This window comes from Cetorhinus maximus, chromosome 5 (assembly GCF_964194155.1).
Source record: "Cetorhinus maximus chromosome 5, sCetMax3.hap1.1, whole genome shotgun sequence".
Taxonomy (NCBI): Eukaryota; Metazoa; Chordata; class Chondrichthyes; order Lamniformes; family Cetorhinidae; genus Cetorhinus; species Cetorhinus maximus.
Window position 1 is genome coordinate 150,301,788 of NC_135883.1, and position 288,358 is coordinate 150,590,145.

At 42.4% G+C, this 288,358-nt stretch overlaps 4 protein-coding genes, 4 non-coding genes and 1 pseudogene across 8 annotated transcripts in view; 1 reads left to right on the forward strand and 8 right to left on the reverse strand.

Moving 5' to 3' along the window:
• Positions 1–24,383: 24,383 nt before the first annotated feature.
• Positions 24,384–68,222, reverse strand: wdr43 (WD repeat domain 43). The gene is made up of 18 exons (XM_078542688.1): positions 67,980–68,222; positions 59,781–59,915; positions 58,610–58,731; positions 51,745–51,865; positions 50,351–50,490; positions 48,440–48,542; positions 46,716–46,780; positions 45,867–46,032; positions 44,821–44,907; positions 43,952–44,086; positions 42,173–42,310; positions 33,229–33,315; positions 32,222–32,253; positions 30,404–30,467; positions 29,529–29,642; positions 28,931–29,000; positions 27,465–27,520; positions 24,384–25,121 (listed from the first exon to the last, which is right to left on the reverse strand). The coding sequence occupies exons 1-18, from the start codon at positions 68,184–68,186 to the stop codon at positions 24,999–25,001; spliced, it is 1,965 nt and encodes a 654-aa protein (XP_078398814.1). The 5' UTR covers positions 68,187–68,222; the 3' UTR covers positions 24,384–24,998.
• On the reverse strand, positions 25,970–26,104 carry LOC144681178 (small nucleolar RNA SNORA31). Its single transcript, XR_013576709.1, has one exon. It is a non-coding gene; the product is annotated as a small nucleolar RNA SNORA31 (small nucleolar RNA).
• LOC144681176 (small nucleolar RNA SNORA31) lies at positions 27,716–27,848 on the reverse strand. Its single transcript, XR_013576707.1, has one exon. It is a non-coding gene; the product is annotated as a small nucleolar RNA SNORA31 (small nucleolar RNA).
• LOC144681177 (small nucleolar RNA SNORA31) lies at positions 30,110–30,243 on the reverse strand. The gene has a single exon (XR_013576708.1). It is a non-coding gene; the product is annotated as a small nucleolar RNA SNORA31 (small nucleolar RNA).
• LOC144681179 (small nucleolar RNA SNORD53/SNORD92) lies at positions 53,402–53,475 on the reverse strand. The gene has a single exon (XR_013576710.1). It is a non-coding gene; the product is annotated as a small nucleolar RNA SNORD53/SNORD92 (small nucleolar RNA).
• A 4,302-nt stretch (positions 68,223–72,524) lies between the features above and the next one.
• Positions 72,525–97,441, forward strand: trmt61b (tRNA methyltransferase 61B). Its single transcript, XM_078542689.1, has 7 exons — positions 72,525–73,452; positions 78,612–78,714; positions 82,139–82,329; positions 88,272–88,363; positions 89,951–90,165; positions 92,628–92,705; positions 97,267–97,441. The coding sequence occupies exons 1-7, from the start codon at positions 72,655–72,657 to the stop codon at positions 97,326–97,328; spliced, it is 1,539 nt and encodes a 512-aa protein (XP_078398815.1). The 5' UTR covers positions 72,525–72,654; the 3' UTR covers positions 97,329–97,441.
• Positions 97,442–97,581: 140 nt separating this feature from the next.
• On the reverse strand, positions 97,582–162,064 carry spdya (speedy/RINGO cell cycle regulator family member A). Its single transcript, XM_078542690.1, has 8 exons — positions 161,980–162,064; positions 145,947–146,022; positions 128,564–128,811; positions 125,781–125,839; positions 123,906–123,991; positions 113,179–113,350; positions 102,041–102,326; positions 97,582–98,432 (listed from the first exon to the last, which is right to left on the reverse strand). The coding sequence occupies exons 3-8, from the start codon at positions 128,796–128,798 to the stop codon at positions 98,344–98,346; spliced, it is 927 nt and encodes a 308-aa protein (XP_078398816.1). The 5' UTR covers positions 128,799–128,811; positions 145,947–146,022; positions 161,980–162,064; the 3' UTR covers positions 97,582–98,343.
• A 39,718-nt stretch (positions 162,065–201,782) lies between these two features.
• Positions 201,783–288,358, reverse strand: part of LOC144681021 (serine/threonine-protein phosphatase PP1-beta catalytic subunit) — a 114,081-nt gene continuing 27,505 nt past the window's right edge. Inside the window, exons 2-8 of the mRNA XM_078542691.1 lie at positions 263,434–263,565; positions 233,191–233,421; positions 226,084–226,188; positions 212,313–212,384; positions 208,989–209,140; positions 206,854–206,988; positions 201,783–203,327 (exon numbers count right to left, since the gene is read on the reverse strand). Coding sequence (XP_078398817.1) covers positions 203,223–203,327; positions 206,854–206,988; positions 208,989–209,140; positions 212,313–212,384; positions 226,084–226,188; positions 233,191–233,421; positions 263,434–263,565 — 932 coding nt within the window. The 3' untranslated portion in view covers positions 201,783–203,222. The remainder of the gene's footprint in view (positions 203,328–206,853; positions 206,989–208,988; positions 209,141–212,312; positions 212,385–226,083; positions 226,189–233,190; positions 233,422–263,433; positions 263,566–288,358) is intronic.
• On the reverse strand, positions 275,388–276,030 carry LOC144680374 (ferritin heavy chain pseudogene; annotated as a pseudogene).

The following is a 288,358-nucleotide window of genomic DNA, read 5'->3' on the forward strand; positions in this document are numbered from 1 at the left end:
GTGGTGGTGAGCGGGGCCGGACAGGATAACTGCTCCAGCTCCTCCAAGCACAGCCTCCCTCTCTCCCACCCTTGCTGCTCCTCCAATCATAGACTCTGTCTCTGCAGGAGACTCAAATTAACATTGACTAATTTGAGTGCCAAATGCAGCCTTGTCTGATCTCATTGGTTTCCCCAATAGATTGCATTCAACAGGTCTTAGCATCTTCATGGGAAGATAACATGAGAGCTTCAAAAGAAAGCCCTCAGCTACTGACCTTTGGGCAGCTTTGTGGTCTTCCAGCGGACTTTTCAAAAAAAATATCGGAACCACAAGGCTACCCGAAGGCCGGGAGCAGCAGTTCCTACTTACAATAACTGTCAGCGCAACTGAAAGCCGGCCTTTCAGGTCTGGATGCTCAGTCTGGAGAATGACAAGAAATCCATTTACGATCCCATGATCTCCTAGCCCTCTGGCCCCAGTGTTTTGCACCTTGTGCGCACCCTCACCTCGGCCTCGAGTTCCCCAGTGTAATTCCCCTGCTTTCTCCCCATAGCCCTACACATTCTTCCTTTTCAAATAATAATCCAATCCCCTCGACTACCTCGATTGAACCTGCCTCCATCACACTCGGCCAGTGCATTCCAGATCTTAACCACTTGCTACGTGAAAAATATTTACCTCATGCCACTTACCTTACATCAGTGCCTCTAGTTCTTGATCCTTTCATGAGTGGGAACAGTTTCTCCCTATCCACTCTGTCCAGACCCCTCATGATTTAGATTACCTCTATAAAATCTTCCCTCAGCCTTCTCTTCCCCAAGGAAAACAGTCCCAACTTCTCCAATCTATCCCAGTAACTGAAGTTCCTCATTACTGGAACCATTCTCGTGAATCGTTTCTGCACTCTAATGCCTTCACATCTTCCCTAAAGTGTGGTGTCCAGGACTGGATGCAATGTTCCAGCTGAGGCTGAATCAGTGTTCTCCACAGGTTTAATGTAACTTCCTTGCTTTTGTACTCTTATGCCCCTTATTAATGAAGCCTAGAATGCTGTATGCTTAATTCACTGCTCTCTCAACTTGTCCTGTCACTTTTAATGACTTATGCAAATAGGCACCCAGGTCCTGCTGCTCCTTCACCCCATTTAGAACTGTACCTTTTATTTTATATTGTCTCTTCATGTTCTTTCTACCAAAATGAACCACTTCACACTTCTCTGCATTAAATTTCATCTACCGATCCATCAACCTGTCTATATCCTTGCCTATACTATCCTCCTCACAGTTGACTTCCAAGTTTTGTATCGTCCGCAAATTTTGAAAATTGTGCCCTGCGCAACAAGATCTAAGTCATTAATGTATATCAGGAAAAGCAGGGGTTCTAACACCGGCCCGTGGGAAACTTTCCTCCAGTCCGAGAAATATCCATTAACCATTACTCTGTTTCCTATCATTCAGCCAATTTCATATCCATGTCACTTTTATTCCATGAATTCTAATTTTTCTCACAAGTCTGTTGTGCAACACTTTATCAAATGTCCTTTGAAAGTTCACGTATAACTTACCCTCATCAATCCTCTCTGTCACCTCATTAGAAGGCTCAAACAAGTTGGTTAAACGCAATTTTACCTTAACAAATGCTGTTTTTTTTTGATGGTTGAGGATAGGTATTGGCCAGAACACCGGGGAAAACTCACCTGCACTTCTTTGAAAAGTGTCACAAATCTTTTACATCCACCTGAACGCGCAGACAGGACTTTGGTTTGTTATGTCATCCAAAAGACAAGTGTCTCTGACAGTGCAGCACTCCCTCAGTACTGCAACGAAGTGTCAATCCTGTTTTTGTGCTCAGGTGTCTGGAGCAGGACTTGAACCCACAACCTTCTGACCTAAGAAATGGCTGACACCTAAATCTTACCACATTCCTTCTTTCCGAAGAGCAGTGCTGATATTGCCTGATATACTGATGGCATTGCGTGGCCTGGTAGACCATTCCCCAGTGCGTGCCCACTCATATCCATTTTATGTTAATGGGGTTAAAATGCCAGGAATTGCCACCCAATCCTGATTTTCCATTTTAAAACCAGCAGTGAAGACTGGCAGTGTATGGAAAACAAAAGAACCAAATTGGAATAAGAATTAGTAATTAAACTAATCAGAGATGTCAGTTAAAACTCTCAGTTGTTTAATATTCAAAATTATTAAAAGTCTGTTTTGTTGTTGAAAGTGCTAATCCTGAATGGTAAGCCCGGCTAGGGTTAGCAAATAAATAGGAAGGCAAAAAGATTATTTGACCACTGAAGCTTGGAAACATTTCCTAAATGATTGCCTAAAAGCTGCAAGGAAACCTGTTTGACAACAATAGGCGAAAGCAGAACCTCTCCCCATGTCTATTATTACAAAAATTGCTGGTGAGTGATGAATCCAAGTACATCACAACATAGCCCCTTATCCAGACCCATGTAAAGTCCTTTCGTCTATCTACAGAAGCTGATGAACCTCCTCTGAACCTGCCATCTTTTCTATTTTTGTTCTGTGCTTTGCAGGTCACCAGGCAAAATAAAGCAGTCACAAGCAGAATTCATTAAATGGGCGACTTCTTGGCTGAGGAGTTAAGGCTTGGAGATGTGGTGGGTCCCACCTATCCATGGTCCAGACTTCATCCTACCCAAGGCAAGCTGCAGCTAGAAACATCAGAAGAGGAGTAGGCCATTTAGCCCCACAAGCCTGTTCTTCCATTCATTCAATTAGATCGTGGCTACTCTGTACCTTTATTCCATCTATCTGCTTTGGTCCCATAAGCTTTAAGCAACAGAAATCTATTGATTTCAGATTTAGTATTTTTAATTGACCTGCCAGTCTCAACAGCTTTTGGGGAAGATTTCAAGGTTTCCATGAGCTTGTGTGTCCTGTGCTTCCTGGCATCACCCGCCAAAGGCCTAGCTTTAAATGTTGATGTAACTTCCCCTAATTCTGGGCTCCCCCGCCAGACAAAATAGTTTCTTGAGAGGCTCTACTTCTTAGGTTGTAATTAAGCCATCAGCTATGACAGACCTTTATAAAAAGTTGATGACTTACCTTTTATATAGAACAAAGGTTGTGTTACAAAAAGTTACACAATTGAAATGGCCTAGCTAATAATCAGTGAACCTCAGGAACTGTATTTATATTTTCTTAATATTCACCTGCCCCCACAAGATGGAATTTACATGTCTGATGCATAAAAGTTACGGCCTAGAAATTGGATGTCATTATAGCCATTATTTGGGCATTAAACAGACACCTAAGCCTCCAATATGGCGAGCAGGAAGCTCATGCTCATTACAAACTGGATACAAAAAGCCTGCCAAATTGACATAAAGTAGTAGACAACTGCTATTCACCACTCGATCACCCATCTTCCAGTCCTCTTTATGGACTTACTACACAGCCGTTGCTGGAATCACAGCAGCCCAATCTTCAAGGCCTCTTCTCCAGCAAGCTTCCCAAGGATGCAGATTGGAACAATCGTAGGTGACCAGTTTGATGACAATATGGCTCACAAACCAATATTAGGGTCACTTTGAGCCTATCCAGTTAGAGGGATCAATCCCTGTTCCCAAATTTCCAGGCATTAGTATATTTGTAATACGAGCTTTTTTTGGTTATTTATTGAGAGGACTGACCCATCTCCAGAACACCAAATGCGAAGACAGGTTAATCAGGAAGCAGCTGTCAAATAAACCAGAAAGGAGAGAGGTGAGGGGACAAGACAGAGATCATATGGATCGGGGAGCAGGTAAGAATGTAAAAGGAGGAGTTGATGGCCAAACAGGACATGCTTGTAGGACTCAGCATTATCTATCAGCTCCAAGGGGGGCAATATCCCAAGCGCTTGGTTCATTCCAAGGTAAACAACTGGTTGGTGATCACCCCAAGGGAAGAATTGTTAGCTCAAGTGACGTCAGTAATCATGACAAAAAGGCAAGGAAGAGGCCCAACAATTCTTTGTTAACATTTAAGCCAATGGTATGTTGTTCTACATCCCTGCCTCCTCCACCAGCCTCAGGCAAAGTCTTACCTTATGTATAGCTCAGCCCCAAACTCATCTTCTATCCGCTTACCCAATCCATCGCCTTCAGCTTCAATATCTTGTAAATTGGTTTGAAATTGAGTTCTTTCCAGTATGTCAATACTAGAATAAAAACTACTCTTCAATAGAAGCTGGATTGAAATTGTATCACACATATGCTAGGAAATGTTCTTGATCCAATTACTAGATATTCAAGCCCTTGGAGCAATCCCAGATAGGAGGATCTCCTTATCATTCCCATTTAGAAACTGGTAGCTTTCCCCTTTGTGATGTCTACAGTTCTCATGTTAAACAGTTAAAACATTCCTGTCCGGATCTGATTACCTGCATTATCCTAATTGAAGGAAATTCCACCTTCCAGAGACCCTTATTCTGTATATATATTTTTTTAAATCGCCCACTATCCTTGGTAATTTGATTTGTGCAAGTCTTGTGGATATTACTGTTCACAACAGATATATTACAAACTCCTTTTGTAGAGTTAGTCAGAGCAGAGCTGGAGTGAGACTAAAAATAAACTTTACCTAAGCAACTAGAATATTACAGTAACATCAACTATCACTTACTGTGAAACCAGTAGACGGATCTGTATATATATACTCACACACAGTAACAAGAGAATGCCATTAGCTCCATTGACCCATCCCAGCATTTTGTTCACCATGACAGGTCTTATCTTTTAATTTCCAGTTCCATTAATGTCCTTACTTACCAAGAAGGATCAGGATTTTCAGCTTTAGCAGAATCTTGGTATATCTTGGTCAGGATAGGAGTTGTAATGACCCATCTGGACACAGCCATGGCCACCATCATTTTTTGAGAAACTCCCAATGGGATTCCTGCCTCCATTGGGCAGCTTGTCAATGGAGTTGGGAGTGTCTATGTCCGTCTGAAGTTCTACACTGTCCTCCTCAGTTTACAATGCTTCCAAGTTTCATATCATCCGCAAACTTTGAAATTGTCCCCTGCCCACCAAGACCTAGATCATTAATATATATCAGGAAAAGCAAGGGTCCCAACACTGACCACTGAGGAACTCCACTACAAACCTTCCTCCAGCCTGAAAAATATCCATGTTTCCTATTACTCAGTCAATTTTGTATCCACATTGCTACTGTCCCTTTTATTCCATGAGCTATAACTTTTCTCACAAGTCTATTTTGTTGGACTGTATTGAATGCCTTTTGAAAGTCCATGTACATCACACCAACAGCATTACCCTCATCAACCCTCTCCGTTACCTCCTCAAAAACTCCACCAAGTTAAATAAACAGGATTTCCCCTTTAGAAATTCATGCTGGCTCTTCCTAAGTAACCCACATTTTTCCATGTGACTACTAATTCTATCCTGCATAATTGTTTCTAGAAGCTTCCCCACCACTGAAGTTAAACTGACTAGTCTGAGATTGTTGGGCTTATTCTTACAACCTTCTTTGAACAAGGGCGTAATGTTTGCAATTCTCCAGTCCTCTGGCACCTCCCCTGAGTCTAAGGAAGACTGAAAGATTATGGTCAGGGCCCCTGAAATTTCCTCTTACTTCTTTCAATATCCTTAGGTGCATCTCATCTGGTCCTGGTGCCTTGTCAACTTTAAGTACTGACAGTTTATACAGCACTTCCTCCTCATCAAGTTGAAACCCTTCCAGTGACAGCCTGGGTAGCATTTGCTTCCTTGGGAAAGACAGGTGCAAAGTATTCATTTAACACCTGCAGCAAGACCTGGACAATATCCAGGCTTGGAATGAAAACAGCAAGTAACATTTGCCCCACACAAGTGTCAAGCAATAACCATCTCCAACAAGAGAGAATCCAACCATCGACCCTTGATGTTCAATGGCATTACCATCACTGAGTCCCTCACTATCAACATCTTGGGGTTACCATTGACCAGAAATTGAACTGGACTAGCCATATAAATACTGTGGCTACAAGAGCAGGTCAGAGGCTAGAAATTGTGCAACGAGTAACTCACTCCTGACTCCTCAAAGCCTGTCCACCACCTACCACGCACAAGTCAGGAGTGTGATGGAATACTCTCCACTTGCCTGGGCGAGTGCAGCTTCCACAACACTCAAGAAGCTTGACACTGTCCAGGACAAAGCAGCCCACTTAATTGCACCATATCCACAAACATTCGTTCTTTCCACTACCGATGCACAGTAGCAGTAGTGTGTACAATCTACAAGATACACTGCAGGAATTCCCAAGGCTTCCTCAACAGCACCTTCCAAACCCACTACCATCTGGAAGGGCAAGGGCAGCAGATAGATGGGAACACCACCACCTGGAAGTTTCCCTTCAAGTCACTCACCATCTTGACTTGGAAATGTATCACCGTTCCTTCACTGTCACTGATTCAAAATCCTGGAACTCCCTCCCTAACAGCACTATGGGTGTACCTACACCACATGGGCTGCAGCAGCTCAAGAAGGCAGCTCACCACCACCTTCTCAAGGGCAACTAGGGATGGGCAATAAATGCTGGCCCAGCCAGCGAAGCCCACATCCCGTGAATGAATAAAAAAAAGACCTCAGCCATGGCCCCTGCCTCCATGTGTAAATCCCCTTTTTGGTGCCTAATCTGCCCTATTCCTCCTTTTACCACCATCTTACTATTTATGTGCCGATAGAAGACTTTCGGATTCCCCTTTATGTTGGCTGCCAGTCTTTTCTCATAAGAGAAGCAAAGAGGGGTTATTTGTTTTTTCACCTCCCCTCTGAACCTTCTGTATTCAGCTTGGTTCTCAATTGTATTTTCTACCTGACAACTGTCATAAGCAAGCTTTTACTTCTTCATAATTTCTATCGCCTTTTTCATCCAGAGAGCTCTGAATTTGTTTGCCCTACCTTTTGAGGGAATATACCTTGACTGGGCCCGAACCATTTCTGTGAAGGTAGCTCATTGCTCAACTACAGTTTTTCTTGACAACTTTTGGTTCAAATCTATCAGGCCCAGCTCCATTCTTGCTCCATTGAAGTTGGCTCTCCCCCAGTTAATTATTCTTACTCTGGATTTCATATTGTCCTTTTATACCGCCATCTTAAACCTTATGATCCAATGATCACTTCTCCTAAATGTTCCCTCACTGACACTTGATCCATCTGGCCAACCTCATTTCCAAGAACCAGATCCAACAGTGCATATTTTCTTGTTGGACTGGACACATACTGTTGTAGAAAATCCTCCTGAACACAATCTACTCTGATTGGCCTCTCTCTGCCCTTTACACTACCACTGTCCAAGTCTACATTCGGGTAATTAAAATCCCCATTACTCAATAATACCTGCATCTCTCTGTAATTTCCCTGCTGATTTGTTCCTCTACATCCTTCTCACTAATTGGTGGTCTCTAGACTAGACTAAATAATGTAATTGCAACTTTTTTGGTCCTTAGCTCTAGCCAAATCATTTCTGTCCCTGAACCCTCTGGGACATCCTCTTTCTCTAGCACTGCACATGCTCTCCTTAAACAATACAGCCACCTCTCCTCCTTTTCTTCCTTTCCTATCTTTTCTGAACACTCGGTACCCAGGAATATTCAGCACCCAGTCCTGCGTTTTCTTGAGCCAGGTCTCTGTTATCGCCACATCATATTTCCACATGGCAACCTGCTCCTGTAACACCCCAATCTTCGTGTATTCACATACATGCACAGTAACCCTGATTTAGACTTCATGACTTTCTCCCTTACTCCGACTCCACCTATTAACTTACTATTCTCTATGCTAGCACTATCTGTCTCTCCCAGTATGTTGTGCACCCTGGTATTCCTCTCTAATATTCTCTCCTGGTTTCCACACCCCTGCTGAGTTGGTTTAAGGCCCTTACCAGCAGCACTAGCAAAACGCCCCAGAAGGAACTCAGTCTTGGCTCTGTTCAGTGCAACCCGTCCGGCATGTACAGGTGCCACCTCCCCCAGAGCCAGTCCCAGTGTCCCAGGAATCTAAAGCCCTCCCTCCTGCACCATCTTTCCAGCCACGTATTCACCTGCCTTATCTTCCTATTTCTGTACTTGCTTGCACTTGGCACTGGGAGTAATCCGGAGATTACTTACATTTGAAGCCCTGCTTGCTAATTTTTGACCTAGCTCCCTAAATTCTGATCGCAGGACCACATCCCCCTTCCTACCTAAAACATTGGTACCAACGTGGACCACGACATCTGGCTGATCACCCACCCCATAAGAACATTCTGCAGCTGCTCGGTGACATCCTTGACCCTGGCACCAGGGAGGCAACATACCATCCTGAAGTCACGTCCACAGAAACTCCTGTCTGTTCCCCGAACTAATGAATCCCCTATTACTATAGCTCCTCCTTTCTGCTTCCTCCTCTCTTATGCAGCCGAGCTGCTCGTTGTGCCACAAACCTGACTCTGACTGCACTCCTCTGAGGAACCAGTGCCCTCACCAGCTTCCAAATGGAAAAGCAGTTTGTGAGCAGGACCCCAGTGGACTGCTGCTCTACCTGCCTATTTTTCTTAGACTGCCTGGCAGTCACCAATTCCCTTTCTGCCTCCAGGCTCCCAAGCTGCGGTGTGACCATCTCTCTGAACGTGCTATCCACGTATCTCTCAGCCTCACGGATGTGCCATAGCGACTCCAGCTGCCGCTCGAGCCCCGAAACCCAGAGCTCAAGGTTCTGCAGCTGGCAGCACTTCCTGCACATGTGGTCATCTAGGACACCAGTAGCATCCATGACTCCCCACATATTACAGGACACGCATTCCACTCGATTGTGCTTCCCTGCCATGTCTTAAATAAACCAAAGTAAAATAAAGTTACATTACTTTATCATACCGGTCCTGACTTTCCCTTATACTTGGTGTTCCTCACTTAAATCCAAGGTAGCTACTTCTTTAAAAATAATGCGCTTTTCTAATTACAGAAATTTAAAGACAGTCCCTAACAGTTTCTTACCAACTAATGAACTTATGGTTTTCCTGTGATGTCACCATGTGCTTTTTTTCTCACTCTCCTTTTGAATTCAGTGCAGGCCAATTCCAAGCAGCTGACTGGTCCCACCAAGTAAGTGATGTAGGCCTCAAGCCTTGGTCCTGATTTATATTCTCCCACTCTGGGTTGCTTCCTCACAGGTCCACCATCTCTTTGACTTCCAGGTAATATGGTGTGGCAAGCCAATCAGTTCAAGGGCAATTAGGGATGGGCAGTAAATGCTGGCCTTGCCAGTGATGCCCACATCCCAGAAAAGAATTTAAAAAAACATGCCTTAGCTTATACAACCAGATCACCGTGGACAGCCAAAAGTGGTTCCTTGTAAAGCTCTTTACTGGGGTATGAAAGTCAAGAAATACTCATTTACGCTCTTTAGCACCCATCGTTTACAATCCATTACACAATGTCCGTCCATATCTGAGCAGACATTTAAACTTCAACATTAATTCCAAAATAATACAACCAATAAAATGAACAATGGCCTACCTGTAACATTCCCTGATGGCCCCACATCGAGGATAGGAAGTCTCAGGTGACGTATCAATCTTCCCTTTTGAACACCAGGACTGATTCTGCATCTTCCAGGGTAGCACATTCCAGTCCTGCAGCTCTTCCTGCAAATCTCATAGCTGATCTATGCTGTAGTATTAGCTCCATTAATCGATACGCACTGAACACACAGTGGCACTACTGATATTCAGTGTCTGCTGCTTAGTGTGCAGTACCGTACAGTGCAACAAATGCAAGACTTTATAAACAGCTATCTCAAGATTTTATTGACACTCTAGCTAATCTTCATAGTATTGCTGAAAAAAGATTTTGTCGAAGATTTTTGTCTTGCACTCATCAAGACAATCGCAAGAATACTAATGTCAGGGGAAGCAACAACTCTATACTGTATGAGAAAAGAGTGCTGATTGGTTGGCAAGCGGACTCCGATTGCTAGAGGCATTGCCATGGAGAATGTACCAGCTATTGGTGACCGACAGCTAACTGCCAAGTATTGTTTGAAATTTAAACCAGGCAGTTTGACTCTGATTGGTCAAGATGTAGCCCTGAGGAATGAACCAGCAAATGGGCTGTCACTTACTTTGTTTAGCTGAAACAGGCGCTATATGTGCACATTCTTTCTGTCTGCAAAGAACAGAGCCCTGTGTATTAATATATGCAGCTTCCAGCACACGCAAATGCGCCACACTGCAAACCCAACTGACAACCTTAACTTGGTTGCCAGCGCAATTTTTAGCACACTGAGGATTATTAAGCAAATGTTGCCCAATCGTGGCGTCATATCTAATGTTGGACAGTGTTTTGAGTTTTGTAAGCGCAGGCTGGTTGGGTATGGTCTGTACCTTGCCCATTGTGACAGCAGAAGGGACATGCCATGGTATCCATTGGAACTGCCGTTCAACAGGACAGGAGTCTTGCTTGAAAATAAGCTAGGCCAGCATTTGTTGCCCATCCCTAACTGCCCTTGAGAAGGTGGTAATGAACTTCCTTCTTGAACCACTGCAGTCCATGTGGTGTAGGTACACCCACAGTGCTGTTAGGGAGGGGGTTCCAGGATTTTGACCCAGCGACAGTAAAGGAACGACAATATATTTCCAAGTCAGGGTGGTGAGTGGCTTGGAGGGGGACTTCCAGGTGGTGGTGTTCCCATCTATCTGCTGCCCTTGTCCTTCTAGATGATAGTGGTTGTGGGTTTGGGAGGTGCTTCCTAAGAAGCCTTGGTGGGTTTCTGCAGTGCATCTTGTAGATGGTACACACTGCTGCTACTGTGCGCCGGGGGTAGAAGGAGTGAATGTTTGTGGAAGGGGTGCCAATCAAGTGGGCTGCTTTGTCCTAGATGGTGTCATGCTTCTTGAGTGTTGTTGGAGCTGCACTCATCCAGGCAAGTGGAAAGTATTCCATCACACTCCTGACCTGTGCCTTGTAGATGGTGAACAGGCTTTGGTGAGTCAGGTGGTGAGTTACTTGCCACAGGATTCCCATCCTCTGACCTGCTCTTGTAGCCACAGTATTTAGTGGCTAGTCCAAGTCTGTGTCTGGTCAATGGTAACCCCCAGGATGTTGATAGTGAGGAATTCAGCGATGGTAATGCCATTGAAAACGAACATACAAACAAACATACGAACCATTATGGCACAGCTGATGGTAAATGCTGAGCTGCTCAAATCCCAAAGGGAAACTTGAAACAACTGCTACAACTGTTTTGCAATTTGTATAAGTTCCGAGATGCATTCAGTAGTAATAAGATCACTGAGTCTTATTGGTTTCTTACAAAACTAAATTAAACCTTTATTAATAGAAGAAATGATTTTAAGTACACACATAGATCTACAAATTGCTATGATAACTTCCAAGTCCCTAGTTAATCTAACTCCCAGTGACACTTTTGTTAAGGCAACAGTAAGACACAGATTTTAAAAGACCCAGGCAAAGAAACACGATGCCCTGAACAATCCAATTCAAAAGTGAGTTTTCTTAACTTCAGTTCTTTGTAGTCAGCAGCTTGAGACATAGATGCTGGAGGCTTTTTCACACTTGTGTTACATCTTAGAACGCCTTCCCTTATACACAACCATCACTCCTTTATACATATTTTCCCCTTTGAATGCAAATTCCCATTGTTTCAGTATGTCTTTGGAATTTACCTTTCTAATAATAAAAATCTCTTGTGGTCCACATTGGTACCAATTATACCAGTAATCGTTGGGAAAAATAAACACTGTTTCTTAAGTGGCAGAAGGCGTAGGGGGGACATGAGGAAGAACTTTTTTACGCAGAGGGTAGTGGGTGTCTGGAATTCGCTGCCCAAGTTGGTGGTAGAGGTAGAAACTCTAAACTCTTTTAAAAAGTACTTGCATCTGCACCTTAAGTGCTGTAAGCTGCAGGGCTATGGGCCGGGTGCAGGAAGGTGGGATTAGAAAGGGCCACCTGGGTGTCCTTGGGCTGGCATGGGCAAGATGGGCCGAATGGCCTCCTTCTGTGCTGTAACTTTTCTATGGTTCCCCTGGCTAGGTGTAATATTTCACTCCCTCTTTTGAAATCAACCTAGCTTAGCTTATTTAAAAATGCAAATGTTCCCTTTACACCTACGTTTACCTACTTAACATTTCAAACCTAGCTTATCTTCTGTTACATCGAAGCTTTCAGATCAGCTGCCTTTAATTCATATAAGTCACACACAGACATAGACCCAAAGACACAGGCTCCACTATTACTCTATAATAAATTCCAATAACATTATGAAAATTATTATATCTTCCCAACACGAACAAGGAGCAACAGTAGACCATTCAGCTCTTCACGCCTGCTCTGCCATTTAATAAGATCTGATAGTAACCTTAAATCTGCATCACCCCTACCCCCGATAACCCATCACCCCCTTGCTTACCAAGAATCTACCCACCACTGCCTTAAGAATATTCAAAGACTCTGCTTCCACCATCTTTTCAGGAAGAGAGTCCCTAAGACTCATGGCCCTCAGAGAAAAAATTTTGCCTCATCTCTGTTTTAAATGAGCAACCCTTATTTTTAAACAGTGACCCCTATTTCTAGATTCTCCCACAAGAGGAAACATCCTCTCCACATGCACCCTGTCAAGACCCCTCAGGATCTTATATGTTTCAATCAAGTTGCCTCTTACTCTTCTAAACTCAAACAGATATAAGCATAGTCTGTCCAACCTTTCCTCAGAAGACAACCCATTCCAGGTATTAGTCTAGTAAGTCTTCTCTGAACTGCTTCCAACACTTTTGCATCCTTCCTTCTTTAAATAAGGTGACAAATACTGTACACAGTATTCCAGATATGGCCTCACTACTGCTCTGTATAACTGAAGAATAACCTCCCTACTTTTGTATTCAATCCCCCTCACAATAAAATGATAACATTCTATTAGCTTTCCTAATTACTTGCTGTACCTGCATACCAGCCTTTTGTGATTCATGCACAAGGACACCAAGATCCTTCTGCGTTTCAGAGCTCTGCAATCTGTCACAATTTAGATAACATGCTTCTCTTTTATTCTTCCTACCAAAATGGACAATTTCACATTTTCCCACATTATACTCCATTTGCCAGATCTTTGCACACTCACTTATCTATATCTTTTTGTAGCCTCCTTTAGGTCTCCTTCACAACTTACTTTCCTACCTATCTTTGTGTCATCAGCAAATTTGGCAACCATACCTTGCAAGTCATTTATATAAATTGTAAACAGTTGAGGTCCCAGCACTGATCCCTGTGGCACACCACTCGTTACATCTTGCCAACCTGTAAAAGACATTTATACCTACTCTCAGCTTCCTGTTAGCCAGCCAATCATCTACCCATGCCAATGTTACCCCCTATACCAAGAGCTTTTATTTTCCGCAATAACCTTTGATGTGCACTTTATCAAATGCCTTCTGGAAATCTATGTACATTCACTGGTCCCCCTTTATTCTCAGCACGTTACTTCCTCAAAGAACACCAAGAAGTTGGTTAAACATGATTTCCCTTTCACGAAGACATGCTGACTCTGCCTGATTACCTTGAACTTATCCAAGTGCCCTGCTATAGCTTCTTTAATAATAGCTTAACATTTTTCCTATGACAGATGTTAAGCTAATTAACCTGTATCAACTTGCCTTCTGTTTCCCTCCTTTTTTGAATAATGGAATTACATTTACTATCTTCCCCGAATCTAGGGAGTTTCTGGAAATTAAAACCAATGCATCGACTATCTCACTAGACACTTCTTTCAAGACCCTAGGATGATGTCCATCAGGACCCAGGCACTTATCAGCCTGCAGCTCCAACAATTTACTCAGTACCACATCTCTGGTGATTGTAATTTCCCTCCCTTACACTTTCTGATTTATAGCTGCTTGAGGCGATACTTGTATCCCCAATAGTGAATGTCAAGGGGCGATGGTTAGATTCTTTCTTGTTGGAGATGGTCGTTGCCTGGCACTTGCGTGGCGCAAATGTTACTTGTCACTCGTCAGCCCAAGCCTGGATATCATCCAGGTCTTGCTGCATTTGGACATGGACGGTTTCAGTATCTGAGGAGTCGCGAATACTGCTAAGCATAGTGCAATCATCAGCGAACATCCCCACTTCTGACCTTATGATGGAAGGAAGGTCATTGATGAAGGAGCTCAAGATGGTTGAGCCGGGGACACCACTGTAGGAGTTCCTTAGGGTAATGTCCTGGAACTGAGATGATTGACCTCCAACAACCACAACCATCTTCCTTTGTGCTAGGTATGACTCCGACCAGCGGAGAGTTTCCCCCCCGATTCCCATTAACTCCAGTTTTGTTGGGGCTCCTTGATGCCACACTCAGTCAAATACTCCCTTCATGTCAAGGGCAGTCACTCTCACCTCACCTCGGGAGTTCAGCATTTTTGTCCATGTTTGAACCAAGGCTGTAATAAGGTCTGAAGCTGAGTGACCCTGGCAGAACCCAAACTGAGCGTCAGTGAGCAGGTTATTGCTAAGCAAGTGTCGCTTGACAGCACTGTTGATGACCCTTTCCATTACTTTACTGATGATTGAGAGTAGACTGATGGGGCAGAAGTTGGCAGAGTTGAAGTTGTCCTGCTTTTTGTATACAGGACATATCTGGGCAATTTTCCGCATTGCTGGATAAATGCCAATGTTGTAGCTGTACTGGAATATCTTGGTTAGGGCGTGGCAAGTTCTGGAGCATAAGTCTTCAGTGTTATTACCGGAATATCGTCAGGGCTCATAGCCTTTTCAGTATCCAGTGCCTTCAACCATTTCTTGATATCGCATTGGGTGAATCAAATTGGCTGAAGACTGGCATCTGTGATGCTGGGGTCCTCCGGAGGGAGCTGAGATGAATCATCCACTCAGCACTTCTGGCTGAAGATTGTAGCAAAGACTTCAGCCTTATCTTTTGCACTGATGTGCTGGGCTCCTCCATCATTGATGGAGTGCCTCCTCCTCCAGTGAGTTGCTTAATTGTCCACCACCATTCACGGCTGGATGTGGCAAGAATGCAGAGCGTAGACTTGAACCGTTGGTTGTGGGATCGCTTAGCTCCATCACTTGCTGCTTATGCTGTTTGGCACGCAAGTAGTCCTGTGTTATGCTTCACCAGGTTGACACTTCATTTTTAGGAATGCCTGGTGCTGCTTCTGGCATGCCCTCCTGCACTCTTCATTGAACCAGGGTTGATCCCCTGGCTTAACGGTAATGGTAGAGTGGGGGTTACAGATTGTGGTTGAATACAATTCTGCTGCTGCTGATGGCTCACAGTGGTTCATGGATGCCCAGTCTTGAGTTGCTAGATCCATTCAAAATCTATCTCATTTAGCATGGTGGTAGTGCCACAGAGCATGATAGAAAGAATCCTCAATGCAAAGTCAGGACTTCATCTCTACAAGGACTGTGTGGTGGTCATTCCTACCAATACTGTCATGAATAGATGCATCTACGGCAGGCAGGTTGGTGAGGTTGAGGTCAAGTATGTTTGTCCCTCTTGCTGGTTCCCTCACCACCTGCCGCAGACCCAGCCTAGCAGCTATGTCCTTTAGGACTCAGCCAGCTCGGTCAGTAGTGGTGCTACCAAGCCACTCTGATGGACATTGAAGTCCCGCATCCAGGGTACATTCTGCACCTTGCCACTTTCAGTGCTACTTCCAAGTGATGTTCAACATGAAGGAGTACCTATTCATCAGCTCAGGGGGTGTGGTACGTGGTAATAAGCAGGTTTCCTTGCCTATATTTGACCTGATGCCGTGAGACTTCATGGGGCCAGAGTTGATGTTGAGGACTCCCAGGGCAGCTCCTTCCTGACTGTATACCACCTGTGCCACCACCTCTGCTGCGTGCGGCCTGCCGGTGGGACAGGACATACCCAGGGATGGTGATGGTGGTGTCTGGGACATTATCTGTAAGGTACGATCCCACGAGCATGGCTGCTGCTTGACTAGTCTGACAGTTCTCCCAATTTTGGCACTAGCCTCCAGATGTTAGGAAGGAGGACTTTCCAGGGTCGCCAGGGCTGAGATTGCCGTTGTTGTTTCCAGTGCCAAGTCGATGCCGGGTGGCCCACCCGGTTTCATTGCTTTTCCGTGACCTTTTAGCAGAGCGATACAACCCAGTGGCTCGCTAGGCCATTTCAGAGAGCATTTAAGACTCAACCACATTACTGCTGATCTGGAGTCACATGTAGGCCAGACCAGGTGAGGATGGCAGATTTCCTTCCCTAAAGGGCATTAGTGAACCACATGAGTTTTTACAACAATCGAGAATGGTGCCTTGGTCATTAGACTTTTAATTCCAGATTTTTATTGAATTCAAATTCAACTATCTGCTGTGGTGGGATTCAAACCTGGCTCCCTAGAGCATTACCTTGGGTCTCTGGATTACTTGTCCAGTGACAATACCACTACGTCCTATCGTACCTGTGATCGGTTCTGCACAGCATGATTTGGCCAAATGGTTGGGCGAATTATTATAACTAGCTTTGAAAACGTTTGATACACGGTGAAGGATTTCTTCACATTTGCAAAGGCCTTTACAGGACTTGCATATTGATAGCATTGCTGTGTCCATGTGCTCATTTGACACTGCTAGCCTATTCACCAATGCTCCACTTAAGGAAGCCATATCTATTTGTGCTGCAGCATTACATCATGGCTATCTAGACCCACCACCATTGCATGAATCAGTATTTATTGAGCTTATGAACTCAGCAAGTAGCGCAGTTCCTTTCAGTTTTAATGACACTATGTATGCCCAAATGGAATGTTGCCACGGGTTGCCCTCTAGGCCCAGCTCTTGTAAACATCTTTGTTGGGTTCCATGACAAATGTTCCTTCAATGGAATGACACCTAAACTCCTAACGCTTGCACTTTTCTGATATGTGGACGATACGTTTGCTGTAATTAAGTCCATAGCAGCATGCAATAATTTCCTTGCCTGTCTTAATGGACTCCATCCTGCACTCAAATTCATCTTTGAAATGAAGCAGTCAAACAAACTCCCTTCGCTTGATATACTAGTTGAGAAATCTGCCAAGTTCTCTACCACGGTCTACCAAAAGCCTACCTTCACTGGTCAATACACACAGTGGGATTCTTACAGTTCCACGTGCTATAAAATTGGCCTTATCAGCAACCTTATAAATAGGGCCTAAGCCTTTGGTCACCATGCAAGCTTGATGCTGAAATATGGCACATCAGAGACATCCTGCAGGACAATGGCAGATCATTTTGCACTGTATATCACGCAAACTCATGAACGGGCCTAAGGTCATCACTTGCGGCTATGAAGTGCCCAATCTACATCAGATTACCCTGGAAGGGCAAGGCATCTCAAAAATTTGAGCAACAAGTGAAGCTACTGTTTCACGCTGCTACTATGCAGTAGCAACACGAGTGGTATTTGCCGCTAACAGGATGCTGCTGTCAAGCCAAAACGATGTTCTGCCTTTCACACAAATGAGTAATGTGGTATATGAATTTCAGCGCCAGTGTGATGCTAGGTATGTAGACCGTACGTCCCAAAGACTGGCAGATCGTATCAAACAGCATGTCCCTTCTGCTGTTCGCAACGGGCAAGGTGCAGACCGTGCTTGCAAAACTCAAAACAGAGTGCCCAACATTGGATGTGATTGCATGATTGGACAGCATTCCATTGAAGGAACATTTGTCATGGAACCCACCCAAGATGTTTGCTAAATACTCTCTTGTGCTAACAATTATACCAACAACCAATTTAAGGTAATCAGTCGAGCTTGCAGTGTGGCGCATTTGCGTGTACTGGAAGCTACATATATTAACACAGAGCCCTGTTTTTTGCAAAGAAGATGTACACACATTTTGTCTGTTTCAGCTAAACAAAATGAGTGATAGCCACTCGCTGGTTCATTCCTCAGGGTAATGCCTTGACTAGAGTCAAGCGGCCTGGTTTAAATTTCAAACCATGTTTTGGCAGTAAACTGGTGACTCCTCTACTACAGTCCACTTGCCAACTAATCAGCACTCTCTTCCAATACAAAATCGTTGCTTCCCCTGACATTGGTATTCGTGCGATTGTCCTGATGAATGCAAGATAAGAAGCTTCGAAAAAATGTCTTTTTTCAGTAATACTCAAGTTCTGTACTACCAAACGATTATTTGTATAACTAATTATAGTTGCAACAACTTTAATAACTCTTGGTAATTAAATCTCCATTCCCTCGCCAGATTCCACCCTCCTTCCTGCACACTGTCCAAGGCTGAACCAGGCTGTTTGCAACCTCGTCACCCAATTTGGCCCTAAACTGACTCTTCATTCATCACAAACACCACTTACTTCCATTTCTGCAACACAAATCTCTCTGTGCCAGCTTCAGCCCTTCACTGCTGCTGAAACTGTTTTCTCCAGATTCAAATGCTCTCCAGGTCAGCCTCCTATCTTCCACCCTCCGTAGAGTTATGTTGTTCAAATCTCTGCTGCCTGTATCCTAACTCGCACCAAGTAACATTCAACAATCAACCCCTTGCTCGCTGACCTATACTGACTCCCAGTCCAGCAATGCCTTTATTTTAAAATTCTTATCCCAGTTTTCAAATTATTCTATGGTCACATCGTTCCCATCTTCAGCCCTACAACACTTTGAAAATTTTGTGTTCCTCCAATTCTAGGCTCTCGTGCATCCCCCACTTTCATCGCCTCACTATCTATGGGCATGCCTTCAGTTGATTAGGCGCCCAACTCTGGAATTTCTTCCCTAAATCTTTGCACCTCTCTGCCTTCCTTTAAGATGCTCCTTAAACTTACGCCTTTGATTAAGCTTTTGGCTGTCACTCATTTTGTGCTACAGAAGCCCAATACACCCCCATTTTCTTCCATAACTCTATATGGACACATCTCAATCATCTTTCAAGGTTGAAAATCCAAATTTTCCCCAGTCAGTCCTCTAGGAGCCACCAACAAACTCAAAGCAACAGAAATCTCAGAATATATCCCAATAAATCAAGTCCAAAAAACATAACTTCTATTTACACTGCATGTATAACTCCATAAAATGTCCCAAAGCACTTCACAGGATGTTATCAAACAAAATCTGACACTATGTCAAGACATGTTAGGACAGGTGATCAAAAACCTGGTCAAACAGGGAGGTTTTGGGGAGCAAAGGGAGAGAGAGAAGTAAAGATTTAGGGAGAAAATTCTAGACCTTAGAGCCTAGCATCTTAAAAAAAGGGACAGGTGGAGGGGTTTAAGGAGATAATTCCAGGGGTTGGGTGGCTAATGAGCCAGCAAACAGAAATATGTAGAACTTGCATTTATTTAACACCTTTAATGCAGTAAAACAACGCCAACTTCTACTCAAATGCAAACTTAAAATACACGAGGAAACCAACCAGCAGCTACAGCACAAGATGCCAACAAAACACTTGTACTACATTTAAACTGTCATTTTGCTACTAATGGCAGTTTTATCACCGAAGACAGGCATGTAAAATGTAACAGTACCATGCTGAGTAACTACAGTGACTGTGCCCCCTCAGTTTAAAACAGTAACAAACACCACTTTCAGACTGTTGCTCCAGTTTTACAATGGTGACATTCTGTTGCCCTCCTACTGCCCTTCTCTCCATTGTCTCTCTGTCTAGCCAGGAATGGAGGCAGTGAATCTAGCTGCAGCTCTCAGCACACTATTAAATTTGGTCTGTGCTGCCACACAAACAAATGGGACTGCTTATATTTCCTAAGGGCAGGGTCAAGTGCAAGCACCTGGTGTTTGCTTTCAGCTGTGTCCTGACAAGGTACACAAGGTAACAGAGGGGGTTTGCTACTGGACAGTCCTATTATTCTGACAGTAGGCACTTGCAGTGAAGCAGAATAAACCTTTGCACTTTCCCTGATCCAATTCTGCTAAAAAAAACGTTCTTTTTAAAACAAAAAAAAATACTTGGAAGAGTTTCTAAACAACAGAAAACGTTAAATATGCCAGAAAGGAAAATGAGAGTAAACAGAGGCTGTGGTCCCCCTGTAGAAGAGAAATTGAAGTGAAGGATTAATGTGCACAGTAACCAGAGGAGAAAGTATTACCTGTGCTTCGAGATGTGGATGACAGATATAGAACACTCACTACGGACCAAAGCACAGGTCCAGCCCTCCAGTTGAGAGTCCTGTTCACCATGGTACCTGGGTCAGGCCACACCGCGTAGATTCGAAATGCAAAAAGCCAAGTTCTCAATGTCTGCTCAGCTGGGAAGGTGGTTCAGAGGAGATTTACCGCACTGCATAAACACAAACTTGGCATACTCCAGGTGGCTGGCCTGGCACCAACTGGGCAAGATTAGAAGTTGTGAACGTCACTCTATTAGCATCTGCACTGTCTGGAAGGTGCCAAGATATTTAATATTGTGTCGCGTTGGGTTACATTCTACACTTCTGCCATTTCCATACTAAACAAGCTACCCTGTCTACATTTTCTTTTTAAATTGAGAAAAATAGTGAAGGACCAAGATCAAGACAGTAAAGTTCAAAAGATCAAAACCTGGATGCCGGGATTAAAATTTCAAAGTCTGCTGATTATAGTAGGAAAACAGACACCAATTTGCACAGGCAGGAAAGTGGGACTATGAGAGTTGCTCTTGCAGAGAGCTGGCACAGACATGACAGGTTGAATGGCCACATCCTGTACTGTAACCATTCCACGATTCTTTGAAAACACTGATATTTATGTTTAACAGGCAAGAACTCCATACAGGACAATGCCATACTGTGTATCAGAATACCAACATATGGCAACACAGTCACTGGACAGTGGATGACCCACCCATGATTTTCTGGCACTGTTGACTAGATTTCAGGTGCATCATTTCTCATTGAAGGTTTGGGGATACTTCACAAAAGGAGGCAAAAAGTCAAAGGGCAGAGGCAACAGTACACCACTTGCACATGCCACCTAGGGATTGGCTCAAAGCAGCATTTGCAGAGGCTTGGGAGCAGAACAATTAACTGCCCTTGTAACTGAAGTAGATGCCCAGTCTTTGGAAATGGTTGAAGGATTAAGGGGAGGTGGGGAGAAGAGGAGGCAGGCACAGACAGGTGGCATTAATACAAAAGTCAGGCAAACGTGGGGAGCCCAAGGACAGCAGCTTCCGCAGAAGCCTTATTCACTGAAGTATCTGGTCTCATGTCCAGATGCAATTCATTCTGGATGATGAAGCCGTGTCACAGAATCTCTCAGTGCAGAAGAGGCCCTTCGGCCCATCAAGTCTGCACCAACATGTGAGAAACACCTGACCTACTTAATCCCATTTACCAGCACTTGGCCCATAGCCTTGAATGTTATAACATGCCAAGTGCTCATCCAGGTACTTTTTAAAGGATGTGAGGCAACCCACCTCCACCACCCTCCCAGGCAGTGCATTCCAGACTGTCACCACCCTCTGGGTAAAAAAGTTTTTCCTCACATCCTCCCTAAACCTCCTGCCCCTCACCTTGAACTTATGTCCCCTCGTGACTGACCCTTCAACTAAGGGGAACAGCTGCTCCCTATCCACCCTGTCCATGCCCCTCAAACTTGTACACCTCGATCAGGTCACCCCTCAGCCTTCTCTGCTCCAACGAAAATAATCCAAGTCTATCCAGCCTCTCTTCATAACTTAAATGTTTCATCCCAGGCAACATCCTGGTGAATCTCCTCTGCACCCCCTCCAGTGCAATCACATCCTTCCTATAATGTGGCAACCAGAACTGCACACAGTACTCCAGCTGTGGCCTCACCAAGGTTCTATACAACTCCAACATGACCTCCCTACTTTTGTAATCTATGCCTCGATTGATAAAGGCAAGTGTCCCATATGCCTTTTTCACCACCCCACTAACATGCCCCTCCGCCTTCAGAGATCTATGGACACACACGCCAAGGTCCCTTTGTTCCTCAGAACACTTCCTAGTGCCATGCCGTTCATTGAATACTTCCTTGTCAAATTATTCCTTCCAAAGCGTATCATCTCTCACTTTTCAGGGTTAAATTCCATCTGTCCTTAAACTTCTTTAATGATCTAGTTGATAAAATCATCTCTAGTTGCAGCACTGAGCTATAGGAGACATTAAGGCTTCAGAATGGATTCCTGGCCAGTGTTGAGCTACCTGGTCAGAGCAGGGCACTAACTGGGATGCTAGAACTAAAGTCAGTATCTATGCTTAGGGAAAGCAGTAAGCCAGGGCCCTGCTCTGATCACTATCTAATAGGCTGAGCTGGAGAGATGAGGATCAGACTTGGCTGAGCACAGAGGCCTCAATGGTAACAACAGCCTGCTGGCACTTATGGCCTATGTTCATGCATGAAGGATCACTTGGTTTTTGTACCAGAAGAAAGTGGGTGCTAATGAAATTATACCCCAACTGGAGGGCAAAGGAAAAAGACTTGGGGTGGGCAAGAAAAATCAGCATTATATACTAAGGTCCGAAGACGTTTGCACATCTTTCTAAAGTATAAAAGGGAACTCAAAATAAGAATGGGAAAGAGTGTGCCAGAATAAGAGAATGTGAGCTAAGTCCTGATTTCAGAGTGAAAAAATGGTGGGTGAAAAGCACACGTAAATAATTTGAGCTCAGAGCGAATTTCTGAGGCCTACAGCAGTAAAAAGAACATACTGGTCCATACCATTTAGTTCCCAAAAGTCAACAAAATGCAAATAGAGGAAAACTCATATACCCTTAAATCTGATCCCACCCCCAACCGGATTTCCCCTCCACCAAACCCTGAAATTGATTATCCATTCTTTCCTCGCAAATCCCTAGATCGCCTTCCTATATCTCAGGACTAACCCATTTTTTAAAAAAAATTCTTTAGTCAAGGACTCTTCTCCCACTGATGTTCGGTTCAGAGTCCTGCCTCTACACTCCCTACCCCTCTCCAGTGCTCCTACACCCCACGAGACCATGATGCTGTGGAATCCCATCAAAATACCCCACCCAGTACTGTCCAAGCAAAGGCCACATTTCTAATGCACTAAAATGTCTGAAATTATCTCCAAATAAATATCACCAATATTTGGCATAGCCCCTTGTGCCCATAGGAAACATCTGACTCCATAAGCACCATCACAGAACATCAGTTATATACAATATATAATCTCCAATTACATTTCACAATGTGCTTACATTCCTACTTGTATGCCTACCTGTTATTTTGGACATGGAAAGAGAGTAGGGAAGGACAACATGAAAACATTTGGCAGCTCTAAAATGTACAATCCTCTCTGCGATCGAATCATAATAATAATTTAACAGACTAAAATTAGCCACATTCCCATTAGTGTTGAAACTCAGTAGACAGCGAGGGTTATTGAAAGACTACCTTCTGATCAGCACTCCGATGTTGTATATACTGCTGTGCATCCACAGGAATAGGTTCTATTTTACCCAAGCTTCTGTGGCAACAATTGCCATGGTAATAAATCATTCCTTGCCTCTTGCTAATCAGAAGCAAATTGTAATGAAAATAGATTTTCAACAGCTGAACTTCCATTATCCAAACCTTCAAGAGAGACTGTATGAGTGTGAAAGAATGATTGCATGCTTGACAAAATAATTCATCATGTTCATTCACAGAATCAGCAGCAACTCTAAAGCATTTGTGGTGAAAGCAAGCACGGGAATTTTAACCAGGCAGTTGTGTGAACTATAGTGGAAAAAGCAAACATTGTTCCCTAATTGCTCAGTTGCTATTACAGATCAGCAAGGTTTGATTCCATACTAGGCTCAGCAATCAGCCAGTACCTATGCTTCCCACAGCTCTCAAGGACCAAATGCACTACTAAGCAGGGTGAATTATCTGTATACGTTAGAAGTACATAGCAGGAGCATCAGCACTAATGAAAAGACAGGTGGAGATCCGTCAACTGAACTGGAAAGGAACTGTTTAATGAACCAAAAAAAGGAAGGAGAATATAGAGTATGAGGAGAAATGGAGAGAGAGAGAGAGAATTGGCAGAATGTCCAAACAGGTTTTATCAAATGATGAAAACTGCTGATTAAGTGACGAATTAAAAAAACAAAAGCAGCAAGATATGCACAGATAATACTGGCAACATCAACTAGGTTCCCCAGTACCCAAAGACAGATACACTCAGTGCAGAAAAGGCCCTTTGGCCCATCGAGTCTGCACCGACACATGAGAAACACCTAACCCACCTACCTAACCCCATTTACCAGCACTTGGCCCATAGCCTTGAACGTTATGACGTGCCAAGTGCTCACAGATCACCACCCAGGGTATGAGCTCTAAAACTGTATTTTAATGAAGGGTAGCCTTTGGGCGATTACAACAGAACAGCCTTTTCCAATGCTGTGCGTTCTTACTGAATACTATCAATGGCCTTAAAAACTATGAACACAATATTTAAAGGAGAATCAGATTTATTCACTTTACAAAGGAGAACACAGCCTTTATTGCTGTAAACCACTGATTTATAGACAAATATACATAATTCTGTCAACTAGCTAATGACTACATACTGTAACATACCAACCTGAAAGCATGGGAACTAGCTGGCCAATTGCCAAAACCAAAATATCCTGGAAAAACCCCGTGACATTGCATATTCCACATCCAAACTGTGTCCCCAGATCAGGTTAAAATGCAACGGAAGTAGCCATGAATTAGATGACTGGGTATCTGTCCACCTTCCAAGTGATCACGAGTTACTACCACATTTCTGCCCTGTGGTAAATCACTCCACATATAAATGTGGTCCAAAAACGACCTGCATTAGAAACATGGTTGCAGAAATATATATTTGTGAAATGTGCACCATCAATACAGTCAAATATCTCTTGGAATCCAAAGTGCACCAACAGTTCTTAACACACTCTTCACTGCCAGTCTGTCATCTGCTTTCCAAACTTAAAAATAAAGGAAGCTTCTGGGTAGAAAAAAAACAAAATTCAGATGCCCAGGTCAGATTCATTGGCCCAAATGTGCTGAGAATGCAGTCAATTTTTTTAAAAATGGTTTTATTCCTCTTCACTTTCATTCCCTGTGTGCATGTCTTCTCCAGAGTCTTCACTGATTTCTTTGTCAATGTGCATTTTTGGGTCGTCTGCTCTCTCCTCTTCCTCGTCTTCCTCCCAATTCTCCTAGTTTTAAAATATTGGATATGTATTACAATATTTCCCATGACTTAGTTGCTGTATACATATACAAGGGGATGCAAGGATTTAAGAAACAGGAGTACACATTTTCTTGCAACTGCCCAATAAAACTCTAATGTACTTTAGAAATGAAAGTCCAGGCTTAACGGTTCAATGTTTCTGAATATCTGATGTGCACCAAATGTTGACAAAAGAATGTTTTAAGATCAAAAAAATTAATTGAAAATGTTCATCCATGGGTTGGTGCCAGCCTATTTGATGCTAAGACCTTCGGTGCACCTTGGCCTGAGCTTCAGTTCAAACCCAGATTCATGGTATGAGACTGAATCATCATGTTCCGTTGCGCTTCAGAATGTTCAATGCACTAAAAACTGCATACTGAAAATTTTAAAATCGTTCTTAAAACAGGTTGGCTTTCTATGAGCTGCATAAGTGGATCACACAAAGTGCAAATTCCACGCACTGCAGCTGAGATAGCTCACAAGACCTGAATGAGCAACTCTTGATACAAAGTCTTCTCTCTCAGTGTGCTTGGTAAAATTAAAGAAAATAAACCATTAGTCCTGGATGGGCATCTTGTTTACAGGGCCTTGAAAACATTCTCTTCAGAGTTCATTGGAAGGGATGTGTGTGGAGAAATCCACTTAACCAACTATGTACAGGATACCAGCTTGCTCACCTCTAGCCATTGGACACAAGGTAGTCTACTGGTTTTCTCCCAACTACTGACTTTGAGACGTGGGCAACAGGGCCAAAAAAAAAGCAAGTGGCAATGATCCTACAGACTGCTACGTGTACCTGCCATGTTTACTCTGCATTATTCAACTCAGTCGTTGTGTATTCCTCTATTCAATCTGCATTGCTACTAATTCATCAAACAGAAAGCGCGAGGAATTTAATCTTGCATCTAACTGGAAAAGAACCTAGAAAGCCACGGTGATGTGCTTTAGGTCTGTCAATAGATGCAAACTCTCATTCTTTGTTCATCTTAACCTCCAAAAAATTCAAAGGCTATACTCATCTTAATGAATCAGGAGCCTTTCAAGTAAAATTCAAAGGTTTCCCACTTCAAAGAATAACTTGGTCAGATTGCCTCCCCCTTCGACCTCAAGATCCCTTTTCCTCGGCCACATTCACCCAATATTTGTATTTTCAAAAACTAACAAATCCAAGTGCTTGGCCACTCAAGATAGAGAACAACCTCTTAAGTCTGACCTACTGATAACTTCTAGTCAGGGCCTCGAAAACACACAGAATAAGGCAAAAAAAAAACCAAGGGAGAGGCCAAGGCAACTCTTGATGATTTAGTTAATGTAGTTACTTTGCCCTCCAAATAAAACAGACTACAAAAGCAAAAGAAAATCTGAAAATAACAGAAAATTATGGTGCTGCATATCAGCTTTGTGGCTTGTGAAATGATTTACATTCTAGGAGACCAAGTGATGCAGTGAGGTAGAATCGTCTTTTCATCGTAAGATGCAAGTTTGAACTTGGGCTAACTTGTCTGTAATGCTCCTGTGTGAAATGAGCTGGGCAGGCTGAGTCAGGTTCCTTGTAGAGGTAGTGCAAAAGCACAAGTAGTTGCTCCCAACTCATGCCAAGTTGGTATTACATTGGCATTCTCCCTAAGGCTAAAGAACAAAGCTAGAAATTGCACTTGCACAGCACAGAGTGTTCCAAGGGTGAAAATGGGGAGTTTTTTTTACGGCACTGGCAGCAAAATGATAAACAAGTTCATTGTATCCAAGTTTATGACTTTGCTACAAAACGGGAAATGACTCCACCTTCAATACATAAGTTCCTTCATCTCGGCAAGGACACAAACTCATTTCAAAGGGTGGAATAAAAGAAACCTTCACTCCAATTCAACTTTAGAGTTTGGACTAGTTGTGCTAGTTTGGCAATTGTAGTCAAAGACAATCTAATTCTAATTACTGAAATCTATTCATACTAACTCGATACAACAGGTGTGCGTTGCATACAGGTATCATGAAATATTGTTGTAATGTAGTCCAGTGCTGTTTCCAATCATTTGATTGAGGTTCTACATTTCCCTCCCTCTTATTGCATAGGGCACAGGAAAACAGCAAGGATATTTCAGTGAAATTAGTGTGAGGGATAAATAAAACCAGTTTGCCTCTCAAACTTGTCAGAACAGATATTGAAGCAAAGATGAAAGACACAAAAGTGACAATAAATGAAGAGGAATCTGAATAGACAGAAGACAAATACTTATTTCTTTTTAGGTCAAATTGGTCTACGACATTAGAAGGACACTTCTGGGGGCAGTGAGAATTCAGCATCCCAGGGTCACTTTGCTACGCTTACATCAGATTCCTGATCTGCCATCGGGTCGTCTTCGGAGTTTTCTTCTTCCGATGATTCTAGAAGGGACAGAAATAAAATAACCTCAGTTGATACAAGCAAACTGCAATATAATATGCATTTTTCACAGCACCTTATGTCGTACAACAAAAGAACTAGAAAGGTGCTGCAGCCTGCTCTGATTGGGAATGCACCGGAAATGAAAGAGTGGTTGCAGCAGATTCAATAGCATACACTACAGTGTTTGTCTGTATACATGTATTCCCTAATCAATCTGAGCTGCCACAAATGGAGCAGGCAGAAAGCGCATGGAAATTTGATCTTGCATCTCAATGAATAAACCCAAAAAGTTAAAGTGTTGAACTTCAGGTCTGTCAACAGATGCATACTATGGGTTTTTTTTCGGTCTTCCTCTCATTCCAATAAACTAGTTTCAACCCACCACTAACTCTAGTATGAATAATAGAATTCTATTAATCATCCAAGTACCCCAAATTGCTTTAACATATGACAAAAGCTTCTTGCTCATTGCTTGCAATGAGTATATACAGCAACGGCTTCCTCTTCCCACTGTTATCTCTAGTGAATCAAAGATCTAGCCTCAACTACCTCTTCACATAGTCCCATGGAGGCCATCATTAACAATTCTGCACCTGTGCCACCAATTACATCCTCCTCTCCCCGCAATCACTGCCTCAGTTTGAACCAGACCGTTAGCAACCTTGGCTTTCTATGCAATCCCGAACCAAGTTCCAACCTCATATTCCATCCATCATGAAGGTCACCTAACGTATACCTCTGTAAGATCACCCATTTCTGCTTCTGCCTCAGTGAAATGTTGCTGAAATTCGAATCCATGAGCTTGTCAGCACCAGATATGCCTGTTTAGATGTTCTTCTGACCGGCCTCACAACAGCTATCTTCTTGTAATCATCGCTCGTTCAGTCCTGCTTACCTACATGCCTGTCCCTGTTATACTGACCACTGATGCCGTAACACATTTAAAATTCTCAACTTGCATTCAAATCCCTTCATGACCTTGTTCCTTTATATCTCTGAACCTCCGTCAGCCATTCTACTCCCATCCTAAAGTCCTGGTTCCTGGATTCTGCATCCTCCCTTTCAAACACTACTGGAAGCCATGCCTTCAGTCATCTAGGCCCTAAATCTGGAATCCCTTCCTACACCTGGTTGCCTCTTTGCCCATCATTCCTTTAGGTACCCCTCCCCACCAACAGAAAACTCAGGCTTTTGGTTCTCTCTCCTATTGTCCCCTTTTGACTCAGTGTTCATTTTTAGATAAGACCTCCAAAGCGCTTCAGGGGCGTGTATATGTTAAAACTGGTATATAAATTTAATCTGTTGTTCAGACACTTATCATTTTGTCATGTTTATCTACAAGATATACAGTACCATGGAGAACACTTGCATAGAAACACAGTAACAATTGCCTTGCAATTAGCTCTTACCTTCCTCGTAAACCAGCTTCGCTGTTTGGTTCACAGTGCTTACGTCCTGCGCTTTTTCTGATGCTGCAACCTGAGGGGTGTCAAACACAGCTACTAAATTTCACATGTACACTCATAACACAGGCAAACTGCAGCAATTGCTGGGAAATGTTGTGTTTACATAAAAACTTGAGATGAACAAAGAAGGCATTGCAAATCTAGGCCCAATTAAGAAAGGGCACCCCGATCAAGCAATAATGAAGGAAGCAATTCTAGTTTCTAACATTTTATGCAAGATTCCATATGCATTTAGTTTCCTGATGGGGCAGCATGTTGCACTAATAGATTAGCAACACAGTTCCTACTAATGCTATTTGCTAGAGTATCCCCAAATACAACTGTGCAGGTGCTAAGTGAAAAATCTGAAGCCTAAGCCTGCACCTCAGAAGTAAAGTGGTGCTTGATGAAACAAGTAAAACAGTTAGGGAAATGTATGTTAAGGGGCTTTCGACAATCACAGGCAGTTGTGAAATATGCATACCATCTTTGGAATATCCCCTCATTCCCTCCATAACTAGTGCTCAGTAACTGTTACCAGCACCAGGCATCCAGCCCTTACCTGTGTAACCAGAAGGAAAAGCTTGCCATGCAGCCGAGAGAGCTTCTGTAGAGTTTTCACCCTGCTCTCCATTACCTGGTACAAGGCTCCCAGCTGTGGTACAAGGTCAGGCAGCTGCAGAGAGTGAAATCAACCATTTTAGTGTAAGTTAAGCAGCAGCCGGAAGTCTGGAATGCAAGCTAAAGTTAAAAACCACACTAATTTGTGAAATTCTAATTTTACGTACACAGTATTTAAATACATAAACGGTAAATTCTCGAGATTATTAAACCAAACTTTGAAGAACCAGAAATCAATCCCACAATTTCTACAGTGCCATCCTCCCAAGATTCTCTTAAAAGCATTCTAAATAGTTAAACTGTATAAACCCAACTTTTTTCAAAAAGATGGTTTGCTCCAAGCATCACTTCTTTACCAGAATCAGAAAAGCTAAAGCTTCACGGAGCATCTATTCCAACAAACATATACCTATGACAGCCAAGACATTTCAAATGGTAGAGCCCACTTTCTGCGAGGGTCAATAAGATACATTTATGCACTTAAAGATACAACCCATTAACAGCTTTATGATACAAGGTCATGTATGTTTTCCTCTATTCAATCCAAACTGCCACCAGAAGAGCAGACAGAAAGCGCGAAGAAATTGATCTTGCATCTTAACAATAAGAAACCAGAAAGCCACGGTAATGTGCTTCAGGTCTGTCAATAGATGCAACCTTCTTTGTTTCTCCATCCCTGACCATTAACAGGCTATAAATCAAAGATGACTTCCCAAATTTAAAAAAGTCTGAAGGTCCCAGAGATACCAAAGCTAATATTCAACATGTATTTTATTATACTGCTGGGACTGAGTAAAGCAAAACAATATTACTTACTGTAGACAGATAGGAGGCATGTAGAATGAAGACTGCCTTTAGCCACTTGACCATTAGCGCAGCACTACATGTAGACAAACAAAGTCAATAAATGTGTGCCAAGTGTATACAAAACCTTAATTCCAATTTACGACTACAACAGAGTCAGTGCAGATCAATTTTCATTGCCTCAGGGTACACTGGTCTCAAAAGCCTTCACCACAATTAAATTACAGGAAATACTGGGGCAGGTGCAATAGTTTCCTCTATGTAGGGAATAGGAAATTCTCAGGACAGCCCGATATATAGCAGAAAAAACCATCCCACTGCTATTTTAGCACCATAATCTGATTTTAAAAGAATTAAATGTTATTCCACCATTTAAAGCATCACAGATTAGACTAGGGTTTGTGCATGAAGCTCCTCTGACACTTCACCCACAGCCATTCCATGTCAGTGCAGAGACCTTGCAGTGTGTTGGCAGCTGATGATTTCAACCTTCATTCAGATTTGAGTAAGTAATATTTGTGCCACACAAGTGCTAGGCAATGACCATCTCCAACAGGAGAAAAATCTAACCATCGATCCTTGACATTCAATGTCATTACCACTGCTAAATTTCCCACAAACATCCTGGAGGTTACCACTGATCAGAAACTAGGCCAACCACATAAATACTGTGACTACAAGAGCAGGCCAAGAGGCAGGGAATTCTGTAGCAATTAACTCACCTCCTGACTCCCCAAGGCCTGTCCACTATTTACAGCATTGAGATGGAATACCACAGACTTGCCTGGATGAGTGCAATTCCAACAACAGAAGCTTGACAGTCGCTTGATTAGTATCCCATCCACCACCACCGACACACCATACTTGTAGTGTGACCATCTACAAGATGCACTACAGCAGCTCACCAAGGCTCCTTCGACAGCACCTCCCAAATTCACAACCTTAACCACTTGAAAGAATGAGGGCAGCAGGCGCAAGGGAAAAACATCACCTGCAAATTTTCCAAGCCACACACTATTGTGACTTGGAACTATATCGCTATTCCTTCACTGTCGCTGGATCAAAAATGAAGCCTTATCCCTAAAGCACTGTGGATGTACCTAGATCCTGCAATGGTTCCAGGAGGGAGCTCACTACCATCTTAAGGGCAATAAGGGATGGGCAATACTGTGCCAGCGATGCTCACATCCGTGAACGAACAATAACATTTAGATTACCAAGGATTCCGAGTCTTTTTGAATTCTGCCTTGTACATTAAATCACAACTCGCTGAACAGCAATCACAACATCTTCTGACCAAGATCAGTTAACTCCACCCACATGGCAGCGATTGAAGCATCTATGATTTAGCATTATATTAGGTGGTGCCTTGATTAATCAAGGGTATCTTTGTGGTATAGATGTGCAATTAAAACATCAGAAGCCGGTATAAAGTTTAAATCAGGTCCCATTAATCCAAGTATATTTTCTGGTGCCGGTGTCAACAGATCCCGGTGTTCCAACATAGGAAATAAGCAATGAAGCATTAGTGCCAAGAACAGCCTTTTCCAATGTCAGAAATTCAAATTGGTCCAAATCCACAAAATAGAACTGCTATTTTATCAAGGCTGTCAGGGCCCATGTGCTGTGCTTGGACAGTGGGTGGGTAGTTTGGTCATCACCCTTAAGGCAGGGGAGCTCATTGCAATATTTGCTTAGCAGCTTACAGTGTGGTAGAAGGCGTTTGGGGGGGGGGGGGGGGGTGAGTAATTTACAAGGGTAACATTAAAAGACTTCCAGATCACACCTTGCAGCATTTGGAAAGAAATCACTGCTAAATTTAAACCTCACCTGTAGGGGTGACCTTGTAATCGTTTTGTGATCTAGAGAAAAAAGAAAAATAATACTTAATAAAGCTACTGAAGGATATATGATATCCAGAATTAATTACAACTCCACTGGAGACTTAATCCGACCATATGGCGTGTGTTCACTAACTTTCAAATTCAATTTGTAGGCCTGAGCTGTGCAGGCATGGGAGTGAAACTCATACCTCAAGGTGGGTTTTAATTTTTTTTAAAAATGGAATTCCCTTCCTCAGAGCAGTAGTGGTTGGGTCAACTAATCCGTTCTCAGTCTGGTTAGTTAAGGGTATCTTCCGCTAGTCTGAAAAGCCACTTTAACTGACAGCTTTCCTTTCAATTGGCAGGAGGCAAAATTTAAATAGAATTTGATTTTTGGGAATGATGGAATTAAAGGGGAAAAAAATATCAATAAAATAAAATCTGTAGACTCTAGAATCCATAAATAATAAAATTACAACAATTTTTCCCTGCTACTTGTTGAAGCACAATTTTCCAGTAGGACTCAAGAATAAAATCAACCACTATGCCAATGACACTGCAGCATCAACACAGTAAAGACTATTTATTGTGGACATGGTCAAACCAAACTGGCGATTAATCAAATTTAGTGCAGGAACTATTATTTGCGATGATAAAAAAACCTGAACCGTCACCATCTGAATCATATATAACCTGGGAAGCTTCCCGTGCAAGTCAGCTGGTGGATGCTGACCCAGCTGAGACTCCACGGAAAATAAAGTCAATATGACCGGGAACTTTCAGCATACAATCAAATGGAAGCCACCCGCATTTCATCAAGAGTTACTACCCAGGAGTTTTAAAGTTTCAGCCCTTCTGATCCCATTGTCTGCAGAAAGCTGTCAAACAATGGCACTTAAAGTAAAGCCTACTTCTTTGGCCAAGCTTTTGGACACCTGTCCTAATATTTCTCCGCATGACTCAGTCACCTATTGACACATTTTTCCAAACTTAACCACACCACATAAACCTTACCTCTTGAAGCAGTGGAACTACTGCAGGAACAGGTAACCTGGCAATGGTGGTCTTTATCAAGGAATCCTTCTTTGTCTGTAGTACTTTCTGGAGGGGCAAAGTGAAAGGAAAAGTTATGTTAAAATTGCCAACATTTTTGGCTGTTTATGGTGCCTCAAATTCAGGAAAGCTATTCACATACTTCTAATTACTTTGAAACGTAGTCAGTTGACAGTGACACGTTCAGACCAATTGATCCCCAGCTGATGTTTTGGTTGACTGAAAATCCATAGCTAGGATGCTAGCACACTTCTTCAGCTATCATGTAAACTGAAATGTCACCTGAACCATCAAAATAGGCAGGCAAGCCCTCGGATTAATGAAGGGTAAACATCCCAGAAAATTCATCCCTTCACCATTCCACAGGAGTTCAAAACCGCTCAAAGGAGACCAAAACTGTACCCAGTGCTCCAGATCTGGTCTTAACTCATCCACTTGCCTGGATGAGTGCAGCTCCCACAACACTCAAGAAGCTTGACACCATCCAGGACAAAGCAACCCACTTGAATGGCACCACATCCACAAACATTCACTCCCTCCACCATCAACACACAGTAGCAGCAGTATGCACCATCTATAAGATGCACTATGGGAATTTACCAAGGCTTCTTCGACAGCACCTTCCAAACCCACGACCACTACCACCTAGAAGGACAAAGGCAGCAGATAGATGGGAACACCGCCACCTGGAAGTTCCCCTCCAAGCCACTCACCACCCTGACTTGGAAATATATTGCCGTTCCTTCACTGTTGCTGGGTCAAAATCCTGAACTCCCTTCCAAATAGCACTGTGAGTGTACCTGCACCACATGGACTGCAGCAGTTCAAGAAGGCAGCTCACCACTACCTTCTCAAGGGCAACAAGGGATGGGCAATAAATGCTGGCCCAGCCAGCGAAGTCCACATCCCGTGAATGTATTCTTAAAAAGCCCTGCTCAACTGTAGCAAAACTTTCTTAATTTTATACTCTGTCCCCCTTGCAATAAATGCCAAAATTCCATTTGCCTTCCTAATTACTTGCTACACCTGTATACTAACTTGTGATTCATGTACCAGAACATCCAGATCCCTCTGCACCACTGAGTTCTGCAACCATTCTCCTCATTTATATATGCTGCTATTCTATTCTTCCTGCCAAAGTGAACCAAGTTCACATTTTCCCATATTATATGCAATCTGCCAAATTTTTGCCCACTTAACCTATCTGCATCCGTTTGCGGATTCCTTATGTCCTCTTCACAACATCTGTGGCATCAGCAAATTTAGCAACCCTTTTATTGTTTAAAACATTTGAATTTCCTTTTGTAAGCTGCCAGTCTCTTCTTGTATTTCTTTGCTTCATTTATTGATTTTTTTCACTTCACCTCTGAACCTTCTATATTCAGCCTAGTTCTCCATGCCAGTATCCACCTGATATCTGTCTTATGCACCCTTTTTTGGTTTCATCTTACGCTCTTTCTTTCATATTTCAGGGGCATCTGGACTTGTTTTCCCTACCTTTCCATTTCACGGGAATATACCTTGATTGTGCCCAAACTATCTCTTGTTTAAAGACAGTGCACTGTTCAGTTATTCCTGCTAATCAATTCCAATTTACCTGGCCCAGATCTGTTCTCATCCCATTGAAGTTAATTATTTTCCTCTGGATTGCTCCTTGTCCTTTTCTATAGCTGATCTAAAACTTAATTTGTTATCTGTGGTCACTATCCCTGAAATGCTCCCATATTGACACTTGATCAACCTCATTTTGCAAAACCAGATCCAGCAATGCTTCCTTCCCCGTTGAACTGGAAACACTGATGTAGAAAATTATCCTGAATACACTCTAGAAACTCTTGTCCCCTTCTTCCCTTTACACTATTACTATCGCAGTCTATAGCAGGACAGCCACTTCAAAGTTATTCATCGAATTCTCCTGTTCTGATGAAAGGATGTGGACCTGCAATGATAACTATTTCTCTCTGCATAAATGCTGCCTGACCTGAACATTTTCCAGCACTTTCAGTTTTTAATTAAAAGATAATAATATACCTCTAAGCATGGTGCCTCAGCGCAACCTAAAGGGATTCTGCCAGGGTCAATTCTCCATTTAAAACCTTGCTCTCTAGCATTACGAAATTGCCTTTAATTAAATACTGCTATACCCTTCCTGCCCACCACTGAAAGTTATAAAACCCAGGTTATTAGCAAATCCAAACCAGCTGCATTCACATTTCATCCAGTATGTAATAACTTTCTATTTTAATCAATGATAGTCCCATTATTCTATTTTTAATGCCGTGTGTTCAAGTTTATTTGGAATTCACTTGGTTTGACACTTAAGTGATTTCTCCCGTACTATCTTAACCATTAACACATTACAGGAACAGTATTGACGCCATCTAGTGCCAAAACTTGGTCTAAGACAGGGGCAATTAAAAAAAATTTCAAATGCAGTTTTTTAACATGGGCTCTATCATCAGCACATGCACTGCAACTGTGCATGGGCGGGAAGTACGCCCTCTGCAGTTGCAGCAACACTAAATGCAGCACACTCATTTATATACTTTCCACCATGTCATTATAGAGCCAACCAACGAGAAAAGCCTGGAAGCGTGGAATGTGAGGCGAGTGCGCAACTAGCAAAGGTACCTTCAAGTTAGTGTCAGGGGATAGCGAACAAAAAAGCAGTCACCAGTCTTGAAATTGATAGACAATTTAAAATTGGAGGAAATAGTTGATGTTAGGACTAAAACATCAGTACTGCAGCAATTTTAAAAAAGGCATTAAAAAAAATTTCAGATTGAACAGCAGTGGCATTCTCATTTTCCCTTTTGTTGTAAGTTTGTTTTTGCTCAGCGAGCCTGCTTCTCAAAGTCAAGGAAACAACTGCGAAACTAATGAGAACAAACAGCTGGCAGATGTTTAGGCACCTCAAGGTAAAACTCATAAAATAATACATTCTAGAAACTGCATGCAAAAGGCAGGCTTTAGAGAACTCTGCACAGTTCTGGCTTGCACACGAACAGGGGAGAGAGCTCATCCCGAGTGAGACACAGCCAGAGCGAGTGTGGGTATTGGCAATTTGGTGCACAGTGGGAATTCGGTGCACAGGAGAAAAGGTGCCCTTTGCATTTTTTTCTTTGCTATCCAACTTCTTAAATCTTCAGAGAGTAGTCTTGCCCTGCTGCAGCAGTAGAGGCTACAGAGGAAAGGAATGACTGTTAAGTAGTGGATAAGACCATAAGACATAGGAACAGAAATTAGGCCATTCGGCCCATCGAGTCTGCTCTGCCATTCAATCATGGCTGATAAGTTTCTCAACCCCATTCTCCTGCCTTCTCCCCGTAACCTTTGATCCCCTTACCAATCAAGAACCTATCTATCTTGGTCTTAAATACACTCAATGACCTGGCCTCCACAGCCTTCTGTTGCAATGAATTCCATAGATTCACCACTCTCTGGCTAAAGGAGTTTCTCCTCATCTCTGTTCTAAAAGGTCTTCCCTTTACTCTGAGGCTGTGCCCTCGGGTCCTAGTCTCTCCTACTAATGGAAACATCTTCCCCACATCCACTCTATCCAGGCCTTTCAGTATTCTGTAAGTTTCAATCAGATCCCCCCTCATCCTTCTAAACTCCATCGAGTATAGACCCAGAGTCCTCAAATGTTCCCCATATGTTAAGCCTTTCATTCCTGGGATCGTTCTCGTGATCCTCCTCTGGACCCTCTCCAGGGCCGGAACATCCTTCCTGAGATACAGGGCCAAAAATTGCTCATAATATTGTAAATGTGGTCTGACCAGAGCCTTATAAAGCCTCAGCAGCACATCCCTGCTTTTATATTCTAGTCCTCTCAAAATAAATGCCAACATTGCATTTGCCTTCCTAACTACCGACTCAACCTGCAAGTTAACTTTAAGAGAATCCTGGACTAGGACTCCCAAGTCCCTTTGCACTCCAGGTTTCTGAATTCTCTCCCCATTTAGAAAATAGTCTATGCCTTTATTCTTCCTACCAAAGTGCATGACCTCACACTTGCCCACTAAGGTCGGGTAAGTATTTACTACTTTCATCGCTAAGAGTTTAAGTGTCTTTTCATGGTTTATAGTTTGAATGTTCTGTAGTAACAAGGAACAGGAAAGAAGGACCCTAGAGTTATTGATTTAAAAGGTTTAATTTAAAGGGATAAGTCATGGCAGGAGAGCTCAAAGCCGTGGTGTGCTCCTCGTGCTCCATGTGGGAAGCCGGGAACATTTCCAGTGCCCGGGACCAGCATGTGTGCAAGAAGTGCGTCCAGCTGCAGCTCCTGGAAGCTCGGGTTTCAGAGCTGGAACGGCGGCTGGGGACACTGTGGAGCATCCGCGAGTCTGAGAGCATCATGGATAGCACGTTTAGAGAGGTGGTCACACCGCAGATGAAGGAACTTGAGGAAGGAAGGGAATGGGTGACCGCCAGGCAGACCAAGAGAAACAGGCAGGTTGTTCAGGAGTCCCCTGAGGTCCCGCTCACAAATCGGTATTCCATTTTAGAGGCTGATGAGGGCGCTGGTTCCTCCAGGGAGTGCAGACAGAGGCAAGCTTCTCGCACCACAAGCAGCCTGTCTGTACAGGAGGGGAGGAAGAGAGGAAGAGCAATAGTAATAGGGGATTCTATAGTCAGGGAACAGATAGGCGCTACTGTGACCGTCAACGTGACTCCAGGATGGTGTGTTGCCTCCCTGGAGCCAGGGTCCGGGATGTCACTGAATGGCTGCAGGGCATCCTGAAGGGGGAGGGTGATAAGGCAGAGGTCATGGTACATGTTGGTACCAATGACATAGGTACAAAGAGGGGCGAGGTCTTGCATCAAGAATTCAGGGAGTTAGGCAGTAGACTAAAAAGCAAGACCTCTCGGGTTGTAATCTCTGGATTACTCCCAGTGCCACGTGCTAAGGAGCACAGAAATAGGAGAATAGCGCAGATGAATACGTGGTTTAAGAGTTGGTGCAGGAGGGAGGGTTTTAGATTCCTGGATCACTGGGACCGTTTCTGGGGAAGGTAGGATCTGTACAAGTGGGATGGTCTACATCTGAACCAGAGCGGGACTAACATTCTTGCGGGCGGGTTTGCTAGTGCTGTTGAGAGGAGTTTAAACTAATTCGGCAAGGGGAGTGGACACAGAATGTTAGCAAAATAGGGACACATCATAATACAGTAAAACAACAAGTCAGAGGGAGTACAGCTCCATTAAGTTTCAAGGGTGTAAGGCAAGGCTGGATGGCCTCTACTTTGATGCCAGGAGTATCACAGGTAAAACGGATGAGTCAAGGGTGAGGATTGACACGTGGAATTGAGATATAGTAGCGATCACTGAGACGTGCTTGAGGGAGGGGCAAGATTGGCAGCTCAACATTCCAGGATATAGAATCTTCAAGCGAGACAGGGGAGGGGGTAAAAGAGGAGGCAGAATTGCATTATTAGTTAAGGAGTCAGTTACTGCAGTAAGGAGAGATGATATCTTGGAGGGGGCATCGAATGAAGCTTTGTGGGTAGAACTTAGGAATAAAAAAGGGGCAGCCTTTTTATGAGGGGCATGGACAGGGTGGATAGGGAACAGCTATTCCCTTTAGTTGAAGGGTCAGTCACAAGGGGACATAAGTTCAAGTTGAGGGGTAGGAGGTTTAGGGGGGATGTGAGGAAAAACATTTTTACCCAGAGGGTGGTGACAGACTGGAATGCGCTGCCTGGAAGAGTGGTGGAAGCGGGTTGCCTCACATCCTTTACAAAGTACCTGGATGAGCACTTGGCACGTCATAACATTCAAGGCAATGGGCCAAGTGCTGGTAAATGGGATTAGGTAGGTAGGTCAAGTGTTATTCACGTGTCGGTGCAGACTCGATGGGCCTCTTCTGCACAGCGAGATTCTGTGATTCTGCCACATCGTTAGGTGTTTATCATAGACCCCCAGATGGTCAGCAGGAAATTGAGGAGCTAATATGTGCACAATTTGTGGAGGTGTGTAAAAACAATAACAATAGGGTAATTATATTAGGGGGTTTCAACTTTCCCAACATTAATTGGGATAGACATAGTGTTAAGGACTTGGATGGAGTGGATTTCTCGAAATGTGTACAGGAGAATTTATTAGATTAATATGTAGAGGGTCCAACAAAGGACGGTGCAGTGTTGGACCTAATTCTGGGGAATGAAGTCGGACAGGTGGCTGAGTTGGTGGTGGGGGAGCATTTTAGTGATAACGACCACAACATGGTACAATTTAAGCTTATTACGAACAAAGAAATAAACAAGCTGCAAAAAAATGTTTGGATTGGGGGAGAGCGGATTGTAGTGAAATAAGGCAGGATCTGGCCAAGGTAGACTGGGAACAGCTCATTGTGGGGAAATCTACAGAAGAGCAATGGGGGGGGCGTTCAAATAGGAAATGGGGAGGGTACAGGCTCAACATGTTCCCTCTAGGGTGATAGGAAGGAGTAACAAGCCCAGAGAACTATGGATGACCAGAGATATTCAGGATACGATGAGAAGGAAAAGGGAGTCTTTTAGCAGGTACTAGGTGAGCAATTCAGTGGAGACATTAGTGGAGTACAGAAAGTGCAGGGTGGAGCTTAAGAAAGCAATTAGGAGAGCAAAGAGGGGATATGAGAAAGCTCTGGCTGGTAAAAGTTGGGAAAATCCCAAGATATTCTACAAGTATATCAATGGGAAAAGGGTAACCAGGGGGTAGGGATCAAGGGGGCAAACTATGGGTGGAGCCAGAGGACATCGCTAGAGTGTTCAGCAAATACTTCACATCCATCTTCACCCAAGAGAATGAGGATGAAGGTATCGAACTCAGGAAGAGAGACTGCGAGGTTCTTGAGCAAATTAATATAGGGAGTGACAAGGTATTGGAGGTGTTGGCAGGCTTAAAAGTGAACAAATCTCCAGGTCCGGATGATTTGTGTCCCAGATTGCTGAGGGAGGCAAGGGAGGAGATTGCAGGGGCTCTGACCCAAATTTTTAATTCCTCTCTGGCCACGGGGGAGGTGCCAGGGGGCTGGAGAACAGCTAATGTGGTTCCGCTATTTAAGAAGGGTTGTAGAGATAAGCCAGGGAACTACAGGCCAATGAGTCTCACGTCAGTGGTAGGGAAACTATTGGAGAAATTTCTGACGGAGAGTATCTATCTCCACTTTGAGAGGCAAGGTTTGATCAGGGATAGTCAGTATTGCTTTGTCAGAGGGAGGTCATGCCTAACAAATTTGATTGAATTTTTTGAGGAGGTGACCAGGTGTGTAGATGAGGGTAGTGCAGTTGATGTAGTTTATATAGATTTCAGCAAAGCCTTTGACGAGGTCCCACATGGGAGACTTATAAAGAAGGCAAATGCACATGGGATACAGGGTAATTTGATGAGGTGGATTCAAAATTGGCTTAGTTGTAGGAAACAGAGGGTGATGACAGAAGGATGCTTTAGTGACTGGAAGCCAGTGTCCAGTGGCGTACCACAAGAATCTGTGCTGGGTCCCCTATTATTTGTCATTTATATAAACGACATAGATGACTATGTGGGGGGTAGGATTAGTAAGTTTGTAGATGACACAATGACTGGCTGGGTGGTTAACAGTGAGGTCGGGTCTTGGACTACAGGAAGATATAGATGGGATGGCCAAATGGGCAGATAAGTGGCAGATGGAATTTAACCCTGGAAAGTGTAAGCTGATACACTTTGGAAGGAGTAATTTGACAAGGAAGTATTCAATGAACGGCATGACACTAGGAAGTTCTGTGGAACAAAGGGACCTTGGTGTGTGTGTCCATAGATCTCTGACGGCGGAGGGGCATGTTAGTGGGGTGGTGAAAAAGGCATATGGTACACTTGCCTTTATCAATCGAGGCATAGATTACAAAAGTAGGGAGGTCATGTTGGAGTTATATAGAACCTTGGTGAGGCCACAGCTGGAGTAGTGTGCAGTTCTGGTCACCACATTATAGGAAGGATGTGATTGCACTGGAGGGGGTGCAGAGGAGATTCACCGGGATGTTGCCTGGGATGAAACATTTAAGTTATGAAGAGAGGTTGGTTAGACTTGGGTTGTTTTCATTGGAGCAGAGAAGACTGAGGGGCGACCTGATCGAGGTGTACAAGATTATATGGGGCATGGACAGGTTGGATAGGGAGCAGCTGTTCCCCTTAATTGAAGGGTCAGTCACGAGGGGACATAAGTTCAAGATGAGGGACAGGAGGTTTAGGGAGGATGCGAGGAAAAACTTTTTTACCCAGAAGGTGATGGCAGTCTGGAATGCACTGCCTGGGAGGGTGGTGGAAGTGGGTTGCCTCACATCCTTTAAAAAGTACCTGGATGAGCACTTGGCACATCATAACATTCAAGGCTATGGGCCAAGTGCTGGTAAATGGTGTTAGGTAGGTAGGTCAGGTGTTTCTCACGTGTTGGTGCAGACTCGATGGGCCAAAGGGCCTCTTCTGCACTGTGATTCTGATTCTGTGATATAAAAAGGGTATGGGGCACTGGAGATGGTACGAAAGGGAAAATACCAAAACATGAGGTTATACTAATCTAGAAAGATTGAACAGGTTGGCGCTCTTTTCTCTATAGAAGGTTGAGAGGTGACCTGATCAAAGGTATTTAAGTATAAGTAGTTGAAGCAAATAGCATAGACGCATTTAAAGGTAAGTTAGATAAACACAGAGGGCAAAGAAATAGAATGTCATGCGTTTAAATTTAAATGCAGCAGGGTTGGGGGAGGTTCGCCTGGAGCAAAATGCCAACCTGGAATCAGTTGTGTCAAATGCCCTGTTTCGCTGTACGTTCTATGTAATTCTATGTAAAACCTTCAATTGATAAGACTGCATGGGGCTTGGTGTTCAGAAAAAACTCTACATCTGTATAGAAATCTGACAGTACATATAATTTAAAAAGTCTTACATTTAGAATGGATGAATCGCGGCTTTCTAACCCTTGTACAAGAAGCACTGCAAAACTGTCAGTCTGTGGAAGGCCAGATTTATTTTTCATTTTCATCACATCAATATCCATGGTACAAAGGCGCTCCTCAATACTCCGCTGAAAAAAAGTACAAAAAAGTTAAACACAGAACACAAATGGTCACTCTCACAGTGTCACAAATTGCTTTTCCCGCTAGCATCTTTGGGTTACTGCTGACCAGAAACTGAACTGGACCAGCCATATAAATACTGTGGCTACAAGAGCAGGTCAGAGGGTGGGAATTCTGTGTTGAGTAATTCACCTCCAGACTCCCCAAGTCTGGCCACCATCTACAAGGCACAAGTCAGGAGTGTCATGGAATACTCTCCATGGGAGACAGTGGCGTAATGGTAATGTCACTGCGCTAGTAATCTAGAGGCCCAGGCCAAAGCCTGAGGGGACATGGTGGCAGCTGGTGGAATTTAAATTTAATTAATAAAACTTGGAATTGAAAGCTAGTCCATGAAACCATTGTCGACTGTCAAAAAAATCCATCTGTTTCACTGATGTCCTTTAGGAAAGGAAATCTGCCATCCTTGCCTGGTCTGGCCTACATGTGACTCCAGACCCACAGCAATATGATTGACTCTTAACTGCCCTCTTAAATTGCCCTGCAAGCCAATCAGTTCAAGGGCAATTAGGGATGGGCAACAAATGCTGGCCTTGCCAGTGACGCCCATGTTCCGTGGAAGAATAAAGAAAAAAAATTAGCCTAGATGAGTGTAACTCCAACAACAGTCAAGATGATCTTCACCATCCAGGACAAAGTAGCCCGCCTGAGTGGCACTTATCCATCACCTTAAACATTCACTCCCTCCACCCACCAATGCACAGAGGCAGCAGTGTGTACTACTGACAAGATGCACTGCAGCAACTCACCCAAGGTTCCTTTGACAGCACCTTCCAAACCCGTGATCTCTACCACCAAGGATGACAAGGGCAGCAGGTGTATGGGAACACCAGCAGCCGAAGTTCCCCTCCAAGCCACACCCCATCCTGACTTGGAACTATATCACATTTCCTTCACTGTCGCGGAATCAATAACCGGGAACTCCCATCCTAACAGCACTTACACCAGATGGACTGTAGTGGTTCAAGGCGGCAGCTCACCACCACATTCTCAAGGGCAATTTGGGATGGGCAATAAATGCTGGCCTGGCCAGCAACGCCCACATCCTGTGAACAAATACAAAAAAAACCGTGTCCAGCTACAATTCATAGTTAACACTGATAACCTGTAAATACTGCAGTGCTTTTTGAGCCACTGAATCTACTGTCTGCTCCAGATAATTTAATCATTCTTAGCAACAAGATATTTTGAATTAACAATGCAAGTAATGCAAAGTAGCTAATTTGTACTCTCAAAAAAATTAATTCAGATAATTTGAATTAAGCCACTTTGAATTTACATTGCCCACTAAAGCTCCAGAGAACGCAATCGACTTTACAGATGGGTTAAAATGCTGCTGCAGCTTTAACTTGGTTAGAGAGAAAGGGATAGCTTTAGGATTCGTTTAGAATTTCAGACTGAACCAAGAATTTACACAAATAAGATTCGCATAGAATTAATCCCTATAATGTAGATTTAGGCATTAATGTATGCTTTTGACAGTCTGTCCACTTCTTTAAGATTCAGAGTTCCTTGAAGAAGTGATATAGTAAAAGGAAATCAGAACTGTGCCCATCCCTCAACACCAAGCTGAACTCTCACTACATTACCTCATTTTCTGTGTCCTTCCTCCTTTTAGCTTCAGTCTTTCTTGATTCCATCAATGTGGGCTTCATGCTTGTATTATGTCCAGGGATACCAGGCACCAACACTTTAACTCCAGATGTTACAATTGGAGTTTTTACCTACAATATAAGATAGGCCAACTGAGAACCAGTCAGATAGTTTTTGCACATCTAAAGATCTTACAACCTTGCGAATAACTATGAAAACTCCATACTGTTTCAGGTAACTGGTCAGAAATTCGTATTTCCTATATACAAATTATGCTAGTTTCCCTGAATTTGCAGGAAGTGATTTTCCTTCAATATTAAAACCAGGACTGGATAGAACAGGTTTTGAAATCAAAAACCATGAATTGTAAGCTTTTGTCAACTTTCATACTTATTAACAACTAAGCAGTTTAATATCCTGGAGATCACAACATCAACATCTAAGCCACATGATTTTATTTTTGGAGTGCTGCTCAGTGGAGTTTCTTCCTTATCAATTTGAAAAACCACAATTAATCGGCCAAAGCACAAGTGACGAGCCAATGCCAAGGCTGAGAGAAGAGTGAGACAAGCACACATTCGGGGGAGACAAAGCTTGGGTTCTAAAAGCCTGAAAAAGGCAATGGGAGAGTGAATGAATTAGATTTCCACATTTTTGAAGGACCTGAGAAAAGATGAGCAACACTTCTTGCAATGAATCCTGATTTCAGCATAATAAGGATATAGGAATGGAAAAAATGCTTTTCACCGCAGGAAAAGTAGAAAGACTTTAGATGAAAGGGAATATAAAAATTAGCAACAGCAACAATAATGACATTCCACTCGAAGAATTAAATTCACATTTCATATGGCACCCTTTTGCTTACCTTTGTTGCAGCCATCTCAGTTGTGAGCACCACAGTCGTCTGTGTATCTCTCACTAGACAAATGTGGGATTCGGTGGTGTTCAACATCTGAAATGAGAACCACTAGTTATTATTGATTCCATTACACCCACAGCTTTGGAACAGAGACCTCATTGAAATAAAAATTATCACAGACTACTATTTTAAATATTAGACCAAGCTATCAGCCAAGGTATTAAGATACAAACGACCAACAGCAAGCTTAGGACTTAAGTCAGGAGACGCATTTTCACCCATAAAGAGGTTTAAAGTCTGGAATGGTCTTCCAGGAACAGCAGTTGAGGCAAGCACTGGAATCATTAAAGAGGTCATTAAAAGTTTCTATAAACAAATAGACCTCCTACACCCATCTTTTCTTTGAGATTTATTTAAGTGACAGCTATATACAAAGCAGCACTACACTGTTATACTCAGGCACTGTTTACAATCTCAATTCACTCCACAGCAGCTCAAGCATCTTATAAACTTTGGGGCAAAGACAGCTCAAGTCAACCAAGGCCAGAAGAAGGGGATAGAGGCAAATAAAAAGAGAACACACCAATAACTGGATAATTGAACAAAGCTCAGTTTCCCAGCCACTAAGTACTAGAAGTGTTGGTTTCATTTCAGTCTTCAGACACATTTCAAGATTCCAGAGCCAGCTAAACATGGTAAAAAAATATATTTTCGTCTGCATGAAAATTTCCACAGGTCTGACAACCTTTTGAGTTCTTGAACATACCAGTACACTCTAACATGGCTGCCCTAAAACCAAATCCAAACACAAATAGAAACTTTTTGCTTCAACTTCCATTCACTTCTAATATTTGATATGACTACCTGAGCTGCTGAGTGCAATGTCACATTTTCACCTTATTTGTATCAACATTTACTACACATTCATACTGATAGAACTACACATCATGCAGGTAGCTGTTTAGGCTTTCCTCTCCCTTCTGTTAACAAACATTCAATGGAAAACAGAATAGGAAAAAGATAATGTAACTTTGTGTGATTTCATCACTTACCACTCTCTCTATAATTGGATGGAGCATACTGTTATATGCTATCAGTATTGACTGCCTATCAGAACAGAATGTGGCTGCTAGGATAGGAACGGGTCTTGCATCAGTGCCTCTTCCTGACGTTGCTATTTGTACGGTGCATGTCGGCAAGAGGGGCTTTTTGCAGTAACTGTTTAAAGCAAACACACAACTATTAGATGAATCAGGAAATTTCACATAAAGTGCTTTAAAAACAATGATCTGCCTGTCATTATGGTAGGTAGGCACTTCGTGTATACACACAATACTGCACTGGTGTAGTATCGCTACTGTCTAGGATCTTTAAATCCCCCTCTCTTTTCCTGTTCTCCCCCAGACAGCTTTTATTATGTGAATTCTCAAAAACTCTTGAAGACATTGTCCAAGTCAGACAAGCGTGAGCTTCACCCACAGAAAGCTCACATTCAGCAATAAATCGCCATCCATGAAAGCTGTACCACCATCATTGGAAGCAGAGAGAAAAAGATTTCCTCCCTTTTTTTCACCCAAATCAAAATATGCACTTTGCAGTTTTCAACATAATGTGCATCTAGTTTTCTATTCAAAAGTGCAACAGAATATATTATTAGGAATTTTCTGCCTTTTCGCATTTAAGGGGAAGCTAGACAAGCATGAGGGAGAAGGGAACAGAGGGTTACGGTGGTAGATTTAAATAAAGAAAGGTGGGAGGGGGCTAGTGTGCAGCATAAACACTGGCTCGCACTGGTTGGGCTAAATAGCCTGTTTCTGGGCCATATATCCTATGTAACCATATCTGACTATCAAGAAGAAAAAGGTGACAATAAGCTGTTTAGGAACAAATCTAACTCATACCCATTTAAGATGTGTTCAAACAGATGCATCTGCCCGTCCCGACAGACAACCGCCAACTTCACTGGCTGAAAAACAAGTTAAAATTATCCTCCAATTTACACAATTGGCGATTAAAATGTACAATCACGTAGAAAATCAACAGGCAGCAAAAAAAAGTACAACAGTATCATAAATAAGAAACAGGGATAAGAATTTAAACTCATTTCTTCATCTTGAGGCAAGTCATAAAGATTGTACAGTACTTTCTCTGATACAGTACTGGGGCATAGTGGTAATGTCTTCACACTAGTCATCTAGAGATCCAGGCTAACGCTCTGGGGACATGGGTTCTCCACCACGGCAGATGGTGGAATTTGAATTCAGTTAATCAATCTGGAACTTAAAAGCTAGTCTCAGTGATAATGACCATGGAACTATCATTGATTGTTGCAAAAACACGTCTAGTTCCTTAATGTCCTTTGGGGATGAAATCTGCTATCCTTACCTGGTCTGGCCTACATGCTACTCTAGACCCACAGCAATGTGATTGACTCTCAAATGCCCTTTGAAATGACCTAGCAAGGTTAGTTCAAGGGTAATCAAGGATGGGCAACAAACACTGGCCTTGCCAGCGACACCCACATCCCACGAAAGAATAAAGAAAAAATTTACTGGTGGAGATACTGAATTTTCCCAAACTTAAGATCACTCAGAAAAAGTCAGTGTAGCAAACCCCAAAGTATTTTTCTGCTCTTTCTTGCATCTACCACCCACTCCTAACCCACGCCCCCCCCCACCCCCCAACACCATCAGTTATTTCTTCAATTTAAAAAACCTTTGCTCTCCTATGGTATCTTATCTGCTTTAGAGTGGGCAAACGTCATACCATAGCATCAAGTGCAATGCAAGAGTCAGATGTAAGTGTCAGTAGCATTATAAAAGTGCATTTCAAAGATTAGTATAATTGACCCAGTAGTGCTGCAGTCCATGTGGTGAAAGTATTCCGACTGTGCTGTTAGGTAGGGAGTTCTAAGATTCTGATGCAAAGAATGGCAACATACTTCCAAAGTCAGGGTGGTGCGTGACCAGTAGTGGAGCTAGCACGTATCAGTGGTGGAGGGGGTGAATGTTTAAGGTGGTGGGTGGAGTGCTAATCAATCAGGCTGCTTTGTCCTTGATGATGCCAAGCTTTTGAGTGTTGTTGCAGTTACACTCATCCACGAATCTGGCAAGTAACCCATTAGACTCCTGACTTGTGCCTTATAGGCGGTGGAAAAGCCTTTGGAAGTCAGGGATGGCAACTGCAGCAAACAATTAGCCTCAGCATAATTAGAGTAGGAAGAGGAAGGGTCAGAAAAGAAAATGAACCAGGCTTCCTGCTTCTGACTGTTACTGCCCTACAGTCAAATTGCCAATAGCCTACTAACACCACGATTTAGTCTTGCATATAACGGCACTTGAGCAAGGTATTAATGCCAGGAACTGTACTCCTGCAATGTCAATTCCTTCAGAAGAGGAAGACTGGTAGAGGAATATTCTTTTAATAAAGTGAGCTACGTGCATACCATCTTAGCTTGGCAAGCTGCTCACATAAAACTCATTCTCTATTCTCAAAGGTTATGCATCCTACAAAATCAAGGAGTCTTTACAAAGACAATTTTTCTGCAGATTAACTAGTGTGTGATTTTCCACCAAAATTACAAATTAAAACCAATACAAGAACAAAACTCAGGTTCTCCACTTACATCTTCTCGGTCTCCTGAAGTGGTCAGGTCCACATATATGGGCTCATCTGTCAGCGTAAAGGAGAGCACGGCATTCTTATCCTTCCCATCTGGTCGCACTTGCCTGTTCAGAGTAGCAGTAAATTACCAATTGCCCACCTCATGCAAAGTTTCAGGGTGGGAGGTCGTAGGGCAAAGCCAGAAGTTTCACATAGAACTGACTTTGCCAGTAATATAAAATTACAGCAACACATTACTGCCTTAGACCAGAAGCCTAATTAACGATGTCCCCGCAGAGTACCATTTTGAAAGAGAAAACAAAAATCATGATTTTCTTAAAGATAAGTAATGGGAGAAATCTGGAGATTTAGTGGAATATCCTTGTCGACAAACAGGGGCTGAAAGTTAAAGATTTATCCTCAGGAGCTGGATAATACTGGCAAGGCCAGATTTATCAGCCAACCAAATGGCTTCCTACGTAGTGATACCCTCAAGAGGCCAACTACATGGAATGGAACTGGACGTATGTTTAGGTTAAACCTGTTAGTGGGGGAAGGCTGGTGCTCTGAAGGGCATTAGTGAAGGAGCTGAGTCCCGTCTAAAATCCAGACACTTGCGCACTTTTCTTGTGCGAGCCCAGACATTACCACATTTACAGAATTAAATTTCACAACTTGTCACAATCTCTGGGCTGTTTGCACCACTCAAGAAACAGGGTGCACATTCACATGCCCAATCCAATTTTTGTTGCCCTTCTGTTCATACAATAGTCAACTAATTTGCAATGTAAGGCCAGCAAGTGTACATCAACATTTGGATTACGAGACTTAGTATTCACAATAGAGTCCACAAATTTCTGTCAAGTAGTAAGGGCACTAATCTGCAGCTAAAACACTTAAATTTAATCTGTCAAAAGGTAATTTTTCCAGTACCCCCGCATAGCTGAGAAGGGTGGATCTTTGAAAGAGGAAAACAATTAACATCTCAAGTAAGCTCTGCAGAACAATCATTTGCCCCTTTTGCAGCAGTATCTTTTTTCATTATCTCAATGGACTTGGTACACTTTGATGAAATTTGTGGTAGCAGATCACAGATTGAAGCAAATATATCATAGTGTGATACTAAAGCAGAGAGTGGGAATGGATTAGATGTTGGAAACAGACTTATCAGGATTTGATGGTAGTCAGAGAACCTTGTGCTTGACTATAACTAACGGAATCTAATTTGGAGCCAGGCTTCTGAGCAACCATAGCCAAGTGAATGGCTGGCTGAATTCTATCTACAGTATTTAATGGGTACATCAGTTCACATCCAATGTTTCCAAAAGTATATCTAGTCAAGCCATGAAGTCAAATATATAAAATGCAGGCACACACACATCTCACAAAATTTTAAGGAATGGGTCATGCACAGTTCCAGACTTCCTTGTTCTTTCCAGTCCAGAAACTGTTCCTCACTGCATGCTGTAGAATTTGTCCGATGTAATGTGGAATGAGTACTGGATATGATCAAGCTTGTCCAAGTTTGGTACTAGAGCATTTTGACTGGCAGAAGGGTGCTAATTCAAGGCAACAATTTCTTGCTTAAGTTTAAGCAGTTGATCTGTCATTCGTCAGTTTAACTAATGAGAGGTAGTGCTGACCATTGGTAACTGAGTACCTTGGATCATAATAAACAATCAATGCTAACTTTAAGTTAAACAAGGCTCTAAGTTGAGAGAAAAATTAATTGGGCAAGACCTCAAGCAACTCTGAACACAACAGGAACAAAACGGACCTGTTTCCAGCCAAATCCTCAACAAATGACCAAGAAAATAGATGGCTAAATATCTGTAGTATGCAATGGGTCTTACTACATGTTTTCAGAATATTAAATAAAATAAGCATATTGAATGAATTGAAGGATATAAAAACAGATTGACAAATGTCTCACCAAACATTAAGGAGTCGGTCATGCAGGGCTCCAGACAGGAAGTATAGACCAGTCATTCCATCAAATGGCTGACTCTCGCTAGGCGGTCGTATTGTGGCAAATGTAAGTGATGATATTGTTGTGGCATGGCCTGTGAATTTCTGCAGAGGAGAGAACATTGGAAGAAATTTAACTACACCTTAACTGAGCTTCATTAAAGGTGGACCACATCCTGTATGTTTTAACAGAAGACCCATGTAATGGCTGACAATGGCAGGAACTGCATTACAGCTAGGAGCACAGGAAATCTGAAAGTGTGGTTTGTCTTTACTCAATGCTGAACTGTCATGACTCAACCTCTAACCTAAAGGTATATTAGGAATGCGCAGCTTCAACCAGGTGGCCAATGATCTAATGACCAGTCTCAATTGCATTTATTTTTAAATGTACAAGACCATCTAACAAGACAAGTGAACCATTCCCTGCAATATTCCTTTTAAAGCTGCAATCAAAAGTATAGAAATCTAGTGTGAAAGAACATTTGGCCCAAGGTCACTATACCAAGTACCTGTATCACTATCATGAACTTCACCACATCCAACCAAATACCTGTTGATCTATTCTAAGGGACACTAATTCCACTCTGCAATCCTAGCTCCACAAAAAATAAAAACAAATTCAAGCAGCATTTTCATCTCCATAATTTTCAAGCCAACTTGTCTGCAGATATTGATCCAGTTCCTGCACAAACTTGTCAACACACTTCAGGCGATGATCTCAGGAGTCTGTTTTAAATGTTCATTAGCTATTGGGAGAATTAAAACTTAACCTATCACTCAATATGTATATTTAGAGTAAAGAAGCAATGATAAATTCAAAGCCAGCAACGGTTGGAGCAGGATTAGACTACTGCATGCAATTTGAGCATATTATACAAATCACAAAACCATTAGATAGTCACAAAGATGCTACCAGAGTTGGAAGCTATAGCTATGAGGAGATTTAATAATGGAATTTGTTACACTGGAGCACAGGAAGCAAAGGAGAATTAAAAGTTTTTGGAACTAGGAAGAGTTTTGACAGGGTCAGTGGAATAAGATTGTTTTCCTTAGCTGGCAAGGACAAGGGATCATCAATTTAAAGCCAAAAAGAGCAAAAACATTTCTTTCCAATAGGGTTGTTAGAAGACAGAATGCTTCAACACAGTTACTGGTTGAGGGAAGGATTTTTTTTACAGGAATTGGACTAATATTTGAAGCAGAGGAAAATGTAGGACCCTGTGGAAAGAAAGCAGGAGGCTGGCCATTCTACCACTATACAAAATTTGTTTCCAAAATAGAAACCACCTGTGGCACAAGTAAAATACAACTCAATGCAAGCTGCACAGTATGTTCTCCCAAGAGTAGAGTACTCACCCTGTATACTTCTTTGGTCTCCAGATCCCATAGTTTGATGCCACGGCCCGCTGATAGCAACATCTTTCCATCGGGGCTGAGACAAAGACAACTGACGCTGCCTTTCTCGGCTTTCCATTTGCTGTGTGGGTGGTGGGGGAGTAAAACACATGTACGACATAAAAACTAAATCACATGTGGATAATGTCACAACACTATAAAAATTATCAACATTCCAGAGTTTAATTTTCAGCTGGGGTTGCTGGGGCGGCGTGGGGGAGACAAGAGGCAGTAGGCCACTTAGCCCTTCAAGTATGTTCAAGTATTTAAATGAGTCATAGCTGATTAAAAAAACTATTAACTTCAGTTTTAAAATTAACAATTGATCTAGCATTGCCATTTGCAGAGATTTCCAAACACATTATCACCCATTATATGAAGAAATATTTCCTAATTTCATTCCTAAAAGGTCTGGCTCTAATTTTTAAGACTATGCCCCACAGTCCTTCACTCCCCAGTCAACAGAATTGGTATTATCTGCCCCCCAATAATATCTTGAAAGCTTCAACTTAATCATCCCATGACCGTCTAAATTCATTAGAGTACGACCCTAGTTTGTGCAATCACTCCTCATAGCTTAATCCTCGGAGGCCAAATCTACATTGTGCTCCTCCAAGATCAATAAACAGTTCTTTAGGTGTGGTGACCAGAGCTGTTCATAGTACTCTAAGTGTTGTGCACCCAGAGCTTTTCCAAATGGGGTTTTATTTCAACTATGCTTACAAATATATCGATTTGATGTTCTAGATTTTTCAATGGCACATTTAATGCATAACATTCTTCCTCTCCCTCTGGGCATATAAGCACTATTCATACCTAGAAGTATTTTAGTTTGAATTTTTCTCTTCTCTTGCTTAGACCAAACACCTCCAGCAATATAACTGTTCAAAAGTCTCAAACACCATTATGAAACCAGCAACCCCTCCAGCTCAAATTGGAGCGAGGATCCATATTCAGATTAAGCGGGGGCCCCAATGTGTCACTTCACGCTTTACAGAATTCCTGTATAAAGTAGCCAATTATTTTCCTGGAACCCATTCTAATTATGTTGATTTCTTCCCCTCCATGACCACCGTCAGATTTAAGTTTTATAGATGGAAGCAGCCTGTTTGAATCTCACACAAGGGAACATCCTTCACCTAAGAGCTTGTGTGAGCATGTTGCATGAGCCACAGAGCTATCACAGCTGTGCCCAAATGGTGTAAGAGCATTCAGTTCCAAAGAAGCGTCATATTGGACTTGAAACTTTAACTCTGTTTTTCTCTCCACAGATGCTGCTGAGTTTTCCAGCATTTTCTGTTTTGATTTCAGATTTCCAGCATTTTGCTTTTATTTCGTTTAAGAGTTTCGCTGGGTTTAGAGTCTTCCGCATTACGGAGGTTGAATCCAATTAAAATTATACCACCGATACAACACAAAAATTGTAAATTTATTTTCTGCATATTAAGGTGAGGGAGTAACAATAATGGGCAAGAGAAAGGCTGCTCAATATTTTGGCTACAGCTGGAGAGGCATATTTTGGAAGGGAGACAAGTCTTCACTTCATTTGCAAGGTTATCTTTTTAAATTAAACCTGAATGGTAACTCATCACCAAAGCAAATCTAGGGATTAGCCAGCAGGCTCAGACAGCCAAGGATGTGTCGTCATGTTTTTCAGCAAAACAGCGAAACCTTAACAAATCATCACAGCAAGACTTACGGAAACCCTGCTTTGGTGTAGAGCACATTTTGTTTAAGTAAAAAGTCCAGCTATTCATTTCCATGTCAAGTTTGAGAACTTCCTCTAACCTCCCCCCGCACCACCTCAACAGCAACTTCACCCACCTGCAAATGCTTATTCCATCTTAATATCAAACTGGATTCTGCTGTTATTCAAAACAAATCTAATCAATATTGATAAGAGGCTGCACTGGTGGGGCATGTACTCTAAAGAAATGTCACAGGGATCCAGCTCAAAATCTCAGTCAAACGTTGCACTTCTTTAACAAATGATCCTTTCATCACAACCAACTGCCTTCTAGCCATTGTCACCACTCCAAAATATAAATCTTTGTAACAAAACCTAACAGCCAACATTAACTGAGAAAGCCTCCTGTAGCACTGTTGCCCCTCTATTATGGTACAGCTCACCCATCTCTTATTCTAAGTTGGAGAAAATCCTAGTTTGTAGCAATGATCCCACCAAAGATCTCCTTGGCAATGTGACACCATTATCAAAATTCTCATTAAGAAAATTCCACATGGCAGATAACGTCCAGTGAGTAACTGCAAACTCAAAAAGTATCAAAGCAGTAGCCAGTAGATTCCCAAGTACATCAAATATGAAGAAATTTTAGATGAATAAAGATGTATACTACATAAAGTGCAGAGTGTGGTACAGTATTAACTTATAAAGCTGTCTTGAGTTTTATAGTCACACTTTTCAGCAATCAAGCCACAAGTGAGTCTTTAATTCCAATTTAATTTCGAGCATCAGACATCAACCCACAAAGCCAATAGCTTTAACTTTATGAAAATAACACACAGATATTACCATTTCCACCCTTTCCAATTCTTTCAGAAACCCTTCGAAACTGTCAAGTTGATGCTATAAGCACTGGGGCTCCACAAGAAAAAAACCTCAGTTAGTTTCAAAGACAAAGGAAAATGGTTATGGTTGTTGGAGGTCAGTCATTTCCGCTCCAGGACATCATTGCAGGATTCCTCAGGGTAGTGTCCGAGGTCCAACCATCTTCAGCTGCTTCATCAATGACCTTCCTTCCATCATAAGGTCAGAAGTGGGGATGTTTGCTGATGATTGCACAATGTTCAGCACTTTATGCAACTCCTCAGATACTGAAGCAGTCCATGTCCAAATGCAGCAAGGCCCAGGCTTGGGCTGACAAGTGGCAAGTAACATTCGCACCACACAAGTGTCAGGCAATGACCATCTCCAACAAAAGAGAACCTAACCATCACCCCTTGATGTTCAATGGCATTACCATCACTGAATCCCCCACTATCAACATCCTGGGGGTTACCATTGACCAGAAACTGAACTGGACTAGCCATATAAATACTGTGGCTACAAGGGCAGGTCAGAGGCTAGGAATCATGCGACGAGTAACTCACCTCCTGACTCCCCAAAGAGTCACCATCTACAAGGCAAAAGTCAGGAGTGTGATGGAATACTCCACACTTGCCTGGATGAGTGCAACTCCAACAACACTCAAGAAGCTTGACGCCATCCAGGACAAGGCAGCCCACTTGATTGACACCACATCCACAAACATTCACTCCCTCCACCACTGACACACAGTAGCAGCAGTGTACACCATCTACAAGATGCACTACAAGAATTCACCAAGGTTCCTTAGACAGCACTTTCCAAGCCCACGACCACTACCATCTAGAAGGGCAGCAGATAGATGGGAACACCACCATCTGGAAGTTTCCCTCCAAGTGACTCACCATCCTGACTTGGAAATATATCGCCCTTCTTTCACTGTCGCTGGGTCAAAATCCTGGAACTCCCTCCCTAACAGCACTGTGAGTATACCTATACCACACGGACTGCAGCGGTTCAAGAAGGCAGCTCATCGCCACCTTCCCAATGAGAACTCAGGGTGGATAATAAAATACTGGCCCAGCCAGCGAAGCCCAAATCCCGAGAATGAGTTAAAAAAATTATACAATTCATCTTAGCTCCATTTAGCAGCAACATGCACCTACAATCATAAATCAGGTCTATTTTAAACAGAAATGAGAAAGAGGTACCTTAATTAATAGCAAGCATTCAATGAACTTTACTGTTTAGAAGTGACGGAATGCATTCAGTTAATGAAACATTTCCCTCTCTCCCAATTTCCCCAATGCACAACCAATACTGCCTCTGCTTGTCCCTCACACCTCCCGGACTAGCAGGGAGTGCTTCTCAGATGTCTCAGGTTCTGGAGGCAAATCACAGAACACTTGCCAGTTGCTGTGATGGTCATATACATTGCTGATCTAGTCAACTGATTTATTTCCGGGAGTGGTTCACACCTCGAGGATACTCTCTGATTTAATGTCTCCTCTAGAACAACAAAAAATCTGCAAGCTCCAACTTCTGGTGGAGCCAATGCAAGCAACTGAAATCCTGAGAGTTTACCACCGCACAAAGGACCAACAGAATTAACACAAAGAGGAAGAGTCTGAACTGTTATACTCAAAGGAGCCATGCCTTGCCTCAGCTGTTTACAAAAGAACTGATTATAAACTTCAAGTGAAGATTCAGTTGCATAAGAATCTAACTGCAGAAAGATGGAACTTATTCGTCATTAACTGAGTGAATGAATTTCTGAAGAGCCAACCTAACATAAATCAGCCAAGTTCCTTAAATCTGATTATAGGATTTAAAGAGAGCCCTGGAAGAACATATCTGCTGACTTTTCATAGAACCTAGCAACCCCAATACCTTTTTTTTCAGTTTTGCAAACACCTAGGCAATGAACTGCCATATATGTAAACAGCATTCCCTAGGGATCTGTACTTGGGCTTCAGCTTTTCACGAAGTATATTACTGACATAGATAAAGGAACTCACTGGATAACACGAAGAGCCATCAGCGGATAACACTAAAAGCCATGAGTTGCAAGGGTGGGGGCACAAAAGACTGGCTGTGTGAATGGGAAAAGCTATGAGACAAAGTTTAATGTGGGCAAGTGTAAGGTCACCCATTTTGATCTGCAATAGACAAAAAGGAATATTTTTATTCACGACGAGTGCTGGGAAAGGGAGCAAAGGGAATTAGGTACCCATGTACACAAATCACAAAACTGGTGCACAGGTGCTAATGCAATGTTGGATAAGTGTTGAAGTAGGAGTGGCTCTGTTCTAACTGAATAGTGGAACATGTTCAATTGGCTGAATTGTGTACTCATGCTCCCATGTTCTTTTAAATCAGTCCCACTAAATGTACCCTAATTTGCGATCCTTTCCTACGACAGTGCAAGGGTTAATTTTCTACAACTATTGTAAGATACCTTCAAATTACGCAAAAGTTCTTTTGAGGATCTGCGTTAGGGTTGATATCCAAGCTATTCTTGTAAAACACAAGCCTTTGCTCAGAACTTTTATGTAAACACCCAGGTCAAAGGGAATTTGCTGAACAGTTTATTAGCCCACATGCACCCCCCACCCCCCCACCGCGCGTTGTTCAGCAGGCATCTTTAATTAAAGCAACCATCTCTGCACTGATTCACTACACCAAGTAAACATCCAATTGATCAGCTCTATCCACTTCCAACTAACACAGCTCCACGATTTGGCAGTTTCACTAGTTCAGACACTTGATTACTTTGTGACCTGGTGTCAGCACTTATACTGTTGGTAACAAACTCAAGGTTTTCTTACCAAAAAGAACAGATCCATTGGAGCCATAAGTGTTTTAAATTTTCTTTTGAATTTTAGGGCTTAAACGTTTCCATGGAAACCTCAGAATTCAGAGAATCTAAGAGCCTGGAATCATCCAGGTAAGGACGGCAAATTCCCTTTCTTAAAGGATATTAGTGAAGTAGACGTTTATTTTTTTAAAATAACAATGTGGTAGTTAAATGGTCCCATTACTGATACCAGCATTTATTTCAGATTTATTAACCGAGTTTAAAATTGCCCAGCTGCCCTGGTGGGATTTGGGCTCATCTCAAGATCATCCCGGACTAATAACCCAGTAACATAACTATTATGCTACCATTCCCTTTAAGTACATTAGTACATACTTGGGAAGTTACTTCAGTGACACAATCTAAATGCTAGTCTGAAAAAAGCCCTTTGAGAAAACTCCTAGCTCTGTCACAAGTTGATTTCTTCTACCCAATCCAAAAACCTCAGAAGCAGGAGAGCGATCACAATGGTGTAGGCCCAGCATGTAGCGAAGTGAACCAGGGAAGTTGCAAGATTGATTTTTACTCTGTGCTGAGTCAGTTGGTGTTAGCCATGCTGCTGCAGTATCACAACTTGTCCAGCAGCCCTCAGTTTACAGGGGCATTGGGGAGAGTTCACAGAAGGTGCAGAAAAATGACCAGAATTCTGGCTCTTAATCACTATTGAAAAACTCTGGTTTCACAAATCACCAAATTGCACGCATGAATTACCAACAGCATTTATGAACAATGGCCCAATAAGGAGTCAATGCCTTCAGCAGAGATGGTGCAAACAATTTCAATAATTGTCTACAAGTCTGGCTGAGAACATGCAGTAAAATCTTTGTGCTGGTGGCTTAACACTTCAGCTTCAATCATTTTTGACGGTTAAAATGTAAATTATAATACAGCCTCACATTGGTCATAAATATTTACTATTCTCCACAATGTTAAGATATAAGTTTATTGATGCACTTCATTCACAAAATGGCAGACAATGTAAGACTAAAGACAAGGATTGTTTCTTGAAATTAATATATGCATTCCCTTATAGAGTTTGAGTTAGTCAAGGCAATTCAAGAAGATGGCCCAACAGACTTTGAAAATATGGCACTAGCTTTCTATATAGGTTATTCACTGATGAGTGTTCTGGCATTGCATAGCACAAGAACTGCATCCATCTCAGCAGAGGCTAAGCTGCCAAATGGGCACCTCGTGGCAGCAGAGCATTGCGGCATTGTGGGAACAATAGGTACAACGTGGCTATTAAGTAGCAGAAACCATAGAATGTCAACCAACCGACCTGCTGGTCTTGTTCTTCTGAATGTGAAGAGGCAAAAGGTCATTTATGCTTTTCTTTGGGAGGGAGGGAGGGCGGGGGACAGTGGCAAAGAAGAAAAAGAGGAGAAAACTTGACAGCCTGTGAAACAGACTTCTGTACTGACCATTTTACTTTCCCTGTTGGCAGACTCCATTCCACTATGTGCTTGTCATCTGAGCAGCTATAGAGGCAAGAGTTTTCTTGATGCCACCGCACACAATTTACTTTATTGTCATGTCCACCACCCTGAAAAGCATAAAAATACCAAAGTTAAGAAAAAGAAGTTCAATGGTGATTTTTATAAATACAAGATAACCAACTGAGAATTACACCTGAACTCTATCCAAAGCAAACAAGGCTTGGGAGTAACCACAATTTACCATGTTCCTTGAACAAAGGGACCAGCAATCAAAAAATATAATTTTTCTCAAATTTCAAAGTACGTCTTACTGATCCTACTATCCCATCCACCACCAGTGAGTCTGCAAAAACGACCATCAATTCACTCTAGATGCCAAGGTATCTGCTTGTAAGACAGGACAGAACTGATTCAGATTGCTGAATATCAAAAATTGATATTTGATATCAATATCAAAACGCCTCAATTCTGATCATTCAACAGCATTGCTTAGTCCAAATGATATAACATCCTATTGGAGTCACCAAGTTTGGTCCGGGGAAAATAGACCTATCACAGCATGTTTACTGATACCTGTCCCTGGAACTTGCATTAGGTGTCCTTTAACAAAATTTCAAGATCATCAAATAGAATAACCTCCATGGCTGGTTTTACGTACAGCGTTTTTCTTGATGTTGCAGATTAATCTTCTGGGCAAGATAGATAGAACTGGATGGTAAGTGCTAACCCCACCACGGAAATAAAGTTCTAAACATATTTATACTGTGGCACACTTTTTGATAGCATCTGAAAATATGCCTGCCGAAAATAAATGAATGCCTCAGCTATGTAATAACACATATTCATAACTGCCCTAAACTGAGAAAACTTGTCATCTATAAAATGCCATTAATTCAACACAAAACTGATTTGTATAAGGGTAAAATTATACCCTACAGTTAAGTCTAAGCAGTTCAGTTAACTAGTCAACTCAACATGTTCTGGTAAATGACATTTTATGGAATTAAACTGAAGCCAAACAAGAGTTTTAATACGCACACACCCCACTGTTCCCATTAGTCTTCACCAAAAAAATATTCTTGGTGACACATATACCCATCTAATTCAAAAATTCCAACCATTTCACCCAATGCAACATTAAAAACCAATATCTTACCAGCTTACTCTGTAGTTCTCCCTTTACTATGCTGTATAACAAGATGCCACCAACCGCTGTACCAATAGCCAACAGATCTAATTCTTCTTTATCTGTCGCATCTTCTGATCTCCTCTTTTTCTTCTGAGGAACTTCCTGAAAAAGGAAGAGAAAACAATTTTGGTACTCCTTCACCAGATCATTTTATGTGCACTGCTCAAAAGGTCTATTTAATGGTGCAATTATGGCTCTTGTTCCCAACCAAAGTCCAAGTTTGGGTCGAAGGCAAGAAGGCTTTTGGTGATTGTAATCCTACAGTTATTTTGGAAAGAGTTTCTAGCACTCAGATGAAAACTTGAAAACTGTGTCCTGTCAGCCAAGGAAGAATCTATAATAACTCCAGCACATGCCATCTTCTGGCTGAGGAAGAACAGAGGAAGAGGGTCAGAAAGGACCAAGATGGGGAGAGTGATATTTCTTTGATTTAATCATACAAATATTGGATATTTCCATTTGTTTTACCCGTTTTCTCCTACTTCCTGTCCAGGCATATTCAAGTCCTATCGGGGTATACATCCATCAGTACAAAATGCAGCAGCCCTATTGCGCCAGTTTGACTCAGTTGGTGCCACCTTCACCCAAGTCAGACAAGGGTGTACTGAAGTCACACTATAGACTAAACCTGCAGGAACAAATTCATTCTTGCATCCAGGAATACTCGGGATGCCCACAGCCCACTTGTAATTCGCACCCTACTCCTTCATTTGTAACTTCTGCTCCATGCCTCCACAGGGAGATAGTGCCTCTCCATTGACTGATGTTTTATGCCCAAGGAGCAAAGCCACCTTTCCATATTTTTTCAACATAGCTTTTTTTAAAATTGAACAATCTAGGAATGAAAATAAAAAGCTAAACGTAAAGATTTTAAATGGAAAATTTCGAAAGAACATTGAAGCTTGACAGATATTTTAAAATAAAAATATTCTCAGATTCTAGACCAAATACTCAGAAGCTTAATACCTTCCATTTCTTGTTCTTGAATCATTAGGAAAGACCCTAATGGGGTGTGTGAATGCACCCGTTGAGTGCACAGCCGTTACAGTCCGAGAATTAATCAGAAAAACAATGCGGGATAAAAAGAGAATGTGATTCTTCTGTAAATCAAGTTGTAATTGCTTTCTGGTAAAACGTGCATTTCCTGTCAGCTGTTATTTTAAAACCACCAAATTAAAATCCAAAAATTTATCAGATCGTGGTCACCAGGATATAACTAATGCCAAGAAATGATGCAAAAAGTAGAAAACAAGAGCAAAGGGTCAAATCAAACTAAATCTAAACACCGAAGCTCACTGCATGCACACAACTGCTTGAAAAGACTCGGTTCTACTCTCAAGACTATAACCACATAACACTCAGCTTTTAAAACACTTCATATAAAGCATGGATCCCATCAATAGGAAGTCCTCAGATGAACATTATACGGAGGGAAGTTAACAGTAAAACTTGACAAATGGATGCTAAATTTATGTCACTGGAATGTTCATCAGGACACTGAACATGCCAGATCACATCAGAATGACCTGAAATGTTAACTCTGTTTCTCTCTCCTGAACCGTTGAGTATTTCCAGCTGAGTTTTGTTTTTATGTCAGATTTTCAGCATCCGCAGTATTTTGCTTTTGGATCACTAATATCACATTGTAAAAGTAAAAACAACGTGCAGGAAAAACTCAGCAGATCTGGCAGCATCTGTGGAGAAAGAAACAGGAGAGGAAATGGTGTAGTGGTATTGTCGCTGAATTAGTAATCCAGAGACCCAGGGTAATGGTCTGGGGATGCGGGTTCGAATCCCGCCACGGAAGATGGTGGAATTTGAGTTCAATGAAAAAAAATCTGGAATTAAAAGTCTAATGATGACCATAAAATCACTGTCAATTGTTGTGGGAAACCCACAACAATGTGATTGACTCTTAAATGCCCTTTGAACAAGGGCAATTCAGGATAGGCAATAAATGCTTGCCTAGCCAGCGACGCCCACATTAATACAAAGTTAACATTGAGTCCAATATGACCCTTGTTTGCAACTGGGCATATCAGACCTGAAACTTTAACTCTTTCTCCTGCAGCATTTTCTGTTTTCATAACTGCTTCAAACTAGCATCCATCCATGAAGAAGTCCCCAAGGTATTATAATGAATGCAATAATTTGATTTTTTAGCATATTATTTGTTATTCCTATTGATGAGTGGACTGATGTCAATTTAGTATATATAAATTAAACTTATTTTCCGTCACAATAGAGCTTTTTGTTTAGGGTAGCGGCACTGCCTCTTTTGAAAATTAGGATGGAGTCACTCAAAATGTGTTTATTTGCAGAGTCCTCCAACAGAGGGTTTGAAAGTCACTGCTTTATTCTAACAGGCGAAGGGACAAGAAACAACAAGTACGGTTGGGTTTCTCCAAGTCAGGAAATGGAAAAGAATGGATTACATCAGGCATACAGAAAAAATAACTGACGTTAATTAACTACATATGTCCCCTGTAGTTTTAACTATACTGGAATATTTGGACTGCAACTCTAAAGTCAACCCAGTCTTCCCCAGCCGTAAACCAACCCATCCCCAACCTGAATTATCGACGAGGCTGAAGAGACAAGAGAGCATTGCTGATTCGGTTGTTAGTTACTGGTTGTTAGTTACTTAATACTCCATTTTCCAGGTAAAATACCAATCTTTATATCAGAATATAATTTCCACAAACACAGAACTCTACCCTTAAAATTCTAATCAAAACCCTTGGGATTTATTCAAACTGCTCGCCAAAAAAAACTGCTGTAAAAACAAGTCTTTGGCAAATTACCAAAGACCTACAACTGTAAAGCTAACCCTTTGAGGGAGCCACAAGTAACTTCCCTCCCCACTCCAAAGCTCAAAGAACTCAACGTTTTTTTTAAAACACATATCCAATTCAGCCTAATGAGAGGTCAATCCTCAGTCCCTCCTATTCCTTTACCGCCCCTCGATGTCATCATCCAGACATGTCAGGTTCCACATGTGCAGTTGATGATGCTCAGCTTTACCTCACCACTTCCAACAAACCTTCCATAATTTTAGGCTAAGGGTGGTAGATTTAAATCAGAGATGAGGAGGAGTTACTTTTCTCAAAGGGTCTTGAATCTGTGGAATTCACCACCTCAGAGTGCAGTAGATGCCGGGATGCTGAATAAATTTGAGGAGATAGACAAATTTTTAATTAATGGGTTGAAAGGTTATGGGGAGAGGGCGGGAAATTGTTGAGGCCGAAATGAAATCAGCTATGATCGTAATGAATGGCGAGGCAGGCTCAAGAGGCTGAATTGCCTACTCCTGCTCCTTGTTCTTATGTGGGTTATCAAATTGCTCTTCTGTCATCCAGTCCTGGACGAGTTGTACATTTTGTGAATTACACATTGGGAAGCCCTTGGTTTTGGTCTTTGCCATAAACTCCATTCCATAGCCACCAATTCCAGTCCCTTACCTGGTCTCTGTTTGATTGAACCAGGCTGTTATGAACCTTGGCATCATACCTGATGACCAGGGGCTAAGCTTCTCCTCTTGTATCGTCTCCATCAAAGAATGCCTAAACCCACCTCTGCAATATTATCCATCTCAGCCTTTCTGCTCCTGAAACTGTCATCCATGCTTGTTACTTGTCAACTATTCCAATGCTCTCATAGACATCCTCCCAACTCTCACCAGCCATAAACTTGGTTATTTACATAATGCCTTTATTGTAGTAAAATATCCCAAGGCGCTTCACAATAGCTTCATCAGAAAATGACATCAAGCCACTTTGCTGCCTGTATCCTAACCCACACCAAATCCCATTCATCTTTGTGTTCAATGGCCTACTCAACAGCTCACCAATGCCATGATTTTAATTTTCAAGTTCAAATCCCTCGGTGGCCTTGCCCCGCTCCCTTTGCCTAAACTGTCCTAAAGGTGCTTCACAGGAGCACAATCAGACAAAGAAAAATACTAACACTGAGACAAAGATGGCATTATGGTAGATGAACAACAGCTTAATCAGAGGTAGTTTTTAAGTAGCATCATAAAAGGAGTGTGGAGATAGTGAAGTTTAGGAGGGAATTCTGCTAGCAGCTACACAGCTGAAGATAATGCTGCTAATGAAGAAGCCAGACTTATCCTCCGAACACCGCACAGTCCATCAGCTGGGTCGGACTGAACTTACCTGGTTCCAGACCTATTAATGCAGTTGCAGAGAATCACTTACAATAGATTCCCTTCCGACTCCTGCACTGTTATCTCTAGTGTCTCCCAAGGATCTCTCCTTGGTCCCTCGGCAACATCACCTCAAAGACAGTGTCAGTTTCATGTATATGCTGACTACCTCGCCACCAGCTCTCTCCACCGTCTCTAAATTGAGACCGTCTATTTCCACCTCCAGAACATCACCCGACCCACCTCTGCCTCAGCTCATATGCTGCTGAAACCCTCTTGTCTTTTTCACCTCTAGACTTGACTATTCCAACACACTTCTGGCCTGTCTCCCATTTTTACCTTCTGTAAAGTTGAGGTCACCCAAAACTCTTGCTGCCCCTATCCTAACTTTCACTAGATCTCGTTTATCCAACGCCCTTCTGTTCGCTGACCTGATTAGCCGTGCCTTGATTTTAAAATTCTCATCCTTTTTTTCAAGTCCCTCTAGGGCCTCAGCTCTTCCTATCTCTAACTTCCTCCTACACTACAACCTTTGGAGATACCTGTGGTTTTCCAATTCTGGCTACTTCAACATCCCCAATTTTAATCCCCATCACTGACGACCCTCAGTTCAAACTTCCTCACTAAACCTCTCCACCTCTCTCCCTCTTTAAGACACAACTTAAAAAAGCTTTGACTAAGCTTTAAGACATCTGCCCCAATATCTCACTAAGATAAAAGCAAACACTACGGGTGCTGGAAATCAAATAAAAACAGAAAATGCTGGAGGAACTCGGGTCTGACAGCATCTGTGGAGAGAGAAACAGTTAACGTTTCAAGTCTGTATGGCCCTTCTTCAGAGCTAAAGAGAGGTAGAAATGTGATGAAATTTATACTGTTTAGGGGGTGGAGTAGGTGAAGACAGGATAGAAAGGTCAGCAATAGGTGGGGGGCTAAGGAGAGATTGACAAAGATGTCATGGACAAAAAGACAGTGTAAATGGTAGTGATAAGGGCTAAAGGAGGTTCTGATCGTGGCATGAAGGTAAGAAAGCAGAATGTGTTAATAGCAGAACAAGGGTAAGCACTCGGTGAAAGAACAACATGGAACAAAGTAACAAATGGCCCTTTTGGGGGCAGGGAGGGGGTGGTGGTTGGGGAAAATGGTAATAAAAAGGAGGATAAAACAATGAATAAATATGAAAATAAGTGGATAAAAAATAAATGTTTTAAAAACAGGATAAAAAAGGGGTGAAGATAGAGGACAGAGTTCATGGTCTGAAGTTGTTGAACTCAATGTTAAGTCCGGAAGGCTGTAACCTGGATGCTGAGATGAGATGCTGTTCTTCCAGTTTGTTGGGCTTCACTGGTACACTGCAGTAGGCCAAGGACGGACATGTGGGCATGAGGGACGGACATGTGGGCATGAGAGCAGGATGGTGTGTTGAAATGGCAAGTTACAGGAAGGTCTGGGTCACGCTTACGGGCAGGCCGAAGGTGTTCCGCAAAGCGGTCACCCTGTCTGCATTTGGTCTCCTCACCGTCCAAGGGCCCAAACACTCCTTTCAGGTGAAGCAATGCTTCACTTACACCGCCTTCAATTTGGTCTACCGCATTCGCTGCTCCCAATGCAGTCTCCTCTACATTGGGGAGGCCAAATGCAGACTGGGTGACCGCTTTGCAGAACACCTTCGGTCTGTCTGCAAGCATGACACAGAACTTCCTCTCACTTGCCATTTCAACACACCATCCTGCTTTCATGCCCACATGTGCGTCCTTGGCCTGCTGCAATGTTCCAGTGAAGCCCAACGCAGACTGATGGAACAGCACTTCATCTTCCGATTAGGCACTTTACAGCCTTCCGGACTTAACATCGAGTTCAACAACTTCAGACCATGAACTCTCTCCTCTATCTCCACCCACTTTGTAAATTTATATTTATTTTTATCCACTTATTTTCATTCATTTAATCATTGTTTTATTCCCTTTTTCCATCCTTTTCCCCCAACCACTGCCCCCTCCCCCCACCACACCCCCAAAAGGGCCATCTGTTACTTGTTCCATGTTCTTCTTTCACAGAGTGCTTACCCTTGTTCTGCTATTAACACATTCTGCTTTCTTACCTTTATGCTGTTGTCAGCACCCCCTTTAGTCCTTACCACTACCATTTGCATTCCTTTTGTCTTTTCGTCCAGGACATCTTTGTTAATCTCTCCTTAGCCCCCACCAATCGCTGGCCTATCCAGCTTCACCTGCTCCACCCCCTTAAACAGTATGTCACCACATTTCTACCTCTCTTTAGCTCTGAAGAATCATACAGACTCGAAATGTTAACATTGTTTCTCTCCACAGATGCTGTCAGACCTGCTGAGTTTTTCCAGCATTTTCTGTTTTTATGCCCCAATATCTTGTGAATTAGTACCAAATTTTGTTTGATAATACTCCTGTGAAGCACCCTGGGATATTTTAATATGTCAATGATACTATATAATCTTGTAGGGCTAGAGGAGTTAACAAGCTAAGGGATAGAAAGGCTAGGGGGAGATTTGAATGCAGACATGGGAATTTTTAATTTGAATTGCTGACAGAGCAGGAGCCAATGAGTAAGCAAACAGAGGGGTAATAGGTGAACAGCACCTGCCTGGCACAAGATTGAATACAAGTAGCAATGTTTTCGATAGGCCCAAGTTGACAGAGGGTGGAAGATGAGAGAACAGAAATGAGCAGACTGGAAAAAGTCTAGTCTGAAGATGACAAAGTATGGATGTGGGTTTCTGCATTTACTAATGTATAATTAGACAGTATTAGTGATGAAGAGTATATGCAGTTGGAAGCTCAGCTCAGGGTCAAATATACTTTTGAGTTCTGAGAAATGGTCATTAACTTGAAACATTAAATATTTCTCGCTCCACAGGTGTTGCCAGGCTTGCTGAGTATTTCCAGCATTTTCTGTACTTATTTCAGATTTCCAACATCTGTAGCATTTGCTTTCCTATACTTTTATTAGTATTGTATCAGCTTTAAGGCTTTTGAACCACTTAATATTAGCAGCTCATAGCAATAAACGAAAAGCCCGGGCTCAGGGTTTCCTTTAGGATGCATGTTAAACTGGAGTTCACGACTATAGGTGCAAAGAGACGTTAAAGTCATTGAAAAAGAAATGTAAAACTAAAAGTAACCACCCTAAAAGCACTATTTTCCCCCACATTCCTTCTGTCCTGATTCTGACGATTGTCCCAAGCATTTTCTCTCCCAAGTAAAGTCAGTTTGTTAAACACACATATGAGCTGACACAAACGTGGAGCGTGAGGATGCGAACTTTTCCTGGACTGTTCTCAGCCCGTTTTGAGACAAATCTCAAAAGACAGCTCTTGGCTTCGCCCTGCAAAGCAGGGATTTTTTTCTGCGGGCCATGTGAGTGAAAGGGACCCTCAGATGCTTCACACCCACGTTGCTTAATTATAAAACATCAGGAGGGCAATCGGACCCTTTCTCCCTCGTCCCAAAAACTCCAACAGGTTGTAGGCGCCTTTTTATTAAAAACCCCCTTCGACATGAGTCAACGTGGAGAGAATCGGAGCTGGGTTTCACTTTAACAGCGGAAAGAGGAGATTTTAAAAAACTGCGGCAGGATTTTTTAAAATTATTTTTTTATGAGGGGCGGTGGGTTTTCTTGTCGAGGAGAAGGGGGAGGGGGAGGGGGGGGTAAATAAAGCAGTTAAGTTTTACCCAATCGTTTGAGGAAAAAATCCCGAGTGAAAACGCGGCTGCGGCCTCCCCCTGGACTCGGGGCCCCTCATCATGTGGGTTAAAGAGGCCGGTCCGGGCTCGGGGAAGACACATGTGGCCCGAGGCCGCTCAACGCCTTCCGAGGCCTCCCCCCCCGCCCTGCATCGCCCCCCCGGCCTGCATCGCCTCCCCGGCCTGCATCGCTGCCCCCTCTCCAAGCATCACCCCCACTCAGCCTCCCCCTAACCCCAGCCTCCCCGATTGCTGCTGACTAGGCCGCAGCCTGGCACTCACCTGACGGAGGCGCCGCGGGGGAGCCCACGACAAGCAGCTGCATGTGGCGCTGAGGTGCGACGAAGGCACGTACTCGTGCCTCAGGCCTCCGCTTTGAGTGTTCCACACCCGGATCCGGCCGTCCACCCCGGCCACCGCCAGGCACTGGGCTGGCCCCGGGGAGAAGGCGCAGCCACCGGTCTCAGCTCCGCCGCCAACCGCCGCCATGCTACCCCTGGACACGTGGTAGCGAGTGCGCAAGCGCGGGGCTGCTGGGGGAGGGGGCGGGGTCTCACCTGTCAATCAACAGGGAAGGATGAGCAACGCTGGGTGATTCACAGACACACACCATATACTGCTCGCCAGTCATGTATTGCAATTAATATCTGTAGTGTTAGTTTGCCTCCATAACATCTCAAAGCACTTTACTGCCAATTAAATACTTTTTGAAGTGAGATCACTGTTGTATTGTAGGAAACGCAGCAGCCAATTTGAGCACAGCAAGCTCCCACAAACATCAATGTGATAATGACCAGATAATCTGTTTTTGTGATATGAACATACGAATTAGGAGCAGGAGTAGGCTATCGGCCCTTCGTGCCTGCTCCGCCATTCAATAGATTATGGCTGATTGTAGCCTTAACTCCACTTTCCTGCATGTCCCCCATAACACTTCACTCCCTTGTCGATCAAATATCTGTCAAGCTCAGCCTTGAATATATTCAATGACCCACCCCGTACTGCTTTCTGGGGAAGAGAACTCCAAAGATAAAACAACCTCTGAGAGAAGAAATTCCTCCTAATCTCTATCTTTAATGGGAGGCCCTTATTTTGAAACAATAACCCCGAGTTCTAGATTTCCCCCACAAGGGGAAACATCCACTCTGCCTTAACCCTGTCAAGCCCCCTCAAAATGTTATATGTTTCAATAAGGTCACCTCTCATTCTTCTAAACTAAAATGAGTATAGGCCTAACCTGCTCAAACTTTCCTCTTAAGACAATCCTTTCATCCCAGGAATAAGCCTAGTGAACCTTTTTTGAACTTCTTCAAATGAAAGTATATACCTCCTTAAGTGAGGAGACCAAAACTGTTCACAGTACTTTAGGTGCAGTCTCACCAGTGCCCTGTGTAGTTGTAGTAAGACTTCCCTATTTTTGTACCCCATCTCCTTTGCAATAAAGACCAATTCTTACACATATTATTGCTACTATACTACTTTAACATACTATATTTATATATTGTTGTTATTAACTATAGCAGTGGCCCCCAAACTGTGGATCGTGGACCACCAACAGGGTTGCCGAGGTCACATTTTGGGTCGCGAGTTGTCTCTGAGCAGCAATGGCAACTGTGGACAGGAAATGACCCAGTCCACAGGCTCTGCTGGGACAACCCAGGACCCACTGGATCAATTCCGCCAAACAGCACAGGACGGAGAGTGAGCCCAAAGTGCTCTTAAACGTCAGAAAACACTTCTAATGGTGAGCTTGTATGGGCCTGGGATGTTTGTATGCTGACTTGGTGCAGCTAACAGTCATCCAAAACTTTGCTGACTATGTCTTAGCTTGCAGCAAGTCCCGTTCTCCTAGCACCCATGTGCTGGCTGACCTACATTGGCTCCCAGACATGCAACGTATTGATTTTAAAATTATCATTCTTGTTTCAAATTTTTCCATGGTCTCGCCCCTCTCTATCTCAGTAATCTTCTCCAGCCCCACAACAATCTAAAACATCTGCGTTCTTCTAATTCTGGTCTCTTGTGCATTCCCAATTATAATTCTTTCACTATTGGTGGCGCTGCCTTCAGTTGCCTCGGTCCCAAGCGCTGGAATGCCCTCCCTACATGTTTCCACCTCTTTATCTCACATTCCTCCTTTAAGACACTTCTTAAATCTGCCTCTTTGACCAAGCTTTTGGTCATCTGACCTAATATCAACTTAAGTGGCTCAGTGTCATTCTTTGTTTCATAATACTCCTGTGAAGTGTCTTGGGATGTTTTATTACATTAAAGGCACAATATAAATATAAGTTGTTGCTGTTGTAAGTAAAAGAAAAGGCCATAAAATGGTAAATGGAAGGCTGAGGAACAACGAGTCTAAATTTGTACAAGTTATTGCTTAGTGTCGGTATTTAAGAAAGAAGAACGTGAAAGGGCAGGGAATGGGATTAATTAGCTCTAACTGAAGAGCTAGCTATCCCTTAATCAAAAGCGCTGCATTCTTCCAGACACAAAAACACTCATCCACCATAATTACCCATTGCATCCTGCCACTGGGTCAATTTTAGATCTAACATGCCATTTACCATGCATCCTATGAGCTTTTAATTTACTGATCAACCTGCCTGTCATTTGGGACCTTGCCAAAAGCCTTGGTAAAATCTATGTCGATGACATCAAACATGCTAACTACATTGATATTCCTTGTTACTTCCTAAAAAGGCAATGAATTCCAGAATGTTAGTTCAGCCACAGTGAATCAGGGGAACATGGAGAGGACAGTATTACCACAATAATGCTCCTGTCCTCTATAGTAACGGAAGCTGTTATGAGTGCAAGATGTTTATGTTGTAAACTTTACAGGCTAAAATGATAGGAAAAATGCCCAGCAAGATAAAGGAGGGCTTAATTCAAGGTAAAATGAAGCATGTGACCTCTTACTAGTTCTATCCAGTGATAAGCTGATGTGACCCGGTTGCCATGGGGACCCGGGGCCCAGGCCAAGTTCTATTGAAACCTGAGAGAGAGAGAGAATCCTGGAGAGTGAGACAGAAAAACAGAAGCTGTTGTAAACAGCAGGGGAAAAGGCTGTTCTCTCTTACCTACCAGGCAGAGTGCTGGTGGGAGCTCATCCTCTGGTTGAAGAGATGGAAATTGCAAAGATTTAAGCATAGTGAAAGATTTGTGGAACTTAGATTACTTTCAAGAAAGAAAGCATTATAAAGAACTTTTATGTCCTCATGTCCTTCCAAAGCACTTCAAAGCTGATTAATTCATTTAAAGCATTACTTTACAGGCTAAAATGATAGAAAAATTGCCCAGTGAGATAAAGGAGGGCTTAATCTGTTTTAGAGCATTGGTTGTGGGATGTGTATTGGGCAAGAAACTAGGGAACTGTTCTTCAAAAGTGACATTAGATCTTTTACATCCACCTCATCAGGCAGACAGGATCCTGGTTTAACATTACAGCTAAAATACTCGAGCAATACAAGACACTCCCAATTCTACATTGCCCCAAGTGCTCAAGTCCTGGAATTCATTACATCACAGAGCTCAGAAGGTCCTTCAACCCCTTGTGCCCATGTCAGCTCTTTGAAAGAGCGATCCAGTTAGTCCCACCCCGCTCCATGTTACCCATAGCCCTGAAAATCCTTTTCAAGTGAATATCCAAATTGGGCTTGAGCACACAACCTTCTGAGTTTAGAAGAATGAGGGGTGATCTTATTGAAATGTACAAGATTCTGAGAGGGCTTGACGGGGTAAATGTTGAGATGTTTCCACTAGTGGGGGAATCTCAAACTAGGGGACATAGTTACAAAATAAGGGAACACTCATTTAAAACTGAGTTGTGAAGGAATTTCGTCTCCCTATGTAGTGAATGTCTGGAATTCTTTACCCCAGAGAGTTGGGGAGGCTAGATCACTGAGAGTATTTAAAGGGGTGGAAGATAGATCTTTGAAATATCGGGGAGTTGAGGGCTATGAGGAGCTGGCACAAAAGAGGAGTTGTGGCCTGGGGCAGATCAGCCATGATCTTATTGAATGGGGGTCAGGCTTGAGGGGCCGAATGGCCTATTCCTGCTCCTATTTCTTATGTTCTTATTCTCGGAGTCAGAAGTGAAAGCACTACCAACAGAGCCAAAATGGACTTGCATTGATAGAGCGCCTTTCCTGACCCCAGAATGTCCCAAAGCACCTTAGAGCTAATGAATTCTTCTGAAGTGCAGTCACTGGGCAATGTCGGAAACATGAAAGCCAATTTGCGCGTAGCAAGCTCTCACAATTAAACAGCAATGTGATCATCCATTTTTCTGATGTTGACTAACAGATAAATCGTGGTCAGGACACCAGGGATAAATCCCCTACTCTTCTTTGAGACAGTGCCATGGGATTGTTTACATCCATCTGAGAGCACAGCCCTTGGTTAAACATCTCGTCCAAAAGACCGCACCTCGGACTGTTCAGCACTGGAGTATCAGCCTAAATATTTGTGCTTGAGGGCTGAATATTACAGTGGGGGGGGGGGGGGGGGGGTGCATACTGATGACACCCCCCCAGAAGAAAAGTCAGTCTGACTGACTTTAAAAAAAAAGGCCATCCCACGAGTGTTGGACTTCTGCCCATCTGTGGGAAAGAAGTCCCGCCCTGAAGAGCTCTTGCAGTCTCTGCAGTGCCAGACCTCAGTGGCGGGGTCTGCTGGAGGTACAGCAGAGACAGGATGCTCTCTGTCTGCATGGCCAGTCTGCACTCAGTGAGCTCCACGTGTCTGCCTCTGGACACCAGAGGATGCAGCGGGTCGCTTTTTTTATGATGCTCCGGTGTCGGAGGAGGAGCTTTGCAAGCGTCTGCTTCCTGCTTGTAAAAGCAGAAACAGGTGGGACTGCGGCTTTTGGCAGGCGGATGTGCAGAGGCACTCCGGCTGCAATGCAACAGGAAGTGTCTGGACTTCAGCGCGGAGAGAGGGAGGCTGCTGCAAAATGCTGCGTCCTTTGCGGGCAATGTGCAAAGCAGACAAGTGCTTGAAGCTGCAGAATCTGGCACTGGCTAAACGCCCTCACCCACCTCACTGCCCCCGTGCCGGGCTAACCTTCAGCTGGCGCCTGCTGTCGCTCGGGTCCATCCCTCCCAGCCCAGGGGCTGGAGATGATGGGGAATGGGATGGATCCCAGCCGGGACAGGAGGCCGGAGCTGGCCAGGGTTGCCCAGGGTGGGCACGGACTGCCCCCCTGCCGGGCAGAGCAGCTCTGCCTCCTAGGAGACGCCCCCTGTCTCCGCTGGAAAGGCTCAGCCGCCTGATCCCCCAGGAGATGTTGGCCCAGGAGGTGATGGAGCTGAGGGAGCAGCACCTGAACCAGGAACCAGGTGGAAGCAGCGGGCCAAGAGGTGACAACGCAGCACCCATGCCAACTGCGCCTACAGGATCGCCCGCAGCTCCCGGGGGGAGCTGGCACCTGGCCCAGGAGGAGGCCCCTGGCCAGGAGGGAACCACTTGCCACCTGAGCCCCCCAGACAAAGAAGTGCCCTTTAAAATTGGGGACGTGGTCCTTGTAGAGTTTTGCAGGCGACGCCGCTTAGAGCTTCAAAAGATGTTCAATTTGATGACAGGTGGGAAGTTGCACAGCAAGTGGGGCACCCTTGCCCACCAGGAAATCCTGGGAAATCTCCCTGGCCAGGTATTCAGGACTTCCACTGGCTTTGAGTTTATCATGAGGAGACCATCCTTGGAGGAGTTTGTACTGCTGATGAAGAGAGGACCAACCATTTCTTATCCAAAAGTATGGAGTGATTTTTTTTTCTAAAACAAAAAGCTTGGTTGTTCATTTAGTAAAGATTTAATTTTAAAAGAACAAATCAGGTCACTTTAACGTAAATGCTCAATTGCAACTTTTAAAGTTTTGAGAATGAACAGAACTAACTCACCACCCCCCAACCCCCAACCAAAAAAAGTGATCTCTAAGAAAGTGTCAGGTATACTCTTGGAGAACGAGGATTGCATTCTCTATAATTTAGGAGATTTGTCAAAGTTTTGATATTAAAAAAAAATTCTTTCGAGTTATCAACAGTCACAGATTGCAACTCTTTTGAGTACAATCACAGTTCTTGGTTTCCTGGAGTGGGACACGAACCCACAACCCTCTGATTCAAAGGCGAGGGTGCTATGAACTGAGCCACAGCTGACACCTCTCTAAGTTTTGATATTAAGGGGAACAAATAAGTTGATAGAAACTATTCTCTTTGATTGGGGAGTCTAGGATTGGGGGCATAGTCTAAAAATTAGAGGTGGATGTTTCAGGTATGAAATTAGGAAATGCTTCTTCACACAAAGGGTGCTAGAAGTTTGGAACTTTTCTGCAAACAGCAATTGATGCCATATCAATTGTTAAATTCAAAATTGAAATTGAGAGATTATTGTTAACTAAAAGTATTGAGGGCTATGGTGCTAGGTTGCAGATAAGACATGATCTCACTGAATCGTGGAGCAGGCTCAAGGGGCTAAATGGCCTATTCCTGTTCCTATGTTTCAATTGCAGCACAGCTAAACTGCTTTCAGACTTCTGCCCATGATCCATCTGTGAAATATGTGTGTGATAGAGCTCCACAAGGTTTCACTTTAGGCACCTTTATATCGTCATGAGGCCCTTGAAGGGAACAATGCTGAAATGGAGACCCATGACCTCATTGTGCTGTTCTCCACATGTTTCCACACAGAATCATAGAATAGTTACAACACAGGAGGAGGCACATCATGTCCATGCTAGCCTTCTTAAGAGCTACTCAGCTGGTCACACTCCCCTATCTTTTCCCTGTAGCCCTGTAAAATTCAGCACTTAATCAATTCCTTTTGAAAGCCACAATGGAACCTGCCTCCACCACATCCTTAGGCAGTGCATTCCAGATCCTAAACACTCACTGCATAAAAAGGTCCTGGGGCTGAGATGATTGACCTCCAACAACCACAACCGTCTTCCTTTGTGCTAGGTATGACTCCAGCCAGTGGAGAGTTTTCTCATTGATTCAGTTTTGCTAGGACTCCTTGATGCCACACTCGGTCAAATGCTGCCTTGACGTCAAGGGCTATCACTCTCATCTCACCTCCTGAGTTCAACTCTTTTGTCCGTGTTTGGACCAAGGCTGTAATGAGGCCAGGAGCTGAGTGGCTCTGGCGGAACCCAAGCTGAGTGTCAGTGAGTAGGTTATTGCTAAGTAAGTGACGCTTGATAGCGCTGCTAATGACCCCTTCCATCATTTTAATGAAGATCAAGTGTAGACTGGGACGGTATTTGGCCGGATTGGATCTGTTCTGTTTTTTGTGGACCGAACATAACTGGGCAATTTTCCACATTGCCGGGCAGATGCTAGTGTTGTTGTTACACTGGAACGTGATCAGATAATCTCTTTCTTGGTAGCATTAGTTGAGGGATAAATATTGGTCAGGTGACTGGAGATTCTCCCAGGCTCTCCTTCCAGTGCAGGGCCACATCCACTTGAGAGAGCAGACAGTGCTGTGGTTTAATGTCTCACAGATGATGGCACCTCTGACAGTGCAGCACTATCAAAGAGAGAGATCTTCGTGCATATAGCTTGCCCTGTCCGAGCAAGAGAGAAGCTTGGACTTTACATCCTAACTGATTGTTCAGAGAAAGGGAATGTCTCAGCTGCCAAAAGCCCATCAGCTTTACTGATCAGAACAAATACAATCAATGGATGGATCAGTAACAATTCTTTTAGTACGGAGCAGCAGAGTACTCACTTAATCACAAAAAGTTAGCATGCAGGTACAGCAAGTGATTAGGAAGGCAAATGGAACATTGGCATTTATTGCAAGGGGAATTGAGTATAAAAGTAAGGAAGTTTTGCTGTAATTGTACAGGGTGTTGGTGAGACCAGATCTGGAGTACTGTGTGCAGTTTTGGTCTCCTTACTTAAGAAAGGATATAATTGCATTACAAGCAGTTCAGAGAAGGTTCACTCATCTGATTCATAGAATGAATGGGTTATCCTATGAGGAAAGGTTGGACAGGTTGGGCCTATATCCAATGGAGTTTAGGAGAGTGAGAGGTGATCTTATTGAAACATATCAGATCCTGTGGGGACTTGCCAGGGTGGATGCTGAAAAGATGTTTCCTCTGATGGGAGAGACTAGAACTAGGGGACACATTTTATAAATAAGCAGTCTCTCCTTTAAGACAGAGATGAGGAGAAATGTTTTCTCTCAGAGGGTTGTTAGTCTGTGGAATTCTCTTCCTCAGAGAGCAGTGGAGACTGGTGAGACAGGTAAGTAGAGTTGCGGCCACAATTACATCAGCCATGATCTTATCAAATGACAGAGCAGGCTCAAGATGCCAAATGGCCTAATCCTGTTCCTAATTCATTTTTTTTTTGGTACAGAGAGCGAGCAGAAAATGTCCTCGGCCTTGATATTGTTATCACAAGCTTTGGAAAAGAAAGAGAAACAAATCTAAAGATAAAAATCCAATAGAAAAGCATGAAACACTGAAATCAAGTGAATAGTTCCAAAGAACAAAATTACAGAAATAAGTAAGAAGTAACTTTAGTCATGGGAAATCATGTTTAACGAACTTGCTGGAGTTTTTTGAAGAGGTAACAGAAAAGTTCGATGAGGGTAATGCTGTTGATATGGTGTACATGGACTTTCAAAAGGAATTTTATACAGTACCACACAACAGACTTGTGAGAATAGTTTTTGCTGATGGAATAAAAGGGACATTAGCAACGTAGATACAAAATTGGCTGAAAAATAGGAAACAGAGAGTAATGTTTAATGGATATTTTTTGGGCTGGAGGAAGGTTTGCAGTGGAGTTCCCCAGACATCAGTATTGGGACCCTTGCTTTTCCTGATATATATTAATGATCTAGATCTTGGTGTGCATGGGACAATTTCAAAGTTTGTGAATGATACGAAGCTTAGGAGTGTTGTAAACTGCAAGGAGGATGGTGTGGAGCTTCAGAAGGACATAGACAAGTTGTGGAGTGGACAGATAGGTGGTAGATGAAATTCAATGTGGAGAAGTGTCAGGTGATGCATTTTGGTTGGAAGAACATGGAGAGACAGTATAAAATAAAGGGTGAAATTTTGAAGGGGGTGTAGGAGCAGAAATACCTGGGTATGTATATGCATAGATCATTGAAGGTGGCAGGACAGGTGAAGAGAGCAGCCAATAAAGCATATAATATCCTGGGCTTTACAAGAGCAAGGAGGTTATGCTGAATTTATATAAGACACTCGTTAGACTTCAGCTGGAGTATTGTATATAGTTCTGTGTGCCACATTATAGGAAGGATGTGAACAGATTGGAGAGGGTGCAGAAGAGGTTTACAAGAATGGTTCCAGGGATGAAAAACTTTAGTTACGACGATAGATTGGAGAGGTTGATCTCGTCGGAGAGAAGAAGGCTAAGAAGAGATTTGATAGAGATGTTCAAAATCATGAGGGGGCTGGACAGAGTAGAAAGGGAGAAACTGTTCCCACTCGTAAAATAATCAAGAACGAGAGGGCACAGATTTAAAGTGATTTACAAAAGAAGCAAATGTGACGTGTGAAAAAATCTTTTCACTTGTGGAATCGTGGAATTTCACAGTGGATCAGGTCTGGAATGCACTGCCTGGAAGTGTGGTGAAGGGAGGTTTAATCAAGGCATTCAAGGGGGCATTAGATGATTATTTTTCAAATAATGTGCAGGGGTACGGGGAAAAGGCAGGGCAATGGCACTAGGTCATAATGCTCATTTGGAGAGCCGGTGCGCAATGGGCTGAATGGCTTCCTTCTGTGCCATTAAAATTCTGTGATTCATGAGAAATGAATCCCTGTTCTCATCTATTTTTAAGATATTAGCTGCATAATGCCAATAAAATAAAACAAATGTAGAAAACCAGAAATGCGAAATAGAGTTTTGAAGAGAATAAGTAGACAAAACAAATTTTAGAACATAATAGGAACGGGAATAGACCTTATCGTCCCTCGAGCCTGCTCCACCATTCAATACGACCATGGCTATTCTTCTGCCCCAACTCCACTCTCCCACTGACTCCAAATATCTCGTGATTCCCTGAGAAACCAAAAACCTATCTATCTCAGCTTTCAATATATTCGACGTTGGAGTATCCACAACCCTCTGGGGTAGAAAATCCTGTGTAGTTATTTTGAACATGTCACACTTTGAAATGTCAAATGTTATCACAGAGAGAAAGAGAGACAGTCATTTTGAGCAGGAAATTTACACATGTCTTCCGAAATTCCTACCCCAAATAGCAAATGACCTCTAATTGCCTTCAGGCCATGTTTACTCAAAGGAAAGTGAATTTGTGGCTTAAAAGGACAGACAAGCTTCAGCTTGGCACCAGAATGCTGTGGATGATTCTTTGTTCTTCCATGGGATGTGGGTATCACTGGCAAGGCCTGCATTTATTATCCATCTCTATTTTTTCCCTTCAACTATGTGGCTTGCCAGGTCATTTCAGAGAGCAGTTAAGAGTAAACCACATTGCTGTGGGTCTGGAATCATATGTAGGCCAGACCAGACCAGGTAAGGATGGCAGATTTCCTTCCCTAAAGGACTAGGCCATTAATAAACCTGGTGGGTTTTTACAACAATCAATGGTATCTTCATGGTCACCATTACTGAGACTAGCTTTCACTTCCAGATTTATTAATCAAATTCCACGGTGGGATTTGAACCCATATCCTCAGGTTATTAGCCTGGGCCATTACCATTACACCACTGTCTCCCTCTAATGATAAGAGTGTAATAACCTGCCCATTGTATAACGAGAAACACCATAGGACATACGTTAAATCATTCTAAACATTTTGTGACCTCCTCTCTGGGATAAGTGTTCCATCTGCCAATTCAGTTTGGAAACTCCAGTTCTCCTAAGTCATTCTCAATCTTTTTTTCTTTATGTTTCTTCTAGGACATCAGTGCCATGTTGATGATGATGGATGTTAGTAGTGGGGACTGTGTTTTGGAGTCTGGTTCAGGATCTGGAGCAATGACACTGTTTTTGTCCCGAACAGGTAATATCTGTATTGGCTTCCTGACGGTAAAAACTGAATGACTTTGAATATCCTATACAACTCTGTGCTGCCAAAAACTATTTATTAGAATGCTCGAATGAAATATTCACTGCATTGTTGGCGCTGGACTTATTTACTGTTTTAATACTGTAAAAATCACCACTTAAACTAATATGCTTAATGTTATTACAAAAGCAAAATACTGCGGATGCTGAAAATCTGAAACAATCAGCCTGAAATGTTAACTTTGTTTCTCTCTCCACAGATGCTATTCAACTGCTGAGCATTTTTAGCATTTTCTGTTTTTATTGCTTAATATTATTCTTTTAATTCATCAGTCAGCTTGCTCTCACCGCCAGTCACAGATTTGTATCTGCTATTACCTTTGCCGTAATGTTTTGTAACTCAAATATTCCCTTCAGACACAAACTCAAGATTGGAAGGATAAATTTTATAGTTGTACAGTTTAATGAAATGAAATGAAGAAATGCTCGCAATCCATATAATGTTTTATTATGTTGTTATAATGTGTCAAAGCAGTAGTTGAGTGAATTGCTTTTCAAGTGGTTTCATTGCTATTAAGTGGGTAAAAATAGATATAATGCAAAATGTTGCATTTTCACTGAGGGGCTTACAGAACTCTCAATGATAATGCTACACTGGCTATAAAAGCTTTAATTAAATTACTGCAAACTATTTTTTCATAAACTACAAAAATTACCTGCAATGTCAGAAAAAAATAATACTGAGATGAATTTTGGAAGGAAAGTTAAGGAAGAGGAACCTTTACATAAAATGGCAAAACTCCTAGAAAACGTTAAACAGAGATATTAAATTTATTCTGCACCTTCCATGATCTCTGGTACCCCAAAACACTTTGTGAAATACTTTTGAAGTATAATCACTGTTGTACTCTAGGGAATGCAGCATACAATTTGTTCACAAAAAGCTCCCATAAACAACAATCAGATGACGAGCGGATTTTCTGTTTCTTTTACTAGTTTAAGGATATATATTGGCCAGGACAACAGGAGGCCTCCCTTTCTCTTCTTTAGTGCTCCCTCAGTACTGCATTGGAGTTGCAGCTTCAATCGAGTTTCTGAAGTGGGTCTTGAACCCACAACCTTCTGATTGGCATGGGAAAAAGTAAAATGGCACAGTGATGCAGTGGTGATGGCTATTTGATATTAGAACTAAGGCACATTACTGGATCACAGTAGAGAGAGCTTTTCTGTACTTAACCTGTGAATCCTTGATACTATACTGACATTGGGTGCCCAACATTCCAAGTTTTCCATTCTCGCACACGAACATCCCTCATCTTTAACTTAAAAAATGTTTATAATCATAAAATGAACATACTCCAGTGTTAAGCCAGATGAATAACTTCTGCTCTGTTTCCAACTTTGATGATCCAAACTCACAAAAGACTCTTCAGAAAATTGCTAACAACCAAACATGCCCACGGAAAATAATTTGAATTAATTACATTTCTATCTCCATACTGATAGCTGGTGCAAAGATTCCGTTTAACTACATAACAGCAGGTTACCATACGTCAAACTAATTCATTGTGTGATTTTAAAATTCTCATCCTTGTTTTCGAATCCCTCCAGGGCCTCGTTCCCCCTATCTCTGTAATCTCCTCCAGCCCCACAATCCTCCAAGATATCTACAGATCATCTAATTCTGTCCTCTTGAGCATCCCCAATCACTCCACTGTTGGTGGCCGTGCCTGCAGTTGCTTGGGCCTCAAGTTCTGAAATATCCTTACTACACCTCTCTACCTCACTTTCCTCCTTTAAGACACTCCTTAAAACCCACCTCTTGTACCAAGCTTTTGGTCATCTGATCTAATATCATATTTTATTCCTGTGAAGCACTTTGGGACGTTTTATTGTCTTAAAGGTGCTACATAAATATAAGTTGTAGTTGTGTGTTGAAGCACATTGAGTTCTCTGTGAGATACAACACTTTCTCTTACAGGAGCTCAGTCATCAGTTGTGGCTTATTACACCTCCATGTTGATTGTTCTTTTTGAAACACAAATCAAAGTAAAATACATTTTTAAAATTAATATAAATAGGGATTTTTGATTATGTTTACAGAATTCCAGAATAAAAAGAGGACTTTTAAAACTGCATATCTCTCTTTGCTGGTGCTTCCTGAAGGCTGAGTGAGAAGATGCTACAGCTGATATGGCACTGAGTCTTAAAACCGGAAAAAAGGATTCATTTAAGGAATATCTGTTGAACTTTTTAATCTAATTTTTAAAAACTTTAATCATTCACGGGCTGTGGGCTTTGCTGGCTAAGCCAACATTTATTGCCCATCCCTAGTTGCCCTTGAGGAGGTGGTGTTGAGCTGCCTTCTTGAACTGCTGCAGTGCATGTGGTGTAGGTACATCTACTGTGCTGTTGGGAAGGGAGTTCCAGGATTTTAACCCAGCGACAGCAAAGGAACGGCAAGATATTTTCCAAGCCAGGATGTTGTGTGGCTTGGAGGGGAACTTGCAGGTTCCCATGCATCAGCTACCCTTGTCCTTCTAGGTGGTAGAGGTTGCTGGTTTGGAAGGTGCTGTTGAAGGAGCAGGTGAGTTGCTGCAGAGCAACTTGTAGATGGTACACAATGCTGCCACTGTGTATCAGTAGTAGAGGGAGTGAAGGTGCTGGATGGATGCCAGTCAAGTGGGCCGCTTTGTCCTGGATGGTGTCGAGTTTCTTGAGTGTTGTTGGAGTGTTGTATTCATGCAGGCAAGTGGAGAGAATTCCATCACACTCCTGACTTGTGCCTTTTAGATGGCGGACAGGCTTCGAAGGTTCAATAGGTGAGTTACTGCAGGATTCCTAGCCTCTGATCTGCTCTTGTAGCCACTGTATTTATATGGCTGGTCCAGTTCATTTTCTGGTCAATGGTAACCCCCAAATGTGACCATCAACTGCACTTATTGTGCACCTCCCGTGAATAGTCCCTGGTGGAAGACTACGGAGGGAAACCTTACCAAGTATCAGTTTGAAGTAGGTCTGTTCTGAGTTATCTGGGGCAGCAGATGTGATAGGGCAATGTGCTTCAGTACCCTTAGGTGAGACCAGGGGGAAAATCTGCTGGAGTTCCCATTTTTAGCTGTCTTCTGGTGACCCTGCAAAACATTGCACAATGGTTAAGGAGAGGACTGAGATGAACTGACTTCTAGGGCCCCACCTCCTGCTGAAACTGTTTGCGCTAATGAATGAAGGATGACCAATTGGGTCAGGTGCCAGTGGCTGCCAAACTCCTTCAAACCATATCCAGCACCTTCACTGGAGGGAGGTGGAGAATTGGGAAGGAAATTAAGTCAATAAGAGTGCATTTGTATGTGTGTGTTCACCAATAATTCAATTTTGCTTCCTTTTCCCCCACTCCCCCCCCCTCCCCCCCAACACAGTGGGATCTTCTGGGCATGTGTATAGTTTTGAGGTGAGACCAGATCACCACTGCAATGCTAAAAGAAATTACCAGCGCTGGCGCAATGCCTGGGAAGTGGCCCGTGAAAAAGAATGGCCAAATAACGTTAACTTCATTCAGAAAGATATTGTATCTGCCGCTGATGATATCCAAGGAAAGATGTTTGATGCTGTAAGTAACCTGTTGTTTTTACCATTACTGCACCTATAATGTAGAGGATCTAAATGCAGCCCTTTACTCTGCCTTCATTCCAAGTGCTTTGGATCTGCTAACGTAGAGAACAAGAGCCTTCCTACATTCCCATAGCTTTATTTAATCAGAGATTAGTGTAGTACTGCAGGAGGCTATCCGGCCCATCAAATCGAGTGAGTCCTACTCCATGCCTCTTTCCCCCATATCCCTTGCAATTTTTCTCCATCAATTTATTTTTCTCCATTAAGTATTTAGCTCCTTTAGCTCGGTTGTTGCACTGGTTTAATGCTTCAACATTTTATTCTACTATTGGCAGCTGTGTTTTCAACTGCCTAAGCCCTAAGCACTGAAATTCCCTCCCTGATCCTTACTACCTCGCTACCTCTTTCTTCTTTACGATACCCTTATAACTTGCCTCTTTGATGATGTTCTTGGTTACCGCTTCTATTATCTCCTTATGTGGTTTGGTGTCAAATTTGGTAAGTTGTTTTAGCACCTCCTCTATGAAGCACCTTGGGACATTTTATTATGTTAATGGCAGTATACAAATGTAAGTTGTTGTTGCAGTGGGTGACGTAGTGGTAGTGTCCCTGGGCTAGTAATTCAGAGGCCCAGGCTAATGTTCTGGGGACAAGAGTTCAAATCCAACCACAGCAGCTGGTGGAATTTAAATTCAATTAATAAATCTGGAATATAAAGTTAGTCTTCGTGATGGTGACCAAGAAACTATCACCGATTGTCGTAAAAACCCACCTGATTCATTAAGTCCCTTTAAGGAAGGAAATCTATCATCCTTACCTGGTCTGGCCTACATTTGACTCCAGACCCACAACACTAGGGGATAGTGAGTAGCCTGCTGGGAAATGAAGTCACGGAGAAAGAGAACATTTTAAAGGAAATAAAAAATAAAGACATCATAACAAGCATAATTATCCACAATTCCAATCAAACTGACTTAGTTCATCACAAAATTCATAAGTGCAGCCCAAAATGCATTTAGGTGCTGTTTCATTTTGGATTGTACACACAATGGAATTTTAGGACCTGGTCAATTTAGATGTTCAAATGTGCAAACTCTAGGTTCCTAATCCTCTCAGATTCCAAAAGATAAACCAACTGAGAAAATAAAAAGCTCAGGTTAGAATTTGGGCTTCTGACTATTTGAACTGCAGTTCAGAACTTTCACTGGTACTTCTGGCTCTTTACCTAGTGTAACCTCTTGGCCTACACGGCATCACGAGTCACAGCTTCGCTTTTCAGTATCAAGTGAGCAAGTTGTAAACTCCGCAATAATAGCCCTATAAATATGAATACATAAAAATAAGTGACAGTGAAAGTAGAAGCAAAGATTTATAGCTAACTATTGATTATACTGCGACAATATCCAGACAAGTAAACACATCATGTCATTAACATGAAACCATTGTGGGTAGAGTTAACTATCATTAATAGTAAATCATATAGAGATCACTTCTTTTCTGCTTTTTTTCTAGTAATATGTAAAGAAATCGTATTTCCATTATAATAGTAAAATAGCATATTGTAACCTTGAAAAAAACTAACTTGACTGTGTACTTTAAAGGATCACATCTATTTAAAGGTATACCCAATGATTTAGTTGGTAAGTGCCCTGCCTAGCACGGTACTGAGTCAGAATAGTTCGAGGTTCGATTAGTAGTCTGTGCTGAATTAACTGATCTCAACTGGGACAGCAGTAAGAGTACACTCATTAACTTTCCTTGGCTGAGAAGAGAAAATATCAGCCACTCCTGACTGGTGTCTACTGACTTACTGGAAAGTGTGCCAGTGTGGCACATCAATTGAGGGCAGCATCAGGCTTTGTTACAGTGGCCTCGATGGGTGGCTGAATGCCATGGAGAGTGAGATTGGTAGTTAACTGTCAGTCACCATCACTGGTTCATTCTCCTTGGCAACGCCTCTACCAATCAGATTCCACTTGCCAACCAATCAGCTTTCTCTTCACACACAGTATAAATTATTGTTTTCCCCTTAGATTGGTATTCTTTCAAAGTGTCCTGATGAGTGCAAGACGAAAAGCTTCGACATGTCTCTTTTTTCAGCAATACTCAAGTTCTGTACTACCTATTTATATGCTATTTCTGTGTGCAAGTTACACGAGGATGAGCAATGTTAAGGATTTGACATTACACTTCAGGAACTTTTGTGCATTCTTTTTCTTCACCTTTAATCCAAAATTTTGTATTAAGCTATGGAAATAAACACCTTGTGCCTTTGGAATCAAAGAAGTTCACAATGTGGGAGGAGGCTATTTGACTTATAGGGCCAAGAACATAAGAAATAGGAGTAGGCCATTTGGCCCCTCAAGTCTGCCCTGCCATTCAATAAGACCGTGGCTGATCTGCCCCAGGCTTCAACTCCTCTTTCGTGCCAGCTCCTCATAGCCCTCAACTCTCCGATATTTCAAAAATCTATCTACCTCCTCTTTAAATACTTTCACTGATCTAGCCTCCACAACACTCTGGGGTAGAGAATTCCAGATGTTCACCAGGGAGGTGGTGGCGTAGTGGTATTGTCACTGGACTGGTATTCCAGAGACCCAGAGTAATGCTGTTGGGATCCAGGTGCAAATCCCACCATGGCAAATGGTGTATTCAATAAAAATCTGGAATTAAAAGTCTGATGATGACCATGAAACCATTGTCGATTGTTGTAAAAACCCATCTGGTTCACTAATGTCCTATAGGGAAAGAAATCTGCCATCCTTACCTGGTCTGGCCTACATGTGACTCCAGACCACAACAATGTGGTTGACTCTTAAAATGCCCTCTGAACAAGGGCAATTAGGGATGGGCAATAAATGCTGCCTAGCCAGCGATGCCCACATCCCATGAATGAACAAATTAAAAAAAAACTATCCTCTGAGAGAAGAAATTCCTTCATATCTCAGTTTTAGATGAGTGTCGCTTTATTCTGTACCTATGTCCCCTAGTTTGAGATTCCTCCTAGTGGAAACATCTTCTCAACATCTACCCTGTCAAGCCCCCTCAGAATCTTGTACGTTTTAATAAGATCACCCCTCAGTCTTCTAAATTCTAATGAATAAAGGCATAACCTGTTTAGCCGTTCTTGATAAGTCAACCCCTTCATCCCAGGAATCAGCCTAGTGAATCTCTTTTGAATTGCCTCCAATGCCAGTATATCCTTTATTAAATACGGGGACCAAAACTGTACACAGTACCCCAGGTGCGGCCTCACCTACACCTGTACAGTTGCAACAAGACTTCCCTATTTTTAAACTCCAACCCCCTAGCAATACAGGTCAAAATTCCATTGTCTTCTTAATTACTTGCTGCACCTGCATGTTAACTTTTTGAGTTTCATGTACAAGAACACCCAGATCCCTCTGTGCTGCACTTTTTTGGAGTCTCTCTTCATTTAAATAATAATCTTCCTTTTGGTTCTTCCTACCAAAGTGCATGACCTCACACTTTCCTACATTAAACTCCACCTGGCAATTTTTTGCCCACTCACTCAACCTATCTATATCCCCTTGCAGATCCCTTATGTCCTCATCACAACATGCCCTCCCACCTATTTTTGTATCACCAGCAAATTTGGATACATTACACTCTGCCCCCTCCTCCAAGTCATTAATGTAGATAGTAAATAATTGAGGCCTAGGACTGATCTTTGTGGCACTCCACTGGTTACCTGGTTTCCAACCTGAAAAAGACCCATTAATCCCGACTCTCTGTCTTCTGTGTGTTAACCAATCCTCAATCCATGCTAATACATTACCCCCCAATACCATGAGCTCCTAGCTTGAGCAATAACCTTCTATGTGGCACCTTATCTAATGCCTTCTGGAAATCTAAATACACTACATCTACCGGTTCCCCTTTATCAACTCTGCTTGTTATATCCTCAAAGAACTCTAGCAAATTTGTCAAACATGATGTCCCGGATTTTCGCTAACGAGGCAGGCAGCTCGACTTGGGAAATTTCCCAACTTGGCAGATCTGCCTCTGTGGAAAGTGTCCAGTCAGACCCAGTTTTCACTTCAGGGTGTGCAGGTGTGAGATAGAGTCTGGCCCACCGCCCTCAGAAGCAGGTTGGAGGCAGCCGAGTGCCAGGGTGGACTATTTAAAAGATCCAGCTTAGTTTTTTGGGATTTGTCCCAATTATTTGCTTATATTTTAGGCACTCTAGCACTCACCTATCACACCCCCCCACCCACTCCGCATGCCACTTGCATGTCAACTCATGCCTCCACCCACCCCCATAGCCTCTCATACCTTCCATGCCAACTTATGGCACTTCCATGCAGATTCACCCACTATACACTGTACAGAACCAATGAGCCCTATCGTAACAATGGTATGTATGGAACTGCTTAAGAAATACCCATTCATAATTTTCTTTTTAAAAAAACTGCTGTTGTTACAACCCTATACAAGTGTCAACCTACCAGACCTTAAAAGTATCAATAACAGAAGCTGTAAGCACCTGATACCTCTTTATCATGTGCAAATAAACATTGAGCCATTGACAAAAGAGCTCACAGGAAAAATAGCTTTTTATAACATCATAAGGCTGTCAATTAGGCAACGTTTTCCCTTCTCCCAGCTGAATCAACAGAGATAATCCTTTGATGGGAGTCTGGGCTCTCAGCCAAGTGAGGGTGTGGCACGGAGGGAGCAAGGGTAAGGCCTTTTTACTTCACCTTTCAAAACATTCCTGAATCTAGACTATGGTTCACAACAACTCTGAGGAGCTGTGACCCACAAGTCATGGAGAAGCTGGCCTGACTCCATGAAAATTGAGGGGGCTAGGTGATGCCTACTCTGGCAATGAAGGCAGCCAGGCTGGGAGTGCAGGGTGTGGGCTCACCTTAAACCACACCACCAAAAATTGGGGGTGGCGGGAATCTTGGAATCAGGTCCCACCTGTCATTTTTGAATGGCTCCAGAGACCTTGCAACTCCATGAAAATCCAGCCCAGCGTGTCTCTTCTGACTCTTTATGAGAGCAGCTCGGAACTAATCCCATTCCCCTGTTCACTTCCCCACAGCCTCTGCTTCAAATGTTTGTCCAATACTTTCCTTTAAAAGAAGCAATGGTCTCTACCTCAGCAAACCCCTGTGGCAAAACATTCCATTTTCCAATTACCCCCTGCATAAAGGAATTTCTCCTAATATCTCTCCTCACCCTTTTACTGGCATTTTTAAATTGATGATCCCCTCAATCAGAGCAAGTAGTCTTTCCCTATTTATATTATCAAAATTCTTCATACTTTTAAAACCTCTTTTAAATCTCCTCAATTGTCTCTTCTCCATTACAACTGGCTCTCACCTCAAGTCTTTCCTTACACCTATGGTTACCCCAACTGCCCTTCAGACTCTTTCTGTTGAGCATGTAGTCCACTGGTGGGCAACCTGCTGCCCGCGGTCCACATGCATCCCATCAGGGTTCTGAGGGCGGCCTGTGAGACATTTTGTCGACTGTTACGTGCGCAGCGCCGCGCTGCCACGGTTCAATCAGCACGCCCCGCGAATTATAGGTACGCAAGTGCAGTTAGCAAAATTACCCTATCCCATCGTGGTTATGACACCGGTGGAGGTGGAAGGTTGCACTTTTTTGATGTTACTTTTTGACGGTAACCCAGAGTTAGAAGGTGAAAACTGGAGTTTGGATGTGGCTTTTCTCGCCGACATCACTGGTCACCTGACTGTGTTGAACGAGTCGTTGCAGGTGGAGTAAAAAAATCACCTCTCTCACACCAGTTGCTCGTGTCAGAACATTCATGCAATCAAAGTTCTTGTATACCTTTCCTCTTTAGCTGGTTAATTTTGTCTTCATCCAGGGCACGAGCATGAATTAATTCCTCCTCAAAGTAATGCATTTTATATTAATTTCTCCATCCTCTTGCATCCTTTGCAGATTTCTCTGGATATGCTTAACCCACAACTTGCTTTACCTGTGATCTACACATACCTCAAGCAAGGTGGGGTCTGTGCAGTATATTTAGCAAAGTAAGTATAAAGTAGGTTTGCTCGATTGGTGCAGTTATCCATGTGGTAAAGAAAGCACTTGCTTTTATGTAGCACCTTTCATGACCTCAGGATATCCCAAAGCACTTTACAGCCAATGAAGTGCTTTTGAAGTATAGTGTGGCGGGTTCATACTTGTAATACATTTGCATCCCTGAATATTCATTAGCATGGGGGGAGGAGTGGGGACATTTATTTTTGTAATGTAGGAAACACAGCAACCAATTTACCCATAGCCCCCACAAACAGCAATGTGACTGGAGTCGTAGTGATGGATTTTATGCTCCCCGACTAGTGGGTTAGAAAGGGGGACAAGTAAAACTCAGTGGGTGGCCTTCCCATCACCTACTCACACACCCTATACCTGTCTGAAATTTTAAAGAGGGGCGGGGGAGGCCTGGGGTGGGGGCTTGGGGGGCGTGCATCGGAAGGCCTCATACGGACTCTGCCAGCTAACGCCCTGAGATGGACATACATTTGGACAGTACTGATTTTTTTACCTTGACTGACTGTCTCTTTCCCTCCCCAACACCACACCTAGAACATCAGGCCCTTCCTACTTCACTCCTCCATGCCTCTGACCCCACCCTCTGTTATCCCATCTTCCACTCCACCATGTTGACCAACACCCCCTCACCACTGACTCACCCTTGCTGGTCCCAAGCCTTCATGCAAAGTGCCTGCTCCCCTAAGTTGTGCTGTGGAGTTAAACAAGGACATTACACACACAACTACAGAAAGCCGACTGGCGCAGGTCATCTTTAACCGATAGAGAACCGGGTTCCATGAGATTCTTATGTAGCACTGACTTTATCCTGAGGGTAGGACTTTCACACTAATGTATATTCATGGCTTGCAAATATATTACCAAGTACAAACCCACCACAGGCCAGCATTAGCCTCGACACACTGCAAACAAGCTGCTGACTTTGGGCGGAATTTTACGCCAGCAGGATTTTACAGTTCCGCCGAAGTCAATGGACTGTTGAACGGCTCTTCGCTTTTTAATGCCCCGCCCTCCGCCGTCATGGGACCGTAGAATTCCACCCTTTTTCTCTGCATCTCAACCTGCCATTGGGAAATCAAAATTTCACATCCCGCCTCATTAAGTCACTCCATATGCCATGTTTCTGCTCTTACAGGCTCCGCAAAATTGCACCTTCCAACCCCCCCCGCCCACCCCCCCAACCATTAACTCTGTTTCTCTTCACAGGCCTGCTGAGCCTTTTCAACACTTTTTGTCATTGTTTCAGATTTCCAGTATCTGCACTATTTTGTTTCTCTAACTCTTTGCTTCTCTTTTTTCACCTTTTTTAAAACCTGTGTTTTGAACAGGCTGTTGGTCACTTCTACCCCACCACCAACCCCCCACCCCAGCTCATGGCTAGGTGCCTGTTGTTTATTCCTTTTATCCATTTCTCTTTCTTATTCTTCCCCCACCTGTGCCACCCATGGGTGTTTTCTACATTAAAAGTGCAGTATAAATGTACATTGTTGTTGTAATAGTGTGACAAATTCTATTGAGGTCCTAGAGTACTGAGTTCTTCTGCCAACCTATCTTACTTGCAGTATTACCCAGGTTGTCGATCTATTGGAAGGGATACGCAGCTCCCAGTTATCCCTATCTTGTGAGAAGATCCTTGAGGTCATTCACAAGAAGTGGCTCGTTGCACCAGCTCTACGGAAGGACGGCAGCGTAGCACCCCGAGTGGAACCGCAAAGGAACGTGTATGATGAACTTGGGGCTGAAGAAGGAAGAGATGCAACCATGCTGGAGGATGACGGTAAAGCATTTACCCTGCCTCCGGCTTTCTCAAATTTACTGAGTGTTTCCTCCAATGTAAACATTAAAATAGATGACTTGAGTTGCTACCCAATCTGTGCAAATTAGCACGACTTCTGCCTTCACTCCAGACCCCAGAACTATTGGATCCCAGAGAGTACAAAGCAAAGTACAAGCACATATTACTGATGGAATGGTTGTTGCACCATGCTCAGAACTATTTTATTAATTAAAAACTAAATTTAAAGTATAAAGCCACCCTCCGAACAAATGGAATTAGAACTTTGAAAAGAATATTGTGAAGACGATACCTGATATAGCATAAAGCCGTACAGACAAGAAAATATGGGATTCAAGTCCCGACCTTTACTAAGTTAGCTGATCTCAGGTGAACAATAATCAGAGTGTTATAATTGGGCTCAGTATCCCTAACCTAAGAAGTGGGATAAAAAAAATCAGTTAGTGTTCCTGATTGCTACCTTGTGAATTCTGCTGTAAATTGCATGTGTGGAGGCATCAAATGCGATTAAAATGGGAACACACATTTGAAGAATGACCTGCTGTATATTTCCAGCAGTTTGTTATTTCTTGAAGAATGATCACTGGGTGATGTACTAAAGAGCCCTTGACTGTGGACTCATTCCCCATTGGGAACTGAATATACGCTTGAAAACTAAAATAATTCCGAGCTATGAGGAAAGAGCAGGGGAGTGGGACTAATTAGATAGCTCTGAGAACCAGCACAGGGACAAATACCCTCCCTCTATGCTCTGCGATTCTAAGGCCTGGATTTTCGCAACAAAGAAGAGCTTCTCCGCCGTTGCAAAAATGGCGGAAGAGACCGAAATCTGGCAGTCCCGTCCCCAAACATGGTACTTACCATTTTCGTAGGGCGGGAATGGGCCTGGGTCGGGATTTGTATATGTACATTTTACGGAGGCAGCTGATCATATACATCAACAACTGCCTCCAATCATGTCTAATTTTGATGACCCAGGTGTGTGAAACATGACTTGCAAAGATTAGACTTGGTAGGGGCAAGTCTAAACTTTGTGGAGTTCTTTGGAGAGGTGGGGTACTCTATTGGAGATGTATGGTACCTCTCTGGATATTATCTTTGGGACATCTTTAAGGGTGTCAGGTGCCCTTTGGGGAGGTCAGATGCCATTTGGGATTATTAAAATTATACATTAGGCAGAAAAAGTGCATAAACCCATTAACTGTAAAACTCTTTGGAACCATCAAAAGTGTCAATAATCGACTGTCAAAGATGTCAAAAATGAACTGTAAAAGGCAACTGTTAAAAGTAACTGCTCAGTTGTTAAGGCATTTGTAATTCCTGCCCTTTAAATCTTTGAAAAAAAATGCCTGGTGTGTTTTAAAATGAAATCCTTGCTTGATTTTTCACTCTGTCCGTTGACATAAGCCTAAAGGTTACCACTATGAGATTAGTGCTGCCTGACCGATTTCACAACCTTCTATTGTCACAGTAGGGTGCCTGCCATTTCAGTTTAATTGACAGCTGCAAGTGGTTATAGACTTTTTGAAATGGGACTATAAATTCCAGTGCTTGTTTTTAGAAGAGATTATGCACTTGAATGAAATGTTTGTTCTTATAAGGGATCATGTAGTTGAAGGAATGTAAATGTAAGTGGGTTTTTATGAATGAGAGCTTTTTTTTAAATAAAGTCTATATTAGTCTATTTAGAACTTTATTTTATTTCATCTCAGCATGGCTCCTCAGATGTATATGGTGGGTACTAGGTGGGTTGGTATTGCAGGTATGAGGGCAAAGGGTGATGGATGGGGATATGGGTTGGCATGAATTGGCATAGGGGCTATAAAGGGCCATGGGGGTGATTAGAGAGGCACAGGTGGGTGATGGGCCATAGGCAGTGGGTAGAGGGACAGATTGGAATGGAGGGTGTGAGGAGCCATAGGGTATGGGCGGGGGAATGAGGTGGCATGAAGGATATGGTGGGTGGCTAGGGGGCATGGGTTGGCATGGATAGAGCATGGGGATTGTGTGAGGAGTGAAGGCTGGAGGGCTGTTTTATGTTCTAGTGTTTTTTTTTAAACTTAAACACAGTGCTTCAGCACAGAAGCAGGCCTTCCACCCAGCCTGCCTCCACACCTGGCAGCCTCCTCACTTATGCAGGGGTCATCTGGCCAGACTCCCAGAGAACTGCCACCCCAGAATGAAAATTCTAACTTCTGGGCTGCTTTCTCCTGAGTCAGGTTTGTGGAGCCGGTAGATGTCCTGACTCTGCGCTCCTGATCGAGGAGAAAAAATCCAGGTCTAAGATTTTGCAATTTTAGGTAAGGGGGGGAATAGTGAAACATTGCAAAAAATATTAGGAGGAGTTGTTCTATTGTATATTTTAATAGTTCAGGAAAAAACTGTCTTTTAAGTTAACATTGAACCTGGAATAATATTTCAAAAATGTTTTACGTTAAATGCAGGTGAAGAGGAAGATACCAAACCTTTTTGCACAATACCTTATATTGCCAGACCCCAACATGAGCAAGTTTCTCACACAGGTAATTCCAGCTCATTTTTCTTTTTTACTTGTATTTCATTTGTTCTTAAAAACTCTGACCTTGATGTTGCCTGTTTGATGCAAGTGTAACTGAGTCACTCTTTATTGAGTTGTTAGAGACAAACTGTGTTCTATACTTCTCACCTTTCACTTAAAATTGTTGTTCTCTATTGGCCATCCAAGTACCATAAAAGTTTCTCCACCAAGTTTTATATCTCCACCGTGTTACTCCCTCAGACTGTACCGAGTGATTTGTCATCCTCGGTGATTTCATCCGCCATGTCAACTCAGCATGCTCTTTCTCTCTCTCTGTCTTCTTCTGTGAGTTCACTGCCCTCCTATACTCCCTTAATCTCTCCCTGCACAGAAACCCCCCAACTCATATTCATGACTACCACCTTGGCCTTGCAATCTCACCTGGCCTTGCTACTCCTATCGTGTTAATCCGAGATAAGGCAATGTCATTTTCAATAATTGCTTTCCACCCACATCCCTCTTTAAGCCTACCCCCCCCCCCCCCAACCACCATCAACTCTTTCGACACTGGAAAAAAACTCTCTCCCAATTCACTTACAATTGCTCTTTCAAAATCAGAATTGTCTAGCCTTTGGCCCTATGTTCGTCACAACATTTCAGCAGCAATTGATTTTGCTCACTCACATCCTCATCTTCACCTTTGATGCCTTGGTCCCCAATAAAACCATTACCCTTTCTCAATCCTGGCCATTCCCCCTGGAATAGCACTCCCCTCTGCTCCCTTAATTCCAAGGGACACAGAATTGAATGAATACGACAGAGTATGGTTTCGCCATTTACTGCCATATCTGGCTGGTCTACATCAAACACTCTTGGGTCCTACGTTCATTTGTCAAGAGTGCTCACTATTCCAGGACTGTCCTGGAATACAAAGATAACTTCTGGTTTCTTTTCTCTACTACAAATCGTCTCCTTAAACCCCTCTCTCCTCCATCCTCACCTCCAACAATATACGAGGAGTTCATGGATTTATTTGTTATTAAGATTGAGATCATCTGATCAGCTGCCACTGCCACCTCCCTACCCCATAAAGCCCATCTTCCTGTAAGACCCCACCTACCGTAGACCTAATTTCACATCTTTCTCTCCTATCTCCCCACATGCTCTCTCCAAGGTCATCTTGTCCATCGGGCCCTAGTTCCGCTAAACTGCTGATCACCCTGCTTCACTTCCTGGCTCCCACGTTGATGATGTTAACAGTTCTCTGTCCTCAGGTACTGTCCTATTGCCCTTTAAATCTGCCATCAACACTTCTCTGCTCATAAAACTTTGTTCCCCATGTTTGTATAAACTATCGCCCAGGCTCCAAAAGCATCTCAAAACAAAACCCGTCCTCTCAGGTTTTTCAGTGTGCCGTCGCCTCCCAACTCCATGCCCATCTTTCCTGGAGCTCCATGTTTGTATTTCTCCAGTCAGGCTTCTCTGCCTTGGTCACAGAACCAAAATGACTTTATTCAATGTCACAAATGAGAGTCTCTGACTGTGACAAAGATACACTATCCCTCCTTTTCCTTTTTGAGCTGTTTGTAACCTTTGATACAGTTGACTACACCATCCTTCTCCAATGTCTCTCCACCCACTTCCTGCTTCCCCCCCACCAACCTTACTACCTCCGTCCCTGGAAAAAGACTCTCTCCTAATTTGCTTACAGTTTCATTTTCAATTTCTGAATTGTCTACCTTTTGGCCCTAGGGTTAGACCAGAGTCGCCTGGTTCCATTCTTATTCTATCATAGTCAGAGAATCACCTGCGATTGTGTCTGTTCCTCTTTCTGCCCCATTACCTCTGGTATCCCCCAAGCTCAGCCCCTTACTATTTCTCATCTACATGCTGCCTCTTCGTGACATCATCTGAAAACACAGTACCAATTTCCATTTGTACACAGACGACTGACTCACTACCAGCTCTCTTGACCACTTCACTGTCTCAAAACTGTTACCTGGCTACTGATTTCATTCCTCTCCCTGGCAATTGTCTGAGGCTGAATCAGACTGTTTGCAACTTTGGCGTCAACTTTGACCTCGAGATGAGCCTTTGGCCACACATCCATGCCATCATGCAGACAGCCCATTTCTACTTGCATAAAGTCGTCCGACTGCCCTGGCCTTATCTCATCTGCTAAAGAAACCTTCACCTGCATCTTTGTTACCTCTAGACGTGACTATTCCAATGCATTTTTGGCTGGCTTCCTATGTTTCCATGTTCTACTGGAGGTCATCCAAAACTTTGCTGACCAACCAAGTCCCATTCATCCTTTACCCCTAAGCTTACTAACCCACATTGGTCCCGGTTAAGCAATCCTTGATTTTAAAATTCTCATCGTGTTCAAATCCTTCCATGACGTTGCGCCCTACCTGTCTCTGTAATCTCCTCCTACTCTAGAACAGTCTGAAATATCTGCACTCCTCCAACTCTGACCTGTTGAACAGCCCTGATTTTAATCGCTCCACTGTTGGCAGTCATGCCTTCAGTTGCCAAGGCCCTAAGCTCTAATTTAACCCTTTGCCCCTCTGCCTCTCTTTCCTCCTTTAAGACACTCTATAAAATATATCACTAGGGCCAGACTTTTAGTCCTCTGACCTAATACCTCCTTATGTGGCTCGGTGTCATACTTTGTTTTGTAATGCTTCTGTGAAGTGCCTTAGGATAATTTATTACATTAAAGGTGCCATATAAATATATGCTGTTGTTGTTAGAAGCCTTTGACATAAATTTTACATACTCAGTTCAGAAATCCTTAGTATAGGCTTAGGAATATCATGGTATTCTTTACAATGAATCCATAAGAAATTATACCTATGTTGTCAGTTTATTCAGTTGGTAGCACTACTGCCTCTGACACTTAAGGTTATTAAATTCAGGCCCCGCTGTAGACCATGCTCTCCAATATAGTTCTGAAGAAATGCTGCATTGCCTGATGTGCTGTGTTGCGAATGAGGTGAAAAACAGAAGTCAGTGCCACTGATCTGGCAGATGTAAACAATTCCATGGCACTATCCAGAGAAGGGTAGGGAATCCTCCTGGTGTCCTGACCAATCTCCCTCCCTCCAACAACAGCATTAAAAACAAATTCTCTGATCATTCATTCACTTGCAGTTTGGGGGAGCTTGCTATGTGCATATTTGCTGTCACCATTTGACTGCTTAACAGTAATTGCATTTCTAAAGCACTTTGGAACATACTGAGGATGTGAAAGGTGTCATATAATTGCAGGCTATTTTTAAATTAATCACTTAACCAGTAGAAATAATATATTACTGTTTATCTTTTAAAAATCTGGAAACTTGGAATAGATCTGCTTCATTCCCTCAGCTCTAGTAAACACAGTCCTAGACTTTTCCAATCTTACATTGTAATTATATGCCCTGTCCCATTTAATATCGCACCAAGAGTAACATCCACCATTTCCATGCTTCTAATATCCTTTCTTTAGCACACAGTTCTCCTTCTGTAGCCCAATCAACACATCTCGCTCATATTCATAATTGCCTCCTTGGTTTTATATTTCGTACCTCTAAAAATAAAACCCAGTATTTACCTGAGCTACTGCTTTTTCAGGTAGGTACTTATGTTTTTTTATTCATACTGAACATTTAAGGTTTGGTTCCCTATCATGTTCGACTTCACGTTTATCTAGATTAAACTATATTTAATATATTTCTACCCAATCTGACTTGTTTAAGTTATTCTTCATTCTCCAAATTCTTCATTGCAGTTTTCTGTGCCCCTAACTTGGTGTCATTAAAAAAGATGATATTCCTCTAATGCTCTTTTGAGGTTCTTTCAGCATTTTCTTTTGGTAAAAAAGGATGAGAGGCATGAGCACTACTTGAACATATCAGGAATTTCCTCGGGGCAGTTCCTGCTCTGCTGCTGTAACGGTGGTGGAAGTTCATGGAAACCCCTATTTATGCGCAAAAACAGAATTTCCACCCAAGTTGCCAAAGATGGGGAAAAATTCGAGGAAATTCCTGGCCTTTGCTTTTATCAACTAAGACCATAAGACATAGGAGCAGAAATTAGGCCATTCGGCCCATCGAGTCTGCTCCGCCGTTCAATCATGGCTGATAAGTTTCTCAACCCCATTCTCCCGCCTTCTCCCTTCTATAAATGTTTATATAAAGTGGGTTTAACTTCCCTGCACAGTCCCCTGCTCAGTAGTAGATTGATAATTACAATGCAAGATGGGAAGTTGTTATGCAGAGACCAAAATGGTGAACAATTCACTAGCCGTGTCGGGCTAATCACACCCTGCTGCTGGAATGCTTGATTTCTTTGGGTGGGGGGAGGTCAGAGAGGCTTCTAAAGTTTAGGACACAGGGTCATCAAGGAATTTCAGCACAGACGACTGCAAAAGGACTGAAACACTTATTCCTGAATGATTGGCCAGGGCACAGATTTTGTGCTGTGAAGCTGGCTGACCCATTTGAGGTCAACATTTTCATAAAAGTTTGCCGTTGGAAGTTATTATTGTAACAAGAGATTCTCATCAATCTCACTTCTGTGTTTTTTTTTTCCCCCATCAGCTTTCCTTGTCAAATTAAGAAAATTTAGACCTGCTTCTTTACATTCTACTCCACAACAGTGAAAACAATAACTCGGATCTGTGGAATTGTGAAGATTGAATGTGTCGTATGTACTGTAAAGTTCTATTATGTGCTAAATCACTATGATAAATAAAATGAAGTGTTTTTTCACATTTATTCATACAGCTTATATTGTAGTACTTTTATATTTTTAAATATTTACAGTTGTGGCAGGATAAAAGATAACAAAAAACAATATCAAAGAATCATTTGAACATAAAAGGCAAGCAAAATAGTTTCATGTTCAGAAAGAACTATATGTTTGTCAGTAAACAGGTAGCAAAGGACTTTGAAATGGCAACTATTCAACATAAAAAAGATTTAAAAAGCTATTAGAAGTGCTGAGACCAAAATTCAGCCCTCCTGTTTCAACTTAATGGTCACCCACAGAATATTTTGACCACTTGTTTACAATGGTAGAGAGTGTATGGTCATGAAAATTCCTGATGTAAGTTGCTTTAACAACCTATTTAATTTTTTGTAGGGATATTGTTCAGGCTCGGGTCTTCATTTATACCAGTGTCACTTGTTAATACCCTTATTTTTTCTTGAAGTTCACACTAGATCAATATCAGTGCTGTAAATCACTGTGGGTTCAGTGAAAAATGGTCTTCAGTTGATTACTGACCATGTGTATATGTCTTCTATAATTACATGTACAAGGTAGTGAATTTTACTGTAACTAATATCAAAAATGTGCTATTCGTGTTTTTTTTTAAAAAGTCACTACCTTGAATATGTGTATGCACTCTAAATAGCATTGCTTGATGAATTTAAGGCAATAATTAAAACTGGACGCAGACAACAAATTTAAAGTGACAGACCTTCACTTTCATGGTTATGTTGTCACCTGAACCCCTTTTAATTAAGAGAATTGTCAGTTATCTTCTATTTGACATTTCCATTACACTTGCAGTAGAAGGGACTTGATTATTATTTTATCAAATGTAGGATGTTGTTCTCTCTTGCTTGCAATGCATTTCTGGTAGCATGAATCCAGATATTTGCAAGGTATCTTCACTCCTCATTTCCAGTAAACCAGTCCATGGATCTGTCCTTTACAGCAAGGTTGTATTTTCTTCCCCCGTTTTGTATGGTCTGATAGCCTAAAAGAAAACAGAATGATAGAGGGGAAAATTTGAAAATGTAGCTGGCCTATGGTCATATAAAAGAATGAAGTGTGAACCTGACGTCACACACAAAATTAGGCATTGTTATGGGCATCATGGCTAGGGTTAAGTCGAGATCATCACCAAAATAGTATTATTGAGTCATAACAACGTAGAAGGAGGCCATTCGGCTCATCAGATCCATGTTGGCTCTTTGTAGAGCAATCCAGTCCCATTCCCTCACTCTATCTCTGTAATCCTGCAAGTTTATTTCCATCAAGTGCCTATCCAATTTCCTTTTGAAATCATTGATCATCTCCGCTTCAACCATCCTCGTAGGTAGAGTTCCAGAACATTATCTTTTGCTGTGCAAAAAAAAGTGCTTCCTTGAATCCCCTCTGTATCGCTTTCCCAAAACCTTAAAATCTGTGTCCCGTAGTCCTTGTACCAACAGCTAAAGGGAACAAGAAAAAGGAACTTTTCTTTGTCCACCTTATCTAAACCTGTCATAATCTTGTACACATCTATCAGATCTCCCCTCAACTACCTTTCCTCTAAAGAAAACTATCCTAGCTTCTTCAATCTACAAGATGCACTGCAGGAACTCACCAAGGCTACTTAGACAGCACCTTCCAAACCCATGACCACTACCATCCAGAAGGACAAGGGCAGCAGGCACATGGGAACACCACCACCTGGAAGTTCCTCTCCAAGTCACTCACCATCCTGACTTGGAAATCCTTCACTGTGGCTGGGTCAAAACCTTGGAACTCCCTCCCTAACGCACTGTGGGTGTACCTACACCAGATGGACTGCAGCGGTTCAAGAAGGCAGCTCACCACAACCTTCTCAAGGGCAATAAAAATAATTGCTCACTAACTTCCAGTTTGGGTTCCACCAGGGTCACCCAGCTCCTGACCACATTACAGCCTTGGTTCAAGTATGGACAAAAGAGCAGAACTCCCGAGGTGCGGTGACAGTGACTGCCCTTGACATCAAGGCCGCATATGACCGAGTGTGGCACCAAGGAGCCCCAGCAAAACTAAAGTCAATGGGAATCAGGGGGAAAACTCTCTGCTGGTTGGAGTCATAGCTAGCACAAAGGAAGATGGTTGTGGTTGTTGAAGGTCAGTCATCTCAGCTCCAGGACATCAGTGTGGGAGTTCCTCAGGGTAGTGTCCTCGGCCCAACCATTTCAGTTGCTTCATCAATGACCTTCCTTCCATCGTAAGGACAGAAGTGACAATGTTCGCTGATGATTGCACAATGTTCAGCACCATTTGCGACTCCTCAGATACTGAAGCAGTCCATGCCCAAATGCAGCAAGACCTGTACAATATCCAGGCTTGGGCTGACAAGCGGCAAGTAACATTCGCGCCGCACAAATGTCAGGCAATGACCATCTCCAACAAGAGAGAATCCAACCATCGCTCCTTGATGTTCAATGGCGTTACCGTCACTGAATCCCCCACCATCAGCATCCTGGGCGTTACCATTGACCAGAAGTTGAACAGAGCTAGCCACATAAATACAGTGGCTACAAGGGCAGGTCAGAGTCTAGGAATTCTGCAACGAGTAACTCACCTCCTCACTCCCCAAAGCCTGTCCACCATCTACAGGGCACAAGTCAAGAGTGAGATGGAATGCTTTCCCACTCGTCTGGATGAGTGCAGCTCCCACAACACTCAAGAAGCTTGACACTGCCCAGGATATAATTGGCTGAACCAGTGGTCAAAGTTAGGCTCCCATCTACATCATTAACATTTATATGAACTTAGTCCTGTCCTTTATGCAAAGCTAACGTTTCATTTATGCAAGTGAATTCTGTTAGGTAATTATGGGGTCACAAACTATCAACGAGCAGAGTAAAGATATAATAAGAACAAAAAATGCTGGAAAAACTCAGCAGTTCAGGCAGCATCTGTGGCAAGAAACAAAGTTAAGGTTTCAGGTTGATGACTTTTCATCAGATGAAAAAACTGCAACAGGTCACAAAGGCTAAAGGAATGAGCAGCCAAGTGGCAGAAAGACTTTAACATAGCGAAGTATGAGGTGATGCATTTTGGTAGAAGGAATAGGGAGAGTCAATAAATACTGTTACAATCCCAGCAGATGTTAATACTGGACAAGTCAGATCCCAGAGTGAAACCTGGCTTGATTGATCCTAACCTTAATTTTTTAAAGAAACTGTGGAGGTAAGTTACTGAACCCCAGTCTATCCAATCTCTCCTCATAACTAAAACTTTCTACCCCAGGGAACATCCTGGTTAATCTCCTCTGCACTCTCTCTAGTGCAATCACATCCTTCCTATAATGCGGATTCCAGAACTGCACGCAATACATTTGTGCAATACAATGCATTTGTGTTCCAGCTACAGATTTGCATGTAGCCTCTGTGCCTGTTAGACCTGTATCGAATCTTTAACTAATAGTATGTGCAAAGGAATGAATTCATATATCCGTTTTGAAATTTAATCTCATCTTTGAGAAGCCAAGTTCCAAAAAAAGACAATAAATTCCATAACACACAGCCAAAAACATGCTGATGGCCACCTCTGATGTTTAGCAAGTGCTGTCTGCTTTTGGACTACTCTAATTACATTATAATGTCAGTTCATAGCTTGGTGATGCACGCATAATTGTTTCTTGCATATAGGTGTGCTTGTTGGTGGTTCACTTAGATGTATACATTTGTTGATAATCAACTATGTTGTCTGTCGGGTTTTCTTTTCCACTTGGTGCAGAGCCAAAGGATTGAAGCCGTGCTTCCAGCGTTCAGTTGAAGAAACACTTTTGACATGATACTGATTTTTACCTCAGCTCTTCTGCAGATAAAACTCTCAACCATGCCTCTGTTGCCTCTGGATTTGACCATTCCAATGCTCTCCTGGCAGGCTTCCCATCTTGCACTCTCCATAAATTTGAGCTCATCCAAAACTCTGCTGTATCTTAATTTACACCAAGTCCCGTTCACCCATTGTCCCTGTGCTCTCTAAGCTTAATTGGCACCCAGTTTGGCAACGCCTCAATTTTAAAATTCTTGTCCTTTTTATGAAATCCCTACATGGCATCACTCCTATCTCTGTAACCTCTTTCAGCCCTACAACCCTCCCTAGGTATCTCTGCTCCTTCAATTCTGGCCTCTTGAACATCCTCGATTTTAGTTACTGATAAAAACAGAAAGTGCTGGAAATGCTCAGCAGGTCTGGTAGCATCCGTGGAGAGAGAAACAGAATTAACATTTCAAGTCGAATATGACCCTTCTGCAGATCTGGACTTTAATTGCTCCACCACTGACAGCTGTGCCTTCAGATGCCAAGATCCTAAGCACTGGAATTCCCTCCCTAACCCTCATTGCCTCTCTCTCCTCTTCTAAACCTATCACTATGAGCAACCTGTCCTAATATCTCCCTATGTGGCTTGATGTCGAGTTTTGATTGATAACGCTCCTGTAAAACACCTTGGGACATTTTACTACATTAGATGCACTACATAAATGCAAGTAGTTGTTGTTGATGTACAGTTAGCACTGGCGGAAATGCTATAGGCTCCTGGTCTCATTTTGAAGAGTACATGAAAAAGTTCCCATGACAGAGGATTCTTACCAGCTGTGGAATAGTAGGTATGATGTTCCATGTCACCTGAATTCTGTTCAGGATTACCCCGATACAAGTCTTTCTTGGTTATTATCAGACTTTCACAAGATGAGGAAGATGATACACGCATGCTGAGGAAACCTTCCTTTTGGCCACAGAGCGAACAATGAACTGGTGTGACACATGGACCCCGAGGTATTTTGACTTCATTTCGTGTGTATCTTCTGATGGCACCGCTGTGATGCAGAGGCCTTCCCCGTTGCCAGATGTAATGGGATGGAGCAATTGCCATAACCTATCAAAAGAAAATTGGTTTGCATGCAGCTTTACAGACATGATTGTACTTCAGAAATCAGTGAGCTACACCATGGAGATCTAAAATTTCTCCCCCTACTTTGTTGTGCAATAAAATGATACAGATTTGTTCCTAATTGAGGTACCAAGTGAGGTGAAAGGGTGAATAAGACTGTTGGTAATAGCAGATTACTCTTCCTCTTTCTCCTTATGAAATCATAACATATAAATACCATAATCCCTAAATCACCTAGGGACACTGTCATTTTAAGAACTTCTTGCACACCTCTCTTTATCATCTGTGCATATTGCCTTATTCTAAGTAGATCCAAAGTTCCTTCAATTAAAGAAGGCAGCAACTAGACCACAACTGCACTTCATTAGCAACCCAGCTGGAACGCAACATAAGAAATAAGAGTTGTGTAGGCCATTTGGATCTTGTTGAGGTAAGAGACCAAAACTGCGCATTGTACTCTAGGTGTGGCCTCAGCAATGCCCTGTATAATTTTAATAACACTTCTTTATTCTTATATTTCATTCTCTTTGTAACAAAATCTAATGTACCATTAGCCTTCCTAATTGCTTACTGTACATGCATATTCATTCTATTTGATTCATGACAGCAGGTCTCTGAATGCAAACATTTCCCAGTCTCACACCATTCAAAACTATTGTTTTTTTTCATACCCAAGTGGGTAACTTCACATTGTGCCACATTTTATTACATCTGCTATGGTCTTGCCCACTCACCCAACCTATCTATATCCCTCTGCAGCCTCTTTGCATCTTCCTCACCGCTTACTTTCCCACCTAACTTTGAATTGTCAGCAAACTCGGATACGTTACACTCAGCTCCCTCACCTAAGTCATTAATGATTGGTTAGTTCCTCTTTTGGCTTAAATTAACCCTTGTCTTGTTTAAGACTGAAGCTTTGCTGCTGGTTATTTATCAATTCAATCACTCAAATTTAAGAGAGAGCTACATACGCACACATACAAATTCTTAGCTCACAGACGACATTGAGGAAACACCTTTTTGGTAGTCATGATAGTATTCCTTACATTAGGCTAACTGGCCTATAGTTCCCATAAGACCATAAGAGGTAGGAGCAGAAGTAGGCCAATCGGCCCATCGAGTCTGCTCCGCCATTTAATAAGACCATGGCTGATCTGATAATCCTCAATTCCACTTTCCTGCCTTTTCCCCATAATCCTTGATTCCCTTACTGATTAAAAATCTGTCTATCTAAGCTCTGAATATACTTAACGACCCAGCCTCAACAGCCCTCTGTGGTAAAGAATTCACAGATTCACTACCCTCTAAGAGAAGAAATTCCTCCTCATGTCTTAAATGGGCAGCCCCTTACTCTGAGATTATGCCCTCTGGTCTTAGACTCTCCCACAGGGGGAAACAACCTCTCAGCATCTACCCTGTCAAGTCCCCTAAGAATCTTATATGTTTCAAGAAGGTCACCTCTCATTCTTCTAAACTCCACGAATACAGGCTCAACCTACTCTACCTCTCCTCATAAGAAAATCCCTCCATACCTGGGATCAACCTAGGGAACCTTCTCTGGACTGTCTCCAATGCCAGTATATCTTTCCTTAGATAAGGGGACCAAAACTGTTCACAGTATTCTAGGTCTGGTCTAACTAGTGCCTTATACAGTTTTAGCAAGACTTCCCTATTTTTATACCGTATTCCCGTTGAAATAAAGGCCAACATTCTATTTGCCTTCCCTATTGCCTGTTGAACTTGTATGCTAGCTTTTTGGGATTCAAGCACGAGGACTCCCAAATCCCTCTGTGCTGTTGTTTTCTGCAGTCTTCCTCCATTTAAATAATATTCAGCTCCTCTATTCTTCCTGTCAAAACGCATAACCTCATATTATCCCACATTATATTCCACGTGCCAAGTTTTTGCCCACTATATCCCTCTGTAGACTCTTTTGTGTCATCCTCACCACTTGTCTTCCCAACTATTTTTGTGTCATCTGTAAATATAGCAATAGTACATTCACTTCCCTCATCTAAGTCATCAATATATATTGTAAATAATTGGGGCCCCAGCGCTGATCCCTGTGGCACTCTACTAGTTACAGGTTGCCATCCTGAAAATGTCCCCTTTATCCCAATTCTCTGTCTTTTATTAGTTAGCCCATCCTCTATCCATGCTAATATACTACCCCCAACACCATGGGCGCTTACCTTATTAAGTAGCCTATGTGTGGTACCTTATCAAACACCTTTTGGAAATCCAAATATATTACATCTACTGGTTCCCCTTTATCTTGTTACCTCCTCAAAGAATTCTAATAAATTTGTCAGGCATGATTTCCCCTTCATGAAGCCATGCTGACTCTGCTTGATTATATTATGCATTTCTAAATGCTCTGTTATTACATCCTTTATAATAGGCTCTAACATTTTCCAATAATGGATGTTAAGCTAACTGGCATATAGTTACCTGTTTTTTGTCTCCCTCCCTATTTGAATAAGGAAGTTACATTGGCAGTTTCTCAATCTTCTTGGACTTTTCCAGAATCTAAGGATTCTTGGAAGATTACTGCCAGTGCATTCACTATCTCTGTAGCTACTTCCTTTAATATCCTAGGATGCAACCCATCAGGTCCAGGGGACTTATCGGCCTTTAGCCCCATTAGTTTCCCTAGTACATTTTCTCTAGTGGTAATTATTATATTTATTTCCTCCCCACCTTTTTCCCCTTGATTATTTAGTATTTTTGGAATGTTATTAGTGTCTTCTACTGTGAAGACTGATGCAAAGTATTTATTCAACTCCTCTGCCATTTTCTGGTTCCCCATTATTAATTTTCCCAGCCTCGTTCTCTAAGGGGTCCATGTTCACTTTGGCCTCTCTCTTCCTTTTTATATATTTAAAGAAGCTCTTACTGACCATTTTTATATTACTTGCTAGTTTACTCTCAAAGTTTATTTTCTCTCTCTTTATTTTTTTGGTCATCTTTTGTTGGTTTTTTTAAAACTTTCCCAATCCTCTGGCTTACCACTAATCTTTGCCACATTGTATGTTTTCTCTTTCAATTTGATACTATCCTTAACTTCCTTCTCTTTCTCCTTTGTATCATAACAAGGTTCTGTTGCTCCCTTCCAATCCTTGGGCATTGCTCTAGAATCTAAGGAATTCTAGAAGATCAAAATCAATGGATCCACTATCTCTGTTGCTACCTCTTTTGAAACTCTAAGATGCAGGTCATCAGATCCAGGAGATAGTTATCACTTAGCCCTATTGATTTTTCCAGCACTACTTCTTCATTGAAACTAACTTTTTTAAACTGAACTTTTAAATCCTCGTAATTCCTCAATAGGTTGGCTGAAAAATATGGGAAAAGCTTAGAGGAAGCTTATGTATAAATGAAAAATTCCTCATTAAAGAGGATTCTTGCCAGCTGTGGAATAGTAGGTATTAGGCTCCATGTCACCCGAATGCTGCTGATGATTACCCCATTACAAGCCCTTTTTAGTTATTATCAGACTTTCACAAAATGAGGAAGACGATATATGCATGCCAAAGAAACCCTCTTTCTAGACACAGAGCAAACAGTGAACTGGGGTGCCACACAGACCCTGAGATATTTTGACTTTACTTCATGTAAAGCAGCCAGCAAAAATCAATCAGCAACTAACCTGTCGCTGGAACAAAATTCCTGGAGTTCCCTACCTAACAGCACTGTGTCTGTACCTACACAACATGGACTGCAGCAGTTCAAGAAGGCAGCTCAGTACCAGAATTAGGCGACACTCACATCCAATGGAAAAATTTAAAGAAGTCCTAGCAGCAGTCACAATGCCTTCATTCTGCAGCAATCTGCTGTAACGTCAGCATTTCAGCCACCACAAGAAATCAGAGGGTGGCTATTGGGCAACAAGAGCTAACCACTGACCACCTGGTACATGACTCCAGTGTGCAATGCAGATCCAAATGAAGAGCATGCACATAGCGAGGACCATGCTGCCACACAAAATCTGATGAAGCAGAGCACTGGGGTGCTTACGCAATGCTTCTGCCTGGAGAACTCTGGAGGGGCCTGCAATACTCTCCATACCACGTGTCACGATTCATGGTGGTCTGCTACGTCCTGCACAACCTCTTCATCGTGAGGTTATAGCCTTTACCACCAGATACAAGAACACAAGAAATAGGAGCAGGGGTAGACCATATGACTCGTTGAGCCTGATCTGCCATTCAGTATGATCATGGTTGATCTTGGGCTTCAACTCCATTTTTCCGCCTGCTCCCCATATCCCTTAATTCCCTGAGACACCAAAAATCTGTCTATCCCAGCCTTATATGTATTCAATGATGGAGCATCCACAACCTCTTGGGGTAGAGAATTCCAAAGATTCACAACCCTTTGAGTGAAGTGATTTCTCCTCATCTCAGTCCTAAATGATCGGCCGCTTATCCTGAGACTGTGCCTGTGTTTTAGACACCCTGATCAGTGGAAACAATCTCTTAGTGTCTACCCTATCAAGCCCCTTCAGAATTTTGTAGGTTTCAATGAGATCGCCTCTCATTCTTCTAAATTCCAGAGAATATAAGTCCAATTTACTTAGCCTCTCAGCATAACACCGCCCCCTCATCCCAGGGACCAATTTAGTGAATCTTCACTGTACTGCCTCCAATGCAAGTATAGCATTGCTTAAATGTGGAGACCAAAACCGCACATAGTATTCCAGATGTGGTCTCATCAAAACCCTGTATACTTGTTGTAAGATTTCTTTATTCTGGTACTCCATTCCCCTTGCAATAAAGGCCAGCATGCCATTTGCCTTCCTAATTGCTTGCTGCACCTGAGTGCTAACCTGAGTATTCCTTGTACAAGCACACCCAAGTCTTTTTGAACATCAACACTTACAAGTTTCACACCTTTCAAAAAATATTCTGCGTTTCTAATCTTATGACCAGAGTGAGTAACTTCACACTTCCCTACATTATACTCCATCTGCCAGGTTCTTGCTCATTCACTTAACCTGTCTATATCTCTTTGCATCCTCTCTGTGTCCTCCCCACAGCTTACTTTCCCACCTAGCTTGGTATCATCAGCAAACTTTGACACATCACTCTCTGTCTCTTCATCTATGTCATTGATATAGTTTGTAAATATCTGAGACCCCAGCACTGCTCCTTGCGGCGCTCCACTAGTCACTGCCTGCCAATTTTGCAAAGGCCCTTTTATGCCCGCTCTCTGCATTCTATCCATTAAACAATCCTCTATCCATGTAAAAATATTGCCCTCAACTCCATGAGCCTTTATCATGTCAATTAACCTTTTGTGTGGCACCTTATTAAATGCCTTTTGGAAATCCAGGTATACTACATCTACTGGTTCCCCTTTACCTCCCCTACTAGTACATTCTCAAAAAACTATAATAACTTTGTCAAACAGGATTTCCCTTTAGTAAAAGCATGTTGACTTGTTCTAATCATACTATGCTTTTCTAAGTGCATTGTTAATTCTGCTTTAATAGTAGATTCCAGCTTTTTCCCAACAACTGATGTTAGGCTAACTGGCCTATAGTTCACTGGTTTCTCTGTCCCTCCTTGAATATTTTCCAATTTCCAATTTAATGGGCCCATTCCTGAATCTAAGGAATTTTGGAAAATCATAGCCAACACATTCACTATCTCTGCATGTATCTCTTTTAGATCGCTAGGGTATGGGCCATCAGGTACCAGGGATTTGTCAAATTTTAGTCCCTTAAGTTTCTCCAACACTTTTTCTCTGCTGATATTAATTTCCTTAATTTCTTAGCCCTCCTTAGCTCCTAGGTTAATTTCTGGTACGAAACTGGTGTCTTCTACTGTGAAGATAGACACAAAATATTTGTTCAATGCCTCTACCATTTCTTCATTCCCCATGATAATTTCTCCTGTCCCTGCTTCTAAGGGACCAACATTTACTTTAACTACTCTTTTCCTTTGCATTTACTTATAAAAGCTCTTACAATCTGTTTTTATATTTCTGGCTAGTTTACTCTCTATTTTTTCCCTTTTTAATCACAGAATCACAGAATTGTTACAGCGCTGAAGGAGGCCATTCGGCCCATTATGTCAGCAATGGCTCTACAAATGAGCACTTCATCTATTGTCATTCTCCTGTCTTCTCCCCATAACCCTGCAGATTGTCCCTTTTCAAATAATCATCTAATTCCCTCCTGAATGCCTCGATTTAACCTGCCTCCACCACACTCTCAGGCAGTGCATTCCAGACCTTAACCACTCACTGTTTGAAAAAGCTTTTTTTCTCATATCACTTTTGCTTCTGTTGCCAATTGTGTTAAATTTGTGCCCTCTCTTTCTCGATCCTTTCATGACTGGGAAGTTTCTCCCTGTCTACTCTGAGACAGGTTAAATTGAGGCATTCAAGAGGAAATTAGATAATTATTTGAAAAGAAACAATCTGCAGGGTTATGGGGAGAAGACAGGAGAATGACAATAGATGAAATGCTCATTTGTAGAGCCTGTGCCGACATAATGGGCCAAATGGCCTCCTTCAGCGCTGTCCAGGCCCTTTATTATTTTGAATACTGCTATCAAATCTCCTCTTACCCTTCATTTCTCCAAGGAAAAGAGTCCCAACTTCTCCAATCTATCTTCTTAACTGAAGGTTTCTCATCCCTGGAACCATTCTCATAAATCTCTTTTGCACTCTCTCCAGTGCCTTCACATCCTTCTTAAAATGCGGCACCCAGAACTGTACACAATACTCCAGCTGAGGTCTAACTAGTGTCTTATACAAGTTCAACATAACCTCCTTGCTCTTGTACTCTATGCCCCTATTAATAAAGCCTAGGATACTTATGCTTTAATAACTGCTCGCTCAACCTGTCCTGCCATCTTTTTGGTGGCCCTCTGCGGGTTTCTAAAACACTCCTAATCCTCAGACTTGCTGCTGTTCTTTTTGCAACATTTTAAGAAGATATACACTGAGCAGCAGAGGAGGAGGAAGAGAAAGGGAAGAGGCAACCAACACATCCCCATTCTGACCGGGCTGCCCACGATTGGCTCAGTTGACTGTGTTACCCATCAATTCACAATTCACCAACTGTCCCACACCTTACCTTAGCTCTTGTTACTGACCACCACAGCATGCTATTGGCTATAATGCTGAAATAAAACAAACACAAAACAAAGATTCCAATCCAACTTTATCAAACCATCTAATATTTCATACAAAAGTCAACTAATTATCCTTGTGAATTCTCTTAGTGCCTGTCTTACATGTGTCTTTGACTGTCCTCGTGCTCCTATGCAGTGCTATCCAAGTGGTTGCAGCATGGCTGGTGGAAGACTATTGACTTTCAGTGGAGGAGACAATAGCTGACATTGAAGGATGTCCTTGAACTGTTCTGGCCCTAGAAAACCAAGCTACAGACTGCACCATCTCAGCACCTGTAGTGGCAATCTAGGCTGGATAACGGTAAAGCAACAACAAGGGTACTGGTGGAGTGGATGTGTTGGGAGGACAGGTACTGACAGAGGACAGCAGGTTGATCTTCAAAGAGTCACTTCCAATTCCCTTAGGAAAGAACTTCCCTAGCGGTCTGTCAGAGGACAGATTGCTGGACTGCTGCATAAGCCCCTATGAACAGTGCTGTCCACAGCCAAGATGGCAGCAGTCTGAGCTTGGATGGCCACAAGCTGAGTTTGCATGACTTCAGTCAGAGCTTCCACTGTAGCACCCAGACACTGAGTGGCTTCCTAAGTTGCAATGGAAGTTGAAAAATCTGCTGTCAGATGCTGCATCATGGTTGAATCCACAAGTGTAATGGAGTTGGCCATCATTTCCACTCAGGAAAGGAGGGTCTCCAAGCTCTGCACAAAGCTCAGAGCAAAGTTTTTGCCGGGCTCCTCCATGCTCCCTGACAGTAACTGCAGGCTTTCTGGTAGGCCTGCTAATACACCTATTTCATTTTGCATACTCCTAAGTTTTTTTCTGTACGCCACCCCATCAAAGTCCTCATCTGATTCCTCTGCATCAGAACTCATGTACGACCTTGTCCTCCAGCAAGCTGGCACCTGTGCTACCCTTTCCCTCTGTGTTGGCTGCATTCCACTCATCCCTAGTGTCTCACATGCTGATTTCACCTCTGAGCTACCCTCTATAGTAGGTGCAGTGTCAGTAGCTGAGCTGGTGGTTGAGAAGTGTAAGATCCACTAAAGGTATTGCTCACTAATGGTTTATTCTCATTCAAGTAGTATATCCAAATACAGCAGATTGCATTTCTATATCACTTCTCTGGCCCAGATAAATGTGTCAACCATCATTACCTTAAGGGTGAGAAAAAAGTGGAAGACAAACAAGAGGGAAAGATTAAAATGCAGAGTTAGGGTGTGGTACAGGAAAGGCACAGTCAAAGAGAAGTGTTTTGAAGAAACTTTTGAAGGTAAAAAGAAAAAGAACTAGAGCACAAAATTGGATAGTTCCTGAAAATGGACACGAGGATTGTGATGCGTCATTTACCTGTACCCCTTCCTTCCGATGCAGGCAGCAAGCAGACCTTGTGTTTCATGCTCATTAGCATAATTATAGCATTAAACTGATGCAAAATGTGTTGTTGAGTGGCTGCACACCTCAGCAGGGAGCCCAAGTTCATGGGAGGCTAGCACCACAAAGCCAGCCTTAAAGGTGAGGTGCATTGTGGCTGTAACAGATGCTGGGAGTGGTTGGAAATTGTGTCCAGGCAAGAAGAACAGTAATGGAGCAACAGGACAGAGAGTGTGCTCTTAAGTTCTCTCAAGCAACACTGGGGGCCCTGGTGCAGGAGGTGTAGAGGAAGAGGGAAGTCCTTTATCTGCAGGGAACTAGGAGGCCATCATGGCAGACACTGCAAGGTAATGGGAGCAGACAGTTGTCGAAGTCAATACAGCAGTATCACAAGAAGTTTAGAGACTCGACAGGTTGCACTCCCTGAGTTGCTGAAAGGAGCTAGTATAGGGTAGTGCTGAGAGAAGGGGAGGAAAACAAAGATGTGCATGCTGAGACCATTTGCATCTTGTAAATCAAAAGAGATTGTGGGATAAAGGGGAATGCGATGTGAGAAGGAGGTTTGAGCATACCATCATCTTCCATGGTTTAATCACTGCTACTAACCATAACCCCAGTCATGGCTGTTCCAACGATGGCAAGCACAGCCTTCTCCCTGGGGTGAGAACATGCATCCGTGTCTGTCCCCTACCAGTCAGGTGTTGCTGACTGCGGTTGTTCACCACTATGTCCTGCAAGAGAGAGGAAAGTGTGTCATGGAGTGTGGTGCAGTGGGTGATGTGCTGATCATGGTTGAATAGCTGTCGATTTGTGCAAGTTGCGAGATGTGGGTGTATGCTTTCCAGTAGTACAAAGCTTTAGCGTGACGCAAAGCTATGAATGAGAGATATGAGCTGTGGTTGATAACAGATTATTGGGAGGTGAATGGAGGAGGAGTGGTGAATGGAGTAGTGTGTAAGACTGGCGGTTAATTTGTAAGGATGTGAAGATACATTTACTGACTTGACAGTCCATGTGAAGTCAATATTCATTTTTTTTCTCTTGTTTGACAGCCGCTTTTTTATATCTGGGTCAGAGTAGTGGTATAGAATGCAAGCTGCAGTATTTGGAGGAACTACTTAAATGCGAATAAATAAGAATGCATGCACAGTGGGTGATATATTATACTTTTAAAAACGCCAATCTGAATTCAAAAACATCAAAATAACAAAAGTATTGGAAGTGGTACTCTCATTACTTGGAACACACAAGTCCCAGGTAAATGTATCTAGTTTTCTATTTCATTGAAGACACCTGACTTTAGTAACTTCTATAAGAAAAACAATTCTCTTCTTTCTTAAAAGGCAACTCAACAAAATATTTCCCCTTCCTCGGTTAACTAAAGTATGGTAACACACCAGATTGTGTGGTATTCTTTATTTTAATTGCTCTTGCTATAACATTGCATGTTGGGATGTTCAACATGCTCTTCCAGGAACTAAATTTCTGTCCACAGCTCTTGATATCAAATTTCTAACTTCAGCTATACTTTTGTGGGAGAGTAAGAGGCACTACTGAACAGAGGTTTATCACAGGTAGGTATCTCTTGACAACCTTGGCATTCCAACACTGTCTGAGGTCTTCAAGCAGGTCACCACCCTATTTAAAACTCTAATTAGACCACATCTGCAGTATTGTGTTTAGTTCTGGACATTGCACCTCAGCAAGGAAGAATTGGCCCTGGAGGGAGCGCAAATACAGCATAGGTCACCAGAATGATACCATGGTTAAAATGGTTAGATTATGAGGACAAACTGGATAGATTAGGTTTGCATTCCGTTGAGTCGAGAATATTGTAAGATGATCTAACTGGGGTATTAAGATGATGAAATGATTTGATACCGTAGATAGAGAGAAATATTCCCTCTATTAGGCGAGTCCAAAACAAGTGGACAACCTTGAGAGCTGGACTCTTCAGAGCTGATGCCAGGAAGCACCTTCACACCAAGCTTGGGGGAAATCTGAAGGTCTCTCCCACAAAAAATAATTAAGGCTAGATCAAATGAAAAATTCAAAAATGATGATGATAAGATTTTTATTAAGAAGGGTATTAATGAATACCGAACCAAGGTGGTTAAGTAGAGTTGAGATGCAGATCATCCATGATCTAACTGAATGGTCAAACAAGCTTGACAAGACTGAATGCCCTACTGTTCTTAGGTTTTCAACTGAGATATAGGGCATTTTCTGAGCAAGCATATTAACTCAGGTTAGATTATATGTGTGGCTATGCAAAAGGCCAATGCTTACACTGAAGTGATTAATATTATGTGGTAATTCTTACCTCCTCACAACAGCGTTTGCTCACAGCTGCCCTATAACTGATTTTTGCCCAAAGCTGATCTCTTTGCTTTAAGAAATCTGGAAATAATTTCTTCCATTTCTTTCCAAGAGCCCATGGAAAAATTTCATACTTGTATTCCTCTTCATCCTCTTCCATGGTATTAGCTAAGTATCTAACAAACAAGGGCAGAAACATTTTCAAATATGCGTTTCAGTGTATGTACATTTCATTGCTTCTTCCCCTTCCTTCCAGTTAAGTATTTGCCTTATATCACACCCTTTCTCTGTCACTGGAATCATAGAAGAAGGCAGAATGTGTTAATTACTCCACCACTAAAATTAATTCCACAGCATGATATGTTTGATGTAAAGCAGAGTTGTTTGTTATGACGTGGCAGATGATGTGTGCCAGGCAGACCAAATCCACAAGGGAAACTTGGTCGCGCTATCACAATGGTTTTGTAATTTGTATTTATTATGAGAAGATGCGTGCACTGAATTCGGAAGTAGAGTCCAACAAGACCTTTAGAGATTTTTAAGAAATTAAATTAAAATAAAATATATCAAATATCAAGATATATCAAAATAAAAGATTTCAAGTTCATACATACATACAATTACTTACTACTATAACAACTCTTAAAATTCCTAATTAACCTGACTCCCAGTTACACCTCCTTTAAGGCAATAGTCCAAAATAGATTTTAAACGAAACTAGCAAGTTAACACAATACCCACTTAACAGTGGGATTCCAAATGGCTTCCCCACCTTCAGTTATTTTACATAGCAGACTTATGTACAAATGGCTAGAGGCTTCTTGAAGGCTGTTTCACAACTCCTGTTAGATCTTACATGGCCTTCACTCACATAGCCTTTCATTCTTCTTTATATATGTTTCTCGCTTTTTAATATGTAAATTCTATTGTTCCATATGTCTTTGAAACTGTCCTTCCGCATAATATAAAAACTTTCACGTTGCCAATATTGTCAGTAGCCTTTGGGAAAAATTCTTTAGCCTTGCTTATCTGGCTAGTTGTAAACAGACACGATCCCTTTGAAATCCAACAATCCCTTCACTTATCTAAAAATGCAAATTCCCTTCACACCTAGTTTCTTTTGATGGTTCCAAGCTTGCAGTCTACTTTACTCCAAATGTAATTAGATCACACAGACAGACCTAACTATAATCACACCCATAAACCTACTTCATAATAAACCAGAAAAATATTATGAAAGTTATTATACTTTCATCCAAGCTTGCAGTCTACTTGACTCCAAATGTAATTAAATCATAGACTGACCCAACTATAATCACACCAATAAACCTACTTCATAATAAACCAAAAAGAATTATGAAAGTTATTATAATTTTATCACACGCTATGTATCAAATATAAAGCAAAACTGAAATGATCCCAACTATCCTTGATTAAGGTTAGGTTTTGCTTAGAAAACCCCATTAGTGTCCTCACTAGAGACACTGGATAATAAATTCTGTGTTCGTAACAGTAAAAATACCTAACTGAAATTTGTCTTAAAAGACAATGATAATTTTACTGTTTTTGTTATGTCACTTTTCCTGCACTATGACCTCAATTACACAGGTACAAGCTGAAACCTATAAATTAGTGCTGAAGGCTTTACATTTCTCCAACTTTGCTGATGAATTCTTCTATTCTCACTCCGCCTTCCTTTTCATTTTGGAGCTATTAAGCTCACCCTTTGGGCAAAATTTATTTGAGCGCTCCAGAGCAGACATGATGGTGGAGGGGAGAATCAGGAGGGAGTACCCCCATCGGATTCCCGGCTTTTGGAAAACTGTCCCCAATTAAGTTGGGGACGGGAAGAGCCCAATGTCAGAAGGGCTCCAGCAGCAGGATGTAAATTAGGCTCATCAAGAGCCACTTGACACCAATTATCCCTCAACTCACCAGAATTTAGTAATGACTCGGGGATTTAAAGGGACTCACGGGGCTCTAGTGTGCCTCCTGAAGGTCACCTTGTTGGTATGTCTGCGGCTCGAGTGCCCAATTAAGGGGCCAGATAATGGGAAAGGAGTGGGGTGCTGAAAACCATCCTCCTGCCCTTGCCTCCTTGACCCCCTTCCCCCCATCTGGTGACATGCTCCCCACAACCCATATCTGATCACAAACAAAAACAAAAATACCTGGAAAAACTCAGCAGGTCTGACAGCATCTGCGGAGAGGAATACAGTTAACGTTTCGAGTCTGAATGACTCTTCATCAGAACTAAGGAAAAATAGAAAAGAAGTAACAAGGCAAAAGAGACAGGCGGAAATCCTGTCGGAGAGAAGAGCAATACTGTATTCCTCTCCTTTTAGATTTCCAGTATCCGCAGTATTTTGCTTTTATCTTAGTGTTTAACTTGACTGCCACCTCTCTTCAAGGAATGTCTACCTTGAAGAAGTATTGCTCTTCTCTCCGACAGGATTTCCGCCTCTCTTTTGCCTTGTTACCTCTTTTCTATTTTTCCTTAGTTCTGATGAAGAATCATTCGGACTCGAAACATTAACTGTATTCCTCTCCGCAGATGCTGTCAGACCTGCTGAGTTTTTCCAGGTATTTTTGTTTTTGTTTTAGATTTCCAGCATCCGCAGTACTTTGCTTATATCTGATCCCACTTGCCTGCGACCTGGGATCCAGTGATGATCCTTGGGCTGGGCCTGGGATCCCGGTGGCACTGCTGACCTCTGATTGGCTGGCAGCTCTCGGGTGGGGGAGGGGTGTGCGGTGGTGGGATTTCCGTCCCCAGGGCCCTAAATCCAGCGGAAGGCCTGATGCTGGCCAAGTTTTGCATCGGGCCTTCATCATGGAAGAGACATGGGGTTCCCACCGGGTCTACAACCAGTTGGGGAGAGGATCCCCATCGCAGGAACAAAATCCTGACCTTTATCTTTCCAATGCCTTTTCACATGCCAAGATGACCTTTACATAACTTAACGCTCTTTACATCCCTCCTGCATTTTAAAAATCATTAGCTGCCTCTTTCTGAAAATCATAAATGTGGGCAGAATTTTGCCCTCGGGTGGCGTGCAGGCCCCACTGGCTCGGTGGCGGGCGGACAGCCGACCCCCACCACCGAAATGGGGCCTGCTGCCGTTTTGAGTGGCCAGGCCAATTAAGGCCCTCCCAGCGGCCTGCCTGACAGGAAGCGCTATGCGCTTCCTGTGCGGGGGCTGGGGGTGGGGAGGGACTCCCCATCTGTCAAAGTGCGCTCTTTCGCGTATGCGCACGAAAGAGTGCACTGTTCCCTGAGGCAAAGTCCTGTCTCAGGGAGATTTGTGATAGGTAAGTAAAGTCGAAAAATAGAAAAATATTAAAGTTATTAACATGTCCCCTTCATGTGACAACAACGCAAGATGGGACATTAATAATAAACACTTCAAATTTATTACATTTTTAAAAAACGGACATGAAACTTCATCCCGCCAGTGGATGAAGTTTCATGAATAATCTGGAGCCCGCTGGGGCTCCTGGCCTGCCCGCCAGCCTTAAGCTTGGACGGGCAGGTCTTTAATTATCTGAACTAGCCTGTCAATGGCCTCAATTGGCCATTGACAAGTCGGTGGGCGGACAGCTGATTTCGCTGTCCGCCCGCCTTCCTAAAAATTTAAAGGGACCAGGATGACATTGGGGATTCCTCCCGACGTCATCCCACATCATTTTCCCCTTGGCGAGCGGGCCCCGCCCCCAAATCGCCAAGGGGAAAATCCTGCCCTATATCTGTACTCCTGACTTTCACTTTGCTCTTTGCTTGGTCAGTACTGTAAAGGGGCTCTTCTTTCATTTAAGTTTTTTTTCCATTTTTGCCTCATATTATACTTATTCTCCATCACTAGAGCACAGGATAAAATAATGCTGTTGACATTTTCATGGCCAAATTTAATTTCACATTATCATTAATTGGCAGAAGAGTGTTTATCCGAGAACCAGAACAATTCTGATAAAGGTATCCACTCAAACATTAACCCGTCTCACTCCTTAGCTGTGTACTTGCAATATTTTCTGTTTTCCCAGGTTTCTATTTAGTGCTCTTCTTTTAATCTCAGTTAACTTTGGCAGTTGTTGAATTTATTTATGACCTATCAGGTGGTGTTACCCAAGGAATGCCCTACTTACCAGCTTCAGAGCCTTTTTTACAGAGCTCATGATCAGCAATAGTGCTTGGCATGAGGAGACCCAGGAAAATTCTTTCCTTAATTTAACCTACTTTACTCAAGAGTGGCTAGAATTTAGAACTTGCTATCAAATTGAGTAATTGAATAGTATAGGTGCATTTTAAGGGTGCTCTTCTTTATTAATTTATGGGATCACTGGCTAGGCCAGCATTTATTGCTATTCTCTAATTGCCCTTGAGAAGGTGGTGGTGAGCTGCCTTCTTGAACTGCTGCAGTGCATGTGGCGTAGGTACACCCACAGTGCTGTTAAGGAAGGAGGTCCAGGATTTTGACCAGTGATAGTGAATGAACGGCGATATATTTCCAAGTCAGGATGGTGAGTGGCTTGACGGGGAACTTCCAGGTGGTGGCGTTCCCATGTATCTGCTGCCCTTATCCTAGATGGTAGTGGTAGTGGGTTTGGAAGGTGCCTAAGGAGCTTTGGTGAGGTCCTACAGTGCATTTTGTAGATGTTACACACTACTGCCACTGTGCATCAGTGATGGAGGAAGTGAATGTTTGTGGAAGGGGTGCCAATCAAGCCGGCTGCTTTGTCCTGGATGGTGTCAAGCTTCTTGAGTGTTATTGGAGCTGCATTCATCCAGGCAAGTGGGGAGTATTCCATTATACTCCTGACTGTGCCTTGTAGATGGTGAACAGCCTTTGGGGAGTCAGATGAGTTGCTCACCCCAGGATTCCTAGCCTCTGACCTGCTCTTATAGCCACAGTATTTATATGGCTAGTCCAATTCAGTTTCTGGTCAATAATAACCCTAAGCGACGATAATGCCATTGAATGTCAAGAGGCGATGGTTAGATTCTCTCTTGTTGGAGAATGCCTGGCATTTCTGTGGCACGAATGTTACTTGCCACTTGTCAACCCAAGCCTGGATATTGTCCAAGTCTTGCTGCATTTGGACATATGACTGCTTCATTATCTGAGGAGTCATGAATGGTGCTGAACATTGTGCAATCATCAGCGAACATCCCCACTTCTGAACTTACGATGAGAAGAAGGTCATTGATGAAGCAGCTTAAGATGGTTGGGCCTAGGACACTAACCTGAGGAACTCCTGCAGTGATGTCCTCGAACTGAGATGATTGACCTCCAACAACCACAACCATCTTCACTTGTGCTAGGTATGATTTTCCAACCAGCGGAGAGTTTTCCCCCGATTCCCATTGACTCCAGTTTTCCTAGGGATCCTTGATGGCACACTCGGTCAAATGTCAAAGGCAGTCACTCTCAATCTCACCTTTGCTCCAGTCTGTTGACTGTCTCTCGTAACTCTGCCTGATGTTCTGCCGCCGTATGTGTTGCACCGCTGTTTCCAGTGGCTCATCATCTGACTCTGACTGAGCAAGTGCCTGTTCACCAACAGTCTATGAGTGCCAGAGACCTGGGCTGTCACTGCCTCCCACTGATGTGGAGACGGGTGAGTGAGGTGTTCTCCAAATAGTGACCACGAGCCTAATCTAGATCTAGCACCCACCAAGTATGCCTCTGTGCTGGTGGAGGATGCAGGTGAACCCAGTGATGGTTCTTGGCGAATGGATCCTCCTCTGAGGTGGACTGGAGGCTGGGACTGATGGTCTGGCTGGACCTCTGTCTGGTCCTGCTGGTGCCTGTAAGAGACAGAAGAGAGGTTTAGTTCATGAGCAGGCAGAGTGCAACATTGCATGTCACTCACTGTGAATGTCAGGATGAGATCAACTCATGGAGGGCTCATCTGTGCTGGGTTGATGAGGGAGACCAATCTCAGCTTCGCCAGGGAGCGATCCCTGTCCTCCCTGCCAACTTGGCTACCTCCTCCTCAAAGATAGTGAACTCCTGTATGTTCATCGACCCTCCTCCCGTCTGGGATCTCTCCCTCCTGTTGTGGGCCAGCTTGGCCTACTTGAAGACAAATGGATGGAATGTGATAAGAAAGGATGGAGCAGAGGTTTGGAAGCATGCATGCCTGCTATGTGTGTTGGGCCCTCCCCAGTTAGGTCTGAAGATGCTGTTTGCACAGGATGATAGATGAGATGGTGGCGTGAGATGTCTCCTCCAGTATTAGTGTGTGAGATCCCTGAGGAGTGTAACCCTTTGAGTGCCTAATGCCATTATGAGAGTGTGAGTTTAGAATAAGCTGAAGGTTGACTTACCCTGGCAGAGCAGGTTTGATCATTCATCCTCTTCTTGCACCGCAGGGCATTTATTTTTTGGTTCCCAATGGCACTGACTTCCACTGTGACTTCCTTCCAGACCAGAGATGAGGTTGGTGGACCTCCTGATTCCATCCCTCATCATGTTGTTTGTGGACGGCTATGAGTGGAGCCACCAGGGAGTTGTGGCTGAACCTCGAGGTGCATGGCTTCTTTCTCTTGGGGGCCATCTCAGGAAATCTAGGCCACACAGCTGGGCTGCATAGAGTGAATATGAGTGTTCAGGTGGTGTTTAAATATGGCGCCAGGACCTTCGATCCCATAAGCTGATGGAGGGGGCGGATGAATTTGTGCCCGCCATGCCATGTGATTTGGAGAGCATCAGACAATGCATAATTAATGAGATTTCAAGCGTACAATCAGGCACAAGAACCCACCCTGCCATCCAGCAGGAAACATGCCACTTATCCCTCCCGCCAGCCACTCAGTTAGTCAGGATGATTTTGCAGGGTTGATAGGGCTGGGTGTGTTGTAGTTTCTGGTACCTAGATTGATGCTGGGCGTTCCATCCGTTTTCAATCCTTTTAGACTTCCCATCAGTTTGATACAGCTGAGCTTGCTAGGCCATTTCAAAGGGCATTTCAGAGTCAACCAAATTATGTGGGTCTGGAGTCAAATGGCGATGCCACACCAGGAGTGCTACAGCCGCCTTTGAGACTGAGAGAAGAGTCAGCATGAAAGAGAAAAGGAGGCGAAGGATAGATCCAATTGCCCAGCAGCAACCACAGCTTCATCTGCATCTGCTGTGGGACAATCTGCCAGTCACAGATAGGCTTGACTAGGTACCAACAGGTCTGCAACTGATGAGAAGAAAAATACAATCTTCCTAGAAATCTTCATCTGCAAAGAAATGGTAAGAAGAAGGAGTCACATGTAGGCCAGACCTGGCATGATTGTCAGATTTCCTTCTCTAAAGGAAGGGTTCTTACGACAATTGACTCATGGTCACTATTGCTGTTACGAGTTCAAAAATTACAGTCTTTCTAATGTAATGCATTTATTGAATTGAATGTGTTGTGGCTGCCCCCAGACATTCCCTCATGGCAGAGGTCACATGACTATGGCAAGCCAGGTGGGACATATAGTAATGATTGCATTTCAAAACCCAAACAACTGCTGAGACTAGTTTTTAATTTTGGATTTATTAATTGAATTTAATTAGATTTGAAACCATATCCCCACAGCATTAGCCTGGGCCTCTGGATTGCTAGCCCAATGACATTACCACTACGCCACCACCTCCCATACAACTTAATAACTGAAAGTTCAATGACTAACATTGCTTCTAATTGAAGCAATGAACTGCATGAACTGTGGATGTGCAAAATACGTTTTGCCCGTCTCCCCATCCTCCCTCCATCCCCAGCAAAATTGGTGGGTGCCGGGTTCAGGGGCGGGACTTCCGGATTCCAGGCACCGGCGCCATTTTTGCTTAGGCGCAGAGCCCTTCCAGTTTTGCGAGAATTCAGTCCTGTTTTTTTTTGCACAATGAATAAGGGTCAGTACACAGAAAGGCAGAGACAGTGGGCAGAATTTTGCATCGGCGAGCAGGGGGCAGGGCCCGCTCGCCGACGCGTAAAGTGATGCAGGATGACGTCGGGCGGAACCCCCGACGTCATCCTGCCCTATTTAAATTTTCAGGAAGGCGGTGGCGCAGCAAAATCAGCTGCGGGCCTGCTGACCTGTCAATGGCCAATTGAGGCCATTGACAGAATCATTTAAACAATTAAAGGACCTACCCGTCCAACCTTAAGGTTGGCAGGCAGGCCAGGAGCCACGGCGGTGAATAGAGAAAACATCGAGCGGTGGGATGAGGTTTCATGCAGAATTTTAAAAATTGTAATAAAGTTGTTCTGTAAATTATGAACATGTCATTGTCACATGAGGGGGACATGTAAGGGAATTTCTTTTTCTATTTTTAATATTTTTCAAAGTCCAGGCGATCTCCCTGAGGCTGCACTTAGCCTCAGGGAGATGTGTGCTCTTTCGTGCGCATGCGCGAAGGAGTGCACTCTCGATTTCAGGGATTTCCCCCCCCCTGCCCGCAGAGGGAGCGTATAGCCTCAATTGGCCCGCCCATGTAAAATGGCGGCGCGGCCTGCTTCTCCAGCAGGGATCGGCTCCCCGCCTGCCGGCGATTGGGTCGGGCCCGCCCGCCTGACAGGCAGAAAATTCTGCCCAGTGGGTAAAAAGAACGAAAGAATGACAGATCAGCAGATAATTACTGAAAAGGTGTTAATTTTTCAGTGTGTCATGCTGTGCATATTTTGATTTAGTGGGCACCATTATTAAATTGGAGGGCAATATAACATTGTTCAATGTGAAGCAGAGTTCATTACTCTCCATAAAATTTCGTCTGTCATATTGAGAATCCTATTACCAGTGAATATAATTTTAAAACTCTGATCATGTACAGACTTAACAAGTAATTACTTGAATAATTTGTCACAGAACTAGCTTAGAATTCTGCCTCCTTGACATCTTTTCATACCCAATATTATAAGAGCATCAATACTTTTTATCAGTACTTGAAAGTGGCCCTATTGCTAATACAGGCACTCATTTCAATTCAGATTCTTCCAAGGTTGCCAATTTTAGAATTACATCTACAGTATCAAGAGTCAAAAGTGATAGAAATTTAAGTAGCATTGAGGCAAGTGCATCAGAATATTCAATTTTGGGACTAAATAGGTTTAAAAAAAGTCACAGTCTACACAGCTGAATACATTATGCTAATGAAACCATTGAAGTTGAAATATTTATTCAGTGGTCTTTACTCCATACGAGTGGTGTTAAAAAATCTATACTTAGGTACAAGGAGCATTCAGGAGCATTTTATATGCACTGCAGATTTCACTTTCATTGATGCAAAAAGCTCTCTTTTCTATCAAAAAACTTACATAAGCTGTTTCATGGCAGATAACCAAACAGATGTTAACTATAATAATATGAAAATTTTGGAATCTTTTATCAGCATCAACATAACTCTAGCATCTTTACAACACGCATTTGTGGTAAAAATTCAAACTCAAGATCTTACAAAGAAACTCTGAAATAAGCTAAGTTTTTGTTACAACTTATTATTCGCTTGGAAGCATTACTTACTATTAGAAAACAAAAGCTGCTCCTTTCTCTGCAAGATCATCAGACAAGATGTTAAGCCTAAATCCATTCTACCTATTTAAATGTTAAAGGTACCAAGGGGAGGATTTTTCCCTCGTCGGGCAGGCTCGGTGGGGGATGTGGGAAGCTGACCAACTCCCGCGATCGGGGCCGGACCACAATTTCACGCTGGTGGGCCAATTAAGGCCTGCCCAGCGTGAATCGCGCGTGGCAGCGCTCAGCACTACCTGTATTTTTTGGGGGGTGGCAAGAGCGCAAGTTCATGGGTGTGCGCTGGACCTGAAGAGTTTAAAACATCAAAAATAAAGATTTTTAGAATGTTATTAAACATGTCCCCTCATATAGCTCTGTCACATGAGCAGGGACATGTTATTAATGATATGTTGAAATTTCATCACAGCGAAGCAATGGTGTAGTGGAATTGGCGCTGGACTAGTAATCCAGAGACTCTGGGGACCTGGGTTCAAATCCTACCATGACAGGTGGTGGAATTTGAATTCAATAAAAATCTGGAGTTGAAAGTCTAATGATGACCATGAAACCACTGTTGATTGTTGTAAAAACCCATCTGGTTCACTAATGTCCTTTAGGGAAGGAAATCTGCTGGTCTGGCCTACACGTGACTCCAGACCCATAGCATTGTGGTTAACTCTTAAATGCCCTCTAAACAAGGGCAATAAATGCTGGCCTAGCCAGTGATGCCCACATCCCATGGATAAAAAAAAAAATTATTTGCTGTTGGAAGCCTCATGCCGCCTGTGGATGAAGTTTCCTAAAAAATGCAAAGAGCTTTTCACCTGCCCGCCAACCATTAAGGTTGGATGGGCAGCGAAAAATTTCTTTCAATTATAACTTTAATGGCCTTAATAGGCCTTTTAATTGTCGGCGGGCATAATGGCCCACCCGCCAACCGAAATATCGCGCGTCATTTTACACTCTGTCAGATCGGGAGCGCGCCCGCTCGACGAACGTTATATTCTGGCCCAGGTAGTATTTGATGAAGCACAAAGCGAAGTCCCAGTGTCGAGGTCAGCATTCCTCCCTCACTAATACTATAAAATTAAGATTAACAGGGCATTCACCTCATTTCTGTTTGTGAGATGGTGCCAAATAACCAAATGTTAAACTAAATCCTAATAATACATTTATCTTTATTTTTCGCTCAAATAAATAAGGCCTATTATATACAGGGAAAAAAATACAAAAGCAGCTATACTTACAAAGCAACAAAGAAATTCATTCTCGTTTGTTCGCTTATTTCAAAACCAGCTCTCTTGAAATAAACAAAGGTCATCGCTAAAAGATACTGAGAAAATGAAAAGAAATGCATTACAATCCACAAAATTAAACAAAATTTTAAAATAAATATGGCTGCAGTTATACTATGGATACCCTAGTATCTGTAGAGTCAAGGCTCACCAAATGTAAACCAAAATGTAGTTTCAGAGGCTCCTTGCTTGAGTTGCACTGAGAGCAATGACAAATGCAGCAATATATAGATATTTGCAGTGCTTCACTCCCTGGATGGTTATTTTGTTCTGCAATAGCCCACGTGTTTTTAAGAAAAATTGAGAATTAAATTTTACAAAATTCCAGGGAGGTCTGCTGCCTGGGCACTCAGCACTAGTTGCAAAGTCCTAGAGATAGTCTCGCATCTCCCAGCTTCAAAGCATTCAGGAGTCAGGTAACCTACATCGATGCACAACATGATTCCACATGAGGAGGTCCATTTGGACCATCTAAATTCATTCGTCAAGAAAAACCCTGCAGTTTGCTCATTTCAGCACCTAATTTTCCTTAAATGATTCCAGGGTTTATGCCTCCAGTATTCTATCTGGAAGACAAGTCCACATGTTGATTAATCTTTGTGTGAGGAATGCTTTGATATTTGATATCTAAATTTATCTTTTACTACAATAAATTAATGCAGAAGTGATTATGCAGTATAATCCCCCCCTTAAGTACATTAAGAGTAAGAGGATAACTAGGAAAAGAGTAGGGCCCATTAAGGGCCATAGTGGTAATTTGTGTGTGGAGCCGGAAGACGTAGGTAGGGTTCTAAATGAATACTTTGTGTCGGTGTTTACAAGTGAGAGGGACGATGTGGGTATGGAAATCAGGCAGAAGGACTGTGACATAATTAAAGAAATTAGCATTCTAATGAAAGGGAGGAGGTTCTAAGTCGTCTGGCAGGCTTAAAAGTAGATAAATCTCCAGGCCCGGATGAAATGTATCCCAGGCTGTTGAGTGAGGCAAGGGTGGAGATAGCAGGGGCGCTGGCAATAATTTTCAATGCCTCTCTGACCACAGGAGAGGTGCCAGAGGGCTGGAGGAAGGGAACTACAGGCCAGTCAGCCTAACCTCAGTGGTGGGGAAACGATTGGAAGCAGTTCTGAGGGACAGAATTAATCTACACTTGGAGACGCAGGCGTTAATCAAGGACAGTCAGTATGGTTTTGTTAAGGGGAGGTCATGTCTAACCAATTTGATTGAATTTTTCGAAGAGGTGACCAGGTGTGTAGATGAGGGCAATGCATTTGACGTAGTCTACTTGGACTTCAGCAAGGCTTTTGATAAGGTCCCGCATGGGAGACTGATAACGAAGATAAGAGCCCAAGGGATCCAAGGCAATTTGGCAAATTGGATCCAGAATTGGCTGAGTGGCAAGAAGCAGAGGGTGATGGTCGAGGGGTGTTTTTGTGACTGGAAGGAGCTTTTCCCCTTGGTGGAGGGATCAATAGCCAAGGGGCATAGATTTAAGGTAAGGAGCAGGAGGTTTAGAGAGGATGTGAGGAAGAATTTTTTTCACCCAGAGGGTGGTGGGAATCTGAACTCACTGCCTGAAAGGGTGGTAGAGGCAGAAACCCTCATAACATTTAAGAAGTATTTGGATGTGCACTTGCGATGCCATGGCATACAAGACTATGGGCCTAGTGATGGAAAATGGGATTAGAATAGTTAGGTACTTGTTTGACTGGCGCAGACTCGATGGGCCGAAGGGCCTTTTTTTGTGCTGTGGACCTCTATGCCTCTATGACTTATGAATCTTATTTCAATTTTGAGATAGGACTGATCAGGATATGTAAATGATGTACCTTGTCAGAGACCTTACAGCAACAGTCCATCCACAGGAAGTCTTGTATTAAGTCATCATCTGTAAAGCACCAAAAGCAAAAAAAAATCTTTTAAGTTATAAACAGAATTTTCATGTAACAGTATATATTAAAGAGTAAAGGATTTATTAATTGTTGCATATATATTTAAAAGGGAATCAATCTGTCAAACCAGTTGGTCTTGATACCCTCCAGCTGCCTCCCCAATAAGTTAATAGACAGTGTGGTGCATAACATGTCATGTCCATCATTAAACATTTGCTGGCTGGAAAATTTTGTTGGGCAGATCTATAGTTTTAATTCATGGTCCACCCACATTTTGTTTCATAACAAACAAAATATATGTTGAGGATGTATTTAAACCTATTCATTTTTAGATGAACTGCTCAAAGTTATTGGAAACTGGTGTCAATCTCCACTGCAAAGAGATGAGTTCCAGTTCTCATAATGTAACAATTGTTATGTGCCTATGTCACAATTAGGCAAGAGGACAAAACACCTTGGGGGGGAATGGCTTCTTTCTCCTGGGGGCCATCCCAGGAAATCCAGACCACACAGCTGGACTGCATAGAGTGAATATGTGTGTTCAGGTGACGTTTCCTATGCTAGGTTGCATCAGGTTTTCTCAGTGCCAAAACTCAGACAAACCAGTGCAAAAGATCATTAAATTTCAAGTTACATCTATCGCAGATTGAGTTTCTGTGATCTTGTGCAATAGTTTAAAAAGCATCATGCAGGAACCAGCCCTGCCCATAAAATTACCCTAGCCCCAAGTAGAATTAATCAGCATGGCGAGTTTCCACTAATTGTACCTGTTTGCAAGCTTGTGAGGAGACTTTTAAAATTAAGCTTTTCATTTAGGTGCAAGGACATTAAAAGGAACCTTTTAAAATATATAAAATATTAAACAAAATACTTCATTTAGTAAGAAACTGATGGTTGTGCACCAATGAAAGTTCTGTGTCAGCCTGGCTCAGTTCATAGCATGCTCACCTCTGAGTCAGAAGGTCACAAACCACTACAAGACTTAAGCAAGAAAAACAAAATAATCAAGGCTGACACTGCAATGCAGTACTGAGTGAGTCTGCACTGTCAGAAGTGCCATCTTTCAGATGGGACTTTAAAGCAAGGCCTCATTTGCCCTCTCAGGTGGTGTAAAAGACCCTAATCTGTGATACTATCTCGAAGAACAGAAAGGGCGTTATCTATCCTGGACAATATTTACCCTCAAATAATATCACAAAAGCAGATTATCTAGTCATTATCAAACTGCTGTTTATGAGACCTCATTATGCCCAAATTGGCTTCCATATTTCCTAAATTACAACTGTGACTACACTTCACAAAAGTACATTTTAGGCTGTAAAATGCTTTGAGATGTCCAGTGGTCGTGAAAATTGTTATACAATTGCAACTCTTTTTTTACTAAATGGTTCTGTATTGTCTTTTAAAGGCATTTTAAGAACGAAAGCAACAGTAGGCTGTATGGCACGGTGAGCCTTCTCTGCTATTCAATAAGATCACAATTGATCTTCCACCTCAACTCCACTCTCCTGCACTCTCCCCATATCCCTTAATCCACAAATCTGTTGATTTCAGTCTTGAATGTGCACAATGACTGAGTATCCACACCTCGGCTGGGCAGGGGGGGGTAGAAAGTTCCAAAGCATTCACAATTTTCTCCTCATTTCAGTCCTAAATAGCCAATCCCTTATCCTAAGACTATGACCCTCTTGTTCTAGACTCTCCAGCCTCTCAGCATCTACTCTGCCAGGCTCCTTAAGAATTTTATGTGCTTCAAATAGATCCCCTTGCATTCTTCTAAAGGCCAGAGAATATAGGCCCCTTCTACTGAATCTATCCACAAGGGGCAGCCCTCTCATCCAGGATCCAACATTTGTTGCACCCCCTCTAAGGAAAGTATAACCTTCCTTAGGTAAGGAGACCAAATCTGTGCACAGTACTCCAGGTGCGGTCGAATTAAAGCCCTTACACCTACTTATAATCATGTCGCTCACAGGTGATGCACTATATACTCACATTAAAAATTCTTATTTCTTTTGTGACAAACCCATTTTCAGTCGTATTAATAAAACTGCACCAGGCTTCCACATGTAAGTATATATTAAGGATTTTTTAATGCAAGAAATGATAATTACATTCAAAATCACTGCCCGATTGCGGTGGTTCATGGTAGACTTTAGATTCTGCAATATGCAGATAAGTTTGGGTGGAAATGGAGAACAAAGTTTAATTCAGAAAACTAGCACAATTTTGAGTGCAACTTGCGCCTGGATTGCCAATTGTGCCAAAGCAGAAATTCTACCCCAAATTGTTTAATTTTTTTCCTTTATTCTTTCATGGGATGTGGGCATCTCCAGCATTTGTCACCCATCCCCCACTGCCCTTGAACTGAGTGGCTTGCTAGGCCATTTCAGAGGGCAGTTAAGAGTCAACCACATTGCTGTCTGGAGTCACATATAGGCCAGATCAGGTAAGGAATCCTTCCCTAAAGGGCATTAGTGAACCAGGTAGGTTTTTACAACAATCGATGATAGTTGTCATGGTCACCATTACTGAGACTACTTTCAATTCCAGATTTGTTAACTAAATAAAAATTCTACCAACTGCGGTGGTGGAATGTGAACCTGTACTCCCTTGGCAATAGCATTACTGGTCCAGTGACATTACCACTACACCACCAACTCCCACAAGAAAGTGAATGGAAATATTTTTTCTAATACATTCCTCTCCTTAGTACATACCAAATAGTTTGAAGAAAGCTGCCATTTCTTGCCGCTGAATAATGAGACAAGGTCCCCTCATATGTTTGGGCTTTGAAATGACATTAGTATTCTTTCCATACATTTTCTGGGCTTTTTGTACACATGGTTGCTTTAACTTTGTCCCTTTCCTTTGCTGGTTTGATCTTGATCCCACAGGTTTCATCCGGACAGTAATTGAAGGTGGAGTCTGGCAGCAGAGTTTGCTGTTCCTCATAATCTTCTAAAAACTAGACCATAAGACAATATTAGGGACAATTACAGTCTCTTAAGGATCAATTAGCTGGCCCGCATGATCCCAATTAATTGCTTGAGAATTTATGTTCCGATGCTAAATTCTCAGTCAGATTGCCAAATGTAGTAGCGCAGGGCAATGTCCATTTGTATTACACCACCTGCTGACCAACCATGAATAGTGTGGATAATAATCATTGAAGTGTCTGCATGTAAACCCCAACTATGTTGATGCTCTCATGTATTGTGTCACCAATCCTCCATGTGGTGAATTCCAGATCTCAACTGCACCACTGGAGAAAGCAATAAGTTGAGACTAAGCACTAAAAATCATTGGGCGAGGGTAAGTCATCTGACAAGTGATTCCAACCTGGTGTCGTGCATGTTCTCGAGAATGTGTCAATAGCAACATCACCAGAAGACAGGCAATTTATGTGGAGCAAAGAGATAGTAAGCTGTTGCTTGATGTACAGAAAATGAAGAGGTACAAGTTTGACTCCAATTGTACTCAGTTCCTGATCTGAGTCAGGCCAAGCAGTGAGGAACTGTGAGGCATCTACCAATAGCAAAGGGCAAAATCAGAGCAGAAAATCATGCCTTACAGTCATTACCGCCCTTATAGTGGCTACTCTGAGCACTAGCAGCAGCAGGTGAGGTGGACGAAGAAAAGGGAATAAAAATTTAAAAGGGGACGCGTTTATCCAATATCCTATATTGTTAAAATAATTTAAATATGTTACTGGGGAATATTCCCAAGTCCCAAAGACTTGGAAGTACCAAGAGGAAAACTTACAATCTTAACAACAACAACTTACATTTATCTAGCACCTTTAACGTAGTAAAATATCCCAAGGCACTTCATGGGACCATTATCAAATAATATATGACGATGAGCAACAACAGGAGATTCTAGTGCAGATGGCCAAAAGTCTGGTCAAAGAACTAAGTTTTAAGGATGTCTTAAAGGAGGAAAGGGAGGTAGAAAGGCGGAGAGCTTTAGCGAGAGAATTCTAGTGCTTCAGTCCATGGCAGCTGAAGTTAGAGTCAATAACAGTAGAGCAATTAAAATCAGGGACGTGAAGAGGCCAGAGCTGCGGGAGCAAGATATCTTGGAGGATGATCTAAGAATGATGCAAACCTATTTAGCACCTCCCTTCTATCTATTTTTATCCTATCCAATATCTTTACTGCCCCTCCTCTGCTGCAACAGTTCTGCTGAAGAGTCATACGGACTCGAAACGTTAACTGTATTCCTCTCCGCAGATGCTGTCAGACCTGCTGAGTTTTTCCAGGTATTTTTATTTTTGTTTTGGATTTCCAGCATCTGCAGTTTTTTTGCTTTTATTATAGTAACTTTATCTTCTTCTTTTGTGAAGACAGATACAAAGTATTCATTCAGTACCTCAGGCAAGATTTCCTTTCTTTGTCCTTATTCGCCTCACCATTTCTTTAACTATTGTTTATATGCTTATAAGATATTTTTGGTTGCCTTTAATATTACTTGCTAATCTTTTCACATTCTCTCTCTTTGCACTGCTCATATCCTTTATCAATTTCCGCTTGCACACTCTATGTATTTTGTCTACTTTTCTTAAGATGTGGGTGATTCTACCGAGCTCATATTTATTGCCCACCCAATAGGTACCCTGAGAGGGTGATAATGGCCTTCTTCTTGAATCACAGCAAATATTTTACTGACAGTGCTCCCAAAATGATATTAGGTAAGGAATTCTAGGATATTGACACAGTGATTATGAAAGAATGGCAGTACAAGTCTAAATCAGGATTGTGCATGTCTTGGAGGGAAATGTGGATGTGATGGTGTTCCCACAGCATTGCTGATTTTGTCCAACTCAGTAGTAGGGGTCACAGGGGAGGGAGATGCTATTCAAGTAACCTTGATGAGTTGCTGCAGCGTATCCTGCAGAATGTACATACTGAAGCTACAGCACACCAATGATGGAGACACAGGATATTGAGTCCTACAGCAGGAACACCAATTAAGTTTGGTGTTCTGTCCTGGTTGATATTGAGCTCCTCGACCACTGTTGCTGTTGTTCCTATCTAGAAAGGCAACTATTTCACCACACTCCTGACTTGAGCCTTGTAGGTGACAGAGAGGCTGTGAGGGATCGGAAATGAAACATTAGCCATGAAATACCTGGTCGTTGTCCTGCTCTTGTAGCCAGTGTGTTGATAAGGCTGTCAAGTTCAGCTACTTATCAATTGTGATGCTGGGGAACTAAACAGTGATGGTACTGGGATAGAGTTACCTGAGCATGATTCCATAAGAAACTACATTTAATGAAAGATATTGGCTTGGATTTTCCTCTGAGGATCATGCCAAAAAGTATCCTGAGGGCCTATAAAAAGAGAGACAAAAAGAGCAGAAGCACAATCTGTACCAGAGATCTTTAATTGCCACCTTTATTGAGATGCACAGTCAGAACAGGTTCCAACACTCTACACATTAGAAAAAGCTTATGAACAGTACAAAGCTACATCTGTGTCCACTGTGTGAATGTTTGGTGTCATCTAGACCCTTGTTTCCCTTTACTGGTGACCATCTTCTTGGCCACTTTGCTGCCCTACAGAATTACAGTGGGTTTTTTATTCTTTCACAGGGTGAGTGTTGCTGGTTAGACCATCAATTATTGTCCACCCCTAATTGTCCTTTAGGTGGTGGTGAGCTGCCTTCTTGAACCGCTGCAGTCCATGTGGTGTAGGTACACCCAGAGCGCTGTTAGGAAGGGAGTTCCAGTATTTTGATCCAGCGACAATGGTGATATATTTCCAAGTCAGGATGGTGTGTGGTATGAAAGGGAACTTGCATGTGGGGGTGTTCCCATGCAGTTGCTGCCCTCGTCCTTTAGGTGGTATAGGTTGTAGGTTTGGAAGGTGCTGTTGAAGGAGCCTCGGTGAGTTCCTGCGGTGCATCTTGTAGATGGTACGTATTGCTGCCACTGTGCACCGGTAATGGAGGGCGTGAATGTTTAAGGTAGTGGATGGGGTGCCAATCAGGCAGACTGCTTTGTCCTGGATGGTGTCGAGCTTCTTGAGTGTTGTTTGAGCTGCACTAATCCTGGCAAGTGGAGAATATTCCATCACACTCCTGACTTGTGCCTTGTATATAGTGGATAGACTCTGGAGAGTCAGGAGATGAGTTACTCGCCGCAGAATTACCAGCTTTTGACCTGTCCTTGTAGCCACGGTATTTATATGGCTGGTCCAGTTCAGTTTCTGGTCAATGGTGACCCCCTCCCCCAGGATATTGATAGTGGGGGATTCAGTGATGGTAATGCCATTGAAGGACATGGGAAGATGGTTGATTCTCTCTTGGAGATGGTCATTGCCTGGCACCTGTGTGGCGCGAATGTTATTTGCCACTTATCAGCCCAAGCCTGAACGTTGTCCAGGTCTTGCTGCATATGGGCACAGACTGCGTCAGTATCTGAGGAGTCTCAAACTGATCCACTGGTTGTGGGATTGCATAGCTTTGTCTATCACATGCTGCTTCCGCTCTCTGGCATGCAAATAGTCCTGTGTTTCAGCTTCGCCAGGTTGACACCTCATTTTTAGGTATGCTTGGTGCTGATCCTGGCATTCCCTCATGCACTCTTCATTGAACCAAGAAGGGAGCTCACCACCATACACTCAAGGGCAATTAGGGATGGGCAACAAATGCTGGCCTTGCCAGCACTCACATTCCATGAAAGAATAAAAATAAACTCCTCGCTCTTGTCCTCATCAACATTTCTTTTCCACCTCATCATACCCTGACCCACTTGCCACTCCTCTTGTATAGGTCTCCTTTCTTGCCAGAACGCTAGTACTGAGTTCCTCCTTTGAAGGCCACAGTATCCATCTGCTTGACCTTAGTTCTCCATTGCACCCACTGCATCACCGATCATTAGCTCTCCCAAAGCATCAATTCGCACCACTTAATTCCCCTTTCACATCACAAATCATAGTTAATTCTCACTCTAGGAACAAACCGTCCAATCTGTCCTTTTTAACAATGCCCTCATCTCCCCACACACGAGTCTCTTATTATACATCCATTTTACATCGTCCTTCAAAATATCCACTGCATTGCGAATAAGGAGCTTGTTATCCATAACCTCATACCAAATGAGTCTTGGGTTTGAGTGATTATCATATCACCACAAGGTTTAGTTTAGTAATGGAGAAAGGCAAGGAATGACATAAAGTAGAACATCTAGATTGGTAAAGGGCTAATTTCAATGTGACGAGAAGGGATCTAGCCTGAGTAAAATAGAACCAAAGACTGACAGGAAAAATTGTAACAGAACAATGGGTGATCTTTAAGGAGGAGATGCTTCAGGTGCAAACTAGGTACATTCTAAAAAGGGCAAAAGGTAGGGGAGCCAAAAGCAGAATGACAACGGAGATAGATTATGATGAAACAAAAAAAGAGGATGTATGATACATCAGGTGAATTCTTCAAGTTAGAACCAGGTCAAATACAATGGGCAGAATTTTCCAGTCCAGAAACTAAGTGCGGTGGCGGCCATGATTCCCACTGGGCGGCGGGGCAGGTTGCTGCACCAGATCATCCACTTTTCAGCTCATTGCTTCTGCATAAACGACCAGCTCAAATCTCGTTGGATCTCATGGCGGGACAGGCTGGGATTCATCTGCCTCACCGTCACCGTCACCCCATCGGGGTAAAGGTCCAGCCATTATACTTAAGCAGCGTCCACACACACATTCACTCTCTGCAGACCAGGAATTGTTATGGCGAGTGAAGCCCGAGAAGATCCAAATCATCTGCCCCCAAGTTTAGTGAAAAATACCTGGAGAGACTGCTCCAGGCAGTGTAGGACCAGTGGGAAACCCTCTAATCCAGAGATGGCAGCAGGAGGTCCACTAACCTCACCACGCCGGCTTGGGAGGAGGTCGCCAGGGAAGTCAGCACCTGTGGACCTCAGAAGAGGACCATCCTCCAGTGCAGGAAGAGTATGAATGATCTCATTCAATCCACCAGGGAAAGTCAACCTTCTCATCACTCTCAACTTACACTCTCAAAAGGCCATCAGGCATTCGCTGGGTTACACAATGCACAGGGATCTCACACACTTCTAGCAGAAGGGACATCACCACTGATTCTCCCTCACACATCATTATCTCTTGTGACATCCTGCACTGTGAATGCTCTTTAATGTAAGCGACTCTAGTGAATGGGTCTTCCATCTGATACAATGCTCTGAGGTCATCCAAATGTAGCGGATGCCCCCCCCCATGTCCCTCCTCCCCCCAACCCCCATCCCCACTTATTTCCCATCATGTCCCTCAGGTCTATGGTGTCTCGCTCAATCTCAGTTCAGTTTCAGTAAGTCACCTTTGTGACCACAAAAGTGACATGAACAAAGCCAGTTGCTCTGTCAACAAGGTGGTTGGATATGTAAGACTTGCATCAGAGGATCATATCATATGGTCTCATGAGTATAGATTTTGAAGTTTTGTTTATTATCCTGATGCTGCTACACTGAAGTCCGTTCTCTGTGGACGTTATAGGTTTTAAAGACGACCTGCATTGGAGTCAGCCAACCAGGTGCACTTTTCAATGGTCTCCATGTAATGACTGTCAGGTTTGGTTGTGGGTTACAGTTTAAGTAATAGTCGAGGACCTTAGTCTTTCATGGCGGCCTGCAGCTTTACATCATGACCACATTTATGGCTAAACATTACCCCTATAACAGTTCCCACACTCCACCTGCAGGATGCAGAGCAATGGACCCGGGTTAGCACTCTCTTGAAATGTCTGCTAGACGGCCACGACTATGCTCTGTTATAGGTGCGTGCCTAGTCTCAAGATACCGGCCTATTATATATGAGGATGCTGAAGGTCTGACTAGTGTGACTTGACATAATCCCTGTGCCAGCTCTCAGAAGGGCAATCAACATGGTTCATCACAATGCGATCAGTGTCCTAGGCTTCCTCGTGCATATCTTAATCCGCTAAAATGAAAATGTGGAGGCCTCTAATGGGATGATTTGAAGCTCCAGTACATTTGCTGTGTGGTCTTTAGAATCAACGAAGTTACTAAGTAATGCTTAAATGCGGTGTTGAGACCGAAGAGGCCACCTCAATCCCAGATGCCATGGACATGAATTTGGGAAGTTCCAGGGGAAGACTGGATCATGAGTGCTTGTCAGACAATGGTGCTGCTGAAGCTCTCTCTGTGCACACAAAGGTGACCTGACTCACAGGCTCGCATCCATGATTGAGAGTGACGGATCACAGCATTCTAAAGAGCAATTTTATCCTGGGGAATTCAATATCCCAATGAGGCCAGGTCAGGATTCAAATCAGTCCTGACAGTCAAGCGATAACCAGTGATTGATGATCGCCCTCCTTGAGATGCCTTGCAATGTCCCAGGCATATTGCCATGAGTACAGTGATGTTTGCAGTGCTGTTCCTGCCTCTTGAAGGCTGGCGTAGGCAGTGAAATGCTGGCCCGATGATTGAAAAGACTGCATCATGTCTACATGCCTCACAGTGAATGCTGGTGAAGTTCTTATCCCATTACAGAATGGCCACATACTCCACCACATGCTCCATAGGCTGCCTAGCCTTCCAAGGATGAGGCCATCGTCAAGCAAGATTGTGACTACATTTTCTGAGATTGATGTCCTTCTTTGAGATGTTTAGGATAGCAAGGAAGGTGTTAATGTCTAGCCTGCATCGAGGTGACAGGTGAAATGGGTTCATGAGCTAGTCGTCTTCATCACCCTGGAATCTTGTCGCTATAAATGTCTCATGGGCACATCTGCCGCAAAGGCCTCGTCCTTTGGGGCATCAATATCATAGCCCGCTTTGAGGTCATCCCTTTCGGCATCCTCCTCATCGGAGGAGACACGCAGCTCCTCCATCTCTCTATGTGGCAGCTCGGCTCCCCTTTGGAGCACCAGGTTGTGTAGAGCACTGCAAACCACAATGATTCAGGACACCCTCTGGGGAGAGTATTGGAGAGCATCGCCTGACCAGTCCAGACATCCGAAATGCATCTTCAACGTGCCAATAGTCTGCTCAGTCAAGGAGCATGTTGCAGAATGAGCCGCATTGTACCTCTCCTCCGAAGCACTCTGTGGCCATCTATTGGGTGTCATTAGCCACGTCTTTTGGGGGTAGCCTCTACCACCGATGAGCCAAACCTGACTGCGCTGAGGGCCTTCAAAGATCTGTGGCACTGCAAGTGATTCAAGATGTAAGAGTTGTGTGAGCTCTCAGGATACCTCGCAGACCTGCAAACTCTGCTTTCTTTGTTTTGGTGATCACAGATCAGCTGCACGTTGAGAGAGTGGAAGCCTTTTCAATTGATAAATCATAGTGGCTGCTGACAGGGAGTTCTTAATGCCACATGTGTGCAGTCAATGACACCCTGCCCCAGTGAAAAGCCAGAGATCGCTGCAGATCCTACTGCCCTGGCAGCATGGCTGGCTTCATCCAGGGAGAACTGGACGTAATTGTGTGCCTTACTGAACAGAGTGACCTCTCAAATGTATTTATCAGTGGAGGATTCTGCAGAGGTCCCCAGTGCAGCCGTGGAACGAGCCACTCACAAAAACGGTGAGTGTGGAGGTTACCTTCACAGCCACTGGCAATGAATGGCCTCTCAGTCCCTGCAGCGTCAGATCCTCCCGAAGAATGTGGTAGATGTAAGACACCACATCCCTTGACAAGCGAATATGACAGACGTCTTCGGTACACCCTGTGTCGCGTCAAACGCCTCCGTGGAATTGGTCTCTCCTCCTCAGCTTCTAGGTCTTTATGGGGCCCCACCGGCCCATGTTCCTCGGGGTGAGGCCTTTCTCCTCCTCCTCGGTTGCATCAAAATTATGAAGAGGCAGCGTTGCCTGATGCTTGCATTCTGCACTCCTCCTTGTGGAAAAATAGTTGAGACACATAATTGAAGCTTACCCTGCAATGATCACCTTCCATCGCCAAGTGAGGGAGTCAATTTGAAGCCCTTGGGTTGCCCTTCTTCCAGACATTTCAGTCCCAGGTCCTCCCTTGCAGCTGTAGCACAGACTTAAGGATGAATTGTAGCTGAGTTTCTACCCCCACCCATCCCACTACGCCCCAGCATGACAGTGCATTCACACAGCGGGTTGGATCTGGTTGAGTACAGCCAGGTGCTATCAATCTCAGTCAGGGCACTGTCAGGCTGTCTTCTTTGGAGTAGACTAGAGTCCAGCCCAGCACTAATGTAATGACTGCAATTGTTGAGCTGTGTAAAGCCTGACCCTCCCAACTACAATGTGCAGGGCTGTCTAGAGCATGTTGCATATGTGCTGTAGCTGTGGCACCTAATTATATGCCCTACCCAGTGCAGCTGGGCTCTCAGGAACATTGCCTCAATAATTGTTGTCTGTGCTCGGTAGGTTTGCTCGCTTTGAGTTTTTGATCAAGTATGCTCTGAAACTGGTTGTAGCAAGTGATGTTACTCAGTTTAGCCATATTGAAAGAAGCTCTGACGACTTTTGTTTGCTTGCACAGAGTTGGAGCAATTCAAAAGTTACAATGCCAATGTGATAGCGTGCTAGTTCTTTGGATTCTCCTTTCAGGTCATGTTGTGTCATTTCTGTCCAGTAGAGTCCAGGCATTCCAAGTTCCAATGATAAATTATTTTTATTTCTTTGATTTTTATGCTATTCGACCACATTAATGGGTGATCTCCCAGATGCAGTAAACCAGCTAGACATTTGTAGGACAGGCAATGTTTGGGGTACTTTTTCTAACCCCTTCCCTCACAAAGGGTGGGTAGTGCTGTACTAAAAGTGGCTGCCCAGTCGCCCTGGATGCTACCAAACTCCTCTGCTGCCCCAGGTACAGAGTCAAGCGGCCACTAGTCCAACACGTGCAACTCTGTGACTACAACCGCTAGCGGTCACCTCCACCTATTGTTTTGCCATACCTCCATCGCCACAGGACTTTAGAAGAAAGAAATAAATATGAGCTTGTACAAAACCTTGTGCGAGAATGCTTTTAAAGTGGGAGGACAATTGCACAGGAGCAATCTCACTGTCTGGGCCACAGAAGCCTGGGTTCAGTGGCACAGAGAACCATTATGACTGAAGACTTCTTTGGATGCAATGGATGACCATGATGTCTTTTGTGCTTTGTCAAGCTCTTCACGCTCCACAGCACTATGCTGAACCGCCTTCTTAACCACTGAATCAATCAAGTAATTTCTTCTACCCAGTCTGCTGGAACAGTCTTAGCATGCTAGAAATAGGCATAGATGTAAATAGTAAACGGGTAGTAAGAGGTGGAGTTGATCCTATTAGGGAAAAAGGTGATACATGCTTGGACGTGCAGGACAAGGCTAGAATACTTAATGAGTACTTTCTATCACTGTTTACTAAGGAAGAAGAATCTGACAAAATATCGGTAGAAGTAGTGATAGTAGAAGCAATGGATAAGGTGAAAACTGAGGTGGTGGTGGTACTGGAAAGGCTGGCTAAGCGTGGGTTGATAAGTAGACGTAGATCAGATGGTAGTCCAACCATGGTCCAGATGGTTTGCATCTCAGGTTGCTATAGGAAGTGGGGTTGGCAATAGCAGAAGAGCTTGTCACAATCTTCCAATATTCCCTAGATACGGGGATGGTGCCAGAGATTGGAGAGTGGCAAATGTGACATCCTTATTCAAGAAAGCATGTAAGAACAGTCCTACAGGCCAGTTAGTTTTAGAAACAATAATCAGGGAAAAAAATCGACAGGCACCTGGAGAGGTTTGGGGAAAAAAGTGTGTGTAACAATCTCACAACAGCCCTCTCTTTGTAAACAGAAATAAATGCCACTAGAAGGGTTCAAAATTGATAAGGAGGAAGTGTTGGATAAACTGTCAGTACTTAAAGTTGACAAGACACCAGGACCAGATGAGATGCACCCAAGGATATCAAAGGAAGTTAGAGTGGAAATTACAGGGGCACTGGCCATAATCTTTCGGTCATCCCCAGACTCGGGGGAGGTGCCAATGGACTGGGGAACTGCAAACATTACGCCTTTGTTCAAAAAAGTTGTAAGGATAAGCCCAGCAATTACAGACCAATCAGTTTAACTTCAATGTGGGGAAGCTTCCAGAAACAATTATTCAGGATAGAATTAGTAGTCACATGGAAAAATGTGCATTGATTAGGAAGAGCCAGCATGAATTTCTAAAGGGGAAATCGTGTTTAACTAACTTGTTGAAGTTTTTTGAGGAGGTAACAGAGGGTTGATGAGGGTAATGCCGTTGATGTGGTATACATGGACTTTTGATACAGTGCCACACAACAGGCTTGTGAGACAAGTTATAGCTCATGGAGTAAAAGGGACAGTAACAACATGGATACAAAATTGGTTGAGTAATAGCAAACAGAGGGTAATGCTCAATGGATATTTTTTTGGGCTGGAGGAAGATTTGTAGTGGAGTTCCCCAGGGATGGGTATTGGGACTTTTGCTTTGCCTGATATATGTTAAAGATCTAGATCTTGATGTGCAGGGGACAACTTCAAAGTTTGCAGATGATATGAAATTTGGAAGCATTGTAAACTGTGAGGAGAACAGTGTATAACTTCAAAAGGACATAGACAAGTTGGTGGAGTGGGCAGATAAGTGGCAGATGAAATTCAATGCAGAGAAGTGTGAGGTGATGCATTTTGGCTAGGACCGGATGAGATGCACCCAAGGATATCAAAGGAAGTAAGAGTGGAAATTGCAGGGGCACTGGCCATAATCTTTCAGTCTTCCCTAGACTCGTGGGAGGTGCCAAAGGACTGGGGAACTGCAAACATTACGCCTTTGTTTGTAGGTGGTGCACGCCAGACAGTAGGCAAGTGGACGCGAACCCAGCGGCAGCGGAAGGCTGGCACCAACGACGTGTGGAAGGAGACTGAACTTCAGCGCAACACGAAGCAGCAGCGCAGCCAACTACCACCCCAGGTGCACTTACGAACAAAATGCCACCACCCGCTGAAGCGAACACACCATCGGCCAGCAACACAGGCAAGCACGACCAGCCCCAGGCAATATAAAATAAGGGGTACAATTCCTTAAGGTGATGCAGGAGCAGGGGGACCTGGGTGTATATGTGCATAGATCATTGAAGGTGGCAAGACAAGTGGAGAGAGCAGTTAATAAAGCATACAGTATCCTGGGCTTTACTAATAGGGGCATAGAGTACAAGGCAAGGAGGTTTTGCTGAGCTAATATAAGACACTCGTTAGACCTCAGCTGGAGTATTGTGTATAGTTCTGGGCACCATACTGTAGGAAGGATGTGAACGCATTGGAGAGAATGTAGATGAGGTTATGAAGATAGATTGGAGAGGTTGGGACTGTTCTCCTTGGAGAAGAGAAGGCTAAGAGACTTGATAGAGGTGTTCAAAATCATGAGGGGGCTGGATAGAGTGGATAGGGAGAAACTGTTCCCACTCATAAAAGGATCAAGAACGCGAGGGCACAGATTCAAAAGTGATCTGCAAAAGAATGTGATGTGAGAAAAAACTTTTTCACACAGTGAGTGGTTCGAGGCTGGAATGCACTACCTGGAAATGTGGTGGAGGCAGGTTCAATCAAGGTATTCAAGGGGGCATTGGATGATTATTTAAATAGAAACAATGTGCAAGGGTATGGGGAAATGAGAATGGCACTAAGTCATAATGCTCATTTGGAGAACCGATGCAGACATGATGAGCCGAATGGCCTCCTTCTGCACCATAACAATTCTGTGATTCTGTGAAGACACAAAACAAGCAAACATGACTTCATTCTGGAATTATGGATCTCTCCATAGCCTAACGAACTTCCTGAAAACTTACCTCTTCAACCACACCTTCAATCACCTCCTAAGTCCTCCTCCCGTTACCCCTGCCTTGGGATATTTTGCCACATTAAAGTATTATGTAAGTGTAAGTGTTACAAAAGTATAATAATTTTCATAATATTTTTCTGGTTTATTGTAAAATAGGGTTATGAGTGCGAGTATTGTTGGTTCTGTCTGTGTGATTTAGCTACTTTGGAGTAAGGTAGACTACAAGTTTGGAATTATCAAAAGAAGCTAGGTGTAGAAATGTGTTTGAAATGCTAATGAGTAAAAATGGATGCTGGCTTAGCATGTAAGGTGTGAAGGGAATTTGCATTTTTAGGTAAGTGAAGGGATTATTTGGATTTCAATGGGATGTTAGCCTGTTTACAACTAACCAGATAAGCCAGGCTAAGGAGTGTGCTTATTTTTCCTAAAGGTTACTGATAATATTGGCAACATGAAAGTTTTTATATTATGGAAAAGGTACCAATTCCAAAGACATATGGAACAATGGAATTTACATATTAAAGAGAGAGAAACATATATAAAGGAGAATTAAAGGCTATGTGAGGTGAGGGCTTTGTAAGATCTAATAGGAAGGTGTGAAACAGCCTCAAAGAACCTCCAGCCATTTGTGCATAAGTCGGCTGTGTCCAGTAACTGAAGTTGGAGAAAGCCATTTGGAATTCCACTGTCAAGTGGATACTGTGTTAACTTGCTGGTTTTGTTTTTAAATCAAAGTCTATTTTGGACTGTTGCCTTAAAGGGGGGGTGTGTAACTGGGAGTCAGGTTAATTAGGAATTTTAGGATTGTTTATAGTAATAAGTAATTGTAATCTCATGTATGTGCTTGAAATATTTTATTTTGTTAATAAATATCTTAATTTAATTTTTAAAATCTCTAAAGGTCATGGTGAACTCATTACTTCTGAATTCAGTACACACATCTTCTTGTAATAAATACAAATTATAAAACCGTTGTGATAGTGGGACCATGTTTCCCTTGTGGATTTGCTCCACCTTGCACACATCATCTGTCACGTCATAACAGTAAGTTTGTTCAGGTATTATTATTTTAGAGTGTGTTTATATATAAGAATATGATAGTGCAAATGTGATACACTAACCTGAAAAGCAAATAGGCAACAGAAGTCTGAGCACTAAGGGATTATCACACTGACTTGTTCAATCTCACAACACCCTTCTCTTTGTAAACAGAGATAAATGGCACCCCAGTACAGTAGTTACTTAACTAGGAGGAAGGACTGATTAACCCTCAGTTAAGGTGGTCTACCTGAGTGATTCTCAAAGTGTGGTCAGTGGACCACTGGTGGTGAATGGGGGTGCTCCATGGGATCCACAGGCTGGTCCAAAATGAAAGTCACTGATGCACATACTGCAGTTGAGGCCGTACACAAATATAGCCCAGAACCCTCACTCACCACTCTCATGATGCCACACAGCCAGCAGGATGAGAGTGGCTAAAAACAAAATGGCCTGAAAATCTTTTTGGATAAGGAATTATGTACACATTATAGCACAATGTGGCAAAGTCACTGCAGCATGTAGGGGCTGAAAATGGTATGATCTGTGGTGAAATGCAAATGTTTCTAGGTCACTTCAAATGGGTGGAATCTAAATCTAACAGCCAACTGATTTGGCTGGGATATTGACTTTCCAATTACCTTATTATAAAGGAACAGAATACAGCTCTTACCGAAGTAACCGAGAGAGGGGGGGGGAGAGAGAGAGAGAGAGAGAGAGAGAGAAGAGGGGGTGAGAGAGGAGGGGGGAAGAGAGAGAGGGAAAGAGAGGTGGGTGGAGAGAGAGGGGAAGAGGAAGGGGGAAGAGAGGGGAAGGGGAAGAGGGAGAGTGGGAGAGAGGGAAAGGGAAAGTGGAGGTGTGGGAGAGGGGCTGTGTGGGAGGGTGTCTCTTCTGGTTGCTGTGCAGAGGACACATCACGTGTCCAGGTGAGTACCGTGTACAGTTTGATTTGGAAGGGCAGCCAGGTTGGTATTTTGGGAGTAGGTACGGAGCAAAGTTGGGAACAACACCCCCCTCTCCCTCCCTTTCTCACTAATTGTGACCTTCCCCTGCAAAGTCTTGTCATGTCGAATAAAGGCATGTCATATTCATAATTTTTAAAGCATAAAGTACTTAATCTTCTGGAACTGACATCTCTTTTAAAAATGGACAATAAAATACTGCATAAGATGATGCCAAGGGTCATCTGATTTGGTCTCTGGATTCATAACTGCCACACTGTTTCAAAAAGGACACATTCCAGACTACAGGTGTCACAGCCCATCTCCTGAAACCATCCAGGTGTTTTCTGACTTGACTGGGTCATTCTGAAATCAAAACAGTGAATGTCTCAAACCCCGAAATCGAATGTCTGAAAACAATAACCCAGGTTGTGGCTAATCAACTTCAGCCCAACACCATATTTGGAAAAGGGGACTGTGAGAAACCACGTCGTAAGGCACCCATGTTTGTCTCTCTATTTAATCAAGTGCTGCACACAACAAAAACAGCAGCAGCAGAAAGCCTTAAGGACTGGAGACTGTGACATTGGAAGGTCTCCAAGCCGACTTCCTGGTAATGAGGCTACAAGTAACTGACTTTGTGACCTGCAGAAAGTCCATGTCTTTCAGAGAATCCTGAAACAACTTTGGTTTATAACTTTGGCTATTGAATTTACCTAAACTACACTTCAGGAGTGAAAACGTCTTCTTCATCAGGCTTGCAGCTGTGTTTTCCAAGATAAGCCAATCACGTGAATTACAAACTGTCCTTTTGTTTATAACTTATAAAAGTACACAATTCTCTTTAACTGTACTTTCCTCATGCGTGTGTGTATGAGACTGGGTGAGTGAATGACGTAGCATTAAATTTTCGATGTTTTCGTGAATAAATAATCCTCTTTATTTAAACTCACAAAAAGTTTGCTGTTGGTCATACATATTGTCCATACCCTCAGGGGTTAAGAAACACATACACCTTCCTTTTTCAAAAAACACAGTGATAAAGGACATTGGGGATGGGAATAGGAGTTTCAGTAGTTCTTTCTCACCCTGTCCATAACAGTATGCACAGCTGACCCTATACCTCAGCTGTAATTGCCACACATAACAGAAAACTCACCCCGCTCAGCAGCCTCGCAGCCTTTAACAGATGACTCACCGGTGGCTTAATACATATTATTAGAAGTGAAGGGGACCAAATGAATGCTCTCCAGTTCCCAGGGAGCGGCTCGAGCTGCAAATGCAGATGGCAGCCCAGTCCGACTGGCACGAGGCTGAGTGACTGCTCCCCCGGACCTGCTCCTGGCCTAAAAACAAAAAACTACTGCGGATGCTGGAAATCCAAAACAAAAACAGAATTACCTGGAAAAACTCAGCAGGTCTGGCAGCATCGGCGGAGAAGAGTTGACCCTTCCGCAGAACTGCTCCTGGCCTCTTTACTGATGCAGATTTTCTGGGCTTTCTTGGACTCCCTCCTCTTTTTCTGCTTCTTCTCCTCAGCCATGTTGTCCAGCAGCTGGTCAAAAAGTGATTGGTGACAGCGTAGCTGAAAGTCTCCTGAAGCAGGATTGGCCAGAATAACAGTTCCTCAACCTCCAATCACAGGTTCCCTCCTTCCCCCTCATTGCTGCTCCTCCAATCATAGATTCTGTCCCTGGAGGTGCAGCAAGAATGGGAGGGAGGGAACCTGCGATTGGAGGAGCTGATGTAGCAAGGGTAGCAGAGACAGAAGTTGTGATTGGAGGAGCAGCTCTGTCTCTCCCACACTCCCTGCTCCTCTGCAGTCAGTTCCCGCCAGTTGAGGCACCAATGTCAGAAAGCCGCCACAGACTGGAAATTTTTCATCCCTGAATCAGACCGGCTCTCATATGCATGACACATATCATCATAACTATGAGCAACAACAAAGTAGTTTTATAAGCAACATCAGATATTGAAACAGTACATGTCCACATGCAGCAACAACTGGACAATATTCAGGCTTAGGTTGATAAGTGGCATCAACTGCAAGTTCCTCTCCAAGACACACACCATCCTGACTTGGAACCATATTGCTGTTCCTTTACTGCTGCTGAGTCAAAATTCTGGAACCCCTTTCCTAATAGCACTGTGGGTATTCGTGCACCAGATGGACCCCAGCGGTTCAAGAAAGCGGCTGAACACCACATTCTCAAGGGCAATTAGGAATGGGCAACAAATGCTGGGCTTGCCATGTTCCATGAATAATTTTTTTAAAAATTCACAATACTGGTGATATCGTTTGATTAATATACTCTTTATGTAAGGTATGTTAATATACTATATACGTAGGGTATGTATTTGTTTCTCAGAAGATTAGTGTGATGATCTTATAGCACATATTAGAGTGTTTAAGGGGGTCAAAGGTTATCAGGGGCAGGTGGGAATGTTGAGTTGAGGCCACAATCAGATTGGCCATGATCTTATTGAATGGCAGAGTAGGCTTGAGGGGCTGAATGGCCTACACCTGCCCCTAATTCGTATGTTCTTTTGTATTAATGTTTATATTTTGAAAAAGTCTATATTTTTGTCTCTGGCATGAATTAATAATTTACATATGATATTTAATAAAAGATGCATATACCTTTATTAGTAAAGGAACAGTGAAATATTTATCATTTCCATAAGTTCCCTTTAATTCCAATGATTTTTTTTTTGCAGTAACAAGCAAAAGCAGATGGTGTATGGTCAAGTAGGTGAGCGGAAGGGTCTTTTGCCCCCCCTTAATTGGTCTGCAGGCGTAAAAGTTTGAGAACCACTAGTCTACCTTGATCCCTGGAAACTAGCTGAAGATAGTGAGCTGGGTTGTGTGGAGATCGCACGACTATATAGAAAGAACACGATACAGTGATAGCAAGAGGCAGTTGTTGATTATTATACCACACATCCTTATAATGAACATAATGCAGAATTTCCAGGAGTTGCCACCCAGTCGGTTAAGAACAAACAATAATAGTACCTTCCAAAGTACCTGGATAAAGGAACCTTGGGGCAAAACTTCACAATAGCACAACAGTTAAGTTTGAGAATCCTAATATTAGACTTTACAAAAGCAACGTCTGCCCACAGAAAACCTTATGCTTCCACAGCTTCACAGTGGATGACTGTATGAAAATACTGAAGCATGGATAATCTCTTACCTAGTGATTTAGCCCAAAGGATGAGCACCTGCTTGGATCACGAATGTCACAGTATATTCTTACAGATCCAAAGAAAAACAAATGAAAGCTTTGCAAAGAACAAATAAGAAAGAAAGACCTGCACACTGACCTGGCCACTGATGTAATACAGATACTGACAGTCTTAATATCCCTTATCCTTCGAGGGAAGAACCACTCATCAAATCCTGAATTGAAAAAAAAATCCATGAAAGAATAATTAATTCCTGTAGCAAAAAATCCAGCATTCTGATTATAGGTGAAAGCATAGTGTGATTCACCACATCTCATATACCAACCTGGGGCATGATAGAAATAAGACCTCCAACTTTACCTTAAAGCAAAACATCTCAAACATTGACTTGGAGGTATCACTCTTAAACTGAGTGAACAAAAGAAGATGGAGCTGAGAATTAACTGTGAAATGCTGCAGCATTTATCTGGACAAAACTGTTACATTTTGCAACTACTGCACCATGCTTTGCCACATGGAGAAATTGAGGGAAAGATTATTCACCTCGATTTTAACTCCACCTAGCAAAAACCAGGCCAGCAGGGATGGGATGGAGGTTGGGGGCAGTTGGCGGGAGGAAGGGTAACCGAAGTGAGTGGGGGACTTATCCACACCTTTCCTGCCTCAATCTTATCAACTGGAATTTAAATTGCAGGTGGCAAGGACACCTTCCCCAAGCCAGCAGAATCCTGTGAAAAATGCAAATCGTTCTCCAATGACATCGTCAATACCTGATCTGCAATATGAACCAGAGGCCTGTCAGGCCAATAGTAGTTTCCCCTCCAAGTCAAATCTGCCAGAAGCTGGATCGAGGGCAAGAAAAATCTTTTTTGGAAGTTTCCTTCTGAGCCAGAAGCAAAATGACTCTTTTATGCCCCACAAGGAAATTTTGGATCACTCCACTGATCTGGGCATGCCCCCATCACCCAGCACCTTCATTCCGCCTCTCCCAATAATGTACATCTCTGGACTCACCCTTCCTGCTCACCACCTAACCCAGCTGTATGGCCCTGTGCCTGCAGGTTCCCAGTGGGGCCTCCTACTGCCGCAATTTGCCATTCCCGCCTGCTTGCCAGTCAGGCAGTAATTCTCATCACGTTTGGATCTGGATATTTAAATATTGTAATAATTAAATGAGGCACAGGAGTTAAAATCTCTCTGGGCCTTGGCATCTGAATTTATCACTTGGTCAGGCCCAACAATCTGCTTGCATATCCCACTCAACATTAAACTGAGGTCTGTTATCTTTTAAGAGAAGGGAAAGAGGTTTATACTGGGAAAAAGAACCTCACCAAAAGGCAGTCACATCTACTTGGCCTGGAATAAGCCAACTAGATTGGCTGGAGAGAGATTAAAAATTGAGATAAGTGACACTTAAGTATCTTGATGAAAGCCATGAAAACAGGAAACATTCAGCTCAAATCTCCATCTTAACAGTCTACCATATCAAAAAGGGCAGGCACACTGCCCAGCATTAGCCTGGTCACAGTCCTCCAGGACCAAGCTGAGAAAGGGAAAAGGATGCTTTGATTTTTCTCCATTGATAGCAAAGTCTCAATGTAGGGAAAACTTAAGAAGCATAAAACATTGTTCAACAGTTTTATGGATTAGTTTTGAACTCCTAGGTATGTAACAAAAGGCTTCTCTGACTCTTGCATAATATCCAGGACCAAGTTGCAAGATGAGGGTATGGTTCCTATAAGGATTCCAGGTGATACCCAACTGACACTGAATAAACTGGAAGGGACAGGCTCATTTTAGGAGACACTCTCGCATGGCTGAAGATGATATCATTGATGTTTTTCAGGTGAAGTATGATGCAGAAAGACCCATTCTATCCATTAGGCTTTGACATGAAACTAAATAATAAGAATCCCTGCTTCCAGAGGTACCTCTCTTCCTCCAGATTCTAATTAGTAAGTTACTCTAACTGGTAAATTTATAGTCCCATGGTGTGTTTCAACTGACTCCCATCAGCCATGAAGCTTCAGACTGACCAGAGGCAACACAACGGCCTTTGCAACTCCTGCACATTCCTACATTCCAATGTTGGCTCTGAAATGCTATCAATACACACCATCTTGCAACCACCTCAATCCCAAAGAGCCCCTACCTACAATTCCCCAAGAAGAATAATCCCTAACTGGCTGTTAAGACAACTGGCAAACATGAGTGAGGGACCTTTTTAGGTTTACTGGGGTCATTTGGAACTCATAAATGGATGATGAATGTAACAGCATGGAACTTCAGCAGCAGCTCCCTGTATGTCTGCGACCCACTGCATAGTTCAGATGTAGAGCTCATACCAGAACCCATCTCCAGAATAAAGGAGCACAAGCTTGAAATTAGAGCTAGGCCATTTAGGAGTGAAAACAAGAAACAGCTTTTCACATAATGGGCTGTGGACGTGTGGAGCTCTGTCCTCCAAAAGACTGTGAATGCTGAGCCGATTGAAAATTTCAAGACTGAGATTGATCAGTTTTTTTTTGTTAGGTAAGGGTATTGAGGAATATGGAACAAAGACAGATAAATGTAGCTGAGATACAGATCAGGTATCTAACAGAATGGTGGAATAGGCTCAAAAGGGCTGAATGGCCTAATCCTATTCCTAAATCAGTTTCATAATCCGGTATCATCTGTAATGTGTAATCTCTAACTTTGTGTGCTTGTATAGATTTGGACTATCCATCCAGATCTGAAGATTGACTCTTGGTGAAGAAATTGTGAATGCCAAAAGCCCTCCACCATGCCTAAAACCTGAATGCTGGTCCAGGCAAGTAACATGAAGCACTCAATTTAGGTGTAAATCACAGAATTGTTACAGTGCAGAAGGAGGCCATTCAGCCCGTCGTGTCTGCACCAGCTCACAAATAAGCATTATGACTCAGTGCTGTTCTCTTGCCTTTTCCCATAATCCTGCACATTGCTTCCATTCAAATAATCATCTATCACCCTTCTGAATGCCTCGACTGAACCTGCCTCCACACACTTCCAAGCAATGCATTCCAGACTCTTGCGTGCTTGAGTGCCAAACAGCATAAGCAGCAAGTGAGAGACAGGGCTAAGTGAACTATCTTCAGCTGCTTCATTAATGACCTTCCTTCCAACATAAGGTCAGAAATGGGGATGTTCGCTGATGATTGCACAATGTTCAGCACCATTTGTGACTCCTCAGATACTGAAGCAGTCTGTCCACATGCAGCAAGGCCTGGACAATATCCAGGCTTGGGCTGACAAGTGGCAAGTAACATTTGCGCCACACAAGTGTCAGGCAATGACCATCTCCAACAAGAGAGAATCCAACCATCGTCCCTCAATGCTCAATGGCATTACCATCACTGAATCCACCACTATTAACATCCTGGGGGTTACCATTGACCAGAAACTGAACTGGACTAGCCATATAAATACTGTGGCTACAAGAGCAGGTCAGAGGCTAGGAATCGTGTGACGAGTAACCCACCTCCTGACTCCCCAAAGCCTGTCCACCATCTACAACGCACAAGTCAGGAGTGTGATGGAATACTCCCCACTTGCCTGGATGGGTGCAGCTCCCACAACACTCAAGAAGCTTGACACCATCCAGGACAAAGCAGCCAGCTTGATTAGCACCACATCCACAAACATTCACTCCCTCCACCACCGACGCAGAGTAGAAGCAGTGTGTACCATTACAAGATGCACTGCAAGAATTCACCAAAACTCCTTCGACAGCACCTTCCAAACCCACGACCACTACCATCTAGAAGGACAAGGGCGGCAGATAGATGGGAACACCACCTCCTGGAAGTTCCCTTCCAAGTCACTCACCATCCTGACTTAGAAATATGTCGCCGTTCCTTCACTGTCGCTGAATCAAAATCCGGGAACTCCCTTCCTAACAGCACTGTGGGTGTACCTACACCACATGGACTGCAACGGTTCAAGAAGGCAGCTCACCACCACCTTCTCAGGGGCAACTAGGGATGGGAAATAAATGCTGGCCCAGCCAGCGAAGCCCACATCGCATGAATGAATAAAAAGACTCGAACCACTCGATGTGAAAAAGTTTTTTCTCATATCACATTTGCTTCTTTTGAAAATGTCTTTAAATCTGCGCCCTCTCATTCGCAATCCTTTTACAAGTGGGAACAGTTTCTCCCTTGAACAATGACTCTGTGGGCTGGGTTGTGGCCTGGGGGCTTTACGTTGGACAAGCCTGTTCTAAGTTGTAGAGGTCATAGGTTTGGAAGGTGCTCTTGAAATTGGTTTGGCAAGTGCCAATTTGCATTTTTTATCAGGCGTGCACTGCTGCCATTTTGAGCTGGTGGTGGTTGGTCTGAATGTTTGGTGGGTGGGGTGTCAATCAAGCAGACTGCTTTGTCCTGGATGGTGGTTTTGGAGCTGCACTCATGAAGGCAAACTTATTCCACCACACTCCTGACTTGTGTCTCGTAGATGGTTTACATAAGGTTCAGCAAATTTCCCTACTTTTCAATTCTATCCCTCTAGAAATAAAGCTTTGTGCTTGGTTTGCATTCTTTATGGCCTTGCTAATTAGTGGCAAAGTTTTTAGTAATTGGTGTAGTTGTAGTCCGAGATCCCTTTGTTCCTGTACCCCACATAGACATGCACCTTCCAGGTAATAAGTGACCACCCTATTCTACCAAACTGTACTACAGGACTCACATTTATCTGTGCTGAACTTCATTTGCCAATTATTTACCCATTCTGCAAGTTTATTGATGTCCTCCAGTAATTTACTGTAGCTATCCTCAATATTGACTGTACCACCCAATTTGGTGTCATCCGCAATTTAGAAATATTTTCTGTTTTTGAAACTAAGTGTTGTGGCAGCCAGGTTCCACGGAATGTTTCCCGCTAGTCAAACTGGTGGGAAATCGCGTCCCATTACACGCTAAGAAGCTCATTAATTACGTATAGGCCCCGAATCACCTGGCAGGTCAGGAACTGATTCGTCTGCTCCACCATTACCTAATGGGATTGAAGGTCTGGGCACCATATTTAAATGCCACTCAAACCATACACATCTCACTCTCTCCAGTCCATCTGTCTCCAGGAGACCCTCAGAGATTTCTGCAAAGCAGAAGAAGGCGGCTTGCCTGAGGTTTAGCCCCAACCTCCTAGATCCATTAAAACGAGAGTGCACCAATACTGGGATGTGCTGTACCTCAGGGATGGCTCCAAGATGCACACCAGCCTCACCTCTCCAGTCTGGGAGGCCATAGCAAGTCAGGTCAGCATGGCTGACAACCACCCCGGGGGTTGCCATCCAGTGCAGGAAGAGGATAAATGATCTCATTCGCTCCATCAGGGTAAGTCAACCTTCAGCTCACTCAATATTACACTCTCATCATGGCACCATGCACTCAGAGTTACACACTTCAGGGTTCGCTCACAACCTTAGTGGGGACACATATCACCACTGATTGTCTCACAGATACTTTCACATCACCAAGCTGAGGAAACGGTGGCGTAGGGGTATTGTCACTGGACTAGTAAGCCAGAGACCCAGGGTAATGCTCTGGGGACCCAGGTTCGAATGCCATCATGGCAGTTGGTGAATCTGGAGTTAAGTCTGATGATAACCCAGCTGCACAAGGGAAGGAGAGGGAGAGCAATAGTGGTAGGAGACTCAATAGTGAGGGGTAAAGACAGGAGTTTCTGCAGCCACAGACGTGACTCCAGGATGGTGTGTTGCCTCCCTGGGGATGTCACTGAATGGTTGCAGGGCACTCTGAAGGGGAAGGGTGAACAGTCAGAGATCGTGGTTCACATTGGTGCCAACGACATAGGTAGAAAGAGGGGTGAGGTCCTGTAAAAATAATTTAGGGAGCTGGGTAACAGATTGAAAAGCAGGACCTCAAAGGTTGTAATCTCTGGATTACTCCTGGTGCCATATGCTAGTGAGCATAGGAATAGGTGTGGATAGAGCAGATGAATACATGGCTGAAGAGTTGGTGCAGGAGGAGGGCTTTAGATTCCTGGATCACTGGGTCCGGGACCTGTACAACTCTGACGGGTTGCACTTGAACCACAGTGGGGCCAACATCCTTGCAGGATGAGGTGGGGGGGGGTTTGCTAGTGCTGTCGGTGGGGGTTTAAACTAATTTGGCAGGGGGATGAGATATATAGTGGAGGTATAGTGGGGGATGATGTACAGACAAGTATAGAAGAAAAATCAAGTCAGCCTGGAAGGCAGAGCACATATAGTCAAGTTAAGGCGCAAGGCTGGATGGCATTTATTTTAATGCAAGGAGTCTTGTGAGTAAGGCAGATGATTTGAGGGTGTTGATCAACACATGGGGACATGATATCATTGCTATTACAGAGACATGGTTGAGGGAGGAGCAGGGCTGGCAGCTCAGTATTCCAGGGTATAGAATCTTAAGGCAAGACCAGCTGGAGGTTGGGGGTGGGGGTTGTGTAAAAGAGGAGCTGGTGTTGCAATAATGATTAAGGAGTCAATTACTGCAATAAGGAAGGATGATATCTTACAAGGTTCCTCTAATAAGGCCATATGGGTAGAACTTAAAAACAAAAAGGGGTCAATCACATTGGAGTGGGCTGGGAGTGTACTATACACCTCCAAACAGTCAGGGAGAGATAGAAGGGCAGATCTGTTGGCAAATCTCAGAGAAATGTAAAAAATAATAGGGTAATGATAGTAGGGGATTTCAACTTCCCCAATATTAACTGGGTTAGACAAAGTGTGATAGGCTTAGAGGGGGTGGAATTCTTAAAATGTATCCAGGAGAGCTTTTTAAGCCAGCACGTAGAAAGTCCTACACGAGAGGAGGCGGTGCTGGACATAGTTTTAAGGAACAAAGCTGGGCAAGTGATAGAAGTGTCAATGGGGGAGCATTTTGCTGATAGTGACCATAACTCAGTAAGATTTAAGGTAGTTATGGAAAAGGACTTAAGTGGACAGGAAATAAAGGTTCTGAATTGGGGCAAGGCCAATTTTAATATGATAAGACATGATCTGGCCAAAGTGGACTGGGAGCAACTACCTGTAGGAAAATCTACATCAGAGCAGTGGGAGTCATTCAAAAAGGAAATAGAGAGAGTGCAGGGCCAACATGTTCCCGTAAAGGTGAAGGGTGGGACCAACAAGTCCTGAGAATCCTGCATGTCAGGATTGGATAAAGAAAACCAAGGAAGCTTATGGTAGATACCGAGGGCTCAAAACAGCAGAAGCCCTAGAGGAGTATAGAAAGTGCAGGGACTTACTTAAAAAATAAATTAGGAGAGCGAAGAGGGGGCATGAAAAAATGCTGGCGGGTAAAATAAAGGAAAATCCAAAGGTGTTTTATAAGTATATTAGGGGCAACAGGATAACCAGGGAAAGTGTAGGGCCCATTAGGGACCAAAGTGGCAATCTGTGTGAGGAGCCAGAAGACGTAGGTGAGGTTTTAAATGAGTACTTTGCATCTGTATTCACTATAGAGGACATTGTAGATATAGAAATCAGGGAGGAGGACTGTGATATACTTGAATAAATTAGCATTGAGAGGGAGGAGGTATTAGCGGTTTTAGTGGGCTTAGAAGTGGATAAATCCCCAGGCCCAGATGAGATGTATCCCAGACTGCTGTGGGAGGCTAGAAAGATTGCAGGGGTCTTGGCATTAATTTTCAAACCCTCTCTGGCCACAGGAGAGGTGCCAGAGGACTGGAGGACAGCTAATGTGGTACCATTATTCAAGAAGGGTGGTCGGGATAAACCAGGGAACTATAGGCCAGTGAGTCTAAGATCAGTGGTCGGGAAACTTTTGGAAAAAATTCTGAGGGACAGAATTAATCTCCATTTGGAGAGGCAAGGATTAATCAAGGATAGTCAGCATGGCTTTGTCAGGGGGAGATCATGTCTAATAAATTTGATTGAATTTTTCGAGGAGCTGACTAGGTGTGTAGATGAGGGTAGTGCAGTTGAGGTAGTCTACATGGACTTCAGTAAGGCTTTTGACAAGGTCTCACATGGGAGACTGGTCAAGAAGGTAAGAACCCATGGGATCCAGAGCAATTTGGAAAATTGGATCCAAAATTGGCTTAGCGGCAGGAGGCAGAGGGTGATGGTCAAAGGTTGTTTTTGTGACTGGAAGCCTGTATCCAGTGGCAGGGTTCAATGCTGGGTCTCTTGCTGTTTGTAGTGTACATTAATGATCTAGACATGAATGTAGGAGGTATGATCAGTAAGTCTGCAGAGGGCACAAAAATTGGTGGTGAGGTAAGTAGCGAGGAGGAAAGCCTAGGATGATACAGATGGGCTGGTCAGATGGGCAGAACAGTGGAAAATGGAATTTAATCCTGAAAAGTGTGAGATGATGCACTTTGGAGGGACTAACAAGGCAACGGAGTACACGATGAATGGTAGGACCCTAGGAAGTAGAGAGGATCAGAGGGACCTTGGTGTGCATGTCCATGGATCCTTGAAGGCAGCAGCACAGGTAGATAGGGTGGTTAAGAAGGCATTTGAGATACTTGCCTTTATTAGTCGAGGCACTGAATGCAAGAACAGGGAGGTTACGATGGAGCTGTATAAAGTGTTAGTTAGACCACATCTGGAGTACTGTGTGCGGTTCTGGCCGCCACACTATAGGAAGGTTGTGATTGCACTGGAGAGGGTGCAGAGGAGATTCACCAGGATGTTGCCTGGGCTGGAACATTTCAGCTATGAAGAGAGACTAGATAGGCTGGGGTTATTTTCCTTAAAGCAGAGAAGGGTGAGGGGGGACCTGATTGAGGTGTACAAAAATGAGGGGCATAGATAGGGTAGGCAGAGAGAAACTTTTCCCCTTAGTGGAGGGGTCAATAATCAGGGGGCATAGATTTAAGGTAAGGGGCAGGAGGTTTAGAGGAGATTTGAGGAAAACCTTTTTCACCCAGGGGGTGGGGTATCTGGATCTCACTGCCTGAAAGGGTGGTAGAGGCGGGAACTTTCACAACATTTAATAAGTATTCAGGTGAACACTTGAAACGCCACAGCGTGCAAGGCTATGGGCCAAGTGCTGGAAAATGGGATTAGAATAGATAGGGGCTTGATGACCGGCGTGGACATGATGGGCTGAAGGCCTCTTTCCATGCCATAAAACTCTGACTGTATGACTATGACTGTAACCATTGTTGTAAAACCAAGTTGCAAAAACCCACCTGGTTCACTAATGTCCTTTAGAGAAGGAAATTGCCATCCCAACAATGTGGTTGACTCTGAAATGGCCTAGCAAGACACTCAGTCGTATCAAACCGTGATGAAGTCTAAAAAAAAGGTATGAAACCAGGTGGACGACCCGACATTGACCTAGGCACTGGAAACGACAACGGCAAAGACGGCCCTGTCGACCCTGCAAAGTCCTCCTTACTAACATCTGGGGGCTAGTGCCAAAATTGGGAGAGCTGTCTCACAGGCTAGTCAAGAACCAGCCTGACATAGTCACTCTTATGGAATCATACCATACAGATAATATCCCAGGCACCACCATCACCATCCCTGGGTATGCCCTGTCCAAGACCCAGCAGAGGTGGCAGCACAGTGGTCTACAGTTGGGTGGGAGTTGTCCTGGGAGTCCTCAACATCGACCCTGGACCACATGAAGTCCCATGGCATCAAGTCAAACATGGGCAAGGAAACCTCCTGCTGATTACCATGTACCACACCTGCTCAGCTGATGAATCAGTGCTCCTCCATGTTGAACATCACTTGGAAGAAGTACTGAGGGTGGAAAGGGTGCAAAATGTACTCTGGGTGGGGGCTTCAATGTCCAAAAGTGGCTCGGTAGCACCACCACAGACCGAGCTGGCCGAGTCCTAATGGGCATAGCAGCTAGACTGGTTCCGTGACAGGTGGTGAGGAAACCAACAAGAAGGAAAAACATATTTGACCTCATCCTCACCAACCTGCCTGCCACAGATACATCTGTCCATGACAGTATCGGTAGGAGTGACCACCGCACAGTCCTTGTAACAAGATACACTGACCATGATGACCGAATAGACTGAAATGTCGCTTCAGGCATCATAAGTTACAGATCAAAACTATGGTCAATTCTAATCAGTCCCACGTGAGAACTGTCAGAGCCTGATTTATATCACATCTTTCTGGAATACAAAATAATTTGGGACAGCCTTCTGGAGGGCAGTGTCAAATCTCAGGGTTACAGTGCACTTGGTATACCTATAAATTATACTGCTTCTTGTGCACGGATAGTGTAATTGCAAAATAATTTCACAATATTGATGCTCTATTGTCCAGGGATAAGGCTCCTTCCTTATCAGTGAAGAAATGCTTTGTTAGGCATACTAGGAAAAGGAGGCCCATGAGCCTCTTTTCGCCATTCAACGAGCACAGCTTATCTGCCACCTAACTGCATATACCTCTTTGCCTCATATCCTACAAAAAAATCTATCAGTCTCAGGCTTAAAATTAATTGATCAAGCATCAATTGCTGTTTTCAGAAGCGAGGTCCAAACTTCTACCACTCTTTGTGTAGATGTGCTTCCTAACATCGCTCCTGAAAGGCCTGGCTCTATTTTTTAAAAATATGCCCCCCAGACTTGCCAACAAGCAGGAATAGTTTCTATCTACCCTATGTGTTCCCCTTATTACTTTGAAAACTTCAATAAAACCACCCTTAACCTCCTAATCCAGGGAACATAATCCCTATTTGTGCAATTTCTCCTTGTAATTTAACCGTCAGAGTCAGGGGCCAGGATTTCCAGTCCTCAAAGTCGACAGACTTCCGGCCGCTCTTCAAATTTTCCGGTCCCACCCGCAATGATTCCTGCCACTGGTGGGACTGTAAAATCCAAGCCAAGTTGTCATTTTGGCAAACCTACGCCTCACTCCCTCCTAGGCCAATATATCCCTCTTAAGGTGCGGTGTCCCTTATTCAATATTAGTTTCCTTATCTTCTAGCCATCTGGGACCCAAAACACAGGTTTTTTTTTAAAAAAAGTTCGTTCATGGAATATGAGTGTTGCTGGCTAGGCCAGCTTTTATTGCCCATCCCTAATTGCCCTTGAGGTGCTGTTCAGCCACTTTCTTGAACCGCTGCAGCCCATGTGGTGTGGATACACCCAGTGCTGTTAGGAAGGGGTTTCCAGGATTTTGACCCAGCCACAGTGAAGGAACGGTGATATGTTTCCAAGTCAGGATAGTGTATGGCTTGGAGGGGAACTTGCAGATGGTGGGGTTCCCATGCATCTGCTTCCCTTCTTGGTGGTAGAGGTTGCGGGTTTGGAAGATGCTGTTGAAGGAGGCTTAGAGGCTTGCTGAAGTGCATCTTGTATATGTGCCGCAAGTGGTGGATGTGGTTTTGATCAGGTGGGCTGCTTTGTCTTGGATGGTGTCGAGCTTCTTGAGTAGTGTTGGAGCTGCACTCCAAGCAATTGGAGAGTATTCCAACACATTCCTGACTTGTGCCTTGTAGATGATATGCAGGTTTTGGCAGTCAGGAGAAAGTTACTCGCTGAAAAACTCCCAGCCTTTGATTTTGCTCTTGTAGCCATGGTATTTATATAACTCTTCCAGAAGTTTCCGGTGACTGGTAATCCCCAGGATGTTGAAAGTGGGGGATACAGCAATGGTAATGCCATTGAATGTCATGGGAAGATGGTTAGATACTCTCTTGTTGGAGAGAGTCATTGGCTGGCACTGGTGTGGCACCTATCAGTCCAAGCCAGAATGTTGCCAGATCTTGTTGTATATAGTCCTTCATTATCTGAGGAATCAGAAATGGTACTGAATGCTGTGTAATCATCAGCGAACATCCCCACTTCTGTCCTTTTGATAGAGGGAAGGTTATTGGTGAAGCAGCTGAAGATGGTTGGGCCGAGGACACTACCCTGAGGAACTCCTGCAATGATATCCCGGGACAGAGATGACTGACCTCAAACAACTACAATGATTTTCCTTTCTGCTCGGTATGATTCAAAGAGTGTAGAGTTTTCCCCCTGATTTCCATTGACTCCAGTTTTGCTCGGGCTCCTTGATGTTACAAGCAATCAAATGCTGCCTTGATGTCAAGGGCAGTCACTCTCACCTCACTTCGAGTTCAGTTCTTTTTACTTGTTTGGACATGATTATAATAAGGTTAGGAGCCGAGTGGCCCTGCAAGAACCCAAGCTGAACATTGGCGAGCATGTGTGTTTTTGTTCATTTATGGAATGTGGGCTTTGCTGGCTAGGCCAGCATTTATTGCCCATCCCTAATTGCCCTTGAGAAGGTGGTGGTGAGCTGCCTTCTTGAACCGCTGCAGTACTTGTGGTGTAGGTACACCCACAGTGCTGCTAGGGAGGGAGTTTCAGGATTTTGACCCAGCAACAGTGAAGGAACGGTGATATATTTCCAAGTCAGGGTGGTGAGTGACTTGGAGGGGAACTTCCAGTCGGTGGTATTCCTATGTATCTGCTGACCTTGCCCTTCTAGAAGCTGTTTAACGAGTCTTGGTGAGTTTCTGCAGTGCATTTTGAAGATGATACGCACTGCTGCCACTGTCGGTCTGTGGTGGAGGAAGTGAATGTTTGTGGAAGGGGCACCAATCAAGTGGGCTGCTTTGACCTAGGTGGTGTCAATCTTCTGGATTGTTGTTGGAGCTGCACTCATCCAGGCAAGTGGAGAGTATTCCATCACACTCCTGACTTATGCCTTGTAGACGGTGGACTGGCCTTGGGGAGTCAGGAGGTGAGTTACTCGCTGCGGGATTCCTAGCCTCTGACCTGCTCTTGTAGCCACAGTACTTATATGGTTAATCCACTTCAGTTTCTGGTCCATGGCAACCCCCAATATTGACAGCGGGGAATTCAGTGATGGTAATGCCATTGAATGTCAAAGGGCGATGGATACATTCTCTCTTATTAGAGATGGTCACGGTAATGCCATTGAATGTCAAAGGGCGATGGTTATATTCTCTTTTGTTAGAGATGGTCATTGCCTGGTACTTTTGTGGCGCAAATGCTACTTGCCACTTGTCAGCCCAAGCTTGGAAATTGTCCAGGACTTGCGGCATTTGGACTTGGACTGCTTCAGCATCTGAGTCATTTACAAATGGTGCTGAACATTGTGCAATCATCAGTGAACATCCCCACTTCTGACCTTATGACGGAGGGAAGGTCATTGAGGAAGCAGCTGAAAATGGTTGGGCTGAGGACACTACCCTGAGGAACTCCTGCAGTAATGTCCTGGAGCTGAGATGATTGACCTCCAACAACCACAACCATCTTCCTTTGTGCTAGGTATGACTCCAACCCGTGAAGAGTTTTCCCCGATTCCCATTGACTCCAGTTTTGCTAGGGCTCCTTGATGCTACACCCAGTCAAATGCTGCCTGATGTTGAGGGCAGTCACTTTCACCTTACCTCTGGAGATCGGCTCTTTTGTCCATGGCTGTAATTAGGTCAGGAGCTGAGTGGCCATGGCGGAACCCAAACTGGGTGTCAGTGAGCAGGTTATTGCAACTTTATAGCACTGTCGATGACTCCATCGCTTTACTGATGATTGAGAGTAGGCTGGTGGGGCGGTAATTGGCTGAGTTGGATTTGTCCTGATTTTTGTGTACAGGGCATGCCTTGGCAATTTTCCACATAGCCGGGTAGATGCCAGTGTTGTAGCTGTACTCGAAGATCTTGGCTAGATGCATGGCAAGTTCTGGGGCACATGTCTTCAGTACTATTGCCAGAATATTGTCAGGGCCCATAGCCTTTGCAGTATCCAGTGCCTTCAGCCATTTCTTGATATCATCTGGAGTGAATCGAATTGGCTGAAGACTGGCATCTGTGATGCTGGGGACCTCAGGAGAAAGCTGAGATGGATCATCCACTCGGCACTTCTGGCTGGAGATTGTTGCCAAAGCTTCAGCCTTATCTTTTGGACTGATATGTTGGGCATCATTGAGGATGGGGACATTTGTGAAGCTACCTCCTCCAGTTAGTTGTTTAATTGTCCACCACCATTCCTGACTGGATGTGGCAGAACTGCAAAGCTTAGATCTGATCTGTTGGTTGTGGAATTGCATAGCTCTGCCTATCACTTGCTGCTTATGCTGCTTGGCATGCAATTAGTCCTGTGTTATAACTTCACCAGGTTGACACCTCATTTTTAGGTATGCCTGGTGCTGATCCTGGCATGACCTGCATTCTTCATTGAACCAGGGTTGATCCTTTGGCTTGGCAGTAATGGTAGAGTGGGGGATATGCCAGGCCATGAGTTTACAGATTGTAATTATTCTGCTGCTGATGGCCTACAGCGCCTCATGGATGCCGAGTCTTGAGTTGCTAGATCTGTTCGAAATCTATCCCATTTAGCACGGTGGTAGTGCCACACAACACGATGAAGAGTATCCTCAATGTGGGACTTCATCTCCACAACAACTGCGCAGTGGTCACTCCTACCAATACTGTCATGGACAGATGCATTTGCGGCAGGCAGGTTAGGTTGGTAAGGATGAGATCGAGTATGTTTTTTTCCTCTTGTTGGTTCCTTCACCATAACAGCTATGTCCTTTAGGATTTCAGTTCAGTCTGTGGTAGTGCTTCTAAGCCACGCTTGGTGATGGAATTGAAGAGCCCTTGCCACTCGGTGCTTCCTCCAAGTGGTGTTCAACCTGAAAGAGTACTGACTGATCAGCTGAGGGAGGGCCGTACGTGGTAATCAGCAGGTGGTTTCCTTGCCCATGTTTGACCTGATGACATGAAACTTCATGGGGGCTGGAGTCAATGTTGACTCCCACAACTCCCTGTGTATACCACTGTGCCGCCACCTCTGCTGGGTCAGTCCTGCCTGTGGGGCCAGGCATGATTCCGTGATTATGACTACGTCAGGTTTGACTAGTCTGTGAGATAGCTCTCCTAATTTTGGCACAAGCCCACCAAATGTTAATAAGGAGGACCTTTCAGGGTCGTCCAGGCTGGGCCTGCATAGGTCAATAGGCTCTTGGCCCTAGGTCCGCAATATCTGCCCTGCCCAGCCAGCTTTTTAGTGGTTTGATACAACCGAGTGCCTTACTAGGCAGGGCAGACACTGCGGTTCTGGAGTCATATGTAGACCAGACTGGCAGATTTCCTTCTCTAAAGGACATTAGTGAACCAAAACAAAAATAGCTGGAAAAACTCAGCAGGTCTGATAGCATCTGCGAGAGGAATACAGTTAACGTTTCGAGTCCCTATGACTCTTCATCAGAACTAAGGAAATATAGAAATGAGGTGAAATATAAGTTGGTTGAGGGGGGTGAACCAGATGGGTTTTTAATGACAATCAAGAATGGTTTCATGGTCATCATTAGACTTTTAATTGAATTCAAATTCCACCACTTACCGTGGTGGGATTCAAACCTGGGTCCCCAGAGCATTTCCCTAACTCTGGATTACCAGTCCAGTGGCAATACCACTACACCACCACCTCTGCTTATGTGAGTGCCACTTGATAGTACTTTTAACAAAATCTTCCATCACTTTGCTGATAATTGAGAGCGGACTGATGGGGCAGTAATTTGGTCAAATTGGATTTACTCCCCTAGGGTATTAACTTTGGCCTCTGCTTTATTAGTCCAGTAACATTACCACTGCCCCTTTATTCTTTAACACATAGCATGGGAATGGACAACCAGTACAATTTCTCAAGAGGACAATTCTCAACCCGTCCGCTCAACTATAAACCATCATCCACTCAACTACACCAGGTGTTTACAAACCACTCTGGAAAGAGTATCTATTCACAGCTGTTCAACAAGATGGGAAATGATGTGCATGACACATTTTTCTCCAACCTTATCCAGTTTTGCAATACTGAGTGCCCCATTAGCTTACCTACAATTGATCTCCCCAACCCAACAAATAATAAAACACCCAACATTGCAAGAAAAAAAAATCGATTTTGTAAAGACGGTTCCACTAGTAGTTCATTTCTCTACCACATCAAACCCAAACCCACACAACTACACCAAAGCTCTTCTCGCTACCGCCACTAAATGGCGCCTCCCCCTTTTGAGAGCCCAATACGCCACCATTTTGAAGTTGAACACGAAGCATTGGGAACTTTAACTAAGCCGTCGGATATAATGAAGGAAAACACCATGTTGCTATCGGTTCCTCTTGTCTCGCAATGTTTGGTGTAGTGTGGCGGGAGATGGGAGTAAACTTACCGAACATGAGACTACATTTCACCTCCAATCCCTCTCCCAGCGCCGGCTCTCAGCAGCCGGACACTGAGCCCAGGGAGGGGAGGGGCTAGAAGCCACGCGCCAGCTCCGCACAAGCTCCCCCTCCCCGCGCGCCAGAGCGCGTGCCCCTCGCTGGCGCTGGGTTGTTTTTCACCCTCCCAACAGGCACGTCGCCGCGGATTGGTCCGGACTCGGGGAAGGCACACCCAATCCCCTCGCCGGCCGCCCTGTGCATTGTCAGCGCGCAGGAAAGGAGGGGTGTGGGTAACCCGGGGGCTAGGGGGAGGCAGGCGGGCGGGCGGGCCGCGCCTGCGCGCCACGTTACCGCGTGCCGAGCATCAAACCGGTCGTTTTGGACGCAGTGGCGCGCGGCTTTGATGTGGTGAAAGAGGGGGGAAGGAGGGGAATGAAGGGATGGGTGGTGGGAAAGGAGAGGTGACAGGAACGAGAGTAATGGGGAGGGGGCAAGAGGAGGGGGGAATAGGGGCAGGAAGGTTAGGTGATGGAGGAGGAGGGGAATGGGGATAGGGATGGGGAGGGGAAGGGGTATGATTGGGGAGGAGGGGGAGGGGAATGAGAATGAGGGAAGGACTGGGAGGAAGGAGGGGAAAGGCTGTTAAATGCAAAATGTACACCTAGTCTGTCAATCATCTGGGGCTCTATAGCAATGTTTGCAGATTGAACATAGTGTTCAGGATCAAGTTTATGTGACCATAAACAGCAAAATTGATCACAAGCCATTGACATATATTGAGGGGAGTGTGTTTGTGTGTGTGTTTAAAAGTGATTTGCATCAGTAGGCCAACAGTTTCAGTTTAAGTGATGGAGAATTTGCAGGTCTCAATTAATTGCCAATTTGCAGCAAAACCTGCGGCATTCAAGCTTGTGGCAATAATTAGAAAGCATTCACCACGCCACACAGGTGGAGGGGATGGGGGGAAGTGAATATTGAAGGTGTTGGATGCAGTTCCAATTAAGCAGGCTGCTTTATCCTGAATGGTATTGAGCTTCTTGAGTGCTGTTTGAGCTGCACTCATCCAGGCAAGTAAAGAGTATTCCATCAGACTCCTGACTTGTGCCTTGTAGGTGGTGGACAGGCTTTGGGAGTCAAGAAGTGAGTTACTTTGACCTGCTGTAGTAGCAGTGTCAGTCGCATGACTGGTTCAGTTCAGTTTGTGGTTAGTGGTGATTTCCAGGATGTTCATGGAGATTCATTGATACCCATTGATTAATGGAGATGGTAATGCAGAAATGGTTAGACTCTCTTGTTGGAGATGGTCATTGCCTGACCCACTTAAATGGGAAATGACATTCACGCCACACAAGCCTGGACAATGCCCTCCAGATCTGGTTCAATGCAGGCAGGTACATACTGCTTTATTACCTGAGAAATTGCGAGTGGAACTAAACACTCTGCAATCGTCCGCAAATTAGTTGAAGATGGTTCATTCCAGATTGCTGCCCTTAAGAACTTGTGTAGCACATGTCCTGGGGCTGAGGTGATGGGCCCACAAAGAGCACAACCTTTGTGCAAGTTATGATTCCAGTTACTGGATGCTCTAAAACAGTGAGTTTAAAATGATTTTTAGTGGACCAGTTGGAGCAGGAATGCTGCCGCCCCAGATCGCAAAGCTCTTCCACCTGGAGGAATTACCCTGCTGATGGCTGGGCTCCCTCCCTCCCCCAACATCGTGCTAGACCCATTCAGACAGACTGCATCATGATACTACTGAGTGAGGCCCCAGTCCCAAAATGGTTCCAAGTCTCTTTGCTCCCAGTATGGGTGGACAGTAGATATTCTCCACCAGTTGGCTGCCAAAGGTTAAAATCTACTCCAACTCTACTACCAAGATCCAACAAGTACACCAGGGTTTAAGCAGAGTTTTGAGGTACTTTAAATACAAAGAAATTCAGGATTGAAGTAAGCAATTCCAGAGAAACGCCTTTAAACTTACTACCACATGGAGTGGTTAAAGCAAATAGTATTGATATATTTAAAGGGAAGTAGACAGGCACATGAGGGAGAAAAATAGGATATGGTGATAGGGTTAGATGAAGCAGGGGGTGGGAGGAGACTCGGGGACCAGTTAGACCATAAGCTCTGTTTCTCTTCTTAAAGTTTCTTTAAAGTTCAGCAAAACACAAATTAAAGACAGGGAGCATAATTATGGATATGTGTGGCTTAATAGTTCTCTGCCAAAAGGTTAATAGTATGAAGTATTTTTCAGATGCATTAAGTGCAGCATGACTGCTGGCACATGGAACAAGAAGCTAACCATGGTATTTGCAAAAAGACAAAGGTGACACTCAGTGTTATTGTATACCATGAGAATCTCTTCACTAATGAGAAAATGAAGGAGAATGTAAAATGTATTTGAGGATTTGAAAATTGTTTCGAGCTGTCTGATGCAGCAAGGGCTGACAAGATTCTGTGACACACACCAGTCATCTTTGAGAGCACATGCATGGTCCCCTCTTCACATTCTGTCCCAAGGCCCAAATGGTGGCCCTGGCATCCATTGTTCAGAGTACCAATTCCAGGAAAAATGACAAAGGCTGTGTTTTCCTTATTTGCTTGTACTTCACATATACTTTCCCACATGTGGGCCAGAACCAGCCCCTGGAGAATGGTGCAGTCATTCTAGCTGAAGCCCTGAAGAGCTTTCTGCCTCTAACTGTTCCAGGTTCACTGAAAAATCAGCAGGTGTGGGGGAGCCTAGACCATAAAATTTAAACCATTTCCTCATTAATTTGCATATATATCAAACTGATGACACTAACAGATTTAAGTGCCTTGATTTGGGATTTGTTCATCAATAACAACCAGCAAGAAATAAATATCAACATAAATTTACAGGATTACTGTATTGGGCAAGAGCAAGTGAATGAGATTAATTGGATAGGTCTACCAAAGAGCCAGCACATGAATGATGGGCCAAATGGCCCCTTGCACTTTTTGGCTCCATAAAAAGGACTGGGACACGCGTGCTTTGAAGGATGAATTGCCATCGCTAAGGAGTTGCAGGGTGGACAACTCTCCTTTAGATTATACTGCTCAACTGCTTGCATCGTTTAAGATTGAAATCTGTAAACTGTGATCTGATTAGATTAGGTGCATCAATCCACTTCTAATAGTTTCAGTTGTCCATTTGGAATGGAAACAGGAATAGTTTTCTTTATGGATCCCTCATCAGTTTATTTTGATCAGATCTACACACAATACTCCACAATAACATTGCCAGCAAAATTATCAATAATGCACCTCCACAAATAGTCATTCTCCGGGAAATGGACACCTTAAACTTCCTTCCATTAAAAGTTGTCTATTTTGCTTAAAGTAGGGTTTAACTCCCTCTACCATAATGTGGAGGTGAATGTTCAATTTACAACTTGGATCACTATCTCATTTGTCTTTCTCCCACATGAATGCCCATTTTCTTGAACCAGAAACTCCATCTATTTTACCATAAGTTGCATCTCAACTTCCTATGGATGGAAAAGCGTGGGCTTAGTTGTCTCCTCCCTATCTCTGCAAACTCCGCCAGCACAACAACATCCTCAAATTTTGGCCACTTGAGGATTCCCAATTTATTTGTGCAACCATTGGTGGCAGTGCCTTCAGCTGCCTAGGCCTTAAGTTCTGGAATCCTTTCCCTAAATATCTCTGCCTCTCTGCATCTCTTTCCTCCTCTAGGGCACCCCTTAAAACCTATCTCTTTAAATCAAGCTTTCAGTCATTTGTCCTAATTTCTCATATGGTTCGATGTCAAATTTTGCTTTATAACCCACTCCTATGAAGAACTTTGGGATGTTTTATAACTTTAGAGGTATTATATAAGTACAAGTTGTTGTTCTTGCTGCTCCTGTCTAAAAATAGGCAATGGGATGTTTGGAGATACTAGAAAATTGCATGATTTGTAGAAAGAACCTATTTATATAGGTTTCACATCCTCATGGTGTGTCACTTTGCTTTACAACCAATCAATTACTTTTGAGAAACAGTCACTTCTACCTAGGCAAGCAGAGCAGCCAATTTGTACATAGCAGGGTTTTCACAAATTGCAAATGAGTGACAGAGGAGATAATTTTTTTGGAGGGGCCTTGATTGAAGGAGAACTGTTAGCATTATACCATGCAATGGCCACCAGATGGTGTGTATGCTAACAAAAATATTAATTTTAATTTATTTTTTATGTGTAGATTATCGAACAATCACGTGCTGCTAACAGGCTGTGGAGAGAAGTGACAAGTTAACGCATGACAAGAATCGTCTATTTCCACCTTTGTAACATCACCCGACTCCACACTTGCCTCGGCTCATCTGTTGCTAAAACCCTCATCCATGCCTTTGTTACCTCCCAGACTTGACCCTTCCAATGCACTCCTGGCCAGTGCCCCACCCTCCATTCTCCGTGATCTTGAATCCATCCAAAACTCTGCTGCTCGCACGAATTCTGTTCACCCATCGCTCCTGAGCTCACTGACCTGCATTAGCGACTGGTTGATTTTAAAATTATCATCCTTGCTTTGAAATCCCTCCTTAGCTTTTCCCCTCCCGATTACTAATCTCCTCTAGCAGGACAACTCTCTGAGATCTCTGCATTGCTCCAACTCAGGCCTCTTGCACACCCTTCAATTTCAAAATCGCTCCACCGTTGGCAGGTGTGCCTTCACCTGTTTTAGGCTCTAAGATCTCGAATTTTCTCTCTAAGCCTCTCCACCTTTATCTGTCTCTTCTCTCACCTGTCCTAATATCTCCTTATGTGGCTTAGTGTCAAATTTTGTTTGATAAAGCTCCTGTGAAGTGCTTCGGGATAGACAATAGACCATAAGACTATAAGACATAGGAGCAGAAATTAGGCCATTCGGCCCATCGAGTCTGCTCCGCCATTCAATCACGGCTGATAAGTTTCTCAACCCCATTCTCCCGCCTTCTCCCCGTAATCTTTGATCCCCTTACCAATCAAGAATCTATCTATCTCGGTCTTAAATACACTCAATGACCTGGCCTCCACAGCCTTCTGTGGCAATGAATTCCATAGATTCACCTCTCTCTGGCTAAAGAAGTTTCTCATCATCTCTGTTCTAAAAGGTCTTCCCTTTACTCTGAGGCTGTGCCCTCGGGTCCTAGTCTCTCCTACTAATGGAAACATCTTCCCCACGTCCACTCTATCCAGGCCTTTCAGTATTCTGTAAGTTTCAATCAGATCCCCCCCTCATCCTTCTAAACTCCATCGAGTATAGACCCAGAGTCCTCAAACGGGATGACTTACTATGTTAAAGATGCTATATAAATGTAAGGAATAATCCTTCCTTAGAAATCAGGAACCATAGATGAAGCACAGAAAGAGTCCTTTTAACCCATCATACCTATGCTGGCTCTTCTTTTATTTGTTCATGGGGTACAAGTGTTGCTGCCCAAACCTGGCCTCCGCTTGTTCCCATCAAAGCCTCTCTCAAGAGACAGTTTTGGTGCCTTTCCAAATGCTCCTTCATTTTGGGTGGTCGCAAGCCAGGGATTCCCAAGATTCGGAGAGGTATGTTGGATCTCTTCAGGGATGTTTTGAGAACATCCCTAAAGAATTTCCTCTGTCCTCCTGGGAGTCTCTTCCCACAACGATGTTCAGAGTGGAACACTAAATTCAGCGGCCTGGTGTCAGGCATGTGAATGACGTGACCCGCCCAGTCAAGCTGGTTTTGAGTGATTTGTGCTTCAATGTCAGAAATTTTGACTTGGGAGAGGATGAGATTAGACTGCCTGTCCTACTGATGTATTTGAAGGAGTTTGCTGAGACAGCATTTGTGGTGGTTCTCCAACGCCTTGAGATGCCTGCTGTAGATTGTCCAAGTCTCCGAAGCATATAGGAGCGCTGAGATCACTGCTGCTCAATAAACCATAAACTTTGAGGTTCTGGACCTCAAAAACTCTTTTCCTCAGTTGTCTGAAGGCACATTGGAAACAGTGTTGGATTTTGTCATCTATGTCTGCCTTCAATGAAAGGAGGCTCCCAAGCTCGGGGAAGTGATCCATATGTTCCAGAGTCTTGCCATGGATCTTGATCGACAGGAGACTATGTCATGCTGTGGAAGAGGACCTCAGTTTTCTTGGCATTTAAAATAAGACCCATCCTCTTGTAAGCTTTGGTGAAGGAGTTGGCCATGGTTTGGAACTCAGTCTCTGAGTGAGCATAAAACACAAGTGTCATCTGCACACTGAAGCTCAATGACTGAGGTTGGACTGACCTTGGTTTTGGAGTGGAAGGCAATGAAGGTTCATTAATTTCCCATTCATCCTCTAGGTTATCTACACTCCTATGGGGAGCTTGCTGGGGGTGATTTCAGAATTACAGTGGGGAAGATGGAGAAGAATGAACATGTAATTATGATATTACAGATTTTAAGGACAGCTATTTTAAAAGTACATTTCTGCTTTCAAACCTTTACATTGAGTTTAGAAGCCTTTTTCAAAATGGAAGTATGGGCAGACATCTTTCTGTGTTTATTCAAACTTTGTGAAACTCATATCTCTAAAGCTGGCTACAAAGAGTTATTAAAAATGTAGTCTCCTCCATGGAATCTTCTAAAAGTGTGTGAAAAACCCTTTTACTTCTGAGAGAACAGGAGACAGGAGAGGACATCAAAGGACCACAACATAATTGACTTCTTTGCCTGGTGAAACAATGACTCCATGAAAATTAATATAGCAGCTATTTTTGTATTTTTTGAACTGTATAAAGGAGGCTGTAAGAAGCCATCTTGTGAGGCAGGGTGCAGAACCCCAGGAAGAACTTTGAGAAACAAGATCAGAGGGGAGATGGTGTTGCAATGGTATTGTCACTGGACTAGTAATCCAAAGGCTCAGGCTAACACTATGGGGACATGGGTTCAAATTTCACCATGGCAGCTGGTGGAATGTAAACTCAATTAATAAATCTGGAATTAAAAGCTAGTCTAAGTTATATGACCATGAAACCATTGTCGATTGTCATAAAACCCCATCTGGTTCACTAATGTCCCTTTAGAGAAGGAAGTCGACTGTCCTTGCCTGGTCTGGCCTGCATGTGACTCCAGACCCATAGCAATGTGGTTGACTCTACTGCCCTCTGAGATGGTCTAGCAAGCCACTCAACTGTACTGAGCCTAAAAAAAAGAATGAAACCTGACGGATCACCCAGCATCGACCTAAGCCCTGGAAACAACAACGGTACACCTCACTTATCACCCCACCAGCCTCTGCATTCAAAGGATCATCCTCCGCCATTTCCGCCAACTCCAGCATGATGCCACCACCAAACACATCTTCCCTTCACCCCCCCTGGCGGCATTCCGTAGGGATCGTTCCCTCCGGGACACCCTGGTCCACTCCTCCATCACCCACTACTCCTCAACCCCCACCTATGGCACCTCCCCATGCCCACGCAGAAGGTGCAACACCTGCCCCTTCACTTCCTCTCTCCTCACCGTCCAAGGGCCCAAACACTCCTTTCAAGTAAAGCAGCATTTCACTTGCATTTCCCCTAACTTAGTCTACTGCATTCATTGCTCCCAATGCAGTCTCCTCTACATTGGAGAGACCAAACGCAAACTGGGCAACCGCTTTGCAGAACACCTGCGGTCTGTCCGCAAGAAAGACCCAAACCTCCCTGTCACTTGCCATTTTAACACTCCACCCTGCTCTCTTGCCCACATGTCTGTCCTTGGCTTGCTGCATTGTTCCAGTGAAGCGCAACGCAAACTGGAGGAACAGCACCTCATCTTCCGACTAGACGCTTTACAGCCTTCCGGGCTGAATATTGAATTCAACAACTTTAGATCTTAAACTCCCTCCCCCCATCCCCACCCCGTTTCTTCCCCCTTCCTTTTGTTTTTTTCAATAATTTATATAGATTTTTCTTTTCCCACCTATTTCCATTATTTTTAAATCTACAACTAATACCTTGTCAGTCTTTCCACCCCAACCCCACTAGAGCTGTACCTTGAGTGTCCTGCCATCCATTCTTAATTAGCACTTTTCTTAGATAATATCACCACCTTCAACACCTCTTTGATCCTTTTGTCTGTGACATCTTTTGATTATCTGCTCCTATCACTGCTTGCTTGTCCCTACAACCACCCCACCCTCAACTTCTCTCCCCCCGCCCCCCACCTTAAACCAGCTTATATTTCTCCCCTCTCCTAACTATACTCAGTTCTGTTGAAGGGTCATGTGGACTCGAAACGTCAACTCTTTTCTTCTCCACCGATGCTGCCAGACCTGCTGAGTTTTTCCAGGTAATTCTGTTTTTGTTTTGAACGGTACACCTGGCCCTGTCGACCCTGTATAGTCTTCCTTACCATCATTTGGGGGCTTGTGACAAAATTGAGAGAGCTGTCTCACAGTCTAGTCAAGCAACAGCCTTACGTAGTCATACTCATGGAATCAGACCCTTACAATGTCCCACACACCACCGTCACTCTCCCTGACTATCTCAATGACAGGACTGACCCAGCAGAGGCAGCAGCACAGTGGTATACAGCCAGGAGAGAGTAAACCTGGGAGTCCTCAACATTGACTCTGGACTCCTTGAAGTCTCATGGCACCAGGTCAAACATGGGCAATGAAATCTCCTGCTGATTACCACCAATGGCCCCCCTCAGCAGATGAATCAGTAAACGTTCATGTTGAACACCACTTGCAGGAAGCACTGAGGTTGATAAGGTCGCAGAATTTACTCTATGTGGGTGATTTCAATGCCCATCACCAGGAATGGTTGGGCAGCACCACTATGACCAAGCTGGCCAAGTCCTAAAGGATGTAACTGCTAAACTGAGTCTGTAGCAGGTGGTGAGGGAGTCAACAAGAGGAAAAAAATCCTACTTAACCTCGTCCTGATCAATCTACCTGTCACAGATGCATCTGTCCATGACAGTATTTGCAGGAATGACCACTGCACAGTCCATGTGGAGAAAATTCCCACCTTCACATTTTTTTATTCATTTACAGGATGTGGGCGTCACTGGCTAGGCCAGTATTTACTGCCCATCCCTAATTGCCCTTGAGAAGGTGGTGGTGAGCTGCCACTGCAATCCACGTCATTTAGGTATACTCACAGTGCTGTTAGGGAGGGAGTTCCAGGATTTTGACCCAGCGACAGTGAAGGAATGGCGATAGATTTCCAAGTCAGAATGGTGTCAAGAAACTATCATATTTTTCCTAACATTACTGTAGAGTACTTTAAAGCAGGCTTATGTGTATGGTTCTGTGTGTGTGGCTAATTTAATTAAACTAAAGACGATTAGACTGCAAGGTTTAAATTATCAAAGAAGTTAGATGTAAAACAGACATTTGAAATGGAAATGAGTAAAGCTAGGGTGAGGTCAGTAGATATGGTGTGAATGGAATTTGCATTTTTAGATAAGTGGAAAAGGAGTTTAATTTTCAAAGGAACGTGGAAATTGTTCCCAACTGGCAAGATAAATAAGGCAAGGTTATTATGTTGATGTTTCTCAAAAGTGTTGGCCATAACATGAAAGATTTTTATATTCTGTGGCCAAATTTCCCTTGTAGATTTGGTCAACCTGGCAAATACCACCTGCCATATCATAACAATGGTGAATGGCTTCGAGGGGAACTTCCAGGTGGTGGTGTTTCCATGTATCTGTTGCCCTTGTCCTTCTAGATGATAGTGGTCGTGGTTTTGGAAGGTGCTGCCTAAGGAGCCTTGGTGAGTTTCTTCAGTGTATCTTGTAGATGGTACACACTGCTGTCACTGTTCATTGGTGGTGGAGGGGATGTGAAACCTATAGGAATAGGTTCTTTCTACAAATCATGTAGAAGGAGTGCCAATCAAGTGGGCTGCTTTGTCCTGGATGGTGTCGAGCTTCTTGAGTGTTGGTGGAGCTGCACTCATCCAGGCTAATGGGATGTATACAACCACAGTCCTGACTGTGCCTTGTAAATTGTGGACAGGCTTTGGGGAGTTAGGAGGCGAATTACTCATCACAGGATTCCGAACCTCTGACCTGCTCCTATAGCCACAGTATTTAAATGGCTAGTCCAGTTCAGTTTCTGGTCAATGCTAACCCCCAGGATGTTAATTGAGGATGACCTTCATCGTGTTGTGTGGCATAACCACTGAGCTAAATGGGCTAGATTTCGAACAGATCTAACAACTCAAAACTGGTTATCCATGAGGTGTTGTGGGCCATCAGCAGCAGAATTGTGTACAGTTACAATCTGTAACCTCATGGCCCAGCATATACTCCACTCTACCATTATCAAGCCAGGGGATCAATCCTGGTTCAATGTAGTGAAAGAGTGCATGCCAGGAGCAGCACCAGGCATACCTAAAAATGAGGTATTAACCTGGCGAAGCTACAACACAGGACTACTTCCATGCCAAAAAGCAGAAACAACATGCAATCGGCAGCACTAAGTGATCCAATAACCAATGGATCTGATCTAATCTCTAGTCCTGCCACGTCCATCCATGAATAGTGGTGGGCACTTAAACAACTAACTAGAGGAGCAGGCTCCACAAATACCCTCATCTTCAATGATGGGGTAGCCCAACACATCAGTAAAAAAGATAAGGCTGAAGCATTTACAACAATCTTCAACCAGAACTGCTGAGTGGATGATCCATCTTGTCTTCCTTCGGAGGTCCCCAGCATCACAGATACCAGACTTCAGCCAATTTGATTCACTCCACATCATATTAAGAAATGGCTGAAGGCACTGGATACTGCAAAGACAACATTCCAGCAATAGTTCTAGAGCACAAATCTTCGTTACTAGCTTTGCCCCTAGCCAAATTGTTCCAGTAAAGCTACAACACTGGCATCTACCAGGCAATGTGGAAACTTGCCCAAGTATATCCTGTACACAAAAAGCAGGACAAATCCAACCCCATTAGTCTGCTCTCGATCATCAGCAAAGTGATGGAAGAGGTCGTCGACAGTGCTATCAAGTGGCACTTACTCAGAAATAACCTGCTCATTGATGCTCAGTTTGGGTTCCACCAGGACCCTTGCCTCATTATAGTCTTGGTCCAAACATAGTCAAAAAGAGCTGAACTCAAGAGGTAAGGTGAGAATGACTGCCCTTGATATCAAGGCAGCATTTGACTGAGTGCGGCATCAAGCAGCCCTAGCCAAACTGGAGTCAATGGTAATCGGGGAAAACTGTCCACTGGTTAGAGTCATAACTAGCACATAGGGAGATGGTTATGATTGTTGGAGGTCAACCATCTCAGTCCCAGAATATCACTGCAGGAATTCCTCAGGGTAGTGTCCTAGGCCCAACCATCTTCAGCTGCTTCATCACCTTCCCTCCATCATATGGTCAGAAGTGGGGATGTTCGCTGATGATTGCACAATCTTCAGCACCATTTGCGACTCCTTAGATATTGAAACAGTCTGTGTCCATATGCAGCAAGATCTGGACAACATTCAGGCTTGGGCTGTTAAATGGAAAATAACATTCACGCCACACAACTGCCAGGCAGTGACCATCTCCAACAAAAGAGAATTCAACTATATTCCCTTGACATTCAATGGCAGTACCGTGGCTGAATCACTCACTGTCAACTTCATGGGGGTTACTATTGACCAGAAACTGAACTGAACCAGCCATATAAATAATGTGGTTACAGAGCAGGTCAGAGGATGGGCGTCCTGTGACGAGTAACTCACCTCCTGACTCCCCAAAGCCTGTCCACCATCTACAAGGCACAAGTCAGGAGTGTGATGGGAGACTTTCCACTTGCCTGGATGAGTGCTGCTCCAACAACACTCAAGAAATTCAACATCATTTTGAACAAAGCAGCCTTCTTGACTGGCACCCCAATACCAACTTCAATATTCACTCCCTCTACCACTGACTAACAGTGGCAGCAGTGTGTACCAACTACAAGATGCACTGCAGCAACTCACCAAGGCTCTTTCGACAGCACCTTCCAAACCCACGATCACTACCACCCAGGAGGACAGGGGCAACAGACACATGGGAACACCACCACTTACAAGATCCCCTCCAAGCCACACACCATCCTGATTTGGAAATATATTGGCGTTTCTTCGCTGTTGCTGGATCAAAATCCTGTAACTCCCTCCCTAACAGCACTGTGGGTATACCTACACCACGTGGACTGCAGCGTTTCAAGAAAGCAGCTCACTACCAACTTCTCAAGGGTAATTAGGGATGGGCAATAAATGCTGGCCTAGCCAGCGACACCCACATCCTGTGAAAGAATTTTTTTTAAATCAGAGAGGGTTCTTAGCCAAGGGAGGACAAAGAGGAAGGTATGAAGAAATCAACTGCTGTTCCACCAAAAGAATCCAGGCAATTTCTAAGTGCTATAACTGTGGAATTAGTGAGGAATAGGTGACATCTCTCTCCTAACAACCTGCTGACCTGCTGAGTCCACCTCAAAGGCAAACTTCCAAATAGTCAACTGCAGAAGCCATTGTAGCTGCTAAATTCAACCTCAAGTTTTGACCCCTTCTCTTTGGAAAGGAGGAATTCAAGAAACTGGCCTGCAATGCTATCTCCCAGAGACCGATTTGAAATCTCATCTTTAAGTATCTTTTTCCTTTATCTGCATTTTAAATTTTTGTATCTATATTTTCGTTAATAACTTTATCACTTTTACTTAAATAACCGTTAGCAGTAGTTTTCTAATAAACTAACCTTTACCTTGTTTGAGGCTAAAGCTTGTCTGCTGGCTTATTTTTAAGTTAAAAGGGGACTACATACACGCATTCTTAGCTCATGGACCACTTTAAGGAAACACCTTTTACATGGTCATGACAGTTTTAGTGATGACACAGCCTTATTTGACCCCAGTCTTCACTGAGTTAGGGTTTGTAGTGGTTCCATTAGTAAGGGTCATGGCTTGGATGTCATCCTATAGTAGTAGGCAAAGGATGGTGACAAAGTTCTGAGGACAGTTAAATTTGATGAGCACTCTCCATAAGCCCTCATGATTGATTGAGTCAAAGGCTTTTTTGAAGTTGGTTCTATTCTATGCATTTTACCTGGATTTACGGCTCAGTGAAGATCATATCTGTGGTGCTTGTCAGTTGGGCAAAATCCACATTGTGACTCTGGGAGGAGCTCCAGCCACAGGGAGGAGGTGGTTGGGGGGAATCCTTCCCTATGGCTGGCAGCATGGAGGCTTCCCTGTTATTACCACTATCAGGCTTATCGCCATGAAGGTGATCACGATTACAGCATCCCTGAGTTCCCTGGCATGTGCTCCTCCTCCTAGATAAGGGATATGAGGTTGTACAATTATGCAAGGTTTGTACCTCCGCCGTGTTTTAGGATTTCAGCAGGGATTCCCTCTGCTCGAGAGACGTTGTTATTTTTCAGCTGATGAATGGCTTTTTAACTTCATTCTGGGCCAGGGTAGCGCTACGACTGGGATGGAGTTGAGGACACTCGGGTCAAAGACAGAGGCCTCGGTTTTCTGGCCCGGCCACAGTGGATGTGGCAAGACAGCCAAAAGCCTATTGACTTGGGCAGGACTGGAAAATCCCGCTGGTGGTTAGGACTGGAAAATCCCAGCCAGAGTCTTGGTTGAGAGGGTCTTGGAAATGTTCCCTCCAATGGTCACTGACTGCATCACTGTGTTTGATGAGCTCTCTTCCATTCTTGGCTCTCAGTGGGTTATGCCCCTTGAATATTTCGGCCATAGGTGCACTTCACAGTAAGTTGTTGGATTTCCCACGCTCTTTCCTTTGCTCTTCATGTCTCCAGTTTTTTGTTGTAATGCTGCTTCCGGGTGCCTATAGTGCTGCTGCATTTCCCTTAAAATATATGAACGCTTTGCATTTACACTTGATTAGCTCTGGCGTCTCTTTGGTCATTCTCACCAAACCAGTGTCTGTGGGCAGAATTTTGACGTTGGCGAGCAAGGGGTGGGGCCCACTCGCCGACGCGTAAAATGATGCGGGATGACATCGGGCGGAACCCCTGACGTCACCCCGCCCTATTTAAATTTTCAGAAAGGCGGGGGCGCAGCAAAATCAGCTGCGGTACGGCCGACCTGTCAATGGCCAATTGAGGCCATTGACAGGATCATTTAACCAATTGAAGGACCTGCCTGTCCAACCTTAAGGTTGGTGGGTAGGCCAGGAGTCCCGGCGGCAAATAGAGAAAACATGAAACCTCATCCAGCGGCGGGATGAGGTTTCATGTAGGGTTTTAAAAATTGTAATAAAGTTATTCTGTAAACTATGAACATGTCCCAACTCATGTGACATTGTCACATGAGGGGGACATGCAAGGGATTTTTTTTTCCTATTTTTAACATTTTTCAAAGTCCAGGCGATCTCCCTGATGCTGCACTTAGCCTCAGGGAGATGTGCGCTCTTTTGTGCGCATGCGCGAAAGAGCGCACTCTCGCTTTTAGGGAATCCCCCCCACCCGCACAGGGAGCGCATAGCGCTTCCCGCCGGACGTCATGCTGGGCGGGCCTTAATTGGCCCACCCATGTAAAATGGCAGTGCGGCCCGCTTCTCCGGCGGGGATCGTCTCCCCGCCAGCCGGAGATTGGGTCGGGCCCGCCTGCCTGACAGGCAGAAAATTCTGCCGTGTTTCCTGTTGAGAAGCCGAGAAAGCCTTTGCAGGTGCTGGACTTCAGAGGAGACCAGACAGTGTGGACACACTGCGGCTCCTGTTGGGTGGGAGTAGAGAGATTCGCTGTGAGGCACTGGCTGAGAAGATTTGTCTTTGCAGGATCTTTGAGACACTCAATGTTAATTTTCTTGTAGCAGTGTTTCTGTTGCTGTTTAGGAGCCAAGTTGATGGAAATAATAGGCAGGATTAGGCGGTGATCCAGCAGTCATCGTTGGCGCTTGACATGGTGAGAGTGACACGGACATCCCAGCAAACTCTCGCTTGGACAATGATGTAATCAAGCCGGTGCTAGTGTTTGGATCATGGGTGTTTGACATGAGGCCTTTTACTTGTCTCTCCAATGAACAGGGTGTTGGTTATGACAAGGCCATGTTCTAAACACTTCATCAGGAAAAAGGTTGCATTGGAGGTTGCTTTTCCTACTCCTTCCTTGCCAATCACATCCTTCCAGAGTTTGATGTTCTTCTTGACTCTGGGCATTGAAGTCACCAAGGAGAATCAACTTGTCCCCCAATGAGATTCAGGTCAGGGATTGCTCAAGGTCAGAGTAGAACCCCACTTTGGCCTTACCTGTTGCATCAAGGGGGGAGGAGGGGCAACAGCCGTAGCTGGGAAGCGAGTGCGGGGACAGCAGAGGATTGAACTGCAGTTTGGGTTCCGTGATTCTGTAGGGGGAGGTCGGGGGAAGAGTGACCCTCAGATCAAACTATTTATGTAAGGAGATGGCCCAGCTGCTAGAAGCTGTTTGCGCCCAGGCTTTAGGTTTTTAGAACTTAGTTTTTAATGTTTCTCAGGGTCATGTTTTAAAGGGCATTTTAAGATTTTCAAGGTTTAAGTTTTAAAGTTGACTTAGGGTTTAGGGGTGGTTAGGTGTGTAGTTAGTGTTTTTAGAGCTCAGTTTTTGTTTGCCTCAGGGACTGCCCCGTCTCAACGGACAGTCTGTGACCCCATGGGGCCTAGCCTCAGGGGCGATTTTGCTGCCAGTGCACCAGTGGTGGAGGCAGTGAATGTTTACTGTTGTTTATAGCACCCATTCTTTCCACGTACTTGAAGTGTTTCATCCGTAGTAAATCCCCTCTGCATCCTCTTTGAGGCCTTGACATCCTTTCTAAAATGTTCTTTTCCAAATCGGTCACAATACGCCAGCCCCGGCCTAACCTAACCTGTGTTTCATAAACTCGGCAAATCGTTATGCTGCAAGTATTTATCCAATTCCTTTTTGAAAGCTGTGTCAATTTTTCAAAAATGTTGAGAGCAACAGCCCATTGGCAACTATGCCTGCAATTCACAACATATCTGGTGAAAGATGGCAGCACTTGGAATTCTTTCCAATTTCAATGACTTGGGGACTGGGTTTTGCTGTTCCTCATCCTGTAGAGTTAGGAGTGCCTAAGGTCAGCCATGCTCTTATTTTGTATGTTCTTGTGAGTGGAATTTCTACCCTCATAGGTCAGGCCATCCTGACTCCATCTGCAATTCCTAGATCAGGGGATCAGTAAGTGCGGGCTCATTAACAGCCAACAGGGGTAACTGGGTAGTACAGCACCAGAAAAGGTGGGAGGCAAGCTGAAGGGGCTGATGATCCCCATTGATTTCAAAACAACCCCCACTGAGACCCTCAGGAGGGCAAGATTGGATAAATAAAAGTAAGTATGATAACATTTAAAATGATGACTCTACATAAATCTCAAAATTACTTGCTGGTCTAATCTCCCATTAGGCAATGCAGAAACAGACAATCCCAAATTGGTCAATTACGAAGGGGGAACCTTTTTCATTAGATTCCAAGTATATGGCCCAACATATTCAGGAAAGGCTTATGTAATATTTTTAAAAGGTGAAAATATTTTTCTAGCTCAATCATGAGGAAAGGGGAAAATCTTAATTCCTGAAAGTTAAACTACAAACGTCCTCAGAATAATTCAATCTCTCTCGCACTGCACCATCTTTTTAAATTAATCTCTACTCTTGGTCTGGGGTCACACATTAGTCAACATCCAATACTGGCTTTCACACACTTTGAAGTATCTATCATTAAAGATACAGAATGCTAATTATTGCCTTCTCTTTCGAGTGATGTTAAAATAGAAACGACGTGTTGATAATGGGTACAAAATGGCTAATAAAATAGGTACTGTAAGCTTTATGTACAGATGAGTCATTTTTATTATTCCCATTTGACTCAATCACACATTTGTTGACAACTTGATTAAATGCCAAATTACTGAGTTGAAACGTTAATGGCACTTTTCTAATAGGCTTTTAGCAGGGCTTGCTGAAAAATTGGTCAGCCTTTAAAAGGTGTTTACAGACAAACGGGAAACATGAAAAGTTTCCAGGACATTCATTTCAGAAACCCTGTTAGATGAGAGTAATGAGGAAATGACCCCTCTGTTTGTAGCCAACTGAAGAATTGGAACTAGTTACAAGGCTGTAAACTGATCAAGGATTCAGATACAAGAGCAAAGCTCTAAAGATGACAATTTAATAAAGCATTTAAGTATTTTCCAATTTTTTGTTTATTTGTATAAGGCAGCTCCACTCACCCATTAAGCTTTGGATGAGTTTGTGTAGTCTATTCCAGAGACATAACAGTGATTCCCTCTGCATTTTTTTATTCTTTCATGGGATGTGGGCATTGCTGGCGAGCCCAGCATTTGCTGTCTATTGTATTTGAACAGAGTGGCCATTTCAGAGTGCGAGAAGAGAAACCTTGGACAGGCAGTCAGCAGCACCTAGAGGAGAGTGCGAGAGGAGGACCCTTGGACAGGCAGTCAGCAGCACCTAGAGGAGAGTGCGAGAGGAGGACCCTTGGACAGGCAGTCATCAGCACCAAGAGGAGAGTCCGAGAGGAAGACCCTGAGACAGGCAGTCAGCAGCACCTAGAGGAGAGTGCAAGAGGAGGATCCTGGGCTAGGCAGTCAGCAGCACCTAGAGGAGAGTGTGAGAAGAGAACCCTTGGACAGGCAGTCAGCAGCACCTAGAGGAGAGTGCGAGAGGAGGACCCTGGGACAGGCAGTCATCAGCACCTAGAGGAGAGTGCGAGAGGAGGACACCGAGCCAGACAGACAGCAGCATCTAGCACTTAATATCACAGGAGGAACATAAGTTCATTAGTTGGTGAGAAACTGTTGTTAGGGAGTGTCATATGTAGCTGAGCATTGGAAAAACATATTCTTTTTAAAAAAGAAAAGGCTACTTGTATATAAGTAAGAAATACAGGCAATAGGGAAAAAAAAGTTAAGTCGAGGCCAGGCAAAATAAAGTTGCATAAGTAACCCAAAGTAAAATAAAGTTAATGCAAGGGAAGTGAATTGAAGCCATGGTAGGACATCTCGGTTGTGTGGAATGCATGTCCTTGAATATGTGGGAAGTTGTGGATGCCAGAAGTGTCCTAGATGACCATATGTGCAGGAACCTTGAGCTCTGGGTTTTGGAGCTCGAGCAGCGGCTGGAGTCACTATGGCACATCCGCAAGGCTGAGAGCTATGTGGATAGCACGTTCACACCACAGCTTAGGAGCCCGGAGGCAGAAAGGGAATGGGTGACCACCAGGCAGTCCGGGAAAAAATTAGGCAGGTAGTACAGGAGTCCCCTGGGGTTCCACTCACCAGTCGGTTTGCTGTTTTGAATACCGGTTTGCTATTTTGGATACTGGTGAGGGCGTTGCTTCCTCAGAGGAATGCAGTCAGAGCCAGGTTTGTGGCACCACAGGCAGCTCTGCTGTACAGCAGGGGAAAAGAAGAGGGAAAGAGCAGTAGTAACAGGGGATCTGTTAGTTAGGGAAAAGACAGGCATTTCTGTGGCCGTAGACGTGACTCCAGGATGGTATGTTACCTCCCTGTTGCCAGGGCCAAGGGTGTCACGGAGCAGCTGCAGGACATTCTTCTGGGGGAGGGTGATCAGCTAGAGGGCATGGTCCATTTGGTATCTATGAGTTAAGTAGGAAAGGGGATGAGGTCCTGAAAGCAGACTTTAGGGAGCTAGGAAGGAGGTTGAGAAGCAGGACCTCTAAAGCAGCAATCTCAGGATTACTCTCAGTCCCACGTACAAGCGAGTATAGAAATAGGAGAATTGAGAATAGGAGAACCCTTGGCTGGAAAGCTGGTGTAGGAGGGAGGGCATCAGATTTCTGAGGCATTGGGACCAGTTCTGGGGAAGGCAGGACCTGTACAAGCCTGATGGGTCTGCACCTGAATAGGACTGGGACGAATATCCTCGCAAGGAGATTTGCTAGTGCTGTTGGGTGGGGGTGGGGGGCGGGGGGAGTGGTTTAAACTAGTTTGGCTAGGGGTTGGGAACCTGAGGGCAAATTCAGAGCAGGGAATGGGAGATGGAGAATTAGTGAGTGACTCTGAAAGACAGAAGCAGCACACGTGGTAACAGAATGCTTGGAAAGCATTGACGGGATTAGGCAAAGTCAGCATGGGTTTATAGAGTCATAGAGGTCTACAGCACAGAAAATGGCCCCTCAGCCCATCAAGTCTGCACCCGTCAAACAAGAACCTAACTATTCTAATTCCATTTTCCTGCACGAGGCCCATAGCCTTGTTTGCCATGGCATCGGAAGTGCATATCTAAATACTTTACAAATGTTATGAGGGTTTCTGCCTCTACCACCCTTTCAGGCAGTGAGTTCCAGATTCCCACCACCCTCTGGGTGAAAAAATTCTTCCTCACACCCCCCCCAAACCTCCTGCCCCTTACCTTAAATCTATGCCCCCTGGTTATTGATCCCTTCACCAAGGGGAAAAGTTCCTTCCTGTCCACCCTATTTATGCCCTTCATAATTTTATACACCTTAATCATGTCCCCCCTTAATCTCCTCTGCTCCAGGGAAAATAACTCCAGTTTATCTAATCTCTCCTCATAACTAAAACTCTCCAACCCTGGCAACATCCTGGTAAATTGCCTCTGCACTCTCCCTAGTGCAATCACATCCTTCCTATGCGGATTCCAGAACTGCATGCAACACTCTAGCTGTGGCCTAATCAGCGTTTTATGAAAGGGAAATCATGCTTAACCAATCTACTGGAGTTTTTTGAGGATGTAACAAGTAGAATCGACAAGGGAGAACCAGTGGATGTGGTGTATTTGGATTTCAAGAAGGTTTTTGATAAGGTCCCACATAAGAGGCTAATGGGCAAAATTAAAGCACATGGGATTGGAGATAATATATTGGCATGGATTGAGAATTGGTTGACAGACCAGAAACAGAGAGTGGGAATAAATTGGTCTTTTTCTGGGTGGCAGGTGGTGACTAGTGGTGTACCGCAGGGATCAGTGCTTGGGCCCCAGCTATTAACAATACATATAAGTGACTTGGATGAGGGAACCAAATGCAATATTTCCAAGTTTACTGACAGCACAAAACTGGGCAGGGTTGCAAGTTGTGAGGAGGATGCAAGAGGCTTCAGGGTGATCTACACAAGTTGTGTGTGTGGGCAAACACATGGCAGATGCAGTATAACATGGATAAACGTGAAGTTATATGCCTCGGTGTGAAGAACAGAAAGGCAGAGTATTATTTAAATGGTGATATATTGGGAAATGTGGATGCACAAAGGGACCTGGGTGTCCTTGTACACCAGTCAATGAAAGTAAATAGGCAGGTGCAGCAAGCAATTAGGAAGGCAAATGGTATGTTGGCCTTCATTGCAAAAGGATTTGAGTTCAGAAGTAGGGATGTCTTACTGCATGGCTCACTGTGAGGTGAGAGTGACTGCACTTGACATCAAGGCAGCATTTGACCTAATGTGGCATCAAGGAGCCCTAGCAAAACTGGAGTCAATGGGAATCGGGGGAAAACTCTCCGCTGGTTGGAGTCATACCTAGCACAAAGGAAGATGGTTGTGGTTGTTGAAGGTCAGTCATCTCAGCTCCAGGACATCACTGCAGGAGTTTCTCAGAGTAGTGTCCTAGGCCCAACCATCTTCAGCTGCTTCCTCAATGACCTTCCTTCCATCATAAGATCAGAAGTGGGGATGTTCGCTGACGATTGCACAATGTTCAGCACCATTCACGGCTCCTCAGAGACTGAAACAGTCCCAGTGTCCAAATGCAGGAAGACCTGGACAATATCCAGGCTTGGGCTGCCAATTGGCAAGTAACATTCATGCAACAAATGTGTTAGGCAATAACCATCTCCAACAAGAGAGGATCCAACCATTGCCCCTTGATGTTCAATGGCATTGCCGACACTGAATCCCCCACTATCAACATCCTGGGTGTTACCATTGACCAGAAATTTAACTGGACTAGCCATATAAGTATTGAGGCTGCAAGAGCAGGTCAGAGGCCAGGAATTGTGCGACGAGTAACTCACTTCCTGCCTCCCCAAAGCCTGACCATCATCTACAAGGCACAAGTCAGGAGTGTGATGGAATGCTCCCCACTTGCCTGGATGAGTGCAACTCCCACAACACTCAAGAAGCTGGACACCACCAAAGCAGCCCACTTGATTGGCACCACATCCACAAACATTCACTCCCTCCACCACCGACACACAGTAGCAGCAGTGTGTACCATCTACTAGATGCACTGCAGGATTTCACCAAGGCTCCTTAGACAGCACCTTCCAAACCCACGACCACTACCACCTAGAAGGACAAAGGCAGCAGATAGATGGGAACACCACTACCTAGTGGTTCCCCCCCAAGTCATTCACCATCCTGACTTGGAAATATATCGCTGTTCCTTCACTGTCGCTGGATCAAAATCCTGGAACTCTCTTCCTAACAGCACTGTGGGTGTACCTACACCACATGGACTGCAATGGTTCAAGAAGGCAGCTCCCCACCACCTTCTCAAGGGCAACTAGGGATGGGCAATAAATGCTGGCCCAGCCAGCGAAGTCCACATCCCATGAATGAATAAAAAAAATTTATACAGGGCCTTGGTGAGGCCACGCCTGGAGTATTGTGTGCAGTTTTGGTCTCCCTACCTAAGAAAGGATATACTTGCCATAGAGGGAGTGCAGTGTTGTTGTCATGTACCCTCAAAAAGCGTGGGCATTAAAGAAATAGATTAGGGACCTTCCTTCAGTTGGGTCCTTTGTAAAGTCGACTGCCACCTTGGATGTGAGACCACACTGTGGCAGTTCCTGGAACCAATTCTCAACCTACAGCAAATTACCTACCTCACTGTGTAAGTGATAGTTGAGTGGGCAGCACTTTTGTCTCTGCGTCAGTAGGTTGTGAGTTCAAGTCCTGTTGCAGGCACCTGAAAATAAAATCTAGGCTAACTCTCCAGTATAGTACGGAGGGAGTGCTGCAATGCGAAGATGCTGTCTTTCAAATGTGACGTGCAGCAGAGGCTTGAACTGTCTCCTCAGGGTGATGTTCTTTTTTATTTTTTTCATGGGACGTGGGAAAGGCCAGCATTTGTCACCCATCCCTAACTGCTCTTGAACTGAATGGCTCGCTTGGCCTTTTCAGTGGGCACATAGGAGTCAACCACATTGCTGTGGGTCTGGAGTCACATGTAGACTAGACCAGGTAAGGATGGCAGATTTCCTTCCCTAAAGTGCGAGTGAACCAGATAGGCATTGTATAACAATCGATGATGGTTTCATGGTCACGATTACTGACTAGTTTTTAATTCCAGATTTTTATGGATTGAATTTAAATTCCACAAGGCACCGTGGTGGGAATTTGAACCCGTGTCTCCAGAGCAATTGCCTGACATTACCAATACACCACCGGTTCCTGTAAATGACACTTTTATTTTTTATTGGGATATGGGCAATGCTAACAGGCCACACTTATTGCTCAAGCCTAGCTGGTAGAATCAATTTAATGAACTTGCATAAGTTGTATATTAGTGTACCGTATAGAGTATTGTTGCTGATTCATTTAAGCCAAAAGTTCACAGCATCCGTCATTTTGTGGTCTGTAATAGCTTTGATTTGATATTTTTCATTGTAAAAACATTAAACCAGGGCAGAGTGAAGAGCGAACGGCTTCCCATTTATATAGCACCTTTATTGCAACAAAACGAATCAAGGAACTTCACAGGACCGATAGCAGACAAAAATTTGAGAGTGAGCCACATTAAGAGATATTAGGTCAGATGATCAAATGCTTGGTTAAAGAGGTAGGTTATAAGGGGCATTATAAAGGAAGAAAAAGAAGCAGAGAAGTGGAGAGGTTTAAGGAGGGAATTACAGAGCTTAGTGCGTTGGCAGCTGAAGGCACAGCCCCCAATCGTGGAGCGATTAAAATAGCAAATGTTCAAGAGACCAGAATTGGCAGAGCACCGAGATCCTGGTGGACTGTAAGCAATATTCTCTTTAATGTGCACAGCCAGATTTTTCAGTGGACAATCCCTTTAAATTTTTTTGCATGGCCACCCATGCACTGTATTTATCATGGAGCGGGGCCGGTACAGTACCTTCTAGCTTCCTGCACACCACGTGGTTCAGTGGGGACAAAGGCTGTAGGGCTGGAGGAGCAGCGCACACTTATTCAGTGAAGACTGGAGGAACACTCTGGCTCCATGCAGACATAATTCTAAATATACCCTTTTTGGTGCCTCTTCTGCTGCATCAGCAAATCAAACTGGGCACGGTGCCCAATCCGGAGTTGACGGTCAAAACTGCAATCTGACGTACATCAGTAATCACTGATTTGCATATTAAAATGGGCCCACCGCCCGAACACTGATCCAGCTGTCCTTTTGAAGATGACAGAGAGGCTGAATCACCAGTGTAAGTGGAGGGGATGTCATTTTCTGGAGGCCCAAGTTACTCCAAACAATCCACCACACGTATTAAGATATATTTTAAAGAATGGAGCGTGTGTAAAGTTGTTGGAATACTGGGGCAGCGGCCATTTATTAATTCACCTGTTTTGCAAATTAAGGCTCAAAGTGAGGAATTAGTCATCATGATTGGATATTTTTGTACCTCACATCAGCATTAAGCACTCCTTGGTCAGATCCATAAGACCACCAAAATTCTCCATAGTTCAGGGATTCTCCATCTTTTTGCTTTTGAGCGCCCCCACCCACCCCTTTAATATAAAAATTCCACAGACTCCAGTGTATCTATATAAGTTTTTATACAATAAGCATATTTGTTCAAAAATAAATATATTTATTATTTTTGCTTTGCTTCCTAATGTTGGATGGTTCAATTAAAGTGGGCTGCATGGCCACCTCGTTTGTGATTATCAAGGTCTTGTGGAAAGGCCCGAAGATTGTGTCCAACTCACCAGCTGTAAAGAAATTCCGGTACACCAGGATTGGGAAATTTCTGAGCTTTGGCAGTGCGAGAAAATGTGGAGGATTTTGCCCAAGCTTTCATCAAGTAACCTATCCCACAAAGAATTGTGGGGAGGTGATGGTGTAGTGGGCTAGTAATCTAGAGACCCAGGGTAATGCTCTGGGGACCTGGGTTTGAATCCCACCACAGTAGATGGTGGAATTTGAATTCAATAAATAACTGGAATTAAAAGTCTAATGATGACCATAAAATCATTGCCATCTGGTTCACTAATGTCCTTTAGGGAAGAAAATATGCTATCCTGGTCTGGCCTACATGTGACTCCAGACCCACAACAAAAAGTTGATTCTTTAAAAAAAAAAGCCCTCTGAACAAGGGCAATAAATGCTGACTGAGCCAACGATGCCCACATCCCATGAATGAATAATAAAAAAATAATTGCATGTTTCTAAACCTAGCAGAACTGGACATAAGGGAGGACGTTGGTAATAAATGCTGAATTTTCAAAGTGGTTTGTTAATTTTTTTGGAACTTTTGCAACCAATAGTCAAACAGGATCATCCTACAAGATGACAGCCAGATTTGTAGGAGCAAAATAAACATATTTCGTTAATTGACTGCAGTAGAAACTATTTCAGTATTTGGATATTGCTAAAGAGATATAGCCAAAGCTTTTCATCTTGCACTCATCAGGACAAATGTTTTCTCCATGGCAACATCTTGGCCAGTCATAGTCGATTTGCCAACCAATCAGTACTTCTTTTCTCTGGTAGTATAAATTGTTGTGGGTAGTTTGAAATTTGGTGTTCTTGTGTTTGTCCTGATCAGTGCAAGATGAAAAATTTCAGCAACATATTTCTCTTTTCAACAATATTCAAGTTCTGCATTGCAAGCGACTATTTCAGTATTTATTCAGTGTGCTTTCCAATAGTTATCAAGTTGAAATCCAATTTTAGTACAGAAGTCAAACTTAGTACAGCTGCACACATGTAGTCTGGTTTTCAGGCCAGCCTGACCTGCCCTCTGTCTCCCCGCCACCATCAACAAACAGTATTCATTTCCAGCAGCTGAATTGATTCCCACATGTCAGGGCACACAGATTAATTCATCTTTTTTGCTCCTAGTTGCAAGCTCCAGAATCTAATGATTTTGGTGCATTTGGCTGTCAGCTGCAGTCAGTACCTGGATTGCATCAGCACTTTACCCAGCACGTCTATGTCCGTGTCGTCATATTTGACATGAAGGGGCTGCACTGGTTTCTCATCAACCTCAGTCACTATGAAAGATTCCGACTGCTGGGAACGTTGACGGACATGTTGCAGCTCCATTGCTGCAGGTGATTGAAGTTGGCAGGACAGGTGGAGAGAGCAGTTAATAAAGCATACAGTGTCCTGGTCTTTACTAATAGGGGCATAGAGTACAAGAGCAGGGAGGTTATGCTGAGCTTATATAAGACATCAGCTGGAGTATTGTGTACAGTTCTGGGTGCCACATTATAGGAAGGATGTGAACACATTGTAGAGAGTGCAGAAGAGGTTTACAAGAATGGTTCCAGGGATGAGAAACTTCAGTTTTGAGGATAGATTGGAGAGGTTGGGACTGTTCTTCTTGGAGCGAAGAAGACTAAGAGGAGATTTGATAGAGATGTTCAAAATCATGAAGGGGCTGGACAAAGTAGATAGGAAGAAGCTGCTGGTAAAAGGATCAAGAACGAGAGAGCACAGATTTAAAGTGATTTGCAAAAGAAGCAAATGTGACATGTGCAGTGGTTCAAGTCTGGAATGCACTGCCTGGAAGTGTGGTGGAGGCAGGTTCATTCGAGGCATTGAAGAAGGCATTAGATGATTATTTGAATAGAAACAATGTGCAGGGGTACAGGGAAAAAGCAGGGCAATGGCACTAGGTCATAACGTTCATTTGGAGAGCTGGTGCAGACATAATGGGCCGAATGGCCTCCTTATGTGCCGTTAAAATTCTGTTATTCTGTGATTGCAGACAACCCAGGCTCGGTCCGTATGAGCCAGCATTGGAGCCGTGGAGGGATTTGAAAACAAGGATGAGAATTTTAAAATGAGGAATTGCTTGACTGGAATCCAATAGTAGTCAGCAAGCACAGGGTTTTTATTCATCCTTGGAGTGGGAGTTTCACTGGCAAGGTCACCATGTACTGCCCATCCCCAATGGCCCTCGAGAAGACAGTGGCGGGCTGCCCTCTTCAACTACTGCTGTCCATGCAGTGTAGGTACACTGCTATTAGGGAAGGAGTTCCAGGACTTTAACTAGCGACAGCAATATAGTTTCAAGTCAGGGCAAATGCATGACTTGGAGAAGAACCTGCAGGTGGTGCTGATTTTTTTATTCATTCACGGGACGTGGGCTTCACTGGCTGGGCCAGCATTTTTGCCCATCCCTAGTTGCCCCTGAGAAGGTGGTGGTGAGCTGCCTTCTTGAACAACTGCAGTCCATGTGGTGTAGGTACACCCACAGTGCTGTTAGGAAGGGAGTTCGATGATTTTGATCCAGCGAGAGTGAAGGAACGGTGATATATTCCCAAGTCAGGATGGTGAGTGACTTGGAGGGGAACTGCCAGGTGGTGGTGTTCCCATCTACCTGCTGCCCTTGTCCTTCTAGATGGTAATGGTCATGGGTTTGGAAGGTGCTGTCAAAGGAGCCTTGGTGAATTCCTACAGTGCATCTTGTAGATGGTGTACACTGTTGCTACTGTGCGTTGGTGGTGGAGGGAGTGAATGTTTGTGGATGTGGTGCCAATCAAGCGGACAACTTTGTCCTGGATGGTGTCAAGCTTCTTGAGTGCTGTGGGAGCTGCACTCATCTAGACAAATGGGGAGTATTCCATCACATTAATGAGTTGTGCCTTGTAGATGGTGGACAGGCTTTGGGGAGTCAGGAAGTTAGTTACTCGTCATGATTCTTAGTCTCTGACCTGCTCTTGTAGCCACAGTATTTATATGGCTAGTCCAGTTCAATTTCTGGTCAATGGTAACCCCCAGGATGTTGACAGCGGGGCATTCAGTGATGGTAATGCCATTGAACGTCAAGGGGCGATGGTTGGATTCTCACCTTGTTGAAGATGGTCATTGCCTGGCACTAGTGTGGCGCAAATGTTACTTGTCACTCATCAGTCCAAACCTGGAGATTGTCCAGGTCTTGCTGCATTTGGACATGGGCAGCTTCAGTCTCTGAGGAGTCACGAATGGTGCTGAACATTGTGTAATCATCAGCAAATATCCCCACTTCTGACTGTATGATGAAAGGAAGGTCATTGATGAAGCAGCTGAGGATGGTTGGGCCGAGGACACAACCCTGAGGAATTCCTGCAGTGATGTCCTGGAGCTGAGATGACTGACTTCCAACAACAATTCGGAGGGACAGAATTAATCTACGCTTGGAGAGGCAGGGATTAATCAATAACAGTCAGCATGGTTTTGTTAAGGGGAGGTCATGTCTGACCAATTTGATTGAATTTTTCGAAGAGGTGACCAGGTGTGTAGATGAGGGCAATGTGTTTGACGTAGTCTACTTGGACTTCAGCAAGGCTTTTGATAAGGTCCCGCTTGGGAGACTGATAATGAAGGTAAGAGCCCATGGGATCCAAGGCAATTTGACAAATTGGATCCAGAATTGGCTGAGTGGCAGGAAGCAGAGGGTGATGGTCGAGGGGTGTTTTTGTGACTGGATGCCTGTGTCCAGTGTGGTTCCGAAGGGATCGATGTTGGGTCCCTTGTTGTTTGTGATATAGATAAACGACTTAGACTTGAGTGTAGGAGGGTTGATCAGTAAGTTCGCGGATGAAACGAAAATTGGTGGGTGGTAAATAGTGAGGAGGATAGCCTTAGGAGGATATAGACGGGCTGGTCAGATGGGCTGATCAGTGGCAAATGGAATTTAATCCGGATAAGTGTGAGGTGATGCACGGGCAGGACAAACAAGGCATGGGAATACAGGATGAATGGTAGGACCCTGGGAAGCACCGAGGATCAGAGGGACCTTGGTGTGCATGTCCAACAAGGTAGCGGACAGGTAGATAAGGTGGCTAAGAAGGAATATGGGATATTTGCCTTTATTAGCTGAGGCATAGAATATAAGAGCTGAGAGGTTATGCTAGAACTGTATAAAACGCTAGTTAGGCCACAGCTAGAGCATTGCGTGCAGTTTTGGAATCCGCATTATAGGATGTGATTGCACTAGAGAGAGTGCAGAGGAGATTTACCAAGATGTTGCCTGGGCTGGAGAGTTTTAGTTATGAGGAGAGATTGGATAGACTGGGGTTATTTTCCCCTGGAGCAGAGGAGATTGAGGGTGATATGATTGAGGTGTATAAAATTATGAGGGGCATTGATAGGGTAGACAGGAACCAACTTTTCCCCTTGGTGGAGGGATCAATAACCAGGGGGCATAGATTTAAGGTAAGGGGCAAGAGGTTTAGAGGGGATGTGAGGAAAATTTTTTTTTCACCCAGAAGGTGGTGGGAATCTGGAACTGCCTGAAAGGGTGGTAGAGGCAGAAACCCTCGTAACATTTAAGGAGTATTTGGATGTGCACTTGCGATGCCATGGCATACAAGGCTATGGGCCTCGTGCTGGAAAATGGGATTAGAATAGTTAGGTACTTGTTTGACGGGCGCAGACTCGAGGGGCCTTTTTCTGTGCTGTAGACCTCTAGGACTCTATAAACACTGCCATCTTCCTTTGTGCCATGTATGACTCCAACCAGTGGAGATTTTTCTCCATGATTACTATTGGCTCCAATTTGCTAGGGCTCCTTGATGCCACACTCTGTCAAATGCGGCCTTGATGTCAAGAGCAGTCACTCTGACCTCACCTTGGGTGTTCAGCTCTTTTGTCCATGTTTGAACCAAGGCTGTAATGAGGTCAAGAGCTGAGTGGCCCTTGTGGAACACAAACTGGGTGTCAGTGAGCAGGTTATTGCTAAGCAAGTGCTGCTTGATAGCACTGTTGATGCTATCCATTACTTTACCGATGGAGTGTAGGCTGATGGGTGGTAATTGGCCGGATTGGATTTGTCCTGCTTTTTGTGTACAGAACATACCTGGGCAATTTTCCACATAGCCAGGAGATGCCAGTGTTATAGCTGTACTATTTCCATGCCCATACTGCCCTTGTTTTTCTAGGTGATAGAGGTCACTAGTTTGGAGGTTCCTGTTTATAGAGCCTTAGTGAGCTGCTGCAGTGCATCGCGTAGATGGTACATACTGCTTCCACTATGCGTCGGTAGTGAAGGGACTGAAAGTTTAAGGTGTTAGCTGGGCTGCCAATCCAGTGTGATGCTTGGTCTTGAACTTTTTTTATTTCTTTCATGGGATGTGGGCATCATCAACTAAGCTAGCACTTGTTGCTTATCCCTAATTGTCCTTGAACTGAGTGGCTTGCTAGGCCATTTCAGTGGGCAGTTAAGAATCAACCACATTGCTGAGAGTCTGGAATCACATGGAGGCCAGACCAGGTGAGGACAGCAGATTTCCTTCCCTAAAGGGCATTATTGAACCAGATGAGTTTTTAGAACAATCAGTGAAAGTTTCATGATTACCATTACTGAGACTAATATCATTTCTAATTAATTAATTCTATATTTCATTTCTAATTAATTGAATTATTTATTAATTGAATTTAAATTGCACTAGCTGCCATGGTGGGGTTTGAACCCATAGTCCCTGAACATTAGCCTGGGACTCTGGATTACTAGCCCAGTGACATTACCATTATGCCACCGTTTACCATATGGTGTGAAGGTGCTTAAGAGTTGTTGGAGCCACACTCATCCAGGCATGTGGAGAATATTCTATCACACTCCTGACTTGTGCCTTGTAGATGGTGGACAGGCTTTGGAATTCAGGAGGCAAATTACTCACTACAGAATCTCCCACCCCCAGATGTTGTTGGTGGGGGATTCAGTAATTATAACGCTGATGTAAAGGGGAGATGGTCAGTTTCTTTCTTGGAGATGGTCATCACATGGTATGAATGTTGCTGCCACTTATCAGCTGAAGCTTGAATGCTGTCCAGGTCTCATAGGCACAGACAGTTTCTGCATCTGAGGAGCTTCAAATGGTACTGAACATTGAATAATCATCAGCAAACATCTCCACTTCTGACCTTATGATGGGAGATCATTGATGAAGCAGCTAAAGTTGGATAGGCCTAGGACACCCCCTGAGGAACTCCTGCACTGATGTCCTGAGGCCTTGTCATAAACACTTCAATCACAGAAAATGGTTCATCTGCAAGTACTAAGAATATTCTGGAAGAATTTGCATTTTTTAAAAAGACACTGTCCCTTAAAGGGTTAATTCAAGGATGCTATTTGCTGCTGTCCTTGGAAAAGACAGTTTTACAAGAGAAGGTAGTTAAGCAGTTTTAAAGAAGCTGGAAGCGTCGACCCAAGTGGGCGGTTTACAAAAGGGTCACTTGCTGGTTTATGGCTTTGGGGGGAAAAAAAACATGCTTTGAAAACTGTGTTTAAAAGTTGGTAGGCTGCTTTTGCTTTAGGAAAAACAAGGATCATCAATTGTTTGGGTAAAGAAGACAACAGCTCCTGAAGCTCCAGACCCAGTCCAAAGCAAAAAGTGAAAGGAAGTTGCTCTACACTCTCAAATCAATTGAGTTTTCCTCAAAGTCCGCCCGTAGTGCAAGTCGTCAATTGTTCCCCAGATGAGTGCTGAGAAACCCGGACACCATTTCAAGGACTCCACCATTTATCCTCTTCCCTTGAACCACTGACTTACTATTTTATTGGGTCATATGTTCACATTTCATACTGTATGTTAATAAGCTTTGCTTTTCTACTTGTCAAGTCTGATTTTGTAATAAACTAATCATTTTGTTTATTGAAGACAGCTGGGCATTGAGTAGTTATTCTGAGGTTAATAAGTAAAGCACATTTGGCTGGATAGCTAACTGGAAAAATCACAACATATGTTGTGATCTGTGGAGTAGTGGGACTAGAGACAGACAGTGCGGTCCTCCCATCTTGGTCGTAACAGTCTCCAAAAATCAACTATTTTCATGTAGGTGAGGGGGGTAAAAAACATGACTTGATCCGAGTAAGGGCATGAGCAGGAAATTTTAGATGACCTCAAGTTTATAGGATGGAATGTGGGAGGTTGGTCAGGCGTGCATTGAAATAGTCAAGTCTAGAGGTAACAAAAGCATAGTTGACTATGAGTCAATGACAGTGAATGAGCTGAAATGGGGCACAGTCAGGCCATGTTAGATATAGAAAAAAAATTAGTGATGGTATGAATGTAGTTGGAAGCTCATCTTATTCACATAAAAACAAATTTATGAACCAAAAAGTTTTAAGTTTACAGAAATAACTATCTGGACAAAACCATGCAAATATTGGCATCAAAATACTGAACAGTGCACAGAAAATAATTCAAAACTACCGCAGTAGATTTAACACCAATAGGAAATGACCATAACATTTATTGAAGTGGGCTGTCCTGCTTTTAGTGAAACCTATCTCTCACACAAGGTAACTACAGATTAGTGGTTTTGCTTGAATGCAGAAACAGAAAATGCTGGAAACACTCAACTATGATCTCCAACATTCATAGTATTTTGTTTTTGTTGGTGGTTTGCTCAGTGGTTTATGTACAAAAACTGATCATATTGGCAGTTAGCATTCCAAAATGCAAAACTTGTACACTTTATTTTGAAGGGAGCTCAAGAGGTCACCTACCTCACCTCCTATTCCCTTTATCAACTCCCAAACCAACAAGCTTGCCGTTAGAGTTGTTTCTGGGATTAAGAAAATTCAAGACTTTAGATTATTTTATTTTGCTTTCTCTCCACCTAAGAAATCATTAAATTGGATAAGAATGGAAAAATTACATTCTCCTCTCCCTCAGTCAACTCGCCATAAATGTAAAAACAGGCCACAGATAGCCACTTTATTTATCAGACATGTTACTTTGGTAAGATGTATTGTGTGCCCGCTGCCTGTGAATCGCTTTGTTCGTTTAAAGGACACTGTTTAGAAAAACAAACTTTAAACTTTACCATTGCAAAGTTGTCTTTCTTGTGATTTTTACATTTTCCAACTCAATATTCTGACATTTGGCAGGGCAATGGAAAGTTGCAGAAGTTTTAGAACACCTGGATAAACATCTGGCTACTTCTATTCTCTGGGGAAGGAAAGAAAATCACTAGACAACTTTTTTCACGTTTCTCCATTTATTGGAGATGACAGTGATTGAGAACATTACAATCTTTAGAAAAACACTGAACATTTGAAATGTGTTACAACGGGAAATGGAGGGAAAGACAACACACAAGTACTGCATATAAAAAAACTCTGCTTATACAGATTTGTGTTTCTTTGTTTAGAAATAGTGACATGACAGTAAGTCAGGAGGGAGATAAATGACTTCTCATCTAGGTGCCAGTGAATAGACCAGAAAATGTTACTGTAATCCGTTTAACACTTCTGCACTGTAAAATGTAATACTTTCATAAATGTTAAACAGTAGGTATTATATCCTAGATGGGGAAAGGATGGAAAAAAGCAAAAGGACTAAAATCTATTTGGCTTTCAAAAACCTTGATGTTGTCTAATGATATTATCACCTTTCTATGAGTAAACTTTAATTTCCTCCACACATGCTTTGAAAGTTCATGAACTACTTTACACATTTCTCACGATCAGAAATTACTGATTTCACAAGAGCCAATCTTAAATCCCACCATTTCATGATGCTCAACCCTTAATGCTGAGAAATTGCATGATAATTACAGGTGAGGAAGACCATTTGGCCCATCTGCTTCACCCTATCTGCAAGACCTCAAAATTCTTCCATTATTATATCCAATTGTTTAATAGGATTCCAGGGTTTTGCCTCAACTAGTCTACCTGGAATTCCATTCCACACATTCATCACCATGTGAAGAATCAGTCCTAACATTACCATTGCTAACTTTGAATGTATCATATCATTTCATTTAGTATTCTGTTAACTTTCTCTATTAGATCATCTTTCATTCACTCCGTTTCTTGGCTGAAAAGCCTACATTTTACCAGTCTTTCTTCAAAGTTTAGATCTGACACTAGAGGTCAGTGTCGTGGCTCTTCTCTGCACAGCCACCAGTGCTTCAGTGGCTTTTCAAAAAACTGAAACTGGTCACAGCAGTCAAGATGTATATTGACCAAAGCATTATAAAATTTGATCTCTACCTCTTCTCACTTACATTCTATTTTGATTCTGGAGAACAACATCCCACTGACTTTAATATAAAAGCAAAAAACTGCGGATGCTGGAAATCTGAAACAAAAACAAAAATACCTGGAAAAACTCAGCAGGTCTGACAGCATCTGTGGAGAGGAATACAGTTAACGTTTCGAGTCCGTATGACTCTTCACCAGAACTGGACTCGAAACGTTAACTGTATTCCTCTCCGCAGATGCTGTCAGACCTGCTGAGTTTTTCCAGGTATTTTTGTTTTTGATCCCACTGACTTTGTCCATTTCTGCTCTGCACTGGCTAGACATATTTAGCTTTGAGTCTGCTAAGCCTCCTAGTTCTTCCAACTTCAACTTTGGCTATTTCAACACATATCTGTGTCATCCTATTTTTTCCAAGTGTAGCAATTTAAACTTGTCTGTATTAAAATTCATCTGCTATTGCTGTATTTACATATCTGGGCTAACTCATTCCATAACCTCTTCACATTCTTCGGTCACTTCTAGTTTAGTATCATCTGCAAATCTGACCACTTTGCATAGAGTTCCAAATCCAGATTACCTTTATGCAAATTAGAAACTAATCATAGAATCATACTGTTCAGAAGGCAGCCATTCAGCCCATCAGATGCTGGATAGGTTAAATGATTCCAGCACTGAGCCAAGGCATTTCATTCGGTACTCCTTCCCCTACTCTGACCCATCACCTGTATCATGTACTCACTGTTTCCTACACTTCAGCTAGTTTCTTACCCATTCACAGGGTTTACCCTGAATCACCACAACTTTGAGTTTAATTACTAGCCTTTTATACTTAAAACTTAGCACAAGTCCTAGATATACTATTCAATAACAATCTTGAGTGTTGTCACTTGTTTTAAGGTTGAGGAGGTTGGTCAGTCAGGAACTTCCTCTTCTACATGTTTGTTGATTGTTACTGGGTTACAGGTGTACAGATTGTTTTTAGTTTTACTCCCAATTTTTCCATTCCATGTAAAATAATAGATTTGCCCTTGTCGGTTTTGTTATCCTTTGAGAACATGCACATATATCAACCTGTTTTCAATTCTGTTTTCAGCATCCAATGAATGCCTCCGTCACTACTGCCTCAAATCTTCTAAAGTGACTCTCAGCATGGTGGCATGGTCATTTAACGCTGGGTATATTGGTCAAGTCCATGTAGCTTACCTAAAAGTTCCATTTTGTTTTGTTAAAGCCAAATCCTGATTTTTTGCTTGGGATATCTTGAGGGAAGAGTGTATTGCTCTTACCTAAATTCTTCATACCTCATAGGTTTATAGTCATTTCCATCTTCTGGATTTATCCCGGTCACTTCAATATACCAACCACATCAGTTCCATACTGCTATAATTTTTTAATTCCACCTTCCTATTTTCAACACTTCTAAAGTTATACATATTCATGTTGTGAATTTGCCACATCATTTCACTCAACGTATTTATTCCTGGTCTCGGGTTCATGCATTTCTTCCTGGGTCTCTATGTCAATATCTACTTGTTGATTGCCTTTTATTCCACAATCTGTCTAAACCTGACCATCTATGATTTGCTATTACTGCCTCAAATGCTCCTTTCCAGTTTCTTTGTTCCCTGCTCTCTCAATTGCTGTCACTTATTCACCGCTTCAAAGTTGTTTTGTGAACCCTCGTCCTTTCCAAATTACTGAAATTGTACCAGAAAACCTCAGATCCTCTCTATTAAACCAATCTTAAGTGAATTTAATGATCCCCATGACATTCCTCCTAGGTGGACAATTAATACTGGCCCTTGCATATTTTCTTTAGCATCCATTGTAACCTTATGAATAGTCACCTGATTTTTATTTTTGCTGTTGTACTTTGTCTCTGCTAAAGACAATTACATTCCTCTCCGCTTTAGGGCAAAAGCAGTAACAAGTACAAAAAAACAATACTGTTCTAGCAGGATATCAGTGCATTAATATTTTACAACGAGCACAATATTACAATAATATTGGTACACGAAACAATCTTTATGTGGAAATATCAATTTGTGCACAACTTGCGCCATAAAATTTTGTTAAGCAGTTTACACACTGATGCAAAAGAGCCAGTAATATCTTGACTTGACAGTATTGCAACATTCCCTCTGTAGCTTTTTCTTACAACTCTAGATTAACCAGGAAAGGTACTGTCCCCATAAAACTTCATGGGTTAGGAAACATTAAGGAATAATGAAACTGGCTGGTTAAAATAATGGCCAAGCCGCTTGCATTAAGCTTATACACGTCCACCATGGTTATTTTAGAGTCACTCACTAGAGTTTCTGGATATGGTTTCCATTAACTGTGTAATCAGAATATGTCTAACAAGCACTAAGCAAATCAGTTACATAACATGGGTGAAACAATTGATCATGCACATGTTTAACAAGTGCTTGGTTTGTTTCCCTAACCATCCTCAAATTTTCCACCAGATGTTGATTCCGCATTACCATTGCTAAAGACAATTAGATTCCTCTCTGCTTTAGGGTAAAAGCAGTAACAGGTCCGAAAAAACATTTCCATGGAAATTTTCTGCCAATTAAAGTTTAGCACAATTTAATGAACTGAGGGATTATACCCACTAAGAAAGATTGATCAAGCTGCGGCTCTTTCCTTTAGAAAAACTGAGGGAACTATGTGACAGAGGCCTTTTAAGGCAATGAAAAGGTTCGACAGGGTAGACATAGAGATGTTTCCACCAGTTGGGACAGGAGAAAGGTGCAGTCTCAAACTAGAGATTATAAATACAAGATGACATCTAATAATTCCAATAAGAAATTTAGGAGAAGCTTCCTTACCCAGAGAATAGTTAGAATGTGGGACCGATGACCACACAGAACAGTTCAGGCAAATAGCACAGATGAATTAAAGAAAATGGAAGGAACAGAAAGGCATGGCGATGGGGTTAGGCTAATCAGAGCACAGGAGGCAGCCATTTGACATATTATGCCCGTGCTGGTCATTTGAAAGAACTATTCAATTCATTCCACTCCCCTACTCTTTCCTTAGAACCCTGCATTTTTTTCTTCCAGTTGCCAACCCACCCACTCAACCTATGGCAACAGTTTCTCCCTAGCTACCTCCTTCTAAACCCCCGATAATTTTGGACACCACTATTAAATCTCCCCTTAATCTTCTCTGGCCCTAGGACAATTTCAGTTGCTCTTGTATTTTCACACTACTGAACTCCCTCATCCCTATTATGATGCTAATCTCCTCTGCACCCAGCCCAAGGTCTTAGCAAAATTCTTTTAAGTGTGTTGCCCAGAATTGGACACAATACTCCAGCTGAGGACTAACCAGTGTTTTCTTTTAATAAGAAGTAGCACAATATAGGATTTTACAGCACAGAAGGGAGAGTGGTGGGAGGTGGTTAGTGTGCAGCATAAACACTAGTTGGACCACATGGCCTGTTTCTGTCCTATATTTTCAATGTAATTTTTAAACTATACAGATTATCAACTTTTACCAACCAACTGGTTATATTTCACCCTTTGTGTGAACACATGCAGTTCAGCTTGTGTGCATGCACAGAGCTCCACTCTACCCACTTTACATAGCATGTAGGCAACAATATGACTTGGGTTTGCATCACTCCAGGAGCAGATACCTGCAGCATAACCGTACCTTTTAGTTAATATTTAGAAAAAAAATAATTTTTTGCAAATTTGGTGATGGTTAGCCGACTAAGTGCTAGCTGTAAATAAATATTCAAATACTAGAAACCTGATTAGAATGTTTGGCAAACTAAATCATTCAGTTCCTCTTTCTTGAAACAATCAGAACACTAATATATGGCATTCTCTAAAGCTACTTAGCAAAATATTTAAATCAAAAGAGGTTCTGAGAGGATAGATCAAATATCAACGAGGTTATTCCTCTACATTTTGAAACTCCCAAGCAAATCCCAATTTGAAATTAATTTAATAATGTACACATGCAATTTAGCACAAAAAGCACTGAATCAAATTATACAAATCTACCTGCTAGGAAAGGCTCCAGGATTACAACTGGTAGGATTTTACATGGTCAATGCTGTAGTGTGTGTGTGTTGTACACATATCTGCACAACATATTTTATGAAACAAATGCAAAAGGCTAAAACACACAATTACTCCAGTTTATAGATCAGCGTGAAAGGTTTGACAACTCAAAGTCACAATGCATTTCGCTCAAAGTAAGTCAAAAGATTCAGAATAGCGACTGAAACAAATGATTCCATTTCTCAGTAAATTGTTGTGGCACCCAATTTTACAACTAGAATTACCAGATGATAGAATGATAGCCATTTTGTTAGCCCACAGACTGCACCTTTAAAGGGAATGCATTGTTTGTTCCCATCGTACAGTGTCTTCAATCATATACAAATAACATTTGACAAAATGCAGTGAGTTTTTATAAATTTATTCAAAGGTGACAAACAAAGTGGATTCTGAAAATTTGTAGCCTGAAGAATTTTGCAGTGAACAAAGCACAATGCTTTGGAAGAAGGTTTGAGGGAAGTAAGTGCAACATTTAATCCTAAGAATTTTAAAAGTGAAAACAAATAAACAAAAAACAGGCAATTTTATTTCAAAAAGGCTTAGAAGTTAATTTAAATATCTAGTTTTTCTGCAACTGCTGTTGTAAACAAACAAGGGTCTTTATCAGCTGTGTTCCATACTGTGACAGCTGTACACTTTAATACAATGTTTTAATTTTGTTATCTATTTTCTGCTAATTTGCTGTTAACAAGTTTCTACCAACATTAATATGTATGGAGTTCTTTCCAGAGACTTGACTGTCCAAATAGTCTTTTGTTGCACAATAATCAATCCTGCTGAATGAATGGGCCCAAAACAAACCCAGCAGATGCAAAATCTGGTATAGGCTCCGAGATGAGAGATGAATTTACCAATTTCTCCAAGGGAATTTTTATTTTATTTTGCAAAAACATAAGCACAGTGCCATTTATAGTTAAATGTTGATCAATCCAGCTAGGGCCTCACTACAGTAAATCTTAACCGATATTTGGCAAGGCTTACTCAGACATGAATATTTGATGAACAAAATCAGTATATTTTAAGAAGAATTCATGATGCATTATGGAGGTGAAAAGGAGGAGAAAAAAAGAGTTAATATTTAAAAATGCCAGTGAAGCTGGCCAGGCAAACATGGGCCTATTAGCCTTACCTACAGATAAAGTATTTAAAACTATAAGGCAGAAGCCAGAGGAATACCTATTGATAAATTAAAAGCCAGCATTCATTTAGAAGTGGAAAGATCTTGCCTAATAAATTTTCTGAACTTTTTCTGAGGGTATGCAGAAATGGTAACTCCAAGTAACAGTTTATTTAAGAGTTGAAAATGTTCTACAAGAAATATTTAAAATGAAGTAAAAACATGATACTGGGTAATAAAGTTGTTGAAAAAGTAGAAAAATGAGGCATACTATCAGACTTCAGAAGTGAGGAGAAGCGAGCAAAACTGTTGAATGTTGAAGGAGTTAATATTTGGACATTTGCCCATCATCAAAACAAGAGCAGCAGCAGAACAGGAGTCAACAAACAAAATCTATAGAAAGACAGGGATGGGTCAGATAAATGGCAACAGAAATTTAACATGGATAGCTGTTAAGTAGTATTCCTCATTATTCTATAAACATGTTTCAAGTACATAATGAATGGAATTCAATTTACACAAGGATACTTGGAAAGGTATCTGGGGTAATTGTAAATTCACTTTTAATACCTAAATAACATGGGGAAACAATGTGAAAACTAATTGAGTGTGGGGATACAAAGTCAGGCAGTAATGTACAAGTTTCCAGAAATTATGAAGGATTTACATGGTATTGTTCAGACCACATTTGGGGTACTGCGATAGAGAAGGTACAACGAGGATCTAAGGGAGATAAATCATGGGAGATGAGAGAGGTTCAAGTTCTAATGCAGTGGCTATGGAACGGTCTCATTGCGATATGTAAAATGGTAAAGGAGAACTTGCAGTAAGTCAGGAGAGAGAGAGAAACCAAAATAAGTAATTTCAAAATATTAAAAGGTAAATTTAAAACAAACTTCTTTACTTAAAGTGTAATAATTGTTTAGAATATTCTAGGAGCCAGACGGTGCAAAGCAGAAATATTAGCATTATTTAATATCTAGATGCTAAAATGGAAAAGCTGGGATGCATTTCAAGCCAAATACCCTTTCTTTTAATCCTGAACTGTTACGTTCTTAAAATAAATCGCAGAAATAAATACTGTTATCTACAATTTTTATGCCATGCCTACTTCACAAACAGATAATAAAATCTTAACACCTTACCCACCCCTGCACAGTGCAAAACTATAAATGGTGAAATATTATATATTCCCTAAGCTTATGCCACCATCTGGCAGGGTGAAACACCACCGCAACAGCAAAATCCAAATCCTTTGCTCTAAAGGAATGCAGTATTGTCACTATCTGGCATTGGAAGAAACAAAATAAGCAAAGGAAAGCACTCCAGAAGGAAGCACCACTTTATGTTGTCTATCACAAGTGGCATGGCACTTGTCTTTTTCAGTTATGATCTAAAATCGGTTTAGTCAGTTAAAGTTTTACATTATTTTACCTAATTTTCATATAAAGTTGGAGACTTCTTGATGCAACAACCGACTGTGCAAGGGTTAACACATGAAACAGCAACAATTCGCAGAGAAAAGAAACAATAAAACCATTGTATCAGGCATAAGATTGTATTGAAAACAACAGAAATAGGCATCCTTAACAAACGATCTCAACAGAATAACGCCCTCAGGCTTCAGTATAACTGATTTACATAAATAAGGGAAAAGCCCTCAAAGACGTCACACTTCAGATTTTGCCTTTGGAAAGCTACAGTTTCAATCTTCAGAATATAAACACAAATCCATGAAAACAAGGGCTGCTATATCCATAAGTAAATCATGCAACTGTGGTTTTAATTTAAAAAAAAGACCTTTAGACTATCGTGTAATGCGTACATTCAAATTCTCTGGCATCCCAAATTATGGCAAGCAAACATCAGCCCCCCACCCCTCCCCCATACCTACAACAATGTAAATTCTCAGGACTGGGATGGATCTTTAGAGCTTGAAAAAGATTTGCGACTTGGAGTTCTTTGTTAATTTTTCTGCTGATTACTGAAGACACAAAATCATGTGCAACAGTTCAGATATTAACTGGGTCATGCATGCATAAATGAAATCAGTAAATTATGGGAGCCACAAGTTGCATGCAGCCCTACACAAAAACATATTAAAACATTTAATTCTAGAGCTCGGGGGGAAAAAAAACTCATTCCCTTGAACCTTCCTCTGGCTTTTAACCATTTCAAAAAACTTAATTCAACAGTTTGCTGCTACGTTGCATTAAATTTATTTTCTAATATTGATATTCAATTCTCTCCATACAATGTCTTTATAAATTAAGTACCGTATAGACTGCCTAGAAGCCAGTTTGGAGAATTACCATAGGGCAAATAAATACCCCCGTATAAAAGCTAGTGTACAGTGTAACTACGAAGAAAAAGGTGGACAGCAAGCATCAATTGGTATGAAAACCAGACTGGTACTGTTCAGCTGTGTCATGAAATAGTACCATACTGGTACCAACATGAGACATCCCCTGGACTGGTTAATTGTGAACTACTGCAGTCCTTGTATGGAGCTTCTAGTTACCAGACTGCATCTATAGTTTTTGCAACAGGCCTTGATGGTGCCTATACCATATCTGTATCTGCAGGTACATATATCACAAATAAATAACCAAATCAGAAGCCGTAAATTTCATTGCAAGATTCAAGGGGATTACCAGATAAAGTTTGAAGGTTGAAAAGATAGCCTTCATCCCAGCCTTAGTTAACCTTCATCCCAGCCCAAACAAAATATTAATAAAATGCACTGGTTACTGTACTACATTGATTTACATTACAATATGCCACACCTGCGTATTTACTGGAAAACCTTTCTTCAAAAAGACTTAGTTATTTAATTTCTTTTTACAAGCTTGAGGCTCACAAAGACAGTAGCAGATGGTTGAACGGTGCTTACAGGTTACATACTTTAGAATATGAACTGGTATACTTGTAACTTTCTCTGTGTACAAATGATAAGGTGTTTGGGGCTGTCTTTGCTATTCACCTCTTCTTGGGCGGGTTTGCCGTGCGAGGGGGTGTAACAGGGCGGCCAGAGTTCAGACCTCCATACTGGTATTTTGCTTTCTTTTCAGAAGGTTTTAGAATCTAAAAACAGGCATAAAATACACATTTAATGAATCAGAACAATAATCTGATCAATTCAGGGAGCTCAAATGCGAGTTCAAAATGAGTATGTGGCACTTTCAATACCAAGTATTCATATCATACCTTTAACAAAGTGTCACAAGGTACTTCAAAGAGGTACAACAAAAATATATGCAAAGCTGAAGAAGAAATGTCATGGGGTGACTCAAAATGGACGTCAAAGGTCAAAAAGTCTGAAGATTTTTATTCCAAAATTCGAAATGAAGAGAGCACTATATTAATATGGGGGTAGGGGGGCGGGGAGAGAAATGCAGAACCCAAAATATCAACATACAATCCAGGCACCTTCAAATCTGGTCCTCAGACAGACCACCATGTCTCCATTAGGAGAGATACTTCTCTTGGGTCTTCCCAGCCTCTACTTGCAAAATCCACGCAGGGGAGACATTTAAAAGAAAACCTCTCAACCGTTTTCTTTCTAGAAATAGTGCCAGAGTAGATGGAGAAATTAGAAGGATAGATTGTGCTATTGGAAAATAGCTCATCCAGAAATAAGTTTCAGAGCAGAAGGGAAAGCTCATTCACACAGTAACATAGTGCTCTAGGAAATATCGTTGTTTTTACTACAAGATTGTTCTGGATGGGCATAAGCTGGTCAGGTGGGCTCAAGCAGCCAAGGGCTTTATCTCAGCAAGCATTTCCCACATTGCAATCGGAGAGACTGTGGCAGAATTGAACCTTCCATAGTCCCAGATCTATTCATTAGCTGGAGGTGGCACCATTGAGACTTTGATCGTCAGTAAAGCATTTTCTTAATTTCTAAACTATTATCATATGGCAATAAATTTCTTATGAGAAAAGGTTCTGCTGGTTGGACCAAACTCATTGAAGTTTAGAAGAATGAGAAGTGACCTTACTGAAGCACAAGATTCACAAGAAAGACACAAGAAGTCACACAGGATGGATGCTGGGAAGATGTTTCCTCTTGTGGGGAAATCTGGAACTAGGAAACACAGTTTAAAAATAAGTGCTTCCCCCATTTAAGACAGGGATAAGGAGGAATTTCTTCTCTCAGAGGGTCATTAGTCTTTAGAATTCTTCTCCCCACAGTGCGGAGGAGGCTGGGTCATCGAACATACTCAAGGCTGAGTTAGGTAGATTTTTGATCGACAAGGGAGTTGAGGGTTATGGGGAACAGGCAGGAAAATGGAGTTAAGGCCACAATCAGGTCAGCCATGATTTTATTGAATGGCGGGGCGGGCTCAATAGGTCAAATGGCCTACTCAGGTTCCTATTTCTTATGACCTTATGATCAAATAAACAATTACTGAAACAAAATTTTTCAGATTTAAAAATCCTTGCTACGGATCGGATTGTCCTATGATGGATGGCTGAGTAAATTGGGGCCTATACTCTCTAGAGTTTAGAAGAATGAGAGGTGAAACATAAGATTCTGAAGGGGTTGACAAGATAGACAGAGGTTCTTTCCCCTGAATGAGGAATGTAGAACACAAGGGCACAGTCTCAGGATAAGGCGGAGGTCATAAAGGATTGAGTTAAGGAGAAATTTCTTCATTCAACGGTTTGTGAATCTTTGGAATTCTCTACTGCAGAGGATTTTTGAATATATTTAAGGCTGAGTTAGACAAATTTGTGATCTCAAGGAATCAAGGGATATGGGGAGCAGGCAGGAAAGTGTAGCTGAGGGAGAGGATCAGCCACAATCGTACTGAATGGTAGAGTAGGCTCAAGGGGCCGATTAGTCTACTTCTGTTGCTATTTCTTATGCTCTAAAAATAAATGAGGGAAAGGGATGGAAAAGAGTCATGAGAGTGTGAATCAGCCAGGGTTATTTTGAGTAGCGCACAGCACTGTTTAGTCAATTGTCAAAATATAGGGCACCAGAGTCACCATCATCGTTCCCCACCCCTTCCCACAAAATGCCTGAGGAGAGGATAGTAAATTTGCAGAGGTTGAGCAGGAATCTTTTTTTATATTTGTTCATGGGATGTGGGCGCTGCTGTCTGGGCCAGCATTTATTGCCCACCCCTAAATGCCCTTGAGAACTGTGTGGCTTGCTAGGCCATTTCAGAGGGCATTTAAGAGCCAGCCACATTGCTGAGGGTCTGGAGTCACATGTAGGCCACACCAGGAAAGGACGGCAGATTTCTTTCTCTAAAGGACATTAGTGAACCAGATAGGTTTTTATGACAATTGACAATGGTTTCATGGCCATCATTAGATTTTTAATTCAAGATATTTTGTTGAATTCAAATTGAACCCGGGTCCCCAGAGCATTACCCTGGATATCTGGAGTACTAGTTCAGTGACAATACCACTACGTCACCGCCTCTTCTGTTAATCTGCTGGAATGTGTAAATACTTTGCAACTGTGTTTACAAAAGAAAAGGCTATTGGGGATGAGGTAAATACTGAATCGGTCAAAAGCAAGATGAGAGATAAGTAAAATGTATTACAGCAGTTGGTTAAAAGGAAAATGTGCTGGGATCCAAAGATTGAGGGAAAGGGAGAAGAAGAGGCGATAAAAATTATGCCCCAATTTTAACCTCACCCACCTGCTAAAAATAGTGTGTGCTCTGGTTAGACAGTCGATTTACAACTGGCTCAATTTTCACCTGAGCAGGAAATCAGATGGTAAAAATTGGGCATGAGACCCTAACTCACCATCTTGGGTGAAATTAAAATCATGGCTAATATTTCAGGGTTCTGTTGAGTGAGGACTGGAGATTGGACAATACCCATTTTCAAAAACAGACATACTGACCCTGGATAATTAAGGGCCTGTTCGCTTAACATCTGCACTATGAAACATCTTGGAATCTTTAAAGATGAAATGGCTAAAATATGAAGGAGTAAATGAGAAGCATCCAACAATTATTCCAGAAAAGAAGATTGTGCTTAACAAACTTGCTAAGGGTCCCTCGAGTTGGCAACAGATATAATGGATAGGGAAATGCAGTGGTTGCATGTACATGGACTTTCAAAAAGCCTTAACAAGGTATGACATGGGAGTCTAATCATGAAGGAATGCTGAGATTCAAGGCTAAAAAATAGAGCATCAGATAAAACCATGTAGATGCCAGAAGAGGCCAACCTCAAATTGGAAAGCCAGTCACCTGCAGCTTATCTGAGAAAATTATTTTTTGCCTCGTCCCAAACATTAATGGATACTGGAAGTTGGGGCCATTAGTCCTTTTTAAACAGCAAAATTTAGCATCATGAACACTAACTAACTTTAGGATCACAGTAAAATGAGCTACATGTTTCGCACCATTACCCCTGGTGCCTCTAATAGCTGCTCCATTACCCTCCTCCAACTGGCGAAATGAGTAAACACACAATGAATTCTTAAGAGGTTAACTGGAGGGAGTCAGCAAATCTATCATCCGACATAAGGGTATGCCCATTTCTTCTCCACTTGGTGCATGTGTTGTATTGAATCGAACAGTGCAACAAACTTCACACTGCCATGAAAGAGGTTAGTTAGTACTTGACCAACACGTACCTGAAAAGAACACATTAATGTTTCATCAACACTCATCATTCCTCCAGCGTTATCAAACTCGCCACAGTAGTTTGGAGCAGAAAACAAAGTAACCAGCTGGCGTTTCGCAAAGAATTCATAGCCGTCTTCAACCACCTGCAAAACATTAATGTTTATTACATGAGCAAGTAAGGTTTTAATTTTCTGCTCTGATTTTGCAAGTTATTTTCAGCTCCACACCACTGCATATTCCCCAACTAGACATTCAGTCATGCAAAAACTCTGCACCAAGAATAGAAAGTAGAGTCAGGCAAATTCTTTGCACTATATATAATTAATCAAGGCACAAAATCTTACAAATAACCTGGAAAACTGTGACACCATTAAGTAAACTCCCTGCTTTTGTTGCAGTAACGTGTATGAAACCACAGGCAAGGCATTTCTATTGTGATGTTTGAAGCAACTTTTCCAGATCTACAAATGTTTCCATTGTATCAGGAAAAAATACACTGTAGAAATTCCATACAAGTCAGACAGGCTTTGTAAATCCTCAAAGATAGATATGGAGATGTAGAATTTTTTTTAACCATCTGAGAAAAAATAGTCTATGACTCCTGCCCCCACCCCCTGTTAATTGGATGCGGGTATTGCTGTCAAGGCCAACATTTATTGTCCATCTCTAATTGCCCTTGAGCAAGTGGTGATAAGCCACCTTCTTGAGTAGCTGCAGCTCTTAAGGCTTTTAAGGGACAGAGTTCCAGGGTTTTTACCCAGTGACAGCAATACATTTCCAAGTCAGGATGATGTGTGGCTTGGAGGAGAAATTGTACATGTGGTATTCCCATGTGTCTGTTGCTTTTGCTCTTCTAATTGGTAGAGGCTGTGGGTTTGGAAGCTGCTGTTGAAGGAGGCTTGGTAATTTCTTGCCATGGATCTTGTAGATGATACAAGCTGCTGCCAATGTGAATCAGCAGCGGAAGTAGTAAATGGTTGGGGTGCCAGTCAAGCAGGCTGCTTTGTCCTGGCTGAAGTCCAGTTTGTTGAGTGTTAGGGCTGCACGCATCCAAGCCAATGGAAAATATTCCATTGCACTCCTGAATTTTACTACAGGTTTAGCAGAGTCAGGAGATGAGTTTCTTGAAGAATTCCCAGCCTCTGACTTGTACTCGTAGGCACGATATTTCAGTTAAGTTTTTGATCGAAGGCAAGGTGTTGATGGTGGGTGATTCAGCAATGGCATCAAATATCAAGAAGAGATAGTTAGATTCTCTGTTGTTAGAGATGGCCATTGCCTAACATTTGTGGTGTAATATTATTTGACACTAATCAGCACAAACCTGAATGTTTTTGAGGTCTTGCTGCATACTGGCATAGAAGACTTCAATATCTGTAGAGTCACGAATGGAACCGAACACTGTGTGGTCAGCAGCAAACTTCTGACCTTATGATAGTAGAAAGGTACTGGTTGGGTCTTGGACACTGCCTTAAGGAGCTCCTGTAAAGATGGCCTGGTGCTGAGATGATTGGCCTCCAACACCTTCCTTTGTGCTAGGTTTGACTTCAGCCACAGTCTTCCTGATTGCCACTTTGCATCAAGGAGCCCTCGCAATCACTTTCACCACATCTCTGGAATCCAGTTCACTTGCCCATGTTTGAACCAAGGCTCTAATGCAGTCTGAGCCGGGTGGCTCTGACAGAAGTTTTTTTTATTTAAATCTTTGGTGGGATGTGGACAACACTGGCAAGGCCATCATTTGTTGCCCATCTCTAATTGCCCTTGAACTGAGTGGCTTACTAGGTCAATTCAGAGAGCAGTTAAGAGTCAACCACATTGATGTGGATCTGGAGTCTGGCCAGGCCAGATGACCGATTTCCTTCCTTAAAGGACATTAGTGAACCAGATGGGGTTTTACAACAATCGATAAGAGTTTCATGGTCACCATTTCAATTCCAGATTTCATTAATTGAATTTAAATTCCAACAGCTGCCATAGTGGGATTTGAAGCCATGTACCCAGAGCATTAGCCTGGGCATCTGGATTATTAGTTCAGGGACATTACCACTATCATCATCTTCCCCCTAAATCCAAAAGCACTTCACAGCTGCAGGTAAAGATTGTTACATTTACAGAATATTTTTGAAAGAATTTTTTTTACCTGATGGGCACGACATATTAGATCTAAATCGTGCCGGTTGAGAAATTTGCTGACTACGTCAGCTCCAAAGGTGAAAGACACGCCACGATCATTCTCACCCCAACCTTGAACATCCTTGTCAGGATCCGACCACAGCAAGTCACACAGCAAACCTAAAAAGATTACATATGCATATCAAAGAATTAAAAGTGTAGAAGGACTCCTCCACTGGGAGGTCAGCGTATTGATGCAATAAAACTAAGGAGGGCAATCTCAGAAATGACATCAAGTGCTGAATGTCAAGTGCCATAGAATTGTGCAGTCATTAGACTTTTCTAGGTCACTTTTAAATGATCCTAACATATGGGGGCAGTTGTTGGACAACTAAAAATTTTTTAAAAAGCCATAGGTTAATTTGTAGAAAATGTAATGTTCTGTAAAGGAATGAGCCACATCACTTAACTAAATAAGTTAAATAAGCTTAGACAGCCTGCCTTTCTCCCATATTATTAAAAAAAATTCTCCTCCCCTCTTCACACACATTGCCTCACGCAGAAGGGAAAAGTGAGTGATTTATCCTAGGCATCTGTGAATTGCAGAAGATATCTCTCGAATGGATAAGAGCTCTGAATGGGGTCCCCACCCCAGATGGCAATTATGGCCTTCTGATCAGTACCTCTTCATTAACATAGGGAACTTCTCGAGCTCAAGACAGAGATCGATAGATTTCTAGATACTAATGACATCAAGGCATTTGGGGAAACGGCATTGAAGTAGGCGATCATTCATGATCTAGTTGAATGACGGAGCAAGCTCAAAGGGCTGAATGGCCTACTCCAGTTCCTATGTTCTGAGAAGTCAAGGTAAGTGAGAGGGTGAAGTGAAGAGTGACACCATATTCTACCAAAGTAGCTCACTAGTACATTGACTGGCCTGTTCCTACCCGATACTAAGAAATCTGCAGAAATTTAGCCTTTTGTGGATAAGAGAAGAAAGAGAACAAAAGTCCTCGATTAATAATACTGAAAAGAATAATCTGACTCATTGCTTCTCAAACCCTCTCTATCTCAAAAGCTTTATTTTAAAATAAAAAGTGCATGGCTCAGGATGATCAAATGTTACATTCACATTATCATTTGGTAACTTGAAGGTTAAAAATGGCAGTCAGGCTTGGAACCACTTGGTGCATTCTTACCATCAACAATCTTGTGAAATTCCGTCAACTGCAGGAGAACAAAATAGTCTCTAACATGTTTACTGTTCTCCTGTCACTGTACAATGTTCTATTAAAAATTTTATTGATGTTTGAAAGCACAGTGCTGCATATTGCCATGGTGCGGGTGAGATTGTTTGGGGAGGCCTGTGTTGCTCAATGACCTCATTCCTTGGATGCATTCCTGCAGAGTAATCTAACCTTTGTATCACCCTAAATGGGAAAATCCACATGTTCTTCATAGAACAGAGATTCATGGCACCTTATCAGTGAAAGATAATGCCTCATGCTCTTTCACACAGTTTCCAAAAAATTCTCCTCCAGGCACGTGACACAAGCAAAAATTTTCCATAAGTTAAAACTAAAAGATGTGAACTATTTTATGAGCATTGCTGGCTAGGCAGCATGTAATGCAGACAATGAGGCGCTCCTTTTATGTTATTGATACCTTTGGAGATCATAAAATCATAAGGCAAAATAAAAATCAAACTTTTTTTTGTCAAGTCAAATAAACAGTCTCTTGTGAAGCAAATTAAATTGTGCTTGGTTTAAGGATGAGCACAAACTAAATAGACCGCTTTACTCAGTGTTTGCTCTCTTATTGTAACAACAGAAAAGCTATCCCCATGTGCCATTTTCTCTTGATTTTTCAGCGGATGCCTGCCTGCCGTAGGCCACTGATCTTCAACATGGAGGTAAAATATAAGGCACAGTCACGTGCATTTAAGAGTGTTGTTTCTTGGGAGAATAATGTACCTGATGTTGGCTCCATGTCGCCGATATAAAAGAGTCCCATAAAAAAGCTACCAAGTGTGTATCTTAATAATATAGTGAAACCTGGTCCAATGGACACTCAAATGACAAGACAGCTGTAAAATACAAACACTACAGAACGGTCAAAAATACTTTACATTATAAGAGAGGCACTCAAGTAATGGACACCCAAAATATGGACTATGGACAGCCTTCAATGTAACAAATCTTACACTGTGTATTTCACAGCATAATACTTTGGACAGGGGTCCCTGTAATGTTTTTCATGAGCGATGTCACCAGTTCCCAATCGCAAGGGCCAGATTGCAATTAAGTTTCCCCATATGATCTTGAAATGCAAGGCAGAGGTTTGCAGTCAATTTCAGGGAAGATTTGACAAAATGGCTGCTAAACCCAAGTGCAATGATTTATTAATGGGCCAAAAAAAACCCTCAAATTCATTAAAACAGCATTATTTACAGCAATACCAGCTTTAAAAGATGTACCGCTGGTCTACCATGATGGTGCAAAGTCAGACACATGGGTTTGAGTGAAAATTAAGACTGCATGTTCCCTTGTGTTGCAATGGAGTACAAGGTGGAGGCTTAAGTGGGAGGTGGGGGGAATGTATTAAAAAAAATTCAAATAATAAAATATAGAAGGGTCAATAGATTTGTAAAAACTGAGAAAACATGAAAAATCTACAAAAATGAAGTGTTTTTCCAGACAAAATCTACTGAAAAGCTTTATTTGGGAAAAAGAAGTTTCAACTCAAGTGAAATTATGTAGAGATCACTTTTTAAGAAGGTTATGTCGCAAATACTCATCATAAGTTTTATTAAAAGTATCTTTTTGATTACACAAAAAATGAAAAAGGCTGTTCAAACCAAGGTTAAACATCAATGATGAGAGAGAGGATGATTGTGGCAATTTAATCCTGGTGAAGATATTGACGTTTGAATCATTTGTATAGTGGTCTGATGGTCATGTTATTTATTTCTCATATTATTTAGTCTTCTCCTTAAAGTTAGTCAAATTGCTTGCAAGTAGTGGATTAATGTACTTCATTTTTAAATACATTTATTTTTGAGGACACTACTTTTGGCATGCAAATTAGGTTATTTACTTCTGCACCATGCAAGTCATGCAGCAATTTGTTTCTCTGGTGCTGAGTGAAGATAAAGTATCGAGGCATTTTGAGTGATAAGTGTTTATCACTCAGTACAAAAGTTAAGCTGTCATTTAAACATAAATAACTGTTACTGGAATCAGTTTATCATATTCACATACACGGCAAAGTGACTCTCAAAGCACTGACTGAAATATTCAAAACAACAAAATATTAAAGGCTGCACTGAGATTTTTGTGATAGGCTTTACCTGTGTCAGGAACATCTGTTGGTCTCATGATTCGGCGAATCTGTTCCATTGATTGCAAATCTGGTGACAGCCCTACAGAAAGGAAAAACAGTAGATTAATAGGAGTCGAATAAGGTTCCTTGTGGAAGGAACCTATTTGTGTTGGACACTTCATTCTACTGAATTTGTGATTCAGTAATGTCACCTAATCAAACTACTTCCTTCTTCGTATCTCAAAACTGTGGAATTCTCTTTTTCTCCTCCTCCTATAACACAGACCTTTACAACATATGCTTTGTATCACCTAATCAGTAACTTTGTATGTGCCTACTCTGTTCAATGTTGATGCTTCTTCCACTAGTTCTTCACTTAAAGTCTGTCAATGTTAATAGAAAAGGGACAATTACAATAAAAGTTTCACTTCTACTATGAAGAACAGTGGTTTATCAGCAATTTAACTTTTTAAAAAGGTAATCCTGTTGCCCAACACTAGTTAATACAATAAAAGTCAACCTGTACTTAAATTATTTAGTCAACTTAATGAATCAACTACAATCATGCTATAATGTGGATGGAAGCAAAGCTTTCAGTCAGCAGACACTTTTGTTTAGAGAATAAGCTGAAAAGAAGAACTCCATTCCTTCGGTATTAATACATGTTAATTTATTTTGCACTTATTTAAATCTTACTTAATGTCAATTATTTGTAACCTAATTTGTAAAGTACAACATACATTGATACAAGTGCACAGGGCATCAATAGAAATTCTACCCATTCCTGTGCAATCTAAGATCCAACAGAGGGCGCTGGTGAGAAGTGACAAGCATTCTGGGAGAAGTCAGCACTGACACCGCGACTCAGGAGGGAATTGAGGAGGACCCACTGTCAAGAACGGAATAGCCCCAAACATTACATTGTTGTAGTGTTTCCATCCCTCCCTCCTACTCAAACCTAAAAAAAGAGAGGAAGAGGCAGTGCCTTCAGGAGTGCACCAGACCTGCGAGGGACACTCTTCTGAAAGTAGATTTTAAAGAAAAAGCAGCTGATTGGTGAGTAAATCCTGGGAGCAGACTCAGAGGGAGGAGCACCGGAGCAGTGAGTATAAATCTAGCTTACGTCGGGGATTCGCGGCCTTGTCTCCAGGGAGCAGACTCGGAGGGAGGAGCACCTCGGGGCACAGAGTAACTGAAGCCCAAACTGAAAAAGTGACGTCACAGGAAAGTTGTGACCTGATTGGTTGGTAGGAAATCTGCACCAAATTTGTAAAAAAGAAACACTGCAAAGCTAATTAATAAATTAATTAACTAAGTAGAGATGGCTGGGCAGGTGATGTGTTGTAGCTGTATGATGTGGGAGCTGGCAGATCCCATTGCGAGCCGCAGTGACCACATCTGCAGCGTTGGTTGCTAGAGGAACTCCGGCTCAGAATTGATGAGCTGGAGTCCGAGCTCCAGACGCTGCAGCACATCCGGGAGGGGGAGAGTTACCTGGATGCTTTGTTTCAGGAGGCGGTCATACCCGGTAGATTAAGTACCTCAAATTTGGTCAGTGGTCAGGATCAGCAGGGTGTGACTGCAAGTGAGGCAGGTAGAGGGATCCTGTGTTCAGGAACAGAGGAGCCTCAGCTCTTGACCTTGTCCAACAGGTACGAGGTACTTGCTCCTTGTGTGGATGAGGAACAGGGCTGTAGGAGGGATGAGCCAGCTGACCACGGCACCGTGGCACAGGAGGCCATTCAAGAGGGTGGAGCAAAAAGACAAGTGGTAGTTGTAGGGAATTCTATAATTAGGGGAATTGATAGCATCCTTTGTAAGCAGGATCGGGAGTCCCGCATGGTATGTTGTCTGCCCGGTGCCAGGGTGAGGGACATCTCTGACCGGCTTGAAAGGATATTGGAGAGGGAGGGGGAGGATCCAGTTGTTGTGGTCCACGTCAGGACAAATAACATAGGTAAGACTAGGAAAGAGGACCTGTTTGGGGATTATCAGGAACTAAATTAAAGAACAGGTCCTTGAGGGTTATAATCGCCGGATTACTACCTGTGCCATGTGCAAATTGGCATAGGGACGTGAGAATAAGGGAAGCAAACACGTGGCTAAAGGAGTGGTGCAGGAAAGAGGGGTTTCATTTCGTGGGGCACTGGCATCAGTATTGGAACAGGAGGGATCTGTACCGTTGGGACGGTCTCCACCTGAACCGATCTGGGACCAATGTTTTAGCGAAAAGGGTAAATAGGGTGGTCAACAGGACTTTAAACTAGAAAGTGGGGGGGAAGGGAAGGGTAAAACTCCAAGAAGTATGACTAATGGGAAACAAAGCAGCAGGTTAGCATGTGGAGGGGTGAATTCAACTTCATGGAAAATTATGAAAGAACTGAAAAGAAAGGAGAGCCCAGGAGAGGCTATTAAAGTCGCCAGAACACAAAATAGGACAGAATGTTTGAAAAGGGCTAGGAACCTAACTTCAAGCACATCAGATAAAGGGACGACAATGAGAAGGGGGACGGGAAATACAGGACTGAAGGTAAAAACAAAAAACTGCGGATGCTGGAAATCCAAAACAAAAAATAAAAAATACCTGGAAAAACTCAGCAGGTCTGGCAGCATCGGCGGAGAAGAGTATAGTTGACGTTTCGAGTCCTCATGACCCTTCAACAGAACTAAGTAAAAATAGGAAAGGGGTGAAATATAAGCTGGTTTAAGGGAGTGGGGGGGGAAGAGCTAGGTAAAGAGCCAATGATAGGTGGAGATAACCAAAAGATGTCACAGACAAAAGGACAAAGAGGTGTTGAAGGTGGTGATATTATCTAAAGGAATGTGCTAATTAAGGGTAGAAAGCAGGACAAACAAGGTACAGATAGCCCTAGTGGGGGTGAGGTGGGGTGAAGGAATACTAAAAAGGCTAAAAGGTAGAGATAAAACAATGGGTGGAAATACATTTAAAAATAATGGAAATAGGTGGGAAAAGAAAAATCTATATAAATTATTGGAAAAAACAAAAAGGAGGGGGAAGATACGGAAAGGGGGTGGGGATGGAGGAGGGAGTTTAAGATCTAAAATTGTTGAACTCAATATTCAGTCCGGAAGGCTGTAAAGTGCCTAGTCGGAAGATGAGGTGTTGTTCCTCCAGTTTGCATTGAGCTTCACTGGAACAATGCAGCAAGCCAAGGACAGACATGTGGGCAAGAGAGCAGGGTGGAGTGTTAAAATGGCAAGCGACAGGGAGGTCTGGGTGATGCTTGCGGACAGACCAAAGGTGTTCTGCAAAGCAGTCACCCAGTCTGCGTTTGGTCTCTCCAATGTAGAGACGACCGCATTGGGAGCAACGAATGCAGTAGACTAAGTTGAAGGAAATGCAAGTGAAATGCTGCTTCACTTGAAAGGAGTGTTTGGGCCCTTGGACGGTGAGGAGAGAGGAAGTGAAGGGGCAGGTGTTGCATATCTTGCGTTCGCATGGGGAAGTGCCGTAGGAGGGGGTTGAGGAGTAGGGGGTGATGGAGGAATGGACCAGGGTGATACGGAGGGAACGATCCCTGCGGAATGCCGCTAGGGGGGGTGAAGGGAAGATGTGTTTGGTGGTGGCATTATGCTGGAGTTGGCGGAAATGGCGGAGGATGATCCTTTGAATGTGGAGGCTGGTGGGGTGATAAGTGAGGACAAGGGGGGCCCTATCATGTTTCTGGGAGGGAGGAGAAGGCGTGAGGGCGGATGCGCGAGAGATGGGCTGGACACGGTTGAGGGCCCTGTCAACTACCGTGGGAGGAAAACCTCGGTTAAGGAAGAAGGAGGACATGTCAGAGGAACTGTTTTTGAAGGTAGCATCATAAGAACAGATGCGACGGAGGCGAAGGAACTGAGAGAATGGGATGGAGTCCTTACAGGAAGCGGGGTGTGAGGAGCTGTAGTCGAGGTAGCTGTGGGAGTCGGTCGGCTTGTAATGGATATTGGTGGACAGTCTATCATCAGAAATGGAGGCAGAGAGGTCAAGGAAAGGAAGGGAAGTGTCAGAGATAGACATTGTGAAAATGATGGAGGGGTGGAGTTCAACAATTTTAGATCATGAACTCTCTCCTCCATCCCAACCCCCTTTCCGATCCCCCTCCCTTTTTTCCCAATAATTTATATAGATTTTTCTTTTCCCACCTATTTCTATTATTTTTAAATGTATTTCCATCCATTGTTTTATCTCTACCTTTTAGCCTTTTTCGATTCCTTCACCCCACCCCACCCCACCCCCACTAGGGCTATCTGTACCTTGCTTGTCCTGCTTTCTACCCTTAATTAGCGCATTGCTTAGATAATATCACCACCTTCAACACCTCTTTGTCCTTTTGTCTGTGACATCTTTTGGTTATCTCCACCTATCACTGGCTCTACTTGTCCCACCCCACCCCCCCTTAAACCAGCTTACATTTCACCTCTTTTTTATTGTTACTTAGTTCTGTTGAAGGGTCATTCGGACCCGAAACGTTAACTGTGCTCCTCTCTGCAGATGCTGCAGACTTGCTGAGTTTTTTCAGGTATTTTTGTTTTTGTTTTGGATTTCCAGCATCTGCAGTTTTTTGCTTTTATCGTAACATTAAGATAGTTTGCCATATCAAAATTACCATTATAGAGAGTCATAGAATGGTTACAGCATAGGAGGAGGCCATTCAGTTCATCAAAGCTGTGCCAGCCGTCTGCAAGAGCAACCATGTTTGAATCTGTCTCCAGCAAACTCTCAGGCGGTGCCTTCCAGATCCTAACCACTCGTTGCGTAAAAATGTTTTTCCTCATGCTGCTGTTGGTTCTTTTGCCAACCACCGTAAATTGGTGCCATCTGGTTCTTGACCCTTCAGCCTAGGTGAACAGTTTCTCTCTATCTACTGTCTAGACCCTTTGCGATTTTGAACACTCTCAACTTTCTCTTTCAAGGCAAAAAACCCCAGCTTCCCCTACCTATCCACGTAACTGAGGTCCCTTATGCCTGGAACCATCCTAGTAAATCTTTTCAGCATCCTCTCTAACACCTTCATATCCTTAAGTGCAATGCCCAAAATGGAACACAATATTCCAGTTGAAGCTGAACCAGTGTTTTATAAAGTTTCGTCATAACTTACTTGCTTTTGTACTCTATGCCGTTATATATTTACTTAATCACTTTCGCAACCTCTCCTGCCATCTTCAACGATTTATATCCTAGGTCCCTATGTTCCTGCATCTACTTTGGAAACACACACTTTATTTTGTATTGCCTCTCCTCGTTCTTCCTATAAAAATGTATCACTTCATGCATTTCTCCACATTAACTTTCAATTGCCACATGTCTGCCCATTTCATCATTTTATATCCTCTTGAAGTCTATCAATACCTTTATAGTTCACAATATTTCCAAGTTTTGTGTAATCTACAAATTTTAAATTGTACCAACCCCTGGGGAACCCCAAGTTTACTTTTCTCCAGTCTAAAACCAACTATTCACCATGCCACTACTGTCACTTTTATTCTATGGACTTCACCTTTACTGATAAGTTTGTTATACGGCACTTTATCAAATGCTTTTTGGAAGTCCATGTGTACTATATCATTACCCTCAACAACCCTCTCTGTTACCTCATCAAAAAACTCAAGCAAGTTAGTTAAACATAATTTGCCTGTAATACATGTGTGCTGGCTTTCCTTAATTAATCCATACTTATCAAAGAGACTCTTAATTTTGCAGATTATCATTCCTACCACCAAGGTTAAACTGACTGGCCTGTATTTGCTATGTTTATCCTTACACTTTCTTTTCAACTAGGGTGTAATATTTGCAATTCTCCAGTCCTACCCCAAAACCAAGTAGGATTGGAAGATTATGGCCAGTATCTCCGCAATATCGTCTCTTACTTTCCTCAGTATTTTGGATGCAACCCATCCAATCCTGGCGATTTAGCAACTTTTAAGTGCAGCCAACCTTCCTAAAACCTCCTCTCTCCCAATTTCTATCCAATCCAATATCTCAACTACCTCCTCTTTCACTATAACTTGGGCAGCATTTTTTTCCTTGGTAAAGCTAGATGCAAAGTACTCATTTAGTATCTCAGTCATGCCTTCTGCTCCAATTCCCTTTTTAGTCCCTTATTGACCCCAACTCTCCACTTACTACATTTTTACTCTTTATATTATTACAGAGGGTTTAAGATTTCCTTTTATGTTAGCTGCCAGTTTCTTAATATAATCTCTCTTTCCCTTATTTCTTCTTTCTCATCACCTGGAAACATCATATTCAGCCTGTTTTTGTCATTTATTTATATTTTGCTACGACCAGATAAGGGAGGCTCCCCTCTGTTCAGTCTCCCTGGTTAGTTGCAACAAAGCTCTTATTTTCCCTGTAGATGCCTTTTCCAATCCGAATGTATTTACTTTTTAATAAGGAGCCAATCCAACCAGGTTTTCTCCAGTCAAAGAAAAAGCAAGTTTATTAGATACTAAATCCAAGGAAAAGCTAATAAAAGATTAGCATATCAGAAGTAAGGGTCCAAGTGAAAGTTAAAAGCGTATACGATTAAGTCCTTGGCTTGTCCTTGAAGCATAGATAGCTGAACGTTACAGCTGTTTGAAGTTACTGGCCTCCTTTAAAATCCTGGAATTGAACTGAAGTCCAGGTAACTGCACTTTGATGGAAACAACTTCCTCCCTTTTAATTTCGTGATCCATCTCCCAAAAATCGATGGGCTTTGCTTTTCGTTGCTAGAGAGGGAGGAGAGGGAAGCTAGATTCCTTAATGCTTCCTTCAGAAGTTTTTTCCAGGTTAATTCTCTTCATTTCTGGCTTGGCAAAACCAGTTATTAAAAACTTTCTGTCTTTATATTCCAAGAAAGGAATTTGATTAACATGTCTTGCAATCGTTGTTGTAGAATAAGTAATCATATTTTTTATCCTGCATCTCAAACTTGATATTTCAAGATAGTTGAAACCAACTAGAGATGCCTCCACCGGTGCCCCCCTGAGTGTCTGCTGGGTGTATCCTGGCTAGCTAACAGTTCCCCATAGCCTTGACAGAAGTACAGTTGATTAAATCCAGCACTCTGCATTTTTAATGCCTTTCTTTCAAGAGTCCTTTTTTTGAAGCGGACCTTAACATGCCCCAGGTGTGAAATTCCATGCAACATGTCAGGGCTGGTCTGCAGTGCAGCCGAAATAGGAACTTTCCAGAAAAGTGGTCAGCTTACAGTACCAGACATAAGGTGGTAGCTATTTTTGGTCAGTGTCTTTTCTTGTATTTAAAAAGAAACAGGTCCTCATTTAACAGTTCAATGTGTCTTTGATTAGCTGGTGAAATTATAGTTAGATATCACCCAGTCACAATTTTCCATCTTTGTGACAGGATGTGGGTGTCACTGGCTAGACCATCCCTAACCACCCTTAAGGTGGTGGTGGTGTAGCCACCTTCTTGAACCACTGCAGTCCATGTGGTGTTGGTGCTGTTAAGGAGGGAGTTCCAGGATTTTGACCCAACGGCAGTGAAGGAATGACATAGTTCCAAGACAGGATGGTGTGGGCTTGGAGGGAAATTTACAGATGGTGATGTTCCCATGCATCTTCTAGGTGGTAGAGGTTGTGGGTTTGGAAGGTGCTAGTGAAGGAGCCTTGGTGAGTTAATCAAGAGTGGCATTTGTGCAACGGTTAGAGATGACTTTGGTTCAGGAGATCAGGATGTAGAATCAGTTTGGGTAGGAATGAGGAATATTAGGGGAAAGGAGTCACTAGTGGGAGTGGTCTACAGGTCCCGTAACAGTAACTACAATGTAGGACAAAGTATACAAGAAGAAATATTGGGTGCTTGTGATAAAGGGATGGCAATAATCATGGGTGACTTTAATTTACATATAAACTGGAAAAAATCAGATTGGGAATAGTAGCCTGGATAAGGAGTTCATAGAACGCTTTCGAGATAGTTTCTTAGAGCAGAATGTTCTGGAACCAACCAGAGAGCAGGTTATATTAGATTTAGTATTGTGTAATGTGACAAGATTAATTAATGACCTCAGAGTGAAAGCATCCATAAGTAGCAGTGACCACAATATGATTGAAAGTTACATCCAGTTTCAAAGGGAGAAGATAGGGTCTCAGACAAGCATTTTAAACTTAAATAAGAGCAGCTGTGCGGAAATGAAAGCTGAGCTAGCTGAAGTGAGTGGAATACTAGTCCAGAGGATAGATCAATAGGGAAGCAGTGGCAGATATTTAAGGGGATATTTCAGAATACTCAGGATAAGTATTAACCTACTATAAAGAAAAATTCTATGTGGAGGACCCACCCTCTGTGGTTAACTAAAGTAGTTAGGGAAAGCATCAAACTTAAGGAGAAAGCATATAACTGCACAAAGATGAGTGGCAGGTCAGATGATTGGTCAGAATATAAAGAACGGCAAAGAATGACTAAAAGGTTAATCGGGAGAAGGAAATTAGAGTATGAGAGGAAGGTAGTGAGAAATGCAAAAACAGATACCAAGAGTTTCTACAAGTATTTAAACAGGAAAAAAAGTAAAGTGAGTGTTGGTCCTCTAGAGAGTGAGAATGGGGAGTTAATAGTAGATAATAAGGAAATGGAGGATGAAATAAACAAATATTTTGCTTCTGTCTTCACTAAAGAGGATACAAAAAACATTCCAGTAATAGCTGTAAATCAGGAGGTGGAGGGGAGAGGGGAACTAGGTAAAATTACAATCACTAGGCAAGCAGTACCAAACAAACCGATGGAGTTGCGAGCTGACAAGTCTCCGCGTCCAGGTGGACTTCATCCTAAGGCCTTAAAAGAGGTGGCTAACTAGGTCGTGTTGGTGTTAATTTTCCAAAATTCAGTAGATTCTGGAAATACTCCATCAGACTGGAAAGTAGCAAATTGTCATGAAGAGATTAATGTCTATAATGTTATTCGAAATTATTTTTAAACTGGAATTGTAGCTGAGTCTGTGTGTGTGTGTGTGTGTGTGTGGCTTAACTGGATTGAAGCCAGCTAGTCTGGGTGCTTTGGTGTACAGTGGTTTGAGATGTTAATTAGATAAATGCAAGTTAGTTAAAAGGTAAAGTGCAATTTGCATTTTTAAATAAACCATTCAAAAGAATGAGTAAAATCTTGCACCTAGCTATAAAATTGGTGGAATGAAAGGATTGTTAGGAGAGGTAAAATTAAAAAACCTAGTAATTTCAATGGAAAATTTATATTCAAAGGGGAAGCTAGGTATAAACTAAAAGGGGTTTGTGTGTAAGAGTCAGAGGCATTTAAGATGTAACCAGCCTGTAAGCCTACAACATTCTGCGCAAAGGAATCACATTTTGAATTTGTACGGTCAAATGTGCTTTGTCTGGTTCTGTTTAAAGTCTATGGACTTGCCTTGGAGAAGATTTACCTGGGAGCGACTAATTTGGGGATTGGCTTAAAAGTTATGATAGTAATTGGTAGATGTATATGTGTTTAATTTGTTGTAAAATAATAAATGTTTAATTTAGTTTTATATAAAAAACCTTCTGGGGCTTGGTAGTTTTATTCCTGAATTCAGAGCTGCACCTCAAACATGCCAATTGAAAATATAGGTTATGATAGTTGCTCAAGTTTCCCCTCTGGGATTTAAACAACTCAGCCTTTACCAACTGCTGTGTCATCGATTCAAAAAGGGAGGCAGGCAAAAAACAGGAAACTATAGGCCAGTTAGCTTGATGTCTGTCATGGAGAAGGTGTTAGAGTCATTCATTAAAGAGGTTATAGCTGGGCACTTAGAGAAACTCAAGGTAAATCAGGAAGAGTCAGCATGGTTTTATGAAAAGGAAATCATGTTTAACCAATTTATTCCAGTTCTTTGAAAGAGTAACCTGCACTGTGGATAAAGGGGGGCCTGTAGATGTACTGTTCTTGGATTTCCAGAAAGCATTTGATAAGGTGCCACATCAAAGGCTATTGTGGAAAATAAAAGTTCATGGTGTAGGGGGTAACATATTAGCCTGGACAGAAGATTGGCTGGCTGGCAGAAAACAGAGAGTATGCATAAATGGGTACAAAAACAAAAAATGCTAGAAAAACTCAGCAGGTCTGACAGTATCTGTGGAAAGAGAGAGACAGAGATAATGTTTTGAGTCTGTACGACTCTTCTTCAGATCTGAAGAGTCAAACAGACTCGAAACGTTATCTCTGTTTCTCTCCACAGATGCTGTCAGACACGCTGAGTTTTTCCAGCATTTTTTGTTTTCGTTTCAGATTTCCAGCATCCGCAATATTTTGCCTTTATTATGCATAAATGGGTCTTTGTCTGATTGATTGAATATGACGAGTGGAGTCCTGCAGAGGTCTGTGCCGGGGCCTCAGCATTTTATAATTTATTTCAATGACTTAGATGAGAGGAGCGAAGGGATGGTAGCTAAATTTGCAGACGACACAAATATAGGTAGGAAAGTATGTTGTGAAGGGGACATGAGTTTGCAGATGGATATAGATAGGTTGAGTGAGTGGACAAAAATATGGCAGATGGAGTATAATGTGGGAAAATGTGTAGTTGTTCACTTTGACAGGAAGAGTAAAAAGGCAGAGTATTACTTAAATGGAGAACGACTGCAGAATTCCGAGGTGCAGAGGGATCTAGGTGTTCTCATGCATGAGTCACAAAAAGTTAGTATGCAGGTGCAACATGTAATCAAGGCGGCTGATGGAATGTTATCCTTTATGAGAGGAATTGAACATAAAAGGATGTTATGCTTCAGTTGTATGGAGCATTAGTGAGACCACATTTTCAATACTAAGTGCAATTTTGGTCTCCTTACTTAAGGATGGAAGGAAATGTGTTGGGAGCGGTTTGGAGGAGGTTTGCTAGATTGATACCTGGAATGAGTGGGTTGTCTTATGAGGAAAGGTTGGACAGACTGGGCTTGTTTCCACTGGATTTTCGAAGAGTGAGGGGTGACTTGATTGAAGTACATAAGATCCTGAATGGTCTTGACAAGGTGAAAGTAGAAAGAATGTTTCCTTTTGTGGGTGAGTCCAGAACTAGAGGACATAGTTTTAAAATTAGGGGTTGCTCTTTTAGAACAGTGATGAGGAGAAATTCTCTCAGAGGGTTGTGCGACTTTGGAACATTCTGTGGATGGAGGCGGCGGGTCTTTTTAAAAAAATTCATTTATTGGCTAGGCCAGCTTTTATTGCCCATCCCTAATTGCCCTCGACAAGGTGGTGGTGGTGGTGAGGTGCCTTCTTGAACCGCTGCATTCCCTGTGGTGTAAGTACACCCACAGTGCCATTAGGGAGAGAGTTCCAGGATTTTGACCCAGGACAGAGATGAGGAGAAATTCTCTGAGGGTTGTTCAACTTTGGAACACACTGCCTCAGAAGACGGGGGAGGCAGGATCAGGTCATTGAATATTTTTAAGGCAGAAGTAGATAGATTCTGGTTAGGCAAGGGAATTAAAGATTATAGGGGGTAGATGGGAACATGGAACTCAAAACACAAACAAATCAACCATGATCTTATTGAATGGTGGAGTAGGTTCGAAGGGCCATTCAGCCTACTTCTGCTCCTATTTCGTATATTGGAGATGGTCAGGAGCTGCACGGCCCTGATGGAACCCAAACTGAGCATCAGCGGGGTTATTGTTGAGTAAGTGCCACTTGATGGCACCGTCAATGACACCTTCCATCACTCTGCTTATGATTGCATGTAGGCTGATTGGGGGTGGGGGGGGGGTGTAATTGGCCAGTTGGATTTGTCCTGCTTTTTGTGAACAGGAAATTTTCCACACTGTCAGGTAGATGCCAGTGTTGTAGCTGTACTGGAACACCTTGGTTAGCGCATGACTAGTTCTGGAGCACAAGTCTTTCAGTTCTATTGCCAGAATGCTGTCAGGCCCAAAGCCTTTGCAGTATCCAGTGCCTTATGCTTTTTCTTGGGGTGCTGTAGGTGGTAACCAGAAATAAATTTCCTTGCCCTTGTTGACCTGATGCCACAAGACTTCATGGAGTCCAAAGTCGATGTTGAGGACTCCCAGGGCAATTCCTTCCTGACTGTATCCATCACCTTGCCACCACCTCTGATGGGTCTGTCCTGCCGGTGGGACGGTGATGGTGATGTCTGGGACATTGTCTGTAAGGTATAATTCCATGATTCTGTCAGGCTGTTGCTTGACTAGTCTGTGAGACAGCTCTCCCAATTTTGGCACAAGCCCCCAGATGTTAGTAAGGAGGACTTTGCAGGGTCAACAGGGCTGGCTCTGCCATTTTAGCTTCCAGTGCCGAGGTTGATGCCAGATGGTCTGTCTGATTTCATTCCTTTTAGACTTTGTAGTTGTTTGATACAACTCAGTAGCTTGCTAGGCCATTTCGGAGGGCATATAAGAGTCTACCACATTGCTGTGGGTCTGGAGTCACATGTAGGCCAGACCAGGTAAGGATGGTTGCTTTCTATCCCTAAATTAGTGAACTAGATGGGTTTTTCTGACAATCGATGATAGATTCATGTCACTGTTCCTGAGACCAGCTTTTAATTTCAGATTTATTAGTTGAATTTAAATTCCACCAGCTGTTGTAATGGAATTCAATCCGGATTGCTAGTCTAGTGACTTTACCACCACGCCGTCGTTTCCTCCTAAATTCTCATTTGTATTAGCAACCTGGCATTATCCCCAAATTTGCTGGGGATTATTGAGCCCTGTATGTTGGCTGCACCAAAACTGGTTCAAAGCTAACAGAAATGATCAAATGTTTAATTCATCATCTTTTGTTCATACCATCTGGTAAATTGTTCAAAAACAAAATTCCAGAGAGTTGTCAGTACAATCACCAATGTTATCATATTTTGACCAATAAACTTTTTACCTGCTTTTGCCTACCATTCTTCACTCTGAACTTTGGATTTTACTGTGTTGTGACCATCTAGTTACCACTGTTATACAGGTCATCTGCTATGTGTGGCTGTTTGCACATGCAAGACTTAAAACTGCTCAACTGTTTGAGTAAAACATGCTCAATATCTGCAAGTTTAAGCAACCTCTCTGTTCCAGTTTGCTGACCATTTTATTCCTGTATAGATTAACCTACATCTATAACTCCATCTGGACAAAACAAGCTGCACACCGAGGAAATGGTAGTTAAGTAAATAAAATCCTCCAGTGACAGTTTAAAAGGCTGCTTAACTTACAGATTGACTGTAACTATGTGCCTATTTGGATCTAATTATAACGAATGCTACTGCAATTTATTCAGTAATATCAAGATCTCAAACTCCCCCTCAGGACTTGGAAATAATTCATTTTTAAAATATTAATGAAACTTTCAGTTCTTCAAATGTTTGAGATGTGCTAATGTTCAACAAATTTTGAAATGTTACAACCTAATTGGAAATAAATTGGAGAAAGTCTAAATTTAATAGGTTTTTTATAACTCCTGAGAATGTTATATTTTTAAAAGCTAAACATAATCCACATCACATATTTACCATTTGAGTGATATATTCAGAATAATCTGCTACATATGGTAGTAGAAATAAAAAAATGATTATGGGCGTTCAATATATAACAGCAAGCATCCCAAAAGCTACGGACCGACTTGCCTTTGCTTGTCTGAAACATTTAAATTCCTAAAGTATTAGCTCCCAGTCCCAGCAACGTAATTACACAATTGAAAACATCAAATCTTCCACCAACTCACGTGTTTTTATCTTCAATACCACAGATGAGTTTCCAACATACGAGGTTAAAATGATTTGAAATGATCACAGTTCAAATTTCAGCCTTGCCTCAGGGTGAACTAATTAAAAAGCTGTGGCAAAGCATCAATGACAGAAACTCACCTCCATGACAACAGAAAATTTTCTCATCCACAATGGCTGCAATAGGCAGACAGTTGAAGCAGTCTGTGAACGTCTTCCAGAGTTTGATATTAAAACGTCTCTTGCCTATGCAAATATTTAAAAAAAAAAGTTTAGGGGGATCAAATCTTAACTTAAACTGTCATACAGTTATTAATCTACCCACCCCATCACCCTGCTCCAGCCCTGTGAGGAAGTATCATAATTTGACAGCCTGGCTGAGATTAGGAACTCATTGCCACAAACTCACATTTGACATGGTGTAGAAAAGTAGATGGTCAATGTGTTTCATAGCCAGGCTCTCACACATCTGAGGCAATGCAATATTGTCAATTATCTACGAGGATGTACACAATCCAAACCCAGGAAATTGGCCAGTATGTTCAACTACAGTAAATTCCCAATGAATCGAATCCCAGAGGATCAGTCCACAAATTCTTGTTAAACGGAGCTTCATGATTGCTGAGGAGGCCCCATTCCCACATAAATGCAACTCCATGTAACCCGAAATGCCTACAAATGCAGTGTATCAAAAACAACAGATTCAAATGCTAAATGAAAACACTGAAAAGCAGAGGGTGTGAGAAAAAGTCTTTAATCAATTTGTTCACATCTTACAATACCTTACCTTGTAAAAGGCTAGAGCTTTGAATTGAAAAATGTCAGGAGTTAGCGCCGGAAAAACTCCGTAATCTTCTTCTGCTTCATGTGCTGAATTTGGACGTGCACAAAACAGTATACCATGACATCAAAGCAATGAACACGTTTTCGGTGTTTCAGTGTCCACGTTCCACTTCGCGCCATGATTTTCCACTTGCTGTATCAACTTCACCTTTTCTCCAATCACCAACACTTATAACTTTCTCACAGATTTAGTCATACTAGCAGGTTTTGCATGTCCTTTCACAGGAAGGTCTCAATGTCAAATGATGGCCTGCCCACCGCTCCATGATTTTGTACTCTTGTGTGACCTAACTCCATCAATTGGTTGGTGTGGCCATATGACAAGTTTAGACAAGTTTGGCTAATCCAGAGTTACCAGTGCAGAATTTCAGTTTATCACAGGCACCATTCTATGGGATTTGTTATTCTGCCATTGGGAATGGTTGACGACTTCAACGTAACTGGAATTCTGTGTCGCCCGAATATTTTACTGTAATCAAATACTTAGCATCAACAACTGTTGCATCTTCTCTTCCATGGTGATGTCCCTAAAACTAATCACTTGATGTGCCTTTTTAGTGTTAATCTCTGCTGTAACTGGGCATAGAACTAACAGAAAATTCAAGTATACTGCAAAGTATACATAAGTATATTTAGTTCACAGGCTGAAACATAACGTGAACTCCAAGCCCTCAGATCCTGCAATACTTTCCAATACTCTGAACATAATCTGTGCCCATTGATGCTGGATTGAAAGACCCTTCTGTTCTTTCATAACAGCATGTATTACTAATATAATGACTTTTATACATTCAGTGGGAAACAAGTACAGTCTTAATCAGAATATGCGAATGCAGCAGTAAAATTATGAAATCAGTTACTGTGGTTTGTGTTAGGGGTTTTCGCATCAGTGTAATATTAAAGATGGAAAGGAGTTGGGCCTAGTGAACCGTAATAACTTTCAAGATTAGCAGCAACTTGAGAAATTTTGTTATGGCCTGCTTATTTTTTTTTGAATAGTGTTCATGCAAATACCAAAAAAAATTCTATTATAACAACAAATCTCCATGAGGCCAGTGTCGAGGGGAAAAAAAAATTCTCGCTTGGCGAAGAACGAGTTTGGTAAGAAAACTAGGGAGGTCATATATTACTTGGAAAATAACTGAAATAAGGTAGAGGAGCAAAAGGATCTGGGAATATACATCACCAAAAGCGGCAATGCAGGTTAATAAAGCCATAAAAAAGCAAACAAAGCACCAGGGTTTATTGCTAGAGGGATTGAATTGAAAAGGAGCAAAGTTTTGTTTAATATGCTGTACTAAATCTTGGTTAGACTACATTTAGAATACTGTGCACAATTCTGTTCACCATATTTAAGAGGGATAGAGGCACTGGAGAGGGTGCAAAAAGTAGCAAGGATATACCAGGACAGAAGTTATTCCTATCAGGAAAGGATGAACATGCTGAGAGAAGGCTGAAAGGTAATCTAAAAGAGGTCTTTAAATTATGAAAGGTTTTGCTGGAGTGGATACACAAAATTATACCAACAACAAATTGTATTTACATAATGCCTTAATGTGATGAGACATGCCAAGACACTTCACAGAGGCATTACAAAACAAAATATGACACTGAGCCATGTAGGATCTATTAAGGCAGGTGACCAAAAGCTTGGTTAAGTGGTAGGTTTTAAGGAGTATTTTAAAGGAAGCAAGGTAGAGGGGGAATTCCGTAGCTTGAGGCCTGGGCTACATAAAGGACAACCACCAATGGTGGAGTGGTTAAAATTGGGGGTGCTCAAGAGCATGGAATTAAAAGGAGTACAGATGCATCGGAAGGCTGGAAGAGCTGGAGATAATTACAGAGATAGGGAGTGGCCAAGCCATGGAGGCATTTGAAAACAAGGATAAGAATTTTAAAATCAAGACGCTGCTTGACTGGGAGCCAGTGAAGGTCAGCAAGTGGCGAGCAGGAGGCAAGTGGAAAGAGTTAATAAGTGACAGTTAGCAAGAGGATTTTTCGACCAGTTAGGTTTAAGGCAGCCAATGGATTTTTAGTGTAAAAATTACAGGTCAGGAATGTAACCCACCCTTATTACATGTTTTCTGATGGGGAAGTGATTTTGGTTTGGCATGACATTTTTTAGCAGCACATTAAGAGTGCTAAACAACAGATAGCTGTAGTAAGATGATGTAGAAAAGACTAGTGAAATGGGCAGCCACATGGTAGATGCAAATTAAATGTGGACAAGTGTGAAGTGATGCACTTTGGTACAATTGTGGACACTGCACTTTAGGAAGGGTGTCAAGGCCCTGCACAGGGTACAGAGAAAGCCTACCAGGGATTTCGGTTATGTGGGGAGATTGGAGAAGCTGGGGTTGTTTTCCTTAGAGCAAAGGTTAAGGGGAAACCACTAGAGGTATTCAAAGTTGAGAGATTTTGATTATTTCTCTCTACTTGCTCTATTTCTTCCAGCAAGCGGGTCACTAACCACAGGTCACAGCTTTAAAATAAAAAAACTTCAAAGTGAGGAGAAATTTCTTCACACACAAGAGGGTTAGGACCTGGAACATTACCCAAAAGTGTGATGGAATGAGGCTAAATAAGAACTTACAAAAGGCAAATAACCATGTATTCAAAGGGGACTGATTTACTGTGTTAGAGGGGAAAAAGCCAGGTTGTGGAACTAAATTGGACAGCTCCTTCATAGAGCCATCATCAGCCTCCTTCTGTGCTGTAAGATTCTATGTTCCTTCTTTTTAATAGCTTCGCTGAAAAATGTTGCTCTCCTGAGCCTGGATTCCTTTGTCTTTCTGGACTGGTCTTCAGCTGCGTCAAGTTATGAGATAACCTCTTGTAGCCTACAATCCATCACTGAGCTGTTGGAGAGGAACTTCAAAGGGTGTTTGTTTTTTTGTTAAAGTCCACTGAGCACCAGAATATTGAAGTAACTGGGTGAAACGAAGTGTGTGTGTTTTTTTTGGTCTACTAATATTGGCACTCTAAGTGGTAGCACAATCACAAAAAAAATCAACATGATCCAGTAGTCTTCACTTTCAAAACCTAAAAGGCTAACATTAATACCACCTGCCTGCCAAATTTATATGGTGTTCAATTGGACATATAATCAAACAAATCTAACCTTGGAAAAGCAATTTTTTTCAAATATCCTTCAGGTCAAAAGAAGCATAGGATACCCATCTTGAGAGGTTAATTTAAATTGCTTGCATCTAGTCATGGATATAATGATCAATTACCCCCCCAATTGTGCCACGTCCATCCTCTCCAATACCTGCCTGATGAGTTAATTATTGGCATTGAGCAGAATCTTGTCCTTTTCTGCTGGAAGGGGTGGGGCTAAAGTTGCAAGGAGCAGGCAACCACTAGGCACTCTTAATACATCCCTCAGCAGCTGACTCCACAACATCATCAGCAGAGACCTGGGTGCCAGCCATCCAGCTCTCTCCCCATGACATTCTCCGTCACTGACATCAGAGAGCAATGCAGAATATCAGAGCTCATAAATAGATGGATCAAGGTCTTAATATGGTAATCTAATGTGCGTGAAATGAGCACAGCCCTTCACAAACTAGCTTATCAAGGATAAGCATTCATCCATGCCATCAGTTCAAAGAAAGCTCAACTGCTTCGTTAAACAAAAACTAGTTTCTTTTTTTAAAATAAAAAATGAATCTTAGCTCTGAAAGGAATCTCTAAATTCAAGAATACCACCAACTACCACATTCAGCACTTCTGGGCAGAAGGAGGGGTGGGGAGGTTCACATATCAGTGTGTGCGGCCAAAATCAACTCAAAGCAAGTTCCCATTGCACTCCTTCCAAAGAATTCTTGAGAATGATTATTCACTGCAGTATCGCATGGTCAGAATCACTTCACAGCAGCACTCAGTTAGGAGTGGCAATGTGGAAAGGGGGAATAGGTGACAATGAAATGATGGGAAAGGATGGACAATATTGAAGGGGAAGGCAAAAAAGGGGAAGGGACAGTGCTTCAAAGAGTGGGAGGAAGAACAACATCGGGGCCTGCCGGGTGATTTGTGATGGGAGAGTGGCAGTTTGAAATAGCAGACCAGTGAAAAGATAATAATGAGGCGGTAAAAAAAAAGAGTACCAGCTGACTGGATTGGAGAAGCGCGCCAAATGCCATAGAGTAGCTGGCAGCAGTGAAAATAACCAGGTGATGCCAAAGAACAGCAGAATGAACTGAGGGGGTTGGAAAGAGAATTTCCTCAAGTGAAAGGGCAGGAAAGTAGGTAATTTGCAGCATCATTATTAACTACATCTGCAAGGAGTCACCCGTCTCTGAACTAGAGAAGGGGGTGCGGAAAGAGAGGCTGTGGTTTGGACATGAGACAGTCTGTTCAAATAACCTAGCTGATGAGGTGAACATGCAAATATCACATTTTAAATCTTAAAAAAACAAATTCAATTGTAAAGGGTAAAATTGCTCAAAAATAACCATAATATTTTATATTAGTGTTAAAAATTCAAACTTTTCCATTAGCGCAAGTCTTGATTTCCCCTCAGGTTTTTGTTTCAGGTTTTAAGTGGAGTGTTAGATATGTGCACAGCTGGAGTTACATCTTATGTATGAACAAAGTTGACTGGCAGGTAAAGTCCAGCTGGTTCATTAAGGCTTCCTCACGCCATGATTGCTAACTATTTAAGGTCATCTCAGGTTTATAATCTAAAACATTCACCACTTTTCTGTTTCCAATTGTTCTGCAATGTTGACAGGTGTTTAAGTAAATTTTCAGATTTGAGAGAGAGGTTCATGTTCTCCATTGCACTATAATTATAGAGATTTCTTATGATTGTTTAAAATTTCTCCATAAATATGCAGATGGAGAGTTCTGGGGTGAGGAAGAGGTTGTAGGATTGGAAGAGGTTACAGAACACAGTAGGGACAAGGCCCACATGTCCGTCCTTGGCTTGCTGCATCGCTCCAGTGAAGCTCAACGCAAACTGGAGGAACAGCACCTCATCTTCCGACTAGGCACTTTACAGCCTTCTGGACTGACTATTGAGTTCAACAATTTTAGATCATGAACTCTCTCCTCCATCCCCACCCCCTTTCCGATTTCCCCCCTCCTTTTGTTTTTTCCAATAATTTATATAGATTTTTCTTTTCCCACCTATTTCCATTATTTTTAAATGTATTTCCATCCATTGTTTTATCTCTACCTTTTAGCCTTTTTCGATTCCTTCATCCCACCCCACCAGGGCTATCTGTACTTTGCTCGTCCTGCTTTCTATCCTTAATTAGCACATTCCTTTAGATAATATCACCACCTTCAACACCTCTTTGTCCTTTTGTCTGTGACATCTTTTGGTTATCTCCACCTATCACTGGCCCTCTATCCAGCTCTTCTTGTCCCACCCCCGCCCTTAAACCAGCTTATATTTCACCCCTTTTCTATTTTTTCTTAGTTCTGTTGAAGAGTCATGCGGACTCGAAACGTTAACTGTGTTCCTCTCTGCAGATGCTGCCAGACCTGCTGAGTTTTCCAGGTATTTTTGTTTTTGCGTAGGGACAAGGCTAAGAAGGGGTTTACAGAATGGTTACGGAAGAGAAGGAAGCCATTCGGCCCATCTGTGTTTGCACCAGTTCTTTGTAAGAGGTACTCTCAGCTAGTTCCACTTCCCCGCCCTTTCCTCACAGCTGTGTAAACCTTTCCTCTTCAGATAATTATCCAATTATTATCCAATTCATTGTTGAAAGCCACGACTGAATCTGCCTCCACCACTCTCTCAGCCAGTGCATTCCAGGTCCTAATCACTCGATGCATAAGAAAGTTTTTATCAGGAGGAAAATTTTAAATTTGAGGAATTAATAAATGTCAATGAGGACAGTATGATGGGCGAGCGAAGCCATCCTGGCTCGCAACAAAACTTGCAACAGGAGTATGTTTCAAACGCACACAGGCATATACCCAGTGGGTCTCAAGTCCAACATCTTAACCACCTAGGCATTCTGATGTATGTTGGTAGCTCCTTAAATTACCAGGTGCCCCAAATATGGGCAACACAATAAATGCAGTTTATACCTTTAACATACAGTAAATTATTATGACTTAGACAAGCTGTCCAAGTTTATTGCTGTTTACATCTGATGCAGTCAAATGAGCAGAATGCACAGTATTTCAAAAAAGTACATTTTTTGAGAAAAACAAAATTAATTTATTTTCACATAGGAACACTGCATTCATTTCACTATTTCATTTTAAGCTATTCCCCGAGCCAGACATGGTGTCTGCCTGTTAAAGCCACAGATTGCATTACACAACTCTAGATACGAACACTAATTTATTTTAATTTGGCTACTTGACAATTGAAAATGTCATACAAGATGGCAATACCACTTTTCAACAAATTAAACAGTGAGGAAACAATAACTGGGTACTCACACTCATCGTAGAAGCCATAGATGCGATTGATACTGGCGCACTCATGATTTCCCCGCAAAAGGAAGAAGTTTTCCGGGTATTTGATCTTATACGCTAGGAGGAGGCAAATGGTCTCCAGAGACTGCTTTCCTCGATCTACGTAATCTCCCAAGAACAAGTAATTTGCCTCAGGGGGAAATCCTCCATATTCAAACAACCTCAGAAGGTCTGTGTACTGTCCATGAATGTCACCTAAAATAATGGAATTAGTTAAAAATTGCAATGACTTCCACAATGTTTGTGCAAAGTTCTTTCTAAACCATTTTATCCACATGGAGTACATCTTCCAATCTTCTAAATTGCATCATATCCATTGAAGCAATTTGGTTCAATTTTGTCATATTTGAGAAAAATGGGATACAAGCTCAGCTGCAAGAGAGCGATAATCAACTAGACTGTTTAAGAGAATAGCATTTCTAGATTAAAACTTGGAGAGTCTTTTAACAGGATTAAAAAAAAAAATCCTGGTAGGAATGCTGACATCGTGTTCCAAATACCGGATCACAGATATTAGTGCCAAGTGAACTACTCCTTTCTTTCCAGTTCTGCAAAACACACAAATAACAAGTCTCCTGCACAGCCAATAAATAAGATGATAAAGAGAAAGTCACACAAAACTGTTCAAAGAAAATTCATCATCCCTTTGTGAAGGGTCAGTCATTACTTTTCAAATTTTTGAGGAGAACTAACATGGTGGATAGAGGATTGTCTATACAGAAGGCATTTGATAAGATTGTGCACAAGAGATCTGTGGCAAAAATGAGATTCCATACAGTTGCAGATAATCTTTTGATATGAATTGCTAATGTTTTGGAGAGAGCATAGAGAGAGTAGACAAAGGGTTTGTTCTTAGGAACATAGGGCTTAGAAGGAGTAGGCCATTCAACTCTTCGAGCCAGCTCCACCATTCAATAAGATCATGGCTGATCTGGGTGTGGTATCAACTCCATTTTGCTGTCTGCCCCCCCATAATCCTTGACTCCCTTTTCTATCAAAAATCTGTCTAACTCTGTCTTGAATAAATTCAATGATCAAGCCTCCACTACTTTCTTGGGAACAGAATACCACTTACTAATGAGCCTTTGAGGAAAAAGATTTCTCATCTGCAGCTTAAACAGCAGACCTCTTATTTTTAAACTGTACCCCTGGCTCTAGTTTCTCCCACAAGTGGAAACATCCTCCTGGTATCTACCCCATCAAATATACTCAGGATCTTTTATGTTTCAATAAGATCACCTCTCATTCTTCTAAACTCCAATGGGTGGGTATAGACCCAACCTGTTCAACCTTTCTTCAGAAGGTAAGCTCCTCATCCCAGAAATGAGTCAAGTGAACCTTCTCTGAATTACTTCTAATGCAATTATATCTTTTTTTCAAATAAGACGACCAAAACTGTACACAATATTCCAGGTGTGGCCTCACCGATGCCCTGTACAGTTGCAGTAAATCTACTCTACTTTTAAATTCCATTTCCCTTGCAATAAATGCCAACATTTCATTTGCCTTCCTGATTACTTGTACCACCTGCATATTAACTTTTTTGTGATTGATTGGCAGGATGTGAAGTGGCATTGCCCAGGTATGTGTACTGGGGCTTATACCATAGATAGTGACATGCATGAAGGAATAGAGGTGTATGAAACTAAGTCAGGCGGCACTTAAGTTAAAAGGCATAGTAAATTGTGTGAATTTAATGAGCAAATTACAAAGGGACATAGACAGACAAAACTACAGCAGACTGAATTCAACATGTGGTGTGAGGTGATCTACTTCAGATCTGAGAAAGTTAAATTGGATTTTCTTGATGGAACCTGTGAAGGAGCAAAGAGATTCAGGTGCCCGTATTAGCAAAAGTTAGTGATCGGGTACAAAAATCGGTCTTTAAATCAAGCGGTTGGAATTTATTTTGGTCAAATCCTCTCTGAAGTACGAGAAACAAAAATTGCTGAAAACATTCAGCAGGTCAGGCAACATGTAAGAAGAAAGAAACAGAGTTTGTGTTTCAGGTTGATTGCCTTAGAAGTGGTGCAATGTAGATTCACCAGAAGGGATATTAGGACTTAAAAGGATAAATTGAGGACAGGTTGGACACATTTAGCTTGTAACTCTTTCGAGTTATCAACAGTCACAGATTGTAACTCTTTCGAGTACAATCACAGTTCTTGGTTTCCAGGAGTGGGACATGAACCCACAACCTTCTGATTCAAAGGCGAGGGTGCTATGAACTGAGCCACAGCTGACACCTCCACATTTAGCTTGTATTCCTTGTACTTTAGATGGTTGCAGAGTGATCTAATTGAGGTATTTAAAAGTGATTTGCTACAGCTACAGGTTAGATACAGGGAAACTATTTTCTTTGCTTTGTGGGGGGGCGGTTGGAATTCAGAAAAAGAGATATGAAATTTGGAAGCACTCTTCCAACGTGCCCCCTCCCCCCTCAACACCAATACCCACCCCCCTGACTACCATACCCTCCCCATCCCTCTTCCACCCCAAATCTGGAAGACACTTCCCCAAAAGTCTATGGGGTGCTGAGTCAATTGACATTAAGACATAGATTGAAAGGGCTTTTGTTGGATAAGGGTAACAAGGAATATGGAATAAAAGCAGGAAAATGGAGTCAAGGTACAGTATAACCATTATTTAATTGAATAACAGAATAGCTGAATGGCCTAATCTTATTCCTATGTTTTTTTTTGATGATTGCTTGCTTGAACTGAATTTGTACTAGGCAAAGGGGAACTTGGAAATAAAATAGAAGGTTCTAAGATTGGATCGACCTGTCATAACTTAGTGCCATTCTGGATAGACATACAGCAACATTTGCTTAAATTGACATGTTTTTATAATTTGCATTATCGAATCACTTAACAAAAAAAACCCCAGCCAGGTGGATTCTTCAGAGCTTCCAAAATGCTACATATCCTACTGACTAATCCTGGATATTTTTAGCACAGAATTGTATATTACTTGCTTAATCATGACATATTTGCATTAAATAAGAAAGGAGATATTTAGCACTCATTATTTTAAATATTGTTTTGACAAAGAGGAGCTGTTCCCATTAGATGATCGTACAAGGGCTAAAGGGACACAGGTTTAAAGTTTTGGGCAAGAGATGCAAGGAGCATGCGAGGCAGGACTTTGTTTTTTTTTACAGAGCCCGTGGTAATGACCTGAAACTTGCTGCCTTGGAGGGTGGTGAAAGCGAGATGATCAATGATTTTGAAAGGAAATTGGTTGGGCACTTGAGGGAAATAAACTTAGAGCTATGGGGATAAAGTGGGGGAATGGGACTGACTGGACTGCTCTACAGAGAGCCAGCATGATGAGTTGAGTGATCGTCTTCTGTGCAGTAATGGGTCTATGACTCTAAAGAGGTAGCAGCATACATCAGAGCCATTGCAAAGCTACTGAAATCAGCCAGCCACCATGTTAGGGGAATCTGAGTAATACAGAACAAATAGAAGCATCTGCTGTGAGACAGCCTATACACTTTGTCCCTTTCAAAATAATGTATAATTAAAAACTTATTAGGATAATATCTTTTGCAATAATGTTTCAATTCCACACCCAGTCCAATTTTCTTTTTCATTAAAGGCAGACTCAGCGTTTTGCAGGCTCTATCGACAGCAGCAGCCCTCTAGCACCTCATCCAAGTGAGTTGTTTACATATGTGAAACTAGAAACAGTGCTGCCAGGTTATACGGCAAAGGGAATGGGTAAGGAAGAAAAATATTTCTGCAGCAGCAAGCACATATAACCTGATAAACCCTGAGGCAACTAAAATTATTATTTTTCAGAAACTCACCATCACGCAGCTCATTATTGATATATCCATCCTGGACAGCAAATAACCAGACCCCTACCTTGTTTCAAACTGACAGCTACATACTTAACATTTATTTTTCATTGTAATTTAAAACAATGAAATCACACAATTGAAAGCAATAACCATATTTTAGTAACAATGTCTTAACACCTTAACACATTAATAATGTAGACTTACAAACATACAAATGAGGAGGGGTAGGCCATTTGGCCCCTTGAGTCTGCTCTGCCATTCAATATGATCATGGCTGATCCAAATGACCCCACATTCCTGCCTTCCCTCGATAGCCTTCCACCCCCTTGTTAATCAAGAATCTATCTAGCTCTGCCTTAAAAATATTCAAAGGCTCTGCTTCCAACACCTTTTGAGGAAGAGAGTTCTAAAGACTCTCAAGCCTCAGGAAAAAACTCATCTTTGCCTTAAATGAGCAGCCCCTTATTTTTAAGCAGTGATCCCTAGATTCTCCCACAAGAGGAAACATTCTCTCCACATTCACCCTGTCAAGATCCCCTAGGATCTTAAAGGTTTCAATTAAGTCATCTCTTACTCTTAAAATAAAAACCCAGTGGATTAATGTCCAGCCTTTCTTCATAAGACAACCTGCCCATTCCTGGTATTAGTCTAGTAAACCTTCTCTGAACTGCTTCTAATGCGTTTACATCTTTCTTTAAATGAGACCAGTACTGTACACAATACTCAAGATGTGGTCTCACCAATGCCCTGTGCAACTGAAGCACAACTTCCCTACTTTTGTAATCAATTCCCCTCACAATAATTGATAACATTTTATTAGCTTTTCTAATTACCTGCTGTCCCTGCATACTAACCTTGTGATTCATGCACTATGCCACCCAGATTCCTCTAAATCTCAAGAGCTCTGCAATCTCTCACCATTTAGGTAATAAGCTTCCTTTTTTATTCTTCCTGCCAAAATGAACTATTTCACATTTGCCCACATTATACTCCATTTGCCAATTCACTTAACCTATCTATGTCACTTTGTAACCTCCTTATGTCCTCTTCACAATTTATTTCCCTACCTATCTATGTCATCAGCAAATCTAGTAACCATTCCTTTGGTCCAAGTCATTTATATAAATTGTTAAAAGCTGAGGCCCCAGCACTGATCCCTGTGGCACACCACTCCTCACATCCTGCCAAGCAAAAAAAGATCCATTTATGCCAACTATCTGCTTCCTGTTAGTTAGCCAATCTTTTATCCATGCCAATCCTTACCCCCCTACACCATGAGCTTTTATTTTCTGCAATAACCTTTGATGTGGCACTTTATCAAATGCTTTCTGGAAATCTAAGAACAGTACATCTACTGGTTCCCCTTTATCCACAGCACATGTGGCTCCTTCAAAAGAACTTCAATAAACTGGTTAAACATGATTTCCCTTTTACAAAACCTTGTTGACTCTGCCTGATTGCCTTTAGTTTTTCCAAGTGCCCTGCTATAACATCTTTAATAATAGCTTCTAACATTTTCCCTATGACAGATGTTAGGCTAATTGGCCTATAGTTTCCTGCTTTCTGTCTCCCTCCCTTTTTGAATAAAAGGAGTTACATTTGCTATTTTCCAATCTAATCGAACCTTCCCTGAATCTCGGGAATTTTGGAAAATTAAAACCAATGCATCGACTATCTCACTAGCCACTTCTTTCAACACCTTAGCGTGAAATCCATCCGGACATGGGGATTTGTCAAATCTGCAGCCCCAACAATTTGCTCAATACCACTTCCCTGGAGACTAATTTTCCAGAGTTCCTCCCTCCCTTCCATTTCCTGATTTACAGCTATTTCTGGGATGTTACTTGTGTCCTCTATAGTGAAGACCAAAGCAAAGTACCTGTTTAATTCATCTGCCATCTCCCTACTTTCCATCATCAATTCCCCAGACTCACTTTCTATAGGACCAACGCTCACTTTGTTAACTCTTTTCTTATTTAAATATCTATAGAAACTCTTATTATCCACCTTTATATTACTAGCTAGCTTTCTCTCATACTCTAATTTTCCCCTCCTTATTAATCTTTTTGTCATTCTTTGCTGCTCTTTATATTCTTTCCAACCTTCTGACCCACCACCCGTCTTTGCGTAATTATATGCTTTCAAAGTAATCCATTTATTCCATGATGTCAGAAATAATCCTGCTCTAACCCATACGAACATTCACATTGTATACAGAGCTCATTTGGAGAGGGAATCAAAGCTTAGTGCTTTGTTAGGATTTTTCTATGGAAAGAAGCATGAAGATGGGATGCTACTGACCTCACTTTATTGGTCAAACTCCAAATCCTAATCCTAACAGACATGCTGCCATTTACCCAAAATCTTTACTTATGAACAGCCATCACCAATCAAAATTCCTGAGCTGCTCCCACTTTGCTGGCATTACTTCACTTAAGTGCAGCACAAACCTTGTTTATGTCCATGAATGGAATTTTCACCTTATGCTCAGCGAAGAAACTAAGTTGGAACAGGAGCAGCTCTGAAGAAGTTTCCTATCCTATTTCTGTTGTGCCCTCTCTATCTAGAAGAATGTTAATAATCACCCACATTTCACCATTAACGCAGCTTATGCTTATCTTTTCCTATATTAACAAAAGTGCCATTTATAATTTATCAGTCCAGTATGCTTCCTAACATGGCTTCCACCTGTCTCATCTCAGTGCCCAAAAGTCAACTTTTCTGACCTATATCAACAAAGGACCCACTTGCATCATACAGGTATGCATTTTATCACTGGTTCCCCAACATATATAAGGAGGGAGGATAAAAAGATTAGTTGCAGAGGATGATAAACATATGGAATGGATTGCCAAGTTAGAGAGGAATGACTGCATCAGCAAATTCAAGAGATTTGCTTATATACATGACAAAAATGCTGATATATTGAGATACGACACTATCTTGTGATAGCTGGTTTCAGTGTCTGGGAAAAATTCGATCATAGCCTTCTGTAGCATTCTATCTGAGCTAGGATAAAAGCAAAATACTGCAGATGCTGGAAATCTGAAATAAAAACATAAAATGCTAGAAAAACTCAGCAAGTCCGGCAGCATGTGCGGAGACAGAAACAGAGTTAATGCTTTGAGTCCGTTTCACTCTTCAGAACTCCACAGATGCTGCCAGATCTGCTGAATTTTTCTAGCATTTTCTGTTATTTTATATTGTATATTAAATGATATTTGACCTATTGTGCCTGTGTCAGCTCTCTGACGAGAGTTATTCAATTAGTTCCAATCCTCTCCCCTACAGTCCTTAAATTCTTCCGCTTCAAGTACGTATCCAATTTCCCTTTAAAAACCATTGTTGAATCTACTCCCACCAGCTTTTGAGGCAGTGCGTTCTAGATCGTTACTCACCGCAGAAAAAATTCTCGTCTTGCCTCTGGATCATTTGCCGACTACTATTAAATACTATAGATGAATACTTGGATTTTAACATTCTTGTCCAATCCTGAATTTTCCTGCACTTTGTCCTGTAGAGTATCTACAACTCCCACTGTCCCAAACATATTTGTCCCATTACCCTGTCTAGTACTTTTTCTCAGCACACAGTATCCACTGGCCAACTGACTTGGTAGCGTAAAGGCTTATGGTACTGAACATAACCCAGAGGTCATGAGCTAATGCCCATGATTAGTAGCTGTAAAATTCAATTCAATAAATTTGGTAACTTGGATTGGCATCAGAAAATAACCATGGAAGCAGTCATTTTGTCATGAAAAATGAAGCTATTTCACAAGCATCTTTCGGGGTTGAGAACCCACCATCTCTACCTTATCTGGGCCTTCATATGAATCCAAACCCACGCCATTTAACTGACTCTTAATGCCTTTAAAGTAGCCTAGCAAGTTACTCCACTGTCAGGAAGGATGGGTAATAAAAATGGCCTCTCCAGCGCTGTCCACATCTGATTAGCATGGAACCTTTTGTATTTTTGTTGCTACTGGGTATTTCCGCTTTCCTCCCTTTTACCATTGCAATTTATTTATTAACCAAAACAACCCAAAACTGTTGAAAATGTTCCCATTGATCTTTGCCACATCATTTAGGCCCTCTTCGGCTGCTTCTTCAAAGTGTTTTTTTTAAAACTTTAGCATTGTGAAAGTACATTTTACTACTAAAACAGCCTAACAGCAGCAGTGAACAGCTAAGGGTTAGTGAAGCACTTAGCTTTTTAAATGTGCAGCATCATACAGAAGTCTCAAACACAAATTTAATTAAAATGCAGGAAATGGGAAACTAGCATTAAGGGGGCAGATTGACATCCAATTTACGTGGGTATTTCCAACAAAAGTCAAGAATGAGAAAAATCCATGTTTCAGCCTGTTCACTGGATAATGATTAGGAGACAGAGCCCAGAATGATTTATTCCCTTTCCCAGCTAATTAAACTAATTGAAGTATCCCAGTGTTATGTTGGTTGGGGTCCTGCTAACTCGTTTCGGACTAGAGTCCCATTCTTGTACAATCGTTGACAAATGAAATAAAAACCTTTGGAGCAAACAAACAATTGCAGCAGTAGAATCTAGTCAAAGATAGGCAAAGGAGACAGTCCATTTGGCTAATTTATCATAATTTCTTAGAAACCTGCAGGGGCCCTTCCCAGGAACACACTTTTTAAATGATTTAAAAGGTTTTTACCACCACCACTTAATACAGAAGACCACTCCAAGTATTGGAAGAAATCTCAGCTAATAGTTCCTATATTTTACCTGGTGCCCGCTATTAAAAGGCAATTGTAGGAAAACTAGGTGTATCCATCCCACTACAGCTAACCCAACTCCTTCAATACACAAATAGGTGTCTATTTTATGGAAGAAGCAGATATTTTTGAAAAAGGCTAATGAGAAACTGTTATCATTTCTTTTGTAGCAGAATATTTGACAGCCATTCTTAAAGCCTGCTTCAAGATAGTTTTTTAGAGCAGCACGTTCCGGAACCAACCAGAGAGCAGGTTATATTAGACTTGGTATTGTGTAATGAGACAAGATTTATGATGATCTCAGAATTAATTATCTCAGAGTAAGATGTAGCAGAGATCACAATATGGTTGAATTTTATAGCCAGTTTGAAAGGGGGAAGAGTGGGTCTAAGACTAGCATTTTAAACTTAAATAAGGGCAACTATGTTGAAATGAAAGTTGAGCTAGCTGAAGTAAATTAGAAAATTAGACTAGGGGATAGATCAATAGAGAAGCACTGACAGGCATTTAAGGGGATATTTCAGAATACTCAGAATAAGGATTAAGCTACTATAAAGAAAAATTCTAAGGGGAGGGCCCACCATCCATGGTTAACTAAAGAAGTTAAGGAAAGCATCAAACTTAAGGAAAATGTATATAACTGTGGAAAGATGAGTAGCATGTCAGATGATTGGTCAGAATATAAACAACGGCAGAGAATGGTTAAAAGGTTAATTGGGAGTATGAGAGGAAGCTAGCTGGCAATGTAAAAATGGATAGCAAGGGTTTCTTCAGGTATTTAAAAGGGAAAAGAGTAAGCAAAGTGAGTGTTGGCCCTCTAAAGAGTGAGAATGGGGAGTTAATAGTAGATAATAAGGAAATGGCAGATGAAATGAACAAATATTTTGCTTCTGCCTTCATTATTGAGGATACAAAAATCTTTCCAGTAATAGCTGTAAATCAGGAGGCGGAAGGGAGAGAGGAACTTGGTGAAATTACAATCACTAGGGAAACAGCACTGAGCAAACTGATGGAGCTGCGAGTTGAGAAGTCTCCGAGTCCTGATGGACTTCATCCTAGGGTTGTAAAAGAAGTGGCTAACGAGGTAATAAATGCATTGGTGTTAATTTTCCAAAATTTGCTAGATTCTGTAAAGGTTCCATCAGACTGGGATGTAGCAAATATAACCCCTCTAGGAGGCAGGAAACAGAAAACTATAGGCCAGTTAGCTTGCCATCTGTTGTGGGTAAGGTGTTTGAATCGATCGTTAAGGCGGTTATAGCTGGATGCTTAGAAGAACTCATGGTAATCAGGAACAGCCAACATGGTTTTGTGAAAAGGAAATCACATTTAACCAATTTATTGGAGTTCTTTGAAGTAACATGTGCTGTGGATAAAGGGGAGCCTGTAGACACACTGTACTTGGATTTCCATGAAGCCTTTTGATAAGATGCCACATCTAAGGCTATCGCAGAAAATCAAAGCTCATGGACTAGGGGGTAACATATTAGCATGGATAGAAGATTAGCTGGCTGGTAGAAAACAGAGTATGCAAAATGGGTCTTTTTTTGATTGGCAGAATATGATGAGTGGAGTCCCGCAGGGGTCTGTGCTGGGGCCTCAACATTTTACAATTTATACCAATGACTTAGATGAGTGGAGCGAAGGCATGATAGCTAAATGTGCAGATGACACAAAGATAGGTAGGAAAGTATGTTGTGAAGAGGACATAAGGAGGTTGCAGACAGATATAGATAGGTTGAGTGAGCGAGCAAAAATCTGGCAGATGGAGTATAATGTGGGAGAATGTGAAGTTGTTCACTTTGGCAGGAAGAATATAAAATCAAAGTATTACTTAAACGAAGAACGACAACCGGATTCCATGGTGCAGTGGGATCGGAGTGTCCTAGTGCACAAGTCACAAAAAGTTAGTATGCAAGTAATCAAGAAAGCTAATGTAAAGCTATCCTTTATTATGAGGGGAATTGAACAGAAGTAAAGATGTCAAGCTTCAGTTATACAGGGCATTTGTGAGGCCACATCTCGAATACTGTGTGCAATTTTAGTCTCCTTATTTAAGGAAGGATGGAAATGTGTTGGAGGCAATTCAGAGGTGGTTTACGAGATTAATATCTGCAATAAGTGGGTTGTCTTATGAGGAAAGGTTGGACAGACTGGGCTTGTTTCCAGTGGAATTTCGAAGAGTGAGGGGTGACTTGATTGCAGTATAAAAGATCCTGAACAGTCTTGACAAGGTGGACGTGGAAAGGATGTTTCCTCTTGTGGGTGAGTCCAAAACCAGGGGTCACCCTTTTAGGACAGAGATGAGGAGAAATTCTCTCTCAAGAGGGTTGTGCAACTTTGGAACACACTGCCTCAGAAGATTGTGGAGGCGGGGTCCTTTTTTTAAAGAATTAATTTATGGGATGTGGGCATCACTGGCAAGGCCAGCATTTGTTGCCCATGACAAGGTAGTGGTGAGCTGCCTTCTTGAACCGCTGCATTTCCTGTGGTGTAGGTACACCAAAATGTTGTTAGGGAGTTCCAGGATTTTGATCCAGCAACAATGAAGGAATGGAAATATATTTCCAAGTCAGGATGGTGACTGGCTTGGAGGGGAACTCCCAGATGGTGGTGTTCCTGTGTGTCTGCTGCCCTTGTCCTTCCAGATGGTAGCAGTCGTGGGTTTAGAAGGTGGTGCCTAAGGAGCCTTGAATATTTTTAAGGCGGAGGTAGATCAATTCCCTTGCCTAACAAGAATCTAAGGTTATCGGGTAGATGGCAATGTGGAATTCAAAACACAAATAGATCAGCCATGATCTTTTGGAATGGCAGAGCAGGTTTCAGGGGCTGAATGGTCTACTTCTGCTTTTTCATATGTTCCTGTGTTCCTTCAGCTTTACATGCTGGGTGCTTTTATAAAAAATTCAAAAGCTTTTGCCAAATGTTTGACAAGTTTTTGGGAGATGAGGAAAGGCAAAAGAGTTATTACCTTTACAATGCCAAATACTAAAATTATTACAATTACTGCAAAAATAGGAAAATATTTTCCTGTACTTTCCCAAGAATGTAAATTCAGAGAAGCTTGCTGCACAAAAGCAGGCCATTCAGCTCATTGTGCTCACTTAGCAAGAGCTATCCAATTAGTACCAAGTCTTTGTTCTTCCCCACAGCACAACAATATTTCTCTTTTCATGTTTTTATCCAATTCCCTCTTGGAAGTTACTATTGAAACTGTTTCTATCACCCTTTCAGGCAGGAAATTCCAGATGATAACAATAGATAAATAATTTTTCTGGCTTTTTAATGGATGTAGAATACTAAAACATGTCTACTCTGAAAAGGAGTCAGTGCATGTCACTAAGATCACAAATGCAAATACAGTTGAGGGAGGCCAATAGCTCATCTAGCTTAGCCTGCCTGCCATACAAACATATGATCTGCCAATCATGTAACTATCCCTTCAACAATTCCAGTGTGTACCATCTACAGAATGTACTGCAGCAATCAAGGATCCTTTGGCAGCACCTTCCAAACCCACAACCTCTACCACCTAGGACAAGGGCAGCAGATGCATGGAAACACCACCACCTGCAAGTTCCCCTCCAAGCCACACACCATACTGACTTGGTACCATCTCACTGTTCCTTCACTGTCATTGGATCAAAATCCTGGATCTTCCTTCCTAACAGCACTGTGGATGTACCTACACCACATGGACTGCAATAGTTCAAGGCTGCAGCTCACTATCCCCTTCTTAAGGTCATTAGAGACGGACAACAAATACTGGCCTCGCTTGCTATGCTCACATCCCTTGAATAAATTATTTAAAAATTCCCTTTACTGTCCAATCAAAACTAATGCTAGGCATTAGTCACCCTTTGCATTAAATATTTCTTAACTTCAATGCTGAAATTTGTTTTCAGCAATTTATTGTCTGCTTGTCTTATGTTTGTGGCTCAACTAGGACGAGTGCTTCGGATCAACTTCTGTTTCAATAATTATAATGTTCAGCCATTTGCTCAAGTCCAAGTGGCTTTTTTTTAAAAAAAAAGTTATTTTTCAGACATTTGGGATAAGCCTCGTGGCCCTGCCATCTCTCCTAGGGACTGAATGTTTCTCCAATGCCTTAGCAAACACTTGTGAATGCAGTTAAAATGTCACCAAATCAGAATACTAAACAGCTTAGAAAAATGCCTCAAATTTACAGGAAGAGAAGGAAAGAATGAACTTCCATTCATATGGCACCATATCAAATTCTCAGGATGTGCCAAAGCACTTCACGTTCAATAAAATTACTTCTGAAGTGTGTCCATTAAAATAAGCAACATATTTTTGCACATCAGGATTTCTCAAACAGAAACTGAGAATGATTTTTTTTTCGGTGTTATTAGTTTTAGGGAGAAATGTTGACCTCAGCTAAGAGTACTTCTTTGAAGAGTGCCATGGAATCGTTTACATTGCTGGTCAAAGGATACATTTTAGCCAAACTCCAGAATAATTCCCTGATCTCCTTTGAATAAAGTCATGGAATCTTTTATGTCCACTTGAATAGGTCAACAGTTTAACATCTCATCTAAAAGAAAATACCTAACAATGCAGCACTTCCTTAGTATTGCCTGGAAAGTGTTAGCCTAGATTAAGCTCAAGCCCTAGCTCGGGCTTGAACCAATGGCCTTCTTACATGAAGGAACGTGAATGGTGGTCTAATAATCTGGCTCTCCCAAGCAGAGGAGAACAGCATGGGGTGGAAAGGTAGCAGAGACGGGGACATTCCACAACAAAAGATACTACATAAACGTAGGCGTTTGTAATGTTTAAGAAAAAAGTCCCAAAAGGCTCATGAAAAACTGACACGAGGAGAGAACACAAGAGCAAGGAGCAGGAGTAGAAAATTCAGCCCCTCGAGCCTGCCCCACCATTCAATACGATCATGGCTGATCTCATTTTGGCCTCAACTCCAATTTCCAGCCCTCTCCCCATAACCTTTCAACCCATTACTAATTAAAAATCTGTCTATCTCCTCAAATTTATTCAGCGTCCCGGCATCCACTGCACTCTGAGGTAGTGAATTCCACAGATTCACGGCCCTTTGATAAAAGTAATTCCCCTTCATCTCTGATTTAAATCTACTACCCCTTAGCCTAAAACTGTGGCCTCTCGTTCTAGAATGCCCCGCAAGGGGAAACATCTGCTCCACGTCTACTTTGTCTATCCCCTTTAGCATCTTATATACCTCAATTAGATCTCCTCTCATCCTTCCAAACTCTAGGAGCATAGGCCTAAACTGCTCAACCTCTCCTCATAAGACAAGACCCGCATCTCTGGAATCAATCTAGTGAACCTCCTCTGAACCCCCTCCAATACAACTACATCCTTCCTCAAGTAAGGGGACCAAAACTATGCACAGTACTCCAGGTGCGGTCTCACCAATGCCTTGTACAGTTGCAACACTTGCCTATTTTTATACTCTATTCCTTTAGCAATAAATGCCAAAATTCCATTTGCCTTCCTTATTACCTGCTGTACCTGCAAACTAGCTTTCAGCAATTCATGCACGAGGGCACCCAGATCCCTCTGCACTGAAGCATTCTGAAGTTTCTCTACATTTACATAATAAATTGCCTTTTTATTCTTCCGACCAAAGTGGATAACCACACACTTATCCACGTTAAACTCCATCTGCCAAATTTTGGCCCGTTCACCTAACCTGTCCATATCCATTTGTAAATTTCTTATTTCTTCATTGTAACTTACTTTCCCACCTATTTTGGTGTCATCTGCAAATTTAGCTAAAATACCTTCTAACCCTGAATCCAAGTCATTAATATAGATTGTGAATAGTTGGGGCCCAAGGACCAAACCCTGTGGCACCCCACTAGTTACAGCTTGCCATCCAGAAAAAGACCTATTTATCCCAATTCTCTGCTTTCTGTTGGTTAGCCAATCCTATATCCAAGCTAATATATTACCCCTAACTCCGTGTGATCTTATCTTGTGTATTAATCTTTTGTGCAGCACCTTATCAAAGGCCTTCTGGAAGTCTAGATATACTACATCTGCAGGATCCCCATTATCCACTTTGCTTGTCACATCTTCAAAGAACTCTAGCAAATTAGTCAAACACAATTTTCTGTTCATAAAACCATGCTGGCTCTGATGGATTGCATTTTGACTTTCCAAATGCCCCATTACTGCTTCCTTAAAAATGGATTCCAACAATTTCCCAATGACAGACGTTAAACTAACTGGTCTATAATTTCCTACTTTCTGCCTCCCCCACCTTTTTGAATCAGTGCATTATATTAGCATTTTTCCAAACCATTGGAACCTTTCCATAATTCAGGGAATTTTGGAATATTATTACCAATGTATCCACTATCTCCGCTGCCGCTTCCTTTAAGACGCTGGGATGTAGGCCATCAGGTCCTGGGGACTTGTCACCCTTTAATCCCAACAGTACTTTTTCTCTAGTGATGGTGATTGTTCTAAGTTCCTCCTTCTCTATACCCTCTGCTCTACCTGTTACTATTGGGGTGGTACTAATGTCCTCCACTGTGAAAACTGAGGCAAAATATTGATTAAGCATCTGTGCCATTTCTGTGTTCCCCACTATGAACCCCCCAGTCTCATCCTCCAAGGGACCAACATTCACTTCAGCTACTCTCTTTCCTTTTATATACTTGTAGAAGCTTTTGCTATCAGTTTTTACATTATGGGCTTATGAGATTATGGGCTGTGACCAAAAGCTTGGTCAGAGAGAGAACCTTAGAACACTACAGTACAGAAAAACAGGCCATTCCATTCGGCCCTTCTAGTCTGTGCCGAAATATTATTCCACTAGTCCCACTGACCTGCACCCAGTCCATAACCCTCCAGACCTCTCCCGTCCATGTATCTATCCAATTTATTATTAAAATTTAAGAGTAAGCCCGCATTTACCACGTCAGATGGCAGCTCGTTCCACACTCTCACCACTCTCTGAGTGAAGTTCCCCCTAAACCTTTCCCCTTTCACCCTAAAGCCACGTCCTCTCATGTTTATCTCTCCTAATCTAAGTAGAAAGAGCCTACTCGCATTTACTCTGTCTATACCCCTCATAATTTTGTAAACTTCTATCAAATCTCCCCTCATTCTTCTACGCTCCAAGGAATAAAGTCCTAACCTGTTTAATCTTTCCCTGTAACTCAACTCCTTAAGACCCGGCAACATCCTAGTAAATCTTCTCTGCACTCTTTCAGTCTTACTGATATCCTTCCTGTAATTAGGCGACTAGAACTGCACTCAATACTCCAAAGCTGGCCTCACCAATGTCTTATACAACCTCACCATAACATCCCAACTCCTATACTCAATACTTTGATTTATGAAGGCCAGTATGCCAAAAGCTTTCTTTACAACCTTGTCTACCTGTGACGCCACTTTCAGGGAATTATGTATCTGAACTCCCAGATCCCTTTGTTCCTCCGCACTCCTCAGTGCCCTACCGTTTACTGTGTATGTCCTACCTTGGTTTGTCCTTCCAAAATGCAACACCTCACATTTTTCTGCATTAAATTCCATCTGCCATTTTCTGGCCCATTTTTCCAGCTGGTCCAGATCCCTCTGCAAGCTTTGAAAGCCTTCCTCATTGTGCACAACGCCTCCAAATCTTAGTGTCATCAGCAAACTTGCTGATCCAATTTACCACATTATCATCCAGATCATTGATATAGACAACAAACAATGGTCCCAGCACAGATCCCTGAGGCACACCACTAGTCACAGGCCTCCAGTCTGAGAAGCAATCATCCACTACCACTCTCTGTCTTCTCCCACACAGCCAATTTCGAATCCAGTTTACAACCTCTCCATGGATACCAAGTGTCTGAACCTTCTGAACTAACCTCCCATGTGGGACCTTGTCAAAGGCCTTACTAAAGTTCATGTAGACAACAACCACAGCCTTTCCTTCATCTACTTTCTTGGTAACCTCCTCGCAAAACTCTACAAGGTTCGTTAAACACGACCTACCATGCAAAAAGCCATGCTGACTATCCTTAATCAGCCCTTGGCTGTCCAAATAATTGTATATCCGATCTCTCAGAACACCTTCCAATAATTTACCTACTACTGACGTCAGGCTCACTGGCCTGTAATTACCTGGTTTACTTTTGGAGCCTTTTTTAAACAACGGAACAATATGAGCTACCCTCCAATCCTCTGGCACCTCACTCGTGGTTAAGGACATTTTAAATATTTCTGCCAGGGCCCCTGCAATTTCTACACTAGTCTCCCTCAAGGTCAGAGGGAATATCATGTCAGGCCCAGGGGATTTATCTACCTTTATTCGCTGTAAGGCAGCAAGCACCTCCTCCTCTTTAATCTCTATATGTTCCATGACACTATTGCTTGTTTCCCTTCCTTCCTTATACACTATGCCAGTTTCCTGAGTAAATACTGATGCAAAAAAACTGTTTAAGATCTCCCTCATCTCGTGAGGCTCCACACATAGACGACCACTCTGATCTTCAAGGGGACCAATTGTGTCCCTTACTATCCTTTTACTCTTAATGTATTTGTAGAAACCCTTCGGGTTTACCTTCACATTATCTGCCAAAGCAACCTCATGTCTTTTTTTTGCCTTCCTGATTTCCTTCTTTAATATTTTCTTACATTTTCTATACTCTACAAGTACCTCATTTGCTCCTTGTTGCCTATACCTGCTATACACCTCTCTCTTCTTAACCAGATCGCCAATATCCCTTGAAAACCAAGATTCCCTATGCCTGTTAACTTTGCCTTTAATCCTGACAGGAACATGCAAACTCTGCACTCTCAAAATTTTGCCTTTGAATGCCTTCCACTTACTGAACACATCCTTGCCAGAAAACAACTTATCCCAATCCACTCTTCCTAGATCCTTTCTCATTTCCACAAAATTGGCCTTTCTCCAATTTAGAATCTCAACTTGAGGACCAGACCTATCCTTATCCATAATTAACTTAAAACTAATGACATTGTGGTCACTGGACCCAAAATGTTCGCCTACACATACTTCTGTCACCTGACCTGTCTGGTTCCCTAATAGGAGATCAAGTATTGCATCCTCTCTCGTTGTTACCTCTATATATTGATTTAGAAAACTTTCCTGAACACATTTGACAAACTCCAAGCCATCCAGCCCTTTTACAGTATGAGAGTCCCAGTCAATATGTGGAAAGTTAAAACCTCCTACTATCACAACTTTCTGTTTCTTACATCGGTCTGCTATCTCTTTACAGATTTGCTCCTCCAATTCTCTTTGACTATTGGGCAGTCTATAATACAACCCCATTAGTGTGGTCACACCTTTCCCGTTCCTCAGCTCCACCCATATGGCCTCTGTAGACAAGCCCTCCGGGCTGTCCTGTCTACGCATAGATGTGATATTTTCCCTGACTAGTAATGCCACTCCTCCCCCTTTCATCCCTCCCCCTCTATCACGTCTGAAACAACGGAACCCCAGAACATTGAGCTGCCAGTCCTGCCCCTCCTGCAACCAAGTCTCACTAATAGCAATAATGTCGTAATCCCACGTGCCAATCCACGCCCTAAGCTCATCTGTCTTTCCGACAATAGTCCTTGCACTGAAATAGATGCACCTGAGAACATTTCTATCACGTACAAACCTTTGATTTCTGTCTATACGTGCATTCCTCGCTTGACCTTTATCCTCCTCCATCTCACTATCTGCTCTAACACTCTGGTTCCCCTCCCCCTGCAAATCTAGTTTAAACCCCCCGGAGCAGCACTAGCAAACCTACCCGCAAGGATGTTAGTCCCCCTCCAGTTCAGGTGCAAACCGCCCCGTCGGAACAGGTCCCACCTTCCCTGGAACAGAGTCCAATTGTCCAGAAACATGAAGCCCTCCCTCCTGCACCATCTCCTTAGCCACGTATTTAGCTGCATTATCTTCCTATTTCTAGCCTCACTAGCACGTGGCATGGGTAGCGCTCCTGAGATCGCAATCCTGGAGGTCCTGTCCTTCAACTTCGCACCTAACTCCCTAAACTCTCTTTGCAGGACCTTCCCCTCCTTCCTATCCACGTCATTGGTCCCTACATGGACCACGACATCTGGCTGCTCACCCTCCCTCCTGAGAATACTGAGAACTCGATCCGAGATATCGCGGACCCTGGCACCAGGGAGGCAACAGACCATCCGGGATTATTGATCTCTCCCACAGAACCTCTTATCTGTCCCCCTAACTTTCGAATCCCCTATCACTACTGCTCTCCTCTTTACCCTCCTTCCTTTCTGAGCTGAGGGTCCAGTCTCGGTGCCAGAGATGCGACCACTACAACTTGTTCCTGGTAGGTTGTCCCCACCAACAGTATCCAAAACGGCATACCTATTGTTGATGGGAACGGCCACAGGGGTGCTCTGCTCTTTCTGTCTATTCCCCTTCCCTCTCCTGACAGTCACCCAGCTACCTGCCTCCTGACTTTTAGGGGTGACTGTCTCCCTGAAACTCCTGTCTATTACTGCCTCTGCCTCCCGTATGATCCGAAGTTCATCCAGCTCCAGCTCCCTAACTCGGTTTGTCAGGAGCTGTAGCTGGATGCATCTTTTGCAGGTGTAGTCATCAGGGACAATTGTGCTGTCCCAGACTTCCCACATGCTGCATTCGGAGCACTCGACTGCCCTAACTGCTGCCTCCATTACCTACACCTAATTTAATTAAAGGAACTTACCCAGCCTTACCTCACTGGGAGTAAGCTCGTCCTCAGCCTCTGCTCGCCGAAGCCTCTCGAGCCAAAGCCTCAAAGCTCCACTCCTTCACTGGGCCACTCCTCTTCAGCTTCCCCTCCTTTTATTTTTAATCTCCCAATCACCTCTCCTCTTGCGCTGTTTTCAATCTCCCAATCACCTCTCCTCTCGCGCTGTTTTCAATCTCTCGACTGACTCTCCTCTCGCGCTGTTTTCAGTCACCCAATCACCTCTCCTCTCGCGCTGTTTTCAATCTCCCGACTGTCTCTCCTCTTGCGCTGTTTTCAATCTCCCGACTGACTCTCCTCTCGCGCTGTTTTATAAAAAGGAGGCTGTATGTGGTGGAGGTTTAAGAGCCAAACAGTAATATCCAGGTGGTTAAAGGCACTTTCACAAATGTTGGGACAAAGGGATGAGGTGATGCACAAGAGGCTGTCATTGGAGCATGAGTTTGGGTAAGGCAGGGAAAAGGAGAAATGTAGGGCTAGAGGAGATTCCAGAGATCAGGGATTTGATTAGTGGCAGGAGGCAGGGCTGTCTGCACAGAACTGTCGTCAAAGGCAGGTGGCAGCCTTGATGGGGCCTGCCGTTGCCTTGTAGAAGAGAGTAGTCAGAATATCAAAAGGCTACAGCCTCACTATATGAAATGGCCAAATGAGCAACGGAAATGTTTTGCGTTCGATCTCGCACAGGAAATCCTTACACGTTCCCTGCATTGAACCTGACAGCTGTACACTAACATGCACTAAATTGGCTGGGTTAAGCGATTTTCCATTTGAAAATCGTCTTCTGGCCCTCCCTGGCCCATTAACAAGCCCCTCAAAGAGATTAACAGGCTATTAATTGGAAGAGAGTGGTTTCCCGACTCCCTGCTACCCCAGCTCTCATTTTGAAAATAGGCAAGAGGCACTGACATAGCACCCGGGGCACTATTTTCAAAGTTTGCTAACTCCCCTTCTCAACCCAAAAGGTGATTGGAAATCCAAGCCCAGGTGTCTCCATGAAGGGATTTAAAACCACGGACAAAGTTTTAAACTCCAAGTGTTGGATAATGCAAGATTATTGAGTACTAGGGTGAAGGGCAAACAGAACAAGATTCTTGCAACGGGGATTGCTGAAGAAGTGTAAGTAAGCAGTCTTCATGATGGAGAGGACTCAGGGTCAAAAAGTTAATATTGGAAAATAAAACCAGTTCAGAGGCATTTTAATTTTAACTCAACAGTTCTGCTTAAACTGGACACTCCAGTTTCAATTATTTTAATTATGTACTGAAGAGAAATTCTCCTGCATATATAAGTTGCCTATTCTGGTTAATATTTAGAGTTGCAATATTGAATGATTTGTGCAGTGGTGTTAAGGCAATGCTGACTGAATGACTGTGGAGCTTCAAACTTGAGGATGTGTTTAAGGTTTCTAATGAAAAATGGTAACAGGTTTTATGCCATCGATTGAAATGGGCCTTGATTAACAACTTTTATCCAGTACATGTATAAACAGTTAATGACCCACATAAATTAGTAGGAAACCATGTTCCTATAAGTCATCATTGCAGCTCGTTTGGCAGCTGCTTGAATCTATTGCTGCTTGCTGTTGTACTGTTCAATTATTGGATAAAGGTTTGATCCAAGGGGACCATAACGAGTGTTCTTTGCATAGCATGGTCCCATAGCTGAACACAAATAGATTATGTGTACAAGGGAAATTTTAGTGCAGTTTCAAGTTCTTTGAAGCATGTCCACTTACAATCAGTAGCCCCTGTTCAATTAACCACTTAGGCAGGCCTCTATCAGTCTGTTAGAATTTATTCTGTTCCATGTTATAGTTACTACTAGATCAATGCAAGAGGAGAGTAATTCTTGTAAATGATGGTTTCAAGTTTAATTTTGTAGATGATATCAATAAAACTCATTTGTCCAAGGGGTTCCCATTGGTCATCATTGCACCAGAATGATTTACAATACAGCAAATCATAATCCACAAGTACAGAACCTACATAAAGAGCCAGCAAGCACAAACCTTTTCCAAAATCCAGTCAGTGGCTATCATGTTTTGTTTTGTTAACCCAATCAAAACAAAATCTTTGATACAAAATGGAAGCTTTAAAAAGACAGGCTTGGTACTGACAACCTTCAGCTATCCCAAAGCAACTTACAGCCAAAGAAGTACTTTTGAAATGAAGTCACTGTTGTAATATAGGAAACACGGCAACCAATTTGCACACAGCAAGCTCTCTCAAAGCAGCAATATGATAATGACCCAAGAAGGCTATTTTTTTTTTTAAAAAAGTGATGTTGGTTGAGGCATATGTATTGGCCAGGATACAAAGGATAATTGCAAAAAACTACAGATGCTGGAAATCCAAAACAAAAACAAAAATAAAAATATCTGGAATAACTCAGCAGGTCTGACAGCATCTGCGGAGAGGAATACAGTTAACGTTTCGGGTCCGTATGACTCTTCAACAGAACAAAGGAAAAATAGAAGAGAGGAGAAATATAAGCTGGTTTAAGGGAGGGTGCGACAGGTAGAGCTGGATAGAGGGCCAGTGATAGGTGGAGATTGCCAGAAGGACAAAGAGGTGTTGACGGTGGTGATATTATCTAAGAAATGTGCTAATAGGTGACATTAAGGGTAGAAAGCAGGCCGAGCAAGGTACAGGTAGCCCTAAGTGGGGGTGAGGTGGGGGGAAGGGATCGAAATAGGCTAAAAGGTAGAGACAATATAGAGATTATAAATATTTTTCTTTTCCCACCTATTTCCATTATTTTTAAATGTATTTCCATCCATTGTTTTATCTCTACCTTTTAGCCTATTTCGATCCCTTCCCCCCACCCCTCCCCCACTAGGGCTATCTGTACCTTGCTCGTCCTGCTTTCTACCCTTAATGTCACCTATTAGCACATTTCTTAGATAATATCACCACCGTCAACACCTCTTTGTCCTTTTGTCTATGACATCTTTTGGCCATCTCTACCTATCACTGGCCCTCTATCCAGCTCTACCTGTCCCACCTCCCCTTAAACCAGTTTATATTTCACCTCTTTTCTATTTTTCCTTTGCTCTGTTGAAGAGTCATATAGACGCGAAACGTTAACTGTATTCCTCTCTGCAGATGCTGTCAGACCTGCTGAGTTTTTCCAGGTATTTTTATTTTTGTGTTACAAAGGATAATTCCCTGATTTTCAAAATAGTGCCTTGGGATTATTCACGATGGGAGACAGGTATTGGTTTAATGTCTCATTTGAAAGACGGCACCTCAGTGCAGCATTTTCATTAACTAGAGATTAACTTTCTTTCTGACCTCCCAGGCTGCACGAATATCAACTTCTGCAAAATGCAATCACAAATCCATTGATTTGATCCTTTATCCCTATCACTTGAAGTCCCATGCGCACATCACTTCCTTCCTCGCCGTTCTACATCAGCTACCTGCCCCTTAACATTAAATTGAAATGCATTTTCAAATGCATCTACAGCCTTACGTACAACCCCATAAGGCCCATCAGAAACCCCCATCAGATTTCCAGCATCCGCAGTATTTTATTTTTATCCCATAAGGCCCTTTGTCACTAAGGGCAGTGGGAACCTGCCAAATTCAAAGAGCCAAAGCCTTCAGCCTCCTTGGCTCTCAAGAATGCCCTCCTAAAATCTCTAACTGAACGTTCCCCTCAGTTTGCAGGAATCAACTGTTCATCCAGGCTATTAGTTATTCCTTCCAAACTGCCCCTCCATGTCTTGGATTCTACTTCTGTTTACTTCCACATATGAAGCCCCTTGGGATTTCAAAAACTATTTTATTTTTAAATAGTGCTAGCATAATGCAAGCTGATGTAGCTGTTGTTAATTAGCTGGACTGAAGAGTAAGGGACTATTCATGGCCTTCAGGAACTTTACTTGATTAGCTCAGAGCCAGACATGTATCTTGCCGCTTTCTTAAGTTGATGGCAGATTTTTTTTAAACCAGGTTTGGTATTGCTCTGTTTATTTCAGTAGCCTGCAAATTGTCAGTTCTGCCATCTGGATCAATTAAAAATCAACTTTATTTTTATTTTCCACATCTCCCTTCCTGTGAGTGGATTTGAGTCCTGTATTATCGCATGGCAACCTGGTTGTGCATTGGTGCATGTCCACACAAGGACTACAAATGGCATGCTGTGTTCATTTATTAGATGGGTGTGCGCTGCAGGCAAAGCTCTCACTAGCACACTGTGGTACTGTGCCTTGGAGGATCTGTGCCCAGTTGACATTTTAAAAATAGTCTTGCAATTGATGGCTCTCCTGCAGAACAAATTAAGCACCGAAAATAGATGCAACAAATAAGTCTGGTTAGGTGATTTCATAAACCTGTTTGCAAAGTGTAAATTGGGCACATCTATATTAAAATTACCTTGCAACTCAACCTTGCGTCTGACTAATATGTGATATAAATACACGTTTATCTTCAAGTCCACGGAATGACATGAACCACATGATTTTCCCTGTCTCAATTACAAAAACGAATCAAGTGAATTACTGCCCTAGGTATGCTCATGCCCACATTTGCATACAGTCGTATGGAAACACTATGCAACCTAAGTAACTACGATGAATAAATCTCACTCATCTCTTTCTGTTTAGCTAACTTTGCAGGAAATACAGATCACTTTACATATGTAGTATTGTACAGCAACGTGACAGCTGGCTTTTTGTGCTAGTACTCGTCCTCTGTTGCCAGAGCTGCTTTGCTAAACCAGAAAGCATCAAATAGCTTGTAGAAGCCTTTGAGAAGTAGATTTGTCAAAAAGTTCCAAATGCATCATAATTTACATCTTAGTATTGTTGTAATATGCCTTGAAGGGATAGAAGCATGCCATCACTTTAAGGGAAGTGTGTCATGTCATCCAGCCTCAGTTTCACTTCAGCCTGGAGCAGAGCACAGACAGACACAGCTCTGACGTCTTCAAGCTTTCCATCCATGTATATATGTTCATATGTGCCTGTTCTTAATAAATGGACCCACAATGTGTTTGCACAGTTCCTTATGAGCAGTTGGTGTCTTTATACCATTGCAACGCACACAAGTATCTGATCAATGACTGACAGATTAGTATCTTCGGGAGTATTTTCATTAACAAATAAAAGGTACTTAAATGTCTTAGGGGATGGAAAGGAAGGAGAGTGCACTGTGGAAAGGAATTTCTACCTGCTAGATGCCAGGCATTTTGTTTATAAGAGGGTCTTTGGTGTGCATATTTGCTAGCTTGCTAAGTTAACTGCCAAATAAATCTGGAATGACAGCACATCATATCGTGACCAGGCTTGCTCATTCAGGAAGGCGCCAGCACCCTGCAATTGGGCAGGTGGTCATTTACTATGCACACCAATTTTTCAAAAACAAAAAAAAATAATTTCATGGAATGTGGGGGCTGCTGGCAAGACCAGCATTTATTGCCCATCTCTATCCACCTTCAGGATTTAATGCTGAGCTGCATTCTTGAACCACTGCAGTCCATGTGGTGTAGATACACCCATGGGGCTATTCAGGAAGAAGCTCCAGATTTGACCCAGCGACATTGAAAGAATAAAGCCAGCATGACACACGATTTGGAGAGGAACGAGTGGCTTTACAGTTTCTGGTCTTACACTCAAAATGCAGATGGCCCGTTTAAAGTGGCTTTAACTATGTAAGGAGCACCAGCACAATTCTTGCTTCAATCAAAACGCCTAACATATTTCACAGAGAGTGGAATTGGGGTGTGCTGGGTGGGAGGAGTCATATAGGAATGCACAAGACACAAATTTGAGTCTTCAGGTTACTATTTGCATGTTCAAATGAAAAAAGATGAACTGCCAGCTAGTAATTGAAAGCTTAATCCAAAAAGAGTAAAAGTTCCACTGTTGTACACAGTGGGAGAATTTCAAATGTCACAATCACAAAGAACAGCTCACAATACAAGATAGGCCAAAGGGCATGTCTTGAACTGCAAGTCACAAGTTTCACGTCTCGTGAGCAAGCCTATAAAGGTCGATAACTGGGACATTTTGGAGACGACTAAAATCAGTCCTTTATTTCTGATAAATTCTTGTATTTTTAATTTCAAGCACTGAAAATGGAAAAGCAGTATAAAATTTAAATGGAAAGAGATTGCAGAACTTGATGATAGAGGAGGATCTGGTGTTCTGGTACATGAATCACAAAAAGTTAGTATGCAGGTACAGCAAGTGATTAGGAAAGCAAATGGAACATTGGTGTTTATTGCAAGGGGAATGGGATATAAAAGTAGAAAAGTTTTACTGCAGCTACACAGGGTCTTGGTGCGACCACACCTGGAATACTGTGTACAGTTTTGGCCTCCTTATTTGATCGGAAAGGATATAATTGCGTTAGAAGCATTTCAGAGAAGGTTCACTTGACTCATTCCTAGGATGAAGGGCTTAACCTCAAGGTGGAACAGGTTGGGCCTATACCCATTGGAGTTCAGAAGAACGAGAGGTGATCTTATTGATACATGTAAGACCCCGAGGGGACTTGACAGGGTAGATACCGGGAGGAAGTTTCCACTCGTGGGCGAGACTAGAACTAGGGGACATAGTTTAAGAATAAGAGGTCTCTCTTTTAAGGCTGAGGAGAAATTTTTTTCTCTGACAGTCATTAGAATGTGAAGTTCTCGTTCCCAGAAAGCAGTGGAGGCTGGGTCATTGAATTTATTCAAGGCTGATTTAGATAGCTTTTTGATAGACAAGGGAGTCAAGGGTTATAGGGGGATAGACAGGAATGGAGTTGAGACTACAACCAGATCAGCTATAATCTTATTGAATGGTGGAGCAGGCTCAAAGGCTGAATGGTATACTTCTACTCTGATGTTCTTAATTTCCTTTCAAATTTAAGCAAACCAGCTACCAAACCCAAAATTTACCCACTGTTTTCTCAAGAGAAGTCAGACCTAAAGAATTTTTTTCCGCATAGTACGCTTGAAATCAGTACCCATGCTACATCTTGTGGATATTATTTGGGTTGGGCCTATTCCCATCAGCCAAAAAAGAACGCATTACTTGGGTTTTGCTTCCCTTAAGTGGACCTGGGTCATCCTTATGTATTGCTGCAAGCCTATATTCTTTATATTGCAGCAAATATAAGTCTTCTCATTCCTAGTTAGGATGCTGAAAAGAAGCTACGGAGTACCTGACATAGTTAGAACGAAAGTCCGAGGGTCACCATTTAGCCGACTCAGGCCATACGCCAATCTAGTGTTTACTCAAAGCAAGATCAAAACTGTCTTCATGAGTATAACCTTTGATGTTCTATACAGATTTTCATGAAACTGATTGACACACTGGCTGAAAATTGGATTGACGACAAAGCAGGAGATAATAGAAGGAAAACAATAGTCAGGTGGCATTGACAGGTCTAGAGAGATCTTTTCTGTCTCCCTTGCTATATCTAATATTCACAATGATATTTAACCATCAAATGATATTATGGCATACAGCAATACAGTAGGATTAGCCAAGCCTTGGCTAAATTAATGTAATTTACTGAGTTAGATAAAGAAATGGCAGATGGATTTCAAGTGGCTAAATGTTAACTCACAGAGCCTAACACAAAACAAGTTTTATTTTCATCTGTTTTATTAGCAAAGGGAAAATAATTGAGTGCAGCTATCAACCGTTCACATCATGTGGTTAGATTTAATTAAAGAGTGGGGTGCACGTTCAGGGCATTGATTTGTCGAGGCTACAAATTGATGAGTTAAATTGATAAGGTTTCGGAAAGACTTGCTGAGCATAAAGTTGGTAAGTCACCAGGGTGGGATGCATCCAAATATACTGTGGGAAGTAAGGGAGGAAATTACAAAGGTATGCTACATAATCTTCCAATCATCCTTAGATACAGGGCTGATGCCAGAAGACTGGAGAATTGCAAATGATATACCCTAGTTCCAAAAAGGATGCAAGGGCAGGCTAGGCAGTTTATCCTCAGTGATGGGAAAGCTTTTAGAAACAATAATCCGGGATAAGATAATAACCACTTGGGCAAGTGTTGATTAATTAAGAAAGGCCAGTATGGATATGTTAAAGGCAAATCATGTTTAACTAACTTGATTTGAGTTTTTTGAATAGGTAACAGAGGGTGGATGAGGGTAATACAGTAGATGTGGCGTACAGGTTCTTCCAAAATGACCTTTGAAGTGCGATTTCTGCTTTTAAGAGATGGCAGCGCATTAGTACAACAACACAATGTGCTCCAACTGTGACTGCAGGATACAGGTTTCACTCTTCACCTCCAAAGCCACTATTAGTGATCTTAGCTATGCTAACATGGGGAGAGTCAAAGGTTATGAATCAAGGAATCAAGAGTTATGGGGAAAAGACAGGAAAGTGGAGTTAAGAATTATCAAATCAGCCATGATCTCATTGAATGGCGGAGCAGACTCGATGGGCCAAATGGCCTACTTCTACGTCTTACGGTCAAAGCAAATTGGACAAAGTATCTAGGGTGGCTGACCTTATAGCCAGCTGATAACAGTTTCAGCTAAGTACCATGCAACCATGGAAAGAAAGGAGGGATTTCATACTGACACACAAACGTCAATAAGGTTACTGCTGGCAGTTGACTATAAATAGAGTTTTAGTGACTATAGATTAGCATTCAAGCTGAGTGCAGCATGTTCTGTACTGTGTTACTGGCATAACTCCAGGAAAATGTATTTTATGAGTTACACCAACATAACAGCCACTCCCTGCCTTGAATATCAAAGTGCTTTTTTTTAAAATAAAAGCTTTACCAAACTTCAAAAGCTAAGAAATAAATTACATTCTTAATATTTACCTAGCAACTTAGTTTAACATTTCCAGGCTCAGAAAATTCCTTCTACAATTATTGCAACAGAACGCCGAACTGTCAACACAAATAATGCTGCTAAAATGCTTTTAGTGCAACTTGGAGTTCATAAGACACAATTGATTGTTCAGTGTCACCCTTCTATTGTCCAGAATCGATGAATAATTGCAAGAATACAAACTTAAGAGTTATGGTTATGTTACACTTGTCGTTCATGAATTAACCTGCTCAAACTAAAGTCACTTTAGATTGGTTCCGTTAAGAGTAAATGTAGCAACAATATATTTGTTTAATAATGCCAACCAAAAGGGGATGATAGATGTTCCAAAATTACTGATTTAGGCTAGGTTTTCAGGCATACAGGAAGCAGAATGAAAATTCCTTACATTATCCAACAGAATTTTTCCCCTCAAGCTCAATTCTCAAATAATGTCTGTCTTTACCACTGGAGTTCCTGAAATTGGTCCCACTAACTTCCTGAAAAAAATTGATTTTAGAGGCCACAATCTGGTCCCCTCATGGCTGCCTAATGGTTCTCCCAGATGATTTAATCACTTGTCAATGAAAAAATTCAGCAGCAATTTTTGAAAAAAAAAAGCTAATTTTAAAACAAAATTCTGCCCATAATGTACAAAGCTTAAGTGCAACTCCCAAACTAAAAACTCCATTCAGATATAGGGAGCAACACTGAATAAATTTATAATCTGGTTTCCCTGACCCAACGCTTGGCATTGTGATAAACAACATTGTTATGCCAATTACAGCATGCATAAAATCGGCAGATAGGTAGCCTATTAGGTCTTGGAAAACAAGTCTGAACTTTGCTTTTACTATTCATTCACAAGATGTCAGCGTTGCTGGAAAAGACAACATTTATTGCCCTTCCAAAGGTGGAAGTAAGCTGGAGTCTCTGTGATGGTGGCAAATAATTCTCAGTACTATTGGGAGATAGTTCCAGGATTTTGACCCAGTCACGATGAACATTTACAAATCAGAATAGCGTGCGACTTGGAAGTGGTCTTGTGCCCTTGAGCTTACTCCTTTGTACTTTTAGGCATTAGGGGTAATGGGTTTGGAAGATGCTACTTGTGTACTTTTCAAAAAGGCAAGTCTTTTTCAATAGGCAAGTTTGTTTTGGCAAAATAAGTAATGAAGAATTATAAAAAAGAGCAGTGCCGTGTATTATAGCGTAATTCTGCTACTTGACTCCAATGGTGTTTTGGAGTTCTATATACTTGTGTTCCAATGTCATTTTGCCAAAATTGTAAAGATATACAGTAACTATATTACCAGTATTTGTGCTAAGTTGCTTAAATATTCTGACAGTTTGTACTGCAACAGATGTTACCGTACTAGCTGCAAAAAAACAATGTACAAAGGCTATCTGGGAATGTGACATTCTAAAGTCGCATCACTTGACATTCCTCAACTGCAAGGTAGGCAAACTATCGGCTCCCAGGTCTCGCCTCTTATCCAAGAGATGTGCAAAAGCTATCTTGCTTCACTTTCCTCATAATTTATCCTTTCCAACATTCTTGGAGAGGGGGCTATGAATGTGTTTTCCTTTTTGTTGTCCTTTTTGCTAGAAGATTAAACCAATTATGCAGTAAAAGGAAATCACTGACAAACAAATTTATGGTTGCTTTTAATTATCAATTTTAAAACAAACTTCAAGAACATTGGCCAAGTGTTGCATTTCCCTCCCCCTTTTTGATACATGCCTTCCTTATCCAGGTTTCTGGAGGTAATGTCGTATACTCAAGAAAATTCTTGCCCTCCAAGGTGATGAGTGCAAATCCTTAAGGAACAAATTCCACTTTATGCACCCAGTGTCAATATCCAAGTACAGCATGAGACAAACGAAAGCTCACTTTCATTCAGACACAATGATGTGCCTTAACCAGCCTGCTCTTTATACGGACTATTTCCATTTTGCACACTATTCATGTGGTCTCGGAGACTGCTGAATTTTACTGAACTTAAGATCTTTACCTACTGGGAAACTAGCGGAGTTCATTTGACATTAAAGTCAGATTAGAATAAAACAAGGCCTATCTCGAGTGAACCTATTTGTTGATAACAGTGCAATGATCTAAGGTCCAAAGTAACAGCTCGTGTCTCCTTACCACAGATCTTTAATGGTGCCTCCAATTCCAAAAGGATAGGTTGGCTGAGAAAGATCTCTCTTGATTTTATACATAGGCCTCGAACTTCAGCCTCGGTCATCTGTACAATTTTTCCAGGGCGGCATCCTCGTACTGAAAGAGAGTAAGAAATAAATTTTGTAATCAGAATTTTAGAGCATGGAGGAGACTATTCAGTTGATTGGTAGCTCTCAAAGACCTACTGACAGCCTCATTCCCCCACCACTTCCCCTTAACCTGGCATTTTTTCTTTTTTAAATACTTATTTACAACATGTTTAGAAGTTACGGATTTTTCTTCCACTACAGTTTCTAGAAAAATTACATGCCCTAACAGTTGTGTACACAAAAAGAATTCACCATTTTTTGTTGTTTTCCTGATGTTCATAGGGCAGGTGGTGGCATAGTGGTATTGTATTGGACTGGAAATCCAGAGACCCCAGGTAATGCTCTGGAGGCCTGGGTTGGAATCCCACCACAGCAGATGGTGGAATTTGAATTCAATAAAAATCTGGAATTAAAAGTCTGATGATGACCATGAAACCATTGCCAATTGTTGTAAAAACCCATCTGGTTCACTACTGTCCTTCAGGGAAGGAAATCTGCCGTCCTTACCTGGTCTGGCTTACATGTGACTCCAGACCCACAGCAATGTGGTTGACTCTCAAATGCCTTCTGAACAAGAGCAATAAATGCTGGCCCAGCCAGCAACACCTACATCCCATGAATTAATAAAAAAAAATATATGCCTTCTGGTTTTTGACTCTGACCAGTAGAAATAGTTGCCACTATTTACCTATTGGAAAGCCTTCAAATTTAAATTCTCCTCAATCTTCACTGTTCTACTGAAGAGAGCCCTAGTTTCCTTAATGTTCCATAGCTGAATACTTACATCTGTCCTATCATTTTGGCAAATTCTCCATCTCCTACACACTCTCCAGAACCTCAACAACATTCATTAAGGCGGCTGTCCAAAATGAGATGTAATATTCTAACTGCAGCCTAACAAACATTGTGTACAGTCTAACTATACCTTTACTTTTGTACTTGATCTCTTTTTATAAAACCCAAGATCCCTTTTTTTTAAACTAAGGCAGTATAGTTCTCCCATTTTTACACCATGGCAACATCAGTGATTTGAAAACATACTCACTTTCCATTTAGGAACTGTAATTTTAAAATTGTTAGATACTTCTATCCACCTTCCATGCTCACACAAAACTCATGGGGAAAGAACAATGGGCGTCACTTCTCTCAATGCTGCTTCACAATAGCAATCACACAATCCCATGATTTGTAATGGGGACAGCCGTATGTAATAACCGTTTAACAATACATTAAAGTAGTTATTGACAGTGTAATTATACACACACTATATAATTATGCATATGGCAATACAGCACAGGTGCCATATCAATGTGAAAGACAAATTTAAAACACTATGCAGTACATACGATTTGCTGTGAAGCCTCCTTCTCATGAGTGAATATATTATAACCTCTATTTTGGAGTTGTCCATTATTTTCTTCTGTTTGAACACAAGAAATAGGAGCAAGTATAGGCTATTTGGCCCCTCAAGCCTGCTCTGCCTTTCATTAAGATCTTCTACTTCAGCTACACCTTCCCAGATTACCCCTACACCCATGATTTTAATATTCAAAAATCTATCAATCTTAGACTTGAATATATTCAACGACTGAGCACTTACAGCTCTCTGATGCCATGAACAGTTTGCTCATCCACCTTGAGCAACACAACAGCAAGAACTTTATTCCTATTGAATATGGACAAAGGCTGAAGCTACTCCAGCACCGCACACAGAAATAGGCGGTGACCATTTGGCCCCTCGAGCCTGCTCCTCCATTCAATAAGATCATGGCTGATCTGGCCTTAACCCTCAACTCCCTTGTTAATCTAAAATCTGTCTAACTCAATGACGTGGCCATTGCTCTCTGGGTAAAAGAATTCCCAACACTAATGACCCGCAAAAAAAAAACCTTCTCATCTCCGTCTTAAATGGAAGACCCCTTATTTTGAAACCGTGCCCCCTCATTCTAGATTCCCCCATGAGGGGAAACATCCTCTTAGCACCAACCCTGTCAAACCCCCTCAGAATCTTATATTTCAATAAGATCACCTCTCATTCTTCTAAACTCCAATGAGTATAGGCCCAACTTTTTTTTAAAAATTCCTTCTACGGGATGTGGGCTTCGCTGACTAGGCCAGCATTTATTGCCCATCCATAATTGCACTTGAGAAGATGGTGGTGGAAGGCTTCCTTCTTAAACTGCTTCAGTCACTGTGGTGTAGGCACACCCACAGTGCTGTTAGGGAGGGCATTCCAGGATTTTGACTAGGCGACAGTGAAGGAATGACGACATATTTCCAAATCAGGACGGTGAGTGACATGGAGGGGAACTTTCAGGTGGTGGTGTTCCCATGTGTCTGCTGACCTTGTCCTAGATGGTAGCTGTCAACCTTTCCTCAGAAAACAAAACCCCCATCCCAGGAATCAGCTCTTCACCAACCTGACTTGTTGCCTGACCACTACCTATCCCGAAGGATTGTTTCCTGGGTCAAACTTTCCAAGTAACTTCCCCTTGCCTGGTACCCCGCACCTCGAACTCAAGTTCAACAATTCGAAGCTGCAGTTCATCAAGATGCAGACAATTAACTGTAGATGTAGCTATCTGGGATCATGTTCTCCTTTTACCCTTTATTTTTGGTGTCTCGGCTCACATCTGCCCTACAGCCAAAGGAGAAGTGAAGTGAAGAGTCTGGTAGGTAAGTTAAATTTACTGCAGTGCCCATCTTTTAACAATATTGCCTTTTAAAAATCCTACAAAAATTCCAGATACTCATGCATTAAGGATGACAAAAAGCACAGACCAGGGAGCAAGGAAAGGAAGAATACCACCCGAGGTACAGGTGTACCCGTGTTTTTTAATTCCTTCATGGGATACGCTAGGCCAGCATTTATTGCCCATTCCTAATTTCCCTTGAGAGGGTGGTGGTGAGCTGCCTTCTTGAACCACTACAGTTCACGTGATGTGGGTACACCCACAGTGCTGTTAGGGAAGGTGTTGCAGAAATTTGATCCAGCAAGTGAAGGAACTGCAATATTTTTACAACTTGGGATGGTGAGTGGCTTGGAGGGGAACTTCCAGATGGTGGCGTTCTCATGCATCTGCTGCCCTTGCCCTTCTAGGTTGTAGAGTTTGCGGGTTTGGAAGGTGCTGTCGAAGGAACCTTTGCGAGTTGCTGTAGTGCATCTTGTAGGTGGTACACACTGCTGCCACTGTACATCGGTGGTGGAGGGAGCGGATGTTGAAGGCGGTGGATGGGGCGCCAATCAAGCGGGCTTTGTCCCGGATGGTGTCAAGCTTCTTGAGCATTGTTGGAGCTACACTCATCCAGGCAAGTGGAGAGTATTCCATCACACTCCTGGCTTGTACCTTGTAGATGGTGGACAGGCTTTGGAGAATCAGGAGGCAAGTTATTCGTTGCAGGATTCCTAGCCTCTGACCTGCTCTTGTAGCCACAGTATTTAATGGCTAGTCCAGTTCAGTTTCTGGTCAATGGTAAACCCAAGGATGTTGTAGAATTAGCAAAAGCCTTGGAATAATTTTTGAGAGTAAAAGTCATGGGGAAATTATTTTTGTCGTTAGCATTCCCTTGTTTTTAAAGAAAAAAATCAACAATCATCCCCACAGACCACATCAGCAAATAAACAGGTAGCTTCCCAGAGCATCTCCATTACAAAATACTGGAAGCTCAACTTCAAACTAAGCAGAGGACCAACACTTGCTACAAGCATTTCTGGGACAAGGCGGCTTCTGAAGAGTCCAAGAGCTGATTTCAAATCATCCCCAATGATGCCACTCTGGGATGTCCAGAGCAGTCCTCTGTCAGTGGCATCAATGAAGTGATCTAGAAGTGAACGAGACCTTAATGCTCTGCACGCCAACAGAAATATTTATCAATCACTTACAGTCAAATACATTTTGTGAATTTTGTGTTTTCTTTAAAAGTCGGGAATTACTTTGGGGGGTGGGGAGGGGGAAGAAGTCACTCCAAAACTTTCTATCCCCTGTAGGAAATGGTGTATACCATGTAGGGAAAGAAGAAAGCTAAATGGTATGTTCAGAAACCACACAAGCAAGATCCATTTTAAGGAGACACAAGTGATTTTTTGAAAAGAATTTGGTCAGCGAAGGGTTATTTTTCTCAATCAGTTCATTTTCTGCAGATACTTTATTTTGGTTCTCAAATAATATTGCATTGTGTTTTACTTGAAAAGTTTACAGGATGATTGAGTTAGCATTGTGTGAAGCTGTTGGTCAAATACAAACTTCAGGACTCTTCAAGCACAGTTCCCATAATATTTGAACAAAAACAGAGCAGAAATCCTATCATGTCTTCATTCACTGTGATGACAAATCCAAGAAAATCAGGAGAGGATGCTTTCTCTTTTAGAGGTCAATAATTCATATAACGCACCCAGGTTGCATCAAGGGGTTTTATTTTAGAGGTCTGATGTAAACTGTAACTAAATGCCATGTTGGCAATACTATTTTATTGCATGTAGATAACTTCACAACTAAGTGTTCATTTGGCTTAGTGGTAGCACTCTTGCCCGAGTCAAAGGTGTGGGTTGAAGTCTTGAAACTTCAGCAGATAATCAGGGCTGTTAATTCTGTACGTCACTGAGCAGAAGGGGTGTTAAATCACACTTGACATGTTAAGATCCCATAATATTATGCAGAGAAGAGCAGAAGCTCTTTCTCCAATGTCCTGGCTGATATTAATTAGTCACTGCCGTGCAGAAAACTGTTGTAAGGAAACGCACAAAAACCAGTGACTACTTCAAAGCACTAGAAAGTACCACCAGCAGTGCCTTCACAAGATTCCCCAAATCAGGTGGCAAGGCAGCAGTCAAACAGCAGCATCCTCCCACAAGCCAACTTGCCCAGCATCAAGACACTAATCACTCAAAACCAGCTCCACATGGCAGAACATGTTGTTTGTATGCCTGACACCAAACTCATGAAGCAACTGCTCTAGTTGCAACTTGGTCAGGGCAGGAGACTCCCAGGGGGACAGCAGAAACAATTTGGGTAAAAGCAAAATACCGCGGATGCTGGAAATCTGAAATAAAGACAGAAAATGCTAGAAAAACTCAGCAGGTCTGGCAGCATATATGGAGAGTGTTAACTCTTCTTCACAGCTAAAGAGAAGTAGAAATTTGATAGCTTTTATACCATTTAAGAAGGGGTGGAGCAGATGGAGCAAAGTAGAAATAGTTGGGAGCTCAGGAGAGAAAATGTCATGGACACAGGACAAAGGGAGCGTTAATGGTGGTAAAGACTAAAGGAGGTGCTGATAGTAGCATAAAGGTAAGATAGCAGAAGGTGTTAACAGCAGGACAATGGTCAGCAATCTGTGAAAACAAAACAAATGCAAGTGACAGGTGTGTGGGTGGATGCAGGTGTGTGCGTGCGTGTATGCATGTGAGTGCATGCGGAGGGGAGCAAAAGGATAAAAAAATACATTTTAATATATTAAAAAAATAAAAAATTTTAAATGGATAAAAATGGAGGAGAAAGTTCATGCGCTGATGATGTTGAACTCTATGTTAAGTCTGGAAGGCTGTAAAGTGCCTAATTGGAAGATGAAGTGCTGTTCCTTCAGTTTGTGTTGGACTTCACTGGAACAGGCCAAGGGTGGACATGTGAGCATGAAAGCATGATGATGTGTTGAAATGGCAAGCAACAGGAAGGTCTGGGTCATGCTTACAGACTGTGCGAAGGTGTTCCACAAAGCAGTCATCCAGTCTGCGTTTAGTCTCCCCAATGTAGAGGAGACCACATTGGGAGCAGCGAATGCAGTAGACCAAATTGAAGGAGGTGCAAGTGAAGCGTCGGTTCACCTGAAAGGAGTGTTTGAGGCCTTGGATATTGAGGAGGTGATAAAGGGACAGGTGTTGCACCTTCTGCGATTGCATGGGAAGGTGCCACGGGAAGGGAATGAGGTGTTGGGAGTGTTGGAGGAGTGGACCAGGATGTCACGGAGGTAGCGGTCCCTACGGAATGCTGACAGCGGCGAGGGGGAGGTGTGTTTGGTGGTGGCATCATGCTGGAGTTGGCGGAAATGGCGGAGGATGATCCTTTGAATACAGAGGCTGGCAGGGTGTAAAGTGAAGGCAATGCGGACCTCATCATGGTTCTAGGAGGGAGGGGAAGAGGTGAGAGCAGAGGTGCGGGATATGGGCCGAACACAGTCGAAGGCCCTGCAACCACAGTGGGCGGGGGAGAACCCTTGGTTAAAGAAAAAGCATGACATGTCAGGAGCACCGTTTTGAAAAGTACTGGAACAGATGCGATGGAGGCAGTGGAATTGGAAAACAGGAAGGAGTCCTTACAGGAAGCAGGGTGTGAGGAGCTGCAGTTGAGGTAGCTGAGAGAGCCGGTGGGCTTGTAATGAACAGCTTCCAACCTCAGTCTCCCAACCCCACACAGCCCGGTCTACCTCCTTCCCAAACAGGACTGTCCTGGTAGACACATCAAGCCAGCCAGTTCCTGACGGGCGAGGGCGAGGCGGGGAGGAGGGCGAGTGCAATGAGGATGAGAGGGAGAAAAAGAGATAAAATGTGCACTAAGTGACCTTGGCTTGTGATGCGACACCTCCCGTGCAAAACAAGAAAGCCTCCTGCCTACCTGTTCCCTCAGCAGTGAAGAGTTAACACAATTTAATGTTATTAAAAAGATATTGAAGATGATTTAAGGGAACTCTACTGGTCCAATTTAACTCTGAGCAGGATACAGGCAATTGGAGAAGGATGAAACAAAAATGATGCAACTCAGATGACGAGAAGTTTCAAATCTATAAAATCAAGTTATTGCCTCCTTATTTTCAAAGATAGCACAGTGCTGGCTGCTGATTGTGTTTTTAGTGGTTGGGGGAAACAGAAAGTGAGTATAAATGATAGCATCCTGCTGGTGACTATACATTCCAAGAACTGGAATCTTCCTTTTCCTCAAGAATCAGAAGAGTTCATGAAGGATGGGGAAAGGCCTCTAGTCTCCTGTTCACAGTTGAAATAAAATTCTGGTTTTAAATACAGGCTCCAGATGCATCAACCAACACAGATATGTGCTGTATCTCAGGGCTGATATAATGTTGTTATCTGAAGTATTACGTGCAGGTCAAATTTGAATGGGGTGTACTCATCATGGCCCTTTTGGAAACATTCTCCAGGAAAGCCATCCCATCATGTCCTATTATCATTGTAGCAGCACTTTTGATAGAATGGATCCAGGGTAAACATCTCCTTTCCAATGCAATCTGCCCCATTTCAAGCTTATAATCTTCCATGGGGTGTTTATGAAATAGCACAATGCTAAATTTAGTCTTGTAACTTTAACACTATTCAGGATAAAATACAGTCACTATTACAAGGGGAGGCAGTGCATAGTGGTATTGTCACTGGACTAGTATTCCAGAGACCCAGGGTAATGCTCTGGGAACCTGGGTTCGAATTCAAATTTGAAATCAATAAAAAAAATCTGGAATTCAAAATCTGAATGACCATGAAACCATTGCCAATTGTCGTAAAAATCCATCCTTACCTGGTCTGGTCTACATCAATGTGATTAACTCTTAAATGCCCTCAGAACAATTAGGGATGGCCATGAACGAATAAATATAAAATAAAAAAAACTCAAGTTTTCAGCATAGCTGTGATTGTGATAAAGCTACACAGGGAGAAGGAAGGAGAAAGAGATCCCTGAATACACCACAATTAGAATGTATGCATTCTGGAGCTGAAATATCAAGCAGAGAGATTTGCAGCTGATTACATGCCGACGTTTGCTATAGGCTTTTTTAAAAAAATTGAATAAGGAGACAAATTTCAACAACAGATACTAAACTGACCATCTTCCTGCAGGAAGGTGGGATCAAGAATAACTCTCTTTTATTCTACAAAGTTATTATACAAAGTTTCGTTATCAAACACAGCATGCATCCAAGTCATGTGAACAAGATCGCCAGGTCATCCACAGTGTTGGTTTAGCTGATCTGAAGTACCTCAATTGTTCTCAGCAGATGAGAGCCGAGGGACAGGATGATACACAGACTGTGGAACCATATCTGTGGAACCGTCCTGAAGTATACTTCAGCATTTTTAGGGAAGGAGGAGAGCTAATGGGGAAGGGGAGAGGAAATGAAGCTAGATCTCATCACTAGTTACTGGAAGTTCCCGAAATTTGAAAGTTCTTGTGCCACAACAAATCTGGCCTTGCCAAACTTGCCCCAGGACCAGGTAGCAAATTTGTCCTACAAACATATATTCTGTGTAGATCGTTCCTTGCATCCCCAAACTGGTTGATGGAATTTATATGAAAACACATGCACACACATCTCTAGAACGGCAGCAAATAATATTAATGCCCATGTTTGTTAAAATGCAATACTTCTGGGTTAGCCACCTTTTCCTCCCATATTTTAGAAAGAGGATGGTTAATCTTTCTCTAGATGGATAAAAGCAAAGAACTGCGGATGCTGGAAATCCAAAACAAAAACACCCGGAAAAACTCAGCAGGTCTGGCAGCATCGGTGAAGAAGAGCACAGTTGACATTTCGAGTCCTCATGACCCTTCAACAGAACTAAGTAAAAATAGGATTTTTACTTAGTTCTGTTGAAGGGTCATGAGGACTCGAAATGTCAACTGTGCTCTTCTCCACCGATGCTGCCAGACCTGCTGAGTTTTTCCAGGTATTTCTGTTTTTGTTTCTCTAGATGGATCCTTCTCTAGCTAATTGACAAAAGCTAGGCATGCCACACTGCCATAAAATCAATGTTCTTCCAGAGTGCAAGAGATGTCCAAGTTATCAGGAACCAAACTCCATCTTACTCTATTCAAAGTGAAATCTCAAGTTAAAATATTATGTTGAAAATGTAGAAAGGGAAATGAAAAGGGGATGGCAATGTGGAGAAAAAACAGAATTCGTTCTGATCTTCCAAATGTGTCATAAAAAGATGTTGTCTATAATGTTACTGGAAGTTATTTTAAAATTGGAATTGTAGTAAGGTCTGAGTCTAGGCGTTTGACTGTGTGTCTTAATTGGATTAAAGCCAGCTAGTCTGGGTACTTGGATGTATAGTAGTTTGAGATGTTAATTAGATAAATGTAAGGAAGTTAAAAGGTAAAGTGTATATTTGCATTTATTGAATAAAGCATTCAAGAATGGGGGTAGAATCTTGCACCTAGCTGGGAGTCGCCAAGCAATGTGTTTATATTACTAATAAAATTGGTGGAATGAAAGGACTATTGTTAGGAGAAGTAAAATTAAAAACCTAGTAATACAATGGAAAATTTACATTCAAAGGGGAAGCTAGGTACAAACAGAAAGGAGTTTGTGTATAAGTCAGAGGCATTTAAGATCTAACCAGCCTGTAAGCCTACAGCTGTGTCTGCAAAGGAACCAAATTACAAAGGAGCCTCATTTTGAATTTGTACGGTCAAATGTGCTTTGTCTGGCGTCTGTTTAAAGTCAATGGGTTATTGTTGCCTTGGTGAAGATTTACCTGGGAGTGATTAATTTGGGGATCTGTTTAAAATTTATTATGGTAGTAATTTGTAGACATGTATGTGTGTTTGACTCGAAACATTAACTCTGTCTTCCTATCCACAGAAGCTGTCAAACCTGCTGAGTTTTTCCAACTATTTTTGTTTTTGTATGTGTGTTTAATTTGTTATTAAATTAATAAATGCTTAATTTAGCTTTATATAAAAAAACCTCTTGGGGCTTGGAAGTTTTATTCCTGAATTCAGAGCTACATCTCAAACATATGAAAATAAAGGTTATGACAGTCGTTCAAGTTTCTCTCTGGGATTTAAACAACTCAGCCTTTACCAGCTGCTGTGTCATAACACAATGTTACTAAATTCTATGCAACAAAATAGACAGACTTCAATTTATATTTCATCAGGTTTAGAACTAGTTGGAGCTATAGCAAATAAACAAGGTACCAATGCTCAGTCTTTTCGTGACATGGCTTACGGACAAGCAGGCCTATTTCAATACATTTCAGTACACAGGACAGTAGATTTAAATTCATTGATTCTGAAGAGTTGCCAAAAAAGGTTTACTTTTAGAGAAAGTGTGGGAGGTAAATGTGCCCTTTCAGTTCAGTCTCATAATATTTATTAGTGAGAAACAAGACAGACATAATAAATATTTGGCTTTGGTGACAATGAGCGTAATAAAAGGAGAAAACGTCCACTTAATACGTCACATTTTCTCTTCCCGAATTATATTCTGTAGTTTACAAATTAGTCTTCACATTTAAAAGAAAGGAACTGCACTCAATTAACCATTTATGCTGCAGAGCCAGGTTGGAATGCAAGTGCAAGCATTTGGAATTCATTTTTCTGGTTGATGAAACCACTGCTTCAAGAAAAAGAAAGGTTTGACCAGAAAGAAGGAGAAAATAAAGATTTCAACATTCCTGTTTTTCCCAATTGAGAATACAACTGGGAAAAACAATGTAAACCGGGCAAAGTAGTTACTCGGGCACATCTCGCAGTCAGTTCTAAACAGTAGTGGCCAAACACATTATTAACCATTGCAGCCTGGCCACAGCTGGTGCATAAGTCAGGGAAGGAAAACAAAATGGTGGCTGAGAAGAGGAGGAAAAGAGATTATAAAACACCACGCCAAAGGAGGGTGAACATGATGTGTCATTGTTGAATTCAATTGCAATTTCTAACGGCCCACAAAGATACTTTATAAAAATACTCAAAAAATGTATTCTAAAATACTGCCCGTCTTAATTGCTGTGGAAAGATTAAAAAGAGGACTGAATAACAACCAATCTCAGTTGGGATTAGTGGCTGTTTTTAAGTAATTATTATTTTGCAATATTGATGCAGATATCTGTTATATCCTTGACTAAGTTATTTTAATAGCAGGTGTTGTCTATCCAACAAAACAAAAGAACAAATCCAGCAAGATTTCACAGATATTCCATTTAAATTTACTAAGCTACATGGAGAAATTTCCAAATCTTTACTCTTGCAAAGCCTTTCACCCCAGGCACCTATTAGAAAACAGACAATATTTCAGTGGTGTTCATCTATAGGGGGAGGTAGTGGCGTAATGATATTATCACTGGACTGGTAATCTAGAGACCCAGGGCATTGCTTTGGCGGCCCAGGTTCAAATCCCACCATGGTGAAATTTGAATTCAATAAATATGGAACTAAAGTCTAATGATGACGTTAAAGCCATTGTCGATTGTCGTAGAAACCCATCTGGTTCACTAATGTCCTTTAGGGAAGAAATCTGCTGTCCTCATCTGGTCTGGCCTACATGTGACTCCAGACCCACAGCAATGTGGTTAACTCTTAAAAATGCCCTCTTAGCAAGGGCAATAAATGCTGGCCTAGTCAGCGATGCCTGCATCCCATGAACAAATTTTAAAAACTCTAGCCAACAGTGAGGAACAGAGTAAGAGACTGAAGGACAGACAAGCTGGTGAAAAGGGTAGGCACATAACAGATGAAATATAATGCATATGAGAGGCAATACATTTATAGGAAGAATAAGGCACTATTTTAAAGGGAATGCAAAAGGACAGACACACCTGGGGCTGTCTGGTGCACACTGTTTACCATCCTCCAAGTTTAAAAACAACCAACATTTAACACGTCTTACTGTTTTCTGTCCGTAAGCTAAATTTTTTATCCAAGCTGACACTGACCCTCCTATTCCATGAGCCTCAATTTTGTTAATCAGCCTTTTATTTGTTTATTTTCTGTACAAGTTGTTTTATTTGGAAATAAGCCAAAGAACATTTTCTACAAGTACATTTCAATAATCCACCAATATATAGATTAATCAAACCCTTTCAAATTTATGGTGATATAATCAATTACATAATTGGGTGGTGTGAAAACTGGACAGACTACAAATATAAGTTAAACATGCCCTGAGCTTTTCAGAGTCACGCAGCAAGGGATAGATAGTTCTGGTGTTCAGCTGCTGTCTATACCCAAGGTGTGCTTGTCAAATAAGTACTTAGCCATTCCACTTTCAGGAGCGCCCAATCTCCATAGGTTGGTTATATGGTCTCCTAATAGCTTGATAGACTTGACCTGTCCATCCAAGTAGTGGGTCTCCAGGAAGTCACAGAGATGTGGGTCATTCCTGTCTGTAGCCAGTTTATGCAATTCTAAAAGCAACTGGTTTACACTCTTCTTCACCTCTAAAGAGCACACCATTGTATCCAAGCCACTTCCCCATTCATCACAATCTGGTTTCTTGATATCCTGGAGTAAGATGCACCCTCATCGCTGGTTCTGTAGTTTCATGAGCTTCTCAGCATGTTTATGCTCTTCATGAGATTGCTCCAGAAAGAATTTGGCAAAATTCTTCAATGCAATGTAATCTTAATCAAAGTAGAAGGACGTGGAGAGGTAAACATAAGACACGTACAGCTCCAGGTTGATCTGGCGGCTGATAGCAGCCTCACAGTCAGGATGGTAATTCTGTAGGACCTGGGAGCTCATGGCGATGGTGAGACGATACAGCAGAATATAAGGATGCTGTATGTATGTGGCGGACAGAAAAAGTACTTGGGGAATGAAGGTTCCGTTCAATCATTGTTGAAGCTAGAGCGCTGTACTTGTCAAAGGCTTTCTTAAAATCCATTTAGATAACATCCATTGCATTCCCTTCATCAACCATCTGTTGACCAATTAGATTGGTCAAGCACAATCAGCCTTTTACTAAGATAAAAGCAAAAAACTGCAGACGCTGGAAATCCAAAACAAAAATAAAAATACCTTTTACTAATCTGTGCTGGCTCTCCTCACTTAACTCAAACCTCTCCAAGTGCCTGTTGATCATTTCTGGAATCTTTCCCACCACTGATGTTAAACTGACTGGCCAGTAATTACTAGAAGTGCCCTTACACCCTTTTTTAAATAAGGCTATCACATTTTCCAATCTCCAATCTTGTAGTACCTTTCCCACATTAGGGAAGATTGGAAAATTATGGCAACCCCTTCTGCTATCTCCGCTCCCACTTCCTTTGGCAACCTGGGTGCAAGCCATCCAGACCAGGCAACTTAACCACTAAGCAGAACCAGCCTTTCCAGAATTTACTCCCTCAATTTTCACCACCCATTACCAACACTATCTTCACTTCTACCAATGTCAGGTTCCTCTTCCTTAGTAAACACTGATACAAAATACTTACGCATTCTAGCCTTGCCCTGCATCTCTAAAGCATATATCCCTATGTCCCTAATAGGTCTAACTTCACCTCTTACTACCTGCTTACTATTTACATATCAGAAGATGATTTTTCAGATTCCTTTATATTGACTGTCATTCTATTCTCATATTCTCCCTCTGCAGTCTTATTTTTTTCAGTCTTCATTTCCCCTTTCAACTTATTGGATTGGGCCTGGTTCTTGTTTGAAGATGAAGTGAGTAAATGCTTTAATTTACAGAATAAGAGGTTAGGATTTGGAAGGCACTACCCGAAAGAGTGGTGGATACAGATTCAACAGAAACCTTCAAAAACAAACTGGATAAATACTTGGGAAGAAAAAAAATTGCAGGGTTATGCGAAAGTGTGGAAAGTGGGAATAACTGAACTGCTCTTCAAAAGGACCGGCACACATTCAACCGGCCAAATGGCCTCTTTCTCTACTGTACTATTCTATGAATTCATTATTTATTCAGGAAAAAGAAATAGGTGAAAGGAGGGGAAAATAAGAACGATAACCCACAATGTGAGCAGGCCTACCCCAGCTGATTACTCCCTGAAAACTATGCAATATTTACCATCATGATTCTTTAATAGGTGTGTTGGTTTTAACTAAGATTTAAATTTTTAGTACAACAAATTTGAAGAAATTCTCTTCAGTGTAAAGGCAAAATGGGTTATGCACATAATCATAACATAATCATACCACTCAACTTAAAAAAAACTTGCATCTCCTCTTTCCCGGCAAAATCCTGTACGACATAGAGACAATGGATTTTGGTGTTCACAGATTTTATTATAAGTTGAAAGCTGATTACTTTTTGCAACAGATGCAATTGGCTTGAAGCAAACTGAAGAGGTGTGCAGAAAGCTTTGAAATAATTTCAAATGTTTACTTTTGATAACATATCACTTTAAAACAAACATTCTGGAATGCACATTGAACATCTTCCCACCAACTTGCCCAACAAACTCAACTTTCCCAATTTCAATTCTCTTATTTCCAAGCTCCATCTCATATCACTCGTTCCAAACAATTCGATCTACAACAGACCAAGCAAAGTTTCAAAAATAAACAGGACAGTCTTTCTGACTCTGGAAAACCTGCAGCACAATACTCAACATATTTGTGATGGACAAGAGAGAATAATTTAGATTATTGCATTGGCATCGCATTTAAATCTTCAGCATGGCGCTTCAGCAAAACTCTACTTAGATAAGTGACAATCTAATCCTGCTGAAGAACAAAAATGCTCTGGAAAAGGTGACCTTTTACAATCCATGGCATTTGGTCAAGAGCCAATAAGTTCAAGAGTACATTGGTATAAGGTGTTACATGGTCAAGCTTTCTGCCAAACACACACTTCAAGCCTTAGTCACTTGCCGTCTAAAATGAACATTTGAACTGCAGAGCACAGAATCACTACATCAGAAAGGTTACCATTAGCTGATATCACTACAAACAGACTTTGCACGCTTATCTATCTGGCGCTCATAGGACAAGAGTACAGATCTATTTAAGGACTGCAACATAATTGATGGCACAGAAGTGAAATCTTAATAAATGGCCAACTGGGAATGTCACTGCCAAGTACATACTAACATTCAGTACATCCAGAAGTCATAAGGAGGGACAGTTCACTTCAGTTATGAATTCAATACATTTATAAAAGCCAGCCTGTATGTCAAATTTAGTTACTTTTAAGTCATATAAGCCCTCATCATGAATGGCCATTTGCAGAATCATATCCCAATCCTTTTTGGGTTTATTATCTCCCCATTACACATCCCCTTTTCAAATGGCTCACAAAATCTTTTATGACTACCTATGATATCTGCAAGTATTTGGCAAGAGGCATAACTCAAGTGGAGTGAATAGAATAAGGAGGGATTTTATAATATTAATACATGATATAAAAGGTAATGTGACCAGAAGGATTTGCATTTATGTAATGTCTCAACCCTTCCACAGCAAAAGAATGGACCATTTATCACTGAAGAAATAATTGTGCCTGAATGACACACATCATTATTAATGTGCAACACGCCAGCACCTTGTGTTACTAGCTATTAGCCTTTCGAAAATAGCATCTCTCGATTAACATCCTGGTGAGTTTCATGTGTAATTGCACATTAAGCTTGATACAGAAAGAAAGTCTATTAATTAATATAGCAAGTAGCCTTTTAAACTACATGATAATTGTTAATCTGCCAATCAACCTCTTGTTCAATTATAAGTGTCATCCTTAGAAGTTGGGTTGTTTTAGATTTTGACATCAAATTTAAAAATTACAACCTAACTCAGAAACAAAAGTTATGGCACAGCCAAATTGACATTAAATTTTTTAACACCTCGTTACTATAGTAGGTTAGTACATTGCAACTATTTAATTGCAGTGTCATCCATTTAGTTGCTTAAGAATGCAAAATAGTTAATTTTTAGAGCAGTAGCTCTGAAACCCAGGAAACTGTTTTTTCTAAGTGGTCACGGTAGTGCTGTGGAGCAAACATTCTTTTATTTTTACAAACTACTGTCGATGTTAAATACTCCCGGATCAAACAACTAATGATCCAGAGTAAAACCTCAACCCAACAATATGCTTTAACCTCAATTGCATATTATACCAAAACTAAATTTCCACTCCTAACATTAGCCATCCTTGTATCTGGAGTGGGAATTGTGGTCAGTTAGGTGTTTGGACTCTCACTGAGCAGAAATTGGATTAAAGTTGCACAAATGCATTTCACTTAGTTTAGCTGTTTGTTGCTAAAGTTAGATTGACCTTGCAGAAACCTGAATATCTATACAGCTACTGATGCGCTGAGTGGTTCAACCTGCCCTTATATCTTACGATGTGGTTTCTTTTCTGGAAGGCATGATGGCTAGAAGTGAAAGATTTGAGGCAGGTCTCAAACAACAGTAGGAGTGAAACTGCACCCAGAAATTTTTCTCTATAGCAACATAAACAATAGGCCACTAAATCTGCCTGTAACATTCAGATAATTCTTCAAAATTACTTGAATACCCCAAGACCCCAGCAAAAAAGAAGCTTCCCTTATTAATCTGGTTTCATCGAAGTTTTTATTATTCTTTCACGGCCAGCACTCATTGCCCATCCCCAACTGCCCTCAAGAAGATGCTGATGAGCCTTCTTGAACTGCTGCAGTCCATGTGGCATAGGTACATCCACAGTGCTGTTAGGAAGGGAGTTCCAGGATTTTGCCCTAATGACAGTGAAGGAATGGCAGGTATTGTTCCAAGTCAGGATGGTGCGTGGCTTGGAAGGAAACTTCCCATTAGTGGTGTTCCCACGTGTCTGCTGACCTTGTCCTTCTAAGTGGTACAGGTCTTGAAGGAGTCTCATCAACCTACTCACCACAGAGAGTACTTTTCTCTATTTACTCTGTCAATCTCTTATCATCTTGCAAATCTCCATTAGGTCACTTCTTAACATTTTCTGTTCCACTGACAACAAGTTCTAACTTTTTCCAACTTCTCATAACTGAAGTCCGTTATCTCTGTATCTTTCTAAATCCCTTACATTGTGTGTTTGAAGTGAGGGCGAAGAGCCAAAGGACAGCACAGCATTTTTCTGTGGTCAATGCTCACTACAGCTACACCTGAAAGAGGTTCAGCCTTTCCTTCTAGTTTGGCAAAAACCTTAGTCAGACAGTTATGGGTTCAAGACCCACTCCAGGGCTTGAAAACTTAACCTGACATTTTAGTGCAGCTTTGTCAAAACTGCTAGAACAGAAAGGAACAAGAATGTCTGATCTAGTGTTTCAGATGGGCATCACTGGCTTCTGTGGCATTTTTTGAAAATCATTAAATTTTCTTTATCCAGACATTGACTTTCCTACATCAAAGGCACTACGTGGATGCAAGGTATTGCTGCTTTTGTACTGGCCAACATTCTTTCTGAACCATCTGTAATTAACTGATCATTTATTGCAATGTTGTTACAAAACATGTGTCTTAAATGACTGCTGTATCCACTGCACAAACAGTCACTGCACATTAAACAGACTTATTGGGTATGGGGGAGATCTGCGTGCGTACGTACTCACCAGAATTTTTATGATGGGAAGTCAGATCTTCATATAAAAGATAGGAATTGCTCGATGAGAACACGGTCCATTAAGTTCATCTTTTGCCATTTTGCTATTCACATATGATAATGAGGTTGCTGACTAATCATAGCAATCAATCTTGAACATTTCTCTCAGCTACCCCAATTGAAATGAAAGCAAACAAAATAGAAACAAATACAAGACTATTAATAGCTGTTATATCTGCTGTTGCAATTATTTACTCATTCAACATGCTGACTCAATAGAGATTAGAGTTTATGCTGACTTCGGGCTCTTATTTGCATGCAGCAGTTATTGCCCAAGTTTGAGATAGCTGTTTGTTGCTAAAGTTCCAAAAAGCTAGACTTCAACTCCTTTGATCTCCGCAAACTCCTGGTTTCTGTCCAGCACAATTCCACTGATCAAGCCACAATCAAACACAGGTGTGGTGTAGCTTCATCACTTGTATTCATAACTGATCACCTATCATTTTGTTTTCAAAACATAGAACATATTGTCAACCATTCACCCTCTGCTTGTCTTTCCACTGAATTTACAAAGAGAACAGTAAACAACATTAACTTAGCTTCTGTGTGAAATCAATTTAAAAAGGACAACTACAGTGGGTTACAATCGGTAGATTCTCTGGAATGGACAAAAGAAACAACAGATATTTACTAAGGTCATCAGCTCAGAGAGGGAGGGATGGACAGAAAAAGAATTTACAGGGCATCTTTCACAACCTCAGGATGTCTCAAAGCACTTTAGAACAAATGAAGTCCTTTGGAAGTGTAGTGACTACTATAAGAAATACAACAGTCAATTGACACAGCAAGATCCAACAATTTCTGGTAAGATCAGGTAATATTCAGCATCAGAAATAGATGGTAAACTGCGGAGTATCTCGTACCACACGTCAAGTAGCACAATGTTAACCTGCCATTCACCCTGAAATAAACCAGGATTAGAAACGACACTATGTTCACCAAATTCTAAATAATATAAACAGATAAAAAAAAAGCAAGTTCTTTGGTCATTAATAAATCTTATTTCCAACAGGATTCCTTTGGCCATTTTAAATGACTTGGGTGGAAACTTACTTTGCATCAGAGGACCTACAGGCTTTTGGGATTTATTCAAATTTGCAACTCTTAAATGATGGGGTATATAATAAAAATAAGAACTCCCTCAAGGAGGAATTCTATTGAATCAGGATGGATCAATTTGGCAGATACATTTAAAATGGAAATCTTAAAAATCTTAACCTATTTTATTTTAGAATTTTAATGCCATAAGATTCAGAACAGCAGAGAAAGTGTGGAGCGTGGCATCGTCAATTACATTTGGTACATCAAGGAAAGGTGCCAAATCAGGTAAAAGCTATTTATGTAATGAGAGATGAAGCCCCAAGGACAGATTTATTTGTTTTTCTACAAAGACACAGCTGGTTATATTTACATTCAACAAGATTATGAGAATTCACAAAGGATCTTATCCAAAAAGGTTAATCTGTTTTTCAGAAGCTGATGGAGCTACATATTTCTATTACTTTCTCTTTTGATTTCCAATTCCGAACATTGCCAGGTTTTTTTCTAATCCCAACATGTCCTCAAAATGTGCAAGAGCCTAGATATCACACTAGCACCTAATGAATCCATGGTAACTGCCAATTCAGATACGCACTAACGGCAAACAGAATTTTTGAAACTGAATTAACTAAATTGAACGCCTATGGTATTTTCCTTGGAGTCAAGATCGAGTGCCAAACAGGATCCAAGCTGGATACAACGAAAATACTACATGGTTAAACAAAATGCCCAATCAATTTAAGCAAGTTCTCCTTCCTGCTCCACATCCCAATGAAAGCCTTGTGGACAAAAGGTACTAAACACAAACTGTCCCAACGCCTGCACAGTAATGACAGCAAACCTAATATACTCTCTGACTAACTCTGTGCAATCAAGGTGAACATCAGAAAAATGTTCACACATTGGCAAATAATTGGAAACATTAAAAGATACTGTGTCAAAACTATATTCCAAACCAGAATGAAGTAATTCACCTGCCTAGTGAAGCCTTACAAAGCTTTTAAATCAAATGAGTAATAGCCAGTTATACAACATTAGAAATCACAATAGTGAAGACTCAAGTTTCTAAAGACTATGGCTTGGATTGTGCGGTCAACAGCAAAGTGACAGTGTATGCCATGGACTTTGCAAAAAGCTGTCCAGCGGTCTGCATGACATGGATTTTCCCTTTCTGACGCAATTTGAATCTGCACCAAGTCAATGGCATTTCCAGGTGCCCAGCAGCAGTGCTGTTAGCTTGCAGGGTGAATAGCCAATCAGATTAAAGTACTCTCACAGGCAGCAAACAATGTGCTGATTTTTTTTCCCTTTCAATTAAAATTTTAGTGAAATAAATGATTAGAACATCCACATGGGATTAGGGTAGAAGCTGAAATATCACACTATAAAAATAAGTGTATTTTATCATGGAGAAATTTGACAAATACAAAATTGGGTCTTCAGGTCCAGTATAGCCGTTCAGCAGTAATTATGAACTTGCTACGCCATTAAAAACCCAGTTGCACCTCAATCAACACAGTAACTTTTTCCAAATAGTTTTTAAACAATAATATTAATAGTGTTTGAACATCACCTTGGTGTAAGCCATTATCTCTTCCGAATGGTTCGTTTACTAGACAGATTGTGCATTTATGCTGCAATTCATAAATGCAATTGGTAATCTTAAAGTTCTTGGATGTTCATTATTGTACCATGGATGCACAGTAAATAGTATGAATAGCGCTTGAAAGCTTATACCACTATAACCAAACTGACATGCTGATAATCTAGGAAGATCATTGATATTTGAAGAAGTGGGTGATTGAGAGGCATTCGTGTTTTAGCCTTGACAGATGGACCGCAGAGTCCATTCCACTCTTACCGTTCTGTCAAAAAGCTGGCGTAATTCACTGCTCTAACGCAAAATTGCTATATGTCCAAAACACCCACAATTCAGATATGTTAAAACATTCAAGATTCAAAGTCTGTGAACTAATCTAATTAGAGTCAGAGAGCGAATGAAAGGTCACAGCATGACTGAACATTGATACTCTGCATAGGCTTTAGTTAAGTTTTTGCTTTATTCTAACTTCCAGGATATTGCACTATTTTTCAACCAATGCCCTTTTGGTCTTCATTCAAACTCAAATATTAACAAAGCTTCATTTTGCCTTTGATCAGCATTTAATTACCAATAGATAACTTCCTGAGCTATATAAAACTGCTAGCAATAATCGTACTATCCTTTAACATCTTCAATAGCTATTGGACCAAACTTCTCAAGTGTAGGCTTTCAATATTGAGGCATGCATATCTCAAGCAGCTCCCCAAGAATGTAAGCAATGATATTTTCCATTCAGGAAAAACTCATATTACTTGCTTGTTTAAAGAAAAAATTACAACTCAACAAGTGTTTGTTGTGCACTGTCCAGCAGAACTTCCTGCCAATAAACATGGAATTTAAAAAGAAAAGACTTGCATTTATATAGTGATTTTAATGTCCACTGGACATCTAAGAATTTAAGTCAATGAAGTGCTTTTTTTCTGACATGTAGTCCCTATGGGGCAGCAAATTTGTCCTCAGCAAACGCCCACCAACAGCAATTTAACAATGACCAGATAATCCGTTTATTTGTCATGCTGACAGAGATAAAATATTGGCCAGGACAGTGGGGATAACTCCCCTGTTCTTCTTCAAAATAGTGTCAAGGGACCTTTTATGTCACTTGGCACGTCATAACATTCAAGGCTATGGGCCAAGTGCTGGTAAATGGGATTAGGTAGATAGGTCAGGTGTTTCTCACATGTCGGTGCAGACTCGATGGGCCGAAGGTCCTCTTCTGCACTGTGTGATTCTGTGATGTCCATCCGAGCAGGCAAATTGGGCCTCTGTTTAACATCTCATCTGAAAGATTGCACCTCTGACAGTGCAATGCTCCCTCAACACTGCACTATAGTGTCAGCCTTTATTTTTGTGCTCAAGCCCTGGAATAGGACTTGAACCCAGAACCTCAAGGTCCAGAGCCAAATGTGCTGAGTGATCCACAGATGCCATTGCTGAATTTACCATACTATACAGAAAATTCTTAAAAAGCTACACACAACAGAAATAATCCAAATGTCCTTTAGAGATGTATTGCGGAATCAAGATGCCATGAATGTTGTATTGATGCTACTTATAGCACTTAAAACACTTGGATGAGTTACCGTGCATTATTCAAGATCATCAGAAGGAATCACAAACACTGAACCAAACAAACCTAATAAAAATATTAAAAATCAAGAGCAATAAACTGAAAATGCTGATAACATAATACCACTGGAGAGAACTGATGACTTAATACTCCAACCTTCACAAACAAAATCAGAAATTAGCAAGAGGGGGAGAAAACAGACAAGAAGCAGCATGCTTAAAAAAGCAGATTGTTAAATATAAAATCTCTCAAATCAGACAATGGAAAGAAGCATTTAGATTTTAAAAGGAACAGCTAAGACAGCCAAGAGGTGCTCAAGTGAAAAAAAGGACAAAGAAGAGGAAAATGAAGTGCAGAAAGCCTGCAGGTCAGGTCTGAAATTAAATCAGAATCCACTGGCAAAACAGAGCCTCAAAGAATTCTCAATGAAGACCATCTATCTCTCAGGGGTACACTTGTAGTTGACCCAAGTCAGTTCATTTACAGATACCACTTGATTGCTAGTTCGACTAAAGTGCTGAATCTTTTGCCCCTTGCAGCATTATCCAAGGTGCTGCATCAAACAGACCCATGTGAACTTTTTAAAAAAGTTTGAAACCATTTATGAAACACTTGTGGGACATCTGTCACTTAAATGTGTGGTGCTTGAGCCTAGCCTGGAGCTGGGGGGGATATCAGGCCACTAAGCCAACTATCTTCAAGCCTAACCAACAACTGAACTTTCAGGGCAAAGGAGATGCCTCGCTCCCCCAAACAAGGCAGCCTGATATAACTGATTATGATCCTATGGTGTGGATAAATAGGGATTCCATAACTAAAATGTATGTGATTGCGGTCACTAGATGTACAAAAGATGTCATATATATATATATATATATATATATGCAGATATAAAATAGTTATAAAATGTGAATGTACACTGACATGTAACAACTTCATAAAATGTCCCTTCATGAATACTCAAGTGAATTTTTTTTCATACTTTGTTATATTTCCAAATCATATTTGCTCAATTTATAATCCCTTGCTTTTTCCCCTTTACAGGCACTATTTACACAGAATATTGTTTACATTTATATCTCTAAGTACATATGCTAGGCTTCTGCTCATTGAGCAAGCATATACATAGAGAAATTCTCTCATGGTGACCATAAACATTCAGGGACCAAAAAGGCATTTCTCAAATTTTAAATAAGACATGGTCCTCCTTTGTAGGTTTTATCCAAGTCCCTGATCTGCCTCTGCCACAATGGATTAAAACAAATATTATGACAAGAACCTTGGGGATTATTACTTACTTAAGAGTTTCAACCTGCAAAACAAGATTACAGTACTTGCTAGATTTAGTCTAACAGATTAGCATTAGAAATGTTGAGAACTGGACTTGCAGGCTGCAAAACTTAAAACTAACCTTACCAGCAGCTGGTTGTCATTCTGCAGAAGTACTTTGCTGCAATATTTTAAGCTGTCAGAAGGTCATGCATAAGTTTTCTTGCTTACTTTTACATTTAACTTAAAAACTGTTGCTGGATTTGCACACAATTTATTCACATCTAATTCACACAATGCCTACTTTTTAACCAGTAAATATATCTCCTGCCATGTTCCCCTAATGCAAGACTTGTTTGTTCAAATCTAAAGTAGATGGGAGTACTTGCAAAAAAGCTAAAGATTTATCGCTTGTACTGTATGAGAAAGAGACATTTGGCCAATCAAACCTGCTCCTTTCAACATATAATTCTGACCTTCGTGGATTCCCCCAATTGATTCTTTACCTCACTTAGAAATGGTCATATGCATTGGAGAACAAGTCCATGCTACATCTCAGCAGTGGATAAGTTCACGTACCTTGGTAGCACACTTGAGCTGTCTATATTGACAGAGACACATGCACGAATTGCCAAAGCGAGGGTAGCCTTTGGCAGACTTCGAATGGAAAGTCTGGGAAGGGAGGACAGCGAATTTGCCTATTGTCTATAGAGCAATATTCCTTCCCTCTCTGCTCCACACACGCGACACTCAGACTGTGTACCAGCATCATGTCAAGGAGCTCAACCACTTGAGCTGCCATCAGAAGCTTCTGAAGATCAGATGGCAGAAAAAAAAAATACCAGACACTAAGGCATTCACCCGAGCTAGCATGCCAAGCATCCACACCATATTGAGACAATCACAACTGAGTTGAACTGGTCATGTAACCAGAATGCCTGACACTCGCTTACCAAAGTGAATCTTTTATAGAGAGCTTGAGGCTGGGGTGCACTCTCATGGCGGTCAAGGGAAACGATGCAAGGACGCTGTGAAGGTTTCACTTTAGAATTTTAATATTGACTTTGAGTCCCGAGAGAAGCTCACCCAGGATAGGCGCACCTGGCGCAACCAAATAAAAAATGGTGCACCCACAAGACAGAAAACACAAGGAGAGGAAATCCTGAGCCAGCAACCCATCCAAATCTCAATTGTCTGTGGTATCCTGTCCTATCTGCAGCGGAACCTTCTGGGCACAGATTGGCCTTAGCAGTCACCTACGTACCCACCAGAACCTTACCAAACACCCCAGATGAAAACATGTTCACCTTCACCTTTAAGGAGGAACAAGTAGTAGTAGAAATCATCTGGCTTCTGAGATGATATCATGAAACTTCTTCCCACTTACGCTATTTTGAGTTGCCGAAATTAAGTCCCTCTTGGATCACTGGCAGTGAATTGTACTAATTTAACCACCCCCTCTCAAGCAGATGTGGGCTCCTACTGGGGTACAGTTGTACATCATGGCCAACCAGTCCCTTCTCACCCAAGGAGACATGCCTCATGTGTGAGGAAGTGCTGGCAGGCTAAATCAATTAAGTGCTATATACAGGCAAGCCCGATCTTGTCTTCAACCAATATTCAATGTTTAAAATAAAGCCCCAGGGCAGAGACTCTTATTTGATCAGGAAGTTAAATCAGTGAATTGCTTATTGTCTAAACTGTTAATTTATTGCAATATACAGTAACTGCATCCAATATGTAATAGAACTGGTACGGCTCTGTCAGCCTCCTCCAGGTGTTGTCAACCTGCACAAAACATTGCCAGTTTGGTAGAAGTTGTAGGCTTCACCTTAAATTTTATTATTGCATTGCTAAATGTGTGGTATATCTTCACTATAATTTCAAACATATAATTTCATTTTCAGTCTTGACCAGTTGGAATTGTAGGAATGACATTTCCATTTTCGTAGTTGGACAGAAATCATCGCGGTCCAGAGTATTTGGTCATCTATATTCATACTTGCTGGCATTCAATCAAATCCA

Bases quoted from the DNA above. Each gene is read 5' to 3' on its own strand.
- spdya (XM_078542690.1), bottom strand. From the start codon at position 128,798: ATGAGGAACAGCAAACTCTGCTGCCAGACTCCACCTTCAATTACTGTC. The intron at 123,992-125,780 runs GTACATCATTTA...TCATTTTCTCAG, and splicing joins GCTGTAAGGTCTCTGACAAG to TATCTTTTAGCGATGACCTT. The intron at 98,433-102,040 runs GTAAGAATCCTC...GTTTTCTTTTAG, and splicing joins TACCTACTATTCCACAGCTG to GCTATCAGACCATACAAAAC.
- wdr43 (XM_078542688.1), bottom strand. From the start codon at position 68,186: ATGGCGGCGGTTGGCGGCGGAGCTGAGACCGGTGGCTGCGCCTTCTCC. The intron at 33,316-42,172 runs GTAAGACTTTTT...TTGCCCCTCCAG, and splicing joins GCGATTCATCCATTCTAAAT to AAAGTACTACAGACAAAGAA. The intron at 27,521-28,930 runs GTAAGAGCTAAT...TGTCCCTTCTAG, and splicing joins GAAGCTGGTTTACGAGGAAG to AATCATCGGAAGAAGAAAAC.
- trmt61b (XM_078542689.1), top strand. From the start codon at position 72,655: ATGCTGCGTCCTTTGCGGGCAATGTGCAAAGCAGACAAGTGCTTGAAG. The intron at 78,715-82,138 runs GTAATATCTGTA...CCCCCAACACAG, and splicing joins ACTGTTTTTGTCCCGAACAG to TGGGATCTTCTGGGCATGTG. The intron at 92,706-97,266 runs GTAATTCCAGCT...TTCCCCCATCAG, and splicing joins TGAGCAAGTTTCTCACACAG to CTTTCCTTGTCAAATTAAGA.